Genomic DNA, 286,784 nt, shown 5'->3' on the forward strand with positions numbered 1-286,784 from the left:
GGAGAGGTGGAAAATTAGTTGGTGGATCAGTATCGGAGGGAGGAGGAGGGTGAGGGTGTGGGATGGAGGAGGACCAGTGGGAAGGTGAAAGTGGTTGACCTGGAATGGTAGAGAGAGGGTGCGGGAGGGTTGAAGGAGGATGAGGGGGGCGGAATAGGGTTGAGTTTGAGTGTGACGTATAGAGTGTAGAGACAGGGGGTGTAAGAGCATGAGGAATAGGGGAGAGTGTGAGAGAGGGGGGCAAAGGCGAAAAGAAGGAATCAGATGAGAGGGAGGCGCCAGAGGGAACGAGCGGTTGAGAGTAGGAGAGAGAGAGAGTGCCCTTGAGCTGGAAAGAGTGCGGAGGAGAGGTGGAAAAGAGGGGTAAGACGTGGAGAGAGGGAATATAAGAAGTCAGTGGAACGAGGGGAGAGATGGAGGGGAGGGGAAATGGTGGTGAGATTTCGAAAGAGGATAGGGACAGAGAAGGAGAGGGGAGAGATTGGGAGGGACAGTGGAGAGTAATTGGGAGGAAATGGAGGGAGAAGGCGGAGGGAAAGCGGAGCAGTGAATGGGGCATGGGAGGTCGAGCGGGAGAAGAGATGTGAAAGAAAGGGAAAGGAGAAGGAAGAGAGATAGGAATGGTCAGTGTAGGTGGTGCGAGAGGTACCAATAGAGAGATGGCGACATGGAGAAGAGAGGGTAGAGGATGATTGTGTGAGAGAGGAATGAGGCAGCAACGTGTGTTTGAGGGGGCGAATTTGGATGGATGCGTACTTGCGGTTGCAATGAAGCAGAGGTGAGTGTTTAGGGAAGCGAGGAGAGAGGGTTGAGTGAGATGATAGAGCGATTGAGGCGTGGGAGGCATGTGGGGAGATTAGGAAAGGTGTTGGGGCTTTGGGGTTCTAACATTTAACTGTCATTCACTCTTTGGAGTACTCCTCTGTTTTCGGGGATAGTTGCGAAGAAAATGCATTTCAGGATGTATATTGTATACATCTCTCTGACATTCAATGTACCTGTGAAACCTTCGCAGCTTTGATTAGATTATCCCAGAGTTAAGAATCAGTTCAGTGTCCACACTGTGTACAGAACAAATAGTTACTTGTTTGAGAATGGTCTCAGGTTTAGAAGATCATTACCTGAAGCTTCCTGTTTCCACATTCCGCTGCTCTGATTAGATTATCCCAGAGCAAAATCCAGTTCATAGTCCACAAAATGGAGGGGGGGGGTAAAGACAGCTGGCTTTGATGCTTCCCCTGTCCTTGATCAGACGGTAGATTTCTCTGGCCAACAAGTGCCCGAAGTATTAATATGCTCAGGAATTTTGATGTTTTGGAGGCGGTCGTGCAGGGTATCTTAAATAGCAGAAAGTGGGATAAATCCCTAGTGCCTGATGGAATATTCCCCAGGTAATTGAGAGGAAACTGCTGGGGTCTTGATCAATATCTTTGTGACCTCCATAGCCAGAGGCGAGGTCCAGGAGGATTGGTGAGAAGCTCATGTTGCTGCATTATTCAAGAAGGAATCCAGGAATAATCCTGGAAACAATAGACCAGCAAGTCGTATATTATTTGCACGAAAGGTACTGAAGAAAATTCTGAGAGATAGGATTTCTGAGTATTTGGAAAACCATTACCTATTTAGGAAGAGCCAGCAGGGCCGTCTGTGGGACAACTGTGTCTTACTAACTTGATTGATTTTATTGAGAACGTGACGAGGATAATTCAGGAAGTTAGTGCGATGATTGCTATTTCAACATATTTCAGAAAGGCAGTTCACAAGTTTCCACATGGGAGGCTCATCCAGATGATAAAATGCGTGGGATCGATGATGAATTGGCTGTTTGAATTCAGAACTGGCTTGCCCATTGGAGACAGAAGGTGGTGATTGAAGGGGTCAATTCTACCTGGAGGTCATGATTAGTGCTGTTCCGCAGGGATCAGTACTGTCACCTCTGCAGTTTGTGATGTACACAACAGACCTGTCTGAAAATGTACATGGGTATGGATAGCACAGATGACTGGGAAAGGATACAGCGGGATGTACTGTCAATCATTTGCACACATGGGCAGAGAAATGGCAGATGGAGTTTAACCCAGGCAAATGTGTGGAGTGGCACCTCGGTAGGTCAATGTTGTGAGATAGTAGACTGTTAAGTGCAAGACGCTTACCAGTTGTTAATGAGCAGAACGATGTTGGAATTCACGCTCAAAACTCCCTGAAATTGGCTATGCAGGTTTTTGAGGTGGTTAAGAAGGTGTATGGCTTTCTTGACTTTGGTTTTCGATGCATTGAGTTTAAAAGTCAGGAAGTTATGTAGCACCTGAAATAAACTCTAGTTATGCCACATCTGGATTATTGCTCACCAATCTGGTTACCTCACTCTAGGAAAACTGTTGAGGTATTCAATAGAGTGCAGAAGACATTTACCAGGATATTGCTGGGATTAGAGGACATGTGATTGGACAAACGGGTTGTTTTCTCTGGAGCGGGGGAGCGTAAGGTAAAATTTGATAGAGGTTTATAAGATTATGAGAGGCATATATAGAGCAGGTAGACTGCATCTTTTTTTGAGTGTTTGAAATGTGTAATAACAAAGAATATGCATTTAATGTGAGAGGACTAAGTTCAAAGGAGAAAGGCTACACCTGTGTGAAATGCAAGTTCGTTTACACGATTTCGGGGTGCCGGGAATGAGCGCCTGTGGTCATGGTAAAAGCAGATACATCAGGGATTTTTAAGAGGCACATAAAATTTTAGGAAAGTGGAGGTAAACGGATATTTTGAATGCGCAATGGAGTCGCATCGATGGCCTGTTGACAACTAATTTACTTGCATTCGAAGGAGGTATAAACATTGTTGGCCTGTCCCTGTGCCAGACTAATCTATCTTCTAACTCTATGTTCTATAACATTGTTACGTCTACAATGTCTCAATGCAATTTTCAGTTCAGTGTGTTGTTTCAACATACCAAGCTCCAGAACGTCTTTCAGCATTTTGTCCATCTTAGTTTATCCATTGCTCATTTCCACAAAGGATCCCCACATCACGGCTTGGAATTGGAAAATTACTCCATCACAAACCTGAAGAAGTGCGTGGAATCGCTTAGTGAGATTCCCTGCTCCATGAGCTCGGTGACTTTCTGTAAACAATGAACTTGTTGCGTGACAGACTGAGTGAAAGATAATGGAGGAGACAATATCTTCTCAGTCCTGGGATATCCCAATGACTTTGAGAAGGGGAACAATCAATGGGCAGCCTATTCAACTGTTCTGCAAATTTATCGGGTCAGTCTTTGGCAGCAACGCATTGACAGTAGCAACTGCAAGTCAGAATATTATTAGAGTCATAGAGCACAGAAGCTCGGAAGTGGGACTTTCGGCCATGATGACCTTTCACTTACTGGTTTGATCAACCTGCAATTTCCCCCTGCACAAACTTTCTGTACTATACTGTTTGTTAAATATCAGTATCAGCCTCTTCCGCAGTCTCATCATCCTGAGTGAAGCTTCCCTCGAGTTCCCTTAAACGATTCACTGTTCACCCCAAATCTGAGATCTCTGAGGCCGAGGGCGGGGAAGATGGATTGGAGAGGGAAGGGATTTGGACGTTGGGGGAGGAGGAAGAAGCCAGGAGAGGGAGTGGGAGGCTAAGTAGGAAGAAGGAAACAGAGGGGAGTCTTATAATTTATTATCTTCCGAAAAAAGTAATTGTTTGAACTTATTTCCTCCACACTACCTGTTCCTGCCCTCTACATACACAACCAAATTGCTGATCTAGATGTCAAGTAGCAATTGGGGTAACCATGAGGAACACCACTGGGCACGGGCCTCGAGTCCAATAATCAGCCTCCCACCATGACTCTCGGCGTCGTACCATCAAGCCAATTGAAAATCCACTTCGTCAGCTTGCCCTGGATCCCATATGATCTAACTTCCCAAACAACTCTTCATGCTGCACCATATCAAAGGCCTTACTGATGCAAATATAGTCCGCGATCATGGGACGGGTGTGAAGAAGATCACAGATTTCAGCAGAGAACGATGAGGTTTCGAAGGATCTGAGGAAGTGAATTTTCACTCTGGAAAGCACTGCACAAGGTGGTGATGGAGGCAGGTCCCTTCACAACATTTACGAAGTGGGTGAGCATTGAAACTGCCGAGGAGCAGTGAACTATGAACCCAGTGCTGATAAATGGGACCAGTGCAGACAGTGAGTGGAACATGTATGGCCAACCATAGGTCTCTTTCCGTACTGTGTGATATACCACTCCGGAATTGCCAAGTTAACGATCGTGGCACCGCAAGGCATTGGCTTCAAAACTCCACACCCCTCCCCAACCTGAAGTAAACCAGACTGCACCCATTTGTCACCACAATGAATATCTGTTTCTGACAAAGTAACATACAAATTGGTCCCTTCTGCTAAACAACTGGCAATTGATGAAGTTTCTGTGTCTGCTTCCATTTATGTTGCTTCCTTACAGCAAAATTAACCCTCTCACTGAGTCAGAATCAGTGGTTAAATGGGGCCCCAAACACTGTGCTTTCATCCCTGCAAATTGCAAATTTAAAGCAAACTCACTGAGGGTCTGATGGAGACTTAATGCCTGCACATGCGATCACCGACACCACCACATCCCTGCCCCCTCTGATACCATCTCTCATCCGTGCCGGGTTATTAACATTCCCTCCGACCTTCAGCTCTCTGAGGCAGAGCGCTCTGCTCACAGTAAGTGCCTCACCTTTTTCCTCCTTCGCCCACACCTCAGTGAGTTCCGCATATGCCATGACGCAGAACTCGTCTTACGCAGGCTCCGTCTCCGAGCATACTTCTTTGACAAGGACTCTCCTACACCCACCGATGACCTCTTCTCCCGTCTTCAAGCCTCCCCCTCTTCATGGACACCCCGCTCTGGTCTTCTGCCTGCTCTGGATCTCTTTATTGCTAATTGCCGACAGGACATCAACCGTCTCGACTTCACCACACCCTGTTCCAATTCCAACCTTACTCCTTCCGAACACTCTGCTCTCCGCTCCCTCCGCACCAATCCAAACCTCACTATTAAACCCGCTGATAAGGGGGCAGCTGTTATCGTCTGGCGTACTGACCTCTCCCTGGCAGAGGCACAGCGACAGCTCTCTGAAACCTCCTCTTATTTACCCCATGATCATGACCCCATTAAGGAGCACCAGGCCACTGTCTCCTATATCAACACCAAACGTATCAGCTCTGAGTATCTCCCATCCACTGCCACCAACCTCATATATCCCACACCCCGCATTTCCCGCCTCTACCTCCTACCCGCTCCATAAAAATGCCTGTCCAGGTAGACCCATTGTCTCAGCTTGCTTCTGCACCACCGAACACATTTCTGCATACCTTGACACGGTTTTATCCCCCCCACCTCACTTATTCAATCCCTTCACACCTACGTTCGTGACAATACTCACGCTTTGAATGTTTTCAATGATTTTAAGTTCCCTCGCCCCCACCGCCTGATTTTCAACATGGACGTGGAGAAAACATATATAGCTATATATAACTCCATACCCCCACCGGGAAGGTCTCAAAGCTCTTCGCTTCTTTTTGGATTCCAGACCTAACCAATTCCCCTCTACCACCACTCATCTCCGTAGAAAAGGCAACACGCTCTATAATAATAAGAAATATAATAATAAGAATAAAATGTACAATAAAAATTCAGAACATGAGATGAGGGGTTTTTGAAAGTGAGTCCATTGGTTGTAGGAAATTTTCAATGATGGGGCAATGCAAGTCAGTGAAGTAACTCCCTTTGGTTCATGATGTTTGAAGGGTAATACCTATCGATAAATCTGGTAGTGTGAGTGCTGAGGTTTCAGCACCTTCCTCTTAATGCAACAGCAAGTAGAGAGCATGGGCTGTATGGCGCGGTTCTCTGATGATAGATGATGCTTTTCTGCGACAACGTTTCATGTAGGTGTGCTAAGTGGTGAGGAGGATTTTATTCGTGATGGATGGGGCCGTATCCACTACTTTTTTATGTGATATTCAGTTCAAGGGCAATGATGTTTCCATACCAGGTTGTGATGTAGCCAGACAATTGATCTCCACCACACATCTATAAAAGTTTGTCAAAGTTTTACGTTTCATGCCAAATCTTCTCAAACACCTATGAAAATGGAGGCCTTGGCGGACTTCCTAGGTAACTGCATTTACAAGCTGGGCCCAGGACAGATCTTCCAAATAATAACACCGAGGAATTTAACGCAGCCGACCCTCTCCATCTCTGATCCACCGAGGAGGACTGGCTCATGGATCTCTGGTTTCCTCCTCCTGAAGTCAGTAATGAGCTCCTTGGTCTTGCTGACGCTGAGTGAGCGGTGCTTGTTGTGGCACCACTCAGTCAGACTTTCACTCTCCATCCCAGATGCTGATTTGTTACCACCTCGGATATAAAAAGCTGAATTGGATCAATATTAATTTTGGGATCGATCAAGAAAAAAAAATAGCACGTGACTTCGCGCACAGTCATTGGATTGTTTTACGTTAAGTCAATTGTGAAAGATCTCCGTGGCCCGTTTGCCACTCGGCCCCATAAATCCGCTACTCCTGACAGTAGCCTGATTTAAATTTTGCTTCTCACATTTGCACTTTTATCCCGTATTCAGCACGCCCAACTCCATGCAACCGTTCACCCCACGTTTATCGATCATCTGGCCCTTGAGTGTAATCGAAAACTTTGCTTGCATTGGAGTTGTGAGAAATTATAAACACCCACAATCACTCAGAATGCATACAGATGTAGCCATCTGAAATAAGACATTTTGAAAACCGATCAGGCTCTGGCTGTGAAGCTTTTGCTTTGAAATGCTTAACCCTCTCTGCAGACACTGTTTTTCATCATAGCATAACAGATGGAGAATATCAACCGTGTGAACAGGAAACGGTAGGAACAGAAACATCTTTACCGTCGAAAGGGTTTGAAAACAGAGTTGATAAGTGGTCGATCACTGAGACAAAGCACAGAAATGGGTTGCTTGGAAATAAAGATATCAAATGGATATCAGCAGCTGAGTTATTCTGATCTCAATTTCCCGGGAATATTGTGACATTGTTGACGTTTTCAAGTCGTGCCTTTCAACTCGCCCCGCTCTCTGGCCCTCAAGATCCCTCTCGGGGAAATTTCGTAACCTTGGCAATGCACAAAATCCAGCAGGAATTCAGTAGGTCGGGCAGCATTCATGCATGGAAGCGAACAAGTCGATGTTTGAGTCCGATAGCTTTCATGGTGACCGGAAATGAAGGGAGGGAGGAGGACCGATGATTGATTGATTAGTCAGGTACGGGTTGTTGTTCCGTGAAATTGGAGCTCAGTGTCTGTGTGTGAGCAACTGCGTGTCCGGGCACATTTCCCGGAACAGGGAGCGTCTTTCCAACTGAAATCATGTCTAATCGGATACACAAAACATTTACATTCAGATGTGAACTAAGTCGCTTTAATATTGTAACTAATCATTTCTGTTGTGGGAGCGATCATTTGTACCGAAGGTTTAATTTATATCAAACTCCAATCGTCCGCAGTTGCTTTGAAATATTTTTTTCAATTTTCCTTTTAGATAATTAAGACCATTGCACCTGAACAAAAACATTCCTTAATATATAAAAAAAAACATTATTTAGCGTATGGAACTCACAGCTTTCTCAGTTACAATTGCCACTTACCTGTTAAGTGCTCCTGATGAAGAGGTGGGAGCGGGTGTGAGGGGAAGCGGGAGATTAAGGTCAGGGTTAGGCTGAGGTTTATGGTGAGGGAAGGAGAAGTTTAATATGGGGATGGGAAAATGGGTGTGAGAGTGACTGTGAGGGAGACGGTGAGTAATTGTGAGCGTGAGTTTGACGGTGAGGTTTAGAATTTGTGTAGAGTGAGGGAGAGGGCCAGGAGGAAGGTGAGGGGGAGTGATGGTGAGGACGCCTGTGAGAGGCAAGTGAGAGTGAGGGGGAAGGTGAGAGCGTGAGAAGTTGATGGGACGGTTCTCAGCGAAGTTTTACCGTGAAAGGAAGAATGAGGGAAAAGAGTGAAGTGAGAGTGATTGTGTGGGCGGTGACGTGTGGCTGAGGGGTAAGGCGAGTCTGAGGGTAAGGAACGAGTTGTGGAAGGGACGGTGAGTGGCAGCATGAGAGTATGGTGTTGTGATGCAGAAGGGGTAATTATTTGGAAATTCAGTTATGAGGGTGAAGGGTTCAAAGGGCATGTAGTGTGAAGGGAGGAAGTGTGAGAGTGAGTGAGAGGGAGAGGTAGAGAACGGGATTTTCGAGGAGTAGGGCAGGATGAAGGGAAGTGTTTGAGATGGAGTGTGAAGTAGAGAGGGCTGGGAGGTGAGCAGAGAGCGGGTTATGGTGAACAGATAGCGTGAGGGATAGGGGAGCGTGTGAGAGAGACAAACACAAAACTAGGCGAGAGAGAACAGAACAGAGAGGTTGAAGGGCAGTGGGAGCAAGCGGAAGAGGTGAGAGGGCGTGAGAAGGAGTGTGAGACTGCAGGTAGAGGGTGAGGGAGAGAGGGGAAATAGGACGAGACAGAGGAGTGGAAGATTTGATGAGCGGGGGAGAGGTTGGGAGAGTTGGGGTAAGAAGGGAGCGAGAGTTGGGGAGGGATTGAGGAGAGCGATCGGGAAGGAATGGTGGAAGAAGATGGAAGGAAATGGGGAGAGAGCGAAGGGGTGAGTGAGGGGCAGTGAGGGAGAAGAGATGTGAAACACGATGAAAGCAAGGAGGGAATACGAATGTAGGTGGTGTGAGGTATACGGGTTGAGAGAAGGGGGAAGCAATACAGAATGTTGAGGAGGGTTCTGTGAGAGAGAGGGATGGGGAAGGAGGGGTGTGCTTGAGCAGGCGTGTTTGAATGGGTGAGTGCGAGGGCCAGCTATGAAAGGTGAGAGTTTTGGGAATCGATAGAAAGGGATGAAAGAGATGGATAAAGAGCAGTGATGGGTGACCCGATTGTTCGGAGAAGGCGGGGGGGGGGCGCTGACAGATTTGGGCGACAAGGCCGTAGAGGAGAGGGCGGGGCGTGAGCCAGGAGAGAAGGATTGGGAGAAGGACGAAGGGGTGAGCACAAGGGAGCGATAATTGAGAAAGGGGTGGCGGAGGGATGAAACTGGGCTTTGGAGGGGGTTAAGTGAGAAGAGGAGGGGTGAATGAGAGTGGCGTTCAGGAGAGACGGGTGGCAGAGAGAGGTAACAAAGAGGGAGGGATGGATCAATGTGATGAGGAGGGTGAGGTGATAGAATAGGGCGGACACATGGAGGTCTGGTTAGAATTGATGGATCAACACTACTTATTCAATTCCCAAAGATGTTAATCCTGGCTGATCACGCCACCGAACAAATCCAAGCTGAGATTATGTTTCCCTGTCACGGTATCGCATAATTGGCGCTTTATCACGCACAGTTCCGGTTCTCTATATCGATGGTCTATCTTACACGATTACCCATACGCCACGGCACACATGTTCTCGTCTCCGTATCCTGCACCGGGTGTTTTACTCTGCACCGTTGCCGGTCTCCGTGCCGAACTGTTAGTCTGCCGAGTCCCGTTGACTTGTTCTCCCCACTGCTTTCATCAAAGCCAGATGAGCCCAGGGCAAGGGCCAATGCACGGAATGGAGATGTTGTTTCCACCAGCGATGCAGGTGGGCCAGAACTGGCAGCCCAGTACTACGAGTTTCTCTTGGTTTAGACGCGATTAAAGGGGGATGGATGACCTTACTGTGAGGGAAAAGGTCAAAGCAGTGTTCGGTCAGGTCCCGTGTAGTGAGGATTGCAGAGTGGAACTGAGAAAAATACAGTGGTATGGAAACACTAATGAGCGATATTTCAGAGCCCAGCCGTCCTAGAAGTTTAGAGGAAAAATATTGTGCAGATATCGCAGAACATTTCAAGAAAGATAAGGATTTTATGGAAGATGATTTTAACTTTCTATATACTGACGGAGACTCCCATACTTTAAAAGGAATAGATAGGGTAGAGTTTGTCAAATGTGTCCAGGAAAGTTTTCCTAAACTGTACAGATAAGTCTCGTGGAGAGAATGTGCCACACTTGATCTCCTATGGGGGAGTAAGACAGGGATGGTGAAATCAGTTTCTGAAAGGTAACGCTTTACATCGAGTGATCCTAATACAATGAATTTCAAAGTGGATATGGAAACATTAACACTGCTCTGCGGGTTGAGATTCTGAACGTTAGAAGGGACGATTTTGATGGTATCACAAAAGATCTGGGAAGTTTGGATTTGGACAGAAAGTTTTCTGCCGAAGAGGTGTAAATGGGAGGCCTTCAAAAGCGGAACACTGAGAGTACAGAGCATGCGCGTCCCTGTCAGAATAAAAGAGAACTGTAACACGTTTAGGGAACCTTGGTGTCAAAAGATATTGAGGTACGGGTTAGGAGAAAATAAGGTGCACCGCAGGTTTGGGAAAAGGGGGGAAATGAGGCACTTATGGAGTGTTAGGAATACTAACGAAAGAGATGAAATAAAGGCGTCAGGTTGTCCCAGCAGACAATATGAAGGAGGATCCCTTGGGGATTCTACAGATATGATAAGGACAAAATAATTGCAAGGGACAAACTTGGCTCTCCTGACGATCAGAATAGTGTTCTATGCCGAGCAAATGAACTTTCGTGACGAACCTGCCATGTCAAATGCCTTGCAACGTCCTTATGAACAACATCCACTGCCTGGCCTTCATCAACCTTCCCGACATCCTTTTGGAAAAATCCGATAAGATTGATTGGACATGGCTTACTACTCAAGAGTCCATGCTGAGTATCCTTATTTAGTCCATGGCTGTTGAGATACGTATATATCCCGTCTCTCAGAATACCTTCCAGTTACTTTCCCATTACTGATTTCAGGCCTCTAATTTCCTGGGTTATATTTAGATTCTTGCTTTAACGGGGGAACAACATTGGCAATTCTACAATTCTCTGGTAGCTCACCTGTCTTTAAGGATGATGTAAATATCCGTGATAGGGACCTGGAATGTCATGGTCCAGTTTGAAGTCTGCATTCCGGTTCACGGTCCGGTCCGCGGACTCCGGGTACTCCGACTGTCCCTCGTTTCGGCTCGGACTCAGGCATTTGCCCCTTATGCTCATCTTGGTTCGGTTGGACTCGAACATTTTCACCTGATGCTCATCTTGCTGGCTGTGAATGTAAGTGGCTCTGGGATTGAGTGTAGATGCGGGGTCGTACCGTTAGACTCCACTTGGAGTAACCCACCGGTGGAAGGCGAGTTATTTCAGTGAGATATGGATTTGGCTGTTCCGTAGCCCGCCGAGGTTACCGGACGCCTCAAGTCTTGAATCCACCTCTGACCAAGCTCCTTTCCTGCCCCTCGCTTCCGTCGGATAAGCCAGGCCGGTTTCCGTTGCCCTGCAGCTGGTTTTGTCCCTTCCTGTTCCTTACCTCCGTCGGGTTGTGTCCCGCTTTCTGCTCATGAGTCCCGCGCCCCGCTTAGGAGGTTACCTCCAAGAACCCAAGACTCGAGCTGGTTCTGTCCCTTCCTGTCCGTTGCCTCCGTCGGATAAGCCAGGCCGGTTTCCATTGCCCTGCGGTTGGTTCTGTCCCATCCTGTTCCTTGCCTCAGTCGGGTTGTGTCCCGCTTCCTGCCCAGGAGTCCTGTAGCCCGCCCAGGAGGCTAGCTCCAGGAACCCAAGTACTCCAAGCACTCCAGGTCTCCAGAGAACCCAAGAACTCCAATTCTCCAGTGAACCCAAGACTCTAGCCTCGAGCAACCATAGATTCCAAGCACTCCTTGTCTCTAAGGTTCCAAGTCTCCAGGAACTCCAGAAACCCAAGTTTCCAAAATCCCCAAGAACCTAGGATACCAGCCTCGTGCTACCCAAGCCTCTAAGCACCCCAATCCTCCAGGAACCCCAGGATCTCCAAGAACCCCAAGAGATCCTCAGGATCTCCAGGAACTCCACGAACTCCGAGAACTCCGACCTGCCCGGTCCTTTAGCTTTGTCCCACCCTGTTCCTAGTACTTCAGTGTCTGCGTTCTGCATTTGGGTGCAGTCTCAACGCCCCTCCCCCCTTATGACCAGGAAATTTCTGCACTTGCCTCGCACGGAGTATCAGGGAACACCTTGTCAGGCCCGGCGGATTAATCCAACCTAATGTGCCTCAGGCAGAAAACAACTCTTTCTCTATAATCGGTATAGGGTCTATGAAGTTAGTGTCGCTTTAGTTCACTTTTATAGAGGGTGTCGTCATGCTGAATAAATAAAGTTGCAAATTGTTTTTTATTGTCTCCCGCATGACATTTAAGACTAATCTCGGCAATACAGAGGAGGGCACATCTGGACGACAGGATACAAGAGATAACCACAAGCCGATTCGCAGGTGAAGTATTGCCTCACTTGGAAGGACTGGTAGGTTCAGAGTTCTGGCCGTTCACAGAGCTGAGTGACAGGAAGGAGATTAGGGCGTTAGGCCGGAACATGGGGAGTGGGGACAGGTGGTTTTTTTGGGGGGAGGAGAGGGCTGATGGAAGTTTAGGAGAAATAACATGGAAGGGGAAGAAAAGGGAGTAGAGAGGCGAGAGTAAAGGAAGGGGTGAAAAGACGTTCAAATGAGAGAGGAGTGCTGAGCAAGGATTATTTCGAAAGCTTAGAGCAAGAGCGCTGAGGGAGAGATAGAGGGGCAGGAAGAGGTATGGCGAAGGAGACAGGGAAGGCAAAAGGGTAAAGATGGTTCTAGTTACCCTTTCTCCACCTGCCCCCCTTACCTTATCAAGCATTACTGCTCTATCTCTGAACTCACCCCCCCTTTCACCACACCTTGTTCCCCTACAAAAGATAACGAGGCTCGATGCTGACCAGCTCGCACCCGTAGGCCTCGTCTGCATTTCTCCAGCAATTCCGACCCCACTCCTGCATTTGCTGGCCCATTGACAACACCGTTCCCGTATCACAGCCTGAACTTGACCGACCCTGCAGTCTGAGAGGGCGCAAAAACTCGGGATGGGGGTTGGAGACGGGATAAGGTTGCCAGCTTCTCCTCAGAGCAAACTTTCTCCACGCGCGTTCCACAGTTTGCATACAGCATGGCGTGAGACACACACAACCTCGCCATCCCGTCACTCAGAGCTCTCTCTCCCATTCCCTTATTCGTGATACATCTTATCCTCAGCGGGCGGCAACTTCGCCATTTCCCACAACCTCACCACCCCATTCCCCTTTCCACCACGATTGAGTGAATCACTGGCCAACTCTCCCAGTCCCGTCACTCCTGATCCCCGCAGCTCCCTGTGCCCTCGCTCCGACCTTTTTGCCGTCCACCTCATCCTGGGTAGCGGGCATTTTGTGCTCGGTACATTTGCCACCCGACCATCCAACGTCGTCGAATACGTAGCAGCCTAAAGCTCATTATCCGCTCACTCCTCTCGCCGTTCATTCAATCCTAACCAACCTCAACCATCCCTCCTCACCATCCTCAACCATCCCTCCTCACCATCCTCAACAATCGCTCCTCACCATCCTCAACCATCCCTCCTCACCATCCTCAACAATCCCTCCTTACCATCTTCAACCATTCCTCCTCACCATCCTCAACCATCCCTCCTCACCATCCTCAACAATCCCTCCTCACCATCCTCAACCATCCCTCCTCACCATCCTCAACCATCCCTCCTCACCATCCTCAACAATCCCTCCTCCCCATCCTCAACCATCCCTCCTTACCATCCTCAACCATCCCTCCTCACCATCCTCAACTATCCCTCCTTACCATCCTCAACCATCCCTCCTCACCATCCTCAACCATTCCTCCTTACCATTCTCACTTTCCCCTCGCTCTCCTCTCTCCCGGAAGTCAATCTAAACTTCTGCCGGAGATATTTTCCGACATGAACTGTAAAACCAACATCTACTATGAGTGATGTGCACCCCAGTCCCCAGGGTGTTTGCACTCCTCCGTGTGTCGGTCCCTCCAGGCCCATTTGTAATCTGTCCATCACCCGCTCCCTCAGCAAACTTCGAGACCAACGCAATAGGCGACTTTTAAAAGGGAAAATTTCTACGAATGTGTCTGACAAGATGTGGCTCAACAACCGTTCCTTGTGAATTGATGTCAACCGTGGGCCACAGGTTTCTTGTGGCGACAGCTGCGCGAATGGGATATTAATAATTTTTTAATATTACCAATGTCAAAAACTCTCCAGAATCGGGAAGCTCTCGGAAAATATATGACTGAAGACCTTCAGAAATCCTGTGGGGGCAAATTGTCGAACGTGTTTGTTTGAGTTCAGCAGAAAGGCGACTCCCTGCACCTGGACAGGTGAGGGATGTTTCAGCTGAAACTCGTCCTGAGCTGGGAAGCCTCGTTCTCACACAGGGTGGAGCTCAGAACCTTCCAGAACCCGAGATGGATCAAATCCTCGGACTGGGATTCGCTGAATTAAACAAAGAACCTCCGCCCCATTGGTTGTGATGGAACTGCAAGGAGGGAAATTGTTTGACCTACGCGGAAGTTCACACAGAACCTACCTGCGTCCGCGAGAGACGGTTAACGCTGCCTTTGATATTCCTGTCTGTGGTTCCTCTATTTGCCCCCAGTTCCGTCTCCCCCCGCTGTCGGACATACCCCGTTCCGCAGAGGGTGCGCGCACCAGAACTGCGGCCATGTACGCTTATTCCAGCTCAATCGGACCAGTGTACCTGTAATGCCCGACAGACACTGTATGAACAAGTAGCCTCGGAGGTAGCAGCTTAGACTGAAATCTCTGTACATGGTGAGCACACCGCTCACCCGGGACCGCACTGAACTCCGTCCGGTTTCAACATCGCAGTAAGTGTTGTCTCCGATTCCTCAGAACCAGGGAGCGTTCACAGCGGGGTTCGGACCGGGAGGGTATTCAATGGCAGGAACGAGCTCTGAAATGTTCAAGTTAACGAATTAATTACTGACCAAACGGATTAGGAGAAGCGACGTCATTACCTTCAATCAAAACATTGTCCTGTTGGTTTCTACTGAGTCAGTACTGTAGAACGTTTCACACCGACAGTGATATCCGAAATGTCCCACGGGGCAGGGTTCCGTCTCTGATTTCTCTCTCTCTCTCTCTCTCTCTCTCTCTCTCTCTCTCTCTCTCTCTCTCTCTCTCTCTCTCTCTCTCTCTCTCTGTGATCTCACTCTGTCTCTCTCTCTCTCTGTCTCTCACACACACACACACACACTGATACACACACACACAAACTACTCAAAACAACAGATAAAACGTGAGATTTTACTGTTTGGATTGTCTCAGTTAAGAATGCGGCAGATCGGCTAATTCCATTATTTTTATTTTTCTTAGAAAGAAAGATATTAAAGCCACAGATGATTAGGTGTTGAGATGAATTAGAATACTGGAAACTCACAAAGTCTGATAACAATTGTGACAAGTCGGCATTCAGATTGCTGACACGGGGGAATTTCTCTCCTCTGTCACCGCGTTTTATTGATATCCCCCTGGAACAGTAAGATTTGACTACAATATTCAGCCTGCTTTGCTGACAGTTGAAGGGAGGGGAGGAATGTTGAACCGTTTGGATTTGTTTTCAGCAGAAACGCCGCTCCCTGATCCGAGGAATGTCTGCGTGTCGGAATCCGTCCTGCGGACGGGCAGCAGCTTGCACACAGAAAGTCGCGCTGTGAGTCTCACAGAACAGCAGCACCGGCTCCTCGCCCGATTCTCTGCTATGAAGCTGGAAGAAAACGACTTGAAAATATATCCACACGGGGACTGAATATTTTTAGTGAATTAAGGTGAGAATAATTCAGCTTCTGATATTTGTTTATGATCTTTATTTCAAATCGATCCATTATCTGCGTTTTGCATCAGTGATCAACAACTCATTCGCTCCATTTTAACCCCCTTCCGGCGGCGATTTCATTTGTGATGCTACACTTCTTGTCAGCATTACTGGAATTTTCCAAAGCTTATGCCACGACTAAAAACAGATCTGAAACCAAGTTTTCCGATTTCAAAGCAAGCGTGTGAAAAATCTGTTTGGACAACACGTTTCCCGTTTCCAAAGCTTGTCATTTCAGATGAATGCATGTTATCTTTTCCTTTGAGACTGTGTTTATTGTGGGTGCTTCCAACGGATCCGCTCGACATCCTGTAGAAGCAAAGATTTTGATTCTGTTCAAGACCACGGCACACAGTAAACAGCGGGGGTGGGGGCGGTGGTGGGAAAAGGGGTTGGTGGGGGCCGGGGATGACCGGTTACAGAAAGAGACAGGCGGCAGGCGGCATTACGGAGCGAAAACCATGATTTTATTGTACGGGGCAGAAGGCTGTATGGGCTGAGTGACCGATTTCTGCGTGGTATATTGACAGTAAAGATCTGACTCCAGATAGTAAATGTCGAACTCCAGAGTTACTGTAACATTGCTTACTGTAGTACAGGGTGGAAGAGAGCGCGTTTGGCCGTAAAAGGGGTCGGGCCACCGGGGGCGATCCTCAACGGTACGGGAAGTGCTGGCCGGTTTGAGGTCCGAGAAACCCAAGGGGTCCCAGGGGAGTAGGGACCCCCCTGTTTGAGGGGAAGGGCAGGGAGAGTAAACCTTCGGGGGACGACCAGCGCAGTGGGCTGGTAGTGGCGGGCGTCCCGGGAGAGGAGGCGCGACTGGTAACGTGTGCTTTAACTGTGGGAAAGAGGGGCATTTCCGGCGGGAACGTGAACAGTCGGGGGTGTGCTACAGCTGTGGGGAAGGGGGACACTTTCGGAGGGATTGTGAGAGACAAGACGTCCCGAGGTGGGCAAGCCCCCGGGCGAATAAGAACGGAGAGGAGTCGGGAAACTTAGGAGAGACTCAATGAGGGAACGGACTGGAGTCTCTGGAGGAACACATTGCTAGAAATCAGCCAGGGGGCCACCGAAAGCCCAAGCGTGGGCCTACCGATAGAGGGAGTTTACGCAAAAGCCATCGTCGACACAGGATCTCAGGTTACCTTATTGCACCGGCCGTTCTACAACAAATATCTAAAGCACTTGTCAGTAACCCCATTTGAGGCACTGGAGATTTCTGGTGTAAGAGACAGTGATTATCCGTGCAATGTGTACCTGTCAGTGAGATTGGAATTCTCCGAGGGCGATGTGGGAGTGTCTGAAGCCATTGAGACGCCGGTGTTGGTTTGTCCGGACCCGGTGGAAACAGGTGTCGCTCTGCCCTTCTGCTGGGGACTAACTCCCCTCTTGTGAACGGCTCCTGGGAGCCGGTAAGGAGAAGGCGCTGGAGAATTTTCTGGAGACCCTCTCGGTACACCCAGTGTTTCGAGCGGTGTTTCGAGCTGGATCCTGAGTGCAAACCAGTGTCGGTATGGTGTACGCAAGGGTGGTCTAAAGTGATACGGCCAGGGGAGGTGGCACTAGTGATGGGGACCCCCAGATTCCCCGGAGTGCCGGCGGGCGAAGCCCTGATAGTAGACGCCCCGCACGATCTCGAGGGGGAGACACGATTTCCGGCGGGGGTGCTGGTGAGGCCCGAAGTGCAGAGGCCAGCGGTGGTACCTGCGAGGCGAATGGCCGTGAGTGTCAGGAACACTATGGCAGGTGAAATCACCTTTAAGAGAGGGATGCCGTTGGCGCATTTGTTCCCGGTGACGGTAATGTCTAACGCCCGTGCGAGGCCCACTAGGGGGGAACGATTGGAAAGCAGAGGAAAGCTGACCGCTGAGGCCTTTAACTTTGGGGATTCTCCTGTGTCGCCGGAGCAGAAACGCAGGCTGGTGGAGAAGATGTTGAAGCTGGAAGATGTTTTTTCTCTTGGCGAATTCGATGTGGGTTGCTCCAAGAGCACTCGCCATATCATCCGAGTGACTGAGGACACCCCGTTCAGAGAGAGGTCACGGCGATTGGCCCCTACAGATGTGGAAGACGTGCAGCAACACTTGTGCAAGTTGAAGGAAACTGGAATCATCACTGAGTCCCGAAGCCCCGTATGCGTCCCCAATAGTAGTGGCCCGGAAGAAGATGAGAAGGGTATGCATGTGTGCGGACTATCGGACTTTCAACGGGCGAACTGTCGCTGACCAGTATATCAAATATGGGATATTAATTGCCCAGCAATAAAATCTAAAATTTGGCAATGCCAATCCACCTTCCTTTTTTAACTTCTGTAAATGTATTTTACCTAACCTAGAATTTTTATTCTGCCAGAAATACATGAAGAAATTTTTCAATGAACATTGTCAAAAAAAGATTTCAGAATAAAAATTGGTACCGCTTGAAATATATATAAGAACATAGGTAAAAAATCACCTTAAAACCATTAATCCGACTTATCAATGATAAAGACAATGGTGAACATTCAGAAAACAAATATTTAATGTGATCAATTAAGGGTAAAAAATTAACCTTAAATAAATCCTTATGTTTTGTTTTCTAATTTTAATCCCCAAGTATATAAAATAAACAGTAACTAATTTAAAATGCAGATTTCTGTAAATTGCAATCTGCCTATTTAGGGGGAACAATTCACTCTTCTTAAGATTCAATTTATACCCGGAAAAATTACTAATCTGAGCCAACAATGATATAACTGCAGTAATGGATTTCTCAGGATCAGAAATGTATAAGAACAAGTTGTCTGCATATTATGATAACTTACGCATATCCATCCCGCGAGTAATGCCAAAAACGTTAGGTGATTCTCTAATAGCAATTGCCAAAGGTTCCAGCGCAATATCAAATAATAATGGACTAAGAGGACAACATTGCCTGGTAACCCGAAATAAGCAAAAATAGTGAGGTGCCGGAGACAATTTTCCACAATATGTACCAGTCACACACAGAATATCTACAGAGTTCTACAAAGACTGATCATGAGTCACCATGGCATTGTGCATGGAAAGTTGTGTTCAACAATACTTTTTTAAAGATTTTTGAAGATGATTGTCAATGAGTGTGGGGGAGTGGGTATTGTACATTGGCAAGCTGCCTCATGACAGCTTGGTCTGGAAGATAACGTCCCATGCGGTACAGAGACAGAGCTAGTTGGATTCAAAAGTTGCCTTGAAGCTAGCAAGCAAAGAGTGGTGGATGAAGGTTTCTCCTCAGAGTGGAGGCGGGTAACTAGTGGTGTACCGCGAGGCTACAGGTTGGGACATTTAATATTCATTATTTGATAGCAATGATTACAATGCAAGTGCACAAGGCTTGACCAGAAATTTCACCGATGACAGACAATTAGTAGATGGTACTCACGGTGAATATTATCGTCGCTTATAGGGGATCTAAATGGGCAGAGGATGGTAAATAGATTCCAAAACCAACCCGAGCAGCAACGGTTTCATGCAGAGGCTGGTGATTATGTGGCGGGAACTGCCAGAGGAAGTGGATGAGGTAGACACAAGTGTATAATTCCAGAAGCAGTTGGCATGTGAAGATGGAAGGAAGAGGCCAGGAGGAAAACGGGCCCAACTTAGAAAATTAGGACCATCTCAGTGAACACCGTAGTCAGCATTGTCTCGATGGGCTGAAGGGTCAGTATCTGTGATCGGTTGCTCTGTGCTTCTATAGGAAGTATGTTCCAGATATCATTGGACAGACATACAGATATGGTTTGGGAGTTGATGCGAACTGCGGCTCTGATACGGAGAATGGCTGTACTGTCACATTTGCAAAGTAATCCAACTCTCTCTGACTCACTGTCTGCTTGTTGTGTGTAATTCAGGTCATCACCAGCAGGCGGCGCTGTCCTGCACCGGGATCAGAGTGTAAACAAGACGACGACAATCAACAACCATCAGTCAGAATCAGAATGGCTACAGGTATGTTCACCTGGATCTTTATAACTAAACTTCTGCCCTGTTGGTGCACAATAGTTCAGATGAAGAAGCTTACACAGGCGCTAACAGGGCAGAGAAAAAGTTTCATCAAGCAGTGTCATTGATCCCACTGGTAAAGTGATTTGTGTAATGGATCGGTCCAACAGTTCCAGCGCAGGGACCTGACACCAGTAATGGTCGAATGACTCCACTCACCAGGCAAAGCTTCACCTGAGTGAAAGGAACCGGAGACCCTGAATCAGCAGGTTGAGAGTGAAACACAAACAGGAATGTGACAGCAGTGTTGTTTGTTATGTAAAAGTCTACAGACAGACGGACATACTTTATTGATCCCGAGGGAAATTGGATTTCGTTACAGCCGCACCAACCACGGATAGTGTAGAAATACAGCAATATAAAACCATAAATAATAATAAGTTAATCATGCCAAGTGGAAACAAGTCCAGGACCCGCCTATTGGCTCAGGGTGTCTGACACTCCGAGGGAGGAGTTGTAAAGTTTGATGGCCACAGGCAGGAATGACTTCCTATGACGCTCAGTGTTGCATCTCGGTGGAATGAGTCTCTGGCTGAATGTACTCCTGTGCCTAACCAGTACATTATGGAGTGGAGGGGAGCATTTTCCAAGATGGCATGGAACTTGGACCGCATCCTCTTTTCAGACACCACCGTCAGAGAGTCCAGTTCCACCCCTACAACATTATCTAGGTTCAGGGTTTGTTGCACATCAGGGCCTGTTTAGAGGTGAAAGACATCTCCAACTTTCATTTATAAAATTCAGAGGCAGGTGACAAGAGCATTTCCTGGATTTCAAAGATTGTGCGATAATACAACATTTCAGGTTTTGTCAGGGCAGCTCTCAACTCCCCCCTCGCTGCGCAAAGTAGATGAGGGGAGTTTTCCGAACTCTGTTTTCTGTAGCCGAGCCGAGAACATTGCCAGCCTTGGAAATGGCTGAGGGTCAGGAGACACTTCATTTGTGGTCTGCATCGGTCTGTCACTGTCTGGTATGGAGGGGCAACTGGACAGGACCGAGAGAAGCTGCCAGAAGTTGTAAATATTCAGGGAGCGGTGTCTCAGAAAGGCAGCGTCCATTATTAAGGACGTCCAGCACCCAGGGCATGCCCTTTTCTCACTGTTACCATCAGGGAGAAGGTACAGAAGCCTGAATGCACACACTCAGCGATTCAGGAACAAATTCGTCCTCTCTGCCATCCCATTCCTAAATGGACATTGAATCTTTGGACACTACCTAACTTTGTTCAAAATACAGTCTTTCTGTTCTTGCACATTTTTAAAAAATCTATTCAATATAAGTAATTGGTTGACTTGTTTACTTATTATTTTTAAATTTTATTCATTATTATTTTTCCCCTGCTAGATTACCTATTGCATTGAACTGCTGCTGCTAAGTTAACAAATTTCACGTCACATGCCGGTGATAATAAACCTGATTCTGATTCTGTTTTACGTGTGCAAGTTTACCCTTCAAGCTCCCGTGTTCCGGGGCAAACTGTCCCAGCCGAACCAGATAACAAACAACCCCATCCCGTAACGTACTTGTGAATCTCCCCGACACTCTTTCCAGCTGAATCACATCCATCCTGTAGATTGTTAGCAACTGCATCCTTAGCAAATGCAAAGCTCTCTCAGCGAGACTTTGTTCAGCTACTGGAACTGCACGCAAGATTCTCCCTTTGCCAATGACTTGTATAGTTGCTACATGACAATTATTATCCAGGAGACGGGATGGGACCCAGGGGACCAGGCATCATGGGCTTCAAGGTTATGTTCAATCTATAACCCTGGGGGCTGGACGTTGTCCGTCTCAAGGCAGAGGTCAGTCTTTGACCCGGGGAACAAGACAGTGTGTGACAAAGCAACCGGAGAACGTTTGATCTGGAGGATCGGACCACGAGTAATCCAGTGGCTTGTCTGTGAGTGATACAGGTGACTGGACAGTTTGTGATCCAGGGAGATTTATGTTTGTGGGAGATAATCCCAATGATAATTCCCGGTATCACCTAATGTCTTTCCATTAATAACCGCTGGTTATTGGTGTGTTCAGCTAATGCGTAGTCGGTGATCAGTATTACTGTGTCTATCCAGTTCTTTTACTGGAAGTGGATGTGTCCACTCACTGGCTTACCGCGATGGTCACCTGGCAGGAAGTGTGGTTCACATTCACCAGCACAGTCCCACTCCAAATCCGGTCAGCCGGGTTCCTGGCTCCATTGCAGACACCCGTTGTGAATCCTTGTTCGAGTATAAATCACTCTAAACTGGCAATTCATCATTTACTTCAGGTGGGAAATTAAATCCGGTACAGAAAGTACTCAAGAGGTTTTTACCAGGCAACTCATCGAGGGAAGATGATCGAGACACGGGAAGCAAGGTTCCAAAGCAGGGTCAGATTGAGAGCAATGTCCCAATGGAATGCGGTCCGGCCGCAGAGGAGGAGGAGCAAATTCAGCCCAGAGACAGTGACGTCAGAGACACTGAGCAGGACCCTGGACCCAGCACAAGTGAGGCGACTGTCTGTCAGCCCAGAGACAGTGACGTCAGAGACACTGAGCAGGACCCTGGAACCGGCACAAGTGAGGCGACTGCCTGTCAGCCCAGAGACAGTGACGTCAAAGACACTGAGCAGGACCCTGGAACCGGCACAAGTGAGGCGACTGCCTGTCAGCCCAGAGACAGTGACGTCAAAGACACTGAGCAGGACCCTGGACCCAGCACAAGTGAGGCGACTGCCTGTCAGCCCAGAGACAGTGACGTCAGAGACACTGAGCAGGACCCTGGACCCAGCACAAGTGAGGCGACTTACTGTCAGCCCAGAGACAGTGACGTCAGAGACACCGATCAGGACCCTGGAACCGGCACAAGTGAGGCGACTGCCTGTCAGCCCAGAGACAGTGACGTCAGAGACACTGAGCAGGACCCTGGAACCGGCACAAGTGAGGCGACTTCCTGTCAGCTCGGAAACTCATTAAACACGGAATTGTCAAGTGCCCAACAGGGAGTGGGTGACTGAATCATGAGGGTGATGTGTTCGCAGAATGAGGTGGGAAGTGGGTAAATGTGATTCCTTGTTGGAGGGTTGGTCAGAGAGGGGAAAAGTGTGGGCGTGTGCAGTCGGTGTAGTGTGGCACCAGTTACCACACTACAGGAAATGTCCTACCTGTTCTGAGGATTTCCAGGATGTGTATCGGAGGAAATGCAGCTATCCGGATCAGAGAGTATTTCCAGGATATGAGTTACGGGAAATGTATTCGCCAGCATAGAGAGAGTATTTCTGGGAAGCGACAGCCCCAACATTTATTGCCCATTTTAAACTGAAATCGGTGAGTGGGTGGGACGGTGGGAGAGACAGGTTTCTGGTGAATGGGTTCCTTCTGGGAACGTCTAGCACAGCGCATTGATGGGTCGGTTTTTTAAGGCCAGTTTTGGAGATTAGGGCAAAATGCTTGTTTCCAGCTGAAAGCAGGTAAACAATAAGGTTCAAGACATGACTGGTTTGTTAGGGCTGGGTGAGAGCGGTGGAGACAAGCGATATTTGAGTTTGTGACTACATTCACATTTTATATTCGCAGAGCCAGAGTTTACAATCTCCGACCTCCTGGCAAAGGGGGGCGAGTATCGACTGTACCAACTGACCAAGTTCTACAGGGACAGACTCAAACATGCAATTGAAGAAAAGGTTGAAAGACTCGGTTGGATGTTGACAAAGCAGGGACATTTCAGTAGAGAAGAAAATGAGGTGAGTGTATTTAGTGCATTGTCACTGAACTGCTGTAATTAGAGGGAAGACTGATCGATATTAATCTCCTGCACTTTCTAGGTGTTCTACATGGCATTAAAGACTTTGATCTCTGACTTGTCTTCAGTAGATCATTTTCGGCTGTTCAGGTGGGGAGCACTGGGAACTGCAGGTTCAGAGTCACCTTCTCCTCTCACACCTGCTGTATTTATCAGTGTACCGGACCTCAGTCAGACCTTTGTCTTCAGTAGATCTGTTTCAGCTGTTCAGGTGGGGATCACTGGGAACCGCAGGTTCAGAGTCACCTTCTCCTCTCACACCTGCTGTATTTATCCGTGTACCGGACCTCAGTCAGACCTTTGTCTTCGGTAGATCTGTTTCAGCTGTTCAGGTGGGGAGCACTGGGAACTGCAGGTTCAGAGTCACCTTCTCCTCTCACACCTGCTGTATTTATCCGTGTACCGGACCTCAGTCAGACCTTTGTCTTCAGTAGATCTGTTTCAGCTGTTCAGGTGGGGAGCACTGGGAACTGCAGGCTCAGAGTCACCTTCTCCTCTCACACCTGCTGTATTTATCCGTGTACCGGACCTCAGTCAGTCCTTTGTCTTCAGTAGATCTGTTTCAGCTGTTCAGGTGGGGAGCACTGGGAACTGCAGGTTCAGAGTCACCTTCTCCTCTCACACCTGCTGTATTTATCAGTGTACCGGACCTCAGTCAGACCTTTGTCTTCAGTAGATCTGTTTCAGCTGTTCAGGTGGGGAGCACTGGGAACTGCAGGTTCAGAGTCACCTTCTCCTCTCACACCTGCTGTATTTATCAGTGTACCGGACCTCAGTCAGATCTTTGTCTTCAGTAGATCTGTTTCAGCTGTTCAGGTGGGGAGCACTGGGAACTGCAGGTTCAGAGTCACCTTCTCCTCTCACACCTGCTGTATTTATCAGTGTACCGGACCTCAGTCAGACCTTTGTCTTCAGTAGATCTGTTTCAGCTGTTCAGGTGGGGAGCACTGGGAACTGCAGGTTCAGAGTCACCTTCTCCTCTCACACCTGCTGTATTTATCAGTGTACCGGACCTCAGTCAGACCTTTGTCTTCAGTAGATCTGTTTCAGCTGTTCAGGTGGGGAGCACTGGGAACTGCAGGTTCAGAGTCACCTTCTCCTCTCACACCTGCTGTATTTATCAGTGTACCGGACCTCAGTCAGACCTTTGTTTTCAGTAGATCTGTTTCAGCTGTTCAGGTGGGGAGCACTGGGAACCGCAGGTTCAGGGTCACCTTCTCCTCTCACACCTGCTGTATTTATCAGTGTACCGGACCTCAGTCGACCTTTGTCTTCAGTAGATCTGTTTCAGCTGTTCAGGTGGGGATTACTGGGAACTGCAGGTTCAGAGTCACCTTCTCCTCTCACACCTGCTGTATTTATCAGTGTACTGGACCTCAGTCAGACCTTTGACAAGGTTCCGCACGGAAGGTTAGTTAGGAAGGTTCAATCGTTAGGTATTAATATTGAAGTAGTAAAATGGATTCAACAGTGGCTGGATGGGAGATGCCAGAGAGTAGTGGTGGATAACTGTTTCTCAGATTGGAGGCCGGTGACTAGTGGTGTGCCTCGGGATCTGTACTGGGTCCAATGCTGTTTGTCATATACATTAATGATCTGGATGATGGGGTGGTACATTGGATTACTAAGTATGCAGAGGATTCTAAGATATGTGGTGTTGTGGATAATGATGTAGTTGTCAAATCTTACAAAGAGATTTAGGACAGTTAGAAGAGTGGGCTGAAAGATTGCAGATTGAGTTTAATGCTGATAAGTGTGAGGTGCTTTATTTTTGTAGGACTAATCAAAATAGGACATACATGGTAAATGGTAGGGCGCTGAAGAGTGTAGTATAACAGAGTGAACTAGTAATAATGGTGCATAGTTCCCTGAAGGTGGAATCTCATGTGGATAGGGTGGTGAAGAAAGCTTTTGGTATGCTGGCCTTTATAAATCAGAGCATTGAGTACAGGAGTTGGGAGTAAAGATGAATTGTACAAGGCATTGGTAAGGCCAAATTTGGAGTATTGTGTACAGTTCTGGTCACCGAATTATAGAAAAGATGTCAACAAAATATAGAGAGTACAGAGGAGATATACTAGAATGTTACCTGGGTCTCAGCACCTAAGTACAGAGAAAGTTTGAACAAGTTAACTCTTTATTCTTTAGAGCGTTGAAGTTTGAAGGGGGTTAACTTGATAGAGGCATTTATAATTATGTGGGGACAGATAGAGTTGATGTGGATAGGCTTTTTTCCATTGAGAGTAGGCGAGATTCAAACAAGAGGACATGAGTTGAGAGTTGGGGGCAAACGTTTAGGGGTAACACGAGGGGGAACTTCTTTACTCAGAGAGTGGTAACTGTGTGGAATGAGATTGCAGTAGAAGTGGCAAAAGCAGGTTCAATATTGCCATTTTAAAAACTGGATATGTATATGGACAGGAAGGGAATGGAGGGTTATGGGCTGAGTGCAGGTAGGTGGGACTAGGTGAGAGTAAGCGCTCGGCACGGACTGTGTTACTGTGCTGTAATAGTCATATCGTTGTATGACATAAGTGCAAGGGCTGCATATCTGGACTGTTGAACAGGCATTCAGTCTAAGATTAATTTTGCATCTTATCAGGACCGTCGGTCAAACTCACCTCAGCTCATTAATCCAGAATGAATATTAATCTCTGAGATTCGCCATGTCTGTCCATCTACTCCACAATAAATTAATTGTTTGCTTTTCTAGAAAGTCACTGAACTGACAGAGAAGGGAAACCGGACAGAGAGTTCCAGACTCTTCCTCAGTTTGGTGATGGACAAGGGCTCCCGGGCCCGGAGGGCGATGTGGGAATCCTTTGTGATGTGGAGGACTGAGTTACCGAAGTTGGACAGGATACTGTGGGAAATACAGGAGCTCGGTATGTTAAAAACACGCACTGAACACAAAGGCACATTGAACTGAATAGTTGTAATTATTTTAGTTCTGTTTTCATGAACTCTTTTTTTGATTTAAACAGGTCCTGACCCAGAGGAATACATAAACATCGCACAAGGGTTGTCTGAGTTACCCACTGAACTGATAGGTGAGTGATGAAATGTTCCGTTCAAACCACATCTCAAATGTTAGACTGTGACTTGGCAGAATCTGGGAACGAAAATCCACCATCAATCATTCGTTGATCTCTGGTTTCAGGTTGCAATTCAGATCATCTCTCGTTGCAGCCTGAACATTGTAAAGTGTATTTTTCCAGCTGTTAATGTATTAATCCAGCCCTTGTGTCTCTGAACCCTCCACTCCGGGTCCTAACGCTCTGGGAATCCCCACACACCCCAGACAGGCTCCTGACACACTGTATGACCCAGTCCAGGTGACCTTTCTCTCTTCAGACCTTTCAGATTCCGAAGCACCTTCTTCGTAATAGCAGCTGCACTCAATTCTGATTCTCATACCTCTACTTACCTCACATGCCACCGAATCCAAGCAACATCCTGGTGAACCTGTTCTGCACCCTCTCCAATCATTCCCACTGCTGGACAATCAGAAGTGAACACAATACTCTAGATGCACCTTAAAACCATCAGACTTAAGCAGACAATTAAGCCATTCAGCTCAGTGAATTTGCTCCGCAATTCCTCTCAACCCCATTATCTTGCCTTTTGTAAATGTTGACGTTCTTCCGAATCAGGAACATAGACCTACATTTTAGTATACCCATTGACCTGTCTTCCTCTGCCATCTATGACAATTTTTTCACAGATTCACCACCCGCCAGCGAAAGCAATTTCTCACAATATGGTTCCCCGCCAGCCAGGGCAATTCACCACAGTTCCCAGGCATGTTAACCTTGTGTATGAGCCTCCCATTGGGAACCTTGTCAAAGATTCTACCAATATCCAAGTAGACAACATCCATCTGTAACTTCATCCATCACCTTTGTCACCTCCTGGAGGAACTCAATTAAGTTAGCCAGACACAGACCCCACCCAAAGCCTTGCTGATGAACCCTCAAACATTCTCCCTTTCATACTCCCATGCGGCAGAAAATATAAAAAGCTGAAGGTACGTACCAGCAGCCTCAAGGACAGCTTTAATTCTGCATTTATGACTATTGAATGGTCACCTACTATGTTATTACTGGCTCCTAATAATAAGAAAAATTTATATATAATATTGCAACATTATGTATCTCATAAACAATAATCACTTATTTAGATAACCATAATACGTACAGAAAAGCAGAAAGAATACCTTTAGCTTATGGACGAATTTAAGGAACAACTGATAATCAATTATGTAATTCTATATCAAACACTGAGGAAAGCAGACATCTTTCAATGTTATATTGTATCAAAAAACATTTGATTCTCTCCCTTGGTTGGTTAACAGAAGTTCCAAGTATATATAAGATTCATCCAAGACTTGTGAAATTTCAACAACATCTAATAAAGCACTGGTGGACAATAATCACCCTATTAACAACCACAAATGAACAACCACCGTTATCAAAATAAATGTAGGGATTTCCCATTGTGAATCTTTAAGCCCACTATGGTTTTGTCCGGCTTTAAACCCGATCATAATTTACTGAAACGGAGAAATCTCAGGTATAAAATCAGAAAAAAAAACAAATTATACCTTGACACTGCTATACATTGATGATTCGAAATTATTTGCTCTTGCATCAGTAAAGCTAAGACAAATAATTCAAATAATGGAACTAATTTCCAAAGGTATAAACTTGAGACTAGAAAAGTACAGAACATGAAACATAAAGAAAGGTGCAATAAAGCCGGCAGAATATCAAACAGGCATCAGGATACAAGGCAGCCGATGGATGAATATGAAACATATACGTAGGATATCAATAAGCAAGGAAAATAGATCATCTTGTGATAAAGGAAAATCTGAATTTACATCAAGGATGAAGGAAATCTGCCAAACAGAGCTGAACAGTAAAAGTATAACAAAGGGAGTAAACATTCACTGGGCCCATATTGATGGATTCTTTTGGTATAGTTTCCTGGTCTGAAACGGATCTAGAAAATACGCAAAGAAAAGTAAGAACTTAAAGAACAATTTCTAGCAGACACCATGTGCACTGGAGCGCACTTTGATACGAAATAGGACGGTGTGAGTATGATGCGTCACAGATCTAAAACAAACGACACAACAGTCAGATAAAAACTCTCAGAATCAGGTTTGATATCACGGACAGAAGTTGTGAAAACTGTTTTCAGTGCCAGCAGCACAATTGTAGAAACAGGATTGTATCAGCGTGATTTAATCAGTCTGATGGCCTGGTGGAAGAAGCCTGTTGGTCCTGGCTTTTATGCTGCAGTGTCGTTTCTCTGATGGGAGGAGCTGGGACAGTGTGTGCGTGGTGAGACTTGGGTCCAGAATGATCCTCTGGTCCCTTTTTACCCTCCTGTCTCTGTAATGTCATGAATAGTGGGAAGTTCACATCTGCAGATGGGCTGGGCTGTCCGCACCACTGTCCGCAGAGTCCTGCGATCGAGGGAAGTACGGTTCCCGTACCAGGCAGTGACGCAGCCAGTCGGGATGCTCTCAGTTGCACCCCTGTAGAAAATTGTTCGCATTCGGAGGCCCAGACCAAACCTCCTCAACCATCTGAGGTGAAAGAGGTGCTGTTGAGCCTTTTGTTCACCACACAGCTGGTGTGCACAGACCACGTGAGGTTCTCAGTGATGTTTCTGTCGAGGAACTTAAAGCTGTTCACACTCTCAACCCCAGATCCATTGAGGTCAACAGGGGTTAGCCTATCTCCACTCCTCCTGATTTTGCGACATTGCAACCATCTCCTTCGTTTTTCCGACATTGAGGGAGAAGTTGTTTTCTTGACACCATTGTGTCAGGGTGATGACTCTTCAGTTTGCGTATAAGGAGAAGGTGGGAGTGGAGGATGCTATCACGTATTTGCTGCACAAATCACTCTCTCATGTAGATGGGGTCAGTTGTGCTGTGAGGATTACATTCCTTGACTTCTCTAGTGCCTTTAACACCATCCAGCCCAAGATCTTAAGGCACAAACTAACGGAGATGGGAGTAGACTCTCACATGGTGGATTGGATAGTGGACTACTTGACAGATAGACCTCAGTATGTGCGGTTGGGAGACTGTAGGTCTGACACGGTGGTCAGCAGCACAGGAGCGCCGCAGGGAACCGTACTCTCTCCGGTCCTGTTCACCCTGTACACATCAGACTTCCAATATAACTCGGAGTCCTGCCATGTGCAGAAGTTCGCTGATGACACGGCCATAGTGCGGTGCGTCAGGAATGGACAGGAGGAGGAGTATAGGAAACTGATACAGGACTTTGTGATATGGTGCAACTCAAACTACCTGCGTCTCAATATCACCAAGACCAAGGAGATGGTGGTGGACTTTAGGAGATCTAGGCCTCATATGGAGCCAGTGATCATTAATGGAGAATGTGTGGAGCAGGTTAAGACCTACAAGTATCTGGGAGTACAGTTAGACGAGAAGCTAGACTGGACTGCCAACACAGATGCCTTGTGCAGGAAGGCACAGAGTCGACTGTACTTCCTTAGAAGGTTGGCGTCATTTAATGTCTGTAGTGAGATGCTGAAGATGTTCTATAGGTCAGTTGTGGAGAGCGCCCTCTTCTTTGTGGTGGCGTGTTGGGGAGGAAGCATTAAGAAGAGGGATGCCTCACGTCTTAATAAGCTGGTAAGGAAGTCGGGCTCTGTCGTGGGCAAAGTACTGGAGAGTTTAACATCGGTAGCTGAGCGAAGGGCGCTGAGTAGGCTACGGTCAATTATGGAAAACTCTGAACATCCTCTACATAGCACCATCCAGAGACAGAGAAGCAGTTTCAGCGACAGGTTACTATCGATGCAATGCTCCTCAGACAGGATGAAGAGGTCAATACTCCCCAATGCCATTAGGCTTTACAATTCAACCGCCAGGACTTAAGAACTTTTAAAAAGCTATTATTAATGCTTTTTGAGATAGTGATTTAGATGCATATCATATTTTTACTGAGTTACGTATTGTATGTAATTAGGTTTGCTACAACAAGTGTATGGGACATTGGAAAAAAGGTTGAATTTCCCCATGGTGATGAATAAAGTATCTATCTATCTACTTCTTCCGTGTAGGCTACCTCGGTATTATTTGAGATTTGGCCAATAAATATAGTATCGTCAGCAAATTTAATTAGCAGATTGGAGCTGTGGGTGGCGACACAGTCATGCGTATGCAGAGAGTAAAGGAGGGGGCTTAGGACACAGCCCTGAGGGGCACCTATATTGAGTGGCAGAGGTGAGGGAGCCCACTCTTACCACTTGCCGGCGATCTGACAGGAACTCCACGATCACGCTGCACAAGACAGGGTGAAGGCCGAGGTCCCTGAGCTTCTGGTCAAGCCTGGAGGGAATGATGGTGTTGAATGCTGAACTGTAGTCCAAGAGCACTCTCACATAGACATCCCTCTTCTCGGGATGCTTAAAGACAGTGTGTAGAGCAGTGAGTATTGTGTCGATCGGTTGTGCCAGTAGGAGGATTGTAGTGGGTCCAGTGTGTGTGGCAGCAAGCTGCAGATGTAGTCCATCGACAGCCTCTCAAAGCATTTGCTTATTATTGAGGTGGGTGTGATAGGACGCCAGACGTTCAGAGATGCTGCCTTGGTGGTTTCAGGTACAGTGACAATGATGGATGACTTGAAGCAGGAGGGCACTCTACACTTTGAGGGGAAGAGATTAAAAATATCTGAGAACACACCTGCCAGGTGTGACGCGTAAATCCCGATTAATGCCCCTGGGATGCCGTCCGGTCCCGCAGCCTTGTGACTGTCCACTCGCTGGAAACACCGGCGTACTTCAGACCCAGACATGACCAATGTGCAGACCGCTTTGGCGGCTCTCCTCGGGGGCTCAGTGTCGGCGATGTCGAACCGAGCGTGAAAAGATTTAGCTCCTCTGGGCGAGAGGCAGCATCACTGCACTGAGCTGTGAAATCAGTGACGGTGTGTAGACCTGGCCATAAGCTGTGTGTGTTGTTGGCGGAGATTTGTCCCTGAATCCTGTCTCTGTATTGTCGATTCACTGCCTGGATGACTTTGCCCAGATCGGAGCTGCGTTTCCTGAGCTCCAGCTGATCACCGGCAATGTAAGCTGTCGGTCACGCAGCAAGCGCTGTTTACACGGAACGCTTGATCCAGATTTGCTGATTTGGTTTCTGGTGGCAAACATTCCCCCTCGGTGACAATAACACACATCTGGGGGACGTATTACACAGCTGTGATAATAACAGCCGGGAACTCCTGCAGTAACATGAAAGATTTACACAGCAGCACCAGGTACTCCAGATCCAGGGAACAAAAGGATTTTGAGGGCATGCACATCCCGGGGTTCTACCAAGCAGTCATGACCATGAAGCAAAGCATACCCTAAGTCCTTTTCTCTTCCCTGGTCGGGAGTGTGTGTGTAAATGTGTGTGTGTGTGTTGCTGAATGATGGCACGATCATACCCTAGTCCTTTTCTCTTCCCTGGTACAGGGGTGTGTTGGTGACTGTTGGAATCCAGAGACTTGGGAACAGTAGGAAAACGGGCAGCTGGGATGCAGGCGTTTGCCTCAGCCACTAAGTCCGGTGGAAGCGTTTCTTCCGACAGCAGAAGGGGTAAAGGCGGGTTACTGGTTCCTTACAACCAGTCGCTTTGGGCAGATGGGTCTGGTCGGCCGTGATTGGCAGCTCACCCAGCAACAGGAAAGCTCTGATCTCAAACATCCACGGCTCTGTAACTGTACCCCTCATGGGGAAGAGTTTGGGAGTAAACCCAGTGGATCTAGAGCCCCTGAGGCAGTCTTAAATAGTGTTCAACGCAGACTGGCATCTCCTGAAACACCTCTGGTGCCAAGCTGTGTCAATCTCTGCCGTTCCTTTGTGCTCATCAGATGCAGGGAGAGACGGAGCTTGCTACATCGGCAAAAGCTTCCTCTCCATATCGGAGTGTCCCGGTTGGACTGCAAACTAGCCATTTTCTTTCTTGTCATTCCGAAGGGTTATCGATCCGCAAGTTCACTGTGATTCTCCCCCAGGCGCTGCCCGACTTGAGTATTTCCCGCATATTCTGCTCCTGTTTTGATGCAAGAGCAGTGGACACCCGTGACACCCCAGTGTGCAGCTTTGTCAAAATGCACGTTGTCCTGCTCTCCATATTTCCACACCAGGTCAACATTAACATCGTCTGTTAATGACGCAACAATGCTTTAAATATAGTGAAATGTTGTAACGGGAGTGCAGTCAGGATTGCAATAGGATTTCCGGGGAAAGTTCACCATCGGTAATTAGTGTCAGAATATGAGGATTGGATATTTTTCTGGGACAATCATCGCTGTTAGTTCTAGTGTCTGTGAACAGAATTTTACTTTCTGTCCTAATATCCATGGAAGCATTGAATTAATTCATGTAACCTCAAACACTGAATATTGAAATGTAGTTATAAAGTTCTTTGTCAGTTGAGCTAGTTAACATTTTGACTCTGTTCTCTGTTCCCATGGAAGATGTTCAACAGAAACACAAGGAGACTCTGTGGGCACAAACTGAAACACTGAGAGTGAACACGATCCTGATGAGGGAGAAGGTGAAGGTTTTCCAGCTGGTTGATCGATACGCCAAACTCACGGTCATTTCTTCTGTTCGAGATCGGAGACTGGTGGAACATGAGCTGCTGGCAAGAGGCAGAGACCACGAGGAGTGGAGACAGAAAGATCTCCGCAGGGAGCTGGAAAAAATCCGGACTGATGAGTTGTTCCAGAGCAGCTTTTCCCGGAGTAAATCCAAATCTGGGAGTTCGGCAGCAGTGGCCGGGGTCCCGGGGATCGGGAAAACAACAATGGTACAAAAGATTGTTTATGATTGGGCCACGGGGAAAATTTACCAACAGTTCCAGTTCGTCTTCAGTTTCAAGTTCCGAGATTTAAACACGATCAATTGTACAATAAACCTCTCGAACCTGGTGCTGTTTTTCTATCCTTACCTCGGGAATGTCCTGAAATCACTGTGGAAGAACCCAGAGGGAATGCTATTTATATTTGATGGTTTGGATGAATTCAACGACACAATTGATTTTGCTGACAGCCGGAGAAACACGGACCCTCAGGACTCATGCACAGATCCTGAATTCCGGTGCAAGGTGTCTGACATAGTGTACAGTTTAATCCAGGGCAAGCTGCTCCCAGGGTGTTCAGTGCTGGTGACCACCCGCCCCACTGTGTTACATTTATTGAAAAAGGCGAATATCGGTGTCTGGGCTGAAATCCTGGGATTTGTTGGTGAGGAACGGAAGGAATATTTCATCAGGCATTTTGAAGATCAGACGGTGGCGGAAGCTGTTTTCAAACACGTGCAGGAGAACGAGATCCTGTACACCATGAGCTACAACCCCTCCTACTGCTGGATCCTCGCTCTGGCACTGGGCCCCTTCTTCACACAAAGAGTCAGGGACCCGCAGAGAGTTCCCAAGACCATCACTCAACTATACTCCTACTATATTTACAATATCCTGAAAAATCACGGTCGTGAGATTCAGAGACCCCGTGATGTGTTACTCAGGGTGGGTCAGATGGCCTACAGAGGAGTGTCCGAGAAGAAGATTGTGTTTGCAGACGGAGATTTGATCAAGTTCAATCTGCAGCCTTCCCAGTTCCTGTCCGGTTTCCTGATGGAGCTTTTGGAGAGAGAGGATTCTGCCCACAGCGTGGTGTACACATTCCCACACCTCACCATCCAAGAGTTTGTAGCTGCAGTCGCACAATTCCTGACTGTACATCCCGAGGATATCCTGAAATTCCTCACTGAAGCCCACAAGACGGAAGATGGGCGATTTGAGGTATTTCTCCGTTTTGTTGCTGGTCTCTCCAACCCAATGACAGCTCGGGGCCTGGAGGAGTTTCTGGGTCCATTTCCTCATCAAACAACCTGCCGGGTGATTGACTGGGTGAAGGAGGAGGTTAAACGCCAGAGTGGAAACATGGAGAGTGAAGCTGGTAGAAGGAGACTCCTGAACACATTGCACTACCTGTTTGAGTCTCAGAATCGTGGACTGGCTCAGGCCGCACTGGGATCTCTGAAAACACTTTCATTCAGTGGAATGACACTGACCCCTATTGACTGCGCGGTCCTGTCTCATGCCATCGGACTCTGTGATACAATAAAACATCTCAACCTGGAGAGCTGCAACATTCAGTGTGAAGGAATCCAGCGGCTGGGAGCCGGGCTGCACAAGTGCCAGGAGTTGAGGTAACTTGATTTATCTCTCACTCAGAACTGTGAAACTGTTCCATTGTGCTGTTTCAATGAAAAGGGATTTGGGTAAAACTGCAGTAAATCAGATTGAGATGAATTGTGACAAATGCCACGCCCTTCATCCTGTGCGATAACTCTTCCCCATCCCCCTTTTTCCTGTTGGATTTCTCTTAGCCATTACCCTTCCTATTGTCAGATTTCTCTTCCACACCCCCGTTCCTGCTGTGGGATCTCCCTGCTGTCGGATCACTTTCCCTATCCCCCTTCCTGTGGGATCTCTCATTCCCATCACTCTTCTGCCTGTGGGATCTCTCTTCCCCAAACCCCCAACTCCTGGGGGATCTCTTCTCCCCATCCCAGTTCTTCCTGCGGGATCTAATTTCCTCAACCCCTTCCTCCTGTGGGATGTTTCTTCCCCAACCCCCTTCCGCCTGTGGGATATCTTTTCCCCATCCCAATTCCTCCTGCAGGATCTCTCTTTCCTATCCCCCTTCCACCGGTGGGAACTCTCTTCCCAATCCCCCCATAACTGTGGTAACTCTTTTCCCCATCCCATTTCCTACTGCGGGATCACTTTTCCACATCCAGCTTCCTCCTGTGGGATCTCTCTTCCCCATTCACCTTCCTCCTGTGGGATCTCTCTTCCCCATTCACCTTCCTCCTGAGGGATCTCTTTTCACTTTCTCCTTCCTCCTGTGGGATCTCTCTTCCCCATTCACCTTCCTCCTGAGGGATCTCTTTTCACTTTCTCCTTCCTCCTGTGGGATCGCTCTTCCTCATTCACCTTCCTCCTGAGGGATCTCTTTTCGCGATCTCCTACCTCCTGTGGGATATCTCTTCCCCATTCCTTTCTTCCTGTGGGAACTCTCTTCCCCATCTGCTTCCCCATGAAGATTTCTTTTCCAGATCTCCTTCCTCCCGTTCGATCTCTCTTCCTGATTCAGCTTCCTCCTGCGGGATCTCTCTTCTATATCCACTTCCTCCTCTGGGATCTCTCTTCCCCATCCCCCTTCCTCCTGAAGGATCTCTCTTCCCCATCCCCCATCCTTCTGTGGGATCTGTCTTCCCCATCCCCCTTCCTCCTGTGGGATCTCTCTTCCCCATCCCCCTTCCTCCTGTGGGATCTCTTCCCCATCCCCTTCCTCCTGTGGGATCTGTCTTCCCCATCCCCCTTCCTCCTGTGGGAACTCTCTTCCCCAACCCCTTGCTCTTGTGGGATCTCTCTCACCCATCCCCCATCCGTCTGTGGGATCTCTCTTCCCCATCCCCTTCCTCCTGTGGGATCTCTCTTCCCCAACACCCGTCCTCCTGTGGAATCTCTCTTCCCCATCCCCTTCCTCATGTAGGATCTCTCTTTCCTATCCCCTTCCTCCTGTGGGTTCTCTTTTCCCCATCCCCCTTCCTCCTGTGGGATCTCTCTTTCCCATTCTCCTTCCTCTTGTGGGATCTCTCTTCCCCATCTCCCTTCCTTCTGTAGGAATTCTCTTCCGGATCCCCTTCCTCCTGTGGTATTTCTCTTTCCCATCCCCCAACCTCCTGTTGGATCTCTCTTCCTGATTCTGCTTCCTACTGTGGGATCACTCTTCCCCATCCACATCCTCCTGCCGGAAATTTCTTCCCCATCTCACTTACTTCTGTGGGATCTCTCTTCCCCATCCCCCTTCCTCCTGTTGTATCTCTCATCCCCATCGCCCTTCCTCCTGTGGCATCTCTCTTGTCCAGCCACATTCCTCCTTTGGGATCTCTCTTCCCCTTTTTCCTTCCTCCCGTGGGATCTCTCCTTCCCATTCCCCTTACTCCCGTTGGATCTCTCTATCCTATCCCCCTTCCTCTTGTGGGATCTCTCCTCCCATTACCCCCAACTCCTATGGGATCTCTTCTCCCCATCCCACTTCTTCCTGCGGGATCTCATTTCTTCATCCTCTCCCTCCTGTGGGATGTTTCTTCCCCATCAACCTTCCTGCTGTGGGATCTGTCTTCCCAGTCCCCCTTCCTCCTTTGGGATCTCTTTTCCCCACCCCCTTCCTTCTGTGGGATCTCTCTTCCCCATCCCCCATCCTCCTGTGGGATCTCTCTTCCCGTTTTTCCTTCCTCCCTTGGGATCTCTCTTCCCCATCCCCCTACAACTGTGGTATCTCATTTCCCCATCCCAATTCCTCCTGCGGGATCTCTTTTTCCCATCCCCCTTCCTCCTGTGGGATCTCCTTTTCCCATCCCATTCGTCCTGTGGGATCTCTCTTCCCATCCCTTTCCGCCTGTGGGATCTCTCTTCCCCATCCCACTTCCGAATGCGGGATCTCTCTTCCCTATCCACTTCCTCCTCTGGGATCACTCTTCCCCATCCCCCTCCTCCTCTGGGAAGTCGATTCGCCATCCTGCTCCCCCTGTGGGATCTCTCTTCCCCATTCTCATCCTACTGTGTGATCTCTCTTCCCCATCGCCTTCCTCCTATGGGACCTCTTCCCCATCCCCCTTCCTTCCATGGGATCTCACTTCCCCAGCCCCTTCCTCCTGTGGGATCTCTCTTCCCCATTCTCCTTCCTGCTGTGTGATCTCTCTTCCCCATCGTCTTCCTCCTGTGGGACCTCTTCCCCATCCCGCTTCCTCCTGTGGGATCTCACTTCCCCATCCGCCTTCCTCCTGTGGGATTTCTCCTTCCCATTCCCCTTACTCCCGTTGGATCTCTCTTTCCTATCCCCTTCCTCCTGTGGGATCGCTCCTCCCATTACCCCCAACTCCTGTGGGATCTCCTCTCCCTCCTGTGGGATGTTTCTTCCCCATCCCCTTTCATGCTGTGGGATCTGTCTTCCCAGTCCCCCTTCCTGCTTTGGGATCTCTTTTCCCCATCCCCCTTCCGACCGTCGGATCTCTCTTCCCCATTCTCCTTCCTTCTGTTGGATCTCTCTTTCCCATTCCCTTCCTCCAGTGGGATCTCTCCATTCCCATCCCCCTTCCTCCTGTGGGATCTCTCTTCCCCATCCCCCTTCCTTCAGTGGGATCTCTTTTCCCAATCCCCCTTCCTCCTGTGGGATATCTCTTTCCCATCCTCTTCCTCCTGTGGGATCTCTCTTCCCCATCCGCCTTCCTCGTGTGGGATCTCTCTTCCCCAGCCCCATTCCTCCTGTGGGATCGCTTTTCCCCATCCCCTTTCCTTCTGTGGGATCTCTCTTCCCCATCCTCCTTCCTCCTGTGGGATCTCTCTTCCCCATCCATTCCCTCCTGTGGGATCTCTCTTACACATCCCTCTTCCTGCTGTGGAATCTCTCTTCTCCAGCCCCCTTTCTCCTGTGGGATCTCTCTTTCCCATTCACCTTCCTCCTGTAGGATCTCTCTTTCCCATCCCCCTACCTCCAGTGGGATCTCTCTTTCCCATTCTCCTTCCTCTTGTGGGATCTCTCTTCCTTCTGTGGGAATTCTCTTCCGGATCCCCTTCCTGCTGTGGTATCTCTCTTTCCCATCCCCCTACCTCCTGTTGGATCTCTCTTCCTGATTCTGCTTCCTACTGTGGGATCACTCTTCCCCATCCACTTCCCCCTGCCGGAAATTTCTTCCCCATCCCACTTACTCCTGAGGGATCTATCTTCCCCATCCATCTTCCTCCTGGGGATCTCTCTTCCCCATCCCCCTTCCTCCTGTGGGACAATAGACAATCGGTGCAGAAGTAGACCATACGGCCCTTTGAGCCTGCACCGCCATTTTGAGATCATGGCTGATCATCTACTATCAATACCCGATTCCTGCCTTGTCCCGATATCCCTTGATTCCCCTATCCATAAGATACCTATCTAGCTCCTTCTTGAAAGCATCCAGAAAATTGGCCTCCACTACCTTCCGAGGTAGTGCATTCCAGACCCCCACAACGCTCTGGGAGAAGAAGTTTTTCCTTAACTCTGTCCTAAATGACTAACCCCTTATTCTCAAACCATGCCCTCTGGTACTGGACTCTCCCAGCATCTGGAACATATTTCCTGTCTCTATCTTGTCCAATCCCTTAATAATCTTATATGTTTCAATCAGATCCCCTCTCAATCTCCTTAATTCCAGTGTGTACAAGCCCAGTCTCTCTAACCTCTCTGCGTAAGACAGTCCAGACATCCCAGGAATTAACCTCGTGAATCTACGCTGCACTTCCTCTTAACCCTGGAGACCAAAACTGTACACAATACTCCAGGTGTGGTCTCACCAGGGCTCTGTACAAATGCAAGAGGATTTCCTTGCTCTTGCACCCAATTCCCTTTGTAATAAAGGCCAACATTCCATTAGCCTTCTTCACTGCCTGCTGCACTTGCTCATTCACCTTCAGTGACTGATGAACAAGGACTCCTAGATCTCTTTGTATTTCTCCCTAACCTAACTCTACACCGTTCAGATAATAATCTGCCTTCCTGTTCTTACTCCCAAAGTGGATAACCTCACACTTATTCACATTAAACGTCATCTGCCAAGTATCTGCCCACTCACCCAGCCTATCCAAGTCACCTTGAATTCTCCTAACATCCTCATCACATGTCACACTGCCACCCAGCTTAGTATCATCAGCAAATTGGCTGATGTTATTCTCAATGCCTTCATCTAAATCGTTGATGTAAATTGTAAACAGCTGTGGTCCCAATACCGAGCCCTGTGGCACCCCACTGGTCACCACCTGCCATGGTTACTGTCGATGCAATGCTCCTCAGACAGGATGAAGAGGTCAATACTCCCCAATGCCATTAGGCTTTACAATTCAACTGCCAGGACTTAAGAACTTTTTTTTTTAAAGCTATTATTAATGCTTTTTGAGTTAGTGATTTAGATGCATATCATATTATTACTGAGTTAAGTATTGTATGTACAACAAGTGTATGGGACATTGGAAAAAATGTTGAATTTCCCCATGGGGATGAATAAAGTATCTATCTATCTATATATCTATCTATCTATTCCGAGAAACACCCATTCACCGCTACCCTTTGCTTTCTATCTGCCAAACAGTATTCTATCCATGTCAATGTCTTCCCCCCGATGCCCTGACCTTTGATTTTACCCACCAATCTCCTAAGTGGGGCCTTATCAAATGCCTTCTGAAAATCGAGGTACACTACATCCACTGGATCTCACCCGTCTAACTTCCTGGTTACATCCTCGAAAAACTCCAACAGATTAGTCAAGCATGATTTACCCTTGGTAAATCCATGCTGGCTCGGCCCAATCCTATCACTGTTATCTAGATATGCCACTATTTCATCCTGAATAGTGGACTCTAGCATCTTCCCCACCACCGATGTCAGGCTAACAGGTCGATAGTTCTCTGTTTTCTCCCTCCCTCCTTTCTTAAAAAATGGGATAACATTAGCCATTCTCCAATCCTCAGGAACTGATCCTGAACCTAAAGAACATTAGAAAATGATTACCTATGCATCCGCAATTTCCAGGGCCACCTCCTTTAGTACCCTAGGATGCAGACCATCTGGACCTGGGGATTTGTCAGCCTTCAGTCCCATCAGTCTACTCATCACCGTTTCCTTCCTAATGTCAATCTGTTTCATTTCCTCTGTTACCCTATGTCCTTGGCCCATCCATACATCTGGGAGATTGCTTGTGTCTTCCCTAGTGAAGACAGATATAAAGTACTTATTAAAATCTTCTGCCATTTCTCTGTTTCCCATAACTATTTCACCCAATTCATTCTTCAAGGGCCCAACACTGTTCTTAACTATCTTCTTACTCTTCACATACGCAAAAAGCTTTTGCTATCTTCCTTTATATTCCTGGCTAGCTTGCGTTCGTAACTCATTTTTTCTCCCCGTATTGCCTTTTTAGTTAAGTTCTGTTGTTCCTTAAAAACTTCCCAATCATCTGTCCTCCCACTCAACTTAGCTCTGTCATACTTCCTTTTTTTTAATGCTATGCAATCTCTGACTTCCTTTGTCAACCACTGTGGCCCCTTTCCTCCCTTCGAATCCTTCCTTCTTCGGAGGATGAACTGATTTTGCACCTTGTGCATTATTCCCAAGAATACCTGCCATTGCTGTTCCACTGTCTTTTCTGCTAGGCTATCCGTCCAGTCAACTTTGGCCAGCTCCTCCCTCATGGCTCCATAGTTTCCCCTGTTCATCTGCAACACTGACACCTCCGAGCTGCCCTTATCCTTCTCAAACTGTAGATAAAAGCACATCATGTTATGGTCAATACCTCCTAATGGCTCCTTTACTTCAAGATCGCTTATCAAATCCAGTTCATTACACAAGACAAAATCCAGAATAGCTTTGTCCCTGGTCGGCTCTCATACAAGCTGTTCCAAGAATGCATCCCGTAGGCACTCTACAAACTCCCTATCCTGGGGTCCAGCACTAAACTGTTTCTCCCAGTTCACCTGCATGTTGAAATCCCCCATCCCCCTTCGTCATGTGGGATATCTCTACTCCATCCCCTTCCTCGTGTGGAATCTCCTTTACCCATCCCCCTTCCTCCCAAACGATCATTTTTCCCCATCCCCCTTCCTCCTGTGGGATCTCTCTTTTCCATCCCCCTTCGACCTGTGGGAACTCTGTTCCCCATCCCACTTCCTCCTGTGGGATCTCTCTTCCCCATCCCCCTTCCTCCTGTGGGATCTCTCTTCCCTTCCCCCTTCCTCCTATAGGATCTCTTCCCCATCCCCTTCCTCGTGTAGGATCTCCTTTACCCATCCCCCTTCCTCCTATAGGATCTCTCTTCCCCATCCCCTTCCTCGTGTAGGATCTCCTTTACCCATCCCCCTTCCTCCTATAGGATCTCTCTTCCCCATCCTTCTTCCTCCTGTTGGATCTCCCTTCACCATCCGCCTTCCTCCTGTGGGATCTCTCCTTCCCATTCCCTTTCTCCTGTAGGATCACTCTTTCCTATCCCCCTTCCTCGAGTGGGATCTCTCTTCCCCATCCCCTTCCTCCTGTGGGATCTCTCTTCCCCATCCCCTTCCTCCTGTGGGATCTCTCTTCCCCATCCCCTTCCTCCTATAGGATCTCTCTTCCCCATCCCCCTTCTGTGGGATCTCTCTTCCCCATGCCCTCCCTCCTGTGGGATCTCTCTTCCCCATCCCCCTTCCTCCTATAGGATCTCTCTTCCCCATCCCCCTTCCTCCTGTGGGATCTCTCTTCCACATCACCTTCCTCCTGTGGGATCTCTCTTCCCCATCCCCCTTCCTCCTGTAGGATCTCACTTCCCCATCCCCCATCCTCCTGTGGGATCTCTCTTCCCCATCCCCCTTCCTCCTGTGGGATCTCTCTTCCCCATTCCCCCTTCCTCCTATAGGATCTCTCTTCCCGATCCCCTTCCTCGTGTAGGATCTCCTTTACCCATCCCCCTTCCTCCTATAGGAACTCCCTTCCCCATCCCTCTTCCTCCTGTTGGATCTCCCTTCACCATCCGCCTTCCTCCTGTGGGATCTCTCTTCCCCATCCCCCTTCCTCCTGTGGGATCTCTCTTCCCCATCCCCTTTCTCCTGTGGGATTCATCTTCCCCATCAGCCTTCCTCCTGTAGGATCTCTCTTCCCCATCCCCCTTTCTCCTGTGGGATCACTCTTCCCCATCCCCCTTCCTCCTGTGGGATCTCTCTTCCCCATCCCCCTTCCTCCTGTGGGATCTCTCTTCCCCATCCCCCTTCCTCCTATAGGATCTCTCTTTTCCATCCCCCTTCGACCTGTGGGAACTCTGTTCCCCAACCCACTTCCTCCTGTGGGATCTCTCTTCCCCATCCCCCTTCCTCCTGTTGGATCTCCCTTCCCCATCCCCCTTCCTCCTGTGGGATCTCTCTTCCACATCCCCTTCATCGTGTAGGATCTCCTTTACCCATCCCCCTTCCTCCTATAGGATCTCTCTTCCCGATCCCCTTCCTCGTGTAGGATCTCCTTTACCCATCCCCCTTCCTCCTATGGGATCTCTCTTACCGATCCCCTTCCTCGTGTAGGATCTCCTTTAACCTATAAGAACTCCCTTCACCATCCGCCTTCCTCCTGTAGGACCTCTCTTCACCATCCCCCTTCCTCCTGTGGGATCTCTCTTCCCCATCCCCTTTCTCCTGTGGGATCTGTCTTCCCCATCCCCCTTTCTCTTGTGGGATCTCTCTTCCCCATCCCCCTTCCTCCTGTGGGATCTCTCTTCCCCATCCCCCTTCCTCCTGTGGGATCTCTCTTCCCCATCCCCCTTCCTCCTATAGGATCTCTCTTTTCCATCCCCCTTCGACCTGTGGGAACTCTGTTCCCCATCCCACATCCTCCTGTGGGATCTCTCTTCCCCATCCCACTTCCTCCTGTGGGATTTCTCTTCCCCATCCCCCTTCCTCCTGTGGATCTCCCTTCCCCATCCCCCTTCCTCCTGTGGGATCTCTCTTCCACATCCCCTTCATCGTGTAGGATCTCCTTTACCCATCCCCCTTCCTCCTATAGGATTTCTCTTCCCCAACCCCTTCCTCCTGTTGGATCTCTCTTCCCCATCCCCCTTCCTCCTGTGGGATTTCTCTTCCCCATCCCCCTTCCTCCTTTTCGATCTCCCTTCCCCATCCCCCTTCCTCCTGTGGGATCTCTCTTCCACATCCCCTTCATCGTGTAGGATCTCCTTTACCCATCCCCCTTCCTCCTATAGGATCTCTCTTCCCCTTCCCTCTTCCTCCTGTTGGATCTCCCTTCACCATCCGCCTTCCTCCTGTGGGATCTCTCCTTCCCATTCCTTTTCTCCCATAGGATCTCTCTTTTCTATCCTTCTTCGACCTGTGGGAACACTGTTCCCCATCCCACATCCTCCTGTGGGATCTCTCTTCCCCATCCCACTTCCTTCTGTGGGATTAATCTTCCCCAGCCCACTTCTTCCTGTGGGATCTGTCTTCCCCATCCCACTTCCTTCTGTGGGATTTCTCTTCCCCATCCACCTTCCTCCTGTGTGATCTCTCCTTCCCATCCCCATTACTCCCGTAGGATCACTCTTTCCTATCCCCCTTCCTCGAGTGGGATCTCTCTTCCCCATCCCCTTCCTCCTGTGGGATCTCTCTTCCCCATCCCCTTCCTCCTGTGGGATCTCTCTTCCCCATCCCCTTCCACCTGTGGGATCTCTCTTCCCCATCCCCCTTTCTCCTGTAGGATCTCTCTTCCCCATCCCCCTTCCTCCTGTGGGATCTCTCTTCCCCATTCCCTTCCTCCTGTGGGATCTCTCTTCCCCATCCCCTTTCTCCTGTAGGATCTCTCTTTTCCATCCCCCTTCGACCTGTGGGAACTCTGTTCCCTATCCCCCATCCTCCTGTGGGATCTCTCTTCCCAATCCCCCTTCCTCCTGTGGGATCTCTCTTCCGCATTCCCCCTTCCTCCTATAGGATCTCTCTTCCCCATCCCCTTCCTCCTGTGGGATCTCTCTTCCCCATCCCCTTCCTCCTGTGGGATCTCTCTTCCCCATCCCCTTCCTCCTGTGGGATCTCTCTTCCCCATCCCCTTTCTCCTATAGGATCTCTCTTCACCATCCCCCTTCTGTGGGATCTCTCTTCCCCATGCCCTCCCTCCTGTGGGATCTCTCTTCCCCATCCCCCTTCCTCCTGTGGGATCTCTCTTCCCCATCCCCCTTCCTCCTGTGGGATCTCTCTTCCCCATCCCCTTCCTCCTGTGGGATCTCTCTTCCCCATCACCTTCCTCCTATAGGATCTCTCTTCCCCATCCCCCTTCTGTGGGATCTCTCTTCCCCATGCCCTCCCTCCTGTGGGATCTCTCTTCCCCATCCCCCTTCCTCCTATAGGATCTCTCTTCCCCATCCCCCTTCCTCCTGTGGGATCTCTCTTCCCCATCCCCTTCCTCCTGTGGGATCTCTCTTCCCCATCCCCCTTCCTCCTGTAGGATCTCTCTTCCCCATCCCCCATCCTCCTGTGGGATCTCTCTTCCCCATCCCCCTTCCTCATGTGGGATCTCTCTTCCCCATTCCCCCTTCCTCCTATAGGATCTCTCTTCCCGATCCCCTTCCTCGTGTAGGATCTCCTTTACCCATCCCCCTTCCTCCTATAGGAACTCCCTTCCCCATCGCTCTTCCTCCTGTTGGATCTCCCTTCTCCATCCGCCTTCCTCCTGTGGGATCTCTCTTCCCCATCCCCCTTCCTCCTGTGGGATCTCTCTTCCCCATCCCCTTTCTCCTGTGGGATCTCTCTTCCCCATCCGCCTTCCTCCTGTAGGATCTCTCTTCCCCATCCCCCTTTCTCCTGTGGGATCTCTCTTCCCCATCCCCCTTCCTCCTGTGGGATCTCTCTTCCCCATCCCCCTTCCTCCTGTGGGATCTCTCTTCCCCATCCCACTTCCTCCTATAGGATCTCTCTTTTCCATCCCCCTTCGACCTGTGGGAACTCTGTTCCCCATCCCCCTTCCTCCTGTGGGATCTCTCTTCCCCATCCCCCTTCCTCCTATAGGCACTCTTCCCCATCCCCTTCCTCGTGTAGGATCTCCTTTACCCATCCCCCTTCCTCCTATAGGATCTCTCTTCCCCATCCCCTTCCTCGTGTAGGATCTCCTTTACCCATCCCCCTTCCTCCTATAGGAACTCCCTTCCCCATCCCTCTTCCTCCTGTTGGATCTCCCTTCACCATCCGCCTTCCTCCTGTGGGATCTCTCTTCCCCATCCCCCTTCCTCCTGTGGGATCTCTCTTCCCTATCCCCTTTCTCCTGTGGGATCTCTCTTCCCCATCCCCCTTCCTCCTGTAGGATCTCTCTTCCCCATCCCCCTTTCTCCTGTGGGATCTCTCTTCCCCATCCCCCTTCCTCCTGTGGGATCTCTCTTCCCCATCCCCTTTCTCCTGTGGGATTCATCTTCCCCATCAGCCTTCCTCCTGTAGGATCTCTCTTCCCCATCCCCCTTTCTCCTGTGGGATCACTCTTCCCCATCCCCCTTCCTCCTGTGGGATCTCTCTTCCCCATCCCCCTTCCTCCTGTGGGATCTCTCTTCCCCATCCCCCTTCCTCCTATAGGATCTCTCTTTTCCATCCCCCTTCGACCTGTGGGAACTCTGTTCCCCAACCCACTTCCTCCTGTGGGATCTCTCTTCCCCATCCCCCTTCCTCCTGTTGGATCTCCCTTCCCCATCCCCCTTCCTCCTGTGGGATCTCTCTTCCACATCCCCTTCATCGTGTAGGATCTCCTTTACCCATCCCCCTTCCTCCTATAGGATCTCTCTTCCCGATCCCCTTCCTCGTGTAGGATCTCCTTTACCCATCCCCCTTCCTCCTATGGGATCTCTCTTACCGATCCCCTTCCTCGTGTAGGATCTCCTTTAACCTATAAGAACTCCCTTCACCATCCGCCTTCCTCCTGTAGGACCTCTCTTCACCATCCCCCTTCCTCCTGTGGGATCTCTCTTCCCCATCCCCTTTCTCCTGTGGGATCTGTCTTCCCCATCCCCCTTTCTCTTGTGGGATCTCTCTTCCCCATCCCCCTTCCTCCTGTGGGATCTCTCTTCCCCATCCCCCTTCCTCCTGTGGGATCTCTCTTCCCCATCCCCCTTCCTCCTATAGGATCTCTCTTTTCCATCCCCCTTCGACCTGTGGGAACTCTGTTCCCCATCCCACATCCTCCTGTGGGATCTCTCTTCCCCATCCCACTTCCTCCTGTGGGATTTCTCTTCCCCATCCCCCTTCCTCCTGTGGATCTCCCTTCCCCATCCCCCTTCCTCCTGTGGGATCTCTCTTCCACATCCCCTTCATCGTGTAGGATCTCCTTTACCCATCCCCCTTCCTCCTATAGGATTTCTCTTCCCCAACCCCTTCCTCCTGTTGGATCTCTCTTCCCCATCCCCCTTCCTCCTGTGGGATTTCTCTTCCCCATCCCCCTTCCTCCTTTTCGATCTCCCTTCCCCATCCCCCTTCCTCCTGTGGGATCTCTCTTCCACATCCCCTTCATCGTGTAGGATCTCCTTTACCCATCCCCCTTCCTCCTATAGGATCTCTCTTCCCCTTCCCTCTTCCTCCTGTTGGATCTCCCTTCACCATCCGCCTTCCTCCTGTGGGATCTCTCCTTCCCATTCCTTTTCTCCCATAGGATCTCTCTTTTCTATCCTTCTTCGACCTGTGGGAACACTGTTCCCCATCCCACATCCTCCTGTGGGATCTCTCTTCCCCATCCCACTTCCTTCTGTGGGATTAATCTTCCCCAGCCCACTTCTTCCTGTGGGATCTGTCTTCCCCATCCCACTTCCTTCTGTGGGATTTCTCTTCCCCATCCACCTTCCTCCTGTGTGATCTCTCCTTCCCATCCCCATTACTCCCGTAGGATCACTCTTTCCTATCCCCCTTCCTCGAGTGGGATCTCTCTTCCCCATCCCCTTCCTCCTGTGGGATCTCTCTTCCCCATCCCCTTCCTCCTGTGGGATCTCTCTTCCCCATCCCCTTCCACCTGTGGGATCTCTCTTCCCCATCCCCCTTTCTCCTGTAGGATCTCTCTTCCCCATCCCCCTTCCTCCTGTGGGATCTCTCTTCCCCATTCCCTTCCTCCTGTGGGATCTCTCTTCCCCATCCCCTTTCTCCTGTAGGATCTCTCTTTTCCATCCCCCTTCGACCTGTGGGAACTCTGTTCCCTATCCCCCATCCTCCTGTGGGATCTCTCTTCCCAATCCCCCTTCCTCCTGTGGGATCTCTCTTCCGCATTCCCCCTTCCTCCTATAGGATCTCTCTTCCCCATCCCCTTCCTCCTGTGGGATCTCTCTTCCCCATCCCCTTCCTCCTGTGGGATCTCTCTTCCCCATCCCCTTCCTCCTGTGGGATCTCTCTTCCCCATCCCCTTTCTCCTATAGGATCTCTCTTCACCATCCCCCTTCTGTGGGATCTCTCTTCCCCATGCCCTCCCTCCTGTGGGATCTCTCTTCCCCATCCCCCTTCCTCCTGTGGGATCTCTCTTCCCCATCCCCCTTCCTCCTGTGGGATCTCTCTTCCCCATCCCCTTCCTCCTGTGGGATCTCTCTTCCCCATCACCTTCCTCCTATAGGATCTCTCTTCCCCATCCCCCTTCTGTGGGATCTCTCTTCCCCATGCCCTCCCTCCTGTGGGATCTCTCTTCCCCATCCCCCTTCCTCCTATAGGATCTCTCTTCCCCATCCCCCTTCCTCCTGTGGGATCTCTCTTCCCCATCCCCTTCCTCCTGTGGGATCTCTCTTCCCCATCCCCCTTCCTCCTGTAGGATCTCTCTTCCCCATCCCCCATCCTCCTGTGGGATCTCTCTTCCCCATCCCCCTTCCTCATGTGGGATCTCTCTTCCCCATTCCCCCTTCCTCCTATAGGATCTCTCTTCCCGATCCCCTTCCTCGTGTAGGATCTCCTTTACCCATCCCCCTTCCTCCTATAGGAACTCCCTTCCCCATCGCTCTTCCTCCTGTTGGATCTCCCTTCTCCATCCGCCTTCCTCCTGTGGGATCTCTCTTCCCCATCCCCCTTCCTCCTGTGGGATCTCTCTTCCCCATCCCCTTTCTCCTGTGGGATCTCTCTTCCCCATCCGCCTTCCTCCTGTAGGATCTCTCTTCCCCATCCCCCTTTCTCCTGTGGGATCTCTCTTCCCCATCCCCCTTCCTCCTGTGGGATCTCTCTTCCCCATCCCCCTTCCTCCTGTGGGATCTCTCTTCCCCATCCCACTTCCTCCTATAGGATCTCTCTTTTCCATCCCCCTTCGACCTGTGGGAACTCTGTTCCCCATCCCCCTTCCTCCTGTGGGATCTCTCTTCCCCATCCCCCTTCCTCCTATAGGCACTCTTCCCCATCCCCTTCCTCGTGTAGGATCTCCTTTACCCATCCCCCTTCCTCCTATAGGATCTCTCTTCCCCATCCCCTTCCTCGTGTAGGATCTCCTTTACCCATCCCCCTTCCTCCTATAGGAACTCCCTTCCCCATCCCTCTTCCTCCTGTTGGATCTCCCTTCACCATCCGCCTTCCTCCTGTGGGATCTCTCTTCCCCATCCCCCTTCCTCCTGTGGGATCTCTCTTCCCTATCCCCTTTCTCCTGTGGGATCTCTCTTCCCCATCCCCCTTCCTCCTGTAGGATCTCTCTTCCCCATCCCCCTTTCTCCTGTGGGATCTCTCTTCCCCATCCCCCTTCCTCCTGTGGGATCTCTCTTCCCCATCCCCCTTCCTCCTGTGGGATCTCTCTTTCCCATCCCCCTTCCTCCTATAGGATCTCTCTTTTCCATCCCCGATCGACCTGTGGGAACTCTGTTTCCCATCCCACTTCCTCCTGTGGGATCTCTCTTCCCCATCCCCCTTCCTCCTGTGGGATTTCTCTTACCCATCCCCCTTCCTCCTGTTGGACCTCCCTTCCCCATCCCCCTTCCTCCTGTGGGATCTCTCTTCCACATCCCCTTCATCGTGTAGGATCTCCTTTACCCTTCCCGCTTCCTCCCAAACGACCATTTTTCCCCATCCCCCTTCCTCCTGTGGGACCTCTCTTTTCCATCCCCCTTCGACCTGTGGGAACTCTGTTTCCCATCCCACTTCCTCGAGTGGGATCTCTCTTCCCCATCCCCTTCCTCCTGTTGGATCTCTCTTCCCCATCCCCTTCCTCCTGTGGGATCTCTCTTCCCCATCCCCTTTCTCCTATAGGATCTCTCTTCCCCATCCCCCTTCTGTGGGATCTCTCTTCCCCATGCCCTCCCTCCTGTGGGATCTCTCTTCCCCATCCCCCTTCCTCCTGTGGGATCTCTCTTCCCCATCCCCCTTCCTCCTGTGGGATCTCTCTTCCACATCCCCTTCATCGTGTAGGATCTCCTTTACCCATCCCCCTTCCTCCTATAGGATCTCTCTTCCCGATCCCCTTCCTCGTGTTGGATCTCCTTTACCCATCCCCCTTCCTCCTATAGGATCTCTCTTCCCGATCCATTTCCTGGTGTAGGATCTCCTTTACCCAACCCCCTTCCTCCTATAGGAACTCCCTTCACCATCCGCCTTCCTCCTGTGGGACCTCTCTTCACCATCCCCCTTCCTCCTGTGGGATCTCTCTTCCCCATCCCCTTTCTCCTGTGGGATCTCTCTTCCACATCCCCCTTTCTCTTGTGGGAACTCTCTTCCCCATCCCCCTTCCTCCTGTGGGATCTCTCTTCCCCATCCCCCTTCCTCCTGTGTGATCTCTCTTCCCCATCCCCCTTCCTCCTATAGGATCTCTCTTTTCCATCCCCCTTCGACCTGTGGGAACTCTGTTCCCCATCCCACTTCGTCCTGTGGGATCTCTCTTCCCCATCCCACTTCCTCCTGTGGGATTTCTCTTCCCCATCCCCCTTCCTCCTTTTGGATCTCCCTTCCCCATCCCCCTTCCTCCTGTGGGATCTCTCTTCCACATCCCCTTCATCGTGTAGGATCTCCTTTACCCATCCCCCTTCCTCCTATAGGATCTCTCTTCCCCATCCCCTTCCTCCTGTGGGATCTCTCTTCCCCATCCCCCTTCCTCCTGTGGGATTTCTCTTCCCCATCCCCCTTCCTCCTGTTCGATCTCCCTTCCCCATCCCCCTTCCTCCTGTGGGATCTCTCTTCCACATCCCCTTCATCGTGTAGGATCTCCTTTACCCATCCCCCCTTCCTCCTATAGGATCTCTCTTCCCCATCCCTTCCTCGTGTAGGATCTCCTTTACCCATCCCCCTTCCTCCTATAGGAACTCCCTTCCCCATCCCTCTTCCTCCTGTTGGATCTCCCTTCACCATCCGCCTTCCTCCTGTGGGATCTCTCTTCCCCATCCCCCTTCCTCCTGTGGGATCTCTCTTCCCTATCCCCTTTCTCCTGTGGGATCTCTCTTCCCCATCCCCCTTCCTCCTGTAGGATCTCTCTTCCCCATCCCCCTTTCTCCTGTGGGATCTCTCTTCCCCATCCCCCTTCCTCCTGTGGGATCTCTCTTCCCCATCCCCCTTCCTCCTGTGGGATCTCTCTTCCCCATCCCCCTTCCTCCTATAGAATCTCTCTTTTCCATCACTCTTCGACCTGTGGGAACTCTGTTCCGCATCCCACTTCCTCCTGTGGGATCTCTCTTCCCCATCCCCCTTCCTCCTGTGGGATTTCTCTTCCCCATCCCCCTTCCTCCTGTTGGATCTCCCTTCCCCATCCCCCTTCCTCCTGTGGGATCTCTCTTCCACATCCCCTTCATCGTGTAGGATCTCCTTTACCCATCCCCCTTCCTCCCAAACGATCATTTTTCCCCATCCCCCTTCCTCCTGTAGGATCTCTCTTCCCCATCCCCCTTCCTCCTGTAGGATCTCTCTTCCCCATCCCCCTTTCTCCTGTGGGATCTCTCTTCCCCATCCCCCTTCCTCCTGTGGGATCTCTCTTCCCCATCCCCCTTCCTCCTGTGGGATCTCTCTTCCCCATCCCCCTTCCTCCTATAGGATCTCTTCCCCATCCCCTTCCTCGTGTAGGATCTCCTTTACCCATCCCCCTTCCTCCTATAGGATCTCTCTTCCCCATCCCCTTCCTCGTGTAGGATCTCCTTTACCCATCCCCCTTCCTCCTATAGGATCTCTCTTCCCCATCCTTCTTCCTCCTGTTGGATCTCGCTTCACCATCCGCCTTCCTCCTGTGGGATCACTCCTTCCCACTCCCTTTCTCCTGTAGGATCACTCTTTCCTATCCCCCTTCCTCGAGTGGGATCTCTCTTCCCCATCCCCCTTCCTCCTGTGGGATCTCTCTTCCCCATCACCTTCCTCCTGTGGGATCTCTCTTCCCCATCCCCCTTCTGTGGGATCTCTCTTCCCCATGCCCTCCCTCCTGTGGGATCTCTCTTCCCCATCCCCCTTCCTCCTGTGGGATCTCTCTTCCCCATCCCCCTTCCTCCTGTGGGATCTCTCTTCCCCCATCCCCCTTCTGTGGGATCTCTCTTCCCCATCCCCTTCCTCCTGTGGGATCTCTCTTCCCCATCCCCTTCCTCCTGTGGGATCTCTCTTCCCCATCCCCTTCCTCCTGTGGGAACTCTCTTCCCCATCCCCTTTCTCCTATAGGATCTCTCTTCACCATCCCCCTTCTGTGGGATCTCTCTTCCCCATGCCCTCCCTCCTGTGGGATCTCTCTTCCCCATCCCCCTTCCTCCTGTGGGATCTCTCTTCCCCATCCCCCCTTCCTCCTGTGGGATCTCTCTTCCCCATCCCCTTCCTCCTGTGGGATCTCTCTTCCCCATCACCTTCCTCCTATAGGATCTCTCTTCCCCATCCCCCTTCTGTGGGATCTCTCTTCCCCATGCCCTCCCTCCTGTGGGATCTCTCTTCCCCCATCCCCCTTCCTCCTATAGGATCTCTCTTCCCCATCCCCCTTCCTCCTGTGGGATCTCTCTTCCCCATCCCCTTCCTCCTGTGGGATCTCTCTTCCCCATCCCCCTTCCTCCTGTAGGATCTCTCTTCCCCCATCCCCCATCCTCCTGTGGGATCTCTCTTCCCCATCCCCCTTCCTCATGTGGGATCTCTCTTCCCCATTCCCCCTTCCTCCTATAGGATCTCTCTTCCCGATCCCCTTCCTCGTGTAGGATCTCCTTTACCCATCCCCCTTCCTCCTATAGGAACTCCCTTCCCCATCGCTCTTCCTCCTGTTGGATCTCCCTTCTCCATCCGCCTTCCTCCTGTGGGATCTCTCTTCCCCATCCCCCTTCCTCCTGTGGGATCTCTCTTCCCCATCCCCTTTCTCCTGTGGGATCTCTCTTCCCCATCCGCCTTCCTCCTGTAGGATCTCTCTTCCCCATCCCCCTTTCTCCTGTGGGATCTCTCTTCCCCATCCCCCTTCCTCCTGTGGGATCTCTCTTCCCCATCCCCCTTCCTCCTGTGGGATCTCTCTTCCCCATCACCTTCCTCCTGTGGGATCTCTCTTCCACATCCCCTTCATCGTGTAGGATCTCCTTTACCCATCCCCCTTCCTCCTATAGGATCTCTCTTCCCCTTCCCTCTTCCTCCTGTTGGATCTCCCTTCACCATCCGCCTTCCTCCTGTGGGATCTCTCCTTCCCATTCCTTTTCTCCCATAGGATCTCTCTTTTCTATCCTTCTTCGACCTGTGGGAACACTGTTCCCCATCCCACATCCTCCTGTGGGATCTCTCTTCCCCATCCCACTTCCTTCTGTGGGATTAATCTTCCCCAGCCCACTTCTTCCTGTGGGATCTGTCTTCCCCATCCCCACTTCCTTCTGTGGGATTTCTCTTCCCCATCCACCTTCCTCCTGTGTGATCTCTCCTTCCCATCCCCATTACTCCCGTAGGATCACTCTTTCCTATCCCCCTTCCTCGAGTGGGATCTCTCTTCCCCATCCCCTTCCTCCTGTGGGATCTCTCTTCCCCATCCCCTTCCTCCTGTGGGATCTCTCTTCCCCATCCCCTTCCACCTGTGGGATCTCTCTTCCCCATCCCCCTTTCTCCTGTAGGATCTCTCTTCCCCATCCCCCTTCCTCCTGTGGGATCTCTCTTCCCCATTCCCTTCCTCCTGTGGGATCTCTCTTCCCCATCCCCTTTCTCCTGTAGGATCTCTCTTTTCCATCCCCCTTCGACCTGTGGGAACTCTGTTCCCTATCCCCCATCCTCCTGTGGGATCTCTCTTCCCAATCCCCCTTCCTCCTGTGGGATCTCTCTTCCGCATTCCCCCTTCCTCCTATAGGATCTCTCTTCCCCATCCCCTTCCTCCTGTGGGATCTCTCTTCCCCATCCCCTTCCTCCTGTGGGATCTCTCTTCCCCATCCCCTTCCTCCTGTGGGATCTCTCTTCCCCATCCCCTTTCTCCTATAGGATCTCTCTTCACCATCCCCCTTCTGTGGGATCTCTCTTCCCCATGCCCTCCCTCCTGTGGGATCTCTCTTCCCCATCCCCCTTCCTCCTGTGGGATCTCTCTTCCCCATCCCCCTTCCTCCTGTGGGATCTCTCTTCCCCATCCCCTTCCTCCTGTGGGATCTCTCTTCCCCATCACCTTCCTCCTATAGGATCTCTCTTCCCCATCCCCCTTCTGTGGGATCTCTCTTCCCCATGCCCTCCCTCCTGTGGGATCTCTCTTCCCCATCCCCCTTCCTCCTATAGGATCTCTCTTCCCCATCCCCCTTCCTCCTGTGGGATCTCTCTTCCCCATCCCCTTCCTCCTGTGGGATCTCTCTTCCCCATCCCCCTTCCTCCTGTAGGATCTCTCTTCCCCATCCCCCATCCTCCTGTGGGATCTCTCTTCCCCATCCCCCTTCCTCATGTGGGATCTCTCTTCCCCATTCCCCCTTCCTCCTATAGGATCTCTCTTCCCGATCCCCTTCCTCGTGTAGGATCTCCTTTACCCATCCCCCTTCCTCCTATAGGAACTCCCTTCCCCATCGCTCTTCCTCCTGTTGGATCTCCCTTCTCCATCCGCCTTCCTCCTGTGGGATCTCTCTTCCCCATCCCCCTTCCTCCTGTGGGATCTCTCTTCCCCATCCCCTTTCTCCTGTGGGATCTCTCTTCCCCATCCGCCTTCCTCCTGTAGGATCTCTCTTCCCCATCCCCCTTTCTCCTGTGGGATCTCTCTTCCCCATCCCCCTTCCTCCTGTGGGATCTCTCTTCCCCATCCCCCTTCCTCCTGTGGGATCTCTCTTCCCCATCCCACTTCCTCCTATAGGATCTCTCTTTTCCATCCCCCTTCGACCTGTGGGAACTCTGTTCCCCATCCCCCTTCCTCCTGTGGGATCTCTCTTCCCCATCCCCCTTCCTCCTATAGGCACTCTTCCCCATCCCCTTCCTCGTGTAGGATCTCCTTTACCCATCCCCCTTCCTCCTATAGGATCTCTCTTCCCCATCCCCTTCCTCGTGTAGGATCTCCTTTACCCATCCCCCTTCCTCCTATAGGAACTCCCTTCCCCATCCCTCTTCCTCCTGTTGGATCTCCCTTCACCATCCGCCTTCCTCCTGTGGGATCTCTCTTCCCCATCCCCCTTCCTCCTGTGGGATCTCTCTTCCCTATCCCCTTTCTCCTGTGGGATCTCTCTTCCCCATCCCCCTTCCTCCTGTAGGATCTCTCTTCCCCATCCCCCTTTCTCCTGTGGGATCTCTCTTCCCCATCCCCCTTCCTCCTGTGGGATCTCTCTTCCCCATCCCCCTTCCTCCTGTGGGATCTCTCTTTCCCATCCCCCTTCCTCCTATAGGATCTCTCTTTTCCATCCCCGATCGACCTGTGGGAACTCTGTTTCCCATCCCACTTCCTCCTGTGGGATCTCTCTTCCCCATCCCCCCTTCCTCCTGTGGGATTTCTCTTACCCATCCCCCTTCCTCCTGTTGGACCTCCCTTCCCCATCCCCCTTCCTCCTGTGGGATCTCTCTTCCACATCCCCTTCATCGTGTAGGATCTCCTTTACCCTTCCCGCTTCCTCCCAAACGACCATTTTTCCCCATCCCCCTTCCTCCTGTGGGACCTCTCTTTTCCATCCCCCTTCGACCTGTGGGAACTCTGTTTCCCATCCCACTTCCTCGAGTGGGATCTCTCTTCCCCATCCCCTTCCTCCTGTTGGATCTCTCTTCCCCATCCCCTTCCTCCTGTGGGATCTCTCTTCCCCATCCCCTTTCTCCTATAGGATCTCTCTTCCCCATCCCCCTTCTGTGGGATCTCTCTTCCCCATGCCCTCCCTCCTGTGGGATCTCTCTTCCCCATCCCCCTTCCTCCTGTGGGATCTCTCTTCCCCATCCCCCTTCCTCCTGTGGGATCTCTCTTCCACATCCCCTTCATCGTGTAGGATCTCCTTTACCCATCCCCCTTCCTCCTATAGGATCTCTCTTCCCGATCCCCTTCCTCGTGTTGGATCTCCTTTACCCATCCCCCTTCCTCCTATAGGATCTCTCTTCCCGATCCATTTCCTGGTGTAGGATCTCCTTTACCCAACCCCCTTCCTCCTATAGGAACTCCCTTCACCATCCGCCTTCCTCCTGTGGGACCTCTCTTCACCATCCCCCCTTCCTCCTGTGGGATCTCTCTTCCCCATCCCCTTTCTCCTGTGGGATCTCTCTTCCACATCCCCCTTTCTCTTGTGGGAACTCTCTTCCCCATCCCCCTTCCTCCAGTGGGATCTCTCTTCCCCATCCCCCTTCCTCCTGTGTGATCTCTCTTCCCCATCCCCCTTCCTCCTATAGGATCTCTCTTTTCCATCCCCCTTCGACCTGTGGGAACTCTGTTCCCCATCCCACTTCGTCCTGTGGGATCTCTCTTCCCCATCCCACTTCCTCCTGTGGGATTTCTCTTCCCCATCCCCCTTCCTCCTTTTGGATCTCCCTTCCCCATCCCCCTTCCTCCTGTGGGATCTCTCTTCCACATCCCCTTCATCGTGTAGGATCTCCTTTACCCATCCCCCTTCCTCCTATAGGATCTCTCTTCCCCATCCCCTTCCTCCTGTGGGATCTCTCTTCCCCATCCCCCTTCCTCCTGTGGGATTTCTCTTCCCCATCCCCCTTCCTCCTGTTCGATCTCCCTTCCCCATCCCCCTTCCTCCTGTGGGATCTCTCTTCCACATCCCCTTCATCGTGTAGGATCTCCTTTACCCATCCCCCCTTCCTCCTATAGGATCTCTCTTCCCCATCCCCTTCCTCGTGTAGGATCTCCTTTACCCATCCCCCTTCCTCCTATAGGATCTCTCTTCCCCATCCCTCTTCCTCCTGTTGGATCTCCCTTCACCATCCGCCTTCCTCCTGTGGGATCTCTCCTTCCCATTCCTTTTCTCCCATAGGATCTCTCTTTTCTATCCCTCTTCGACCTGTGGGAACTCTGTTCCCCATCCCACATCCTCCTGTGGGATCTCTCTTCCCCATCCCACTTCCTTCTGTGGGATTAATCTTCCCCAGCCCACTTCTTCCTGTGGGATCTGTCTTCCCCATCCCACTTTCTTCTGTGGGTTTTCTCTTCCCCATCCACCTTCCTCCTGTGTGATCTCTCCTTCCCATCCCCATTACTCCCGTAGGATCACTCTTTCCTATCCCCCTTCCTCGAGTGGGATCTCTCTTCCCCATCCCCTTCCTCCTGTGGGATCTCTCTTCCCCATCCCCTTCCTCCTGTGGGATCTCTCTTCCCCATCCCTCTATAGGATCTCTCTTCCCCATCCCCCTTCCTCCTGTGGGATCTCTCTTCCCCATCCCCTTCCACCTGTGGGATCTCTCTTCCCCATCCCCCTTCCTCCTGTAGGATCTCTCTTCCCCATCCCCCTTCCTCCTGTGGGATCTCTCTTCCCCATTCCCTTCCTCCTGTGGGATCTCTCTTCCCCATCCCCTTTCTCCTGTAGGATCTCTCTTTTCCATCCCCCTTCGACCTGTGGGAACTCTGTTCCCTATCCCCCATCCTCCTGTGGGATCTCTCTTCCCAATCCCCCTTCCTCCTGTGGGATCTCTCTTCCGCATTCCCCCTTCCTCCTATAGGATCTCTCTTCCCGATCCCCTTCCTCGTGTAGGATCTCCTTTACCCATCCCCCTTCCTCCTATAGGAACTCCCTTCCCCATCCCTCTTCCTCCTGTTGGATCTCCCTTCACCATCCGCCTTCCTCCTGTGGGATCTCTCTTCCCCATCCCCCTTCCTCCTGTGGGATCTCTCTTCCCTATCCCCTTTCTCCTGTGGGATCTCTCTTCCCCATCCCCCTTCCTCCTGTAGGATCTCTCTTCCCCATCCCCCTTTCTCCTGTGGGATCTCTCTTCCCCATCCCCCTTCCTCCTGTGGGATCTCTCTTCCCCATCCCCCTTCCTCCTGTGGGATCTCTCTTCCCCATCCCCCTTCCTCCTATAGAATCTCTCTTTTCCATCACTCTTCGACCTGTGGGAACTCTGTTCCGCATCCCACTTCCTCCTGTGGGATCTCTCTTCCCCATCCCCCTTCCTCCTGTGGGATTTCTCTTCCCCATCCCCCTTCCTCCTGTTGGATCTCCCTTCCCCATCCCCCTTCCTCCTGTGGGATCTCTCTTCCACATCCCCTTCATCGTGTAGGATCTCCTTTACCCATCCCCCTTCCTCCCAAACGATCATTTTTCCCCATCCCCCTTCCTCCTGTAGGATCTCTCTTCCCCATCCCCCTTTCTCCTGTGGGATCTCTCTTCCCCATCCCCCTTCCTCCTGTGGGATCTCTCTTCCCCATCCCCCTTCCTCCTGTGGGATCTCTCTTCCCCATCCCCCTTCCTCCTATAGGATCTCTTCCCCATCCCCTTCCTCGTGTAGGATCTCCTTTACCCATCCCCCTTCCTCCTATAGGATCTCTCTTCCCCATCCCCTTCCTCGTGTAGGATCTCCTTTACCCATCCCCCCTTCCTCCTATAGGATCTCTCTTCCCCATCCTTCTTCCTCCTGTTGGATCTCGCTTCACCATCCGCCTTCCTCCTGTGGGATCACTCCTTCCCACTCCCTTTCTCCTGTAGGATCACTCTTTCCTATCCCCCTTCCTCGAGTGGGATCTCTCTTCCCCATCCCCTTCCTCCTGTGGGATCTCTCTTCCCCATCACCTTCCTCCTGTGGGATCTCTCTTCCCCATCCCCCTTCTGTGGGATCTCTCTTCCCCATGCCCTCCCTCCTGTGGGATCTCTCTTCCCCATCCCCCTTCCTCCTGTGGGATCTCTCTTCCCCATCCCCCTTCCTCCTGTGGGATCTCTCTTCCCCATCCCCCTTCTGTGGGATCTCTCTTCCCCATCCCCTTCCTCCTGTGGGATCTCTCTTCCCCATCCCCTTCCTCCTGTGGGATCTCTCTTCCCCATCCCCTTCCTCCTGTGGGAACTCTCTTCCCCATCCCCTTTCTCCTATAGGATCTCTCTTCACCATCCCCCTTCTGTGGGATCTCTCTTCCCCATGCCCTCCCTCCTGTGGGATCTCTCTTCCCCATCCCCCTTCCTCCTGTGGGATCTCTCTTCCCCATCCCCCTTCCTCCTGTGGGATCTCTCTTCCCCATCCCCTTCCTCCTGTGGGATCTCTCTTCCCCATCACCTTCCTCCTATAGGATCTCTCTTCCCCATCCCCCTTCTGTGGGATCTCTCTTCCCCATGCCCTCCCTCCTGTGGGATCTCTCTTCCCCATCCCCCTTCCTCCTATAGGATCTCTCTTCCCCATCCCCCTTCCTCCTGTGGGATCTCTCTTCCCCATCCCCTTCCTCCTGTGGGATCTCTCTTCCCCATCCCCCTTCCTCCTGTAGGATCTCTCTTCCCCATCCCCCCATCCTCCTGTGGGATCTCTCTTCCCCATCCCCCCTTCCTCATGTGGGATCTCTCTTCCCCATTCCCCCTTCCTCCTATAGGATCTCTCTTCCCGATCCCCTTCCTCGTGTAGGATCTCCTTTACCCATCCCCCTTCCTCCTATAGGAACTCCCTTCCCCATCGCTCTTCCTCCTGTTGGATCTCCCTTCTCCATCCGCCTTCCTCCTGTGGGATCTCTCTTCCCCATCCCCCTTCCTCCTGTGGGATCTCTCTTCCCCATCCCCTTTCTCCTGTGGGATCTCTCTTCCCCATCCGCCTTCCTCCTGTAGGATCTCTCTTCCCCATCCCCCTTTCTCCTGTGGGATCTCTCTTCCCCATCCCCCTTCCTCCTGTGGGATCTCTCTTCCCCATCCCCCTTCCTCCTGTGGGATCTCTCTTCCCCATCCCACTTCCTCCTATAGGATCTCTCTTTTCCATCCCCCTTCGACCTGTGGGAACTCTGTTCCCCATCCCCCTTCCTCCTGTGGGATCTCTCTTCCCCATCCCCCTTCCTCCTATAGGATCTCTTCCCCATCCCCTTCCTCGTGTAGGATCTCCTTTACCCATCCCCCTTCCTCCTATAGGATCTCTCTTACCCCATCCCCTTCCTCGTGTAGGATCTCCTTTACCCATCCCCCTTCCTCCTATAGGAACTCCCTTCCCCATCCCTCTTCCTCCTGTTGGATCTCCCTTCACCATCCGCCTTCCTCCTGTGGGATCTCTCTTCCCCATCCCCCTTCCTCCTGTGGGATCTCTCTTCCCTATCCCCTTTCTCCTGTGGGATCTCTCTTCCCCATCCCCCTTCCTCCTGTAGGATCTCTCTTCCCCATCCCCCTTTCTCCTGTGGGATCTCTCTTCCCCATCCCCCTTCCTCCTGTAGGATCTCTCTTCCCCCATCCCCCTTCCTCCTGTGGGATCTCTCTTTCCCATCCCCCTTCCTCCTATAGGATCTCTCTTTTCCATCCCCGATCGACCTGTGGGAACTCTGTTTCCCATCCCACTTCCTCCTGTGGGATCTCTCTTCCCCATCCCCCTTCCTCCTGTGGGATTTCTCTTACCCATCCCCCTTCCTCCTGTTGGACCTCCCTTCCCCATCCCCCTTCCTCCTGTGGGATCTCTCTTCCACATCCCCTTCATCGTGTAGGATCTCCTTTACCCTTCCCGCTTCCTCCCAAACGACCATTTTTTCCCCATCCCCCCTTCCTCCTGTGGGACCTCTCTTTTCCATCCCCCTTCGACCTGTGGGAACTCTGTTTCCCATCCCACTTCCTCGAGTGGGATCTCTCTTCCCCATCCCCTTCCTCCTGTTGGATCTCTCTTCCCCATCCCCTTCCTCCTGTGGGATCTCTCTTCCCCATCCCCTTTCTCCTATAGGATCTCTCTTCCCCATCCCCCTTCTGTGGGATCTCTCTTCCCCATGCCCTCCCTCCTGTGGGATCTCTCTTCCCCATCCCCCTTCCTCCTGTGGGATCTCTCTTCCCCATCCCCCTTCCTCCTGTGGGATCTCTCTTCCACATCCCCTTCATCGTGTAGGATCTCCTTTACCCATCCCCCTTCCTCCTATAGGATCTCTCTTCCCGATCCCCTTCCTCGTGTTGGATCTCCTTTACCCATCCCCCTTCCTCCTATAGGATCTCTCTTCCCGATCCATTTCCTGGTGTAGGATCTCCTTTACCCAACCCCCTTCCTCCTATAGGAACTCCCTTCACCATCCGCCTTCCTCCTGTGGGACCTCTCTTCACCATCCCCCTTCCTCCTGTGGGATCTCTCTTCCCCATCCCCTTTCTCCTGTGGGATCTCTCTTCCACATCCCCCTTTCTCTTGTGGGAACTCTCTTCCCCCATCCCCCTTCCTCCTGTGGGATCTCTCTTCCCCATCCCCCTTCCTCCTGTGTGATCTCTCTTCCCCATCCCCCTTCCTCCTATAGGATCTCTCTTTTCCATCCCCCTTCGACCTGTGGGAACTCTGTTCCCCATCCCACTTCGTCCTGTGGGATCTCTCTTCCCCATCCCACTTCCTCCTGTGGGATTTCTCTTCCCCATCCCCCCTTCCTCCTTTTGGATCTCCCTTCCCCATCCCCCTTCCTCCTGTGGGATCTCTCTTCCACATCCCCTTCATCGTGTAGGATCTCCTTTACCCATCCCCCTTCCTCCTATAGGATCTCTCTTCCCCATCCCCTTCCTCCTGTGGGATCTCTCTTCCCCATCCCCCTTCCTCCTGTGGGATTTCTCTTCCCCATCCCCCTTCCTCCTGTTCGATCTCCCTTCCCCATCCCCCTTCCTCCTGTGGGATCTCTCTTCCACATCCCCTTCATCGTGTAGGATCTCCTTTACCCATCCCCCTTCCTCCTATAGGATCTCTCTTCCCCATCCCCTTCCTCGTGTAGGATCTCCTTTACCCATCCCCCTTCCTCCTATAGGATCTCTCTTCCCCATCCCTCTTCCTCCTGTTGGATCTCCCTTCACCATCCGCCTTCCTCCTGTGGGATCTCTCCTTCCCATTCCTTTTCTCCCATAGGATCTCTCTTTTCTATCCCTCTTCGACCTGTGGGAACTCTGTTCCCCATCCCACATCCTCCTGTGGGATCTCTCTTCCCCATCCCACTTCCTTCTGTGGGATTAATCTTCCCCAGCCCACTTCTTCCTGTGGGATCTGTCTTCCCCATCCCACTTCCTTCTGTGGGTTTTCTCTTCCCCATCCACCTTCCTCCTGTGTGATCTCTCCTTCCCATCCCCCATTACTCCCGTAGGATCACTCTTTCCTATCCCCCTTCCTCGAGTGGGATCTCTCTTCCCCATCCCCTTCCTCCTGTGGGATCTCTCTTCCCCATCCCCTTCCTCCTGTGGGATCTCTCTTCCCCCATCCCTCTATAGGATCTCTCTTCCCCATCCCCCTTCCTCCTGTGGGATCTCTCTTCCCCATCCCCTTCCACCTGTGGGATCTCTCTTCCCCATCCCCCTTCCTCCTGTAGGATCTCTCTTCCCCATCCCCCTTCCTCCTGTGGGATCTCTCTTCCCCATTCCCTTCTCCTGTGGGATCTCTCTTCCCCATCCCCTTTCTCCTGTAGGATCTCTCTTTTCCATCCCCCTTCGACCTGTGGGAACTCTGTTCCCTATCCCCCATCCTCCTGTGGGATCTCTCTTCCCCAATCCCCCTTCCTCCTGTGGGATCTCTCTTCCGCATTCCCCCTTCCTCCTATAGGATCTCTCTTCCCGATCCCCTTCCTCGTGTAGGATCTCCTTTACCCATCCCCCTTCCTCCTATAGGAACTCCCTTCCCCATCCCTCTTCCTCCTGTTGGATCTCCCTTCACCATCCGCCTTCCTCCTGTGTGATCTCTCTTCCCCATCCCCCCTTCCTCCTGTGGGATCTCTCTTCGCTATCCCCTTTCTCCTGTGGGATCTCTCTTCCCCATCCCCCTTCCTCCTGTAGGATCTCTCTTCCCCATCCCCCTTTCTCCTGTGGGATCTCTCTTCCCCATCCCCCTTCCTCCTGTGGGATCTCTCTTCCCCATCCCCCTTCCTCCTGTGGGATCTCTCTTCCCCATCCCCCTTCCTCCTATAGAATCTCTCTTTTCCATCACTCTTCGACCTGTGGGAACTCTGTTCCGCATCCCACTTCCTCCTGTGGGATCTCTCTTCCCCATCCCCCTTCCTCCTGTGGGATTTCTCTTCCCCATCCCCCTTCCTCCTGTTGGATCTCCCTTCCCCATCCCCCTTCCTCCTGTGGGATCTCTCTTCCACATCCCCTTCATCGTGTAGGATCTCCTTTACCCATCCCCCTTCCTCCCAAACGATCATTTTTCCCCATCCCCCTTCCTCCTGTAGGATCTCTCTTCCCCATCCCCCTTCCTCCTGTAGGATCTCTCTTCCCCATCCCCCTTTCTCCTGTGGGATCTCTCTTCCCCATCCCCCTTCCTCCTGTGGGATCTCTCTTCCCCATCCCCCTTCCTCCTATAGGATCTCTTCCCCATCCCCTTCCTCGTGTAGGATCTCCTTTACCCATCCCCCTTCCTCCTATAGGATCTCTCTTCCCCATCCCCTTCCTCGTGTAGGATCTCCTTTACCCATCCCCCTTCCTCCTATAGGATCTCTCTTCCCCATCCTTCTTCCTCCTGTTGGATCTCCCTTCACCATCCGCCTTCCTCCTGTGGGATCACTCCTTCCCACTCCCTTTCTCCTGTAGGATCACTCTTTCCTATCCCCCTTCCTCGAGTGGGATCTCTCTTCCCCATCCCCTTCCTCCTGTGGGATCTCTCTTCTCCATCACCTTCCTCCTGTGGGATCTCTCTTCCCCCATCCCCCTTCTGTGGGATCTCTCTTCCCCATGCCCTCCCTCCTGTGGGATCTCTCTTCCCCATCCCCCTTCCTCCTGTGGGATCTCTCTTCCCCCATCCCCCTTCCTCCTGTGGGATCTCTCTTCCCCATCCCCCTTCTGTGGGATCTCTCTTCCCCATGCCCTCCCTCCTGTGGGATCTCTCTTCCCCATCCCCCTTCCTCCTGTGGGATCTCTCTTCCACATCCCCTTCATCGTGTAGGATCTCCTTTACCCATCCCCCTTCCTCCCAAACGATCATTTTTCCCCATCCCCCTTCCTCCTGTAGGATCTCTCTTCCCCATCCCCCTTCCTCCTGTAGGATCTCTCTTCCCCATCCCCCTTTCTCCTGTGGGATCTCTCTTCCCCATCCCCCTTCCTCCTGTGGGATCTCTCTTCCCCATCCCCCTTCCTCCTGTGGGATCTCTCTTCCCCATCCCCCTTCCTCCTATAGGATCTCTTCCCCATCCCCTTCCTCGTGTAGGATCTCCTTTACCCATCCCCCTTCCTCCTATAGGATCTCTCTTCCCCATCCCCTTCCTCGTGTAGGATCTCCTTTACCCATCCCCCTTCCTCCTATAGGATCTCTCTTCCCCATCCTTCTTCCTCCTGTTGGATCTCCCTTCACCATCCGCCTTCCTCCTGTGGGATCACTCCTTCCCACTCCCTTTCTCCTGTAGGATCACTCTTTCCTATCCCCCTTCCTCGAGTGGGATCTCTCTTCCCCATCCCCTTCCTCCTGTGGGATCTCTCTTCCCCATCCCCTTCCTCCTGTGGGATCTCTCTTCCCCATCCCCCTTCTGTGGGATCTCTCTTCCCCATGCCCTCCCTCCTGTGGGACCTCTCTTCCCCATCCCCCTTCCTCCTGTGGGATCTCTCTTCCCCATCCCCCCTTCCTCCTGTGGGATCTCTCTTCCCCATCCCCCTTCCTCCTATAGGATCTCTCTTTTCCATCCCCCTTCGACCTGTGGGAACTCTGTTCCCCATCCCACTTCCTCCTGTGGGATCTCTCTTCCCCATCCCCCTTCCTCCTGTGGGAATTCTCTTCCCCATCCCCCTTCCTCCTGTTGGATCTCCCTTCACCATCCGCCTTCCTCCTGTGGGATCACTCCTTCCCACTCCCTTTCTCCTGTAGGATCACTCTTTCCTATCCCACTTCCTCGAGTGGGATCTCTCTTCCCCATCCCCTTCCTCCTGTGGGATCTCTCTTCCCCATCCCCTTCCTCCTGTGGGATCTCTCTTCCCCATCCCCCTTCTGTGGGATCTCTCTTCCCCATGCCCTCCCACCTGTGGGATCTCTCTTCCCCATCCCCCTTCCTCCTGTGGGATCTCTCTTCCCCATCCCCCTTCCTCCTGTGGGATCTCTCTTCCCCATCCCCCTTCTGTGGGATCTCTCTTCCCCATGCCCTCCCTCCTGTGGGATCTCTCTTCCCCATCCCCTTCCTCCTGTGGGATCTCTCTTCCCCATCCCCTTCCTCCTGTGGGATCTCTCTTCCCCATCCCCCTTCTGTGGGATCTCTCTTCCCCATGCCCTCCCTCCTGTGGGATCTCTCTTCCCCATCCCCCTTCCTCCTGTAGGATCTCTCTTCCCCATCCCCCTTTCTCCTGTGGGATCTCTCTTCCCCATCCCCCTTCCTCCTGTGGGATCTCTCTTCCCCATCCCCCTTCCTCCTGTGGGATCTCTCTTCCCCATCCCCCTTCCTCCTATAGGATCTCTTCCCCATCCCCTTCCTCGTGTAGGATCTCCTTTACCCATCCCCCTTCCTCCTATAGGATCTCTCTTCCCCATCCCCTTCCTCGTGTAGGATCTCCTTTACCCATCCCCCTTCCTCCTATAGGATCTCTCTTCCCCATCCTTCTTCCTCCTGTTGGATCTCCCTTCACCATCCGCCTTCCTCCTGTGGGATCACTCCTTCCCACTCCCTTTCTCCTGTAGGATTACTCTTTCCTATCCCCCTTCCTCGAGTGGGATCTCTCTTCCCCATCCCCTTCCTCCTGTGGGATCTCTCTTCCCCATCCCCTTCCTCCTGTGGGATCTCTCTTCCCCATCCCCCTTCTGTGGGATCTCTCTTCCCCATGCCCTCCCTCCTGTGGGATCTCTCTTCCCCATCCCCCTTCCTCCTGTGGGATCTCTCTTCCCCATCCCCCTTCCTCCTGTGGGATCTCTCTTCCCCATCCCCCTTCCTCCTATAGGATCTCTCTTTTCCATCCCCCTTCGACCTGTGGGAACTCTGTTCCCCATCCCACTTCCTCCTGTGGGATCTCTCTTCCCCATCCCCCTTCCTCCTGTGGGATTTCTCTTCCCCATCCCCCTTCCTCCTGTTGGATCTCCCTTCCCCATCCCCCTTCCTCCTGTGGGATCTCTCTTCCACATCCCCTTCATCGTGTAGGATCTCCTTTACCCATCCCCCTTCCTCCCAAACGATCATTTTTCCCCATCCCCCTTCCTCCTGTGGGATCTCTCTTTTCCATCCCCCTTCGACCTGTGGGAACTCTGTTCCCCATCCCACTTCCTCCTATGGGATCTCTCTTCCCCATCCCCCTTCCTCCTGTGGGATCTCTGTTCCGCATCCCACTTCCTCCTGTGGGATCTCTCTTCCCCATCCCCCTTCCTCCTGTGGGATTTCTCTTACCCATCCCCCTTCCTCCTGTTGGATCTCCCTTCCCCATCCCCCTTCCTCCTGTGGGATCTCTCTTCCACATCCCCTTCATCGTGTAGGATCTCCTTTACCCATCCCCCTTCCTCCCAAACGATCATTTTTCCCCATCCCCCTTCCTCCTGTAGGATCTCTCTTCCCCATCCCCCTTCCTCCTGTAGGATCTCTCTTCCCCATCCCCCTTTCTCCTGTGGGATCTCTCTTCCCCATCCCCCTTCCTCCTGTGGGATCTCTCTTCCCCATCCCCCTTCCTCCTATAGGATCTCTTCCCCATCCCCTTCCTCGTGTAGGATCTCCTTTACCCATCCCCCTTCCTCCTATAGGATTTCTCTTCCCCATCCCCTTCCTCGTGTAGGATCTCCTTTACCCATCCCCCTTCCTCCTATAGGATCTCTCTTCCCCATCCTTCTTCCTCCTGTTGGATCTCCCTTCACCATCCGCCTTCCTCCTGTGGGATCACTCCTTCCCACTCCCTTTCTCCTGTAGGATCACTCTTTCCTATCCCCCTTCCTCGAGTGGGATCTCTCTTCCCCATCCCCTTCCTCCTGTGGGATCTCACTTCCCCATCCCCTTCCTCCTGTGGGATCTCTCTTCCCCATCCCCCTTCTGTGGGATCTCTCTTCCCCATGCCCTCCCTCCTGTGGGATCTCTCTTCCCCATCCCCCTTCCTCCTGTGGGATCTCTCTTCCCCATCCCCCTTCCTCCTGTGGGATCTCTCTTCCCCATCCCCCTTCCTCCTATAGGATCTCTCTTTTCCATCCCCCTTCGACCTGTGGGAACTCTGTTCCCCATCCCACTTCCTCCTGTGGGATCTCTCTTCCCCATCCCCCTTCCTCCTGTGGGATTTCTCTTCCCCATCCCCCTTCCTCCTGTTGGATCTCCCTTCCCCATCCCCCTTCCTCCTGTGGGATCTCTCTTCCACATCCCCTTCATCGTGTAGGATCTCCTTTACCCATCCCCCTTCCTCCCAAACGATCATTTTTCCCCCATCCCCCTTCCTCCTGTGGGATCTCTCTTTTCCATCCCCCTTCGACCTGTGGGAACTCTGTTCCCCATCCCACTTCCTCCTATGGGATCTCTCTTCCCCATCCCCCTTCCTCCTGTGGGATCTCTGTTCCGCATCCCACTTCCTCCTGTGGGATCTCTCTTCCCCATCCCCCTTCCTCCTGTGGGATTTCTCTTACCCATCCCCCTTCCTCCTGTTGGATCTCCCTTCCCCATCCCCCTTCCTCCTGTGGGATCTCTCTTCCACATCCCCTTCATCGTGTAGGATCTCCTTTACCCATCCCCCTTCCTCCCAAACGATCATTTTTCCCCATCCCCCTTCCTCCTGTAGGATCTCTCTTCCCCATCCCCCTTCCTCCTGTAGGATCTCTCTTCCCCATCCCCCTTTCTCCTGTGGGATCTCTCTTCCCCATCCCCCTTCCTCCTGTGGGATCTCTCTTCCCCATCCCCCTTCCTCCTATAGGATCTCTTCCCCATCCCCTTCCTCGTGTAGGATCTCCTTTACCCATCCCCCTTCCTCCTATAGGATTTCTCTTCCCCATCCCCTTCCTCGTGTAGGATCTCCTTTACCCATCCCCCTTCCTCCTATAGGATCTCTCTTCCCCATCCTTCTTCCTCCTGTTGGATCTCCCTTCACCATCCGCCTTCCTCCTGTGGGATCACTCCTTCCCACTCCCTTTCTCCTGTAGGATCACTCTTTCCTATCCCCCTTCCTCGAGTGGGATCTCTCTTCCCCATCCCCTTCCTCCTGTGGGATCTCACTTCCCCATCCCCTTCCTCCTGTGGGATCTCTCTTCCCCATCCCCCTTCTGTGGGATCTCTCTTCCCCATGCCCTCCCTCCTGTGGGATCTCTCTTCCCCATCCCCCTTCCTCCTGTGGGATCTCTCTTCCCCATCCCCCTTCCTCCTGTGGGATCTCTCTTCCCCATCCCCCTTCCTCCTATAGGATCTCTCTTTTCCATCCCCCTTCGACCTGTGGGAACTCTGTTCCCCATCCCACTTCCTCCTGTGGGATCTCTCTTCCCCATCCCCCTTCCTCCTGTGGGATTTCTCTTCCCCATCCCCCTTCCTCCTGTTGGATCTCCCTTCCCCATCCCCCTTCCTCCTGTGGGATCTCTCTTCCACATCCCCTTCATCGTGTAGGATCTCCTTTACCCATCCCCCTTCCTCCCAAACGATCATTTTTCCCCATCCCCCTTCCTCCTGTGGGATCTCTCTTTTCCATCCCCCTTCGACCTGTGGGAACTCTGTTCCCCATCCCACTTCCTCCTATGGGATCTCTCTTCCCCATCCCCCTTCCTCCTGTGGGATCTCTCTTCCCCATCCCCCTTCCTCCTATAGGATCACTTCCCCATCCCCTTCCTCGTGTAGGATCTCCTTTACCCATCCCCCTTCCTCCTATAGGATCTCTCTTCCCCATCCCCTTCCTCGTGTATGATCTCCTTTACCCATCCCCCTTCCTCCTATAGGAACTCCCTTCCCCATCCCTCTTCCTCCTGTTGGATCTCCCTTCCCCATCCCCCTTCCTCCTGTGGGATCTCTCTTCCCTATCCCCTTTCTCCTGTGGGATCTCTCTTCCCCATCCCCCTTCCTCCTGTAGGATCTCTCTTCCCCATCCCCCTTTCTCCTGTGGGATCTCTCTTCCCCATCCCCCTTCCTCCTGTGGGATCTCTCTTCCCCATCCCCCTTCCTCCTGTGGGATCTCTCTTTCCCATCCCCCTTCCTCCTATAGGATCTCTCTTTTCCATCCCCCTTCGACCTGTGGGAAATCTGTTTCCCATCCCACTTCCTCCTGTGGGAACTCTCTTCCCCATCCCCCTTCCTCCTGTGGGATTTCTCTTCCCCATCCCCCTTCCTCCTGTTGGATCTCCATTCCCCATCCCCCTTCCTGCTGTGGGATCTCTCTTCCACATCCCCTTCATCGTGTAGGATCTCCTTTACCCATCCCCCTTCCTCCCAAACGATCATTTTTCCCCATCCCCCTTCCTCCTGTGGGATCTCTCTTTTCCATCCCCCTTCGACCTGTGGGAACTCTGTTCCCCATCCCCCTTCCTCCTATAGGATCTCTTCCCCATCCCCTTCCTCGTGTAGGATCTCCTTTACCCATCCCCCTTCCTCCTATAGGATCTCTCTTCCCCATCCCCTTCCTCGTGTAGGATCTCCTTTACCCATCCCCCTTCCTCCTATAGGATCTCTCTTCCCCATCCTTCTTCCTCCTGTTGGATCTCCCTTCACCATCCGCCTTCCTCCTGTGGGATCTCTCCTTCCCATTCCCTTTCTCCTGTAGGATCACTCTTTCCTATCCCCCTTCCTCGAGTGGGATCTCTCTTCCCCATCACCTTCCTCCTGTGGGATCTCTCTTCCCCATCCCCTTCCTCCTGAGGGGACTCTCTTCCCCATCCCCTTTCTCCTATAGGATCTCTCTTCCCCATCCCCCTTCTGTGGGATCTCTCTTCCCCATGCCCTCCCTCCTGTGGGATCTCTTTTCCCCATCCCCCTTCCTCCTGTGGGATCTCTCTTCCCCATCCCACTTCCTCCTGTGGGATCTCTCTTCCCCATCCCCCTTCCTCCTATAGGATCTCTCTTTTCCATCCCCCTTCGACCTGTGGGAACTCTGTTCCCCATCCCACTTCCTCCTGTGGGATCTCCCTTCCCCATCCCCCTTCCTCCTGTGGGATCTCTCTTCCACATCCCCTTCATCATGTAGGATCTCCTTTACCCATCCCCCTTCCTCCCAAACGATCATTTTTCCCCATCCCCCTTCCTCCTGTGGGATCTCTCTTCCCCATCCCCTTCCTCCTATAGGATCTCTCTTCCCCATCCCCCGTCTGTGGGATCTCTCTTCCCCATGCCCTACCTCCTGTGGGATCTCTCTTCCCCATCCCCCTTCCTCCTATAGGATCTCTCTTCCCCATCCCCCGTCTGTGGGATCTCTCTTCCCCATGCCCTTCCTCCTGTGGGATCTCTCTTCCCCATCCCCCTTCCTCCTGTAGGATCTCTCTTCCCCATCCCCCATCCTCCTGTGGGATCTCTCTTCCCCATCCCCCTTCCTCCTGTGGGATCTCTCTTCCCCATTCCCCCTTCCTCCTATAGGATCTCTCTTCCCGATCCCCTTCCTCGTGTAGGATCTCCTTTACCCATCCCCCTTCCTCCTATAGGAACTCCCTTCCCCATCCCTCTTCCTCATGTTGCATCTCCCTTCAACATCCGCCTTCCTCCTGTGGGATCTCTCTTCCCCATCCCCCTTCCTCCTGTGGGATCTCTCTTCCCCATCCCCTTTCTCCTGTGGGATCTCTCTTCCCCATCCGCCTTCCTCCTGTAGGATCTCTCTTCCCCATCCCCCTTCCTCCTGTGGGATCTCTCTTCCCCATCCCACTTCCTCCTGTGGGATCTCTCTTCCCCATCCCCCTTCCTCCTATAGGATCTCTCTTTTCCATCCCCCTTCGACCTGTGGGAACTCTGTTCCCCATCCCACTTCCTCCTGTGGGATCTCCCTTCCCCATCCCCCTTCCTCCTGTGGGATCTCTCTTCCACATCCCCTTCATCATGTAGGATCTCCTTTACCCATCCCCCTTCCTCCCAAACGATCATTTTTCCCCATCCCCCTTCCTCCTGTGGGATCTCTCTTCCCCATCCCCTTCCTCCTATAGGATCTCTCTTCCCCATCCCCCGTCTGTGGGATCTCTCTTCCCCATGCCCTACCTCCTGTGGGATCTCTCTTCCCCATCCCCCTTCCTCCTATAGGATCTCTCTTCCCCATCCCCCGTCTGTGGGATCTCTCTTCCCCATGCCCTTCCTCCTGTGGGATCTCTCTTCCCCATCCCCCTTCCTCCTGTAGGATCTCTCTTCCCCATCCCCCATCCTCCTGTGGGATCTCTCTTCCCCATCCCCCTTCCTCCTGTGGGATCTCTCTTCCCCATTCCCCCTTCCTCCTATAGGATCTCTCTTCCCGATCCCCTTCCTCGTGTAGGATCTCCTTTACCCATCCCCCTTCCTCCTATAGGAACTCCCTTCCCCATCCCTCTTCCTCATGTTGCATCTCCCTTCAACATCCGCCTTCCTCCTGTGGGATCTCTCTTCCCCATCCCCCTTCCTCCTGTGGGATCTCTCTTCCCCATCCCCTTTCTCCTGTGGGATCTCTCTTCCCCATCCGCCTTCCTCCTGTAGGATCTCTCTTCCCCATCCCCCTTTCTCCTGTGGGATCTCTCTTCCCCATCCCCCTTCCTCCTGTGGGATCTCTCTTCCCCCTCCCCCTTCCTCCTGTGGGATCTCTCTTCCCCATCCCCCTTCCTCCTATAGGATCTCTCTTTTCCATCCCCCTTCGACCTGTGGGAACTCTGTTCCCCATCCCCCTTCCTCCTGTGGGATCTCTCTTCCCCATCCCCCTTCCTCCTATAGGATCTCTTCCCCATCCCCTTCCTCGTGTAGGATCTCCTTTACCCATCCCCCTTCCTCCTATAGGATCTCTCTTCCCCATCCCCTTCCTCGTGTAGGATCTCCTTTACCCATCCCCCTTCCTCCTATAGGATCTCTCTTCCCCATCCTTCTTCCTCCTGTTGGATCTCCCTTCACCATCCGCCTTCCTCCTGTGGGATCTCTCCTTCCCATTCCCTTTCTCCTGTAGGATCACTCTTTCCTATCCCCCTTCCTCGAGTGGGATCTCTCTTCCCCATCACCTTCCTCCTGTGGGATCTCTCTTCCCCATCCCCTTCCTCCTGAGGGGACTCTCTTCCCCATCCCCTTTCTCCTATAGGATCTCTCTTCCCCATCCCCCTTCTGTGGGATCTCTCTTCCCCATGCCCTCCCTCCTGTGGGATCTCTTTTCCCCATCCCCCTTCCTCCTGTGGGATCTCTCTTCCCCATCCCACTTCCTCCTGTGGGATCTCTCTTCCCCATCCCCCTTCCTCCTATAGGATCTCTCTTTTCCATCCCCCTTCGACCTGTGGGAACTCTGTTCCCCATCCCACTTCCTCCTGTGGGATCTCCCTTCCCCATCCCCCTTCCTCCTGTGGGATCTCTCTTCCACATCCCCTTCATCATGTAGGATCTCCTTTACCCATCCCCCTTCCTCCCAAACGATCATTTTTCCCCATCCCCCTTCCTCCTGTGGGATCTCTCTTCCCCATCCCCTTCCTCCTATAGGATCTCTCTTCCCCATCCCCCGTCTGTGGGATCTCTCTTCCCCATGCCCTACCTCCTGTGGGATCTCTCTTCCCCATCCCCCTTCCTCCTATAGGATCTCTCTTCCCCATCCCCCGTCTGTGGGATCTCTCTTCCCCATGCCCTTCCTCCTGTGGGATCTCTCTTCCCCATCCCCCTTCCTCCTGTAGGATCTCTCTTCCCCATCCCCCATCCTCCTGTGGGATCTCTCTTCCCCATCCCCCTTCCTCCTGTGGGATCTCTCTTCCCCATTCCCCCTTCCTCCTATAGGATCTCTCTTCCCGATCCCCTTCCTCGTGTAGGATCTCCTTTACCCATCCCCCTTCCTCCTATAGGAACTCCCTTCCCCATCCCTCTTCCTCATGTTGCATCTCCCTTCAACATCCGCCTTCCTCCTGTGGGATCTCTCTTCCCCATCCCCCTTCCTCCTGTGGGATCTCTCTTCCCCATCCCCTTTCTCCTGTGGGATCTCTCTTCCCCATCCGCCTTCCTCCTGTAGGATCTCTCTTCCCCATCCCCCTTTCTCCTGTGGGATCTCTCTTCCCCATCCCCCTTCCTCCTGTGGGATCTCTCTTCCCCCTCCCCCTTCCTCCTGTGGGATCTCTCTTCCCCATCCCCCTTCCTCCTATAGGATCTCTCTTTTCCATCCCCCTTCGACCTGTGGGAACTCTGTTCCCCATCCCCCTTCCTCCTGTGGGATCTCTCTTCCCCATCCCCCTTCCTCCTATAGGATCTCTTCCCCATCCCCTTCCTCGTGTAGGATCTCCTTTACCCATCCACCTTCCTCCTATAGGATCTCTCTTCCCCATCCCCTTCCTCGTGTAGGATCTCCATTACCCATCCCCCTTCCTCCTATAGGAACTCCCTTCCCCATCCCTCTTCCTCCTGTTGGATCTCCCTTCACCATCCGCCTTCCTCCTGTGGGATCTCTCTTCCCTATCCCCTTTCTCCTGTGGGATCTCTCTTCCCCATCCCCCTTCCTCCTGTAGGATCTCTCTTCCCCATCCCCCTTTCTCCTGTGGGATCTCTCTTCCCCATCCCCTTTCTCCTGTGGGTTCTCTCTTCCCCATCCGCCTTCCTCCTGTAGGATCTCTCTTCCCCATCCCCCTTTCTCCTGTGGGATCTCTCTTCCCCATCCCCCTTCCTCCTGTGGGATCTCTCTTCCCCCTCCCCCTTCCTCCTGTGGGATCTCTCTTCCCCATCCCCCTTCCTCCTATAGGATCTCTCTTTTCCATTCCCCTTCGACCTGTGGGAACTCTGTTCCCCATCCCCCTTCCTCCTGTGGGATCTCTCTTTTCCATCCCCCTTCGACCTGTGGGAACTCTGTTCCCCATCCCCTTTCCTCCTATAGGATCTCTTCCCCATCCCCTTCCTCGTGTAGGATCTCCTTTACCCATCCCCCTTCCTCCTATAGGATCTCTCTTCCCCATCCCCTTCCTCGTGTAGGATCTCCTTTACCCATCCCCCTTCCTCCTATAGGAACTCCCTTCCCCATCCCTCTTCCTCATGTTGCATCTCCCTTCACCATCCGCCTTCCTCCTGTGGGATCTCTCTTCCCCATCCCCCTTCCTCCTGTGGGATCTCTCTTCCCCATCCCCTTTCTCCTGTGGGATCTCTCTTCCCCATCCCCCTTCCTCCTGTGGGATCTCTCTTCCCCATCCCCTTTCTCCTGTGGGATCTCTCTTCCCCATCCGCCTTCCTCCTGTAGGATCTCTCTTCCCCATCCCACTTCCTCCTGTGTGATCTCCCTTCCCCATCCCCCTTCTGTGGGATCTCTCTTCCACATCCCCTTCATCATGTAGGATCTCCTTTACCCATCCCCCTTCCTCCTGTGGGATCTCTCTTTTCCATCCCCCATCGACCTGTGGGAACTCTGTTCCCCATCCCACATCCTCCTGTGGGATCTCTCTTCCCCATCCCCCTTCCTCCTGTGGGATCTCTCTTCCCCATCCCCCTTCCTATAGGATCTCTTCCCCATCCCCTTCATGGTGTAGGATCTCCTTTACCCATCCCCCTTCCTCCTATAGGATTTCTCTTCCCCATCTCCTTCCTCGTGTAGGATCTCCTTTACCCATCCCCCTTCCTCCTATATGATCTCTCTTCCCCATCCTTCTTCCTCCTGTTGGATCTCCCTTCACCATCCGCCTTCCTCCTGTGTGATCTCTCCTTCCCATTCCCTTTCTCCTGTAGAATCACTCTTTCCTATACTCCTTCCTCGAGTGGGATCTCTCTTCCCCATCCCCTTCCTCCTGTGGGATCTCTCTTCCCCATCCCCTTCCTCCTGTGGGATCTCTCTTCCCCATCCCCTTTCTCCTGTTGGATCTCCCTTCACTATCCGCCTTCCTCCTGTGGGATCTCTCTTCCCTATCCCCTTTCTCCTGTGGGATCTCTCTTCCCCATCCCCCTTCCTCCTGTAGGATCTCTCTTCCCCATCCCCCTTTCTCCTGTGGGATCTCTCTTCCCCATCCCCTTTCTCCTGTGGGTTCTCTCTTCCCCATCCGCCTTCCTCCTGTAGGATCTCTCTTCCCCATCCCCCTTTCTCCTGTGGGATCTCTCTTCCCCATCCCCCTTCCTCCTGTGGGATCTCTCTTCCCCCTCCCCCTTCCTCCTGTGGGATCTCTCTTCCCCATCCCCCTTCCTCCTATAGGATCTCTCTTTTCCATTCCCCTTCGACCTGTGGGAACTCTGTTCCCCATCCCCCTTCCTCCTGTGGGATCTCTCTTTTCCATCCCCCTTCGACCTGTGGGAACTCTGTTCCCCATCCCCCTTCCTCCTATAGGATCTCTTCCCCATCCCCTTCCTCGTGTAGGATCTCCTTTACCCATCCCCCTTCCTCCTATAGGATCTCTCTTCCCCATCCCCTTCCTCGTGTAGGATCTCCTTTACCCATCCCCCTTCCTCCTATAGGAACTCCCTTCCCCATCCCTCTTCCTCATGTTGCATCTCCCTTCACCATCCGCCTTCCTCCTGTGGGATCTCTCTTCCCCATCCCCCTTCCTCCTGTGGGATCTCTCTTCCCCATCCCCTTTCTCCTGTGGGATCTCTCTTCCCCATCCCCCTTCCTCCTGTGGGATCTCTCTTCCCCATCCCCTTTCTCCTGTGGGATCTCTCTTCCCCATCCGCCTTCCTCCTGTAGGATCTCTCTTCCCCATCCCACTTCCTCCTGTGTGATCTCCCTTCCCCATCCCCCTTCTGTGGGATCTCTCTTCCACATCCCCTTCATCATGTAGGATCTCCTTTACCCATCCCCCTTCCTCCTGTGGGATCTCTCTTTTCCATCCCCCATCGACCTGTGGGAACTCTGTTCCCCATCCCACATCCTCCTGTGGGATCTCTCTTCCCCATCCCCCTTCCTCCTGTGGGATCTCTCTTCCCCATCCCCCTTCCTATAGGATCTCTTCCCCATCCCCTTCATGGTGTAGGATCTCCTTTACCCATCCCCCTTCCTCCTATAGGATTTCTCTTCCCCATCTCCTTCCTCGTGTAGGATCTCCTTTACCCATCCCCCTTCCTCCTATATGATCTCTCTTCCCCATCCTTCTTCCTCCTGTTGGATCTCCCTTCACCATCCGCCTTCCTCCTGTGTGATCTCTCCTTCCCATTCCCTTTCTCCTGTAGAATCACTCTTTCCTATACTCCTTCCTCGAGTGGGATCTCTCTTCCCCATCCCCTTCCTCCTGTGGGATCTCTCTTCCCCATCCCCTTCCTCCTGTGGGATCTCTCTTCCCCATCCCCTTTCTCCTGTGGGATCTCTCTTCCCCATCCGCCTTCCTCCTGTAGGATCTCTCTTCCCCATCCCCCTTTCTCCTGTGGGATCTCTCTTCCCCATCCCCCTTCCTCCTATAGGATCTCTCTTCCCCATCCCCTTCCTCCTGTGGGATCTCTCTTCCCCATCCCCTTTCTCCTATAGGATCTCTCTTCCCCATCCCCCTTCTGTGGGATCTCTCTTCCCCATGCCCTCCCTCCTGTGGGATCTCTCTTCCCCATCCCCCTTCCTCCTGTGGGATCTCTCTTCCCCATCCCCCTTCCTCCTGTGGGATCTCTCTTCCCCATCCCCCTTCCTCCTATAGGATCTCTCTTTTCCATCCCCCTTCGACCTGTGGGAACTCTGTTCCCCATCCCACTTCCTCCTGTGTGATCTCCCTTCCCCATCCCCCTTCTGTGGGATCTCTCTTCCACATCCCCTTCATCATGTAGGATCTCCTTTACCCATCCCCCTTCCTCCCAAACGATCATTTTTCCCCATCCCCCTTCCTCCTGTGGGATCTCTCTTTTCCATCCCCCATCGACCTGTGGGAACTCTGTTCCCCATCCCACTTCCTCCTGTGGGATCTCTCTTCCCCATCCCCCTTCCTCCTGTGGGATCTCTCTTCCCCATCCCCCTTCCTATAGGATCTCTTCCCCATCCCCTTCATGGTGTAGGATCTCCTTTACCCATCCCCCTTCCTCCTATAGGATCTCTCTTCCCCATCTCCTTCCTCGTGTAGGATCTCCTTTACCCATCCCCCTTCCTCCTATATGATCTCTCTTCCCCATCCTTCTTCCTCCTGTTGGATCTCCCTTCACCATCCGCCTTCCTCCTGTGTGATCTCTCCTTCCCATTCCCTTTCTCCTGTAGAATCACTCTTTCCTATACTCCTTCCTCGAGTGGGATCTCTCTTCCCCATCCCCTTCCTCCTGTGGGATCTCTCTTCCCCATCCCCTTCCTCCTGTGGGATCTCTCTTCCCCATCCCCTTTCTCCTGTGGGATCTCTCTTCCCCATCCGCCTTCCTCCTGTAGGATCTCTCTTCCCCATCCCCCTTTCTCCTGTGGGATCTCTCTTCCCCATCCCCCTTCCTCCTATAGGATCTCTCTTCCCCATCCCCCTTCCTCCTGTGGGATCTCTCTTCCCCATCCCCTTCCTCCTGTGGGATCTCTCTTCCCCATCCCCCTTCCTCCTGTAGGATCTCTCTTCCCCATCCCCCATCCTCCTGTGGGATCTCTCTTCCCCATTCCCCCTTCCTCCTATAGGATCTCTCTTCCCGATCCCCTTCCTCGTGTAGGATCTCCTTTACCCATCCCCCTTCCTCCTATAGGAACTCCCTTCCCCATCCCTCTTCCTCCTGTTGGATCTCCCTTCACCATCCGCCTTCCTCCTGTGGGATCTCTCTTCCCCATCCCCCTTCCTCCTATAGGATCTCTTCCCCATCCCCTTCCTCGTGTAGGATCTCCTTTACCCATCCCCCTTCCTCCTATAGGATCTCTCTTCCCCATCCCCTTCCTCGTGTAGGATCTCCTTTACCCATCCCCCTTCCTCCTATAGGATCTCTCTTCCCCATCCTTCTTCCTCCTGTTGGATCTCCCTTCACCATCCGCCTTCCTCCTGTGGGATCTCTCCTTCCCATTCCCTTTCTCCTGTAGGATCACTCTTTCCTATCCCCCTTCCTCGAGTGGGATCTCTCTTCCCCATCCCCTTCCTCCTGTGGGATCTCTCTTCCCCATCCCCTTCCTCCTGTGGAATCTCTCTTCCCCATCCCCTTTCTCCTATAGGATCTCTCTTCCCCATCCCCCTTCTGTGGGATCTCTCTTCCCCATGCGCTCCCTCCTGTGGGATCTCTCTTCCCCATCCCCCTTCCTCCTGTGGAATCTGTCTTCCCCATCCCCCTTCCTCCTGTGGGATCTCTCTTCCCCATCCCCCTTCCTCCTATAGGATCTCTTCCCCATCCCCTTCCTCGTGTAGGATCTCCTTTACCCATCCCCCTTCCTCCTATAGGATCTCTCTTCCCCATCCCCTTCCTCGTGTAGGATCTCCTTTACCCATCCCCCTTCCTCCTATAGGAACTCCCTTCCCCATCCCTCTTCCTCCTGTTGGATCTCCCTTCACCATCCGCCTTCCTCCTGTGGGATCTCTCTTCCCCATCCCCCTTCCTCCTATAGGATCTCTTCCCCATCCCCTTCCTCGTGTAGGATCTCCTTTACCCATCCCCCTTCCTCCTATAGGATCTCTCTTCCCCATCCCCTTCCTCGTGTAGGATCTCCTTTACCCATCCCCCTTCCTCCTATAGGATCTCTCTTCCCCATCCTTCTTCCTCCTGTTGGATCTCCCTTCACCATCCGCCTTCCTCCTGTGGGATCTCTCCTTCCCATTCCCTTTCTCCTGTAGGATCACTCTTTCCTATCCCCCTTCCTCGAGTGGGATCTCTCTTCCCCATCCCCTTCCTCCTGTGGGATCTCTCTTCCCCATCCCCTTCCTCCTGTGGGATCTCTCTTCCCCATCCCCTTTCTCCTATAGGATCTCTCTTCCCCATCCCCCTTCTGTGGGATCTCTCTTCCCCATGCCCTCCCTCCTGTGGGATCTCTCTTCCCCATCCCCCTTCCTCCTGTGGGATCTCTCTTCCCCATCCCCCTTCCTCCTGTGGGATCTCTCTTCCCCATCCCCCTTCCTCCTATAGGATCTCGATTTTCCATCCCCCTTCGACCTGTGGGAACTCTGTTCCCCATCCCACTTCCTCCTGTGTGATCTCCCTTCCCCATCCCCCTTCTGTGGGATCTCTCTTCCACATCCCCTTCATCATGTAGGATCTCCTTTACCCATCCCCCTTCCTCCCAAACGATCATTTTTCCCCATCCCCCTTCCTCCTGTGGGATCTCTCTTTTCCATCCCCCATCGACCTGTGGGAACTCTGTTCCCCATCCCACTTCCTCCTGTGGGATCTCTCTTCCCCATCCCCCTTCCTCCTGTGGGATCTCTCTTCCCCATCCCCCTTCCTATAGGATCTCTTCCCCATCCCCTTCATGGTGTAGGATCTCCTTTACCCATCCCCCTTCCTCCTATAGGATCTCTCTTCCCCATCTCCTTCCTCGTGTAGGATCTCCTTTACCCATCCCCCTTCCTCCTATATGATCTCTCTTCCCCATCCTTCTTCCTCCTGTTGGATCTCCCTTCACCATCCGCCTTCCTCCTGTGTGATCTCTCCTTCCCATTCCCTTTCTCCTGTAGAATCACACTTTCCTATACTCCTTCCTCGAGTGGGATCTCTCTTCCCCATCCCCTTCCTCCTGTGGGATCTCTCTTCCCCATCCCCTTCCTCCTGTGGGATCTCTCTTCCCCATCCCCTTTCTCCTGTGGGATCTCTCTTCCCCATCCGCCTTCCTCCTGTAGGATCTCTCTTCCCCATCCCCCTTTCTCCTGTGGGATCTCTCTTCCCCATCCCCCTTCCTCCTATAGGATCTCTCTTCCCCATCCCCCTTCCTCCTGTGGGATCTCTCTTCCCCATCCCCTTCCTCCTGTGGGATCTCTCTTCCCCATCCCCCTTCCTCCTGTAGGATCTCTCTTCCCCATCCCCCATCCTCCTGTGGGATCTCTCTTCCGCATTCCCCCTTCCTCCTATAGGATCTCTCTTCCCGATCCCCTTCCTCGTGTAGGATCTCCTTTACCCATCCCCCTTCCTCCTATAGGAACTCCCTTCCCCATCCCTCTTCCTCCTGTTGGATCTCCCTTCACCATCCGCCTTCCTCCTGTGGGATCTCTCTTCCCCATCCCCCTTCCTCCTGTGGGATCTCTCTTCCCCATCCCCTTTCTCCTGTGGGATCTCTCTTCCCCATCCGCCTTCCTCCTGTAGGATCTCTCTTCCCCATCCACCTTTCTCCTGTGGGATCTCTCTTCCCCATCCCACATCCTCCTGTGGGATCTCTCTTCCCCATCCCACTTCCTTCTGTGGGATTAATCTTCCCCAGCCCTCTTCTTCCTGTGGGATCTGTCTTCCCCATCCCACTTCCTTCTGTGGGATTTCTCTTCCCCATCCACCTTCCTCCTGTGTGATCTCTCCGTCCCATCCCCATTACTCCCGTAGGATCACTCTTTCCTATCCCCCTTCCTCGAGTGGGATCTCTCTTCCCCATCCCCTTCCTCCTGTGGGATCTCTCTTCCCCATCCCCTTCCTCCTGTGGGATCTCTCTTCCCCATCCCTCTATAGGATCTCTCTTCCCCATCCCCCTTCCTCCTGTGGGATCTCTCTTCCCCATCCCCTTCCACCTGTGGGATCTCTCTTCCCCATCCCCCTTCCTCCTGTAGGATCTCTCTTCCCCATCCCCCTTCCTCCTGTGGGATCTCTCTTCCCCATTCCCTTCCTCCTGTGGGATCTCTCTTCCCCATCCCCTTTCTCCTGTAGGATCTCTCTTTTCCATCCCCCTTCGACCTGTGGGAACTCTGTTCCCTATCCCCCATCCTCCTGTGGGATCTCTCTTCCCAATCCCACTTCCTCCTGTGGGATCTCTCTTCCGCATTCCCCCTTCCTCCTATAGGATCTCTCTTCCCGATCCCCTTCCTCGTGTAGGATCTCCTTTACCCATCCCCCTTCCTCCTATAGGAACTCCCTTCCCCATCCCTCTTCCTCCTGTTGGATCTCCCTTCACCATCCGCCTTCCTCCTGTGGGATCTCTCTTCCCCATCCCCCTTCCTCCTGTGGGATCTCTCTTCCCTATCCCCTTTCTCCTGTGGGATCTCTCTTCCCCATCCCCCTTCCTCCTGTAGGATCTCTCTTCCCCATCCCCCTTTCTCCTGTGGGATCTCTCTTCCCCATCCCCCTTCCTCCTGTGGGATCTCTCTTCCCCCTCCCCCTTCCTCCTGTGGGATCTCTCTTCCCCATCCCCCTTCCTCCTATAGGATCTCTCTTTTCCATTCCCCTTCGACCTGTGGGAACTCTGTTCCCCATCCCCCTTCCTCCTGTGGGATCTCTCTTCCCCATCCCCCTTCCTCCTATAGGATCTCTTCCCCATCCCCTTCCTCGTGTAGGATCTCCTTTACCCATCCCCCTTCCTCCTATAGGATCTCTCTTCCCCATCCCCTTCCTCGTGTAGGATCTCCTTTACCCATCCCCCTTCCTCCTATAGGAACTCCCTTCCCCATCCCTCTTCCTCCTGTTGGATCTCCCTTCACCATCCGCCTTCCTCCTGTGGGATCTCTCTTCCCCATCCCCCTTCCTCCTATAGGATCTCTTCCCCATCCCCTTCCTCGTGTAGGATCTCCTTTACCCATCCCCCTTCCTCCTATAGGATCTCTCTTCCCCATCCCCTTCCTCGTGTAGGATCTCCTTTACCCATCCCCCTTCCTCCTATAGGATCTCTCTTCCCCATCCTTCTTCCTCCTGTTGGATCTCCCTTCACCATCCGCCTTCCTCCTGTGGGATCTCTCCTTCCCATTCCCTTTCTCCTGTAGGATCACTCTTTCCTATCCCCCTTCCTCGAGTGGGATCTCTCTTCCCCATCCCCTTCCTCCTGTGGGATCTCTCTTCCCCATCCCCTTCCTCCTGTGGGATCTCTCTTCCCCATCCCCTTTCTCCTATAGGATCTCTCTTCCCCATCCCCCTTCTGTGGGATCTCTCTTCCCCATGCCCTCCCTCCTGTGGGATCTCTCTTCCCCATCCCCCTTCCTCCTGTGGGATCTCTCTTCCCCATCCCCCTTCCTCCTGTGGGATCTCTCTTCCCCATCCCCCTTCCTCCTATAGGATCTCTCTTTTCCATCCCCCTTCGACCTGTGGGAACTCTGTTCCCCATCCCACTTCCTCCTGTGTGATCTCCCTTCCCCATCCCCCTTCTGTGGGATCTCTCTTCCACATCCCCTTCATCATGTAGGATCTCCTTTACCCATCCCCCTTCCTCCCAAACGATCATTTTTCCCCATCCCCCTTCCTCCTGTGGGATCTCTCTTTTCCATCCCCCATCGACCTGTGGGAACTCTGTTCCCCATCCCACTTCCTCCTGTGGGATCTCTCTTCCCCATCCCCCTTCCTCCTGTGGGATCTCTCTTCCCCATCCCCCTTCCTATAGGATCTCTTCCCCATCCCCTTCATGGTGTAGGATCTCCTTTACCCATCCCCCTTCCTCCTATAGGATCTTTCCCCATCTCCTTCCTCGTGTAGGATCTCCTTTACCCATCCCCCTTCCTCCTATATGATCTCTCTTCCCCATCCTTCTTCCTCCTGTTGGATCTCCCTTCACCATCCGCCTTCCTCCTGTGTGATCTCTCCTTCCCATTCCCTTTCTCCTGTAGAATCACTCTTTCCTATACTCCTTCCTCGAGTGGGATCTCTCTTCCCCATCCCCTTCCTCCTGTGGGATCTCTCTTCCCCATCCCCTTCCTCCTGTGGGATCTCTCTTCCCCATCCCCTTTCTCCTGTGGGATCTCTCTTCCCCATCCGCCTTCCTCCTGTAGGATCTCTCTTCCCCATCCCCCTTTCTCCTGTGGGATCTCTCTTCCCCATCCCCCTTCCTCCTATAGGATCTCTCTTCCCCATCCCCCTTCCTCCTGTGGGATCTCTCTTCCCCATCCCCTTCCTCCTGTGGGATCTCTCTTCCCCATCCCCCTTCCTCCTGTAGGATCTCTCTTCCCCATCCCCCATCCTCCTGTGGGATCTCTCTTCCCCATTCCCCCTTCCTCCTATAGGATCTCTCTTCCCGATCCCCTTCCTCGTGTAGGATCTCCTATACCCATCCCCCTTCCTCCTATAGGAACTCCCTTCCCCATCCCTCTTCCTCCTGTTGGATCTCCCTTCACCATCCGCCTTCCTCCTGTGGGATCTCTCTTCCCCATCCCCCTTCCTCCTATAGGATCTCTTCCCCATCCCCTTCCTCGTGTAGGATCTCCTTTACCCATCCCCCTTCCTCCTATAGGATCTCTCTTCCCCATCCCCTTCCTCGTGTAGGATCTCCTTTACCCATCCCCCTTCCTCCTACAGGATCTCTCTTCCCCATCCTTCTTCCTCCTGTTGGATCTCCCTTCACCATCCGCCTTCCTCCTGTGGGATCTCTCCTTCCCATTCCCTTTCTCCTGTAGGATCACTCTTTCCTATCCCCCTTCCTCGAGTGGGATCTCTCTTCCCCATCCCCTTCCTCCTGTGGGATCTCTCTTCCCCATCCCCTTCCTCCTGTGGGATCTCTCTTCCCCATCCCCTTTCTCCTATAGGATCTCTCTTCCCCATCCCCCTTCTGTGGGATCTCTCTTCCCCATGCCCTCCCTCCTGTGGGATCTCTCTTCCCCATCCCCCTTCCTCCTGTGGGATCTCTCTTCCCCATCCCCCTTCCTCCTGTGGGATCTCTCTTCCCCATCCCCCTTCCTCCTATAGGATCTCTTCCCCATCCCCTTCCTCGTGTAGGATCTCCTTTACCCATCCCCCTTCCTCCTATAGGATCTCTCTTCCCCATCCCCTTCCTCTTGTAGGATCTCCTTTACCCATCCCCCTTCCTCCTATAGGAACTCCCTTCCCCATCCCTCTTCCTCCTGTTGGATCTCCCTTCACCATCCACCTTCCTCCTGTGGGATCTCTCTTCCCCATCCCCCTTCCTCCTATAGGATCTCTTCCCCATCCCCTTCCTCGTGTAGGATCTCCTTTACCCATCCCCCTTCCTCCTATAGGATCTCTCTTCCCCATCCCCTTCCTCGTGTAGGATCTCCTTTACCCATCCCCCTTCCTCCTATAGGATCTCTCTTCCCCATCCTTCTTCCTCCTGTTGGATCTCCCTTCACCATCCGCCTTCCTCCTGTGGGATCTCTCCTTCCCATTCCCTTTCTCCTGTAGGATCACTCTTTCCTATCCCCCTTCCTCGAGTGGGATCTCTCTTCCCCATCCCCTTCCTCCTGTGGGATCTCTCTTCCCCATCCCCTTCCTCCTGTGGGATCTCTCTTCCCCATCCCCTTTCTCCTATAGGATCTCTCTTCCCCATCCCCCTTCTGTGGGATCTCTCTTCCCCATGCCCTCCCTCCTGTGGGATCTCTCTTCCCCATCCCCCTTCCTCCTGTGGGATCTCTCTTCCCCATCCCCCTTCCTCCTGTGGGATCTCTCTTCCCCATCCCCCTTCCTCCTATAGGATCTCTCTTTTCCATCCCCCTTCGACCTGTGGGAACTCTGTTCCCCATCCCACTTCCTCCTGTGTGATCTCCCTTCCCCATCCCCCTTCTGTGGGATCTCTCTTCCACATCCCCTTCATCATGTAGGATCTCCTTTACCCATCCCCCTTCCTCCCAAACGATCATTTTTCCCCATCCCCCTTCCTCCTGTGGGATCTCTCTTTTCCATCCCCCATCGACCTGTGGGAACTCTGTTCCCCATCCCACTTCCTCCTGTGGGATCTCTCTTCCCCATCCCCCTTCCTCCTGTGGGATCTCTCTTCCCCATCCCCCTTCCTATAGGATCTCTTCCCCATCCCCTTCATGGTGTAGGATCTCCTTTACCCATCCCCCTTCCTCCTATAGGATCTCTCTTCCCCATCTCCTTCCTCGTGTAGGATCTCCTTTACCCATCCCCCTTCCTCCTATATGATCTCTCTTCCCCATCCTTCTTCCTCCTGTTGGATCTCCCTTCACCATCCGCCTTCCTCCTGTGTGATCTCTCCTTCCCATTCCCTTTCTCCTGTAGAATCACTCTTTCCTATACTCCTTCCTCGAGTGGGATCTCTCTTCCCCATCCCCTTCCTCCTGTGGGATCTCTCTTCCCCATCCCCTTCCTCCTGTGGGATCTCTCTTCCCCATCCCCTTTCTCCTGTGGGATCTCTCTTCCCCATCCGCCTTCCTCCTGTAGGATCTCTCTTCCCCATCCCCCTTTCTCCTGTGGGATCTCTCTTCCCCATCCCCCTTCCTCCTATAGGATCTCTCTTCCCCATCCCCCTTCCTCCTGTGGGATCTCTCTTCCCCATCCCCTTCCTCCTGTGGGATCTCTCTTCCCCATCCCCCTTCCTCCTGTAGGATCTCTCTTCCCCATCCCCCATCCTCCTGTGGGATCTCTCTTCCCCATTCCCCCTTCCTCCTATAGGATCTCTCTTCCCGATCCCCTTCCTCGTGTAGGATCTCCTTTACCCATCCCCCTTCCTCCTATAGGAACTCCCTTCCCCATCCCTCTTCCTCCTGTTGGATCTCCCTTCACCATCCGCCTTCCTCCTGTGGGATCTCTCTTCCCCATCCCCCTTCCTCCTGTGGGATCTCTCTTCCCCATCCCCTTTCTCCTGTGGGATCTCTCTTCCCCATCCGCCTTCCTCCTGTAGGATCTCTCTTCCCCATCCACCTTTCTCCTGTGGGATCTCCCTTCCCCATCCCACATCCTCCTGTGGGATCTCTCTTCCCCATCCCACTTCCTTCTGTGGGATTAATCTTCCCCAGCCCTCTTCTTCCTGTGGGATCTGTCTTCCCCATCCCACTTCCTTCTGTGGGATTTCTCTTCCCCATCCACCTTCCTCCTGTGTGATCTCTCCTTCCCATCCCCATTACTCCCGTAGGATCACTCTTTCCTATCCCCCTTCCTCGAGTGGGATCTCTCTTCCCCATCCCCTTCCTCCTGTGGGATCTCTCTTCCCCATCCCCTTCCTCCTGTGGGATCTCTCTTCCCCATCCCTCTATAGGATCTCTCTTCCCCATCCCCCTTCCTCCTGTGGGATCTCTCTTCCCCATCCCCTTCCACCTGTGGGATCTCTCTTCCCCATCCCCCTTCCTCCTGTAGGATCTCTCTTCCCCATCCCCCTTCCTCCTGTGGGATCTCTCTTCCCCATTCCCTTCCTCCTGTGGGATCTCTCTTCCCCATCCCCTTTCTCCTGTAGGATCTCTCTTTTCCATCCGCCTTCGACCTGTGGGAACTCTGTTCCCTATCCCCCATCCTCCTGTGGGATCTCTCTTCCCAATCCCCCTTCCTCCTGTGGGATCTCTCTTCCGCATTCCCCCTTCCTCCTATAGGATCTCTCTTCCCGATCCCCTTCCTCGTGTAGGATCTCCTTTACCCATCCCCCTTCCTCCTATAGGAACTCCCTTCCCCATCCCTCTTCCTCCTGTTGGATCTCCCTTCACCATCCGCCTTCCTCCTGTGGGATCTCTCTTCCCCATCCCCCTTCCTCCTGTGGGATCTCTCTTCCCTATCCCCTTTCTCCTGTGGGATCTCTCTTCCCCATCTCCCTTCCTCCTGTAGGATCTCTCTTCCCCATCCCCCTTTCTCCTGTGGGATCTCTCTTCCCCATCCCCCTTCCTCCTGTGGGATCTCTCTTCCCCATCCCCCTTCCTCCTGTGGGATCTCTCTTCCCCATCCCCCTTCCTCCTATAGGATCTCTCTTTTCCATCACTCTTCGACCTGTGGGAACTCTGTTCCGCATCCCACTTCCTCCTGTGGGATCTCTCTTCCCCATCCCCCTTCCTCCTGTGGGATTTCCCTTCCCCATCCCCCTTCCTCCTGTTGGATCTCCCTTCCCCATCCCCCTTCCTCCTGTGGGATCTCTCTTCCACATCCCCTTCATCGTGTAGGATCTCCTTTACCCATCCCCCTTCCTCCCAAACGATCATTTTTCCCCATCCCCCTTCCTCCTGTAGGATCTCTCTTCCCCATCCCCCTTCCTCCTGTAGGATCTCTCTTCCCCATCCCCCTTTCTCCTGTGGGATCTCTCTTCCCCATCCCCCTTCCTCCTGTGGGATCTCTCTTCCCCATCCCCCTTCCTCCTGTGGGATCTCTCTTCCCCATCCCCCTTCCTCCTATAGGATCTCTTCCCCATCCCCTTCCTCGTGTAGGATCTCCTTTACCCATCCCCCTTCCTCCTATAGGATCTCTCTTCCCCATCCCCTTCCTCGTGTAGGATCTCCTTTACCCATCCCCCTTCCTCCTATAGGATCTCTCTTCCCCATCCTTCTTCCTCCTGTTGGATCTCCCTTCACCATCCGCCTTCCTCCTGTGGGATCACTCCTTCCCACTCCCTTTCTCCTGTAGGATCACTCTTTCCTATCCCCCTTCCTCGAGTGGGATCTCTCTTCCCCATCCCCTTCCTCCTGTGGGATCTCTCTTCCCCATCCCCTTCCTCCTGTGGGATCTCTCTTCCCCATCCCCTTCCTCCTGTGGGATCTCTCTTCCCCATCCCCCTTCTGTGGGATCTCTCTTCCCCATGCCCTCCCTCCTGTGGGATCTCTCTTCCCCATCCCCCTTCCTCCTGTGGGATCTCTCTTCCCCATCCCCCTTCCTCCTGTGGGATCTCTCTTCCCCATCCCCCTTCTGTGGGATCTCTCTTCCCCATGCCCTCCCTCCTGTGGGATCTCTCTTCCCCATCCCCCTTCCTCCTGTGGGATCTCTCTTCCCCATCCCCTTCCTCCTGTGGGATCTCTCTTCCCCATCCCCCTTCTGTGGGATCTCTCTTCCCCATGCCCTCCCTCCTGTGGGATCTCTCTTCCCCATCCCCCTTCCTCCTGTGGGATCTCTCTTCCCCATCCCCCTTCCTCCTGTGGGATCTCTCTTCCCCATCCCCCTTCTGTGGGATCTCTCTTCCCCATGCCCTCCCTCCTGTGGGATCTCTCTTCCCCATCCCCCTTCCTCCTGTGGGATCTCTCTTCCACATCCCCTTCATCGTGTAGGATCTCCTTTACCCATCCCCCTTCCTCCCAAACGATCATTTTCCCCATCCCCCTTCCTCCTGTAGGATCTCTCTTCCCCATCCCCCTTCCTCCTGTAGGATCTCTCTTCCCCATCCCCCTTTCTCCTGTGGGATCTCTCTTCCCCATCCCCCTTCCTCCTGTGGGATCTCTCTTCCCCATCCCCCTTCCTCCTGTGGGATCTCTCTTCCCCATCCCCCTTCCTCCTATAGGATCTCTTCCCCATCCCCTTCCTCGTGTAGGATCTCCTTTACCCATCCCCCTACCTCCTATAGGATCTCTCTTCCCCATCCCCTTCCTCGTGTAGGATCTCCTTTACCCATCCCCCTTCCTCCTATATGATCTCTCTTCCCCATCCTTCTTCCTCCTGTTGGATCTCCCTTCACCATCCGCCTTCCTCCTGTGGGATCACTCCTTCCCACTCCCTTTCTCCTGTAGGATCACTCTTTCCTATCCCCCTTCCTCGAGTGGGATCTCTCTTCCCCATCCCCTTCCTCCTGTGGGATCTCTCTTCCCCATCCCCTTCCTCCTGTGGGATCTCTCTTCCCCATCCCCCTTCTGTGGGATCTCTCTTCCCCATGCCCTCCCTCCTGTGGGATCTCTCTTCCCCATCCCCCTTCCTCCTGTTGGATCTCTCTTCCCCATCCCCCTTCCTCCTGTGGGATCTCTCTTCCCCATCCCCCTTCCTCCTATAGGATCTCTCTTTTCCATCCCCCTTCGACCTGTGGGAACTCTGTTCCCCATCCCCTTCCACCTGTGGGATCTCTCTTCCCCATCCCCCTTCCTCCTGTAGGATCTCTCTTCCCCATCCCCCTTCCTCCTGTGGGATCTCTCTTCCCCATTCCCTTCCTCCTGTGGGATCTCTCTTCCCCATCCCCTTTCTCCTGTAGGACCTCTCTTTTCCATCCCCTTTCGACCTGTGGGAACTCTGTTCCCTATCCCCCATCCTCCTGTGGGATCTCTCTTCCCAATCCCCCTTCCTCCTGTGGGATCTCTCTTCCGCATTCCCCCTTCCTCCTATAGGATCTCTCTTCCCGATCCCCTTCCTCGTGTAGGATCTCCTTTACCCATCCCCCTTCCTCCTATAGGAACTCCCTTCCCCATCCCTCTTCCTCCTGTTGGATCTCCCTTCACCATCCGCCTTCCTCCTGTGGGATCTCTCTTCCCCATCCCCCTTCCTCCTGTGGGATCTCTCTTCCCTATCCCCTTTCTCCTGTGGGATCTCTCTTCCCCATCCCCCTTCCTCCTGTAGGATCTCTCTTCCCCATCCCCCTTTCTCCTGTGGGATCTCTCTTCCCCATCCCCCTTCCTCCTGTGGGATCTTTCTTCCCCATCCCCCTTCCTCCTGTGGGATCTCTCTTCCCCATCCCCCTTCCTCCTATAGGATCTCTCTTTTCCATCACTCTTCGACCTGTGGGAACTCTGTTCCGCATCCCACTTCCTCCTGTGGGATCTCTCTTCCCCATCCCCCTTCCTCCTGTGGGATTTCCCTTCCCCATCCCCCTTCCTCCTGTTGGATCTCCCTTCCCCATCCCCCTTCCTCCTGTGGGATCTCTCTTCCACATCCCCTTCATCGTGTAGGATCTCCTTTACCCATCCCCCTTCCTCCCAAACGATCATTTTTCCCCATCCCCCTTCCTCCTGTAGGATCTCTCTTCCCCATCCCCCTTCCTCCTGTAGGATCTCTCTTCCCCATCCCCCTTTCTCCTGTGGGATCTCTCTTCCCCATCCCCCTTCCTCCTGTGGGATCTCTCTTCCCCATCCCCCTTCCTCCTGTGGGATCTCTCTTCCCCATCCCCCTTCCTCCTATAGGATCTCTTCCCCATCCCCTTCCTCGTGTAGGATCTCCTTTACCCATCCCCCTTCCTCCTATAGGATCTCTCTTCCCCATGCCCTCCCTCCTGTGGGATCTCTCTTCCCCATCCTTCTTCCTCCTGTTGGATCTCCCTTCACCATCCGCCTTCCTCCTGTGGGATCACTCCTTCCCACTCCCTTTCTCCTGTAGGATCACTCTTTCCTATCCCCCTTCCTCGAGTGGGATCTCTCTTCCCCATCCCCTTCCTCCTGTGGGATCTCTCTTCCGCATTCCCCCTTCCTCCTATAGGATCTCTCTTCCCGATCCCCTTCCTCGTGTAGGATCTCCTTTACCCATCCCCCTTCCTCCTATAGGAACTCCCTTCCCCATCCCTCTTCCTCCTGTTGGATCTCCCTTCACCATCCGCCTTCCTCCTGTGGGATCTCTCTTCCCCATCCCCCTTCCTCCTGTGGGATCTCTCTTCCCTATCCCCTTTCTCCTGTGGGATCTCTCTTCCCCATCCCCCTTCCTCCTGTAGGATCTCTCTTCCCCATCCCCCTTTCTCCTGTGGGATCTCTCTTCCCCATCCCCCTTCCTCCTGTGGGATCTTTCTTCCCCATCCCCCTTCCTCCTGTGGGATCTCTCTTCCCCATCCCCCTTCCTCCTATAGGATCTCTCTTTTCCATCACTCTTCGACCTGTGGGAACTCTGTTCCGCATCCCACTTCCTCCTGTGGGATCTCTCTTCCCCATCCCCCTTCCTCCTGTGGGATTTCCCTTCCCCATCCCCCTTCCTCCTGTGGGATCTCTCTTCCCCATCCCCCTTCCTCCTGTGGGATCTCTCTTCCCCATCCCCCTTCCTCCTATAGGATCTCTTCCCCATCCCCTTCCTCGTGTAGGATCTCCTTTACCCATCCCCCTTCCTCCTATAGGATCTCTCTTCCCCATGCCCTCCCTCCTGTGGGATCTCTCTTCCCCATCCTTCTTCCTCCTGTTGGATCTCCCTTCACCATCCGCCTTCCTCCTGTGGGATCACTCCTTCCCACTCCCTTTCTCCTGTAGGATCACTCTTTCCTATCCCCCTTCCTCGAGTGGGATCTCTCTTCCCCATCCCCTTCCTCCTGTGGGATCTCTCTTCCCCATCCCCCTTCCTCCTGTGGGATCTCTCTTCCCCATCCCCCTTCCTCCTATAGGATCTCTTCCCCATCCCCTTCCTCGTGTAGGATCTCCTTTACCCATCCCCCTTCCTCCTATAGGATCTCTCTTCCCCATGCCCTCCCTCCTGTGGGATCTCTCTTCCCCATCCTTCTTCCTCCTGTTGGATCTCCCTTCACCATCCGCCTTCCTCCTGTGGGATCACTCCTTCCCACTCCCTTTCTCCTGTAGGATCACTCTTTCCTATCCCCCTTCCTCGAGTGGGATCTCTCTTCCCCATCCCCTTCCTCCTGTGGGATCTCTCTTCCGCATTCCCCCTTCCTCCTATAGGATCTCTCTTCCCGATCCCCTTCCTCGTGTAGGATCTCCTTTACCCATCCCCCTTCCTCCTATAGGAACTCCCTTCCCCATCCCTCTTCCTCCTGTTGGATCTCCCTTCACCATCCGCCTTCCTCCTGTGGGATCTCTCTTCCCCATCCCCCTTCCTCCTGTGGGATCTCTCTTCCCTATCCCCTTTCTCCTGTGGGATCTCTCTTCCCCATCCCCCTTCCTCCTGTAGGATCTCTCTTCCCCATCCCCCTTTCTCCTGTGGGATCTCTCTTCCCCATCCCCCTTCCTCCTGTGGGATCTTTCTTCCCCATCCCCCTTCCTCCTGTGGGATCTCTCTTCCCCATCCCCCTTCCTCCTATAGGATCTCTCTTTTCCATCACTCTTCGACCTGTGGGAACTCTGTTCCGCATCCCACTTCCTCCTGTGGGATCTCTCTTCCCCATCCCCCTTCCTCCTGTGGGATTTCCCTTCCCCATCCCCCTTCCTCCTGTTGGATCTCCCTTCCCCATCCCCCTTCCTCCTGTGGGATCTCTCTTCCACATCCCCTTCATCGTGTAGGATCTCCTTTACCCATCCCCCTTCCTCCCAAACGATCATTTTTCCCCATCCCCCTTCCTCCTGTAGGATCTCTCTTCCCCATCCCCCTTCCTCCTGTAGGATCTCTCTTCCCCATCCCCCTTTCTCCTGTGGGATCTCTCTTCCCCATCCCCCTTCCTCCTGTGGGATCTCTCTTCCCCATCCCCCTTCCTCCTGTGGGATCTCTCTTCCCCATCCCCCTTCCTCCTATAGGATCTCTTCCCCATCCCCTTCCTCGTGTAGGATCTCCTTTACCCATCCCCCTTCCTCCTATAGGATCTCTCTTCCCCATGCCCTCCCTCCTGTGGGATCTCTCTTCCCCATCCTTCTTCCTCCTGTTGGATCTCCCTTCACCATCCGCCTTCCTCCTGTGGGATCACTCCTTCCCACTCCCTTTCTCCTGTAGGATCACTCTTTCCTATCCCCCTTCCTCGAGTGGGATCTCTCTTCCCCATCCCCTTCCTCCTGTGGGATCTCTCTTCCCCATCCCCTTCCTCCTGTGGGATCTATCTTCCCCATCCCCTTCCTCCTGTGGGATCTCTCTTCCCCATCCCCCTTCTGTGGGATCTCTCTTCCCCATGCCCTCCCTCCTGTGGGATCTCTCTTCCCCATCCCCCTTCCTCCTGTGGGATCTCTCTTCCCCATCCCCCTTCCTCCTGTGGGATCTCTCTTCCCCATCCCCCTTCTGTGGGATCTCTCTTCCCCATGCCCTCCCTCCTGTGGGATCTCTCTTCCCCATCCCCCTTCCTCCTGTGGGATCTCTCTTCCCCATCCCCTTCCTCCTGTGGGATCTCTCTTCCCCATCCCCCTTCTGTGGGATCTCTCTTCCCCATGCCCTCCCTCCTGTGGGATCTCTCTTCCCCATCCCCCTTCCTCCTGTTGGATCTCCCTTCCCCATCCCCCTTCCTCCTGTGGGATCTCTCTTCCACATCCCCTTCATCGTGTAGGATCTCCTTTACCCATCCCCCTTCCTCCCAAACGATCATTTTTCCCCATCCCCCTTCCTCCTGTGGGATCTCTCTTTTCCATCCCCCTTCGACCTGTGGGAACTCTGTTCCCCATCCCACTTCCTCCTATGGGATCTCTCTTCCCCATCCCCCTTCCTCCTGTGGGATCTCTGTTCCGCATCCCACTTCCTCCTGTGGGATCTCTCTTCCCCATCCCCCTTCCTCCTGTGGGATTTCTCTTCCCCATCCCCCTTCCTCCTGTTGGATCTCCCTTCCCCATCCCCCTTCCTCCTGTGGGATCTCTCTTCCACATCCCCTTCATCGTGTAGGATCTCCTTTACCCATCCCCCTTCCTCCCAAACGATCATTTTTCCCCATCCCCCTTCCTCCTGTAGGATCTCTCTTCCCCATCCCCCTTCCTCCTGTAGGATCTCTCTTTCCCATCCCCCTTTCTCCTGTGGGATCTCTCTTCCCCATCCCCCTTCCTCCTGTGGGATCTCTCTTCCCCATCCCCCTTCCTCCTGTGGGATCTCTCTTCCCCATCCCCCTTCCTCCTGTGGGATCTCTCTTCCCCATCCCCCTTCCTCCTATAGGATCTCTTCCCCATCCCCTTCCTCGTGTAGGATCTCCTTTACCCATCCCCCTTCCTCCTATAGGATTTCTCTTCCCCATCCACTTCCTCGTGTAGGATCTCCTTTACCCATCCCCCTTCCTCCTATAGGATCTCTCTTCCCCATCCTTCTTCCTCCTGTTGGATCTCCCTTCACTATCCGCCTTCCTCCTGTGGGATCACTCCTTCCCACTCCCTTTCTCCTGTAGGATCACTCTTTCCTATCCCCCTTCCTCGAGTGGGATCTCTCTTCCCCATCCCCTTCCTCCTGTGGGATCTCACTTCCCCATCCCCTTCCTACTGTGGGATCTCTCTTCCCCATCCCCCTTCTGTGGGATCTCTCTTCCCCATGCCCTCCCTCCTGTGGGATCTCTCTTCCCCATCCCCCTTCCTCCTGTGGGATCTCTCTTCCCCATCCCCCTTCCTCCTGTGGGATCTCTCTTCCCCATCCCCCTTCCTCCTATAGGATCTCTCTTTTCCATCCCCCTTCGACCTGTGGGAACTCTGTTCCCCATCCCACTTCCTCCTGTGGGATCTCTCTTCCCCATCCCCCTTCCTCCTGTGGGATTTCTCTTCCCCATCCCCCTTCCTCCTGTTGGATCTCCCTTCCCCATCCCCCTTCCTCCTGTGGGATCTCTCTTCCACATCCCCTTCATCGTGTAGGATCTCCTTTACCCATCCCCCTTCCTCCCAAACGATCATTTTTCCCCATCCCCCTTCCTCCTGTGGGATCTCTCTTTTCCATCCCCCTTCGACCTGTGGGAACTCTGTTCCCCATCCCACTTCCTCCTATGGGATCTCTCTTCCCCATCCCCCTTCCTCCTGTGGGATCTCTCTTCCCCATCCCCCTTCCTCCTATAGGATCTCTTCCCCATCCCCTTCCTCGTGTAGGATCTCCTTTACCCATCCCCCTTCCTCCTATAGGATCTCTCTTCCCCATCCCCTTCCTCGTGTATGATCTCCTTTACCCATCCCCCTTCCTCCTATAGGAACTCCCTTCCCCATCCCTCTTCCTCCTGTGGGATCTCTCTTCCCCATCCCCCTTCCTCCTGTAGGATCTCTCTTCCCCATCCCCCTTTCTCCTGTGGGATCTCTCTTCCCCATCCCCCTTCCTCCTGTGGGATCTCTCTTCCCCATCCCCCTTCCTCCTGTGGGATCTCTCTTTCCCATCCCCCTTCCTCCTATAGGATCTCTCTTTTCCATCCCCCTTCGACCTGTGGGATATCTGTTTCCCATCCCACTTCCTCCTGTGGGAACTCTCTTCCCCATCCCCCTTCCTCCTGTGGGATTTCTCTTCCCCATCCCCCTTCCTCCTGTTGGATCTCCATTCCCCATCCCCCTTCCTGCTGTGGGATCTCTCTTCCACATCCCCTTCATCGTGTAGGATCTCCTTTACCCATCCCCCTTCCTCCCAAACGATCATTTTTCCCCATCCCCCTTCCTCCTGTGGGATCTCTCTTTTCCATCCCCCTTCGACCTGTGGGAACTCTGTTCCCCATCCCACTTCCTCCTGTGGGATCTCTCTTCCCCATCCCCCTTCCTCCTGTGGGATCTCTCTTCCCCATCCCCCTTCCTCCTATAGGATCTCTTCCCCATCCCCTTCCTCGTGTAGGATCTCCTTTACCCATCCCCCTTCCTCCTATAGGATCTCTCTTCCCCATCCCCTTCCTCGTGTAGGATCTCCTTTACCCATCCCCCTTCCTCCTATAGGAACTCCCTTCCCCATCCCTCTTCCTCCTGTTGGATCTCCCTTCACCATCCGCCTTCCTCCTGTGGGATCTCTCTTCCCCATCCCCCTTCCTCCTGTGGGATCTCTCTTCCCCATCCCCTTTCTCCTGTGGGATCTCTCTTCCCCATCCGCCTTCCTCCTGTAGGATCTCTCTTCCCCATCCACCTTTCTCCTGTGGGATCTCTCTTCCCCATCCCACATCCTCCTGTGGGATCTCTCTTCCCCATCCCACTTCCTTCTGTGGGATTAATCTTCCCCAGCCCTCTTCTTCCTGTGGGATCTGTCTTCCCCATCCCACTTCCTTCTGTGGGATTTCTCTTCCCCATCCACCTTCCTCCTGTGTGATCTCTCCTTCCCATCCCCATTACTCCCGTAGGATCACTCTTTCCTATCCCCCTTCCTCGAGTGGGATCTCTCTTCCCCATCCCCTTCCTCCTGTGGGATCTCTCTTCCCCATCCCCTTCCTCCTGTGGGATCTCTCTTCCCCATCCCTCTATAGGATCTCTCTTCCCCATCCCCCTTCCTCCTGTGGGATCTCTCTTCCCCATCCCCTTCCACCTGTGGGATCTCTCTTCCCCATCCCCCTTCCTCCTGTAGGATCTCTCTTCCCCATCCCCCTTCCTCCTGTGGGATCTCTCTTCCCCATCCCCTTCCACCTGTGGGATCTCTCTTCCCCATCCCCCTTCCTCCTGTAGGATCTCTCTTCCCCATCCCCCTTCCTCCTGTGGGATCTCTCTTCCCCATTCCCTTCCTCCTGTGGGATCTCTCTTCCTAATCCCCCTTCCTCCTGTGGGATCTCTCTTCCGCATTCCCCCTTCCTCCTATAGGATCTCTCTTCCCGATCCCCTTCCTCGTGTAGGATCTCCTTTACCCATCCCCCTTCCTCCTATAGGAACTCCCTTCCCCATCCCTCTTCCTCCTGTTGGATCTCCCTTCACCATCCGCCTTCCTCCTGTGGGATCTCTCTTCCCCATCCCCCTTCCTCCTGTGGGATCTCTCTTCCCTATCCCCTTTCTCCTGTGGGATCTCTCTTCCCCATCCCCCTTCCTCCTGTAGGATCTCTCTTCCCCATCCCCCTTTCTCCTGTGGGATCTCTCTTCCCCATCCCCCTTCCTCCTGTGGGATCTCTCTTCCCCATCCCCCTTCCTCCTGTGGGATCTCTCTTCCCGATCCCCCTTCCTCCTATAGGATCTCTCTTTTCCATCACTCTTCGACCTGTGGGAACTCTGTTCCGCATCCCACTTCCTCCTGTGGGATCTCTCTTCCCCATCCCCCTTCCTCCTGTGGGATTTCCCTTCCCCATCCCCCTTCCTCCTGTTGGATCTCCCTTCCCCATCCCCCTTCCTCCTGTGGGATCTCTCTTCCACATCCCCTTCATCGTGTAGGATCTCCTTTACCCATCCCCCTTCCTCCCAAACGATCATTTTTCCCCATCAACCTTCATCCTGTAGGATCTCTCTTCCCCATCCCCCTTCCTCCTGTAGGATCTCTCTTCCCCATCCCCCTTTCTCCTGTGGGATCTCTCTTCCCCATCCCCCTTCCTCCTGTGGGATCTCTCTTCCCCATCCCCCTTCCTCCTGTGGGATCTCTCTTCCCCATCCCCCTTCCTCCTATAGGATCTCTTCCCCATCCCCTTCCTCGTGTAGGATCTCCTTTACCCATCCCCCTTCCTCCTATAGGATCTCTCTTCCCCATCCCCTTCCTCGAGTGGGATCTCTCTTCCCCATCCCCTTCCTCCTGTGGGATCTCTCTTCCCCATCCCCTTCCTCCTGTGGGATCTCTCTTCCCCATCCCCTTCCTCCTGTGGGATCTCTCTTCCCCATCCCCCTTCTGTGGGATCTCTCTTCCCCATGCCCTCCCTCCTGTGGGATCTCTCTTCCCCATCCCCCTTCCTCCTGTGGGATCTCTCTTCCCCATCCCCCTTCCTCCTGTGGGATCTCTCTTCCCCATCCCCCTTCTGTGGGATCTCTCTTCCCCATGCCCTCCCTCCTGTGGGATCTCTCTTCCCCATCCCCCTTCCTCCTGTGGGATCTCTCTTCCCCATCCCCTTCCTCCTGTGGGATCTCTCTTCCCCATCCCCCTTCTGTGGGATCTCTCTTCCCCATGCCCTCCCTCCTGTGGGATCTCTCTTCCCCATCCCCCTTCCTCCTGTGGGATCTCTCTTCCCCATCCCCCTTCCTCCTGTGGGATCTCTCTTCCCCATCCCCCTTCTGTGGGATCTCTCTTCCCCATGCCCTCCCTCCTGTGGGATCTCTCTTACCCATCCCCCTTCCTCCTGTGGGATCTCTCTTCCACATCCCCTTCATCGTGTAGGATCTCCTTTACCCATCCCCCTTCCTCCCAAACGATCATTTTCCCCATCCCCCTTCCTCCTGTAGGATCTCTCTTCCCCATCCCCCTTCCTCCTGTAGTATCTCTCTTCCCCATCCCCCTTTCTCCTGTGGGATCTCTCTTCCCCATCCCCCTTCCTCCTGTGGGATCTCTCTTCCCCATTCCCCTTCCTCCTGTGGGATCTCTCTTCCCCATCCCCCTTCCTCCTATAGGATCTCTTCCCCATCCCCTTCCTCGTGTAGGATCTCCTTTACCCATCCCCCTTCCTCCTATATGATCTCTCTTCCCCATCCTTCTTCCTCCTGTTGGATCTCCCTTCACCATCCGCCTTCCTCCTGTGGGATCACTCCTTCCCACTCCCTTTCTCCTGTAGGACCACTCTTTCCTATCCCCCTTCCTCGAGTGGGATCTCTCTTCCCCATCCCCTTCCTCCTGTGGGATCTCTCTTCCCCATCCCCTTCCTCCTGTGGGATCTCTCTTCCCCATCCCCCTTCTGTGGGATCTCTCTTCCCCATCCCCCTTCTGTGGGATCTCTCTTCCCCATGCCCTCCCTCCTGTGGGATCTCTCTTCCCCATCCCCCTTCCTCCTGTTGGATCTCTCTTCCCCATCCCCCTTCCTCCTGTGGGATCTCTCTTCCCCATCCCCCTTCCTCCTATAGGATCTCTCTTTTCCATCCCCCTTCGACCTGTGGGAACTCTGTTCCCCATCCCACTTCCTCCTGTGGGATCTCTCTTCCCCATCCCCCTTCCTTCTGTGGGATTTCTCTTCCCCATCCCCCTTCCTCCTGTTGGATCTCCCTTCCCCATCCCCCTTCCTCCTGTGGGATCTCTCTTCCACATCCCCTTCATCGTGTAGGATCTCCTTTACCCATCCCCCTTCCTCCCAAACGATCATTTTTCCCCATCCCCCTTCCTCCTGTGGGATCTCTCTTTTCCATCCCCCTTCGACCTGTGGGAACTCTGTTCCCCATCCCACTTCCTCCTATGGGATCTCTCTTCCCCATCCCCCTTCCTCCTGTGGGATCTCTGTTCCGCATCCCACTTCCTCCTGTGGGATCTCTCTTCCCCATCCCCCTTCCTCCTGTGGGATTTCTCTTCCCCATCCCCCTTCCTCCTGTTGGATCTCCCTTCCCCATCCCCCTTCCTCCTGTGGGATCTCTCTTCCACATCCCCTTCATCGTGTAGGATCTCCTTTACCCATCCCCCTTCCTCCCAAACGATCATTTTTCCCCATCCCCCTTCCTCCTGTAGGATCTCTCTTCCCCATCCCCCTTCCTCCTGTAGGATCTCTCTTTCCCATCCCCCTTTCTCCTGTGGGATCTCTCTTCCCCATCCCCCTTCCTCCTGTGGGATCTCTCTTCCCCATCCCCCTTCCTCCTGTGGGATCTCTCTTCCCCATCCGCCTTCCTCCTATAGGATCTCTTCCCCATCCCCTTCCTCGTGTAGGATCTCCTTTACCCATCCCCCTTCCTCCTATAGGATTTCTCTTCCCCATCCACTTCCTCGTGTAGGATCTCCTTTACCAATCCCCCTTCCTCCTATAGGATCTCTCTTCCCCATCCTTCTTCCTCCTGTTGGATCTCCCTTCACCATCCGCCTTCCTCCTGTGGGATCACTCCTTCCCACTCCCTTTCTCCTGTAGGATCACTCTTTCCTATCCCCCTTCCTCGAGTGGGATCTCTCTTCCCCATCCCCTTCCTCCTGTGGGATCTCACTTCCCCATCCCCTTCCTACTGTGGGATCTCTCTTCCCCATCCCCCTTCTGTGGGATCTCTCTTCCCCATGCCCTCCCTCCTGTGGGATCTCTCTTCCCCATCCCCCTTCCTCCTGTGGGATCTCTCTTCCCCATCCCCCTTCCTCCTGTGGGATCTCTCTTCCCCATCCCCCTTCCTCCTATAGGATCTCTCTTTTCCATCCCCCTTCGACCTGTGGGAACTCTGTTCCCCATCCCACTTCCTCCTGTGGGATCTCTCTTCCCCATCCCCGTTCCTCCTGTGGGATTTCTCTTCCCCATCCCCCTTCCTCCTGTTGGATCTCCCTTCCCCATCCCCCTTCCTCCTGTGGGATCTCTCTTCCACATCCCCTTCATCGTGTAGGATCTCCTTTACCCATCCCCCTTCCTCCCAAACGATCATTTTTCCCCATCCCCCTTCCTCCTGTGGGATCTCTCTTTTCCATCCCCCTTCGACCTGTGGGAACTCTGTTCCCCATCCCACTTCCTCCTATGGGATCTCTCTTCCCCATCCCCCTTCCTCCTGTGGGATCTCTCTTCCCCATCCCCCTTCCTCCTATAGGATCTCTTCCCCATCCCCTTCCTCGTGTAGGATCTCCTTTACCCATCCCCCTTCCTCCTATAGGATCTCTCTTCCCCATCCCCTTCCTCGTGTATGATCTCCTTTACCCATCCCCCTTCCTCCTATAGGAACTCCCTTCCCCATCCCTCTTCCTCCTGTGGGATCTCTCTTCCCCATCCCCCTTCCTCCTGTAGGATCTCCCTTCCCCATCCCCCTTTCTCCTGTGGGATCTCTCTTCCCCATCCCCCTTCCTCCTGTGGGATCTCTCTTCCCCATCCCCCTTCCTCCTGTGGGATCTCTCTTTCCCATCCCCCTTCCTCCTATAGGATCTCTCTTTTCCATCCCCCTTCGACCTGTGGGAAATCTGTTTCCCATCCCACTTCCTCCTGTGGGAACTCTCTTCCCCATCCCCCTTCCTCCTGTGGGATTTCTCTTCCCCATCCCCCTTCCTCCTGTTGGATCTCCATTCCCCATCCCCCTTCCTGCTGTGGGATCTCTCTTCCACTTCCCCTTCATCGTGTAGGATCTACTTTACCCATCCCCCTTCCTCCCAAACGATCATTTTTCCCCATCCCCCTTCCTCCTGTGGGATCTCTCTTTTCCATCCCCCTTCGACCTGTGGGAACTCTGTTCCCCATCCCACTTCCTCCTGTGGGATCTCTCTTCCCCATCCCCCTTCCTCCTGTGGGATCTCTCTTCCCCATCCCCCTTCCTCCTATAGGATCTCTTCCCCATCCCCTTCCTCGTGTAGGATCTCCTTTACCCATCCCCCTTCCTCCTATAGGATCTCTCTTCCCCATCCCCTTCCTCGTGTAGGATCTCCTTTACCCATCCCCCTTCCTCCTATAGGATCTCTCTTCCCCATCCTTCTTCCTCCTGTTGGATCTCCCTTCACCATCCGCCTTCCTCCTGTGGGATCTCTCCTTCCCATTCCCTTTCTCCTGTAGGATCACTCTTTCCTATCCCCCTTCCTCGAGTGGGATCTCTCTTCCCCATCCCCTTCCTCCTGTGGGGTCTCTCTTCCCCATCCCCTTCCTCCTGAGGGGTCTCTCTTCCCCATCCCCTTTCTCCTATAGGATCTCTCTTCCCTATCCCCCTTCTGTGGGATCTCTCTTCCCCATGCCCTCCCTCCTGTGGGATCTCTTTTCCCCATCCCCCTTCCTTCTGTGGGATCTCTCTTCCCCATCCCACTTCCTCCTGTGGGATCTCTCTTCCCCATCCCCCTTCCTCCTATAGGATCTCTCTTTTCCATCCCCCTTCGACCTGTGGGAACTCTGTTCCCCATCCCACTTCCTCCTGTGGGATCTCCCTTCCCCATCCCCCTTCCTCCTGTGGGATCTCTCTTCCACATCCCCTTCATCATGTAGGATCTCCTTTACCCATCCCCCTTCCTCCCAAATGATCATTTTTCCCCATCCCCCTTCCTCCTGTGGGATCTCTCTTCCCCATCCCCTTCCTCCTATAGGATCTCTCTTCCCCATCCCCCGGCTGTGGGAACTCTCTTCCCCATGCCCTACCTCCTGTGGGATCTCTCTTCCCCATCCCCCTTCCTCCTATAGGATCTCTCTTCCCCATCCCCCTTCCTCCTGTGGGATCTCTCTTCCCCATCCCCTTCCTCCTGTGGGATCTCTCTTCCCCATCCCCCTTCCTCCTGTAGGATCTCTCTTCCCCATCCCCCATCCTCCTGTGGGATCTCTCTTCCCCATCCCCCTTCCTCCTGTGGGATCTCTCTTCCCCATTCCCCCTTCCTCCTATAGGATCTCTCTTCCCGATCCCCTTCCTCGTGTAGGATCTCCTTTACCCATCCCCCTTCCTCCTATAGGAACTCCCTTCCCCATCCCTCTTCCTCATGTTGCATCTCCCTTCACCATCCGCCTTCCTCCTGTGGGATCTCTCTTCCCCATCCCCCTTCCTCCTGTGGGATCTCTCTTCCCCATCCCCTTTCTCCTGTGGGATCTCTCTTCCCCATCCGCCTTCCTCCTGTAGGATCTCTCTTCCCCATCCCCCCTTCCTCCTGTGGGATCTCTCTTCCCCCTCCCCCTTCCTCCTGTGGGATCTCTCTTCCCCATCCCCCTTCCTCCTATAGGATCTCTCTTTTCCATCCCCCTTCGACCTGTGGGAACTCTGTTCCCCATCCCCCTTCCTCCTTTGGGATCTCTCTTCCCCATCCCCCTTCCTCCTATAGGATCTCTTCCCCATCCCCTTCCTCGTGTAGGATCTCCTTTACCCATCCCCCTTCCTCCTATAGGATCTCTCTTCCCCATCCCCTTCCTCGTGTAGGATCTCCATTACCCATCCCCCTTCCTCCTATAGGAACTCCCTTCCCATCCCTCTTCCTCCTGTTGGATCTCCCTTCACCATCCGCCTTCCTCCTGTGGGATCTCTCTTCCCTATCCCCTTTCTCCTGTGGGATCTCTCTTCCCCATCCCCCTTCCTCCTGTAGGATCTCTCTTCCCCATCCCCCTTTCTCCTGTGGGATCTCTCTTCCCCATCCCCTTTCTCCTGTGGGTTCTCTCTTCCCCATCCGCCTTCCTCCTGTAGGATCTCTCTTCCCCATCCCCCTTTCTCCTGTGGGATCTCTCTTCCCCATCCCCCTTCCTCCTGTGGGATCTCTCTTCCCCCTCCCCCTTCCTCCTGTGGGATCTCTCTTCCCCATCCCCCTTCCTCCTATAGGATCTCTCTTTTCCATTCCCCTTCGACCTGTGGGAACTCTGTTCCCCATCCCCCTTCCTCCTGTGGGATCTCTCTTCCCCATCCCCCTTCCTCCTATAGGATCTCTTCCCCATCCCCTTCCTCGTGTAGGATCTCCTTTACCCATCCCCCTTCCTCCTATAGGATCTCTCTTCCCCATCCCCTTCCTCGTGTAGGATCTCCTTTACCCATCCCCCTTCCTCCTATAGGAACTCCCTTCCCCATCCCTCTTCCTCCTGTTGGATCTCCCTTCACCATCCGCCTTCCTCCTGTGGGATCTCTCTTCCCCATCCCCCTTCCTCCTATAGGATCTCTTCCCCATCCCCTTCCTCGTGTAGGATCTCCTTTACCCATCCCCCTTCCTCCTATAGGATCTCTCTTCCCCATCCCCTTCCTCGTGTAGGATCTCCTTTACCCATCCCCCTTCCTCCTATAGGATCTCTCTTCCCCATCCTTCTTCCTCCTGTTGGATCTCCCTTCACCATCCGCCTTCCTCCTGTGGGATCTCTCCTTCCCATTCCCTTTCTCCTGTAGGATCACTCTTTCCTATCCCCCTTCCTCGAGTGGGATCTCTCTTCCCCATCCCCTTCCTCCTGTGGGATCTCTCTTCCCCATCCCCTTCCTCCTGTGGGATCTCTCTTCCCCATCCCCTTTCTCCTATAGGATCTCTCTTCCCCACCCCCCTTCTGTGGGATCTCTCTTCCCCATGCCCTCCCTCCTGTGGGATCTCTCTTCCCCATCCCCCTTCCTCCTGTGGGATCTCTCTTCCCCATCCCCCTTCCTCCTGTGGGATCTCTCTTCCCCATCCCCCTTCCTCCTATAGGATCTCTCTTTTCCATCCCCCTTCGACCTGTGGGAACTCTGTTCCCCATCCCACTTCCTCCTGTGGGATCTCCCTTCCCCATCCCCCTTCCTCCTGTGGGATCTCTCTTCCACATCCCCTTCATCATGTAGGATCTCCTTTACCCATCCCCCTTCCTCCCAAACGATCATTTTTCCCCATCCCCCTTCCTCCTGTGGGATCACTCTTTTCCATCCCCCATCGACCTGTGGGAACTCTGTTCCCCATCCCACTTCCTCCTGTGGGATCTCTCTTCCCCATCCCCCTTCCTCCTGTGGGATCTCTCTTCCCCATCCCCCTTCCTATAGGATCTCTTCCCCATCCCCTTCATGGTGTAGGATCTCCTTTACCCATCCCCCTTCCTCCTATAGGATCTCTCTTCCCCATCTCCTTCCTCGTGTAGGATCTCCTTTACCCATCCCCCTTCCTCCTATATGATCTCTCTTCCCCATCCTTCTTCCTCCTGTTGGATCTCCCTTCACCATCCGCCTTCCTCCTGTGGGATCTCTCCTTCCCATTCCCTTTCTCCTGTAGAATCACTCTTTACTATCCTCCTTCCTCGAGTGGGATCTCTCTTCCCCATCCCCTTCCTCCTGTGGGATCTCTCTTCCCCATCCCCTTCCTCCTGTGGGATCTCTCTTCCCCATCCCCTTTCTCCTGTGGGATCTCTCTTCCCCATCCGCCTTCCTCCTGTAGGATCTCTCTTCCCCATCCCCCTTTCTCCTGTGGGATCTCTCTTCCCCATCCCCCTTCCTCCTATAGGATCTCTCTTCCCCATCCCCCTTCCTCCTGTGGGATCTCTCTTCCCCATCCCCTTCCTCCTGTGGGATCTCTCTTCCCCATCCCCCTTCCACCTGTAGGATCTCTCTTCCCCATCCCCCATCCTCCTGTGGGATCTCTCTTCCACATTCCCCCTTCCTCCTATAGGATCTCTCTTCCCGATCCCCTTCCTCGTGTAGGATCTCCTTTACCCATCCCCCTTCCTCCTATAGGATCTCCCTTCCCCATTCCTCTTCCTCCTGTTGGATCTCCCTTCACCATCCGCCTTCCTCCTGTGGGATCTCTCTTCCCCATCCCCCTTCCTCCTGTGGGATCTCTCTTCCCCATCCCCTTTCTCCTGTGGGATCTCTCTTCCCCATCCGCCTTCCTCCTGTAGGATCTCTCTTCCCCATCCACCTTTCTCCTGTGGGATCTCTCTTCCCCATCCCCCTTCCTCCTATAGGATCTCTCTTCCCCATCCCCCTTCCTCCTGTGGGATCTCTCTTCCCCATCCCCCTTTCTCCTGTGGGATCTCTCTTCCCCATCCCCCTTCCTCCTGTGGGATCTCTCTTCCCCCTCCCCCTTGATCCTGTGGGATCTCTCTTTACCATCCCCCTTCCTCCTATAGGATCTCTCTTTTCCATCCCCCTTCGACCTGAGGGAACTCTGTTCCCCATCCCCCTTCCTCCTGTGGGATCTCTCTTCCCCATCCCCCTTCCTCCTATAGGATCTCTTCCCCATCCCCTTCCTCGTGTAGGATCTCCTTTACCCATCCCCCTTCCTCCTATAGGATCTCTCTTCCCCATCCCCTTCCTCGTGTAGGATCTCCTTTACCCATCCCCCTTCCTCCTATAGGAACTCCCTTCCCCATCCCTCTTCCTCCTGTGGGATCTCTCTTCCCCATCCCCCTTCCTCCTGTGGGATCTCTCTTCCCTATCCCCTTTCTCCTGTGGGATCTCTCTTCCCCATCCCCCTTCCTCCTGTAGGATCTCTCTTCCCCATCCCCCTTTCTCCTGTGGGATCTCTCTTCCCCATCCCCCTTCCTCCTGTGGGATCTCTCTTCCCCATCCCCCTTCCTCCTGTGGGATCCCTCTTTCCCATCCCCCTTCCCCCTATAGGATCTCTCATTTCCATCCCCCTTCGACCTGTGGGAACTCTGTTTCCCATCCCACTTCCTCCTGTGGGATCTCACTTCCCCATCCCCCTTCCTCCTGTGGGATTTCTCTTCCCCATCCCCCTTCCTCCTGTTGGATCTCCCTTCCCCATTCCCCTTCCTCCTGTGGGATCTCTCTTCCACATCCCCTTCATCGTGTAGGATCTCCTTTACCCATCCCCCTTCCTCCCAAACGATCATTTTTCCCCATCCACCTTCCTCCTGTGGGATCTCTCTTCCCCATCCCCCTTCCTCCTATAGGATCTCTTCCCCATCCCCTTCCTCGTGTAGGATCTCCTTTACCCATCCCCCTTCCTCCTACAGGATCTCTCTTCCCCATCCTTCTTCCTCCTGTTGGATCTCCCTTCACCATCCGCCTTCCTCCTGTGGGATCTCTCTTCCCCATCCCCCTTCCTCCTATAGGATCTCTTCCCCATCCCCTTCCTCGTGTAGGATCTCCTTTACCCATCCCCCTTCCTCCTATAGGATCTCTCTTCCCCATCCCCTTCCTCGTGTAGGATCTCCTTTACCCATCCCCCTTCCTCCTATAGGATCTCTCTTCCCCATCCTTCTTCCTCCTGTTGGATCTCCCTTCACCATCCGCCTTCCTCCTGTGGGATCTCTCCTTCCCATTCCCTTTCTCCTGTAGGATCACTCTTTCCTATCCCCCTTCCTCGAGTGGGATCTCTCTTCCCCATCCCCTTTCTCCTGTGGGATCTCTCTTCCCCATCCCCTTCCTCCTGTGGGATCTCTCTTCCCCATCCCCTTTCTCCTATAGGATCTCTCTTCCCCACCCCCCTTCTGTGGGATCTCTCTTCCCCATGCCCTCCCTCCTGTGGGATCTCTCTTCCCCATCCCCCTTCCTCCTGTGGGATCTCTCTTCCCCATCCCCCTTCCTCCTGTGGGATCTCTCTTCCCCATCCCCCTTCCTCCTATAGGATCTCTCTTTTCCATCCCCCTTCGACCTGTGGGAACTCTGTTCCCCATCCCACTTCCTCCTGTGGGATCTCCCTTCCCCATCCCCCTTCCTCCTGTGGGATCTCTCTTCCACATCCCCTTCATCATGTAGGATCTCCTTTACCCATCCCCCTTCCTCCCAAACGATCATTTTTCCCCATCCCCCTTCCTCCTGTGGGATCTCTCTTTTCCATCCCCCATCGACCTGTGGGAACTCTGTTCCCCATCCCACTTCCTCCTGTGGGATCTCTCTTCCCCATCCCCCTTCCTATAGGATCTCTTCCTCATCCCCTTCATGGTGTAGGATCTCCTTTACCCATCCCCCTTCCTCCTATAGGATCTCTCTTCCCCATCTCCTTCCTCGTGTAGGATCTCCTTTACCCATCCCCCTTCCTCCTATATGATCTCTCTTCCCCATCCTTCTTCCTCCTGTTGGATCTCCCTTCACCATCCGCCTTCCTCCTGTGGGATCTCTCCTTCCCATTCCCTTTCTCCTGTAGAATCACTCTTTCCTATCCTCCTTCCTCGAGTGGGATCTCTCTTCCCCATCCCCTTCCTCCTGTGGGATCTCTCTTCCCCATCCCCTTCCTCCTGTGGGATCTCTCTTCCCCATCCCCTTTCTCCTGTGGGATCTCTCTTCCCCATCCGCCTTCCTCCTGTAGGATCTCTCTTCCCCATCCCCCTTTCTCCTGTGGGATCTCTCTTCCCCATCCCCCTTCCTCCTATAGGATCTCTCTTCCCCATCCCCCTTCCTCCTGTGGGATCTCTCTTCCCCATCCCCTTCCTCCTGTGGGATCTCTCTTCCCCATCCCCCTTCCTCCTGTAGGATCTCTCTTCCCCATCCCCCATCCTCCTGTGGGATCTCTCTTCCCCATTCCCCCTTCCTCCTATAGGATCTCTCTTCCCGATCCCCTTCCTCGTGTAGGATCTCCTTTACCCATCCCCCTTCCTCCTATAGGAACTCCCTTCCCCATTCCTCTTCCTCCTGTTGGATCTCCCTTCACCATCCGCCTTCCTCCTGTGGGATCTCTCTTCCCCATCCCCCTTCCTCCTGTGGGATATCTCTTCCCCATCCCCTTTCTCCTGTGGGATCTCTCTTCCCCATCCGCCTTCCTCCTGTAGGATCTCTCTTCCCCATCCACCTTTCTCCTGTGGGATCTCTCTTCCCCATCCCCCTTCCTCCTGTGGGATCTCTCTTCCCCCTCCCCCTTGATCCTGTGGGATCTCTCTTTACCATCCCCCTTCCTCCTATAGGATCTCTCTTTTCCATCCCCCTTCGACCTGAGGGAACTCTGTTCCCCATCCCCCTTCCTCCTGTGGGATCTCTCTTCCCCATCCCCCTTCCTCCTATAGGATCTCTTCCCCATCCCCTTCCTCGTGTAGGATCTCCTTTACCCATCCCCCTTCCTCCTATAGGATCTCTCTTCCCCATCCCCTTCCTCGTGTAGGATCTCCTTTACCCATCCCCCTTCCTCCTATAGGAACTCCCTTCCCCATCCCTCTTCCTCCTGTGGGATCTCTCTTCCCCATCCCCCTTCCTCCTGTGGGATCTCTCTTCCCTATCCCCTTTCTCCTGTGGGATCTCTCTTCCCCATCCCCCTTCCTCCTGTAGGATCTCTCTTCCCCATCCCCCTTTCTCCTGTGGGATCTCTCTTCCCCATCCCCCTTCCTCCTGTGGGATCTCTCTTCCCCATCCCCCTTCCTCCTGTGGGATCCCTCTTTCCCATCCCCCTTCCTCCTATAGGATCTCTCATTTCCATCCCCCTTCGACCTGTGGGAACTCTGATTCCCATCCCACTTCCTCCTGTGGGATCTCACTTCCCCATCCCCCTTCCTCCTGTGGGATTTCTCTTCCCCATCCCCCTTCCTCCTGTTGGATCTCCCTTCCCCATTCCCCTTCCTCCTGTGGGATCTCTCTTCCACATCCCCTTCATCGTGTAGGATCTCCTTTACCCATCCCGCTTCCTCCCAAACGATCATTTTTCCCCATCCACCTTCCTCCTGTGGGATCTCTCTTCCCCATCCCCCTTCCTCCTATAGGATCTCTTCCCCATCCCCTTCATCGTGTAGGATCTCCTTTACCCATCCCCCTTCCTCCTATAGGATCTCTCTTCCCCATCCCCTTCCTCGTGTAGGATCTCCTTTACCCATCCCCCTTCCTCCTATAGGATCTCTCTTCCCCATCCTTCTTCCTCCTGTTGGATCTCCCTTCATCATCCGCCTTCCTCCTGTGGGATCTCTCCTTCCCATTCCCTTTCTCCTGTAGGATCATTCTTTCCTATCCCCCTTCCTCGAGTGGGATCTCTCTTCCCCATCCCCTTCCTCCTGTGGGATCTCTCTTCCCCATCCCCTTCCTCCTGTGGGATCTCTCTTCCCCATCCCCTTCCTCCTATAGGATCTCTCTTCCCCATCCCCCGTCTGTGGGATCTCTCTTCCCCATGCCCTCCCTCCTGTGGGATCTCTCTTCCCCATCCCCCTTCCTCCTATAGGATCTCTCTTCCCCATCCCCCTTCCTCCTGTGGGATCTCTCTTCCCCATCCCCTTCCTCCTGTGGGATCTCTCTTCCCCATCCCCCTTCCTCCTGTAGGATCTCTCTTCCCCATCCCCCATCCTCCTGTGGGATCTCTCTTCCCCATCCCCCTTCCTCCTGTGGGATCTCTCTTCCCCATTCCCCCTTCCTCCTATAGGATCTCTCTTCCCGATCCCCTTCCTCGTGTAGGATCTCCTTTACCCATCCCCCTTCCTCCTATAGGAACTCCCTTCCCCATCCCTCTTCCTCCTGTTGGATCTCCCTTCACCATCCGCCTTCCTCCTGTGGGATCTCTCTTCCCCATCCCCTTTCTCCTGTGGGATCTCTCTTCCCCATCCGCCTTCCTCCTGTAGGATCTCTCTTCCCCATCCCCCTTTCTCCTGTGGGATCTCTCTTCCCCATTCCCCTTCCTCCTGTGGGATCTCTCTTCCCCATCCCCCTTCCTCCTGTGGGATATCTCTTCCCCATCCCCCTTCCTCCTATAGGATCTCTTCCCCATCCCCTTCCTCGTGTAGAATCTCCTTTACCCATCCCCCTTCCTCCTATAGGATCTCTCTTCCCCATCCCCTTCCTCGTGTAGGATCTCCTTTACCCATCCCCCTTCCTCCTATAGGAACTCCCTTCCCCATCCCTCTTCCTCCTGTTGGATCTCCCTTCACCATCCGCCTTCCTCCTGTGGGATCTCTCTTCCCCATCCCCCTTCCTCCTGTGGGATCTCTCTTCCCTATCCCCTTTCTCCTGCGGGATCTCTCTTCCCCATCCCCCTTCCTCCTGTGGGATCCCTCTTTCCCATCCCCCTTCCTCCTTTAGGATCTCTCTTTTCCATCCCCCTTCGACCTGTGGGAACTCTGTTTCCCATCCCACTTCCTCCTGTGGGATCTCTCTTCCCCATCCCCCTTCCACCTGTGGGATTTCTCTTCCCCATCCCACTTCCTCCTGTTGGATCTCCCTTCCCATCCCCCTTCCTCCTGTGGGATCTCTCTTCCACATCCCCTTCATCTTGTAGGATCTCCTTTACCCATCCCCCTTCCTCCCAAACGATCATTTTTCCCCATCCCCCTTCCTCCTGTGGGATCTCTCTTTTCCATCCCCCTTCGGCCTGTGGGAACTCTGTTCCCCATCCCACTTCCTCCTGTGGGATCTCTCTTCCCCATCCCCCTTCCTCCTGTGGGATCTCTCTTCCCGATCCTCCTTCCTCCTATAGGATCTCTTCCCCATCCCCTTCCTCGTGTAGGATCTCCTTTACCCATCCCCCTTCCTCCTATAGGATCTCTCTTCCCCATCCCCTTCCTCGTGTAGGATCTCCTTTACCCATCCCCCTTCCTCCTATAGGATCTCTCTTCCCCATCCTTCTTCCTCCTGTTGGATCTCCCTTCACCATCCGCCTTCCTCCTGTGGGATCTCTCCTTCCCTTCCATTTCTCCTGTAGGATCACTCTTTCCTATCCCCCTTCCTCGAGTGGGATCTCTCTTCCCCTTCCCCTTCCTCCTGTGGGATCTCTCTTCCCCATCCCCTTCCTCCTGTGGGATCTCTCTTCCCCATCCCCTTCCTCCTGTGGGATCTCTCTTCCCCATCCCCTTTCTCCTATAGGATCTCTCTTCCCCATCCCCCTTCCTCCTGTAGGATCTCTCTTCCCCATCCCCCTTTCTCCTGTGGGATCTCTCTTCCCCATCCCCCTTCCTCCTGTGGGATCTCTCTTCCCCATCCCCCTTCCTCCTGTGGGATCTCTCTTTCCCATCCCCCTTCCTCCTATAGGATCTCTCTTTTCCATCCCCGTTCGACCTGTGGGAACTCTGTTTCCCATCCCACTTCCTCCTGTGGGATCTCTCTTCCCCATCCCCCTTCCTCCTGTGGGATTTCTCTTCCCCATCCCCCTTCCTCCTGTTGGATCTCCCTTCCCCATCCCCCTTCCTCCTGTGGGATCTCTCTTCCACATCCCCTTCATCGTGTAGGATCTCCTTTACCCATCCCCCTTCCTCCCAAACGATCATTTTTCCCCATCCCCCTTCCTCCTGTGGGATCTCTCTTTTCCATCCCCCTTCGACCTGTGGGAACTCTGTTCCCCATCCCACTTCCTCCTGTGGGATCTCTCGTCCCCATCCCCCTTCCTCCTGTGGGATCTCTCTTCCCCATCCCCCTTCCTCCTATAGGATCTCTTCCCCATCCCCTTCCTCGTGTAGGATCTCCTTTACCCATCCCCCTTCCTCCTATAGGATCTCTCTTCCCCATCCCCTTCCTCGTGTAGGATCTCCTTTACCCATCCCCCTTCCTCCTATAGGATCTCTCTTCCCCATCCTTCTTCCTCCTGTTGGATCTCCCTTCACCATCCGCCTTCCTCCTGTGGGATCTCTCCTTCCCATTCCCTTTCTCCTGTAGGATCACTCTTTCCTATCCCCCTTCCTCGAGTGGGATCTCTCTTCCCCATCCCCTTCCTCCTGTGGGATCTCTCTTCCCCATCCCCTTTCTCCTATAGGATCTCTCTTCCCCATACCCCTTCTGTGGGATCTCTCTTCCCCATGCCCTCCCTCCTGTGGGATCTCTCTTCCCCATCCCCCTTCCTCCTGTGGGATCTCTCTTCCCCATCCCCCTTCCTCCTGTGGGATCTCTCTTCCCCATCCCCCTTCCTCCTCTAGGATCTCTCTTTTCCATCCCCCTTCGACCTGTGGGAACTCTGTTCCCCATCCCACTTCCTCCTGTGGGATCTCCCTTCCCCATCCCCCTTCCTCCTGTGGGATCTCTCTTCCACATCCCCTTCATCATGTAGGATCTCCTTTACCCATCCCCTTTCCTCCCAAACGATCATTTTTCCCCATCCCCCTTCCTCCTGTGGGATCTCTCTTTTCCATCCCCCTTCGACCTGTGGGAACTCTGTTCCCCATCCCACTTCCTCCTGTGGGATCTCTCTTCCCCATCCCCCTTCCTCCTGTGGGATCTCTCTTCCCTATCCCCCTTCCTCCTATAGGATCTCTTCCCCATCCCCTTCCTCGTGTAGGATCTCCTTTACCCATCCCCCTTCCTCCTATAGGATCTCTCTTCCCCATCCCCTTCCTCGTGTAGGATCTCCTTTACCCATCCCCCTTCCTCCTATAGGATCTCTCTTCCCCATCCTTCTTCCTCCTGCTGGATCTCCCTTCACCATCCGCCTTCCTCCTGTGGGATCTCTCCTTCCCATTCCCTTTCTCCTGCAGGATCACTCTTTCCTATCCCCCTTCCTGAGTGGGATCTCTCTTCCCCATCCCCTTCCTCCTGTGGGATCTCTCTTCCCCATCCCCTTCCTCCTGTGGGATCTCTCTTCCCCATCCCCTTTCTCCTATAGGATCTCTCTTCCCCATCCCCCTTCTGTGGGATCTCTCTTCCCCATGCCCTCCCTCCTGTGGGATCTCTCTTCCCCATCCCCCTTCCTCCTGTGGGATCTCTCTTCACCATCCCCCTTCCTCCTGTGGGATCTCTCTTCCGCATCCCCTTTCCTAATATAGGATCTCTCTTTTCCATCCCCCTTCGACCTGTGGGAACTCTGTTCCCCATCCCACTTCCTCCTGTGGGATCTCCCTTCCCCATCCCCCTTCCTCCTGTGGGATCTCTCTTCCACATCCCCTTCATCATGTAGGATCTCCTTTACCTATCCCCCTTCCTCCCAAACGATCATTTTTCCCCATCCCCCTTCCTCCTGTGGGATCTCTCTTTTCCATCCCCCTTCGACCTGTGGGAACTCTGTTCCCCATCCCACTTCCTCCTGTGGGATCTCTCTTCCCCATCCCCCTTCCTCCTGTGGGATCTCTCTTCCCCATCCCCCTTCCTCCTATAGGATCTCTTCCCCATAGCCTTCCTCGTGTATGATCTCCTTTACCCATCCCCCTTCCTCCTATAGGATCTCTCTACCCCATCCCCATCCTCGTGTAGGATCTCCTTTACCCATCCCCCTTCCTCCTATAGGATCTCTCTTCCCCATCCTTCTTCCTCCTGTTGGATCTCCTTTCACCATCCGCCTTCCTCCTGTGGGATCTCTCCTTCCCATTCCCTTTCTCCTGTAGGATCACTCTTTCCTATCCCCCTTCCTCGAGTGGGATCTCTCTTCCCCATCCCCTTCCTCCTGTGGGATCTCTCTTCCCCATCCCCTTCCTCCTGTGGGATCTCTCTTCCCCATCCCCTTCCTCCTATAGGATCTCTCTTCCCCATCCCCCTTCTGTGGGCTCTCTCTTCAACATGCCCTCCCTCCTGTGGGATCTCTCTTCCCCATCCCCCTTCCTCCTATAGGATCTCTCTACCCCATCCCCTTACCTCCTGTGGGATCTCTCTTCCCCATCCCCGTCCTCCTGTGGGATCTCTCTTCCCCATCCCCCTTCCTCCTGTAGGATCTCTCTTCCCCATCCCCCATCCTCCTGTGGGATCTCTCTTCCCCATCCCCCTTCCTCCTGTGGGATCTCTCTTCCCCATCCCCCTTCCTCCTGTGGGATCTCTCTTCCCCATCCCCCTTCCTCCTGTGGGATCTCTCTTCCACATCCCCTTCATCATGTAGGATCTCCTTTACCTATCCCCCTTCCTCCCAAACGATCATTTTTCCCCATCCCCCTTCCTCCTGTGGGATCTCTCTTTTCCATCCCCCTTCGGCCTGTGGGAACTCTGTTCCCCATCCCACTTCCTCCTGTGGGATCTCTCTTCCCCATCCCCCTTCCTCCTGTGGGATCTCTCTTCCCGATCCCCCTTCCTCCTATAGGATCTCTTCCCCATCCCCTTCCTCGTGTAGGATCTCCTTTACACATCCCCCTTCCTCCTATAGGATCTCTCTTCCCCATCCCCTTCCTCGTGTAGGATCTCCTTAACCCATCCCCCTTCCTCCTATAGGATCTCTCTTCCCCATCCTTCTTCCTCCTGTTGGATCTCCCTTCACCATCCGCCTTCCTCCTGTGGGATCTCTCCTTCCCATTCCATTTCTCCTGTAGGATCACTCTTTCCTATCCCCCTTCCTCGAGTGGGATCTCTCTTCCCAATCCCCTTCCTCCTGTGGGATCTCTCTTCCCCATCCCCTACCTCCTGTGGGATCTCTCTTCCCCATCCCCTTCCTCCTGTGGGATCTCTCTTCCCCATCCCCTTTCTCCTATAGGATCTCTCTTCCCCATCCCCCTCCTGTGGGATCTCTCTTCCCCATCCCCCTTCCTCCTGTGGGATCTCTCTTCCCCATCCCCCTTCCTCCTGTGGGATCTCTCTTCCCCATCCCCTTCCTCCTGTGGGATCTCTCTTCCCCATCCTCTTCCTCCTATAGGATCTCTCTTCCCCATCCCCCTTCTGTGGGATCTCTCTTCCCCATGCCCGCCCTCCTGTGGGATCTCTCTTCCCCATCCCCCTTCCTCCTATAGGATCTCTCTTCCCCATCCCCCTTCCTCCTGTGGGATCTCTCTTCCCCATCCCCTTCCTCCTGTGGGATCTCTCTTCCCCATCCCCTATCCTCCTGTAGGATCTCTCTTCCCCATCCCCCATCCTCCTGTGGGATCTCTCTTCAACATCCCCCTTCCTCATGTGGGATCTCTCTTCCCCATTCCCCCTTCCTCCTATAGGATCTCTCTTCCCGATCCCCTTTCTCGTGTAGGATCTCTTTTACCCATCCCCCTTCCTCCTATAGGAACTCCCTTCCTCATCCCTCTTCCTCCTGTTGGATCTCCCTTCACCATCCGCCTTCCTCCTGTGGGATCTCTCGTCCCCATCCCCCTTCCTCCTCTGGGATCTCTCTTCCCCATCCCCTTTCTCCTGTGGGATCTCTCTTCCCCATCCGCCTTCCTCCTGTAGGATCTCTCTTCCCCATCCCCCTTTCTCCTGTGGGATCTCTCTTCCCCATCCCCCTTCCTCCTGTGGGATCTCTCTTCCCCATCCCCCTTCCTCCTGTGGGATTTCTCTTCCCCATCCCCCTTCCTCCTATAGGATCTCTCTTTTCCATCCCCCTTCGACCTGTGGGAACTCTGTTCCCCATCCCCCTTCCTCCTGTGGGATCTCTCTTCCCCATCCCCCTTCCTCCTATAGGATCTCTTCCCCATCCCCTTCCTCGTGTAGGATCTCCTTTACCCATCCCCCTTCCTCCTATAGGATCTCTCTTCCCCATCCCCTTCCTCGTGTAGGATCTCCTTTACCCATCCCCCTTCCTCCTATAGGAACTCCCTTCCCCATCCCTCTTCCTCCTGTTGGATCTCCCTTCACCATCCGCCTTCCTCCTGTGGGATCTCTCTTCCCCATCCCCCTTCCTCCTGTGGGATCTCTCTTCCCTATCCCCTTTCTCCTGTGGGATCTCTCTTCCCCATCCCCCTTCCTCCTGTAGGATCTCTCTTCCCCATCCCCCTTTCTCCTGTGGGATCTCTCTTCCCCATCCCCCTTCCTCCTGTGGGATCTCTCTTCCCCATCCCCCTTCCTCCTGTGGGATCTCTCTTTCCCATCCCGCTTACTCCTATAGGATCTCTCTTTTCCATCCCCGTTCGACCTGTGGGAACTCTGTTTCCCATCCCACTTCCTCCTGTGGGATCTCTCTTCCCCATCCCCCTTCCTCCTGTGGGATTTCTCTTCCCCATCCCCCTTCCTCCTGTTGGATCTCCCTTCCCCATCCCCCTTCCTCCTGTGGGATCTCTCTTCCACATCCCCTTCATCGTGTAGGATCTCCTTTACCCATCCCCCTTCCTCCCAAACGATCATTTTTCCCCATCCCCCTTCCTCCTGTGGGATCTCTCTTTTCCATCCCCCTTCGACCTGTGGGAACTCTGTTCCCCATCCCACTTCCTCCTGTGGGATCTCTCTTCCCCACCCCCCTTCCTCCTGTGGGATCTCTCTTCCCCATCCCCCTTCCTCCTATAGGATCTCTTCCCCATCCCCTTCCTCGTGTAGGATCTCCTTTACCCATCCCCCTTCCTCCTATAGGATCTCTCTTCCCCATCCCCTTCCTCGTGTAGGATCTCCTTTACCCATCCCCCTTCCTCCTATAGGATCTCTCTTCCCCATCCTTCTTCCTCCTGTTGGATCTCCCTTCACCATCCGCCTTCCTCCTGTGGGATCTCTCCTTCCCATTCCCTTTCTCCTGTAGGATCACTCTTTCCTATCCCCCTTCCTCGAGTGGGATCTCTCTTCCCCATCCCCTTCCTCCTGTTGGATCTCTCATCCCCATCCCCTTCCTCCTGTGGGATCTCTCTTCCCCATCCCCTTTCTCCTATAGGATCTCTCTTCCCCATACCCCTTCTGTGGGATCTCTCTTCCCCATGCCCTCCCTCCTGTGGGATCTCTCTTCCCCATCCCCCTTCCTCCTGTGGGATCTCTCTTCCCCATCCCCCTTCCTCCTGTGGGATCTCTCTTCCCCATCCCCCTTCCTCCTCTAGGATCTCTCTTTTCCATCCCCCTTCGACCTGTGGGAACTCTGTTCCCCATCCCACTTCCTCCTGTGGGATCTCCCTTCCCCATCCCCCTTCCTCCTGTGGGATCTCTCTTCCACATCCCCTTCATCATGTAGGATCTCCTTTACCCATCCCCCTTCCTCCCAAACGATCATTTTTCCCCATCCCCCTTCCTCCTGTGGGATCTCTCTTTTCCATCCCCCTTCGACCTGTGGGAACTCTGTTCCCCATCCCACTTCCTCCTGTGGGATCTCTCTTCCCCATCCCCCTTCCTCCTGTGGGATCTCTCTTCCCCATCCCCCTTCCTCCTATAGGATCTCTTCCCCATCCCCTTCCTCGTGTAGGATCTCCTTTACCCATCCCCCTTCCTCCTATAGGATCTCTCTTCCCCATCCCCTTCCTCGTGTAGGATCTCCTTTACCCATCCCCCTTCCTCCTATAGGATCTCTCTTCCCCATCCTTCTTCCTCCTGCTGGATCTCCCTTCACCATCCGCCTTCCTCCTGTGGGATCTCTCCTTCCCATTCCCTTTCTCCTGTAGGATCACTCTTTCCTATCCCCCTTCCTCGAGTGGGATCTCTCTTCCCCATCCCCTTCCTCCTGTGGGATCTCTCTTCCCCATCCCCTTCCTCCTGTGGGATCTCTCTTCCCCATCCCCTTTCTCCTATAGGATCTCTCTTCCCCATCCCCCTTCTGTGGGATCTCTCTTCCCCATGCCCTCCCTCCTGTGGGAACTCTCTTCCCCATCCCCCTTCCTCCTGTGGGATCTCTCTTCCCCATCCCCCTTCCTCCTGTGGGATCTCTCTTCCGCATCCCCCTTCCTCCTATAGGATCTCTCTTTTCCATCCCCCTTCGACCTGTGGGAACTCTGTTCCCCATCCCACTTCCTCCTGTGGGATCTCCCTTCCCCATCCCCCTTCCTCCTGTGGGATCTCTCTTCCACATCCCCTTCATCATGTAGGATCTCCTTTACCCTATCCCCCTTCCTCCCAAACGATCATTTTTCCCCATCCCCCTTCCTCCTGTGGGATCTCTCTTTTCCATCCCCCTTCGACCTGTGGGAACTCTGTTCCCCATCCCACTTCCTCCTGTGGGATCTCTCTTCCCCATCCCCCTTCCTCCTGTGGGATCTCTCTTCCCCATCCCCCTTCCTCCTATAGGATCTCTTCCCCATCCCCTTCCTCGTGTAGGATCTCCTTTACCCATCCCCCTTCCTCCTATAGGATCTCTCTTCCCCATCCTTCTTCCTCCTGTTGGATCTCCTTTCACCATCCGCCTTCCTCCTGTGGGATCTCTCCTTCCCATTCCCTTTCTCCTGTAGGATCACTCTTTCCTATCCCCCTTCCTCGAGTGGGATCTCTCTTCCCCATCCCCTTCCTCCTGTGGGATCTCTCTTCCCCATCCCCTTCCTCCTGTGGGATCTCTCTTCCCCATCCCCTTCCTCCTATAGGATCTCTCTTCCCCATCCCCCTTCTGTGGGCTCTCTCTTCAAAATGCCCTCCCTCCTGTGGGATCTCTCTTCCCCATCCCCCTTCCTCCTATAGGATCTCTCTTCCCCATCCCCTTCCTCCTGTGGGATCTCTCTTCCCCATCCCCCTTCCTCCTGTAGGATCTCTCTTCCCCATCCCCCATCCTCCTGTGGGATCTCTCTTCCCCATCCCCCTTCCTCCTGTGGGATCTCTCTTCCCCATCCCCTTTCTCCTTTGGGATCTCTCTTCCCCATCCGCCTTCCTCCTGTAGGATCTCTCTTCCCCATCCCCCTTTCTCCTGTGGGATCTCTCTTCCCCATCCCCCTTCCTCCTGTGGGATCTCTCTTCCCCATCCCCCTTCCTCCTGTGGGATCTCTCTTCCCCATCCCCCTTCCTCCTATAGGATCTCTCTTTTCCATCCCCCTTCGACCTGTGGGAACTCTGTTCCCCATCCCACATCCTCCTGTGGGATCTCTCTTCCCCATCCCCCTTCCTCCTTTTGGATCTCCCTTCCCCATCCCCCTTCCTCCTGTGGGATCTCTCTTCCACATCCCCTTCATCGTGTAGGATCTCCTTTACCCATCCCCCTTCCTCCTATAGGATCTCTCTTCCCGATCCCCTTCCTCGTGTAGGATCTCCTTTACCCATCCCCCTACCTCCTATAGGATCTCTCTTCCCGATCCCCTTCCTCGTGTAGGATCTCCTTTACCCATCCCCCTTCCTCCTATAGGAACTCCCTTCCCCATCCCTCTTCCTCCTGTTGGATCTCCCTTCACCATCCGACTTCCTCCTGTGGGATCTCTCTTCCCCATCCCCCTTCCTCCTGTGGGATCTCTCTTCCCCATCCCCTTTCTCCTGTGGGATCTCTCTTCCCCATCCCCCTTTCTCCTGTGGGATCTCTCTTCCCCATCCCCCTTCCTCCTGTGGGATCTCTCTTCCCCATCCCCCTTCCTCCTGTGGGATCTCTCTTCCCCATCCCCCTTCCTCCTATAGGATCTCTCTTTTCCATCCCCCTTCGACCTGTGGGAACTCTGTTCCCCATCCCACTTCCTCCTGTGGGATCTCTCTTCCCCATCCCACTTCCTCCTGTGGGATTTCTCTTCCCCATCCCCCTTCCTCCTTTTGGATCTCCCTTCCCCATCCACCTTCCTCCTGTGGGATCTCTCTTCCACATCCCCTTCATCGTGTAGGATCTCCTTTACCCATCCCCCTCTTCCTATAGGATCTCTCTTCCCCATCCCCTTCCTCCTGTGGGATCTCTCTTCCCCATCCCCCTTCCTCCTGTGGGATTTCTCTTCCCCATCCCCCTTCATCGTGTAGGATCTCCTTTACCCATCCCCCTTCCTCCTATAGGATCTCTCTTCCCCATCCCCTTCCTCATGTAGGATCTCCTTTACCCATCCCCCTTCCTCCTATAGGATCTCTCTTCCCCATCCCCCTCCCTCCTATAGGATCTCTTCCCCATCAGCTTCCTCGTGTAGGATCTCCTTTACCCATCCCCCTTCCTCCTATAGGATCTCTCTTCCCATCCCCTTCCTCGTGTAGGATCTCCTTTACCCATCCCCCTTCCTCCTATAGGATCTCTCTTCCCCATCCTTCTTCCTCCTGTTGGATCTGCCTTCACCATCCGCCTTCCTCCTGTGGGATCTCTCCTTCCCATTCCCTTTCTCCTGTAGGATCACTCTTTCCTATCCCCCTTCCTCGAGTGGGATCTCTCTTCCCCATCCCCTTCCTCCTGTGGGATCTCTCTTCCCCATCCCCTTCCTCCTGTGGGATCTCTCTTCCCCATCCCCTTTCTCCTATAGGATCTCTCTTCCCCATCCCCCTTCTGTGGGATCTCTCTTCCCCATCCCCCTTCCTCCTGTGGGATCTCTCTTCCCCATCCCCCTTCCTCCTGTGGGAACTCTCTTCACCATCCCCCTTCCTCCTATAGGATCTCTCTTTTCCATCCCCCTTCGACCTGTGGGAACTCTGTTCCCCATCCCACTTCCTCCTGTGGGATCTCCCTTCCCCATCCCCCTTCCTCCTGTGGGATCTCTCTTCCACATCCCCTTCATCATGTAGGATCTCCTTTACCTATCCCCCTTCCTCCCAAACGATCATTTTTCCCCATCCCCCTTCCTCCTGTGGGATCTCTCTTTTCCATCCCCCTTCCTCCTGTGGGATCTCTCTTCCCCATCCCCCTTCCTCCTATAGGATCTCTTCCCCATCCCCTTCCTCGTGTAGGATCTCCTTTACCCATCCCCCTTCCTCCTATAGGATCTCTCTTCCCCATCCTTCTTCCTCCTGTTGGATCTCCCTTCACCATCCGCCTTCCTCCTGTGGGATCTCTCCTTCCCATTCCCTTTCTCCTGTAGGATCACTCTTTCCTATCCCCCTTCCTCGAGTGGGATCTCTCTTCCCCATCCCCTTCCTCCTGTGGGATCTCTCTTCCCCATCCCCTTCCTCCTGTGGGATCTCTCTTCCCCATCCCCTTCCTCCTATAGGATCTCTCTTCCCCATCCCCCTTCTGTGGGATCTCTCTTCAACATGCCCTCCCTCCTGTGGGATCTCTCTTCCCCATCCCCCTTCCTCCTATAGGATCTCTCTTCCCCATCCCCTTTCCTCCTGTGGGATCTCTCTTCCCCATCCCCTTCCTCCTGTGGGATCTCTCTTCCCCATCCCCCTTCCTCCTGTAGGATCTCTCTTCCCCATCCCCCATCCTCCTGTGGGATCTCTCTTCCCCATCCCCCTTCCTCCTGTGGGATCTCTCTTCCCCATTCCCCCTTCCTCCTATAGGATCTCTCTTCCCGATCCCCTTCCTCGTGTAGGATCTCCTTTACCCATCCCCCTTCCTCCTATAGGAACTCCCTTCCCCATCCCTCTTCCTCCTGTTGGATCTCCCTTCACCATCCGCCTTCCTCCTGTGGGATCTCTCTTCCCCATCCCCCTTCCTCCTGTGGGATCTCTCTTCCCCATCCCCTTTCTCCTGTGGGATCTCTCTTCCCCATCCGCCTTCCTCCTGTAGGATCTCTCTTCCCCATCCCCCTTTCTCCTGTGGGATCTCTCTTCCCCATCCCCTTCCTCCTGTGGGATCTCTCTTCCCCATCCCCCTTCCTCCTGTGGGATCTCTCTTCCCCATCCCCTTTCCTCCTATAGGATCTCTCTTTTCCATCCCCCTTCGACCTGTGGGAACTCTGTTCCCCATCCCACTTCCTCCTGTGGGATCTCTCTTCCCCATCCCCCTTCCTCCTGTTGGATCTCCCTTCCCCATCCCCCTTCCTCCTGTGGGATCTCTCTTCCACATCCCCTTCATCGTGTAGGATCTCCTTTACCCATCCCCCTTCCTCCTATAGGATCTCTCTTCCCGATCCCCTTCCTCGTGTAGGATCTCCTTTACCCATCCCCCTACCTCCTATAGGATCTCTCTTCCCGATCCCCTTCCTCGTGTAGGATCTCCTTTACCCATCCCCCTTCCTCCTATAGGAACTCCCTTCCCCATCCCTCTTCCTCCTGTTGGATCTCCCTTCACCATCCGACTTCCTCCTGTGGGATCTCTCTTCCCCATCCCCCTTCCTCCTGTGGGATCTCTCTTCCCCATCCCCTTTCTCCTGTGGGATCTCTCTTCCCCATCCCCCTTTCTCCTGTGGGATCTCTCTTCCCCATCCCCCTTCCTCCTGTGGGATCTCTCTTCCCCATCCCCCTTCCTCCTGTGGGATCTCTCTTCCCCATCCCCCTTCCTCCTATAGGATCTCTCTTTTCCATCCCCCTTCGACCTGTGGGAACTCTGTTCCCCATCCCACTTCCTCCTGTGGGATCTCTCTTCCCCATCCCACTTCCTCCTGTGGGATTTCTCTTCCCCATCCCCCTTCCTCCTTTTGGATCTCCCTTCCCCATCCACCTTCCTCCTGTGGGATCTCTCTTCCACATCCCCTTCATCGTGTAGGATCTCCTTTACCCATCCCCCTCTTCCTATAGGATCTCTCTTCCCCATCCCCTTCCTCCTGTGGGATCTCTCTTCCCCATCCCCCTTCCTCCTGTGGGATTTCTCTTCCCCATCCCCCTTCATCGTGTAGGATCTCCTTTACCCATCCCCCTTCCTCCTATAGGATCTCTCTTCCCCATCCCCTTCCTCATGTAGGATCTCCTTTACCCATCCCCCTTCCTCCTATAGGATCTCTCTTCCCCATCCCCCTCCCTCCTATAGGATCTCTTCCCCATCAGCTTCCTCGTGTAGGATCTCCTTTACCCATCCCCCTTCCTCCTATAGGATCTCTCTTCCCATCCCCTTCCTCGTGTAGGATCTCCTTTACCCATCCCCCTTCCTCCTATAGGATCTCTCTTCCCCATCCTTCTTCCTCCTGTTGGATCTGCCTTCACCATCCGCCTTCCTCCTGTGGGATCTCTCCTTCCCATTCCCTTTCTCCTGTAGGATCACTCTTTCCTATCCCCCTTCCTCGAGTGGGATCTCTCTTCCCCATCCCCTTCCTCCTGTGGGATCTCTCTTCCCCATCCCCTTCCTCCTGTGGGATCTCTCTTCCCCATCCCCTTTCTCCTATAGGATCTCTCTTCCCCATCCCCCTTCTGTGGGATCTCTCTTCCCCATCCCCCTTCCTCCTGTGGGATCTCTCTTCCCCATCCCCCTTCCTCCTGTGGGAACTCTCTTCACCATCCCCCTTCCTCCTATAGGATCTCTCTTTTCCATCCCCCTTCGACCTGTGGGAACTCTGTTCCCCATCCCACTTCCTCCTGTGGGATCTCCCTTCCCCATCCCCCTTCCTCCTGTGGGATCTCTCTTCCACATCCCCTTCATCATGTAGGATCTCCTTTACCTATCCCCCTTCCTCCCAAACGATCATTTTTCCCCATCCCCCTTCCTCCTGTGGGATCTCTCTTTTCCATCCCCCTTCCTCCTGTGGGATCTCTCTTCCCCATCCCCCTTCCTCCTATAGGATCTCTTCCCCATCCCCTTCCTCGTGTAGGATCTCCTTTACCCATCCCCCTTCCTCCTATAGGATCTCTCTTCCCCATCCTTCTTCCTCCTGTTGGATCTCCCTTCACCATCCGCCTTCCTCCTGTGGGATCTCTCCTTCCCATTCCCTTTCTCCTGTAGGATCACTCTTTCCTATCCCCCTTCCTCGAGTGGGATCTCTCTTCCCCATCCCCTTCCTCCTGTGGGATCTCTCTTCCCCATCCCCTTCCTCCTGTGGGATCTCTCTTCCCCATCCCCTTCCTCCTATAGGATCTCTCTTCCCCATCCCCCTTCTGTGGGATCTCTCTTCAACATGCCCTCCCTCCTGTGGGATCTCTCTTCCCCATCCCCCTTCCTCCTATAGGATCTCTCTTCCCCATCCCCTTTCCTCCTGTGGGATCTCTCTTCCCCATCCCCTTCCTCCTGTGGGATCTCTCTTCCCCATCCCCCTTCCTCCTGTAGGATCTCTCTTCCCCATCCCCCATCCTCCTGTGGGATCTCTCTTCCCCATCCCCCTTCCTCCTGTGGGATCTCTCTTCCCCATTCCCCCTTCCTCCTATAGGATCTCTCTTCCCGATCCCCTTCCTCGTGTAGGATCTCCTTTACCCATCCCCCTTCCTCCTATAGGAACTCCCTTCCCCATCCCTCTTCCTCCTGTTGGATCTCCCTTCACCATCCGCCTTCCTCCTGTGGGATCTCTCTTCCCCATCCCCCTTCCTCCTGTGGGATCTCTCTTCCCCATCCCCTTTCTCCTGTGGGATCTCTCTTCCCCATCCGCCTTCCTCCTGTAGGATCTCTCTTCCCCATCCCCCTTTCTCCTGTGGGATCTCTCTTCCCCATCCCCTTCCTCCTGTGGGATCTCTCTTCCCCATCCCCCTTCCTCCTGTGGGATCTCTCTTCCCCATCCCCTTTCCTCCTATAGGATCTCTCTTTTCCATCCCCCTTCGACCTGTGGGAACTCTGTTCCCCATCCCACTTCCTCCTGTGGGATCTCTCTTCCCCATCCCCCTTCCTCCTGTTGGATCTCCCTTCCCCATCCCCCTTCCTCCTGTGGGATCTCTCTTCCACATCCCCTTCATCGTGTAGGATCTCCTTTACCCATCCCCCTTCCTCCTATAGGATCTCTCTTCCCGATCCCCTTCCTCGTGTAGGATCTCCTTTACCCATCCCCCTTCCTCCTATAGGATCTCTCTTCCCGATCCCCTTCCTCGTGTAGGATCTCCTTTACCCATCCCCCTTCCTCCTATAGGATGTCTCTTCCCCATCCCTCTTCCTCCTGTGTGATCTCTCCTTCCCATCCCCATTACTCCCGTAGGATCACTCTTCCCTATCCCCCTTCCTCGAGTGGGATCTCTCTTCCCCATCCCCTTCCTCCTGTGGGATCTCTCCTTCCCATCCCCATTACTCCCGTAGGATCACTCTTTCCTATCCCCCTTCCTCGAGTGGGATCTCTCTTCCCCATCCCCTTCCTCCTGTGGGATCTCTCTTCCCCATCCCCTTCCTCCTGTGGGATCTCTCTTCCCCATCCCCCTTCCTCCTGTAGGATCTCTCTTCCCCATCCCCCTTCCTCCTGTGGGATCTCTCTTCCCCATCCCCCTTCCTCCTATAGGATCTCTTCCCCATCCCCTTCCTCGTGTAGGATCTCCTTTACCCATCCCCCTTCCTCCTATAGGATCTCTCTTCCCCATCCTTCTTCCTCCTGTTGGATCTCCCTTCACCATCCGCCTTCCTCCTGTGGGATCTCTCCTTCCCATTCCCTTTCTCCTGTAGGATCACTCTTTCCTATCCCCCTTCCTCGAGTGGGATGTCTCTTCCCCATCCCCTTCCTCCTGTGGGATCTCTCTTCCCCATCCCCTTCCTCCTGTGGGATCTCTCTTCCCCATCCCCTTCCTCCTATAGGATCTCTCTTCCCCATCCCCCTTCTGTGGGATCTCTCTTCAACATGCCCTCCCTCCTGTGGGATCTCTCTTCCCCATCCCCCTTCCTCCTATAGGATCTCTCTTCCCCATCCCCTTTCCTCCTGTGGGATCTCTCTTCCCCATCCCCTTCCTCCTGTGGGATCTCTCTTCCCCATCCCCCTTCCTCCTGTAGGATCTCTCTTCCCCATCCCCCATCCTCCTGTGGGATCTCTCTTCCCCATCCCCCTTCCTCCTGTGGGATCTCTCTTCCCCATTCCCCCTTCCTCCTATAGGATCTCTCTTCCCGATCCCCTTCCTCGTGTAGGATCTCCTTTACCCATCCCCCTTCCTCCTATAGGAACTCCCTTCCCCATCCCTCTTCCTCCTGTTGGATCTCCCTTCACCATCCGCCTTCCTCCTGTGGGATCTCTCTTCCCCATCCCCCTTCCTCCTGTGGGATCTCTCTTCGCCATCCCCTTTCTCCTGTGGGATCTCTCTTCCCCATCCGCCTTCCTCCTGTAGGATCTCTCTTCCCCATCCCCCTTTCTCCTGTGGGATCTCTCTTCCCCATCCCCTTCCTCCTGTGGGATCTCTCTTCCCCATCCCCCTTCCTCCTGTGGGATCTCTCTTCCCCATCCCCCTTCCTCCTATAGGATCTCTCTTTTCCATCCCCCTTCGACCTGTGGGAACTCTGTTCCCCATCCCACTTCCTCCTGTGGGATCTCTCTTCCCCATCCCCCTTCCTCCTGTTGGATCTCCCTTCCCCATCCCCCTTCCTCCTGTGGGATCTCTCTTCCCGATCCCCTTCCTCGTGTAGGATCTCCTTTACCCATCCCCCTTCCTCCTATAGGATCTCTCTTCCCGATCCCCTTCCTCGTGTAGGATCTCCTTTACCCATCCCCCTTCCTCCTATAGGATGTCTCTTCCCCATCCCTCTTCCTCCTGTGTGATCTCTCCTTCCCATCCCCATTACTCCCGTAGGATCACTCTTTCCTATCCCCCTTCCTCGAGTGGGATCTCTCTTCCCCATCCCCTTCCTCCTGTGGGATCTCTCCTTCCCATCCCCATTACTCCCGTAGGATCACTCTTTCCTATCCCCCTTCCTCGAGTGGGATCTCTCTTCCCCATCCCCTTCCTCCTGTGGGATCTCTCTTCCCCATCCCCTTCCTCCTGTGGGATGTCTCTTCCCCATCCCCCTTCCTCCTGTAGGATCTCTCTTCCCCATCCCCCTTCCTCCTGTGGGATCTCTCTTCCCCATTCCCTTCCTCCTGTGGGATCTCTCTTCCCCATTCACCTTTCTCCTGTAGGATCTCTCTTTTCCATCCCCCTTCGACCTGTGGGAACTCTGTTCCCCATCCCCCTTTCTCCTGTGGGACCTCTCTTCCCAATCCCCCTTCCTCCTGTGGGATCTCTCTTCCGCATTCCCCCTTCCTCCTATAGGATCTATCTTCCCGATCCCCTTCCTCGTGTAGGATCTCCTTTACCCACCCCCCTTCCTCCTATAGGAACTCCCTTCCCCATCCCTCTTCCTCCTGTTGGATCTCCCTTCACCATCCGCCTTCCTCCTGTGGGATCTCTCTTCCCCATCCCCCTTCCTCCTGTGGGATCTCTCTTCCCTATCCCCTTTCTCCTGTGGGATCTCTCTTCCCCATCCCCCTTCCTCCTGTAGGATCTCTCTTCCCAATCCCCCTTTCTCCTGTGGGATCTCTCTTCCCCAGCCCCCTTCCTCCTGTGGGATCTCTCTTCCCCATCCCCCTTCCTCCTGTGGGATCTCTCTTCCCCATCCCCCTTCCTACTATAGGATCTCTCTTTTCCATCCCCCTTCGACCTGTGGGAACTATGTTCCCCATCCCACTTCCTCCTGTGGGATCTCTCTTCCCCAACCCCCTTCTTCCTGTGGGATTTCTCTTCCCCATCCCCCTTCCTCCTGTTGGATCTCCCTTCCCCATCCCCCTTCCTCCTGTGGGATCTCTCTTCCACATCCCCTTCATCGTGTAGGATCTCCTTTACCCATCCCCCTTCCTCCCAAACGATCATTTTTCCCCATCCCCCTTCCTCCTGTGGGATCTCTCTTTTCCATCCCCCTTCGACCTGTGGGATCTCTGTTCCCCATCCCACTTCCTCCTGTGGGATCTCTCTTCCCCATCCCCCTTCCTCCTGTGGGATCTCTCTTCCCCATTCCCCTTCCTCCTATAGGATCTCTTCCCCATCCCCTTCCTCGTGTAGGATCTCCTTTACCCATCCCCCTTCCTCCTATAGGATCTCTCTTCCCCATCCCCTTCCTCGTGTAGGATCTCCTTTACCCATCCCCCTTCCTTCTATAGGATCTCTCTTCCCCATCCCCCTTCCTCCTGTAGGATCTCTCTTCCCCATCCCCCTTCCTCCTGTGGGATCTCTCTTCCCCATCCCCTTCCTCCTGTGGGATCTCTCTTCCCCATCCCCCTTCCTCCTGTAGGATCTCTCTTCCCCATCCACCATCCTCCTGTTGGATCTCTCTTCCCCATCCCCCTTCCTCCTGTGGGAACTCTCTTCCCCATTCCCCCTTCCTCCTATAGGATCTCTCTTCCCGATCCCCTTCCTCGTGTAGGATCTCCTTTACCCATCCCCCTTCCTCCTATAGGAACTCCCTTCCCCATCCCTCTTCCTCCTGTTGGATCTCCCTTCACCATCCCCCTTTCTCCTGTGGGATCTCTCTTCCCCATCCCCCTTCCTCCTGTGGGATCTCTCTTCCCCATCCCCCTTCCTCCTGTGGGATCTCTCTTCCCCATCCCCCTTCTTCCTATAGGATCTCTCTTTTCCATCCCCCTTCGACCTGTGGGAACTCTGTTCCCCATCCCACTTCCTCCTGTGGGATCTCTCTTCCCCATCCCCCTTCCTCCTGTGGGATTTCTCTTCCCCATCCCCCTTCCTCCTGTTGGATCTCCCTTCCCCATCCCCCTTCCTCCTGTGGGATCTCTCTTCCACATCCCCTTTATCGTGTAGGATCTCCTTTACCCATCCCCCTTCCTCCTACAGGATCTCTCTTCCCCATCCCCTTCCTCGTGTAGGATCTCCTTTACCCATCCCCCTTCCTCCTATAGGATCTCTCTTCCCCATCCCTCTTCCTCCTGTTGGATCTCCCTTCACCATCCGCCTTCCTCCTGTGGGATCTCTCCTTCCCATTCCTTTTCTCCCATAGGATCTCTCTTTTCTATCCCTCTTCGACCTGTGGGAACTCTGTTCCCCATCCCACTTCCTCCTGTGGGATCTGTCTTCCCCATCCCACTTCCTTCTGTGGGATTAATTTCCCCAGCCCACTTCTTCCTGTGGGATCTGTCTTCCCCATGCCACTTCCTTCTGTGGGATTTCTCTTCCCCATCCACCTTCCTCCTGTGTGATCTCTCCTTCCCATCCCCATTACTCCTGTAGGATCACTCTTTCCTATCCCCCTTCCTCGAGTGGGATCTCTCTTCCCCATCCCCTTCCTCCTGTGGGATCTCTCTTCCCCATCCCCTTCCTCCTGTGGGATCTCTCTTCCCCATCCCCTTCCTCCTATAGGATCTCTCTTCCCCATCCCCCTTCTGTGGGATCTCTCGTCCCCATGCCCTCCCTCCTGTGGGATCTCTCTTCCCCATCCCCCTTCCTCCTATAGGATCTCTCTTCCCAATCCACCTTCCTCCTGTGGGATCTCTCTTCCCCATCCCCTTCCTCCTGTGGGATCTCTCTTCCCCATCCCCCTTCCTCCTGTAGGATCTCTCTTCCTCATCCACCACCCTCCTGTGGGATCTCTCTTCCCCATCCCCCTTCCTCCTGTGGGATCTCTCTTCCCCATTCCCCCTTCCTCCTATAGGATCTCTCTTCCCGATCCCCTTCCTCGTGTAGGATCTCCTTTACCCATCCCCCTTCCTCCTATAGGAACTCCCTTCCCCATCCCTCTTCCTCCTGTTGGATCTCCCTTCACCATCCGCCTTCATCCTGTGGGATCTCTCTTCCCCATCCCCCTTCCTCCTGTGGGATCTCTCTTCCCCATCCCCTTTCTCCTGTGGGATCTCTCTTCCCCATCCCCCTTCCTCCTGTAGGAGCTCACTTCCCCATCCCCCTTCCTCCTATAGGATCTCTCTTTTCCATCCCCCTTCGACCTGTGGGAACTCTGTTCCCCATCCCACTTCCTCCTGTGGGATCTCTCTTCCCCAACCCCCTTCCTCCTGTGGGATTTCTCTTCCCCATCCCCCTTCCTCCTGTTGGATCTCCCGTCCCCATCCCCCTTCCTCCTGTGGGATCTCTCTTCCACATCCCCTTCATCGTGTAGGATCTCCTTTACCCATCCCCCTTCCTCCTATAGGATCTCTCTTTCCCATCCCCTTCCTCCTGTGGGATCTCTCTTCCCATCCCCCTTCCTCCTGTGGGATTTCTCTTCCCCATCCCCCTTCCTCCAGTTCGATCTCCCTTCCCCATCCCCCTTCCTCCTGTGGGATCTCTCTTCCACATCCCCTTCATCGTATAGGATCTCCTTTACACATCCCCCTTCCTCCTATAGGATCTCTCTTCCCCATCCCTCTTCCTCCTGTTGGATCTCCCTTCACCATCCGCCTTCCTCCTGTGGGATCTCTCCTTCCCATTCCTTTTCTCCCATAGGATCTCTCTTTTCTATCCCTCTTCGACCTGTGGGAACTCTGTTCCCCATCCCACTTCCTCCTGTGGGATCTGTCTTCCCCATCCCACTTCCTTCTGTGGGATTAATCTTCCCCAGCCCACTTCTTCCTGTGGGATCTGTCTTCCCCATCCCACTTCCTTCTGTGGGATTTCTCTTCCCCATCCACCTTCCTCCTGTGTGATCTCTCCTTCCCATCCCCATTACTCCCGTAGGATCACTCTTTCCTATCCCCCTTCCCCGAGTGGGATCTCTCTTCCCCATCCCCTTCCTCCTGTGGGATCTCTCTTCCCCATCCCCTTCCTCCTGTGGGATCTCTCTTCCCCATCCCCTTCCTCCTGTGGGATCTCTCTTCCCCATCCCCCTATAGGATCTCTCTTCCCCACCCCCCTTCCTCCTGTGGGATCTCTCTTCCCCATCCCCTTCCTCCTGTGGGATCTCTCTTCCCCATCCCCCTTCCTCCTGTAGGATCTCTCTTCCCCATCCCCCTTCCTCCTGTGGGATCTCTCTTCCCCATCCCCCTTCCTCCTGTGGGATCTCTCTTCCCCATTCCCCCTTCCTCCTATAGGATCTCTCTTCCCGATCCCCTTCCTCGTGTAGGATCTCCTTTACCCATCCCCCTTCCTCCTATAGGAACTCCCTTCCCCATCCCTCTTCCTCCTGTTGGATCTCCCTTCACCATCCGCCTTCCTCCTGTGGGATCTCTCTTCCCCATCCCCCTTCCTCCTGTGGGATCTCTCTTCCCCATCCCCTTTCTCCTGTGGGATCTCTCTTCCCCATCCCCCTTCCTCCTGTATGATCTCTCTTCCCCATCCCCCTTTCTCCTGTGGGATCTCTCTTCCCCATCCCCCTTCCTCCTGTGGGACCTCTCTTCCCCATCCCCCTTCCTCCTGTGGGATCTCTCTTCCCCATCCCCCTTCCTCCTATAGGATCTCTCTTTTCCATCCCCCTTCGACCTGTGGGAACTCTGTTCCCCATCCCACTTCCTCCTGTGTGATCTCTCTTCCGCAACCCCCTTCCTCCTGTGGGATTTCTCTTCCCCATCCCCCTTCCTCCTGTTGGATCTCCAGTCCCCATCCCCCTTCCTCCTGTGGGATCTCTCTTCCACATCCCCTTCATCGTGTAGGATCTCCTTTACCCATCCCCCTTCCTCCTATAGGATCTCTCTTTCCCATCCCCTTCCTCCTGTGGGATCTCTCTTCCCATCCCCCTTCCTCCTGTGGGATTTCTCTTCCCCATCCCCCTTCCTCCAGTTGGATCTCCCTTCCCCATCCCCCTTCCTCCTGTGGGATCTCTCTTCCACATCCCCTTCATCGTGTAGGATCTCCTTTACACATCCCCCTTCCTCCTATAGGATCTCTCTTCCCCATCCCTCTTCCTCCTGTTGGATCTCCCTTCACCATCCGCCTTCCTAATGTGGGATCTCTCCTTCCCATTCCTTTTCTCCCATAGGATCTCTCTTTTCTATCCCTCTTCGACCTGTGGGAACTCTGTTCCCCATCCCACTTCCTCCTGTGGGATCTGTCTTCCCCATCCCACTTCCTTCTGTGGGATTTCTCTTCCCCATCCACCTTCCTCCTGTGTGATCTCTCCTTCCCATCCCCATTACTCCCGTAGGATCACTCTTTCCTATCCCCCTTCCCCGAGTGGGATCTCTCTTCCCCATCCCCTTCCTCCTGTGGGATCTCTCTTCCCCATCCCCTTCCTCCTGTGGGATCTCTCTTCCCCATCCCCCTATAGGATCTCTCTTCCCCATCCCCCTTCCTCCTGTGGGATCTCTCTTCCCCATCCCCTTCCTCCTGTGGGATCTCTCTTCCCCATCCCCCTTCCTCCTGTAGGATCTCTCTTCCCCATCCCCCTTCCTCCTGTGGGATCTCTCTTCCCCATCCCCCTTCCTCCTGTGGGATCTCTCTTCCCCATTCCCCCTTCCTCCTATAGGATCTCTCTTCCCGATCCCCTTCCTCGTGTAGGATCTCCTTTACCCATCCCCCTTCCTCCTATAGGAACTCCCTTCCCCATCCCTCTTCCTCCTGTTGGATCTCCCTTCACCATCCGCCTTCCTCCTGTGGGATCTCTCTTCCCCATCCCCCTTCCTCCTGTGGGATCTCTCTTCACCATCCCCTTTCTCCTGTGGGATCTCTCTTCCCCATCCCCCTTCCTCCTGTAGGATCTCTCTTCCCCATCCCCCTTTCTCCTGTGGGATCTCTCTTCCCCATCCCCCTTCCTCCTGTGGGACCTCTCTTCCCCATCCCCCTTCCTCCTGTGGGATCTCTCTTCCCCATCCCCCTTCCTCCTATAGGATCTCTCTTTTCCATCCCCCTTCGACCTGTGGGAACTCTGTTCCCCATCCCACTTCCTCCTGTGGGATCTCTCTTCCCCAACCCCCTTCCTCCTGTGGGATTTCTCTTCCCCATCCCCCTTCCTCCTGTTGGATCTCCCGTCCCCATCCCCCTTCCTCCTGTGGGATCTCTCTTCCACATCCCCTTCATCGTGTAGGATCTCCTTTACCCATCCCCCTTCCTCCTATAGGATCTCTCTTTCCCATCCCCTTCCTCCTGTGGGATCTCTCTTCCCACCCCCCTTCCTCCTGTGGGATTTCTCTTCCCCATCCCCCTTCCTCCAGTTGGATCTCCCTTCCCCATCCCCCTTCCTCCTGTGGGATCTCTCTTCCACATCCCCTTCATCGTGTAGGATCTCCTTTACACATCCCCCTTCCTCCTATAGGATCTCTCTTCCCCATCCCTCTTCCTCCTGTTGGATCTCCCTTCACCATCCGCCTTCCTCCTGTGGGATCTCTCCTTCCCATTCCTTTTCTCCCATAGGATCTCTCTTTTCTATCCCTCTTCGACCTGTGGGAACTCTGTTCCCCATCCCACTTCCTCCTGTGGGATCTGTCTTCCCCATCCCACTTCCTTCTGCGGGATTAATCTTCCCCAGCCCACTTCTTCCTGTGGGATCTGTCTTCCCCATCCCACTTCCTTCTGTGGGATTTCTCTTCCCCATCCACCTTCCTCCTGTGTGATCTCTCCTTCCCATCCCCATTACTCCCGTAGGATCACTCTTTCCTATCCCCCTTCCCCGAGTGGGATCTCTCTTCCCCATCCCCTTCCTCCTGTGGGATCTCTCTTCCCCATCCCCTTCCTCCTGTGGGATCTCTCTTCCCCATCCCCCTATAGGATCTCTCTTCCCCATCCCCCTTCCTCCTGTGGGATCTCTCTTCCCCATCCCCTTCCTCCTGTGGGATCTCTCTTCCCCATCCCCCTTCCTCCTGTAGGATCTCTCTTCCCCATCCCCCTTCCTCCTGTGGGATCTCTCTTCCCCATCCCCCTTCCTCCTGTGGGATCTCTCTTCCGCATTCCCCATTCCTCCTAAAGGATCTCTCTTCCCGATTCCTTTCCTCGTGTAGGATCTCCTTTACCCATCCCCCTTCCTCCTATAGGAACTCCCTTCCCCATCCCTCTTCCTCCTGTTGGATCTCCCTTCACCATCCGCCTTCCTCCTGTGGGATCTCTCTTCCCCATCCCCCTTCCTCCTGTGGGATCTCTCTTCCCTATCCCCTTCCTCCTGTGGGATCTCTCTACCCCATCCCCCTTCCTCCTATAGGATCTCTCTTTTCCATCCCCCTTCGACCTGTGGGACCTCTGTTCCCCATCCCACTTCCTCCTGTGGGATCTCTCTTCCCCATCCCCCTTCCTCCTGTGGGATTTCTCTTCCCCATCCCCCTTCCTCCTGTTGGATCTCCCTTCCCCTTCCCCCTTCCTCCTGTGGGATCTCTCTTCCACATCCCCTTCATCGTGTAGGATCTCCTTTTCCCATCCCCCTTCCTCCTATAGGATCTCTCTTCCCCATCCCTCTTCCTCCTGTTGGATCTCCCTTCACCATCCGCCTTCCTCCTGTGGGATCTCTCCTTCCCATTCCTTTTCTCCCATAGGATCTCTCTTTTCTATCCCTCTTCGACCTGTGGGAACTCTGTTCCCCATCCCACTTCCTCCTGTGGGATCTGTCTTCCCCATCCCACTTCCTTCTGTGGGATTAATCTTCCCCAGCCCACTTCTTCCTGTGGGATCTGTCTTCCCCATCCCACTTCCTTCTGTGGGATTTCTCTTCCCCATCCACCTTCCTCCTGTGTGATCTCTCCTTCCCATCCCCATTACTCCCGTAGGATCACTCTTTCCTATCCCCCTTCCTCGAGTGGTATCTCTCTTCCCCATCCCCTTCCTCCTGTGGGATCTCTCTTCCCCATCCCCTTCCTCCTGTGGGATCTCTCTTCCCCATCCCCCTATAGGATCTCTCTTCCCCATCCCCTTCCTCCTGTGGGATCTCTCTTCCACATCCCCCTTCCTCCTGTAGGATCTCTCATCCCCCCTTCCTCCTGTGGGATCTCTCTTCCCCATTCTCTTCCTCCTGTGGGATCTCTCTTCCGCATCCCCCTTTCTCCTGTAGGATCTCTCTTTTCCATCCCCCTTCGACCTGTGGGAACTCTGTTCCCCATCCCACTTCCTCCTGTGGGATCTCTCTTCCCCATCCCCCTTCCTCCTGTGGGATCTCTCTTCCCCATCCCCTTCCTCGTGTAGGATCTCCTTTACCCATCCCCCTTCCTCATATAGGATCTCTCTTCCCCATCCCTCTTCCTCCTGTTGGATCTCCCTTCACCATCCTCCTTCCTCCTGTGGGATCTCTCCTTCCCATTCACTTTCTCCCGTAGGATCTCTCTTTTCTATCCCCCTTCGACCTGTGGGAACTCTGTTCCCCATCCCACTTCTTCCGGTGGGATCTGTCTTCCCCAGCCCACTTCTTCCTGTGGGATCTGTCTTCCCCATCCCACTTCCTTCTGTGGGATTTCTCTTCCCCATCCACCTTCCTCCTGTGGGATCTCTCCTTCCCATCCGCATTCCTCCCGTAAGATCACTGTTTCCTATCCCCCTTCCACCTGTGGGAACTCTCTTCCTAATCCCCCCATAACTGTAGTATCTCTTTTCCCCATTCCATTTCCTACTGCGGGATCACTTATCAACATCCAGCTTCCTCCTGTGGGATCTCTCTTCCCCATTCACCTTCCTCCTGATGGATCGCTTTTCGCGATCTCCTTCCTCCTGTGGGATATCTCTTCCCCATTCCTTTCTTCCTGTGGGATCTCTCTTCCCCATCTGCTTCCCCATGTAGATTTCTTTTCCCGATCTCCTTCCTCCCCTTCGATCTCCCTTCCTACTGCGGGATCTCTCTACTATATCCACTTCCTCCTCTTGGGATCTCTCTTCCCCATCCCTCTTCCTCCTGTGGGATATCGCTTTCCCATCCTCTTCCTCCTGTAGGATCTCTCTTCCCCATCCCCCTTCCTCCTGTGGGATCTCTCTTTCCCATCCCCTTCCTCCTGTAGGATCTCTCTTCCCCATCACCCTTCCTCCTGTGGGATCTCTCTTCCACTTTTTCCTTCCGCCTGTGGGATCTCTCTTCCCCATCCCCCTTCCTCCTGTGGGATCTCTCTTTCCCATCCCCTTCCTCCTGTAGGATCTCTCTTCCCCATCCCCCTTCCTCCTGTGGGATCTCTCTTCCCCTTTCTCCTTCCGCCTGTGGGATCTCTCATGCCCATCTCTTTCGTCCTGTGGGATATCTTCCCCATCCGCCTGTGGGATCTCTCTTCCCCATCCGCCTGTGGGATCTCTCTTCCCCATACCCCATCCTCTTGTAGGATCTCTCTTCCCCATCCCCCTTCCTCCTGTGGGATCTCTATTCCCCTTTCTCCTTCCGCCTGTGGGATCTCTCATGCCCATCTCTTTTGTCCTGTGGGATATCTTCCCCATCCGCCTGTGGGATCTCTCTTCCCCATCCCCCTTCCTCTTGTTGGATCTCTCTTCCACATCCCCCATCCTCTTGTGGGATCTCTCTTCCCCATATCCCTTCCTTCTGTGGGAATTCTCTTCCGAATCCCCTTCCTCTGTGGTATCTCTCTTTCCCATCCCCCTACCACCAGCTGGATCTCTCTTCCTGATTCTGCTTCCTCCTGTGGGATCTCTCTTCCACATCCCCTTCATCGTGTAGGATCTCCTTTATCCATCCCCCTTCCTTCTATAGGATCTCTCTTCCCCATCCCCCTTCCTCCTGTGGGATTTCTCTTCCCCATCCCCCTTCCTCCTGTTGGATCTCCCTTCCCCATCCCCCTTCCTCTTGTGGGATCTCTCTTCCACATCCCCTTCATCGTGTAGGATCTCCTTTACCCATCCCCCTTCCTCCTATATGATCTCTCTTCCCCATCCCCTTCCTCGTGTAGGATCTCCTTTACCCATCCCCCTTCCTCCTATAGGATGTCTCTTCCCCATCCCACTTCCTCCTGTGGGATCTCTCTTCCCCATCCCCTTCCTCCTGTGGGATCTCTCTTCCCCATCCCCCTATAGGATCTCTCTTCCCCATCCCCCTTCCTCCTGTGGGATCTCTCTTCCCCATCCCCTTCCTCCTGTGGGATCTCTCTTCCCCATCCCCCTTCCTCCTGTAGGATCTCTCTTCCCCATCCCCCTTCCTCCTGTGGGATCTCTCTTCCCCATTCCCTTCCTCCTGTGGGATCTCTCTTCCCCATCCCCCTTTCTCCTGTAGGATCTCGCTTTTCCATCCCCCTTCGACCTGTGGGAACTCTGTTCCCCATCCCACTTCCTCCTGTGGGATCTCTCTTCCCTATCCCCCTTCCTCCTGTGGGATCTCTCTTCCCCATCCCCTTCCTCGTGTGGGATCTCCTTTACCCATCCCCCTTCCTCATATAGGATCTCTCTTCCCCATCCCTCTTCCTCCTGTTGGATCTCCCTTCACCATCCGCCTTCCTCCTGTGGGATCTCTCCTTCCCATTCCCTTTCTCCCGTAGGATCTCTCTTTTCTATCCCTCTTCGACCTGTGGGAACTCTGTTCCCCATCCCACTTCTTCCGGTGGGATCTGTCTTCCCCAGCCCACTTCTTCCTGTGGGATCTGTCTTCCCTATCCCACTTCCTTCTGTGGGATTTCTCTTCCCCATCCACCTTCCTCCTGTGGGATCTCTCCTTCCCATCCCCATTCCTCCCGTAAGATCACTGTTTCCTATCCCCCTTCCACCTGTGGGAACTCTCTTCCTAATCCCCCCATAACTGTAGTATCTCTTTTCCCCATTCCATTTCCTACTGCGGGATCACTTATCAACATCCAGCTTCCTCCTGTGGGATCTCTCTTCCCCATTCACCTTCCTCCTGAGGGATCGCTTTTCGCGATCTCCTTCCTCCTGTGGGATATCTCTTCCCCATTCCTTTCTTCCTGTGGGATCTCTCTTCCCCATCTGCTTCCCCATGTAGATTTCTTTTCCCGATCTCCTTCCTCCCCTTCGATCTCCCTTCCTACTGCGGGATCTCTCTACTATATCCACTTCCTCCTCTTGGGATCTCTCTTCCCCATCCCTCTTCCTCCTGTGGGATATCGCTTTCCCATCCTCTTCCTCCTGTAGGATCTCTCTTCCCCATCCCCCTTCCTCCTGTAGGATTTCTCTTCCCCATCCCCCTTCCTCCTGTGGGATCTCTCTTTCCCATCCCCTTCCTCCTGTAGGATCTCTCTTCCCCATCCCCCTTCCTCCTGTGGGATCTCTCTTCCCCTTTTTCCTTCCGCCTGTGGGATCTCTCTTCCCCATCCCCCTTCCTCCTGTGGGATCTCTCTTTCCCATCCCCTTCCTCCTGTAGGATCTCTCTTCCCCATCCCCCTTCCTCCTGTGGGATCTCTCTTCCCCTTTCTCCTTCCGCCTGTGGGATCTCTCATGCCCATCTCTTTTGTCCTGTGGGATATCTTCCCCATCCGCCTGTGGGATCTCTCTTCCCCATCCCCCATCCTCTCGTAGGATCTCTCTTCCCCATCCCCCTTCCTCCTATGGGATCTCTCTTCCCCTTTTTCCTTCCGCCTGTGGGATCTCTCATGCCCATCTCTTTTGTCCTGTGGGATATCTTCCCCATCCGCCTGTGGGATCTCTCTTCCCCATCCCCCATCCTCTTGTAGGATCTCTCTTCCCCATCCCCCTTCCTCCTGTGGGATCTCTCTTCCCCTTTCTCCTTCCGCCTGTGGGATCTCTCATGCCCATCTCTTTTGTCCTGTGGGATATCTTCCCCATCCGCCTGTGGGATCTTGCTTACCCATCCCCCTCCTTTTGTGGGATCTCTCTGTTCCCCATCTCCCTTCCTCCTGTGGGATCTCTCTTCCCAATCCCCTTCCTCCTGTGGTATCTCTCTTTCCCATCCCCCTACCTCCTATTGGATCTCTCTTCCTGATTCTGCTTCCTATTGTGGGATCTCTCTTCCGCATCCAATAACTCCTGCCAGTAATTTCTTCCCAATCCTCCTTCCCTCTGTGGGATCTCTCTTCCACATCCCCCTTCCTCCTGTGGGATCTCTCTTCCCCATCTCCCATCCTCCTGTGGGATCTCTCTTCCCCAGCCCCCTTCCTCCTGTGGGATTTCTCTTTCCCATCCCCCTACCTCCAGTGGGATCTCTCTTTCCCATTCTCCTTCCTCTTGTGGGATCTCTCTTCCCCATCTCCCTTCCTTCTGTGGGAATTCTCTTCCGGATCCCCTTCCTCCTGTGGTATCTCTCTTTCCCATCCCCCTACCACCTGTTGGATCACTCTTCCTGATGCTGCTTCCTACCGTGGGATCATTCTTCCCCATCCACTTCCTCCTGTGGGATCTCTCTTCCACATCCCCCATCCTCCTGTGGGATCTCTCTTCCCCATCCCCCTTCCTCCTGTGGGACAATAGACAATAGGTGCAGAAGTAGACCATTCGGCCCTTCGAGCCTGCACCGCCATTTTGAGATCATGGCTGATCATCTACTATCAATACCCAGTTTCTGCCTTGTCCCCATATCCCTTGATTCCCCTATCCATATGATAGCTATCTAGCTCCTTCTTGAAAGCATCCAGAGAATTGGCCTCCACTTCCTTCCGAGGCAGTACATTCCAGACACCCACAACTCTCTGGGAGAAATTTTTCCTTAACACTGTCCTAAATGACCTACCCCTTATTCTCAAACCATGCCCTCTGGTACTGGACTCTCTCAGCATCTGGAACATATTTCCTGCCTCTATCTTGTCCAATCCCTTAATAATCTTCTATGTTTCAATCAGATCCCTTCTCAATCTGCTTAATTCCAGCATGTACAAGCCCAGTCTCTCTAACCTCTCTGCGTAAGACAGTCCAGACATCCCAGGAATCAACCTCGTGAATCTACGCTGCACATCCTCTACAGCCAGGATGTTATTCCTTAACCCTGGAGACCAAAACTGTACACAATACTCCAGCTGTGGTCTCACCAGGGAGCTGTACAAATGCAAGAAGATTTCCTTGCTCTTGTACTCAATTCCCTTTGTAATGAAGGCCAACATTCCATTAGCCTTCTGCACTGCCTGCTGTACTTGCTCATTCAATTTCAGTGACTGATGAACAAGGACTCCTAGATCTCTTTGTATTTCTCCATTACCTAACTCTACACCGTTCAGATAATAATCTGCCCTCCTGTTCTTACTCCCAAAGTGGATACCCTCACACTTATTCACATTAAACATCATCTGCCAAGTATCTGCCCACTCACCCAGCCTATCCAAGTCACCCTGAATTCTCCTAACATCCTCATCACATGTCACACTGCCACCCAGCTTAGTATCATCAGCAAATTTGCTGATGTTATTCTCAATGCCTTCATCTAAATCGTTGATGTAAATTGTAAACAGCTGTGGTCCCAATACCGAGCCCTGTGGCACCCCACTAGTCACCACCTGCAATTCCGAGAAACACCCATTCACCGCTACCCTTTGCTTTCTATCTGCCAAAAAGTTTTCTATCCATGTCAATGTCTTCCCCCCGATACCCTGAGCTTTGATTTTACCCACCAATCTCCTATGTGGGACCTTATCAAATGCCTTCTGAAAATCGAGGTACACTACATCCACTGGATCTCACCCATCTAACTTCCTGGTTACATCCTCGAAAAACTCCAACAGATTAGTCAAGCATGATTTACCCTTGGAAAATCCATGCTGGCTCGGCCCAATCCTATCACTGCTATCTAGATATGCCACTATTTCATCCTTAATAGATAGATAGATAGATAGATAGATAGATAGATAGATAGATAGATAGATACTTTATTGATCCCCATGGGGAAATTCAACTTTTTTTTTCCAATGTCCCATACACTTGTTGTAGCAAAACTAATTACATACAATACTTAACTCAGTATAAAAAAATATGATATGCATCTAAATCACTATCTCAAAAAGCATTAATAATAGCTTTTAAAAAGTTCTTAAGTCCTGGCGGTTGAATTGTAAAGCCTAATGGCATTGGGGAGTATTGACCTCTTCATCCTGTCTGAGGAGCATTGCATCGATAATAATGGACTCTAGCATCTTCCCCACCACCGATGTCAGGCTGACAGGTCGATAGTTCTCTGTTTTCTCCCTCCCTACTTTCTTAAAAAATGGGATAACATTAGCCATTCTCCAATCCTCAGGAACTGATCCTGAATCTAAGGAACATTGGAAAATGATTACCAATGCATCCGCAATTTCCAGGGCCACTTCCTTTAGTACCCTAGGATGCAGACCATCTGGACCTGGGGATTTGTCAGCCTTCAGCCCCATCAGTCTACTCATCACCGTTTCCTTCCTAATGTCAATCTGTTTCATTTCCTCTGTTACCCTATGTCCTTGGCCCATCCATACATCTGGGAGATTGCTTGTGTCTTCCCTAGTGAAGACAGATCTAAAGTACTCATTAAATTCTTCTGCCATTTCTCTGTTTCCCATAACAATTTCACCCAATTCATTCTTCAAGGGCCCAACATTGTTCTTAACTATCTTCTTTCTCTTCACATACGTAAAAAGCTTTTGCTATCTTCCTTTATATTCCTGGCTAGCTTGCGTTCATCCCTAATTTTATTCTCCCCGTATTGCCTTTTAAGTTAAGTTCTGTTGTTCTTTAAAAACTTCCCAATCATCTGTCCTCCCACTCACCTTAGCTCTGTCATACTTCCTTTTTTTTAATGCTATGCAATCTCTGACTTCCTTTGTCAACCACTGTGGCCCCTTTCCCCCCTTTGAATCCTTCCTTCTCTGGGGATGAACTGATTTTGCACCTTGTGCATTATTCCTAAGAATACCTGCCATTGCTGTTCCACTGTCTTTTCTGCTAGGCTATCCTTCCAGTCAACTTTGGCCAGCTCCTCCCTCATGGCTCCATAGTTTCCCCTGTTCAACTGCAACACTGACACCTCCGAGCTGCCCTTATCCTTCTCAAACTGTAGATAAAAACATATCATGTTATGGTCACTACCTCCTAATGGCTCCTTTACTTCAAGATAGCTTATCAAATCCTGTTCATTACACAGGACTAAATCCAGAACAGCCTTGTCCCGGGTCGGCTCTCATATAAGCTGTTCCAAGAATGCATCCCGTAGGCACTCTACAAACCCGCTATCCTGAGGTCCAGCACGAAACTGTTTCTCCCAGTTCACCTGCATCTTGAAATTCCCCATCCTCCTACCTCCTGTGGGATCTCTTTTCCACATCCATTTCCTCCTGTGGGATCTATCTTCCCCATCCCCCCTCCTTCTATGGGATCTCTCTTCCCCATCCCCCTTCCTCCTGTCAGATCTCTCTTCCTCATCCCCTTCATCCTGTGGGATCTCGCTTCCCCATCCCCCTCCTTTTGATAGATAGATAGATAGATAGATAGATAGATACTTTATTCATCCCCATGGGGAAATTCAACATTTTTTCCAATGTCCCATACACTTGTTGTAGCAAAAACTCATTACATACAATACTTAACTCAGTAATAATATGATATGCATCTAAATCACTAACTCAAAAAGCATTAATAATAGCTTTAAAAAAAGTTCTTAAGTCCTGGCAGTTGAATTGTAAAGCCTAATGGCATTTGGGAGTATTGACCTCTTCATCCTGTCTGAGGAGCATTGCATCGACAGTAACCTGTCGCTGAAACTGCTTCTCTGTCTCTGGATGGTGCTATGTAGAGGATGTTCAGGGTTTTCCATAATTGACCGTAGCCTACTCAGCGCCCTTCGCTCAGCTACCGATGTTAAACTCTCCAGTACTTTGCCCACGACAGAGCCCGCCTTCCTTATCAGCTTATTAAGACGTGAGGCGTCCTTCTTCTTAATGCTTCCTCCCCAACACGCCACCACAAAGAAGAGGGCGCTCTCAACAACTGACCTATAGAACATCTTCAGCATCTCACTGCAGACATTGAATGACGCCAACCTTCTAAGGAAGTACAGTCGACTCTGTGCCTTCCTGCACAAGGCATCTGTGTTGGCAGTCCAGTCTAGCTTCTCGTCCAACTGTACTCCCAGATACTTGTAGGTCTTAACCTGCTCCACACATTCTCCATTAATGATCACTGGCTCCATATGAGGCCTAGATCTCCTAAACTCCACCACCATCTCCTTGGTCTTGGTGACATTGAGACGCAGGTAGTTTGAGTTGCACCATATCACAAAGTCCTGTATCAGTTTCCTATACTCCTCCTCCTGTCCATTCCTGACACACCCCACTATGGCCGTGTCATCAGCGAACTTCTGCACATGGCAGGACTCCGAGTTATATTGGAAGTCAGATGTGTACAGGGTGAACAGGACCGGAGAGAGTACGGTTCCCTGTGGCGCTCCTGTGCTGCTGACCACTGTGTCAGACCTACAGTTTCCCAACCGCACATACTGAGGTCTATCTGTCAAGTAGTCCACTATCCAATCCACCATGTGAGAGTCTACTCCCATCTCCGTTAGTTTATGCTTTAAGATCTTGGGCTGGATGGTGTTAAAGGCACTAGAGAAGTGGGATCTCTCTTCCCCATCTCCCTTCCTCCTGTGGGATCTCTCTTCCCAATCCCCTTCCTCCTGTGGTATCTCTCTTTCCCATCCCCCTACCTCCTGTTGGATCTCTCTTCCTGATTCTGCTTCCTATTGTGGGATCTCTCTTCCGCATCCAATAACTCCTGCCGGAAATTTCTGCCCAATCCTCCTTCCCTCTGTGGGATCTCTCTTCCACATCCCCCTTCCTCCTGTGGGATCTCTCTTCCCCATCTCCCATCCTCCTGTGGGATCTCTCTTCCCCAGCCCCCTTCCTCCAGTGGGATCTCTCTTTCCCATTCTGCTTCCTCTTGTGGGATCTCTCTTCCCCATCTCCCTTCCTTCTGTGGGAATTCTCTTCCGGATCCCCTTCCTCCTGTGGTATCTCTCTTTCCCATCCCCCTACCACCTGTTGGATCTCTCTTCCTGATGCTGCTTCCGACTGTGGGATCACTCTTCCCCATCCACCTCCTATAACCATATAACAATCACAGCACGGAAACAGGCCATTCCGGCCCTCCTAGTCCGTGCTGAACTCTTAATCTCACCTAGTCCCACCTACCCGCACTCAGCCCATAACCCTCCACTCCTTTCCTGTCCATATACCTATCCAACTTTACCTTAAATGACACAACTGAACTAGCCTCTACTACTTCTACAGGAAGCTCATTCCACACAGCTATCACTCTCTGAGTAAAGAAAGACCCCCTCGTGTTTCCCTTAAACTTTTGCCCCCTAACTCTCAAATCATGTCCTCTCGTTTGAATCTCCCCTACTCTCAATGGAAACAGCCTATTCACGTCAACTCTATCTATCCCTCTCAACATTTTAAATACCTCGATCAAATCCCACCTCAACCTTCTACGCTCCAATGAATAGAGACCTAACTTGTTCAACCTTTCTCTGTAACTTAAGTGCTGAAACCCAGGTAACATCCTAGTAAATCGTCTCTGCACTCTCTCTAATTTATTGATATCTTTCGTATAATTCGGTGACCAGAACTGTACACAATATTCCAAATTTGGCCTTACCAATGCCTTGTACAATTTTAACATTACATCCCAACTTCTGTACTCAATGCTCTGATTTATAAAGGCCAGCGTTCCAAAAGCCTTCTTCACCACCCTCTCTACATGAGACTCCACCTTCAGGGAACTATGCACTGTTATTCCTAGATCTCTCTGTTCCAGTGCATTCCTCAATGCCCTACCATTTACCCTGTATGTTCTATTTGGATTATTCCTGCCAAAATGCCTCCTGCTGGAAATTTCCTCCCCATCCCCCGTCCTACTGTGGGATCTCTATTCCACATCCCCCATCCTCCTGTGGGATCTCTCTTCCCCATCTCCCTTCCTCCTGTGGGATCTCTCTTCCCAATCCCCTTCCTCCTGTGGTATCTCTTTCCCATCCCCCTACCTCCTGTTGGAACTCTCTTCCTGATTCTGTTTCCTATTGTGGGATCTCTCTTCCGCATCCAATAACTCCTGCCGGAAATTTCTTCCCAATCCTCCTTCCCACTGTGGGATCTCTCTTCCACATACCCCTTCCTCTTGTGGGATCTCTCTTCCACATCTCCCATCCTCCTGTGGGATCTCTCTTCCCCAGCCCCCTTCCTCCTGTGGGATCTCTCTTCCCCATCTCCCATCCTCCTGTGGGATCTCTCTTCCCCAGCCCCATTCCTCCTGTGGGATCTCTCTTCCCCATCTCCCATCCTCCTGTGGGATCTCTCTTCCCCAGCCCCCTACCTCCAGTGGGATCTCTCTTTCCCATTCTCCTTCCTCTTGTGGGATCTCTCTTCCCCATCTCCCTTCCTTCTGTGGGAATTCTCTTCCGGATCCCCTCCCTCCTGTGGTATCTCTCTTTCCCATCCCCCTACCACCTGTTGGATCTCTCTTCCTGATGCCGCTTCCTACTGTGGGATCACTCTTCCCCATCCACCTCCTCCTGCTGGAAATTTCCTCCCCATCCCCCGTCCTCCTGTGGGATCTCTATTCCCCATCTCCCTTCCTCCTGTGGGATCTCTCTTCCCAATCCCCTTCCTCCTGTGGTATCTCTCTTTCCCATCCCCCTACCTCCTGTTGGATCTCTCTTCCTGATTCTGCTTCCTATTGTGGGATCTCTCTTCTGCATCCAATAACTCCTGCCGGTAATTTCTTCCCAATCCTCCTTCCCTCTGTGGGATCTCTCTTCCCGATCTCCTATCCTCCTGTGGGATCTCTCTTCCCCATCTCCCATCCTACTGTGGGATCTCTCTTCCCCAGCCCCCTTCCCCCTGTGGGATCTCTCTTCCCCATCTCCCATCCTCCTGTGGGATCTCTCTTCCACAGCCACCTTCCTCCTGTGTGATCTCTCTTTCCCATTCTCCTTCCTGATGTGGGATCTCTCTTCCCCAGCCCCCTAGCTCCAGTTGGATCTCTCTTTCCCAATCCCCTTCCTCCTGTGGTATCTCTCTTTCCCATCCCCCTACCTCCTGTTGGATCTCTCTTCCTGATTCTGCTTCCTATTGTGGGATCTCTCTTCCGCATCCAAAATCTCCTGGCGGAAATTTCTTCCCAATCCTCCTTCCCTCTGTGGGATCTCTCTTCCACATCCCCCTTCCTCCTGTGGGATCTCTCTTCCCCATCACCCATCCTCCTGTGGGATCTCTCTTCCCCATCTCCCATCCTCCTGTGGGATCTCTCTTCCCCAGCCCCCTTCCTCCTGTGGGATCTCTCTTCCCCATCTCCCATCCTGCTGTAGGATCTCTCTTCCCCATCTCCCATCCTCCTGTGGGATCTCTCTTCCCCATCTCCCATCCTCCTGTGGGATCTCTCTTCCCCAGCCCCATTCCTCCTGAGGGATCTCTCTTCCCCATCTCCCATCCTCCTGTGGGATCTCTCTTCCCCAGCCCCCTACCTTCCGTGGGATCTCTCTTTCCCATTCTCCTTCCTCTTGTGGGATCCCTCTTCCCATCCCCCTACCACCTGTTGGATCTCTCTTCCTGATGCTGCTTCCTACTGTGGGATCACTCTTCCCCATCCACCTCCTCCTGCTGGAAATTTCCTCCCCATCCCCCGTCCTCCTGTGGTATCTCTATTCCACATCCCCCATCCTCCTGTGGGATCTCTCTTCCCCATCCCCCTTCCTCCTGTGGGACAATAGACAATAGGTGCAGAAGTAGACCATTCGGCCCTTCGAGCCTGCACTGCCATTTTGAGATCATAGCTGATCATCTACTATCAATTCCCGGTTCCTGCCTTGTCCCGATATCCCTTGATTCCCCTATCCATAAGATAGCTATCTAGCTCCTACTTGAAAGCATGCAGAGAATTGGCCTCCACTTCCTTCCAAGGCAGTACATTCCAGACACCCACAACTCTCTGGGAGAAATTTTTCCTTAACTCTGTCCTAAATGACCTACCCCTTATTCTCAAACCATGCCCTCTGCTATTGGACTCTCCCAGCATCTGGAACATATTTCCTGCCTCTATCTTGTCCAGTCCCTTAAACCTCTATGTTTCAATCAGATCCCTTCTCAATCTCCTTAATTCCAGTGTGTACAAGCCCAGTCTCTCTAACCTCTCTGCGTAAGACAGTCCAGACATCCCAGGAATTAACCTCGTAAATCTACGCTGCACTTCCTCTACAGCCAGGATGTCCTTCCTTAACCCTGGAGACCAAAACTGTACACAATACTCCAGCTGTGGTCTCACCAGGGCTCTGTACAAATGCAAGAGGATTTCCTTGCTCTTGTACTCAATTCCCTTTGTAATAAAGGCCAACATTCCATTAGCCTTCTGCACTGCCTGCTGTACTTGCTCATTCAATTTCAGTGACTGATGAACAAGGACTACTAGATCTCTTTGTATTTCTCCCTTACCTAACTCTACACCGTTCAGATAATAATCTACCTTCCTGTTCTTACTCCCAAAGTGGATAACCTCACACTTATTCACATTAAACATCATCTGCCAAGTATCTGCCCACTCACCCAGCCTATCCAAGTCACCCTGAATTCTCCTAACATCCTCATCACATGTCACACTGCCACCCAGCTTAGTATCATCAGCAAATTTGCTGATGTTATTCTCAATGCCTTCATCTAAATCGTTGATGTAAATTGTGAAAAGCTGTGGTCCCAATACCGAGCCCTGTGGCACCCCACTAGCCACTACCTGCCATTCCGAGAAACACCCATTCACCGCTACCCTTTGCTTTCTATCTGCCAAAAAGTTTTCTATCCATGTCAATGTCTTCCCCCCGATGCCGTGAGCTTTGATTTTACCCACCAATCTCCTATGTGGGACCTTATCAAATGCCTTCTGAAAATCGAGGTACACTACATCCACTGGATCTCACCCGTCTAACTTCCTGGTTACATCCTCGAAAAACTCCAACAGATTAGTCAAGTATGATTTACCCTTGGTAAATCCATGCTGGCTCGTCCCAATCCTATCACTGCTATCTAGATATGCCACTATTTCACCCTTAATAGATAGATAGATACTTTATTCATCCCCATGGGGAAATTCAACTTATTTTTTCCAATGTCCCATACACTTGTTGTAGCAAAACTAATTACATACAATACTTAACTCAGTAAAAAAAAAATGATATGCATCTAAATCACTATCTCAAAAAGCATTAATAATAGCTTTTAAAAAGTTCTTAAGTCCTGGCGGTTGAATTGTAAAGCCTAATGGCATTGGGGAGTATTGACCTCTTCATCCTGTCTGAGGAGCATTGCATCGATAATAATGGACTCTAGCATTTCCCCACCACCGATGTCAGGCTGACAGGTCGATAGTTCTGTTTTCTCCCTCCCTCCTTTCTTAAAAAATGGGATAACATTAGCCATTCTCCAATCCTCAGGAACTGATCCTGAATCTAAGGAACATTGGAAAATGATTACCAATACATCCGCAATTTCCAGGGCCACTTCCTTTAGTACCCTAGGATGCAGACCATCTGGACCTGGGGATTTGTCAGCCTTCAGCCCCATCAGTCTACTCATCACCGTTTCCTTCCTAATGTCAATCTGTTTCATTTCCTCTGTTACCCTATGTCCTTGGCCCATCCATACATCTGGGAGATTGCTTGTGTCTTCCCTAGTGAAGACAGATCTAAAGTACTCATTAAATTCTTCTGCCATTTCTCTGTTTCCCATAACAATTTCACCCAATTCATTCTTCAAGGGCCCAACATTGTTCTTAACTATCTTCTTCCTCTTCACATACGTAAAAAGCTTTTGCTATCTTCCTTTATATTCCTGGCTAGCTTGCGTTCATACCTAATTTTATTCTCCCCGTATTGCCTTTTAAGTTAAGTTCTGTTGTTCTTTAAAAACTTCCCAATCATCTGTCCTCCCACTCACCTTAGCTCTGTCATACTTCCTTTTTTTTTAATGCTATGCAATCTCTGACTTCCTTTGTCAACCACTGTGGCCCCTTTCCCCCCTTTGAATCCTTCCTTCTCTGGGGATGAACTGATTTTGCACCTTGTGCGTTATTCCCAAGAATACCTGCCATTGCTTTTCCACTGCCTTTTCTGCTAGGATATCCGTCCAGTCAACTTTGGCCAGCTCCTCCCTCATGGCTCCATAGTTTCCCCTGTTCCACTGCAACACTGACACCTCCGAGCTGCCCTTATCCTTCTCAAACTGTAGATAAAAACATATCATGTTATGGTCACTACCTCCTAATGGCTCCTTTACTTCAAGATAGCTTATCAAATCCTGTTCATTACACAAGACTAAATCCAGAACAGCCTTGTCCCGGGTCGGCTCTCGTACAAGCTGTTCCAAGAATGCATCCTGTAGGCACTCTACAAACCCCCTATCCTGAGGTCCAGCACCAAACTGTTTCTCCCAGTTCACCTGCATGTTGAAATTCCCTATCCTCCTACCTCCTGTGGGATCTCTTTTCCACATCCATTTCCTCCTGTGGGATCTCTCTTCCCCATCCCCCCTCCTTCTATGGGATCTCTCTTCTGCACATGGCAGGACTCCGAGTTATATTGGAAGTCAGATGTGTACAGGGTGAACAGGACCGGAGAGAGTACGGTTCCCTGTGGCGCTCCTGTGCTGCTGACCACTGTGTCAGACCTACAGTCTCCCAACCGCACATACTGAGGTCTATCTGTCAAGTAGTCCACTATCCAATCCACCATGTGAGAGTCTACTCCCATCTCCGTTAGTTTGTGCTTTAAGATCTTGGGCTGGATGGTGTTAAAGGCACTAGAGAAGTCAAGGAATGTAATCCTCACAGCACAACTGACCCCATCTAGGTGAGAGAGTGATTTGTGCAGCAAATACGTGATAGCATCCTCCACCATAGTGGGGTGTGTCAGGAATGGACAGGAGGAGGAGTATAGGAAACTGATACAGGACTTTGTGATATGGTGCAACTCAAACTACCTGCGTCTCAATGTCACCAAGACCAAGGAGATGGTGGTGGACTTTAGGAGATCTAGGCCTCATATGGAGCCAGTGATCATTAATGGAGAATGTGTGGAGCAGGTTAAGACCTACAAGTATCTGGGAGTACAGTTGGACGAGAAGCTAGACTGGACTGCCAACACAGATGCCTTGTGCAGGAAGGCACAGAGTCGACTGTACTTCCTTAGAAGGTTGGCGTCATTCAATGTCTGCAGTGAGATGCTGATGATGTTCTATAGGTCAGTTGTTGAGAGCGCCCTCTTCTTTGTGGTGGCGTGTTGGGGAGGAAGCATTAAGAAGAAGGACGCCTCACGTCTTAATAAGCTGATAAGGAAGGCGGGCTCTGTCGTGGGCAAAGTACTGGAGAGTTTAACATCGGTAGCTGAGCGAAGGGCGCTGAGTAGGCTACGGTCAATTATGGAAAACCCTGAACATCCTCTACATAGCACCATCCAGAGACAGAGAAGCAGTTTCAGCGACAGGTTACTGTCGATGCAATGCTCCTCAGACAGGATGAAGAGGTCAATACTCCCCAATGCCATTAGGCTTTACAATTCAACTGCCAGGACTTAAGAACTTTTTTTTTTAAAGCTATTATTAATGCTTTTTGAGTTAGTGATTTAGATGCATATCATATTATTACTGAGTTAAGTATTGTATGTACAACAAGTGTATGGGACATTGGAAAAAATGTTGAATTTCCCCATGGGGATGAATAAAGTATCTATCTATCTATCTACCTCCTGTTGGATCTCTCTTCCTGATTCTGCTTCCTATTGTGGGATCTCTCTTCTGCATTCAATAACTCCTGCCGGAAATTTCTTCCCAATCCTCCTTCCCTCTGTGGGATCTCTCTCCCACATCCCCCTTCCTCCTGTGGGATCTCTGTTCCCCATCTCCCATCCTCCTGTGGGATCTCTCTTCCCCAGCCCCCTTCCTCCTGTGGGATCTCTCTTCCCCATCTCCCATCCTCCTGTGGGATCTCTCTTCCCCAGCCCCCTTCCTCCTGTGGGATCTCTCTTCCCCATCTCCCTTCCTCCTGTGGGATCTCTCTTCCTCAGCCCCCTTCCTCCTGTGGGATCTCTCTTCCCCAGCCCCCTAGCTCCTGTGGGATCTCTCTTCCCCATCTCCCATCCTCCTGTGGGATCTCTCTTCCCCAGCCCCCTACCTGCAGTGGGATCTCTCTTTCCCATTCTCCTTCCTCTTGTGGGATCTCTCTTCCCCATCTCCCATCCTGCTGTAGGATCTCTCTTCCCCATCTCCCATCCTCCTGTGGGATCTCTCTTCCCCATCTCCCATCCTCCTGTGGGATCTCTCTTCCCCAGCCCCATTCCTCCTGTGGGATCTCTCTTCCCCATCTCCCATCCTCCTGTGGGATCTCTCTTCCCCAGCCCCCTACCTCCAGTGGGATCTCTCTTTCCCATTCTCCTTCCTCTTGTGGGATCTCTCTTCCTCATCTCCCTTCCTCCTGTGGGATCTAGCTTCCCAATCCCCTTCCTCCTGTGGTATCTCTCTTTCCCATCCCCCTACCTCCTGTTGGATCTCTCTTCCTGATTCTGCTTCCTAGTGTGGGATCTCTCTTCCGCATCCAATAACTCCTGCCGGAAATTTCTTCCCAATCCTCCTTCCCTCTGTGGGATCTCTCTTCCACATCCCCATTCCTCCTGTGGGATCTCTCTTCCCCATCTCCCATCCTCCTGTGGGAATTCTCTTCCGGATCCCCTTCCTCCTGTGGTATCTCTCTTTCCCATCCCCCTACCACCTGTTGGATCTCTCTTCCTGATGCTGCTTCCGACTGTGGGATCACTCTTCCCCATCCACCTCCTATAACCATATAACAATCACAGCACGGAAACAGGCCATTCCGGCCCTCCTAGTCCGTGCTGAACTCTTAATCTCACCTAGTCCCACCTTCCCGCACTCAGCCCATAACCCTCCACTCCTTTCCTGTCCATATACCTATCCAACTTTACCTTAAATGACACAACTGAACTGGCCTCTACTACTTCTACATGAAGCTCATTCCACACAGCTATCACTCTCTGAGTAAAGAAAGACCCCCTCGTGTTTCCCTTAAACTTTTGCCCCCTAACTATCAAATCATGTCCTCTCGTTTGAATCTCCCCTACTCTCAATGGAAACAGCCTATTCACGTCAACTCTATCTATCCCTCTCAACATTTTAAATACCTCGATCAAATCCCACCTCAACCTTCTACGCTCCAATGAATAGAGACCTAACTTGTTCAACCTTTCTCTGTAACTTAAGTGCTGAAACCCAGGTAACATCCTAGTAAATCGTCTCTGCACTCTCTCTAATTTATTGATATCTTTCCTATAATTCGGTGACCAGAACTGTACACAATATTCCAAATTTGGCCTTACCAATGCCTTGTACAATTTTAACATTACATCCCAACTTCTGTACTCAATGCTCTGATTTATAAAGGCCAGCGTTCCAAAAGCCTTCTTCACCACCCTCTCTACATGAGACTCCACCTTCAGGGAACTATGCACTGTTATTCCTAGATCTCTCTGTTCCAGTGCATTCCTCAATGCCCTACCATTTACCCTGTATGTTCTATTTGGATTATTCCTGCCAAAATGCCTCCTGCTGGAAATTTCCTCCCCATCCCCCGTCCTACTGTGGGATCTCTATTCCACATCCCCCATCCTCCTGTGGGATCTCTCTTCCCCATCTCCCTTCCTCCTGTGGGATCTCTCTTCCCAATCCCCCTACCTCCTGTTGGATCTCTCTTCCTGATTCTGCTTCCTATTGTGGGATCACTCTTCCGCATCCAATAACTCCTGCCGGAAATTTCTTCCCAATCCTCCTTAACTCTGTGGGATCTCTCTTCCACATGCCCCTTCCTCCTGTGGGATCTCTCTTCCCCATCTTCCATCCGCCTGTGAGATCTCTCTTCCACAGCCCCCTTCCTCCTGTGGGATCTCTCTTCCCCATCTCCCATCCTCCTGTGGGATCTCTCTTCCCCAGCCCCCTTCCTCCTGTGGGATCTCTCTTCCCCATCTCCCATCCTCCTGTGGGATCTCTCTTCCCCAGCCCCATTCCTCCTGTGGGATCTCTCTTCCCCATCTCCCATCCTCCTGTGGGATCTCTCTTCCCCAGCCCCCTACCTCCAGTGGGATATCTCTTTCCCATTCTCCTTCCTCTTGTGGGATCTCTCTTCCCCATCTCCCTTCCTTCTGTGGGAATTCTCTTCCGGATCCCCTTCCTCCTGTGGTATCTCTCTTTCCCATCCCCCTACCACCTGTTGGATCTCTCTTCCTGATGCTGCTTCCTACTGTTGGATCACTCTTCCCCATCCACCTCCTCCTGCTGGAAATTTCCTCCCCATCCCCCGTCCTCCTGTGGGATCTCTATTCCACATCCCCCATCCTCCTGTGGGATCTCTCTTCCCCATCTCCCTTCCTCCTGTGGGATCTCTCTTCCCAATCCCCTTCCTCCTGTGGTATCTCTCTTTCCCATCCCCCTACCTCCTGTTGGATCTCTCTTCCTGATTCTGCTTCCTATTGTGGGATCTCTCTTCTGCATCCAATAACTCCTGCCGGAAATTTCTTCCCAATCCTCCTTCCCTCTGTGGGATCTCTCTCCCACATCCCCCTTCCTCCTGTGGGATCTCTGTTCCCCATCTCCCATCCTCCTGTGGGATCTCTCTTCCCCAGCCCCCTTCCTCCTGTGGGATCTCTCTTCCCCATCTCCCATCCTCCTGTGGGATCTCTCTTCCCCAGCCCCCTTCCTCCTGTGGGATCTCTCTTCCCCATCTCCCTTCCTCCTGTGGGATCTCTCTTCCTCAGCCCCCTTCCTCCTGTGGGATCTCTCTTCCCCAGCCCCCTACCTCCTGTGGGATCTCTCTTCCCCATCTCCCATCCTCCTGTGGGATCTCTCTTCCCCAGCCCCCTACCTCCAGTGGGATCTCTCTTTCCCATTCTCCTTCCTCTTGTGGGATCTCTCTTCCCCATCTCCCATCCTGCTGTAGGATCTCTCTTCCCCATCTCCCATCCTCCTGTGGGATCTCTCTTCCCCATCTCCCATCCTCCTGTGGGATCTCTCTTCCCCAGCCCCATTCCTCCTGTGGGATCTCTCTTCCCCATCTCCCATCCTCCTGTGGGATCTCTCTTCCCCAGCCCCCTACCTCCAGTGGGATCTCTCTTTCCCATTCTCCTTCCTCTTGTGGGATCTCTCTTCCCCATCTCCCTTCCTCCTGTGGGATCTCTCTTCCCAATCCCCTTCCTCCTGTGGTATCTCTCTTTCCCATCCCCCTACCTCCTGTTGGATCTCTCTTCCTGATTCTGCTTCCTAGTGTGGGATCTCTCTTCCGCATCCAATAACTCCTGCCGGAAATTTCTTCCCAATCCTCCTTCCCTCTGTGGGATCTCTCTTCCACATCCCCATTCCTCCTGTGGGATCTCTCTTCCCCATCTCCCATCCTCCTGTGGGAATTCTCTTCTGGATCCCCTTCCTCCTGTGGTATCTCTCTTTCCCATCCCCCTACCACCTGTTGGATCTCTCTTCCTGATGCTGCTTCCGACTGTGGGATCACTCTTCCCCATCCACCTCCTATAACCATATAACAATCACAGCACGGAAACAGGCCATTCCGGCCCTCCTAGTCCGTGCTGAAATCTTAATCTCACCTAGTCCCACCTACCCGCACTCAGCCCATAACCCTCCACTCCTTTCCTGTCCATATACCTATCCAACTTTACCTTAAATGACACAACTGAACTGGCCTCTACTACTTCTACAGGAAGCTCATTCCACACAGCTATCACTCTCTGAGTAAAGAAAGACCCCCTCGTGTTTCCCTTAAACTTTTGCCCCCTAACTATCAAATCATGTCCTCTCGTTTGAATCTCCCCTACTCTCAATGGAAACAGCCTATTCACGTCAACTCTATCTATCCCTCTCAACATTTTAAATACCTCGATCAAATCCCACCTCAACCTTCTACGCTCCAATGAATAGAGACCTAACTTGTTCAACCTTTCTCTGTAACTTAAGTGCTGAAACCCAGGTAACATCCTAGTAAATCGTCTCTGTACTCTCTCTAATTTATTGATATCTTTCCTATAATTCGGTGACCAGAACTGTACACAATATTCCAAATTTGGCCTTACCAATGCCTTGTACAATTTTAACATTACATCCCAACTTCTGTACTCAATGCTCTGATTTATAAAGGCCAGCGTTCCAAAAGCCTTCTTCACCACCCTCTCTACATGAGACTCCACCTTCAGGGAACTATGCAATGTTATTCCTAGATCTCTCTGTTCCAGTGCATTCCTCAATGCCCTACCATTTACCCTGTATGTTCTATTTGGATTATTCCTGCCAAAATGCCTCCTGCTGGAAATTTCCTCCCCATCCCCCGTCCTACTGTGGGATCTCTATTCCACATCTCCCATCCTCCTGTGGGATCTCTCTTCCCCAGCCCCCTACCTCCAGTGGGATCTCTCTTTCCCATTCTCCTTCCTCTTGTGGGATCTCTCTTCCCCATCTCCCATCCTGCTGTAGGATCTCCCTTCCCCAGCCCCATTCCTCCTGTGGGATCTCTCTTCCCCATCTCCCATCCTCCTGTGGGATCTCTCTTCCCCAGCCCCCTACCTCCAGTGGGATCTCTCTTTCCCATTCTTCTTCCTCTTGTGGGATCTCTCTTCCCCATCTCCCTTCCTCCTGTGGGATCTCTCTTCCCAATCCCCTTCCTCCTGTGGTATCTCTCTTTCCCATCCCCCTACCTCCTGTTGGATCTCTCTTCCTGATTCTGCTTCCTAGTGTGGGATCTCTCTTCCGCAGCCAATAACTCCTGCCGGAAATTTCTTCCCAATCCTCCTTCCCTCTGTGGGATCTCTCTTCCACATCCCCATTCCTCCTGTGGGATCTCTCTTCCCCATCTCCCATCCTCCTGTGGGAATTCTCTTCCGGATCCCCTTCCTCCTGTGGTATCTCTCTTTCCCATCCCCCTACCACCTGTTGGATCTCTCTTCCTGATGCTGCTTCCGACTGTGGGATCACTCTTCCCCATCCACCTCCTATAACCATATAACAATCACAGCACGGAAACAGGTCATTCCGGCCCTCCTAGTCCGTGCTGAACTCTTAATCTCACCTAGTCCCACCTACCCGCACTCAGCTCATAACCCTCCACTCCTTTCCTGTCCATATACCTATCCAACTTTACCTTAAATGACACAACTGAACTGGCCTCTACTACTTCTACAGGAAGCTCATTCCACACAGCTATCACTCTCTGAGTAAAGAAAGACCCCCTCGTGTTTCCCTTAAACTTTTGCCCCCTAACTCTCAAATCATGTCCTCTCGTTTGAATCTCCCCTACTCTCAATGGAAACAGCCTATTCACGTCAACTCTATCTATCCCTCTCAACATTTTAAATACCTCGATCAAATCCCACCTCAACCTTCTACGCTCCAATGAATAGAGACCTAACTTGTTCAACCTTTCTCTGTAACTTAAGTGCTGAAACCCAGGTAACATCCTAGTAAATCGTCTCTGCACTCTCTCTAATTTATTGATATCTTTCCTATAATTCGGTGACCAGAACTGTACACAATATTCCAAATTTGGCCTTACCAATGCCTTGTACAATTTTAACATTACATCCCAACTTCTGTACTCAATGCTCTGATTTATAAAGGCCAGCGTTCCAAAAGCCTTCTTCACCACCCTCTCTACATGAGACTCCACCTTCAGGGAACTATGCACTGTTATTCCTAGATCTCTCTGTTCCAGTGCATTCCTCAATGCCCTACCATTTACCCTGTATGTTCTATTTGGATTATTCCTGCCAAAATGCCTCCTGCTGGAAATTTCCTCCCCATCCCCCGTCCTACTGTGGGATCTCTATTCCACATCCCCCATCCTCCTGTGGGATCTCTCTTCCCCATCTCCCTTCCTCCTGTGGGATCTCTCTTCCCAATCCCCTTCCTCCTGTGGTATCTCTCTTTCCCATCCCCCTACCTCCTGTTGGATCTCTCTTCCTGATTCTGCTTCCTATTGTGGGATCACTCTTCCGCATCCAATAACTCCTGCCGGAAATTTCTTCCCAATCCTCCTTAACTCTGTGGGATCTCTCTTCCACATCCCCCTTCCTCCTGTGGGATCTCTTTTCCCCATCTTCCATCCGCCTGTGAGATCTCTCTTCCACAGCCCCCTTCCTCCTGTGGGATCTCTGTTCCCCATCTCCCATCCTCCTGTGGGATCTCTCTTCCCCAGCCCCCTTCCTCCTGTGGGATCTCTCTTCCCCATCTCCCATCCTCTTGTGGGATCTCTCTTCCCCAGCCCCCTTCCTCCTGTGGGATCTCTCTTCCCCATCTCCCTTCCTCCTGTGGGATCTCTCTTCCTCAGCCCCCTTCCTCCTGTGGGATCTCTCTTCCCCAGCCCCCTACCTCCTGTGGGATCTCTCTTCCCCATCTCCCATCCTCCTGTGGGATCTCTCTTCCCCAGCCCCCTACCTCCAGTGGGATCTCTCTTTCCCATTCTCCTTCCTCTTGTGGGATCTCTCTTCCCCATCTCCCATCCTGCTGTAGGATCTCTCTTCCCCATCTCCCATCCTCCTGTGGGATCTCTCTTCCCCATCTCCCATCCTCCTGTGGGATCTCTCTTCCCCAGCCCCATTCCTCCTGTGGGATCTCTCTTCCCCATCTCCCATCCTCCTGTGGGATCTCTCTTCCCCAGCCCCCTACCTCCAGTGGGATCTCTCTTTCCCATTCTCCTTCCTCTTGTGGGATCTCTCTTCCCCATCTCCCTTCCTCCTGTGGGATCTCTCTTCCCAATCCCCTTCCTCCTGTGGTATCTCTCTTTCCCATCCCCCTACCTCCTGTTGGATCTCTCTTCCTGATTCTGCTTCCTAGTGTGGGATCTCTCTTCCGCATCCAATAACTCCTGCCGGAAATTTCTTCCCAATCCTCCTTCCCTCTGTGGGATCTCTCTTCCACATCCCCATTCCTCCTGTGGGATCTCTCTTCCCCATCTCCCATCCTCCTGTGGGAATTCTCTTCCGGATCCCCTTCCTCCTGTGGTATCTCTCTTTCCCATCCCCCTACCACCTGTTGGATCTCTCTTCCTGATGCTGCTTCCGACTGTGGGATCACTCTTCCCCATCCACCTCCTATAACCATATAACAATCACAGCACGGAAACAGGCCATTCCGGCCCTCCTAGTCCGTGCTGAACTCTTAATCTCACCTAGTCCCACCTTCCCGCACTCAGCCCATAACCCTCCACTCCTTTCCTGTCCATATACCTATCCAACTTTACCTTAAATGACACAACTGAACTGGCCTCTACTACTTCTACAGGAAGCTCATTCCACACAGCTATCACTCTCTGAGTAAAGAAAGACCCCCTCGTGTTTCCCTTAAACTTTTGCCCCCTAACTATCAAATCATGTCCTCTCGTTTGAATCTCCCCTACTCTCAATGGAAACAGCCTATTCACGTCAACTCTATCTATCCCTCTCAACATTTTAAATACCTCGATCAAATCCCACCTCAACCTTCTACGCTCCAATGAATAGAGACCTAACTTGTTCAACCTTTCTCTGTAACTTAAATGCTGAAACCCAGGTAACATCCTAGTAAATCGTCTCTGCACTCTCTCTAATTTATTGATATCTTTCCTATAATTCGGTGACCAGAACTGTACACAATATTCCAAATTTGGCCTTACCAATGCCTTGTACAATTTTAACATTACATCCCAACTTCTGTACTCAATGCTCTGATTTATAAAGGCCAGCGTTCCAAAAGCCTTCTTCACCACCCTCTCTACATGAGACTCCACCTTCAGGGAACTATGCACTGTTATTCCTAGATCTCTCTGTTCCAGTGCATTCCTCAATGCCCTACCATTTACCCTGTATGTTCTATTTGGATTATTCCTGCCAAAATGCCTCCTGCTGGAAATTTCCTCCCCATCCCCCGTCCTACTGTGGGATCTCTATTCCACATCCCCCATCCTCCTGTGGGATCTCTCTTCCCCATCTCCCTTCCTCCTGTGGGATCTCTCTTCCCAATCCCCTTGCTCCTGTGGTATCTCTCTTTCCCATCCCCCTACCTCCTGTTGGATCTCTCTTCCTGATTCTGCTTCCTATTGTGGGATCACTCTTCCGCATCCAATAACTCCTGCCGGAAATTTCTTCCCAATCCTCCTTAACTCTGTGGGATCTCTCTTCCACATCCCCCTTCCTCCTGTGGGATCTCTCTTCCCCATCTTCCATCCGCCTGTGAGATCTCTCTTCCACAGCCCCCTTCCTCCTGTGGGATCTCTCTTCCCCATCTCCCATCCTCCTGTGGGATCTCTCTTCCCCAGCCCCCTTCCTCCTGTGGGATCTCTCTTCCCCATCTCCCATCCTCCTGTGGGATCTCTCTTCCCCAGCCCCATTCCTCCTGTGGGATCTCTCTTCCCCATCTCCCATCCTCCTGTGGGATCTCTCTTCCCCAGCCCCCTACCTCCAGTGGGATCTCTCTTTCCCATTCTCCTTCCTCTTGTGGGATCTCTCTTCCCCATCTCCCTTCCTTCTGTGGGAATTCTCTTCCGGATCCCCTTCCTCCTGTGGTATCTCTCTTTCCCATCCCCCTACCACCTGTTGGATCTCTCTTCCTGATGCTGCTTCCTACTGTGGGATCACTCTTCCCCATCCACCTCCTCCTGCTGGAAATTTCCTCCCAATCCCCCGTCCTCCTGTGGGATCTCTATTCCACATCCCCCATCCTCCTGTGGGATCTCTCTTCCCCATCTCCCTTCCTCCTGTGCGATCTCACTTCCCAATCCGTTTCCTCCTGTTGTATCTCTCTTTCCCAGCCCCCTTCCTCCTGTGGGATCTTTCCTCCCCATCTCCCTTCCTCCTGTGGGATCTCTCTTCCTGATTCTGCTTCCTATTGTGGGATCTCTCTTCTGCATCCAATAACTCCTGCCGGAAATTTCTTCCCAATCCTCCTTCCCTCTGTGGGATCTCTCTCCCACATCCCCCTTCCTCCTGTGGGATCTCTCTTCCCCATCTCCCATCCTCCTGTGGGATCTCTCTTCCCCAGCCCCCTTCCTCCTGTGGGATCTCTCTTCCCCATCTCCAATCCTCATGTGGGATCTCTCTTCCCCAGCCCCCTTCCTCCTGTGGGATCTTTCCTCCCCATCTCCCTTCCTCCTGTGGGATCTCTCTTCCTCAGCCCCCTTCCTCCTGTGGGATCTCTCTTCCCCAGCCCCATTCCTCCTGTGGGATCTCTCTTCCCCATCTCCCATCCTCCTGTGGGATCTCTCTTCCCCATCCCCCTACCTCCAGTGGGATCTCTCTTTCCCATTCTCCTTCCTCTTGTGGGATCTCTCTTCCCCATCTCCCATCCTGCTGTAGGATCTCTCTTCCCCATCTCCCATCCTCCTGTGGGATCTCTCTTCCCCATCTCCCATCCTCCTGTGGGATCTCTCTTCCCCAGCCCCCTACCTCCAGTGGGATCTCTCTTTCCCATTCTCCTTCCTCTTGTGGGATCTCTCTTCCCCATCTCCCTTCCTTCTGTGGGAATTCTCTTCCGGATCCCGTTCCTCCTGTGGTATCTCTCTTTCCCATCCCCCTACCACCTGTTGGATCTCTCTTCCTGATGCTGCTTCCTACTGTGGGATCACTCTTCCCCATCAACCTCCTCCTGCTGGAAATTTCCTCCCCATCCCCCGTCCTCCTGTGGGATCTCTATCCACATCCCCCCATCCTGCTGTGGGATCTCTCTTCCCCATCTCCCTTCCTCCTGTGGGATCTCTCTTCCCAATCTCCTTCCTCTTGTGGTATCTCTCTTTCCCATCCCCTACTTCCTGTTGGATCTCTCTTCCTGATTCTGCTTCCTATTGTGGGATCTCTCTTCTGCAACCAATAACTCCTGCCGGAAATTTCTTCCCAATCCTCCTTCCCTCTGTGGGATCTCTCTCCCACATCCCCATTCCTCCTGTGGGATCTCTCTTCCCCATCTCCCATCCTCCTGTGGGATCTCTCTTCCCCAGCCCCCTTCCTCCTGTGGGATCTCTCTTCCCCATCTCCCATCCTCCAGTGGAATCTCTCTTCCCCAGCCCCCTACCTCCAGTGGGATCTCTCTTTCCCATTCTCCTTCCTCTTGTGGGATCTCTCTTCCCCATCTCCCATCCTGCTGTAGGATCTCTCTTCCCCATCTCCCATCCTCCTGTGGGATCTCTCTTCCCCATCTCCCATCCTCCTGAGGGATCTCTCTTCCCCAGCCCCATTCCTCCTGTGGAAACTCTTTTCCCCATCTCCCATCCTCCTGTGGGATCTCTCTTCCCCAGCCCCCTACCTTCCGTGGGATCTCTCTTTCCCATTCTCCTTCCTCTTGTGGGAACTCTCTTCCCCATCTCCCTTCCTTCTGTGGGAATTCTCTTCCGGATCCCCTTCCTCCTGTGGTATCTCTCTTCCCATCCCCCTACCACCTGTTGGATCTCTCTTCCTGATGCTGCTTCCTACTGTGGGATCACTCTTCCCCATCCACCTCCTCCTGCTGGAAATTTCCTCCCCATCCCCCGTCCTCCTTTGGGATCTCTATTCCACATCCCCCATCCTCCTGTGGGATCTCTCTTCCCCATCCCCCTTCCTCCTGTGGGACAATAGACAATAGGTGCAGAAGTAGACCATTCGGCCCTTCGAGCCTGCACCGCCATTTTGAGATCATGGCTGATCATCTACTATCAATACCCGGTTCCTGCCTTGTCCCGATATCCCTTGATTCCCCTATCCATAAGATAGCTATCTAGCTCCTACTTGAAAGCATGCAGAGAATTGGCCTCCACTTCCTTCCAAGGCAGTACATTCCAGACACCCACAACTCTCTGGGAGAAATTTTTCCTTAACTCTGTCCTAAATGACCTACCCCTTATTCTCAAACCATGCCCTCTGCTATTGGACTCTCCCAGCATCTGGAACATATTTCCTGCCTCTATCTTGTCCAGTCCCTTAAACCTCTATGTTTCAATCAGATCCCTTCTCAATCTCCTTAATTCCAGTGTGTACAAGCCCAGTCTCTCTAACCTCTCTGCGTAAGACAGTCCAGACATCCCAGGAATTAACCTCGTAAAACTACGCTGCACTTCCTCTACAGCCAGGATGTCCTTCCTTAACCCTGGAGACCAAAACTGTACACAATACTCCAGGTGTGGTCTCACCAGGGCTCTGTACAAATGCAAGAGGATTTCCTTGCTCTTGTACTCAATTCCCTTTGTAATAAAGGCCAACATTCCATTGGCCTTCTGCATTGCCTGCTGCACTTGCTCATTCAATTTCAGTGACTGATGAACAAGGACTCCTAGATCTCTTTGTATTTCTCCCTTACCTAACTCTACACCGTTCAGATAATAATCTACCTTCCTGTTCTTACTCCCCAAGTGGATAACCTCACACTTATTCACATTAAACATCATCTGCCAAGTATCTGCCCACTCACCCAGCCTATCCAAGTCACCCTGAATTCTCCTAACATCCTCATCACATGTCACACTGCCACCCAGCTTAGTATCATCAGCAAATTTGCTGATGTTATTCTCAATGCCTTCATCTAAATCGTTGATGTAAATTGTAAAAAGCTGTGGTCCCAATACCGAGCCCTGTGGCACCCCACTAGCCACTACCTGCCATTCCGAGAAACACCCATTCACCGCTACCCTTTGCTTTCTATCTGCCAAAAAGTTTTCTATCCATGTCAATGTCTTCCCCCCGATGCCGTGAGCTTTGATTTTACCCACCAATCTCCTATGTGGGACCTTATCAAATGCCTTCTGAAAATCGAGGTACACTACATCCACTGGATCTCACCCGTCTAACTTCCTGGTTACATCCTCGAAAAACTCCAACAGATTAGTCAAGTATGATTTACCCTTGGTAAATCCATGCTGGCTCGGCCCAATCCTATCACTGCTATCTAGATATGCCACTATTTCATCCTTAATAGATAGATAGATAGATAGATAGATAGATAGATACTTTATTCAACCCCATGGGGAAATTCAACTTATTTTTTCCAATGTCCCATACACTTGTTGTAGCAAAACTAATTACATACAATACTTAACTCAGTAAAAAAAAATGATATGCATCTAAATCACTATCTCAAAAAGCATTAATAATAGCTTTTAAAAAGTTCTTAAGTCCTGGCGGTTGAATTGTAAAGCCTAATGGCATTGGGGAGTATTGACCTCTTCATCCTGTCTGAGGTGCATTGCATCGATAATAAAGGGACTCTAGCATCTTCCCCACCACCGATGTCAGGCTGACAGGTCGATAGTTCTGTTTTCTCCCTCCCTCCTTTCTTAAAAAATGGGATAACATTAGCCATTCTCCAATCCTCAGGAACTGATCCTGAATCTAAGGAACATTGGAAAATGATTACCAATACATCCGCACTATCCAGGGCCACTTCCTTTAGTACCCTAGGATGCAGACCATCTGGACCTGGGGATTTGTCAGCCTTCAGCCCCATCAGTCTACTCATCACCGTTTCCTTCCTAATGTCAATCTGTTTCATTTCCTCTGTTACCCTATGTCCTTGGCCCATCCATACATCTGGGAGATTGCTTGTGTCTTCCCTAGTGAAGACAGATCTAAAGTACTCATTAAATTCTTCTGCCATTTCTCTGTTTCCCATAACAATTTCACCCAATTCATTCTTCAAGGGCCCAACATTGTTCTTAACTATCTTCTTGCTCTTCACATACGTAAAAAGCTTTTGCTATCTTCCTTTATATTCCTGGCTAGCTTGCGTTCATACCTAATTTTATTCTCCCCGTATTGCCTTTTAAGTTAAGTTCTGTTGTTCTTTAAAAACTTCCCAATCATCTGTCCTCCCACTCACCTTAGCTCTGTCATACTTCCTTTTTTTTTAATGCTATGCAATCTCTGACTTCCTTTGTCAACCACTGTGGCCCCTTTCCCCCCTTTGAATCCTTCCTTCTCTGGGGATGAACTGATTTTGCACCTTGTGCGTTATTCCCAAGAATACCTGCCATTGCTTTTCCACTGCCTTTTCTGCTAGGATATCCGTCCAGTCAACTTTGGCCAGCTCCTCCCTCATGGCTCCATAGTTTCCCCTGTTCAACTGCAACACTGACACCTCCGAGCTGCCCTTATCCTTCTCAAACTGTAGATAAAATCATATCATGTTATGGTCACTACCTCCTAATGGCTCCTTTGCTTCAAGATCACTTATCAAACCCTGTTCATTACACAGGACTAAATCCAGAACAGCCTTGTCCCTGGTCGGCTCTCGTACAAGCTGTTCCAAGAATGCATCCCGTAGGCACTCTACAAAACCCCTATTCTGAGGTCCAGCACCAAACTGTTTCTCCCAGTTCACCTGCATGTTGAAATTCCCCATCCTCCTACCTCCTGTGGGATCTCTTTTCCACATCCATTTCCTCCTCTGGGATCTCTCTTCCCCATCCCCCCTCCTTCTATGGGATCTCTCTTCCCCATCCCCCTTCCTCCTGTCAGATCTCGCTTCCCCAGCCCCCTTCCTCCTGTGGGATCTCTCTTCCCAATCTCCCATCCTCCTGTGGGATCTCTCTTCCCCAGCCCCCTTCCTGCTGTGGGATCGTTCTTCCCCATCTCCCTTCCTCCTGTGGGATCTCTCTTCCTCAGCCCCCTTCCTCCTGTGGGATCTCTCTTCCCCAGCCCCCTACCTCCTGTGGGATCTCTCTTCCCCATCTCCCATCCTCCTGTGGGATCTCTCTTCCCCAGCCCCCTACCTCCAGTGGGATCTCTCTTTCCCATTCTCCTTCCTCTTGTGGGATCTCTCTTCCCCATCTCCCATCCTGCTGTAGGATCTCTCTTCCCCATCTCCCATCCTCCTGTGGGATCTCTCTTCCCCATCTCCCATCCTCCTGTGGGATCTCTCTTCCCCAGCCCCATTCCTCCTGTGGGATCTCTCTTCCCCATCTCCCATCCTCCTGTGGGAACTCTCTTCCCCAGCCCCCTACCTCCAGTGGGAACTCTCTTTCCCATCCCCTCCTTTTGTGGGATCTCTCTTCCCCATCTCCCTTCCTCCTGTGGGATCTCTCTTCCCAATCCCCTTCCTCCTGTGGTATCTCTCTTTCCCATCCCCCTACCTCCTGTTGGATCTCTCTTCCTGATTCTGCTTCCTATTGTGGGATCTCTCTTCCGCATCCAATAACTCCTGCCGGAAATTTCTTCCCAATCCTCCTTCCCTCTGTGGGATCTCTCTTCCACATCCCCATTCCTCCTGTGGGATCTCTCTTCCCCATCTCCCATCCTCCTGTGGGATCTCTCTTCCCCAGCCCCCTTCCTCCAGTGGGATCTCTCTTTCCCATTCTCCTTCCTCTTGTGGGATCTCTCTTCCCCATCTCCCTTCCTTCTGTGGGAATTCTCTTCCGGATCCCCTTCCTCCTGTGGTATCTCTCTTTCCCATCCCCCTACCACCTGTTGGATCTCTCTTCCTGATGCTGCTTCCGACTGTGGGATCACTCTTCCCCATCCACCTCCTATAACCATATAACAATCACAGCACGGAAACAGGCCATTCCGGCCCTCCTAGTCCGTGCTGAACTCTTAATCTCACCTAGTCCCACCTACCCGCACTCAGCCCATAACCCTCCACTCCTTTCCTGTCCATATACCTATCCAACTTTACCTTAAATGACACAACTGAACTGGCCTCTACTACTTCTACAGGAAGCTCATTCCACACAGCTATCACTCTCTGAGTAAAGAAAGACCCCCTCGTGTTTCCCTTAAACTTTTGCCCCCTAACTCTCAAATCATGTCCTCTCGTTTGAATCTCCCCTACTCTCAATGGAAACAGCCTATTCACGTCAACTCTATCTATCCCTCTCAACATTTTAAATACCTCGATCAAATCCCACCTCAACCTTCTACGCTCCAATGAATAGAGACCTAACTTGTTCAACCTTTCTCTGTAACTTAAGTGCTGAAACCCAGGTAACATCCTAGTAAATCGTCTCTGCACTCTCTCTAATTTATTGATATCTTTCCTATAATTCGGTGACCAGAACTGTACACAAAATTCCAAATTTGGCCTTACCAATGCCTTGTACAATTTTAACATTACATCCCAACTTCTGTACTCAATGCTCTGATTTATAAAGGCCAGCGTTCCAAAAGCCTTCTTCACCACCCTCTCTACATGAGACTCCACCTTCAGGGAACTATGCACTGTTATTCCTAGATCTCTCTGTTCCACTGCATTCCTCAATGCCCTACCATTTACCCTGTATGTTCTATTTGGATTATTCCTGCCAAAATGCCTCCTGCTGGAAATTTCCTCCCCATCCCCCGTCCTACTGTGGGATCTCTATTCCACATCCCCCATCCTCCTGTGGGATCTCTCTTCCCCATCTCCCTTCCTCCTGTGGGATCTCTCTTCCCAATCCCCTTCCTCCTGTGGTATCTCTCTTTCCCATCCCCCTACCTCCTGTTGGATCTCTCTTCCTGATTCTGCTTCTGATTGTGGGATCTCTCTTCCGCATCCAATAACTCCTGACGGAAATTTCTTCCCAATCCTCCTTAACCCTGTGGGATCTCTCTTCCCCATCTTCCATCCGCCTGTGAGATCTCTCTTCCACAGCCCCCTTCCTCCTGTGGGATCTCTCTTCCCCATCTCCCATCCTCCTGTGGGATGTCGCTTCCCCAGCCCCCTTCCTCCTGTGGGATCTCTCTTCCCCATCTCCCATCCTCCTGTGGGATCTCTCTTCCCCAGCCCCATTCCTCATGTGGGATCTCTCTTCCCCATCTCCCATACTCCTGTGGGATCTCTCTTCCCCAGCCCCCTACCTCCAGTGGGATCTCTCTTTCCCATTCTCCTTCCTCTTGTGGGATCTCTGTTCCCCATCTCCCTTCCTTCTGTGGGAATTCTCTTCCGGATCCCCTTCCTCCTGTGGTATCTCTCTTTCCCATCCCCCTACCACCTGTTGGATCTCTCTTCCTGATGCTGCTTCCTACTGTGGGATCACTCTTCCCCATCCACCTCCTCCTGCTGGAAATTTCCTCCCCATCCCCCGTCCTCCTGTGGGATCTCTATTCCACATCCCCCATCCTCCTGTGGGATCTCTCTTCCCCATCTCCCTTCCTCCTGTGCGATCTCTCTTCCCAATCCCCTTCCTCCTGTGGTATCTCTCTTTCCCATCCCCCTACCTCCTGTTGGATCTCTCTTCCTGATTCTGCTTCCTATTGTGGGATCTCTCTTCTGCATCCAATAACTCCTGCCGGAAATTTCTTCCCAATCCTCCTTCCCTCTGTGGGATCTCTCTCCCACATCCCCCTTCCTCCTGTGGGATCTCTCTTCCCCATCTCCCATCCACCTGTGGGATCTCTCTTCCCCAGCCCCCTTCCTCCTGTGTGATCTCTCTTCCCCATCTCCCATCCTCATGTGGGATCTCTCTTCCCCAGCCCCCTTCCTCTTGTGGGATCTTTCCTCCCCATCTCCCTTCCTCCTGTGAGATCTCTCTTCCTCAGCCCCCTTCCTCCTGTGGGATCTCTCTTCCCCAGCCCCCTACCTCCTGTGGGATCTCTCTTCCCCATCTCCCATCCTACTGTGGGATCTCTCTTTCCCAGCCCCCTACCTCCAGTGGGATTTCTCTTTGCCATTCTCCTTCCTATTGTGGGATCTCTCTTCTGCATCCAATAACTCCTGACGGAAATTTCTTCCCAATCCTCCTTAACTCTGTGGGATCTCTCTTCCCCAGCCCCCTTCCTCTTGTGGGATCTTTCCTCCCCATCTCCCTTCCTCCTGTGAGATCTCTCTTCCTCAGCCCCCTTCCTCCTGTGGGATCTCTCTTCCCCAGCCCCCTACCTCCTGTGGGATCTCTCTTCCCCATCTCCCATCCTACTGTGGGATCTCTCTTTCCCAGCCCCCTACCTCCAGTGGGATTTCTCTTTGCCATTCTCCTTCCTATTGTGGGATCTCTCTTCTGCATCCAATAACTCCTGACGGAAATTTCTTCCCAATCCTCCTTAACTCTGTGGGATCTCTCTTCCACATCCCCCTTCCTCCTGTGGGATCTCTCTTCCCCATCTTCCATCCGCCTGTGAGATCTCTCTTCCACAGCCCCCTTCCTCCTGTGGGATCTCTCTTCCCCATCTCCCATCCTCCTGTGGGATGTCGCTTCCCCAGCCCCCTTCCTCCTGTGGGATCTCTCTTCCCCATCTCCCATCCTCCTGTGGGATCTCTCTTCCCCAGCCCCATTCCTCATGTGGGATCTCTCTTCCCCATCTCCCATACTCCTGTGGGATCTCTCTTCCCCAGCCCCCTACCTCCAGTGGGATCTCTCTTTCCCATTCTCCTTCCTCTTGTGGGATCTCTGTTCCCCATCTCCCTTCCTTCTGTGGGAATTCTCTTCCGGATCCCCTTCCTCCTGTGGTATCTCTCTTTCCCATGCCCCTACCACCTGTTGGATCTCTCTTCCTGATGCTGCTTCCTACTGTGGGATCACTCTTCCCCATCCACCTCCTCCTGCTGGAAATTTCCTCCCCATCCCCCGTCCTCCTGTGGGATCTCTATTCCACATCCCCCATCCTCCTGTGGGATCTCTCTTCCCCATCTCCCTTCCTCCTGTGCGATCTCTCTTCCCAATCCCCTTCCTCCTGTGGTATCTCTCTTTCCCATCCCCCTACCTCCTGTTGGATCTCTCTTCCTGATTCTGCTTCCTATTGTGGGATCTCTCTTCTGCATCCAATAACTCCTGCCGGAAATTTCTTCCCAATCCTCCTTCCGTCTGTGGGATCTCTCTCCCACATCCCCCTTCCTCCTGTGGGATCTCTCTTCCCCATCTCCCATCCTCCTGTGGGATTTCTGTTCCCCAGCCCCCTTCCTCCTGTGTGATCTCTCTTCCCCATCTCCCATCCTCATGTGGGATCTCTCTTCCCCAGCCCCCTTCCTCCTGTGGGATCTTTCCTCCCCATCTCCCTTCCTCCTGTGAGATCTCACTTCCTCAGCCCCCTTCCTCCTGTGGGATCTCTCTTCCCCAGCCCCCTACCTCCTGTGGGATCTCTCTTCCCCATCTCCCATCCTACTGTGGGATCTCTCTTCCCCAGCCCCCTACCTCCAGTGGGATTTCTCTTTGCCATTCTCCTTCCTCTTGTGGGATATCTCTTCCCCATCTCCCATCCTGCTGTAGGATCTCTCTTCCCCATCTCCCATCCTCCTGTGGGATCTCTCTTCCCCATCTCCCATCCTCCTGTGGGATCTCTCTTCCCCATCTCCCATCCTCCTGTGGGATCTCTCTTCCCCAGCCCCATTCCTCCTGTGGGATCTCTCTTCCCCATCTCCCATCCTCCTGTGGGATCTCTCTTCCCCAGCCCCCTACCTCCAGTGGGATCTCTCTTTCCCATTCTCCTTCCTCTTGTGGGATCTCTCTTCCCCATCTCCCTTCCTTCTGTGGGAATTCTCTTCCGGATCCCCTTCCTCCTGTGGTATCTCTCTTTCCCATCCCCCTACCACCTGTTGGATCTCTCTTCCTGATGCTGCTTCCTACTGTGGGATCACTCTTCCCCATCCACCTGCTCCTGCTGGAAATTTCCTCCCCATCCCCCGTCCTCCTGTGGGATCTCTATTCCACATCCCCCATCCTCCTGTGGGATCTCTCTTCCCCATCTCCCTTCCTCCTGTGGGATCTCTCTTCCCAATCCCCTTCCTCTTGTGGTATCTCTCTTTCCCATCCCCTACCTCCTGTTGGATCTCTCTTCCTGATTCTGCTTCCTATTGTGGGATCTCTCTTCTGCAACCAATAACTCCTGCCGGACATTTCTTCCCAATCCTCCTTCCCTCTGTGGGATCTCTCTCCCACATCCCCCTTCCTCCTGTGGGATCTCTCTTCCCGATCTCCCATCCTCCTGTGGGATCTCTCTTCCCCAGCCCCCTTCCTCCTGTGGGATCACTCTTCCCCATCTCCCATCCTCCTGTGGGATCTCTCTTCCCCAGCCCCCTTCCTCCTGTGGGATCTTTCTTCCCCATCTCCCTTCCTCCTGTGGGATCTCTCTTCCCCAGCCCCCTTCCTCCTGTGGGATCTCTCTTCCCCTGCCCCCTACCTCCTGTGGGATCTCTCTTCCCCATCTCCCATCCTCCTGTGGGATCTCTCTTCCCCATCTCCCATCCTCCTGTGGGATCTCTCTTCCCCAGCCCCATTCCTCCTGTGGGATCTCTCTTCCCCATCTCCCATCCTCCTGTGGGATCTCTCTTCCCCAGCCCCCTACCTCCAGTGGGATCTCTCTTTCCCATTCTCCTTCCTCTTGTGGGATCTCTGTTCCCCATCTCCCTTCCTTCTGTGGGAATTCTCTTCCGGATCCCCTTCCTCCTGTGGTATCTCTCTTTCCCATCCCCCTACCACCTGTTGGATCTCTCTTCCTGATGCTGCTTCCTACTGTGGGATCACTCTTCCCCATCCACCTCCTCCTGCTGGAAATTTCCTCCCCATCCCCCGTCCTCCTGTGGGATCTCTATTCCACATCCCCCATCCTCCTGTGGGATCTCTCTTCCCCATCTCCCTTCCTCCTGTGCGATCTCTCTTCCCAATCCCCTTCCTCCTGTGGTATCTCTCTTTCCCATCCCCCTACCTCCTGTTGGATCTCTCTTCCTGATTCTGCTTCCTATTGTGGGATCTCTCTTCTGCATCCAATAACTCCTGCCGGAAATTTCTTCCCAATCCTCCTTCCCTCTGTGGGATCTCTCTCCCACATCCCCCTTCCTCCTGTGGGATCTCTCTTCCCCATCTCCCATCCTCCTGTGGGATCTCTATTCCCCAGCCCCCTTCCTCCTGTGGTATCTCTCTTCCCCATCTCCCATCCTCCTGTGGGATCTCTCTTCCCCAGCCCCCTTCCTCCTGTGGGATATTTCTTCCCCATCTCCCTTCCTCCTGTGGGATCTCTCTTCCCCAGCCCCCTTCCTCCTGTGGGATCTCTCTTCCCCTGCCCCCTACCTCCTGTGGGATCTCTCTTCCCCATCTCCCATCCTCCTGTGGGATCTCTATTCCCCAGCCCCCTACCTCCAGTGGGATCTCTCTTTCCCATTCTCCTTCCTCTTGTGGGATCTCTCTTCCCCATCTCCCATCCTGCTGTAGGATCTCTCTTCCCCATCTCCCATCCTCCTGTGGGATCTCTCTTCCCCATCTCCCATCCTCCTGAGGGATCTCTCTTCCCCAGCCCCATTCCTCCTGTGGGAACTCTCTTCCCCATCTCCCATCCTCCTGTGGGATCTCACTTCCCCAGCCCCCTACCTTCCGTGGGATCTCTCTTTCCCATTCTCCTTCCTCTTGTGGGATCTCTCTTCCCCATCTCCCTTCCTTCTGTGGGAATTCTCTTCCGGATCCCCTTCCTCCTGTGGTATCACTCTTCCCATCCCCCTACCACCTGTTGGATCTCTCTTCCTGATGCTGCTTCCTACTGAGGGATCACTCTTCCCCATCCACCTCCTCCTGCTGGAAATTTCCTCCCCATCCCCCGTCCTCCTGTGGGATCTCTATTCCACATCCCCCATCCTCCTGTGGGATCTCTCTTCCCCATCTCCCTTCCTCCTGTGGGATCTCTCTTCCCAATCCCCTTCCTCCTGTGGTATCTCTCTTTCCCATCCCCCTACCTCCTGTTGGATCTCTCTTCCTGATTCTGCTTCCCATTGTGGGATCTCTCTTCTGCATCCAATAACTCCTGCCGGAAATTTCTTCCCAATCCTCCTTCCCTCTGTGGGATCTCTCTCCCACATCCCACTTCCTCCTGTGGGATCTCTCTTCCCCATCTCCCATCCTCCTGTAGGATCTCTCTTCCCCAGCCCCCTTCCTCCTGTGGGATCTTTCTTCCCCATCTCCCTTCCTCCTGTGGGATCTCTCTTCCACAGCCCCCTTTCTCCTGTGGGATCTCTCTTCCCCAGCCCCCTACCTCCTGTGGGATCTCTCTTCCCCATCTCCCATCCTCCTGTGGGATCTCTCTTCCCCAGCCCCCTACCTCCAGTGGGATCTCTCTTTCCCATTCTCCTTCCTCCTGTGGGATCTCTCTTCCCCATCTCCCATCCTGCTGTAGGATCTCTCTTCCCCATCTCCCATCCTCCTGTGGGATCTCTCTTCCCCATCTCCCATCCTCCTGTGGGATCTCTCTTCCCCATCCCCATTCCTCCTGTGGGATCTCTCTTCACCATCTCCCATCCTCCTGTGGGATCTCTCTTCCCCATCTCCCTTCCTCCTGTGGGATCTCTCTTCCCAATCCACTTCCTCCTGTGGTATCTCTCTTTCCCATCCCCCTACCTCCTGTTGGATCTCTCTTCCTGATGCTGCTTCCGACTGTGGGATCACTCTTCCCCATCCACCTCCTATAACCATTTAACAATCACAGCACGGAAACAGGCCATTCCGGCCCTCCTAGTCCGTGCTGAACTCTTAATCTCACCTAGTCCCACCTACCCGCACTCAGCCCATAACCCTCCACTCCTTTCCTGTCCATATACCTATCCAAATTTACCTTAAATGACACAACTGAACTGGCCTCTACTACTTCTACAGGAAGCTCATTCCACGCAGCTATCACTCTCTCAGTAAAGAAAGACCCCCTCGTGTTTCCCTTAAACTTTTGCCCCCTAACTCTCAAATCATGTCCTCTCGTTTGAATCTCCCCTACTCTCAATGGAAACAGCCTATTCACGTCAACTCTATCTATCCCTCTCAACATTTTAAATACCTCGATCAAATCCCACCTCAACCTTCTACGCTCCAATGAATAGAGACCTAACTTGTTCAACCTTTCTCTGTAACTTAAGTGCTGAAACCCAGGTAACATCCTAGTAAATCGTCTCTGCACACTCTCTAATTTATTGGTATCTTTCCTATAATTCGGTGACCAGAACTGTACACAATATTCCAAATTTGGCCTTACCAATGCCTTGTACAATTTTAACATTACATCCCAACTTCTGTACTCAATGCTCTGATTTATAAAGGCCAGCGTTCCAAAAGCCTTCTTCACCACCCTATCTACATGAGACTCCACCTTCAGGGAACTATGCACTGTTATTCCTAGATCTCTCTGTTCCACTGCATTCCTCAATGCCCTACCATTTACCCTGTATGTTCTATTTGGATTATTCCTGCCAAAATGCCTCCTGCTGGATATTTCCTCCCCATCCCCCGTCCTACTGTGGGATCTCTATTCCACATCCCCCATCCTCCTGTGGGATCTCTCTTCCCCATCTCCCTTCCTCCTGTGGGAACTCTCTTCCCAATCCCCTTCCTCCTGTGGTATCTCTCTTTCCCATCCCCCTACCTCCTGTTGGATCTCTCTTCCTGATTCTGCTTCCTATTGTGGGATCACTCTTCCGCATCCAATAACTCCTGCCGGAAATTTCTTCCCAATCCTCCTTAACTCTGTGGGATCTCTCTTCCACATCCCCCTTCCTCCTGTGGGATCTCTCTTCCCCATCTCCCATCCTCCTGTGGGATTTCTCTTCCCCAGCCTCCTTCCTCCTGTGGGATCTCTCTTCCCCATCTCCCATCCTCCTGTGGGATCTCTCTTCCCCAGCCCCATTCCTCCTGTGGGATCTCTCTTCCCCATCTCCCATCCTCCTGTGGGATCTCTCTTCCCCATCTCCCATCCTCCTGTGGGATCTCTCTTTCCCATTCTCCTTCCTCTTGTGGGATCTCTCTTCCCCATCTCCCTTCCTTCTGTGGGAATTCTCTTCCGGATCCCCTTCCTCCTGTGGTATCTCTCTTTCCCATCCCCCTACCACCTGTTGTATCTCTCTTCCTGATGCTGCTTCCTACTGTGGGATCACTCTTCCCCATCCACCTCCTCCTGCTGGAAATTTCCTCCCCATCCCCCGTCCTCCTGTGGGATCTCTATTCCACATCCCCCATCCTCCTGTGGGATCTCTCTTCCTCATCTCCCTTCCTCCTGTGCAATCTCTCTTCCCAATCCCCTTCCTCCTGTGGTATCTCTCTTTCCCATCCCCCTACCTCCTGTTGGAACTCTCTTCCTGATTCTGCTTCCTATTGTGGGATCTCTCTTCTGCATCCAATAACTCCTGCCGGAAATTTCTTCCCAATCCTCCTTCCCTCTGTGGGATCTCTCTCCCACATCCCCCTTCCTCCTATGGGATCTCTCTTCCCCATCTCCCATCCTCCTGTGGGATCTCTCTTCCCCAGCCCCCTTCCTCCTGTGGGATCTCTCTTCCCCATCTCCCATCCTCATGTGTGATCTCTCTTCCAAAGCCCCCCTTCCTCCTGTGGGATCTCTCTTCCCCATCTCCCATCCTCCTGTGGGAATTCTCTTCCGGATCCCCTTCCTCCTGTGGTATCTCTCTTTCCCATCCCCCTACCACCTGTTGGATCTCTCTTCCTGATGCTGCTTCCTACTGTGGGATCACTCTTCCCCATCCACCTCCTCCTGCTGGAAATTTCCTCCCCATCCCCCGTCCTCCTGTGGGATCTTTCCTCCCCATCTCCCTTCCTCCTGTGGGATCTCTCTTCCTCAGCCCCCTTCCTCCTGTGGGATCTCTCTTCCCCAGCCCCCTACCTCCTGTGGGATCTCTCTTCCCCAGCCCCCTACCTCCAGTGGGATCTCTCTTTCCCATTCTCCTTCCTCTTGTGGGATCTCTCTTCCCCATCTCCCACCCTGCTGTAGGATCTCTCTTACCCATCTCCCATCCTCCTGTGGGATCTCTCTTCCCCATCTCCCATCCTCCTGTGGGATCTCTCTTCCCCATCTCCCATCCTCCTGTGGGATCTCTCTTCCCCATCTCCCATCCTCCTGTGGGATCTCTCTTCCCCAGCCCCCTACCTCCAGTGGGATCTCTCTTTCCCATTCTCCTTCCTCTTGTGGGATCTCTCTTCCCCATCTCCCTTCCTTCTGTGGGAATTCTCTTCCGGATCCCCTTCCTCCTGTGGTATCTCTCTTTCCCATCCCCCTACCACCTGTTGGATCTCTCTTCCTGATGCTGCTTCCTACTGTGGGATCACTCTTCCCCATCCACCTCCTCCTGCTGGAAATTTCCTCCCCATCCCCCGTCCTCCTGTGGGATCTCTATTCCACATCCCCCATCCTCCTGTGGGATCTCTCTTCCCCATCTCCCTTCCTCCTGTGGGATCTCTCTTCCCAATCCCCTTCCTCTTGTGGTATCTCTCATTCCCATCCCCTACCTCCTGTTGGATCTCTCTTCCTGATTCTGCTTCCTATTGTGGGATCACTCTTCCGCATCCAATAACTCCTGCCGGAAATTTCTTCCCAATCCTCCTTAACTCTGTGGGATCTCTCTTCCACATCCCCCTTCCTCCTGTGGGATCTCTCTTCCCCATCTCCCATCCTCCTGTGGGATTTCTTTTCCCCAGCCTCCTTCCTCCTGTGGGATCTCTCTTCCCCATCTCCCATCCTCCTGTGGGATCTCTCTTCCCCATCTCCCATCCTCCTGTGGGATCTCTCTTCCCCATCTCCCATCCTCCTGTGGGATCTCTCTTCCCCAGCCCCCTACCTCCAGTGGGATCTCTCTTTCCCATTCTCCTTCCTCTTGTGGGATCTCTCTTCCCCATCTCCCTTCCTTCTGTGGGAATTCTCTTCCGGATCCCCTTCCTCCTGTGGTATCTCTCTTTCCCATCCCCCTACCACCTGTTGGATCTCTCTTCCTGATGCTGCTTCCTACTGTGGGATCACTCTTCCCCATCCACCTCCTCCTGCTGGAAATTTCCTCCCCATCCCCCGTCCTCCTGTGGGATCTCTATTCCACATCCCCCATCCTCCTGTGGGATCTCTCTTCCCCATCTCCCTTCCTCCTGTGGGATCTCTCTTCCCAATCCCCTTCCTCTTGTGGTATCTCTCTTTCCCATCCCCTACCTCCTGTTGGATCTCTCTTCCTGATTCTGCTTCCTATTGTGGGATCTCTCTTCTGCAACCAATAACTCCTGCCGGACATTTCTTCCCAATCCTCCTTCCCTCTGTGGGATCTCTCTCCCACATCCCCCTTCCTCCTGTGGGATCTCTCTTCCCCATCTCCCATCCTCCTGTGGGATCTCTCTTCCCCAGCCCCCTTCCTCCTCTGTGATCTCTCTTCCCCATCTCCCATCCTCCTGTGGGATCTCTCTTCCCCAGCCCCCTTCCTCCTGTGGGATCTTTCTTCCCCATCTCCCTTCCTCCTGTGGGATCTCTCTTCCCCAGCCCCCTTCCTCCTGTGGGATCTCTCTTCCCCAGCCCTCTACCTCCTGTGGGATCTCTCTTCCCCATCTCCCATCCTTCTGTGGGATCTCTCTTCCCCAGCCCCCTACCTCCAGTGGGATCTCTCTTTCCCATTCTCCTTCCTCTTGTGGGATCTCTCTTCCCCATCTCCCATCCTGCTGTAGGATCTCTCTTCCCCATCTCCCATCCTCCTGTGGGATCTCACTTCCCCATCTCCCATCCTCCTGAGGGATCTCTCTTCCCCAGCCCCATTCCTCCTGTGGTATCTCTCTTTCACATCCCCCTACCTCCTGTTGGATCTCTCTTCCTGATTCTGCTTCGCATTGTGGGATCTCTCTTCTGCATCCAATAACTCCTGCCGGAAATTTCTTCCCAATCCTCCTTCCCTCTGTGGGATCTCTCTTCCCAATCCCCTTCCTCCTGTGGTATCTCTCTTTCCCATCCCCCAACCTCCTGTTGGATCTCTCTTCCTGATTCTGCTTCCCATTGTGGGATCTCTCTTCCGCATCCAATAACTCCTGCCGGAAATTTCTTCCCAATCCTCCTTCCCTCTGTGGGATCTCTCTCCCACATCCCACTTCCTCCTGTGGGATTTCTCTTCCCCATCTCCCATCCTCCTGTAGGATCTCTCTTCCCCAGCCCCCTTCCTCCTGTGGGATCTCTCTTCCCCATCTCCCATCCTCCTGTGGGATCTCTCTTCCCCATCTCCCTTCCTCCTGTGGGATCTCTCTTCCTCAGCCCCCTTCCTCCTGTGGGATCTCTCTTCCCGAGCCCCCTACCTCCTGTGGGATCTCTCTTCCCCATCTCCCATCCTCCTGTGGGATCTCTCTTCCCCAGCCCCCTACCTCCAGTGGGATCTCTCTTTCCCATTCTCCTACCTCTTGTGGGATCTCTCTTCCCCATCTTCCATCCTGCTGTAGGATCTCTCTTCCCCATCTCCCATCCTCCTGTGGGATCTCTCTTCCCCATCTCCCATCCTCCTGTGGGATCTCTCTTCCCCAGCCCCATTCCTCCTGTGGGATCTCTCTTCCCCATCTCCCATCCTCCTGTGGGATCTCTCTTCCCCATCTCCCTTCCTCCTGTGGGATCTCTCTTCCCAATCCCCTTCCTCCTGTGGTATCTCTCTTTCCCATCCCCCTACCTCCTGTTGGATCTCTCTTCCTGATTCTGCTTCCTATTGTGGGATCTCTCTTCCGCATCCAATAACTCCTGCCGGAAACTTCTTCCCAATCCTCCTTCCCTCTGTGGGATCTCTCTTCCACATCCCCATTCCTCCTGTGGGATCTCTCTTCCCCATCTCCCATCCTCCTGTGGGATCTCACTTCCCCAGCCCCCTACCTTCCGTGGGATCTCTCTTTCCCATTCTCCTTCCTCTTGTGGGATCTCTCTTCCCCATCTCCCTTCTTTCTGTGGGAATTCACTTCCGGATCCCCTTCCTCCTGTGGTATCTCTCTTCCCATCCCCCTACCACCTGTTGGATCTCTCTTCCTGATGCTGCTTCCTACTGTGGGATCACTCTTCCCCATCAACCTCCTCCTGCTGGAAATTTCCTCCCCATCCCCCGTCCTCCTGTGGGATCTCTATTCCACATCCCCCATCCTCCTGTGGGATCTCTCTTCCCCATCTCCCTTCCTCCTGTGGGATCTCTCTTCCCAATCCCCTTCCTCCTGTGGTATCTCTCTTTCCCATCCCCCTACCTCCTGTTGGATCTCTCTTCCTGATTCTGCTTCCCATTGTGGGATCTCTCTTCTGCATCCAATAACTCCTGCCGGAAATTTCTTCCCAATCCTCCTTCCCTCTGTGGTATCTCTCTTCCCAATCCCCTTCCTCCTGTGGTATCTCTCTTTCCCATCCCCCTACCTCCTGTTGGATCTCTCTTCCTGATTCTGCTTCCTATTGTGGGATCTCTCTTCCGCATCCAATAACTCCTGCCGGAAATTTCTTCCCAATCCTCCTTAACTCTGTGGGATCTCTCTTCCACATCCCCCTTCCTCCTGTGGGATCTCTCTTCCCCATCCCCCATCCGCCTGTGAGATCTCTCTTCCACAGCCCCCTTCCTCCTGTGGGATCTCTCTTCCCCATCTCCCATCCTTCTGTGGGATCTCTCTTCCCCAGCCCCCTACCTCCAGTGGGATCTCTCTTTCCCATTCTCCTTCCTCTTGTGGGATCTCTCTTCCCCATCTCCCATCCTGCTGTAGGATCTCTCTTCCCCATCTCCCATCCTCCTGTGGGATCTCACTTCCCCATCTCCCATCCTCCTGAGGGATCTCTCTTCCCCAGCCCCATTCCTCCTGTGGTATCTCTCTTTCCCATCCCCCTACCTCCTGTTGGATCTCTCTTCCTGATTCTGCTTCCCATTGTGGGATCTCTCTTCTGCATCCAATAACTCCTGCCGGAAATTTCTTCCCAATCCTCCTTCCCTCTGTGGGATCTCTCTTCCCAATCCCCTTCCTCCTGTGGTATCTCTCTTTCCCATCCCCCAACCTCCTGTTGGATCTCTCTTCCTGATTCTGCTTCCCATTGTGGGATCTCTCTTCCGCATCCAATAACTCCTGCCGGAAATTTCTTCCCAATCCTCCTTCCCTCTGTGGGATCTCTCTCCCACATCCCACTTCCTCCTGTGGGATTTCTCTTCCCCATCTCCCATCCTCCTGTAGGATCTCTCTTCCCCAGCCCCCTTCCTCCTGTGGGATCTCTCTTCCCCATCTCCCTTCCTCCTGTGGGATCTCTCTTCCTCAGCCCCCTTCCTCCTGTGGGATCTCTCTTCCCGAGCCCCCTACCTCCTGTGGGATCTCTCTTCCCCATCTCCCATCCTCCTGTGGGATCTCTCTTCCCCAGCCCCCTACCTCCAGTGGGATCTCTCTTTCCCATTCTCCTACCACTTGTGGGATCTCTCTTCCCCATCTCCCATCCTGCTGTAGGATCTCTCTTCCCCATCTCCCATCCTCCTGTGGGATCTCTCTTCCCCATCTCCCATCCTCCTGTGGGATCTCTCTTCCCCAGCCCCATTCCTCCTGTGGGATCTCTCTTCCCCATCTCCCATCCTCCTGTGGGATCTCTCTTCCCCATCTCCCTTCCTCCTGTGGGATCTCTCTTCCCAATCCCCTTCCTCCTGTGGTATCTCTCTTTCCCATCCCCCTACCTCCTGTTGGATCTCTCTTCCTGATTCTGCTTCCTATTGTGGGATCTCTCTTCCGCATCCAATAACTCCTGCCGGAAACTTCTTCCCAATCCTCCTTCCCTCTGTGGGATCTCTCTTCCACATCCCCATTCCTCCTGTGGGATCTCTCTTCCCCATCTCCCATCCTCCTGTGGGATCTCACTTCCCCAGCCCCCTACCTTCCGTGGGATCTCTCTTTCCCATTCTCCTTCCTCTTGTGGGATCTCTCTTCCCCATCTCCCTTCTTTCTGTGGGAATTCACTTCCGGATCCCCTTCCTCCTGTGGTATCTCTCTTCCCATCCCCCTACCACCTGTTGGATCTCTCTTCCTGATGCTGCTTCCTACTGTGGGATCACTCTTCCCCATCAACCTCCTCCTGCTGGAAATTTCCTCCCCATCCCCCGTCCTCCTGTGGGATCTCTATTCCACATCCCCCATCCTCCTGTGGGATCTCTCTTCCCCATCTCCCTTCCTCCTGTGGGATCTCTCTTCCCAATCCCCTTCCTCCTGTGGTATCTCTCTTTCCCATCCCCCTACCTCCTGTTGGATCTCTCTTCCTGATTCTGCTTCCCATTGTGGGATCTCTCTTCTGCATCCAATAACTCCTGCCGGAAATTTCTTCCCAATCCTCCTTCCCTCTGTGGTATCTCTCTTCCCAATCCCCTTCCTCCTGTGGTATCTCTCTTTCCCATCCCCCTACCTCCTGTTGGATCTCTCTTCCTGATTCTGCTTCCTATTGTGGGATCTCTCTTCCGCATCCAATAACTCCTGCCGGAAATTTCTTCCCAATCCTCCTTAACTCTGTGGGATCTCTCTTCCACATCCCCCTTCCTCCTGTGGGATCTCTCTTCCCCATCCCCCATCCGCCTGTGAGATCTCTCTTCCACAGCCCCCTTCCTCCTGTGGGATCTCTCTTCCCCATCTCCCATCCTCCTGTGGGATCTCTCTTCCCCAGCCCCCTTCCTCCTGTGGGATCTCTCTTCCCCATCTCCCATCCTCCTGTGGGATCTCTCTTCCACATCCCCATTCCTCCTGTGGGATCATTCTTCCCCATCTCCCATCCTCCTGTGGGAATTCTCTTCCGGATCCCCTTCCTCCTGTGGTATCTCTCTTTCCCATCCCCCTACCACCTGTTGGATCTCTCTTCCTGATGCTGCTTCCGACTGTGGGATCACTCTTCCCCATCCACCTCCTATAACCATATAACAATCACAGCACGGAAACAGGCCATTCCGGCCCTCCTAGTCCGTGCTGAACTCTTAATCTCACCTAGTCCCACCTACCCGCACTCAGCCCATAACCCTCCACTCCTTTCCTGTCCATATACCTATCCAACGTTACCTTAAATGACACAACTGAACTGGCCTCTACTACTTCTACAGGAAGCTCATTCCACACAGCTATCACTCTCTGAGTAAAGAAATACCCACTCGTGTTTCCCTTAAACTTTTGCCCCCTAACTCTCAAATCATGTCCTCTCGTTTGAATCTCCCCTACTCTCAATGGAAACAGCCTATTCACGTCAACTCTATCTATCCCTCTCAGCATTTTAAATACCTCGATCAAATCCCACCTCAACCTTCTACGCTCCAATGAATAGAGACCTAACTTGTTCAACCTTTCTCTGTAACTTAAGTGCTGGAACCCAGGTAACATCCTAGTAAATCGTCTCTGCACTCTCTCTAATTTATTGATATCTTTCCTATAATTCGGTGACCAGAACTGTACACAATATTCCAAATTTGGCCTTACCAATGCCTTGTACAATTTTAACATTACATCCCAACTTCTGTACTCAATGCTCTGATTTATAAAGGCCAGCGTTCCAAAAGCCTTCTTCACCACCCTATCTACATGAGACTCCACCTTCAGGGAACTATGCACTGTTATTCCTAGATCTCTCTGTTCCACTGCATTCCTCAATGCCCTACCATTTACCCTGTATGTTCTATTTGGATTATTCCTGCCAAAATGCCTCCTGCTGGAAATTTCCTCCCCATCCCCCGTCCTACTGTGGGATCTCTATTCCACATCCCCCATCCTCCTGTGGGATCTCTCTTCCCCATCTCCCTTCCTCCTGTGGGATCTCTCTTCCCAATCCCCTTCCTCCTGTGGTATCTCTCTTTCCCATCCCCCTACCTCCTGTTGGATCTCTCTTCCTGATTCTGCTTCCTATTGTGGGATCACTCTTCCGCATCCAATAACTCCTGACGGAAATTTCTTCCCAATCCTCCTTAACTCTGTGGGATCTCTCTTCCACATCCCCCTTCCTCCTGTGGGATCTCTCTTCCCCATCTTCCATCCGCCTGTGAGATCTCTCTTCCACAGCCCCCTTCCTCCTGTGGGAAATCTCTTCCCCATCTCCCATCCTCCTGTGGGATCTCTCTTCCACAGCCCCCTTCCTCCTGTGGGATCTCTCTTCCCCATCTCCCATCCTCCTGTGGGATCTCTCTTCCCCAGCCCCCTTCCTCCTGTGGGATCTCTCTTCCCCATCTCCCATTCTCCTGTGGGATCTCTCTTCCCCAGCCCCCTACCTCCAGTGGGATCTCTCTTTCCCATTCTCCTTCCTCTTGTGGGAACTCTCTTCCCCATCTCCCTTCCTTCTGTGGGAATTCTCTTCCGGATCCCCTTCCTCTTGTGGTATCACTCTTTCCCATCCCCCTACCACCTGTTGGATCTCTCTTCCTGATGCTGCTTCCTACTGTGGGATCACTCTTCCCATTCCACCTCCTCCTGCTGGAAATTTCCTCCCCATCCCCCGTCCTCCTGTGGGATCTCTATTCCACATCCCCCATCCTCCTGTGGGATCTCTCTTCCCCATCTCCCTTCCTCCTGTGCGATCTCTCTTCCCAATCCCCTTCCTCCTGTGGTATCTCTCTTTCCCATCCCCCTACCTCCTGTTGGATCTCTCTTCCTGATTCTGCTTCCTATTGTGGGATCTCTCTTCTGCATCCAATAACTCCTGCCGGAAATTTCTTCCCAATCCTCCTTCCCTCTGTGGGATCTCTCTCCCACATCCCCCTTCCTCCTGTGGGATCTCTCTTCCCCATCTCCCATCCTCCTGTGGGATCTCTCTTCCCCAGCCCCGTTCCTCCTGTGGGATCTCTGTTCCCCATCTCCCATCCTCATGTGGGATCTCTCTTCCCCAGCCCCCTTCCTCCTGTGGGATCTTTCCTCCCCATCTCCCTTCCTCCTGTGGGATCTCTCTTCCTCAGCCCCCTTCCTCCTGTGGGATCTCTCTTCCCCAGCCCCCTACCTCCTGTGGGATCTCTCTTCCCCATCTCCCATCCTCCTGTGGGATCTCTCTTCCCCAGCCCCCTACCTCCAGTGGGATCTCTCTTTCCCATTCTCCTTCCTCTTGTGGGATCTCTCTTCCCCATCTCCCATCCTGCTGTAGGATCTCTCTTCCCCATCTCCCATCCTCCTGTGGGATCTCTCTTCCCCATCTCCCATCCTCCTGTGGGATCTCTCTTCCCCATCTCCCATCCTCCTGTGGGATCTCTCTTCCCCAGCCCCATTCCTCCTGTGGGATCTCTCTTCCCCATCTCCCATCCTCCTGTGGGATCTCTCTTCCCCAGCCCCCTACCTCCAGTGGGATCTCTCTTTCCCATTCTCCTTCCTCTTGTGGGATCTCTCTTCCCCATCTCCCTTCCTTCTGTGGGAATTCTCTTCTGGATCCCGTTCCTCCTGTGGTATCTCTCTTTCCCATCCCCCTACCACCTGTTGGATCTCTCTTCCTGATGCTGCTTCCTACTGTGGGATCACTCTTCCCCATCCACCTCCTCCTGCTGGAAATTTCCTCCCCATCCCCCGTCCTCCTGTGGGATCTCTCTTCCCCATCTCCCTTCCTCCTGTGGGATCTCTCTTCCCAATCCCCTTCCTCTTGTGGTATCTCTCTTTCCCATCCCCTACCTCCTGTTGGATCTCTCTTCCTGATTCTGCTTCCTATTGTGGGATCTCTCTTCTGCAACAAATAACTCCTGCCGGACATTTCTTCCCAATCCTCCTTCCCTCTGTGGGATCTCTCTCCCACATCCCCCTTCCTCCTGTGGGATCTCTCTTCCCCATCTCCCATCCTCCTGTGGGATCTCTCTTCCCCAGCCCCCTTCCTCCTGTGGGATCTCTCTTCCCCATCTCCCATCCTCCTGTGGGATCTCTCTTCCCCAGCCCCCTTCCTCCTGTGGGATCTTTCTTCCCCATCTCCCTTCCTCCTGTGGGATCTCTCTTCCCCAGCCCCCTTCCTCCTGTGGGATCTCTCTTCCCCAGCCCCCTACCTCCTGTGGGATCTCTCTTCCCCATCTCCCATCCTCCTGTGGGATCTCTCTTCCCCAGCCCCCTACCTCCAGTGGGATCTCTCTTTCCCATTCTCCTTCCTCTTGTGGGATCTCTCTTCCCCATCTCCCATCCTGCTGTAGGATCTCTCTTCCCCATCTCCCATCCTCCTGTGGGATCTCTCTTCCCCATCTCCCATCCTCCTGAGGGATCTCTCTTCCCCAGCCCAATTCCTCCTGTGGGAACTCTCTTCCCCATCTCCCATCCTCCTGTGGGATCTCACTTCCCCAGCCCCCTACCTTCCGCTGGATCTCTCTTTCCCATCTCCCTTCCTTCTGTGGGAATTCACTTCCGGATCCCCTTCCTCCTGTGGTATCTCTCTTCCCATCCCCCTACAACCTGTTGGATCTCTCTTCCTGATGCTGCTTCCTACTGTGGGATCACTCTTCCCCATCCACCTCCTCCTGCTGGAAATTTCCTCCCCATCCCCCGTCCTCCTGTGGGATCTCTATTCCACATCCCCCATCCTCCTGTGGGATCTCTCTTCCCCATATCCCTTCCTCCTGTGGGATCTCTCTTCCCAATCCCCTTCCTCCTGTGGTATCTCTCTTTCCCATCCCCCTACCTCCTGTTGGATCTCTCTTCCTGATTCTGCTTCCCATTGTGGGATCTCTCTTCTGCATCCAATAACTCCTGCCGGAAATTTCTTCCCAATCCTCCTTCCCTCTGTGGGATCTCTCTCCCACATCCCCCTTCCTACTGTGGGATCACTCTTCCCCATCCACCTCCTCCTGCTGGAAATTTCCTCCCCATCCCCCGTCCTCCTGTGGGATCTCTCTTCCCCATCTCCCTTCCTCCTGTGGGATCTCTCTTCCCAATCCCCTTCCTCTTGTGGTATCTCTCTTTCCCATCCCCTACCTCCTGTTGGATCTCTCTTCCTGATTCTGCTTCCTATTGTGGGATCTCTCTTCTGCAACAAATAACTCCTGCCGGACATTTCTTCCCAATCCTCCTTCCCTCTGTGGGATCTCTCTCCCACATCCCCCTTCCTCCTGTGGGATCTCTCTTCCCCATCTCCCATCCTCCTGTGGGATCTCTCTTCCCCAGCCCCCTTCCTCCTGTGGGATCTCTCTTCCCCATCTCCCATCCTCCTGTGGGATCTCTCTTCCCCAGCCCCCTTCCTGCTGTGGGATCTTTCTTCCCCATCTCCCTTCCTCCTGTGGGATCTCTCTTCCCCAGCCCCCTTCCTCCTGTGGGATCTCTCTTCCCCAGCCCCCTACCTCCTGTGGGATCTCTCTTCCCCATCTCCCATCCTCCTGTGGGATCTCTCTTCCCCAGCCCCCTACCTCCAGTGGGATCTCTCTTTCCCATTCTCCTTCCTCTTGTGGGATCTCTCTTCCCCATCTCCCATCCTGCTGTAGGATCTCTCTTCCCCATCTCCCATCCTCCTGTGGGATCTCTCTTCCCCATCTCCCATCCTCCTGAGGGATCTCTCTTCCCCAGCCCAATTCCTCCTGTGGGAACTCTCTTCCCCATCTCCCATCCTCCTGTGGGATCTCACTTCCCCAGCCCCCTACCTTCCGCTGGATCTCTCTTTCCCATCTCCCTTCCTTCTGTGGGAATTCTCTTCCGGATCCCCTTCCTCCTGTGGTATCTCTCTTCCCATCCCCCTACCACCTGTTGGATCTCTCTTCCTGATGCTGCTTCCTACTGTGGGATCACTCTTCCCCATCCACCTCCTCCTGCTGGAAATTTCCTCCCCATCCCCCGTCCTCCTGTGGGATCTCTATTCCACATCCCCCATCCTCCTGTGGGATCTCTCTTCCCCATATCCCTTCCTCCTGTGGGATCTCTCTTCCCTATCCCCTTCCTCCTGTGGCATCTCTCTTTCCCATCCCCCTACCTCCTGTTGGATCTCTCTTCCTGATTCTGCTTCCCATTGTGGGATCTCTCTTCTGCATCCAATAACTCCTGCCGGAAATTTCTTCCCAATCCTCCTTCCCTCTGTGGGATCTCTCTTCGCAATCCCCTTCCTCCTGTGGTATCTCTCTTTCCCATCCCCCTACCTCATGTTGGATCTCTCTTCCTGATTCTGCTTCCCATTGTGGGATCTCTCTTCTGCATCCAATAACTCCTGCCGGAAATTTCTTCCCAATCCTCCTTCCCTCTGTGGGATCTCTCTTCCCCATCTCCCATCCTCCTGTAGGATCTCTCTTCCCCAGCCCCCTTCCTCCTGTGGGATCTCTCTTCCCCATCTCCCATCCTCCTGTGGGATCTCTCTTCCCCATCTCCCTTCCTCCTGTGGGATCTCTCTTCCTCAGCCCCCTTCCTCCTGTGGGATCTCTCTTCCCCAGCCCCCTACCTCCTGTGGGATCTCTCTTCCCCATCTCCCATCCTCCTGTGGGATCTCTCTTCCCCAGCCCCCTACCTCCAGTGGGATCTCTCTTTCCCATTCTCCTTCCTCTTGTGGGATCTCTCTTCCCCATCTCCCATCCTGCTGTAGGATCTCTCTTCCCCATCTCCCATCCTCCTGTGGGATCTCTCTTCCCCATCTCCCATCCTCCTGTGGGATCTCTCTTCCCCAGCCCCATTCCTCCTGTGGGATCTCTCTTCCCCATCTCCCATCCTCCTGTGGGATCTCTCTTCCCCATCTCCCTTCCTCCTGTGAGATCTCTCATCCCAATCCCCTTCCTCCTGTGGTATCTCTCTTTCCCATCCCCCTACCTCCTGTTGGATCTCTCTTCCTGATTCTGCTTCCGATTGTTGGATCTCTCTTCCGCATCCAATAACTCCTGCCGGAAATTTCTTCCCAATCCTCCTTCCCTCTGTGGGATCTCTCTTCCACATCCCCATTCCTCCTGTGGGATCTCTCTTCCCCATCTCCCATCCTCCTGTGGGATCTCTCTTCCCCAGCCCCCTTCCTCCAGTGGGATCTCTCTTTCCCATTCTCCTTCCTCTTGTGGGATCTCTCTTCCCCATCTCCCTTCCTTCTGTGGGAATTCTCTTCCGGATCCCCTTCCTCCTGTGGTATCTCTCTTTCCCATCCCCCTACCACCCGTTGGATCTCTCTTCCTGATGCTGCTTCCGACTGTGGGATCACTCTTCCCCATCCACCTCCTATAACCATATAACAATCACAGCACGGAAACAGGCCATTCCGGCCCTCCTAGTCCGTGCTGAACTCTTAATCTCACCTAGTCCCACCTACCCGCACTCAGCCCATAACCCTCCACTCCTTTCCTGTCCATATACCTATCCAACTTTACCTTAAATGACACAACTGAACTGGCCTCTACTACTTCTACAGGAAGCTCATTCCACACAGCTATCACTCTCTGAGTAAAGAAAGACCCCCTCGTGTTTCCCTTAAACTTTTGCCCCCTAACTCTCAAATCATGTCCTCTCGTTTGAATCTCCCCTACTCTCAATGGAAACAGCCTATTCACGTCAACTCTATCTATCCCTCTCAACATTTTAAATACCTCGATCAAATCCCACCTCAACCTTCTACGCTCCAATGAATAGAGACCTAACTTGTTCAACCTTTCTCTGTAACTTAAATGCTGAAACCCAGGTAACATCCTAGTAAATCGTCTCTGCACTCTCTCTAATTTATTGATATCTTTCCTATAATTCGGTGACCAGAACTGTACACAATATTCCAAATTTGGCCTTACCAATGCCTTGTACAATTTTAACATTACATCCCAACTTCTGTACTCAATGCTCTGATTTATAAAGGCCAGCGTTCCAAAAGCCTTCTTCACCACCCTATCTACATGAGACTCCACCTTCAGGGAACTATGCACTGTTATTCCTAGATCTCTCTGTTCCACTGCATTCCTCAATGCCCTACCATTTACCCTGTATGTTCTATTTGGATTATTCCTGCCAAAATGCCTCCTGCTGGAAATTTCCTCCCCATCCCCCGTCCTACTGTGGGATCTCTATTCCACATCCCCCATCCTCCTGTGGGATCTCTCTTCCCCATCTCCCTTCCTCCTGTGGGATCTCTCTTCCCAATCCCCTTCCTCCTGTGGTATCTCTCTTTCCCATCCCCCTACCTCCTGTTGGATCTCTCTTCCTGATTCTGCTTCCTATTGTGGGATCTCTCTTCCGCATCCAATAACTCCTGCCGGAAATTTCTTCCCAATCCTCCTTAAATCTGTGGGATCTCTCTTGCACATCCCCCTTCCTCCTGTGGGATCTCTCTTCCCCATCCCCCATCCGCCTGTGAGATCTCTCTTCCACAGCCCCCTTCCTCCTGCGGGATCTCTCTTCCCCATCTCCCATCCTCCTGTGGGATCTCTCTTCCCCAGCCCCCTTCCTCCTGTGGGATCTCTCTTCCCCATCTCCCATCCTCCTGTGGGATCTCTCTTCCCCAGCCCCATTCCTCCTGTGGGATCTCTCTTCCCCAGCCCCATTCCTCCTGTGGGATCTCTCTTCCCCATCTCCCATCCTCCTGTGTGATCTCTCTTCCCCAGCCCCCTACCTCCAGTGGGATCTCTCTTTCCCATTCTCCTTCCTCTTGTGGGATCTCTCTTCCCCATCTCCCTTCCTTCTGTGGGAATTCTCTTCCGGATCCCCTTCCTCCTGTGGTATCTCTCTTTCCCATCCCCCTACCACATGTTGGATCTCTCTTCCTGATGCTGCTTCCTACTGTGGGATCACTCTTCCCCATCCACCTCCTCCTGCTGGAAATTTCCTCCCCATCCCCCGTCCTCCTGTGGGATCTCTATTCCACATCCCCCATCCTCCTGTGGGATCTCTCTTCCCCATCTCCCTTCCTCCTGTGCGATCTCTCTTCCCAATCCCCTTCCTCCTGTGGTATCTCTCTTTCCCATCCCCCTACCTCCTGTTGGATCTCTCTTCCTGATTCTGCTCCCTATTGTGGGATCTCTCTTCTGCATCCAATAACTCCTGCCGGAAATTTCTTCCCAATCCTCCTTCCCTCTGTGGGATCTCTCTCCCACATCCCTCTTCCTCCTGTGGGATCTCTCTTCCCCATCTCCCATCCTCATGTGGGATCTCTCTTCCCCAGCCCCCTTCCTCCTGTGGGATCTTTCCTCCCCATCTCCCTTCCTCCTGTGGGATCTCTCTTCCTCAGCCCCCTTCCTCCTGTGGGATCTCTCTTCCCCAGCCCCCTACCTCCTGTGGGATCTCTCTTCCCCATCTCCCATCCTCCTGTGGGATCTCTCTTCCCCAGCCCCCTACCTCCAGTGGGATCTCTCTTTCCCATTCTCCTTCCTCTTGTGGGATCTCTCTTCCCCATCTCCCATCCTGCTGTAGGATCTCTCTTCCCCATCTCCCATCCTCCTGTGGGATCTCTCTTCCCCATCTCCCATCCTCCTGTGGGATCTCTCTTCCCCATCTCCCATCCTCCTGTGGGATCTCTCTTCCCCAGCCCCATTCCTCCTGTGGGATCTCTCTTCCCCATCTCCCATCCTCTTGTGGGATCTCTCTTCCCCATCTCCCTTCCTTCTGTGGGAATTCTCTTCCGGATCCCCTTCCTCCTGTGGTATCTCTCTATCCCATCCCTCTACCACCTGTTGGATCTCTCTTCCTGATGCTGCTTCCTACTGTGGGATCACTCTTCCCCATCCACCTCCTCCTGCTGGAAATTTCCTCCCCATCCCCCGTCCTCCTGTGGGATCTCTATTCCACATCCCCCATCCTCCTGTGGGATCTCTCTTCCCCATCTCCCTTCCTCCTGTGGGATCTCTCTTCCCAATCCCCTTCCTCTTGTGGTATCTCTCTTTCCCATCCCCTACCTCCTGTTGGATCTCTCTTCCTGATTCTGCTTCCTATTGTGGGATCTCTCTTCCCCATCTCCCATCCTGCTGTAGGATCTCTCTTCCCCATCTCCCATCCTCCTGTGGGATCTCTATTCCACATCCCCCATCCTCCTGTGGGATCTCTCTTCCCCATCTCCCTTCCTCCTGTGGGATCTCTCTTCCCAATCCCCTTCCTCTTGTGGTATCTCTCTTTCCCATCCCCTACCTCCTGTTGGATCTCTCTTCCTGATTCTGCTTCCTCTTGTGGGATCTCTCTTCCCCATCTCCCATCCTGCTGTAGGATCTCTCTTCCCCATCTCCCATCCTCCTGTGGGATCTCTCTTCCCCATCTCCCATCCTCCTGTGGGATCTCTCTTCCCCATCTCCCTTCCTTCTGTGGGAATTCTCTTCCGGATCCCCTTCCTCCTGTGGTATCTCTCTATCCCATCCCTCTACCACCTGTTGGATCTCTCTTCCTGATGCTGCTTCCTACTGTGGGATCACTCTTCCCCATCCACCTCCTCCTGCTGGAAATTTCCTCCCCATCCCCCGTCCTCCTGTGGGATCTCTATTCCACATCCCCCATCCTCCTGTGGGATCTCTCTTCCCCATCTCCCTTCCTCCTGTGGGATCTCTCTTCCCAATCCCCTTCCTCTTGTGGTATCTCTCTTTCCCATCCCCTACCTCCTGTTGGATCTCTCTTCCTGATTCTGCTTCCTATTGTGGGATCTCTCTTCTGCAACCAATAACTCCTGCCGGACATTTCTTCCCAATCCTCCTTCCCTCTGTGGGATCTCTCTCCCACATCCCCCTTCCTCCTGTGGGATCTCTCTTCCCCATCTCCCATCCTCCTGTGGGATCTCTCTTCCCCAGCCCCATTCCTCCTGTGGGATCTCTCTTCCCCAGCCCCATTCCTCCTGTGGGATCTCTCTTCCCCATCTCCCATCCTCCTGTGTGATCTCTCTTCCCCAGCCCCCTACCTCCAGTGGGATCTCTCTTTCCCATTCTCCTTCCTCTTGTGGGATCTCTCTTCCCCATCTCCCTTCCTTCTGTGGGAATTCTCTTCCGGATCCCCTTCCTCCTGTGGTATCTCTCTTTCCCATCCCCCTACCACCCGTTGGATCTCTCTTCCTGATGCTGCTTCCGACTGTGGGATCACTCTTCCCCATCCACCTCCTATAACCATATAACAATCACAGCACGGAAACAGGCCATTCCGGCCCTCCTAGTCCGTGCTGAACTCTTAATCTCACCTAGTCCCACCTACCCGCACTCAGCCCATAACCCTCCACTCCTTTCCTGTCCATATACCTATCCAACTTTACCTTAAATGACACAACTGAACTGGCCTCTACTACTTCTACAGGAAGCTTATTCCACACAGCTATCACTCTCTGAGTAAAGAAAGACCCCCTCGTGTTTCCCTTAAACTTTTGCCCCCTAACTCTCAAATCATGTCCTCTCGTTTGAATCTCCCCTACTCTCAATGGAAACAGCCTATTCACGTCAACTCTATCTATCCCTCTCAACATTTTAAATACCTCGATCAAATCCCACCTCAACCTTCTACGCTCCAATGAATAGAGACCTAACTTGTTCAACCTTTCTCTGTAACTTAAGTGCTGAAACCCAGGTAACATCCTAGTAAATCGTCTCTGCACTCTCTCTAATTTATTGAAATCTTTCCTATAATTCGGTGACCAGAACTGTACACAATATTCCAAATTTGGCCTTACCAATGCCTTGTACAATTTTAACATTACATCCCAACTTCTGTACTCAATGCTCTGATTTATAAAGGCCAGCGTTCCAAAAGCCTTCTTCACCACCCTATCTACATGAGACTCCACCTTCAGGGAACTATGCACTGTTATTCCTAGATCTCTCTGTTACACTGCATTCCTCAATGCCCTACCATTTACCCTGTATGTTCTATTTGGATTATTCCTGCCAAAATGCCTCCTGCTGGAAATTTCCTCCCCATCCCCCGTCCTACTGTGGGATCTCTATTCCACATCCCTCATCCTCCTGTGGGATCTCTCTTCCCCATCTCCCTTCCTCCTGTGGGATCTCTCTTCCCATTCCCCTTCCTCCTGTGGTATCTCTCTTTCCCATCCCCCTACATCCTGTTGGATCTCTCTTCCTGATTCTGCTTCCTATTGTGGGATCTCTCTTCCGCATCCAATAACTCCTGCCGGAAATTTCTTCCCAATCCTCCTTAACTCTGTGGGATCTCTCTTCCACATCCCCCTTCCTCCTGTGGGATCTCTCTTCCCCATCTCCCATCCGCCTGTGAGATCTCTCTTCCACAGCCCCCTTCCTCCTGTGGGATCTCTCTTCCCCATCTCCCATCCTCCTGTGGGTTCTCTCTTCCCCAGCCCCCTTCCTCCTGTGGGATCTCTCTTCCCCATCTCCCATCCTCCTGTGGGATCTCTCTTCCCCAGCCCCATTCCTCCTGTGGGATCTCTCTTCCCCAGCCCCATTCCTCCTGTGGGATCTCTCTTCCCCATCTCCCATCCTCCTGTGTGATCTCTCTTCCCCAGCCCCCTACCTCCAGTGGGATCTCTCTTTCCCATTCTCCTTCCTCTTGTGGGATCTCTCTTCCCCATCTCCCTTCCTTCTGTGGGAATTCTCTTCCGGATCCCCTTCCTCCTGTGGTATCTCTCTTTCCCATTCCCCTACCACATGTTGGATCTCTCTTCCTGATGCTGCTTCCTACTGTGGGATCACTCTTCCCCATCCACCTCCTCCTGCTGGAAATTTCCTCCCCATCCCCCGTCCTCCTGTGGGATCTCTATTCCACATCCCCCATCCTCCTGTGGGATCTCTCTTCCCCATCTCCCTTCCTCCTGTGCGATCTCTCTTCCCAATCCCCTTCCTCCTGTGGTATCTCTCTTTCCCATCCCCCTACCTCCTGTTGGATCTCTCTTCCTGATTCTGCTCCCTATTGAGGGATCTCTCTTCTGCATCCAATAACTCCTGCCGGAAATTTCTTCCCAATCCTCCTTCCCTCTGTGGGATCTCTCTCCCACATCCCCCTTCCTCCTGTTGGATCTCTCTTCCCCATCTCCCATCCTCATGTGGGATCTCTCTTCCCCAGCCCCCTTCCTCCTGTGGGATATTTCCTCCCCATCTCCCTTCCTCCTGTGGGATCTCTCTTCCTCAGCCCCCTTCCTCCTGTGGGATCTCTCTTCCCCAGCCCCCTACCTCCTGTGGGATCTCTCTTCCCCATCTCCCATCCTCCTGTGGGATCTCTCTTCCCCAGCCCCCTACCTCCAGTGGGATCTCTCTTTCCCATTCTCCTTCCTCTTGTGGGATCTCTCTTCCCCATCTCCCATCCTGCTGTAGGATCTCTCTTCCCCATCTCCCATCCTCCTGTGGGATCTCTCTTCCCCATCTCCCATCCTCCTGTGGGATCTCTCTTCCCCATCTCCCATCCTCCTGTGGGATCTCTCTTCCCCAGCCCCATTCCTCCTGTGGGATCTCTCTTCCCCATCTCCCATCCTCTTGTGGGATCTCTCTTCCCCATCTCCCTTCCTTCTGTGGGAATTCTCTTCCGGATCCCCTTCCTCCTGTGGTATCTCTCTATCCCATCCCTCTACCACCTGTTGGATCTCTCATCCTGATGCTGCTTCCTACTGTGGGATCACTCTTCCCCATCCACCTCCTCCTGCTGGAAATTTCCTCCCCATCCCCCGTCCTCCTGTGGGATCTCTATTCCACATCCCTCATCCTCCTGTGGGATCTCTCTTCCCCATCTCCCTTCCTCCTGTGGGATCTCTCTTCCCATTCCCCTTCCTCCTGTGGTATCTCTCTTTCCCATCCCCCTACATCCTGTTGGATCTCTCTTCCTGATTCTGCTTCCTATTGTGGGATCTCTCTTCCGCATCCAATAACTCCTGCCGGAAATTTCTTCCCAATCCTCCTTAACTCTGTGGGATCTCTCTTCCACATCCCCCTTCCTCCTGTGGGATCTCTCTTCCCCATCTCCCATCCGCCTGTGAGATCTCTCTTCCACAGCCCCCTTCCTCCTGTGGGATCTCTCTTCCCCATCTCCCATCCTCCTGTGGGTTCTCTCTTCCCCAGCCCCCTTCCTCCTGTGGGATCTCTCTTCCCCATCTCCCATCCTCCTGTGGGATCTCTCTTCCCCAGCCCCATTCCTCCTGTGGGATCTCTCTTCCCCAGCCCCATTCCTCCTGTGGGATCTCTCTTCCCCATCTCCCATCCTCCTGTGTGATCTCTCTTCCCCAGCCCCCTACCTCCAGTGGGATCTCTCTTTCCCATTCTCCTTCCTCTTGTGGGATCTCTCTTCCCCATCTCCCTTCCTTCTGTGGGAATTCTCTTCCGGATCCCCTTCCTCCTGTGGTATCTCTCTTTCCCATCCCCCTACCACATGTTGGATCTCTCTTCCTGATGCTGCTTCCTACTGTGGGATCACTCTTCCCCATCCACCTCCTCCTGCTGGAAATTTCCTCCCCATCCCCCGTCCTCCTGTGGGATCTCTATTCCACATCCCCCATCCTCCTGTGGGATCTCTCTTCCCCATCTCCCTTCCTCCTGTGCGATCTCTCTTCCCAATCCCCTTCCTCCTGTGGTATCTCTCTTTCCCATCCCCCTACCTCCTGTTGGATCTCTCTTCCTGATTCTGCTCCCTATTGTGGGATCTCTCTTCTGCATCCAATAACTCCTGCCGGAAATTTCTTCCCAATCCTCCTTCCCTCTGTGGGATCTCTCTCCCACATCCCCCTTCCTCCTGTGGGATCTCTCTTCCCCATCTGCCATCCTCATGTGGGATCTCTCTTCCCCAGCCCCCTTCCTCCTGTGGGAACTTTCCTCCCCATCTCCCTTCCTCCTGTGGGATCTCTCTTCCTCAGCCCCCTTCCTCCTGTGGGATCTCTCTTCCCCAGCCCCCTACCTCCTGTGGGATCTCTCTTCCCCATCTCCCATCCTCCTGTGGGATCTCTCTTCCCCAGCCCCCTACCTCCAGTGGGATCTCTCTTTCCCATTCTCCTTCCTCTTGTGGGATCTATCTTCCCCATCTCCCATCCTGCTGTAGGATCTCTCTTCCCCATCTCCCATCCTCCTGTGGGATCTCTCTTCCCCATCTCCCATCCTCCTGTGGGATCTCTATTCCCCATCTCCCATCCTCCTGTGGGATCTCTCTTCCCCAGCCCCATTCCTCCTGTGGGATCTCTCTTCCCCATCTCCCATCCTCTTGTGGGATCTCTCTTCCCCATCTCCCTTCCTTCTGTGGGAATTCTCTTCCGGATCCCCTTCCTCCTGTGGTATCTCTCTATCCCATCCCTCTACCACCTGTTGGATCTCTCATCCTGATGCTGCTTCCTACTGTGGGATCACTCTTCCCCATCCACCTCCTCCTGCTGGAAATTTCCTCCCCATCCCCCGTCCTCCTGTGGGATCTCTATTCCACATCCCCCATCCTCCTGTGGGATCTCTCTTCCCCATCTCCCTTCCTCCTGTGGGATCTCTCTTCCCAATCCCCTTCCTCTTGTGGTATCTCTCTTTCCCATCCCCTACCTCCTGCTGGATCTCTCTTCCTGATTCTGCTTCCTATTGTGGGATCTCTCTTCTGCAACCAATAACTCCTGCCGGATATTTCTTCCCAATCCTCCTTCCCTCTGTGGGATCTCTCTCCCACATCCCCCTTCCTCCTGTGGGATCTCTCTTCCCCATCTCCCATCCTCCTGTGGGATCTCTCTTCCCCAGCCCCATTCCTCCTGTGGGATCTCTCTTCCCCAGCCCCATTCCTCCTGTGGGATCTCTCTTCCCCATCTCCCATCCTACTGTGTGATCTCTCTTCCCCAGCCCCCTACCTCCAGTGGGATCTCTCTTTCCCATTCTCCTTCCTCTTGTGGGATCTCTCTTCCCCATCTCCCTTCCTTCTGTGGGAATTCTCTTCCGGATCCCCTTCCTCCTGTGGTATCTCTCTTTCCCATCCCCCTACCACCCGTTGGATCTCTCTTCCTGATGCTGCTTCCGACTGTGGGATCACTCTTCCCCATCCACCTCCTATAACCATATAACAATCACAGCACGGAAACAGGCCATTCCGGCCCTCCTAGTCCGTGCTGAAATCTTATCTCACCTAGTCCCACCTACCCGCACTCAGCCCATAACCCTCCACTCCTTTCCTGTCCATATACCTATCCAACTTTACCTTAAATGACACAACTGAACTGGCCTCTACTACTTCTACAGGAAGCTCATTCCACACAGCTATCACTCTCTGAGTAAAGAAAGACCCCCTCGTGTTTCCCTTAAACTGTTGCCCCCTGACTCTCAAATCATGTCCTCTCGTTTGAATCTCCCCTACTCTCAATGGAAACAGCCTATTCACGTCAACTCTATCTATCCCTCTCAACATTTTAAATACCTCGATCAAATCCCACCTCAACCTTCTACGCTCCAATGAATAGAGACCTAACTTGTTCAACCTTTCTCTGTAACTTAAGTGCTGAAACCCAGGTAACATCCTAGTAAATCGTCTCTGCACTCTCTCTAATTTATTGATATCTTTCCTATAATTCGGTGACCAGAACTGTACACAATATTCCAAATTTGGCCTTACCAATGCATTGTACAATTTTAACATTACATCCCAACTTCTGTACTCAATGCTCTGATTTATAAAGGCCAGCGTTCCAAAAGCCTTCTTCACCACCCTATCTACATGAGACTCCACCTTCAGGGAACTATGCACTGATATTCCTAGATCTCTCTGTTACACTGCATTCCTCAATGCCCTACCATTTACCCTGTATGTTCTATTTGGATTATTCCTGCCAAAATGCCTCCTGCTGGAAATTTCCTCCCCATCCCCCGTCCTACTGTGGGATCTCTATTCCACATCCCTCATCCTCCTGTGGGATCTCTCTTCCCCATCTCCCTTCCTCCTGTGGGATGTCTCTTTCCCATCCCCCTACATCCTGTTGGATCTCTCTCCCTGATTCTGCTTCCTATTGTGGGATCTCTCTTCCGCATCCAATAACTCCTGCCGGAAATTTCTTCCCAATCCTCCTTAACTCTGTGGGATCTCTCTTCCACATCCCCCTTCCTCCTGTGGGATCTCTCTTCCCCATCTCCCATCCGCCTGTGGGATCTCTCTTCCCCAGCCCCATTCCTCCTGTGGGATCTCTCTTCCCCAGCCCCATTCCTCCTGTGGGATCTCTCTTCCCCATCTCCCATCCTCCTGTGTGATCTCTCTTCCCCAGCCCCCTACCTCCAGTGGGATCTCTCTTTCCCATTCTCCTTCCTCTTGTGGGATCTCTCTTCCCCATCTCCCTTCCTTCTGTGGGAATTCTCTTCCGGATCCCCTTCCTCCTGTGGTGTCTCTCTTTCCCATCCCCCTTCCTCCTGTGGTATCTCTCTTTCCCATCCCCCTACCTCCTGTTGGATCTCTCTTCCTGATTCTGCTTCCTATTGTGGGATCTCTCTTCTGCATTCAATAACTCCTGCCGGAAATTTCTTCCCAATCCTCCTTCCTTCTGTGGGATCTCTCTCCCACATCCCCCTTCCTCCTGTGGGATCTCTCTTCCCCATCTCCCATCCTCATGTGGGATCTCTCTTCCCCAGCCCCCTTCCTCCTGTGGGTTCTTTCCTCCCCATCTCCCTTCCGCCTGTGGGATCTCTCTTCCTCAACCCCCTTCCTCCTGTGGGATCTCTCTTCCCCAGCCCCCTACCTCCTGTGGGATCTCTCTTCCCCATCTCCCATCCTCCTGTGGGATCTCTCTTCCCCAGCCCCCTACCTCCAGTGGGATCTCTCTTTCCCATCTCCCTTCCTCCTGTGCGATCTCTCTTCCCAATCCCCTTCCTCCTGTGGTATCTCTCTTTCCCATCCCCCTACCTCCTGTTGGATCTCTCTTCCTGATTCTGCTTCCTATTGTGGGATCTCTCTTCTGCATCCAATAACTCCTGCCGGAAATTTCTTCCCAATCCTCCTTCCCTCTGTGGGATCTCTCTCCGACATCCCCCTTCCTCCTGTGGGATCTCTCTTCCCCATCTCCCATCCTGCTGTAGGATCTCTCTTCCCCATCTCCCATCCTCCTGTGGGATCTCTCTCCCACATCCCCCTTCCTCCTGTGGGATCTCTCTTCCCCATCTCCCATCCTCATGTGGGATCTCTCTTCCCCAGCCCCCTTCCTCCTGTGGGATCTTTGCTCCCCAGCCCCCTACCTCCAGTGGGATCTCTCTTTCCCATTCTCCTTCCTCTTGTGGGATCTCTCTTCCCTATCTCCCATCCTGCTGTAGGATCTCTCTTCCCCATCTCCCATCCTCCTGTGGGATCTCTCTTCCCCATCTCCCATCCTCCTGTGGGATCTCTCTTCCCCATCTCCCATCCTCCTGTGGGATCTCTCTTCCCCAGCCCCATTCCTCCTGTGGGATCTCTCTTCCCCATCTCCCATCCTCTTGTGGGATCTCACTTCCCCATCTCCCTTCCTTCTGTGGGAATTCTCTTCCGGATCCCCTTCCTCCTGTGGTATCTCTCTTTCCCATCCCCCTACCATCTGTTGGATCTCTCTTCCTGATGCTGCTTCCTACTGTGGGATCACTCTTCCCCATCCACCTCCTCCTGCTGGAAATTTCCTCCCCATCCCCCGTCCTCCTGTGGGATCTCTCTTCCCCATCCCCTACCTCCTGTTGGATCTCTCTTCCTGATTCTGCTTCCTATTGTGGGATCTCTCTTCTGCAACCAATAACTCCTGCCGGACATTTCTTCCCAATCCTCCTTCCCTCTGTGGGATCTCTCTCCCACATCCCCCTTCCTCCTGTGGGATCTCTCTTCCCCATCTCCCATCCTCCTGTGGGATCTCTCTTCCCCAGCCCCATTCCTCCTGTGGGATCTCTCTTCCCCAGCCCCATTCCTCCTGTGGGATCTCTCTTCCCCATCTCCCATCCTCCTGTGTGATCTCTCTTCCCCAGCCCCCTACCTCCAGTGGGATCTCTCTTTCCCATTCTCCTTCCTCTTGTGGGATCTCTCTTCCCCATCTCCCTTCCTTCTGTGGGAATTCTCTTCCGGATCCCCTTCCTCCTGTGGTATCTCTCTTTCCCATCCCCCTACCACCTGTTGGATCTCTCTTCCTGATGCTGCTTCCTACTGTGGGATCACTCTTCCCCATCCACCTCCTCCTGCTGGAAATTTCCTCCCCATCCCCCGTCCTCCTGTGGGATCTCTATTCCACATCCCCCATCCTCCTGTGGGATCTCTCTTCCCCATCTCCCTTCCTCCTGTGCGATCTCTCTTCCCAATCCCCTTCCTCCTGTGGTATCTCTCTTTCCCATCCCCCTACCTCCTGTTGGATCTCTCTTCCTGATTCTGCTTCCTATTGTGGGATCTCTCTTCTGCATGCAATAACTCCTGCCGGAAATTTCTTCCCAATCCTCCTTCCCTCTGTGGGATCTCTCTCCCACACCCCCCTTCCTCCTGTGGGATCTCTCTTCCCCATCTCCCATCCTCCTGTGGGATCTCTCTTCCCCAGTCCCCTTCCTCCTGTGGGATCTCTCTTCCCCATCTCCCATCCTCATGTGGGATCTCCCTTCCCCAGCCCCCTTCCTCCTGTGGGATCTTTCCTCCCCATCTCCCTTCCTCCTGTGGGATCTCTCTTCCTCAGCCCCCTTCCTCCTGTGGGATCTCTCTTACCCAGCCCCCTACCTCCTGTGGGATCTCTCTTCCCCAACTCCCATCCTCCAGTGGGATCTCTCTTCCCCAGCCCCCTACCTCCAGTGGGATCTCTCTTTCCCATTCTCCTTCCTCTTGTGGGATCTCTCTTCCCCATCTCCCATCCTGCTGTAGGATCTCTCTTCCCCATCTCCCATCCTCCTGTGGGATCTCTCTTCCCCATCTCCCATCCTCCTGTGGGATCTCTCTTCCCCATCTCCCATCCTCCTGTGGGATCTCTCTTCCCCAGCCCCCGTCCTCCTGTGGGATCTTTCTTCCCCATCTCCCTTCCTCCTGTGGGATCTCTCTTCCCCAGCCCCCTTCCTCCTGTGGGATCTCTCTTCCCCAGCCCATTACCTCCTGTGGGATCTCTCTTCCCCATCTCCCATCCTCCTCTGGGATCTCTCTTCCCCAGCCCCCTACCTCCAGTGGGATCTCTCTTCCCCATCTCCCTTCCTTCTGTGGGAATTCTCTTCCGGATCCCCTTCCTCCTGTGGTATCTCTCTTTCCCATCCCCCTACCACCTGTTGGATCTCTCTTCCTGATGCTGCTTCCTACTGTGGGATCACTATTCCCCATCCACCTCCTCCTGCTGGAAATTTCCTCCCCATCCGCCGTCCTCCTGTGGGATCTCTATTCCACATCCCCCATCCTCCTGTGGGATCTCTCTTCCCCATCTCACTTCCTCCTGTGGGATCTCTCTTCCCAATCCCCTTCCTCCTGTGGGATCTCTCTTCCCCAGCCCACTACCTCCTGTGGGATCTCTCTTCCCCATCTCCCATCCTCCTCTGGGATCTCTCTTCCCCAGCCCCCTACCTCCAGTGGGATCTCTCTTCCCCATCTCCCTTCCTTCTGTGGGAATTCTCTTCCGGATCCCCTTCCTCCTGTGGTATCTCTCTTTCCCATCCCCCTACCACCTGTTGGATCTCTCTTCCTGATGCTGCTTCCTACTGTGGGATCACTCTTCCCCATCCACCTCCTCCTGCTGGAAATTTCCTCCCCATCCGCCGTCCTCCTGTGGGATCTCTATTCCACATCCCCCATCCTCCTGTGGGATCTCTCTTCCCCATCTCACATCCTCCTGTGGGATCTCTCTTCCCAATCCCCTTCCTCTTGTGGTATCTCTCTTTCCCATCCCCTACCTCCTGTTGGATCTCTCTTCCTGATTCTGCTTCCTATTGTGGGATCTCTCTTCTGCAACCAATAACTCCTGCCGGACATTTCTTCCCAATCCTCCTTCCCTCTGTGGGATCTCTCTCCCACATCCCCCTTCCTCCTGTGGGATCTCTCTTCCCCATCTCCAATCCTCCTGTGGGATCTCTCTTCCCCAGCGTCCTTCCTCCTGTGGGATCTCTCTTCCCCATCTCCCATCCTCCTGTGGGATCTCTCTTCCCCAGCCCCCTTCCTCCTGTGGGATCTTTCTTCCCCATCTCCCTTCCTCCTGTGGGATCTCTCTTCCCCAGCCCCCTTCCTCCTGTGGGATCTCTCTTCCCCAGCCCACTACCTCCTGTGGGATCTCTCTTCCCCATCTCCCATCCTCCTCTGGGATCTCTCTTCCCCAGCCCCCTACCTCCAGTGGGATCTCTCTTTCCCTTTCTCCTTCCTCTTGTGGGATCTCTCTTCCCCATCTCCCATCCTGCTGTAGGATCTCTCTTCCCCATCTCCCATCCTCCTGTGGGATCTCTCTTCCCCATCTCCCATCCTCCTGAGGGATCTCTCTTCCCCAGCCCCATTCCTCCTGTGGGAACTCTCTTCCCCATCTCCCATCCTCCTGTGGGATCTCACTTCCCCAGCCCCCTACCTTCCGTGGGATCTCTCTTTCCCATTCTCCTTCCTCTTGTGGGATCTCTCTTCCCCATCTCCCTTCCTTCTGTGGGAATTCTCATCCGGATCCCCTTCCTCCTGTGGTATCTCTCTTCCCATCCCCCTACCACCTGTTGGATCTCTCTTCCTGATGCTGCTTCCTACTGTGGGATCACTCTTCCCCATCCACCTCCTCCTGCTGGAAATTTCCTCCCCATCCCCCGTCCCCCTGTGGGATCTCTATTCCACATCCCCCATCCTCCTGTGGGATCTCTCTTCCCCATCTCCCTTCCTCCTGTGGGATCTCTCTTCCCAATCCCCTTCCTCCTGTGGGATCTCTCTTCCCCAGCCCACTACCTCCTGTGGGATCTCTCTTCCCCATCTGCCATCCTCCTCTGGGATCTCTCTTCCCCAGCCCCCTACCTCCAGTGGGATCTCTCTTCCCCATCTCCCTTCCTTCTGTGGGAATTCTCTTCCGGATCCCCTTCCTCCTGTGGTATCTCTCTTTCCCATCCCCCTACCACCTGTTGGATCTCTCTTCCTGATGCTGCTTCCTACTGTGGGATCACTCTTCCCCATCCACCTCCTCCTGCTGGAAATTTCCTCCCCATCCCCCGTCCTCCTGTGGGATCTCTCTTCCCCATCTCACTTCCTCCTGTGGGATCTCTCTTCCCAATCCCCTTCCTCTTGTGGTATCTCACTTTCCCATCCGCTACCTTCTGTTGGATCTCTCTTCCTGATTCTGCTTCCTATTGTGGGATCTCTCTTCTGCAACCAATAACTCCTGCCGGACATTTCTTCCCAATCATCCTTCCCTCTGTGGGATCTCTCTCCCACATCCCCCTTCCTCCTGTGGGTTCTCTCTTCCCCATCTCCCATCCTCCTGTGGGATCTCTCTTCCACAGCCCCCTTCCTCCTGTGGGATCTATCTTCCCCATCTCCCATCCTCCTGTGGGATCTCTCTTCCCCAGCAACCTTCCTCCTGTGGGATCTTTCTTCCCCATCTCCCTTCCTCCTGTGGGATCTCTCTTCCCCAGCCCCCTTCCTCCTGTGGGATCTCTCTTCCCCAGCCCACTACCTCCTGTGGGATCTCTCTTCCCCATCTCCCATCCTCCTGTGTGATCTCTCTTCCCCAGCCCCCTAACTCCAGTGGGATCTCTCTTTCCCATTCTCCTTCCTCTTGTGGGATATCTCTTCCCCATCTCCCATCCTGCTGTAGGATCTCTCTTTCCCATTCTCCTTCCTCCTGTGGGATCTCTCTTCCCCATCTCCCATCCTCCTGAGGGATCTCTCTTCCCCAGCCCCATTCCTCCTGTGGGAACTCTCTTCCCCATCTCCCATCCTCCTCTGGGATCTCTCTTCCCCAGCCCCCTACCTCCAGTGGGATCTCTCTTCCCCATCTCCCTTCCTTCTGTGGGAATTCTCTTCCGGATCCCCTTCCTCCTGTGGTATCTCTCTTCCCATCCCCCTACCACCTGTTGGATCTCTCTTCCTGATGCTGCTTCCTACTGTGGGATCACTCTTCCCCATCCACCTCCTCCTGCTGGAAATTTCCTCCCCATCCCCCGTCCCCCTGTGGGATCTCTATTCCACATCCCCCATCGTCCTGTGGGATCTCTCTTCCCCATCTCCCTTCCTCCTGTGGGATCTCTCTTCCCAATCCCCTTCCTCCTGTCGTATCTCTCTTTCCCATCCCCCTACCTCCTGTTGGATCTCTCTTCCTGATTCTGCTTCCCATTGTGGGATCTCTCTTCTGCATCCAATAACTCCTGCCGGAAATTTCTTCCCAATCCTCCTTCCCTCTGTGGGATCTCTCTTCCCAATCCCCTTCCTCCTGTGGTATCTCTCTTTCCCATCCCCCTACCTCCTGTTGGATCTCTCTTCCTGATTCTGCTTCCCATTGTGGGATCTCTCTTCTGCATCCAATAACTCCTGCCGGAAATTTCTTCCCAATCCTCCTTCCCTCTGTGGGATCTCTCTCCCACATCCCACTTCCTCCTGTGGGATCTCTCTTCCCCATCTCCCATCCTCCTGTAGGATCTCTCTTCCCCAGCCCCCTTCCTCCTGTGGGATCTCTCTTCCCCATCTCCCATCCTCCTGTGGGATCTCTCTTCCCCATCTCCCTTCCTCCTGTGGGATCTCTCTTCCTCAGCCCCCTTCCTCCTGTGGGATCTCTCTTCCCCAGCCCCCTACCTCCTGTGGGATCTCTCTTCCCCATCTCCCATCCTCCTGTGGGATCTCTCTTCCCCAGCCCCCTACCTCCAGTGGGATCTCTCTTTCCCATTCTCCTTCCTCTTGTGGGATCTCTCTTCTCCATCTCCCATCCTGCTGTAGGATCTCTCTTCCCCATCTCCCATCCTCCTGTGGGATCTCTCTTCCCCATCTCCCATCCTCCTGTGGGATCTCTCTTCCCCAGCCCCATTCCTCCTGTGGGATCTCTCTTCCCCATCTCCCATCCTCCTGTGGGATCTCTCTTCCCCATCTCCCTTCCTCCTGTGGGATCTCTCTTCCCAATCCCCTTCCTCTTGTGGTATCTCTCTTTCCCATCCCCTACCTCCTGTTGGATCTCTCTTCCTGATTCTGCTTCCTATTGTGGGATCTCTCTTCTGCAACCAATAACTCCTGCCGGACATTTCTTCCCAATCCTCCTTCCCTCTGTGGGATGTCTCTCCCACATCCCCCTTCCTCCTGTGGGATCTCTCTTCCCCATCTCCAATCCTCCTGTGGGATCTCTCTTCCCCAGCGTCGTTCCTCCTGTGGGATCTCTCTTCCCCATCTCCCATCCTCCTGTGGGATCTCTCTTCCCCAGCCCCCTTCCTCCTGTGGGATCTTTCTTCCCCATCTCCCTTCCTCCTGTGGGATCTCTCTTCCCCATCCCCCTTCCTCCTGTGGGATCTCTCTTCCCCAGCCCACTACCTCCTGTGGGATCTCTCTTCCCCATCTCCCATCCTCCTCTGGGATCTCTCTTCCCCAGCCCCCTACCTCCAGTGGGATCTCTCTTTCCCTTTCTCCTTCCTCTTGTGGGATCTCTCTTCCCCATCTCCCATCCTGCTGTAGGATCTCTCTTCCCCATCTCCCATCCTCCTGTGGGATCTCTCTTCCCCATCTCCCATCCTCCTGAGGGATCTCTCTTCCCCAGCCCCATTCCTCCTGTGGGAACTCTCTTCCCCATCTCCCATCCTCCTGTGGGATCTCACTTCCCCAGCCCCCTACCTTCCGTGGGATCTCTCTTTCCCATTCTCCTTCCTCTTGTGGGATCTCTCTTCCCTATCTCCCTTCCTTCTGTGGGAATTCTCTTCCGGATCCCCTTCCTCCTGTGGTATCTCTCTTCCCATCCCCCTACCACCTGTTGGATCTCTCTTCCTGATGCTGCTTCCTACTGTGGGATCACTCTTCCCCATCCACGTCCTCCTGATGGAAATTTCCTCCCCATCCCCCGTCCCCCTGTGGGATCTCTATTCCACATCCCCCATCCTCCTGTGGGATCTCTCTTCCCCATCTCCCTTCCTCCTGTGGGATCTCTCTTCCCAATCCCCTTCCTCCTGTGGGATCTCTCTTCCCCAGCCCACTACCTCCTGTGGGATCTCTCTTCCCCATCTCCCATCCTCCTCTGGGATCTCTCTTCCCCAGCCCCCTACCTCCAGTGGGATCTCTCTTCCCCATCTCCCTTCCTTCTGTGGGAATTCTCTTCCGGATCCCCTTCCTCCTGTGGTATCTCTCTTTCCCATCCCCCTACCACCTGTTGGATCTCTCTTCCTGATGCTGCTTCCTACTGTGGGATCACTCTTCCCCATCCACCTCCTCCTGCTGGAAATTTCCTCCCCATCCCCCGTCCTCCTGTGGGATCTCTATTCCACATCCCCCATCCTCCTGTGGGATCTCTCTTCCCCATCTCACTTCCTCCTGTGGGATCTCTCTTCCCAATCCCCTTCCTCTTGTGGTATCTCTCTTTCCCATCCGCTACCTCCTGTTGGATCTCTCTTCCTGATTCTGCTTCCTATTGTGGGATCTCTCTTCTGCAACCAATAACTCCTGCCGGACATTTCTTCCCAATCCTCCTTCCCTCTGTGGGATCTCTCTCCCACATCCCCCTTCCTCCTGTGGGTTCTCTCTTCCCCATCTCCCATCCTCCTGTGGGATCTCTCTTCCCCAGCCCCCTTCCTCCTGTGGGATCTCTCTTCCCCATCTCCCATCCTCCTGTGGGATCTCTCTTCCCCAGCCCCCTTCTTCCTGTGGGATCTTTCTTCCCCATCTCCCTTCCTCCTGTGGGATCTCTCTTCCCCAGCCCCCTTCCTCCTGTGGGATCTCTCTTCCCCAGCCCACTACCTCCTGTGGGATCTCTTTTCCCCATCTCCCATCCTCCTCTGGGATCTCTCTTCCCCAGCCCCCTACCTCCAGTGGGATCTCTCTTTCCCATTCTCCTTCCTCTTGTGGGATATCTCTTCCCCATCTCCCATCCTGCTGTAGGATCTCTCTTCCCCATCTCCCATCCTACTGTGGGATCACTCTTCCCCATCCACCTCCTCCTGCTGGAAATTTCCTCCCCATCCCCCGTCCCCCTGTGGGATCTCTATTCCACATCCCCCATCCTCCTGTGGGATCTCTCTTCCCCATCTCCCTTCCTCCTGTGGGATCTCTCTTCCCAATCCCCTTCCTCCTGTGGGATCTCTCTTCCCCAGCCCACTACCTCCTGTGGGATCTCTCTTCCCCATCTCCCATCCTCCTCTGGGATCTCTCTTCCCCAGCCCCCTACCTCCAGTGGGATCTCTCTTCCCCATCTCCCTTCCTTCTGTGGGAATTCTCTTCCGGATCCCCTTCCTCCTGTGGTATCTCTCTTTCCCATCCCCCTACCACCTGTTGGATCTCTCTTCCTGATGCTGCTTCCTACTGTGGGATCACTCTTCCCCATCCACCTCCTCCTGCTGGAAATTTCCTCCCCATCCCCCGTCCTCCTGTGGGATCTCTCTTCCCCATCTCACTTCCTCCTGTGGGATCTCTCTTCCCAATCCCCTTCCTCTTGTGGTATCTCACTTTCCCATCCGCTACCTTCTGTTGGATCTCTCTTCCTGATTCTGCTTCCTATTGTGGGATCTCTCTTCTGCAACCAATAACTCCTGCCGGACATTTCTTCCCAATCATCCTTCCCTCTGTGGGATCTCTCTCCCACATCCCCCTTCCTCCTGTGGGTTCTCTCTTCCCCATCTCCCATCCTCCTGTGGGATCTCTCTTCCACAGCCCCCTTCCTCCTGTGGGATCTATCTTCCCCATCTCCCATCCTCCTGTGGGATCTCTCTTCCCCAGCAACCTTCCTCCTGTGGGATCTTTCTTCCCCATCTCCCTTCCTCCTGTGGGATCTCTCTTCCCCAGCCCCCTTCCTCCTGTGGGATCTCTCTTCCCCAGCCCACTACCTCCTGTGGGATCTCTCTTCCCCATCTCCCATCCTCCTGTGTGATCTCTCTTCCCCAGCCCCCTAACTCCAGTGGGATCTCTCTTTCCCATTCTCCTTCCTCTTGTGGGATATCTCTTCCCCATCTCCCATCCTGCTGTAGGATCTCTCTTTCCCATTCTCCTTCCTCCTGTGGGATCTCTCTTCCCCATCTCCCATCCTCCTGAGGGATCTCTCTTCCCCAGCCCCATTCCTCCTGTGGGAACTCTCTTCCCCATCTCCCATCCTCCTCTGGGATCTCACTTCCCCAGCCCCCTACCTCCAGTGGGATCTCTCTTCCCCATCTCCCTTCCTTCTGTGGGAATTCTCTTCCGGATCCCCTTCCTCCTGTGGTATCTCTCTTCCCATCCCCCTACCACCTGTTGGATCTCTCTTCCTGATGCTGCTTCCTACTGTGGGATCACTCTTCCCCATCCACCTCCTCCTGCTGGAAATTTCCTCCCCATCCCCCGTCCCCCTGTGGGATCTCTATTCCACATCCCCCATCGTCCTGTGGGATCTCTCTTCCCCATCTCCCTTCCTCCTGTGGGATCTCTCTTCCCAATCCCCTTCCTCCTGTCGTATCTCTCTTTCCCATCCCCCTACCTCCTGTTGGATCTCTCTTCCTGATTCTGCTTCCCATTGTGGGATCTCTCTTCTGCATCCAATAACTCCTGCCGGAAATTTCTTCCCAATCCTCCTTCCCTCTGTGGGATCTCTCTTCCCAATCCCCTTCCTCCTGTGGTATCTCTCTTTCCCATCCCCCTACCTCCTGTTGGATCTCTCTTCCTGATTCTGCTTCCCATTGTGGGATCTCTCTTCTGCATCCAATAACTCCTGCCGGAAATTTCTTCCCAATCCTCCTTCCCTCTGTGGGATCTCTCTCCCACATCCCACTTCCTCCTGTGGGATCTCTCTTCCCCATCTCCCATCCTCCTGTAGGATCTCTCTTCCCCAGCCCCCTTCCTCCTGTGGGATCTCTCTTCCCCATCTCCCATCCTCCTGTGGGATCTCTCTTCCCCATCTCCCTTCCTCCTGTGGGATCTCTCTTCCTCAGCCCCCTTCCTCCTGTGGGATCTCTCTTCCCCAGCCCCCTACCTCCTGTGGGATCTCTCTTCCCCATCTCCCATCCTCCTGTGGGATCTCTCTTCCCCAGCCCCCTACCTCCAGTGGGATCTCTCTTTCCCATTCTCCTTCCTCTTGTGGGATCTCTCTTCTCCATCTCCCATCCTGCTGTAGGATCTCTCTTCCCCATCTCCCATCCTCCTGTGGGATCTCTCTTCCCCATCTCCCATCCTCCTGTGGGATCTCTCTTCCCCAGCCCCATTCCTCCTGTGGGATCTCTCTTCCCCATCTCCCATCCTCCTGTGGGATCTCTCTTCCCCATCTCCCTTCCTCCTGTGGGATCTCTCTTCCCAATCCCCTTCCTCTTGTGGTATCTCTCTTTCCCATCCCCTACCTCCTGTTGGATCTCTCTTCCTGATTCTGCTTCCTATTGTGGGATCTCTCTTCTGCAACCAATAACTCCTGCCGGACATTTCTTCCCAATCCTCCTTCCCTCTGTGGGATGTCTCTCCCACATCCCCCTTCCTCCTGTGGGATCTCTCTTCCCCATCTCCAATCCTCCTGTGGGATCTCTCTTCCCCAGCCCCCTTCCTCCTGTGGGATCTCTCTTCCCCATCTCCCATCCTCCTGTGGGATCTCTCTTCCCCAGCCCCCTTCCTCCTGTGGGATCTTTCTTCCCCATCTCCCTTCCTCCTGTGGGATCTCTCTTCCCCATCCCCCTTCCTCCTGTGGGATCTCTCTTCCCCAGCCCACTACCTCCTGTGGGATCTCTCTTCCCCATCTCCCATCCTCCTCTGGGATCTCTCTTCCCCAGCCCCCTACCTCCAGTGGGATCTCTCTTTCCCTTTCTCCTTCCTCTTGTGGGATCTCTCTTCCCCATCTCCCATCCTGCTGTAGGATCTCTCTTCCCCATCTCCCATCCTCCTGTGGGATCTCTCTTCCCCATCTCCCATCCTCCTGAGGGATCTCTCTTCCCCAGCCCCATTCCTCCTGTGGGAACTCTCTTCCCCATCTCCCATCCTCCTGTGGGATCTCACTTCCCCAGCCCCCTACCTTCCGTGGGATCTCTCTTTCCCATTCTCCTTCCTCTTGTGGGATCTCTCTTCCCTATCTCCCTTCCTTCTGTGGGAATTCTCTTCCGGATCCCCTTCCTCCTGTGGTATCTCTCTTCCCATCCCCCTACCACCTGTTGGATCTCTCTTCCTGATGCTGCTTCCTACTGTGGGATCACTCTTCCCCATCCACGTCCTCCTGATGGAAATTTCCTCCCCATCCCCCGTCCCCCTGTGGGATCTCTATTCCACATCCCCCATCCTCCTGTGGGATCTCTCTTCCCCATCTCCCTTCCTCCTGTGGGATCTCTCTTCCCAATCCCCTTCCTCCTGTGGGATCTCTCTTCCCCAGCCCACTACCTCCTGTGGGATCTCTCTTCCCCATCTCCCATCCTCCTCTGGGATCTCTCTTCCCCAGCCCCCTACCTCCAGTGGGATCTCTCTTCCCCATCTCCCTTCCTTCTGTGGGAATTCTCTTCCGGATCCCCTTCCTCCTGTGGTATCTCTCTTTCCCATCCCCCTACCACCTGTTGGATCTCTCTTCCTGATGCTGCTTCCTACTGTGGGATCACTCTTCCCCATCCACCTCCTCCTGCTGGAAATTTCCTCCCCATCCCCCGTCCTCCTGTGGGATCTCTATTCCACATCCCCCATCCTCCTGTGGGATCTCTCTTCCCCATCTCACTTCCTCCTGTGGGATCTCTCTTCCAAATCCCCTTCCTCTTGTGGTATCTCTCTTTCCCATCCGCTACCTCCTGTTGGATCTCTCTTCCTGATTCTGCTTCCTATTGTGGGATCTCTCTTCTGCAACCAATAACTCCTGCCGGACATTTCTTCCCAATCCTCCTTCCCTCTGTGGGATCTCTCTCCCACATCCCCCTTCCTCCTGTGGGTTCTCTCTTCCCCATCTCCCATCCTCCTGTGGGATCTCTCTTCCCCAGCCCCCTTCCTCCTGTGGGATCTCTCTTCCCCATCTCCCATCCTCCTGTGGGATCTCTCTTCCCCAGCCCCCTTCTTCCTGTGGGATCTTTCTTCCCCATCTCCCTTCCTCCTGTGGGATCTCTCTTCCCCAGCCCCCTTCCTCCTGTGGGATCTCTCTTCCCCAGCCCACTACCTCCTGTGGGATCTCTCTTCCCCATCTCCCATCCTCCTCTGGGATCTCTCTTCCCCAGCCCCCTACCTCCAGTGGGATCTCTCTTTCCCATTCTCCTTCCTCTTGTGGGATATCTCTTCCCCATCTCCCATCCTGCTGTAGGATCTCTCTTCCCCATCTCCCATCCTCCTGTGGGATCTCTCTTCCCCATCTCCCATCCTCCTGAGGGATCTCTCTTCCCCAGCCCCATTCCTCCTGTGGGAACTCTCTTCCCCATCTCCCATCCTCCTGTGGGATCTCACTTCCCCAGCCCCCTACCTTCCGTGGGATCTCTCTTTCCCATTCTCCTTCCTCTTGAGGGATCTCTCTTCCCCATCTCCCTTCCTTCTGTGGGAATTCTCTTCCGGATCCCCTTCCTCCTGTGGTGTCTCTCTTCCCATCCCCCTACCACCTGTTGGATCTCTCTTCCTGATGCTGCTTCCTACTGTGGGATCACTCTTCCCCATCCACCTCCTCCTGCTGGAAATTTCCTCCCCATCCCCCGTCCCCCTGTGGGATCTCTATTCCACATCCCCCATCGTCCTGTGGGATCTCTCTTCCCCATCTCCCTTCCTCCTGTGGGATCTCTCTTCCCAATCCCCTTCCTCCTGTCGTATCTCTCTTTCCCATCCCCCTACCTCCTGTTGGATCTCTCTTCCTGATTCTGCTTCCCATTGTGGGATCTCTCTTCTGCATCCAATAACTCCTGCCGGAAATTTCTTCCCAATCCTCCTTCCCTCTGTGGGATCTCTCTTCCCAATCCCCTTCCTCCTGTGGTATCTCTCTTTCCCATCCCCCTACCTCCTGTTGGATCTCTCTTCCTGATTCTGCTTCCCATTGTGGGATCTCTCTTCTGCATCCAATAACTCCTGCCGGAAATTTCTTCCCAATCCTCCTTCCCTCTGTGGGATCTCTCTCCCACATCCCACTTCCTCCTGTGGGATCTCTCTTCCCCATCTCCCATCCTCCTGTAGGATCTCTCTTCCCCAGCCCCCTTCCTCCTGTGGGATCTCTCTTTCCCATCCCCCTACCTCCTGTTGGATCTCTCTTCCTGATTCTGCTTCCCATTGTGGGATCTCTCTTCTGCATCCAATAACTCCTGCCGGAAATTTCTTCCCAATCCTCCTTCCCTCTGTGGGATCTCTCTTCCCAATCCCCTTCCTCCTGTGGTATCTCTCTTTCCCATCCCCCTACCTCCTGTTGGATCTCTCTTCCTGATTCTGCTTCCCATTGTGGGATCTCTCTTCTGCATCCAATAACTCCTGCCGGAAATTTCTTCCCAATCCTCCTTCCCTCTGTGGGATCTCTCTCCCACATCCCACTTCCTCCTGTGGGATCTCTCTTCCCCATCTCCCATCCTCCTGTAGGATCTCTCTTCCCCAGCCCCCTTCCTCCTGTGGGATCTCTCTTCCCCATCTCCCATCCTCCTGTGGGATCTCTCTTCCCCATCTCCCTTCCTCCTGTGGGATCTCTCTTCCTCAGCCCCCTTCCTCCTGTGGGATCTCTCTTCCCCAGCCCCCTACCTCCTGTGGGATCTCTCTTCCCCATCTCCCATCCTCCTGTGGGATCTCTCTTCCCCAGCCCCCTACCTCCAGTGGGATCTCTCTTTCCCATTCTCCTTCCTCTTGTGGGATCTCTCTTCTCCATCTCCCATCCTGCTGTAGGATCTCTCTTCCCCATCTCCCATCCTCCTGTGGGATCTCTCTTCCCCATCTCCCATCCTCCTGTGGGATCTCTCTTCCCCAGCCCCATTCCTCCTGTGGGATCTCTCTTCCCCATCTCCCATCCTCCTGTGGGATCTCTCTTCCCCATCTCCCTTCCTCCTGTGGGATCTCTCTTCCCAATCCCCTTCCTCTTGTGGTATCTCTCTTTCCCATCCCCTACCTCCTGTTGGATCTCTCTTCCTGATTCTGCTTCCTATTGTGGGATCTCTCTTCTGCAACCAATAACTCCTGCCGGACATTTCTTCCCAATCCTCCTTCCCTCTGTGGGATGTCTCTCCCACATCCCCCTTCCTCCTGTGGGATCTCTCTTCCCCATCTCCAATCCTCCTGTGGGATCTCTCTTCCCCAGCGTCGTTCCTCCTGTGGGATCTCTCTTCCCCATCTCCCATCCTCCTGTGGGATCTCTCTTCCCCAGCCCCCTTCCTCCTGTGGGATCTTTCTTCCCCATCTCCCTTCCTCCTGTGGGATCTCTCTTCCCCATCCCCCTTCCTCCTGTGGGATCTCTCTTCCCCAGCCCACTACCTCCTGTGGGATCTCTCTTCCCCATCTCCCATCCTCCTCTGGGATCTCTCTTCCCCAGCCCCCTACCTCCAGTGGGATCTCTCTTTCCCTTTCTCCTTCCTCTTGTGGGATCTCTCTTCCCCATCTCCCATCCTGCTGTAGGATCTCTCTTCCCCATCTCCCATCCTCCTGTGGGATCTCTCTTCCCCATCTCCCATCCTCCTGAGGGATCTCTCTTCCCCAGCCCCATTCCTCCTGTGGGAACTCTCTTCCCCATCTCCCATCCTCCTGTGGGATCTCACTTCCCCAGCCCCCTACCTTCCGTGGGATCTCTCTTTCCCATTCTCCTTCCTCTTGTGGGATCTCTCTTCCCTATCTCCCTTCCTTCTGTGGGAATTCTCTTCCGGATCCCCTTCCTCCTGTGGTATCTCTCTTCCCATCCCCCTACCACCTGTTGGATCTCTCTTCCTGATGCTGCTTCCTACTGTGGGATCACTCTTCCCCATCCACGTCCTCCTGATGGAAATTTCCTCCCCATCCCCCGTCCCCCTGTGGGATCTCTATTCCACATCCCCCATCCTCCTGTGGGATCTCTCTTCCCCATCTCCCTTCCTCCTGTGGGATCTCTCTTCCCAATCCCCTTCCTCCTGTGGGATCTCTCTTCCCCAGCCCACTACCTCCTGTGGGATCTCTCTTCCCCATCTCCCATCCTCCTCTGGGATCTCTCTTCCCCAGCCCCCTACCTCCAGTGGGATCTCTCTTCCCCATCTCCCTTCCTTCTGTGGGAATTCTCTTCCGGATCCCCTTCCTCCTGTGGTATCTCTCTTTCCCATCCCCCTACCACCTGTTGGATCTCTCTTCCTGATGCTGCTTCCTACTGTGGGATCACTCTTCCCCATCCACCTCCTCCTGCTGGAAATTTCCTCCCCATCCCCCGTCCTCCTGTGGGATCTCTATTCCACATCCCCCATCCTCCTGTGGGATCTCTCTTCCCCATCTCACTTCCTCCTGTGGGATCTCTCTTCCAAATCCCCTTCCTCTTGTGGTATCTCTCTTTCCCATCCGCTACCTCCTGTTGGATCTCTCTTCCTGATTCTGCTTCCTATTGTGGGATCTCTCTTCTGCAACCAATAACTCCTGCCGGACATTTCTTCCCAATCCTCCTTCCCTCTGTGGGATCTCTCTCCCACATCCCCCTTCCTCCTGTGGGTTCTCTCTTCCCCATCTCCCATCCTCCTGTGGGATCTCTCTTCCCCAGCCCCCTTCCTCCTGTGGGATCTCTCTTCCCCATCTCCCATCCTCCTGTGGGATCTCTCTTCCCCAGCCCCCTTCTTCCTGTGGGATCTTTCTTCCCCATCTCCCTTCCTCCTGTGGGATCTCTCTTCCCCAGCCCCCTTCCTCCTGTGGGATCTCTCTTCCCCAGCCCACTACCTCCTGTGGGATCTCTCTTCCCCATCTCCCATCCTCCTCTGGGATCTCTCTTCCCCAGCCCCCTACCTCCAGTGGGATCTCTCTTTCCCATTCTCCTTCCTCTTGTGGGATATCTCTTCCCCATCTCCCATCCTGCTGTAGGATCTCTCTTCCCCATCTCCCATCCTCCTGTGGGATCTCTCTTCCCCATCTCCCATCCTCCTGAGGGATCTCTCTTCCCCAGCCCCATTCCTCCTGTGGGAACTCTCTTCCCCATCTCCCATCCTCCTGTGGGATCTCACTTCCCCAGCCCCCTACCTTCCGTGGGATCTCTCTTTCCCATTCTCCTTCCTCTTGAGGGATCTCTCTTCCCCATCTCCCTTCCTTCTGTGGGAATTCTCTTCCGGATCCCCTTCCTCCTGTGGTGTCTCTCTTCCCATCCCCCTACCACCTGTTGGATCTCTCTTCCTGATGCTGCTTCCTACTGTGGGATCACTCTTCCCCATCCACCTCCTCCTGCTGGAAATTTCCTCCCCATCCCCCGTCCCCCTGTGGGATCTCTATTCCACATCCCCCATCGTCCTGTGGGATCTCTCTTCCCCATCTCCCTTCCTCCTGTGGGATCTCTCTTCCCAATCCCCTTCCTCCTGTCGTATCTCTCTTTCCCATCCCCCTACCTCCTGTTGGATCTCTCTTCCTGATTCTGCTTCCCATTGTGGGATCTCTCTTCTGCATCCAATAACTCCTGCCGGAAATTTCTTCCCAATCCTCCTTCCCTCTGTGGGATCTCTCTTCCCAATCCCCTTCCTCCTGTGGTATCTCTCTTTCCCATCCCCCTACCTCCTGTTGGATCTCTCTTCCTGATTCTGCTTCCCATTGTGGGATCTCTCTTCTGCATCCAATAACTCCTGCCGGAAATTTCTTCCCAATCCTCCTTCCCTCTGTGGGATCTCTCTCCCACATCCCACTTCCTCCTGTGGGATCTCTCTTCCCCATCTCCCATCCTCCTGTAGGATCTCTCTTCCCCAGCCCCCTTCCTCCTGTGGGATCTCTCTTCCCCATCTCCCATCCTCCTGTGGGATCTCTCTTCCCCATCTCCCTTCCTCCTGTGGGATCTCTCTTCCTCAGCCCCCTTCCTCCTGTGGGATCTCTCTTCCCCATCTCCCTTCCTCCTGTGGGATCTCTCTTCCCAATCCCCTTCCTCTTGTGGTATCTCTCTTTCCCATCCCCTACCTCCTGTTGGATCTCTCTTCCTGATTCTGCTTCCTATTGTGGGATCTCTCTTCTGCAACCAATAACTCCTGCCGGACATTTCTTCCCAATCCTCCTTCCCTCTGTGGGATCTCTCACCCACATCCCCCTTCCTCCTGTGGGATCTCTCTTCCCCATCTCCAATCCTCCTGTGGGATCTCTCTTCCCCAGCGTCGTTCCTCCTGTGGGATCTCTCTTCCCCATCTCCCATCCTCCTGTGGGATCTCTCTTCCCCAGCCCCCTTCCTCCTGTGGGATCTTTCTTCCCCATCTCCCTTCCTCCTGTGGGATCTCTCTTCCCCAGCCCCCTTCCTCCTGTGGGATCTCTCTTCCCCAGCCCACTACCTCCTGTGGGATCTCTCTTCCCCATCTCCCATCCTCCTCTGGAATCTCTCTTCCCCAGCCCCCTACCTCCAGTGGGATCTCTCTTTCCCTTTCTCCTTCCTCTTGTGGGATCTCTCTTCCCCATCTCCCATCCTGCTGTAGGATCTCTCTTCCCCATCTCCCATCCTCCTGTGGGATCTCTCTTCCCCATCTCCCATCCTCCTGAGGGATCTCTCTTCCCCAGCCCCATTCCTCCTGTGGGAACTCTCTTCCCCATCTCCCATCCTCCTGTGGGATCTCACTTCCCCAGCCCCCTACCTTCCGTGGGATCTCTCTTTCCCATTCTCCTTCCTCTTGTGGGATCTCTCTTCCCCATCTCCCTTCCTTCTGTGGGAATTCTCTTCCGGATCCCCTTCCTCCTGTGGTATCTCTCTTCCCATCCCCCTACCACCTGTTGGATCTCTCTTCCTGATGCTGCTTCCTACTGTGGGATCACTCTTCCCCATCCACCTCCTGCTGCTGGAAATTTGCTCCCCATCCCCCGTCCCCCTGTGGGATCTCTATTCCACATCCCCCATCCTCCTGTGGGATCTCTCTTCCCCATCTCCCTTCCTCCTGTGGGATCTCTCTTCCCAATCCCCTTCCTCCTGTGGGATCTCTCTTCCCCAGCCCACTACCTCCTGTGGGATCTCTCTTCCCCATCTCCCATCCTCCTCTGGGATCTCTCTTCCCCAGCCCCCTACCTCCAGTGGGATCTCTCTTCCCCATCTCCCTTCCTTCTGTGGGAATTCTCTTCCGGATCCCCTTCCTCCTGTGGTATCTCTCTTTCCCATCCCCCTACCACCTGTTGGATCTCTCTTCCTGATGCTGCTTCCTACTGTGGGATCACTCTTCCCCATCCACCTCCTCCTGCTGGAAATTTCCTCCCCATCCCCCGTCCTCCTGTGGGATCTCTATTCCACATCCCCCATCCTCCTGTGGGATCTCTCTTCCCCATCTCACTTCCTCCTGTGGGATCTCTCTTCCCAATCCCCTTCCTCTTGTGGTATCTCTCTTTCCCATCCGCTACCTCCTGTTGGATCTCTCTTCCTGATTCTGCTTCCTATTGTGGGATCTCTCTTCTGCAACCAATAACTCCTGCCGGACATTTCTTCCCAATCCTCCTTCCCTCTGTGGGATCTCTCTCCCACATCCCCCTTCCTCCTGTGGGTTCTCTCTTCCCCATCTCCCATCCTCCTGTGGGATCTCTCTTCCCCAGCCCCCTTCCTCCTGTGGGATCACTCTTCCCCATCTCCCATCCTCCTGTGGGATCTCTCTTCCCCAGCCCCCTTCCTCCTGTGGGATCTTTCTTCCCCATCTCCCTTCCTCCTGTGGGATCTCTCTTCCCCAGCCCCCTTCCTCCTGTGGGATCTCTCTTCCCCAGCCCACTACCTCCTGTGGGATCTCTCTTCCCCATCTCCCATCCTCCTCTGGGATCTCTCTTCCCCAGCCCCCTACCTCCAGTGGGATCTCTCTTTCCCATTCTCCTTCCTCTTGTGGGATATCTCTTCCCCATCTCCCATCCTGCTGTAGGATCTCTCTTCCCCATCTCCCATCCTCCTGTGGGATCTCTCTTCCCCATCTCCCATCCTCCTGAGGGATCTCTCTTCCCCAGCCCCATTCCTCCTGTGGGAACTCTCTTCCCCATCTCCCATCCTCCTGTGGGATCTCACTTCCCCAGCCCCCTACCTTCCGTGGGATCTCTCTTTCCCATTCTCCTTCCTCATGAGGGATCTCTCTTCCCCATCTCCCTTCCTTCTGTGGGAATTCTCTTCCGGATCCCCTTCCTCCTGTGGTATCTCTCTTCCCATCCCCCTACCACCTGTTGGATCTCTCTTCCTGATGCTGCTTCCTACTGTGGGATCACTCTTCCCCATCCACCTCCTCCTGCTGGAAATTTCCTCCCCATCCCCCGTCCCCCTGTGGGATCTCTATTCCACATCCCCCATCGTCCTGTGGGATCTCTCTTCCCCATCTCCCTTCCTCCTGTGGGATCTCTCTTCCCAATCCCCTTCCTCCTGTCGTATCTCTCTTTCCCATCCCCCTACCTCCTGTTGGATCTCTCTTCCTGATTCTGCTTCCCATTGTGGGATCTCTCTTCTGCATCCAATAACTCCTGCCGGAAATTTCTTCCCAATCCTCCTTCCCTCTGTGGGATCTCTCTCCCACATCCCACTTCCTCCTGTGGGATCTCTCTTCCCCATCTCCCATCCTCCTGTAGGATCTCTCTTCCCCAGCCCCCTTCCTCCTGTGGGATCTCTCTTCCCCATCTCCCATCCTCCTGTGGGATCTCTCTTCCCCATCTCCCTTCCTCCTGTGGGATCTCTCTTCCTCAGCCCCCTTCCTCCTGTGGGATCTCTCTTCCCCAGCCCCCTACCTCCTGTGGGATCTCTCTTCCCCATCTCCCATCCTCCTGTGGGATCTCTCTTCCCCAGCCCCCTACCTCCAGTGGGATCTCTCTTTCCCATTCTCCTTCCTCTTGTGGGATCTCTCTTCTCCATCTCCCATCCTGCTGTAGGATCTCTCTTCCCCATCTCCCATCCTCCTGTGGGATCTCTCTTCCCCATCTCCCATCCTCCTGTGGGATCTCTCTTCCCCAGCCCCATTCCTCCTGTGGGATCTCTCTTCCCCATCTCCCATCCTCCTGTGGGATCTCTCTTCCCCATCTCCCTTCCTCCTGTGGGATCTCTCTTCCCAATCCCCTTCCTCCTGTGGTATCTCTCTTTCCCATCCCCCTACCTCCTGTTGGATCTCTCTTCCTGATTCTGCTTCCTATTGTGGGATCTCTCTTCCGCATCCAATAACTCCTGCCGGAAATTTCTTCCTAATCCTCCTTCCCTCTGTGGGATCTCTCTTCCACATCCCCATTCCTCCTGTGGGATCTCTCTTCCCCATCTCCCATCCTCCTGTTGTATCTCTCTTCCCCAGCCCCCTTCCTCCAGTTGGATCTCTCTTTCCCATTCTCCTTCCTCTTGTGGGATCTCTCTTCCCCATCTCCCTTCCTTCTGTGGGAATTCTCTTCCGGATCCCCTTCCTCCTGTGGTATCTCTCTTTCCCATCCCCCTACCACCTGTTGGATCTCTCTTCCTGATGCTGCTTCCGACTGTGGGATCACTCTTCCCCATCCACCTCCTATAACCATATAACAATCACAGCACGGAAACAGGCCATTCCGTCCCTCCTAGTCCGTGCTGAACTCTTAATCTCACCTAGTCCCACCTACCCGCACTCAGCCCATAACCCTCCACTCCTTTCCTGTCCATATACCGATCCAACTTTACCTTAAATGACACAACTGAACTGGCCTCTACTACTTCTACAGGAAGCTCATTCCACACAGCTATCACTCTCTGAGTAAAGAAAGACCCCCTCGTGTTTCCCTTAAACTTTTGCCCCCTAACTCTCAAATCATGTCCTCTCGTTTGAATCTCCCCTACTCTCAATGGAAACAGCCTATTCACGTCAACTCTATCTATCCCTCCCAACATTTTAAATACCTCGATCAAATCCCACCTCAACCTTCTACGCTCCAATGAATAGAGACCTAACTTGTTCAACCTTTCTCTGTAACTTAAGTGCTGAAACCCAGGTAACATCCTAGTAAATCGTCTCTGCACTCTCTCTAATTTATTGATATCTTTCCTATAATTCGGTGACCAGAACTGTACACAATATTCCAAATTTGGCCTTACCAATGCCTTGTACAATTTTAACATTACATCCCAACTTCTGTACTCAATGCTCTGATTTATAAAGGCCAGCGTTCCAAAAGCCTTCTTCACCACCCTATCTACATGAGACTCCACCTTCAGGGAACTATGCACTGTTATTCCTAGATCTCTCTGTTCCACTGCATTCCTCAATGCCCTACCATTTACCCTGTATGTTCTATTTGGATTATTCCTGCCAAAATGCCTCCTGCTGGAAATTTCCTCCCCATCCCCCGTCCTACTGTGGGATCTCTATTCCACATCCCCCATCCTCCTGTGGGATCTCTCTTCCCCATCTCCCTTCCTCCTGTGGGATCTCTCTTCCCAATCCCCTTCCTCCTGTGGTATCTCTCTTTCCCATCCCCCTACCTCCTGTTGGATCTCTCTTCCTGATTCTGCTTCCTATTGTGGGATCTCTCTTCCGCATCCAATAACTCCTGCCGGAAATTTCTTCCCAATCCTCCTTAACTCTGTGGGATCTCTCTTCCACATCCCCCTTCCTCCTGTGGGATCTCTCTTCCCCATCCCCCATCCGCCTGTGAGATCTCTCTTCCACAGCCCCCTTCCTCCTGTGGGATCTCTCTTCCCCATCTCCCATCCTCCTGTGGGATCTCTCTTCCCCAGCCCCCTTCATCCTGTGGGATCTCTCTTCCCAATCCCCTTCCTCCTGTGGTATCTCTCTTTCCCATCCCCCTACCTCCTGTTGGATCTCTCTTCCTGATTCTGCTTCCTATTGTGGGATCTCTCTTCCGCATCCAATAACTCCTGCCGGAAATTTCTTCCCAATCCTCCTTAACTCTGTGGGATCTCTCTTCCACATCCCCCTTCCTCCTGTGGGATCTCTCTTCCACATCCCCCATCCGCCTGTGAGATCTCTCTTCCCCATCCGCATCCTCCTGTGGGATCTCTCTTCCCCATCTCCCATCCTCCTGTGGGATCTCTCTTCCCCAGCCTCCTACCTCCAGTGGGATCTCTTCTTCCCATTCTCCTTCCTCTTGTGGGATCTCTCTTCCCCATCTCCCTTCCTTCTGTGGGAATTCTCTTCCGGATCCCCTTCCTCCTGTGGTATCTCTCTTCCCATCCCCCTACCACCTGTTGGATCTCTCTTCCTGATGCTGCTTCCTACTGTGGGATCACTCTTCCCCATCCACCTCCTCCTGCTGGAAATTTCCTCCCCATCCCCCGTCCTCCTGTGGGATCTCTATTCCACATCCCCCATCCTCCCTTGGGATCTCTCTTCCCCATCCCCCTTCCTCCTGTGGGACAATAGACAATAGGTGCAGAAGTAGACCATTCGGCCCTTCGAGCCTGCACCGCCATTTTGAGATCATGGCTGATCATCTACTATCAATACCCGGTTCCTGCCTTGTCCCGATATCCCTTGATTCCCCTATCCATAAGATAGCTATCTAGCTCCTACTTGAAAGCATCCAGAGAATTGGCCTCCACTTCCTTCCAAGGCAGTACATTCCAGACACCCACAACTCTCTGGGATAAATTTTTCCTTAACTCTGTCCTAAATGACCTACCCCTTATTCTCAAACCATGCCCTCTGCTACTGGACTCTCCCAGCATCTGGAACATATTTCCTGCCTCTATCTTGTCCAGTCCCTTAAACCTCTATGTTTCAATCAGATCCCTTCTCAATCTCCTTAATTCCAGTGTGTACAAGCCCAGTCTCTCTAACCTCTCTGCGTAAGACAGTCCAGACATCCCAGGAATTAACCTCGTAAATCTACGCTGCACTTCCTCTACAGCCAGGATGTCCTTCCTTAACCCTGGAGACCAAAACTGTACACAATACTCCAGCTGTGGTCTCACCAGGGCTCTGTACAAATGCAAGAGGATTTCCTTGCTCTTGTACTCAATTCCCTTTGTAATAGAGGCCAACATTCCATTAGCCTTCTGCACTGCCTGCTGCACTTGCTCATTCAATTTCAGTGACTGATGAACAATGACTCCTAGATCTCTCTGTATTTCTCCCTTACCTAACTCTACACCGTTCAGATAATAATCTGCCTTCCTGTGCTTACTCCCAATGTGGATAACCTCACACTTATTCACATTAAACGTCATCTGCCAAGTATCTGCCCACTCACCCAGCTTATCCAAGTCACCCTGAATTCTCCTAACATCCTCATCACATGTCACACTGCCACCCAGCTTAGTATCGTCAGCAAAATTGCTGATGTTATTCTCAATGCCTTTATCTAAAACATTGATGTAAATTGTAAACAGCTGTGCTCCCAATACCGAGCCCTGTGGCACCCCACTGGTCACCACCTGCCATTCCGAGAAACACCCATTCACCGCAACCCTTTGCTTTCTATCTGCCAACCAGTTTTCTATCCATGTCAATGTCTTCCCTCCGATGCCGTGAGCTTTGATTTTACCCACCAGTCTCCTATGTGGGACCTTATCAAATGCCTTCTGAAAATCGAGGTACACTACATCCACTGGATCTCACCCGTCTAACTTCCTGGTTTCATACTCGAAAAACTCCAACAGATTAATCAAGCATGATTTATCCTTGGTAAATCCATGCTGGCTCGGCCCAATTCTATCACTGCTATCTAGATATGCCACCTTTTCATTCTTAATAATGGACTCCAGCATCTTCCCCACCACTGATGTCAGGATGACAGGTCGTTAGTTCTCTGTTTTCTCCCTCCCTCCTTTCTTAAAAAATGGGATAACATTAGCCATTCTCCAATCCTCAGGAACTGATCCTGAATCTAAGGAACATCGGAAAATGATTACCAATGCATCCGCAATTTTCAGGGCCACCTCCTTTAGTACCCTAGGATGCACACCATCTGGACCCGGGGATTTGTCAGACTTCAGTCCCATCAGTCTACTCATCACCGTTTCCTTCCTAATGTCAATCTGTTTCATTTCCTCTGTTACCCCATGTCCTTGGCCCATCCATACATCTGGGAGATTGCTTGTGTCTTCCTTAGTGAAAACAGATCTAAAGTACTCATTAAATTCTTCTGCCATTTCTCTGTTTCCCATAACAATTTCACCCAATTCATTCTTCAAGGGCCCAACATTGTTCTTAACTTTCTTCTTTCTCTTCACATACCTAAAAAAGCTTTTGCTATCTTCCTTTATATTCCTGGCTAGCTTGCGTTCGTACCTCATTTTTTCTCCCCGTATTGCCTTTTTAGTTAAGTTCTGTTGTTCCTTAAAATCTTCCCAATCATCCGTCCTTCCACTCACCTTAGCTCTGTCATACTTCCTTTTTTTTTAATGCTATGCAATCTCTGACTTCCTTTGTCAACCACTGTGGCCCCTTTCCCCCCTTTGAATCCTTCCTTCTCTGGGGATGAACTGATTTTGCACCTTGTGCGTTATTCCCAAGAATACCTGCCATTGCTGTTCCACTGTCTTTTCTGCTAGGCTATCCGTCCAGTCAACTTTGGCCAGCTCCTCCCTCATGGCTCCATAGTTTCCCCTGTTCAACTGCAACACTGACACCTCCGAGCTGCCCTTATCCTTCTCAAACTGTAGATAAAATCATATCATATTATGGTCACTACCTCCTAATGGCTCCTTTGCTTCAAGATCACTTATCAAACCCAGTTCATTACACAAGACTAAATCCAGAATAGCCTTGTCCCTGGTCGGCTCTCGTACAAGCTGTTCCAAGAATGCATCCCGTAGGCACTCTACAAACTCCCTATCCTGGGGTCCAGCACCAAACTGTGTCTCCCAGTTCACCTGTATGTTGAAATTACCCATCCCCCTTCCTCCTGTGGGATCTCTTTTTCACCATCCATTTCCTCCTGTGGGACCTCACCTTCCCATTCCCTTCCTCCTGTCGGATCTCTCTTCCCCATCCCCTTCCTCCTGAGGAATCTCTCTTCCCCATCCCCCCTCCTTCTATGGGATCTCTCCTCCTCATCCCCTTCCTCCTGTGGGATATCTCTTCCCCATCCCCCTCCTTTTGTGGGATCTCTCTTCCCCATCTCCCTTCCTCCTGTGGGATCTCTCTTCCGGATCCCCTTCCTCCTGTGGTATCTCTTTCCCATCCCCCTACCTCCTGTGGGATCTCTCTTCCCCATCCCCCTTCCTCCTGTGGTATCTCTTTTTCCCATCACACTACCTCCTGTTGGATCTCTCTTCCCCATCTAATTCCTCCAGAGAGATCACTGTTCCCCAACGTCCTTCCTTCTGTGTGATATCTCTTCCCCATCTGCCTTCCTCCTGCGGGATCTCTCTTCCCCATCTCCCTTCCTCCTGTGGGATCTCTCTTCCCAATCCCCTTCCTCCTGTGGTATCTCTCTTTCCCATTCCCCTACCTCCTGTTGGATGTCTCTTCCTGATTCTGCTTCCTATTGTGGGTCTCTCTTCCGCATCCAATAACTCCTGCCGGAAATTTCTTCCCAATCCTCCTTCCCTCTGTGGGATCTCTCTTCCACATCCCCCTTCCTCCTGTGGGATCTCTCTTCCCCATGTCCCATCCTCCTGTGGGATCTCTCTTCCCCAGCCCCATTCCTCTTGTGGGATCTCTCTTCCCCATCTCCCATCCTCCTGTGGGATCTCTCTTCCCCAGCCCCCTACCTACAGTGGGATCTCTCTTTCCCAATCCCCTTCCTCCTGTGGTATCTCTCTTTCCCATCCCCCTACCTCCTGTTGGATCTCTCTTCCTGATTCTACTTCCTATTGTGGGATCTCTCTTCCGCATCCAATAACTCCTGCCGGAAATTTCTTCCCAATCCTCCTTCCCTCTGTGGGATCTCTCTTCCCCATCTCCCATCCTCCTGTGGGATCTCTCTTCCCCAGCCCTCTTCCTCCTGTGGGATCTCTCTTCCCCAACCCCCTTCCTCCTGTGGGATCTCTCTTCCCCATCTCCCATCCTCCTGTGGGATCTCTCTTCCCCAGCCCCCTACCTCCAGTGGGATCTCTCTTTCCCATTCTCCTTCCTCCTGTGGGATCTCTCTTCCCCAGCCCCATTCCTCCTGTGGGATCTCTCTTCCCCATCTCCCATCCTCCTGTGGGATCTCTCTTCCCCAGCCCCCTACCTCCAGTGTGATCTCTCTTTCCCAATCCCCTTCCTCCTGTGGTATCTCTCTTTCTCATCCCCCTACCTCCTGTTGGATCTCTCTTCCTGATTCTGCTTCCTATTGTGGGATCTCTCTTCCGCATCCAATTATTCCTGCCGGAAATTTCTTCCCAATCCTCCTTCCCTCTGTGGGATCTCTCTTCCACATCCCCCATCCTCCTGTGGGATCTCTCTTCCCCAGCCCCCTTCCTCCTGTGGGATCTCTCTTCCCCATCTCCCATCCTCCTGTGGGATCACTCTTCCCCATCCACCTCCTCCTGCTGGAAATTTCCTCCCCATCCCCCGTCCTCCTGTGGGATCTCTATTCCACATCCCCCATCCTCCTGTGGGATCTCTCTTCCCCATCCCCCTTCCTCCTGTGGGACAATAGACAATAGGTGCAGAAGTAGACCATTCGGCCCTTCGAGCCTGCACCGCCATTTTGAGATCATGGCTGATCATCTACTATCAATACCCGGTTCCTGCCTTGTCCCGATATCCCTTGATTCCCCTATCCATAAGATAGCTATCTAGCTCCTACTTGAAAGCATCCAGAGAATTGGCCTCCACTTCCTTCCAAGGCAGTACATTCCAGACACCCACAACTCTCTGGGATAAATTTTTCCTTAACTCTGTCCTAAATGACCTACCCCTTATTCTCAAACCATGCCCTCTGCTACTGGACTCTCCCAGCATCTGGAACATATTTCCTGCCTCTATCTTGTCCAGTCCCTTAAACCTCTATGTTTCAATCAGATCCCTTCTCAATCTCCTTAATTCCAGTGTGTACAAGCCCAGTCTCTCTAACCTCTCTGCGTAAGACAGTCCAGACATCCCAGGAATTAACCTCGTAAATCTACGCTGCACTTCCTCTACAGCCAGGATGTCCTTCCTTAACCCTGGAGACCAAAACTGTACACAATACTCCAGCTGTGGTCTCACCAGGGCTCTGTACAAATGCAAGAGGATTTCCTTGCTCTTGTACTCAATTCCCTTTGTAATAAAGGCCAACATTCCATTAGCCTTCTGCACTGCCTGCTGCACTTGCTCGTTCACCTTCAGTGACTGATGAACAAGGACATCTAGATCTTTTTGTATTTCTCCCTTACCTAACTCTACACCGTTCAGATAATAATCTGCCTTCCTGTGCTTACTCCCAATGTGGATAACCTCACACTTATTCACATTAAACGTCATCTGCCAAGTATCTGCCCACTCACCCAGCTTATCCAAGTCACCCTGAATTCTCCTAACATCCTCATCACATGTCACACTGCCACCCAGCTTAGTATCGTCAGCAAAATTGCTGATGTTATTCTCAATGCCTTTATCTAAAACATTGATGTAAATTGTAAACAGCTGTGCTCCCAATACCGAGCCCTGTGGCACCCCACTGGTCACCACCTGCCATTCCGAGAAACACCCATTCACCGCAACCCTTTGCTTTCTATCTGCCAACCAGTTTTCTATCCATGTCAAAGTCTTCCCCCCGATGCCGTGAGCTTTGATTTTACCCACCAATCTCCTATGTGGGACCTTATCAAATGCCTTCTGAAAATCGAGGTACACTACATCCACTGGATCTCTCCCGTCTAACTTCCTGGTTACATACTCGAAAAACTCCAACAGATTAGTCAAGCATGATTTATCCTTGGTAAATCCATGCTGGCTCGGCCCAATCCTATTACTGCTATCTAGATATGCCACCTTTTCATTCTTAATAATGGACTCCAGCATCTTCCCCACCACTGATGTCAGGATGACAGGTCGTTAGTTCTCTGTTTTCTGCCTCCCTCCTTTCTTAAAAAATGGGATAACATTAGCCATTCTCCAATCTTCAGGAACTGATCCTGAATCTAAGGAACATTGGAAAATGATTACCAATGCATCCGCAATTTTCAGGGCCACCTCCTTTAGTGCCCTAGGATGCACACCATCTGGACCCGGGGATTTGTCAGACTTCAGTCCCATCAGTCTACTCATCACCGTTTCTTTCCTAATGTCAATCTGTTTCATTTCCTCTGTTACCCCATGTCCTTGGCCCATCCATACATCTGGGAGATTGCTTGTGTCTTCCTTAGTGAAAACAGATCTAAAGTACTCATTAAATTCTTCTGCCATTTCTCTGTTTCCCATAACAATTTCACCCAATTCATTCTTTAAGTGCCCAACATTGTTCTTAACTATCTTCTTTCTCCTCACATACCTAAAAAAGCTTTTGCTATCTTCCTTTATATTCCTGGCTAGCTTGCGTTCGTACCTCATTTTCTTCTCCCCGTATTGCCTTTTTAGTTAATTTCTGTTGTTCCTTGAAAACTTCCCAATCATCTGTCCTACCACTCACCTTAGCTCTGTCATATTTCCTTTTTTTTAATGCTATGCAATCTCTGACTTCCTTTGTCAACCACTGTGGCCCCTTTCCTCCCTTCGAATCCTTCCTTCTTCAGAGGATGAACTGATTTTGCACGTTGTGCATTATTCCCAAGAATACCTGCCATTGCTGTTCCACTGTCTTTTCTGCTAGGATATCCGTCCAGTCAACTTTGGCCAGCTCTTCCCTCATGGCTCCATAGATTCCCCAGTTCAACTGCAACACTGATACCTCCGAGCTGCCCTTATCCTTCTCAAACTGCAGATAAAAACATATCTTATTATGGTCACTAACTCCTAATGGCTCCTTTACTTCAAGATCGCTTATCAAATCCTGTTCATTACACTAGACTAAATCCAGAATAGTCTTGTCCCTGGTCGGCACTCGTACAAGCTGTTCCAAGAATGCATCCTGTAGGCACTTTTTAAAATCCCTATCCTGGGGTCCAGCACCAACCTGTTTCTCCCAGTTCACCTGCATGTTGAAATTCCCCATCCCCCTTCTTCTTGTGGGATCTCCTTTTCCCCATCCATTTACTCCTGTGGGATCTCTCTTCCCCATCCCCCTTACTCCTGCCGGCTCTCTCTTTCGTATCCCTCTCCATCCTGTGGGTTGTTTCTTCCCCATCCCCCTTCCTGCTGTGAGATCTGACTTCCCAGTCCCCCTTCCTCCTTTGGGATCTCTCTTCCCCATCCGCATCCTCCTGTTGGATCTCTCTTCCCCATCTCCCTCCTCCTGTGGGATGTCTCTTCCCCATTCCCCTATCTCCAGTGGGATCTCTCTTTCCCATTCTCCTTCCTCTTGTGGTATCTCTCTTCCCCATCTCCCTTCCTTCTGTGGGAATTCTCTTCCGGATCCCCTTCCTCCTGTGGTATCTCTCTGTCCCACCCCCCTACCTCCTGTTGGATCTCTCTTCCTGATTCTGCTTCCTACTGAGGGATGACTCGTCCCCATCCACTTCCTCCAGCCGAAAATTTCTTCCCCATCCCACTTACTCCTGACGGATCTCTCTTCCGCGTCCTCCTTCCTCGTGTGGGATCGCTCTTCCCCATCCCCATTCCTCCTGTGGGATCTCTTTTGCCCATCCCCATCCTCCTGTGGTATCTCTCTTCCCATTTCTCCTTCCGCCTGTGGGATCTCTCATCCCCATCTCTTTCGTCCTGTGGGATCTCTTCCCCATCCACCTTCCTCCTGTGGGATCTCCCTTTCCCATCCCCCATCCTCCTGTGGGATCTCACTTTCCCATTCACCTTCCTCCTGAGGGATCTCTTTTCGCGTCTCCTTCCTCCTGTGGGATATCTCTTCCACATTCCTTTCTTCCTGTGGGATCTCTCTTCCCCATCCCCTTCCTCATGTAGATTTCTTTTCCCGATCTCCTTCCTCCAGTTCGATCTCTCTTCCTGATTCAGCTTCCTACTGCAGGATCTCTCTTCTATATCCACTTCCTCCTCTGGGATCTCTCTTCCCCATGCCACTTCCTCCTGTGGGATATCGCTTTCCCATCCTCTTCCTCCTGTATGATCACTCTTCCCTATCCGCCTTCCTCCTGTGGTATCTCTCTTCCCCTTTCTCCTTCCGCCTGTGGGATGTCTCATCCCCATCTCTTTTGTCCTGCGGGATCACTTCCCCATCTCCCTTCCTCCTGTGGGATCTCTCTTCCCCATCCCCCATCCTCCTGTGGGATCTCTCTTCCGCATCCGCCTTCCTCGTGTGGGATCGCTCTTCCCCATCCCCATTCCTCCTGTGGGATCTCTTTTCCCCATCCCCATTCCTCCTGTGGGATCTCTCTTCCCCAGCCCCCTTCCTCCTATGGGATCTCTCTTCTTCATGCCCTTCCCCCTGTGGGACAATAGACAATAGGTGCAGAAGTAGACCATTCGGCTCTTCGAGCCTGCACCGCCATTTTGAGATCATGGCTGATCATCTACTATCAATACCCGGTTCCTGCATTGTCCCCATATCCCTTGATTCCACTATCCATAAGATACCTATCTAGCTCCTTCTTGAAAGCATCCAAAGAATTGGCCTCCACTGCCTTCTGAGGCAGTGCATTCCAGACCCCCACAACTCACTTGGAGACATTTTTCCTTAACTCTGTCCTAAATGACCTACCCCTTATTCTGAAACCATGCCCTCTGGTACTGGACTCTCCCAGCATTTGGAACATATTTCCTGCCTCTATCTTGTCCAATTCCTTATATGTTTCCATCAGATCCCCTCTCAGTCTCCTTAATTCCAGTGTGTACAAGCCCAGTCTCTCTAACCTCTCTGCGTAAGACAGTCCAGACATCCCAGGAATCAACCTCGTGAATCTACGCTGCACTTCCTCTACAGACAGGATGACCTTCCTTAACCGTGGAGACCAAAACTGTACACAATACTCCAGGTGTGGTCTCACCAGGGCTCTGTACAAATGCAAGGGATTTCCTTGCTCTTGTACTCAATTCCCTTTGTAATAAATACAAACATTCCATTGACCTTCTTCACTGCCTGCTGCACTTGCTCATCCACCTTCAGTGACTGTTGAACTAGGACTCCTAGATCTCTTTGTATTTCTCCCTTACCCAACTCTACACCGTTCAGATATTAATCTGCTTTCCTGTTCCTACTCCCAAAGTGGATAAAATCACACTTATTCACATTAAACGCCATCTGCCAAGTATCTGCCCACACACCCACCCTATACAAGTCACCCTGAATTCTCCTAACATTCTCATCACATGTCACACTGCCACCCAGCTTAGTATCATCAGCAAATTTGCTGATGTTATTCTCAATGCCTTCATCTAAATCGTTGATGTTAATTGAAAACAGCTGTGGTCCCAATACCGAGCCCTGTGGCACCCCACTAGTCACCACCTGCCATTCCGAGAAACACCCATTCACCGCTACCCTTTGCTTTCTATCTGCCAACCAGTTTTCTATCCATGTCAATGCCTTCCCCCCAATGCCCTGAGTTTTGATTTTACCCACCAATCTCCTATGTGGGACCTTATCAAATGCCTTCTGAAAATCGAGGTACACTACATCCACTGGATCTCTACCCGTCTAACTTTCTGGTTACATCCTCGATAAACTCCAACAGATTAGTCAAGCATGATTTACCCTTGGTAAATCCATGCTGGCTCGGCCCAATCCTATCACTGCTATCTAGATATGCCACTATTTCATTCTTAATAATGGACTCTAGCATCTTCCCCACCACCGATGTCAGGCTGACCGGTCGATAGTTCTCTGTTTTCTCCCTCCCTCCTTTCTTAAAAAGTGGGATAATATTAGCCATTCTACAATCATCAGGAACTGATCCTGAATCTAAGGAACATTGGAAAATGATTACCAATGCATCCGCAATTTCCAGGGCCACCTCCTTCAGTACCCTAGGATGCAGACCATCTGGACCTGGGGGATTTGTCAGCCTTCAGTCCCATCAGTCTACTCATCACCGTTTCCTTCCGAAAGTTAATCTGTTGAATTCCTCTGTTACCTTATGTCCTTGGCCCATCCATACATCTGGGAGATTGCTTGTGTCTTCCTTAGTGAAAACAGATCTAAAGTACACATTAAATTCTTCTGCCATTTCTCTGTTTCCCATAACAATTTCACCCAATTCATTCTTTAAGTGCCCAACATTGTTCTTAACTATCTTCTTTCTCCTCACATACCTAAAAAAGCTTTTGCTATCTTCCTTTATATTCCTGGCTAGCTTGCGTTCGTACCTCATTTTTTCTCCCCGTATTGCCATTTTAGTTAAGTTCTGTTGTTCCTTGAAAACTTCCCAATCATCTGTCCTCCCACTCACCTTAGCTCTGTCATACTTCCTTTTTTTTTAATGCTATGCAATCTCTGACTTTCTTTGTCAACCACAGTGGCCCCTTTCCCCCCTTTGAATCCTTCTTTCTCTGGGGATGAACAGATTTTCTACCTTGTGCATTATTCCCAAGAATACCTACCATTGCTGTTCCACTGTCTTTTCTGCTAGGCTATCCATCCAGTCAACTTTGGCCAGCTCCACCCTCATGGCTCCATAGTTTTCCCTGTTCAACTGCAACACTGACACCTCCGAGCTGCCCTTATCCTTCTCAAACTGCAGATAAAATCATATCATGTTATGGTCCCTACCTCCTAATGGCTCCTTTACTTCAAGATCGCTTATCAAACCATCTTCATTACACAAGACTAAATCCACAATATCCTTGTCCCTGGTCGTCTCTCGTACAAGCTGTTCCAAGAATGCATCCCGTAGGCCCTCTACAATCTCCCTATCCTGGGGTCCAACACCAACCTGTTTCTCCCAGTTCACCTGCATGTTGAAATTCCCCAACGCCCTTCCTCCTATGGGATCTCTCTTTCCCATCCCCCTTCCTCCTGTGTGATCTCACTTCCCCATCCCCCTTCCTCCTGTGGTATCTCCCTTCCCCATCCCCTTTTCTCCGCTGGGATCTCTCATCCCCATTCCCCTTCATCCTGTGGGATCTCTCTTCCACATCCCTTTCTTCCTGTGGGTTCTCTCTTCCCCATACCCTTCCCGCAGTAGATCTCTTTTCCCTATCAACTTCCTCCGGTTGGCTATCTCTTCCTGATTCAGCTTCCTACTGAGGGATCTCACTTCTATATCCACTTCCTGCTCTGGGACCTCTCTTCCCTATCCCTCTTCCCTCTGTGGGATCTCTCCCTCCAATCCTCTTCCTCCTGCGGGATCTCTCTTCCCCATCCCCCTTCCTCCTGCGGGATCTCACTTCCTCATCCCCCTTCCTTCTGTGGGTTCTCTCTTCCCTATCCCCTCCCTCCTGTGGGATGTTTCTTCCCCATCCCCCATCCTCCTGTGGGATCTCCCTTCCCCAGCCCCCTTCCTCCAGTGGCATCTATCTTCCCCAGCTCCCTTCCTCCTGCGGGAACTCTCTTCTCCATATCCTTCCTCTTGTGGGATCTTTCTTCCCCATCCCCCTACGTCCAGTTGGATCTCTCTTCCTAATTCTGCTTCCTACTGTGGGATCGCTCTTCCCCATCCACTTCCACCTGCCGGAAAATTCTTCCCCATGCCCTTTTCTCCTGAGGAATCTTTCTGCCGCATCCCTCTTCCTCCTGTGGTATCGCTCTTTCCCATCCCCCTTCCTCCTATGTGATCTCTCTTCCCATCTTGCTCCTGTGGGATCTCTCATCACCTTCCCCTTCTCCTGTGGGATCTATCTTGCTGATTCTGTTTCCGACTGTGGAATCTCTCTTCCCCATTCCTGTTCCACCTGTGGGATCTCACTTCCACATCCGCCTTCCTCCTGTGGGATCTCTCCTTCCCATTCCCTTTCCTCCCATAGGATCTCTCTTTCCTAACCCCTTCCACCTGTGGGGACACTCTTCCAAATCTCCCCAACTCCTGTGGGATCTCTTTTCCCTGTCCCACATCTTCCTGCGGCATCTCCTTTCCTCATCCCTTCCATCCTTTGTGATCACTTTTCCCCATCCCCCTTCTTCCTATGGGAACTCTTTTGCCCATCACATTCCTCCTGTGGGATCTGTTTTCCCCATCCCCCTTCCTCCTGTTGGATCTCTTTTTCCCTATCCATTTCCTACTGTGGGATCTCACTTCCACATCCCCCTTCCTCCTGTGGGATCGCTCTTCCCCATCCCCCTTCCTCCTGAAGGATCTCTCATCCCCATCCACTTCCTCCTGCCGGAAATTTCTTCCCCATTCCCCATTATCCTGAGGGATCTCTCTGCCGCATCCCTCTTCCTCCTGTTTTCGAGGATGTAACCAGGAAGTTGGACAGGGGAGATCCAGTGGATGTGGTGTACCTCAATTTTCAGAAGGCATTTGATAAGGTCCCACATAGAAGATTGGTGGGTAAAATCAAAACTCAGGGCATCGAGAGGAAGGCATTGACATGGATAGAAAACTGGTTGGCAGATAGAAAGCAAAGGGTAGCGGTGAATGGGTGTTTCTCGGAATGGCAGGTGGTGACAAGTGGGGTGCCACATGGCTCGGTATTGGGACCACAGCTGTTTACCATTTACGTTAATGATTTGGATGAAGGCATAGAAAATAACATCAGCAACTTTGCTGATAATACTAAGCTGGGTGGCAGTGTGACATGTGATGAGGATATTAGGAGAATTCAGGATGACTTGGATAGGCTGGGTGAGTGGGCAGATACACAGATAGATAGATAGATAGATAGATAGATAGATACTTTATTCATCCCCATGGGGAAATTCAACATTTTTTCCAATGTCCCATACACTTGTTGTAGCAAAAACTCCTTACATACAATACTTAACTCAGTAATAATATGATATGCATCTAAATCACTAACTCAAAAAGCATTAATAATAGCTTTAAAAAAAAAAGTTCTTAAGTCCTGGCAGTTGAATTGTAAAGCCTAATGGCATTGGGGAGTATTGACCTCTTCATCCTGTCTGAGGAGCATTGCATCGACAGTAACCTGTCGCTGAAACTGCTTCTCTGTCTCTGGATGGTGCTATGTAGAGGATGTTCAGGGTTTTCCATAATTGACCGTAGCCTACTCAGCGCCCTTCGCTCAGCTACCGATGTTAAACTCTCCAGTACTTTGCCCACGACAGAGCCTGCCTTCCTTATCAGCTTATTAAGACGTGAGGCGTCCTTCTTCTTAATGCTTCCTCCCCAACACGCCACCACAAAGAAGAGGGCGCTCTCAACAACTGACCTATAGAACATCATCAGCATCTCACTGCAGACATTGAATGACGCCAACCTTCTAAGGAAGTACAGTCGACTCTGTGCCTTCCTGCACAAGGCATCTGTGTTGGCAGTCCAGTCTAGCTTCTCGTCCAACTGTACTCCCAGATACTTGTAGGTCTTAACCTGCTCCACACATTCTCCATTAATGATCACTGGCTCCATATGAGGCCTAGATCTCCTAAAGTCCACCACCATCTCCTTGGTCTTGGTGACATTGAGACGCAGGTAGTTTGAGTTGCACCATATCACAAAGTCCTGTATCAGTTTCCTATACTCCTCCTCCTGTCCATTCCTGACACACCCCACTATGGCCGTGTCATCAGCGAACTTCTGCACATGGCAGGACTCCGAGTTATATTGGAAGTCAGATGTGTACAGGGTGAACAGGACCGGAGAGAGTACGGTTCCCTGTGGCGCTCCTGTGCTGCTGACCACTGTGTCAGACCTACAGTCTCCCAACCGCACATACTGAGGTCTATCTGTCAAGTAGTCCACTATCCAATCCACCATGTGAGAGTCTACTCCCATCTCCGTTAGTTTGTGCTTTAAGATCTTGGGCTGGATGGTGTTAAAGGCACTAGAGAAGTCAAGGAATGTAATCCTCACAGCACAACTGACCCCATCTAGGTGAGAGAGTGATTTGTGCAGCAAATACGTGATAGCATCCTCCACTCCCACCTTCTCCTTATACGCAAACTGAAGCGGATCCCGGGCGTGCCTGGTTTGTGGCCTCAGATTCTGTATTATCAGCCGCTCCATGGTCTTCATCACGTGCGACGTCAAGGCAACAGGTCTGAAGTCATTCAACTCCTTTGGTTGACGTTTAATATGAATAAGTGTGAGGTTATCTACTTTGGGAGTAAGAACAGGAAGGCAGATTATTATCTGAACAGTATAGAGTTAGGTAAGGGAGAAATACAACGGGATCTAGGAGTCCTTGTTCATCAGTCACTGAAGGTGAATGAGCAAGTGCAGCAGGCAGTGAAGAAGGCAAATGGAATGTTGGTCCTTATTGCAAAGGGAATTGAGTACAACAGCACGGAATTCCTCTTGCATTTGTACACACCTGGAGTATTGTGTACAGTTTTGGTCTCCAGGGTTAAGGAAGGACATCCTGGCTGTAGAGGAAGTGCAGCGTAGATTCACGAGGTTAATTCCTGGGATGTCTGGACTGTCTTACGCAAAGAGGTTAGAGAGACTGGGCTTGTACACGCTGGAACTAAGGAGATTGAGAGGGGATCTGATTGCAATATATAAGATTATTAAGGGATTGGACAAGATAGAGGCAGGAAATATGTTCCAGATGCTGGGACAGTCCAGTACCAGAGGGCATGGTTTGGGAATAAGGGTTAGGTCATTTCGGACAGAGTTAAGGAAATACTTCTTCTCCCAGAGAGTTGTGGGGGTCTGGAATGCACTGCCTCGGAAGGTAGTGGAGGCCAATTCTCTGGATGCTTTCAAGAAGGAGCTAGATAGGTATCTTATGGATAGGGGAATCAAGGGATATGGGGACAAGGCAGGAACTGGGTATTGATAGTAGATGATCAGCCATGATCTAAAAATGGCGGTGCAGGCTCGAAGGGCCAAATCTTCCTCACTATGGGGCTATATCACCCCCATCCCTGCCCCTTCTGACAGCTGTGGTCAGTAACACTTTTCTAGCCAACGGAGAACGAGACAGGATATGTGGAGTTCACAGGGTCACAGCAACAGACTAAATGACTGACATTGGGTGAACACCCTGGAGCTGGTCAGTGAGAGACATTGACCGTGATGGGAACTCCGATCAGTGATTTACGGAAGGGTTTAATGTTTCCTGAAATATCCGCGTGAGAGAAATACCTTCAGACCCACGGTTTGAATCACTTTGTTCATCAATTTGTCTGTTTGTGTTTAGACTCGGGGAGAATGACCTGGGAGATTCAGGAGTGAAACTGGTGTCTGCGGCTCTGAGGAACCCGGAGTGTAAAATACAGACACTGCGGTAAGTACCAGACTGTGGCAGAGTGTGTTTACAATCACTGGGTGTCTGACACTGAACATTAATGTGATCAGTAATAGTGTTACTGATAAACACTAGGGATTTGTACCGTCTCCTGTCTCTCTGTGTCCTTCACCCTCACTCTCTCTCATCTCCAGGCTGTACAAAGTCGGTCTCACAGATTCTGGTGCCGAGGATCTCGCCTCCGCTCTCAGTACAAACCCATCACTGACGGAGCTGGACCTGAGTAAAAATAAACTGGGAGATTCAGGAGTGAAACTGGTGTCTGCGGCTCTGGTGAACTCGGAGTGTAAAATACAGAAACTGGGGTAAGTACCAGACTGTGTGAGATTGTGTTTACAGTCACTGGGTGTCTGACACTGAACATTAATGTAATCAGTAATAGTGTTACTGATAAACACTGGGGATCTGTTCCGTCTCCTGTCTCTCTGTGTCCTTCACCCTCACTCTCTCTCATCTCCAGGCTGGGGGGTGTCGGTCTCACAGATTCTGGGGCCGAGGATCTCGCCTCCGTTCTCAGTACAAAACCATCACTGACGGAGCTGGACCTGAGTGAAAATGACCTGGGAGATTCAGGAGTGAAACTGGTGTCTGCGGCTCTGGGGAACCCGGAGTGTAAAATACAGAAACTGTGGTAAGTACCAGACTGTGGGAGATTGTGTTTACAGTCACTGGGTGTCTGACACCGAACATTAATGTGATTAGTAATAGTGTTACTGATAAACACTGGGGATTTGTACCGTCTCCTGTCTCTCTGTGTCCTTCACCCTCACTCTCTCTCATCTCCAGGCTGGAGTTTGTCGGTCTCACAGATTCTGGGGTCGAGGATCTCGTCTCCGCTCTCAGTACAAACCCATCACTGACGGAGCTGGACCTGGGATTCAACTCTCTGACAGACCGATCTGTCCCCGCTCTCCGTCGCCTCATACTGACCCTCCCGAGTCTGAAGCGGATCCGGTGAGTGTTTGTGTTAATGTTCAATATGATAAAATATCAGCGGATCCTCGGGTTTTCTGGTGATATTTGTCTGTGAGTGTTGTTGAAACATTAACCCCGGTCCCCTGGTACTGACACTGTTGTGTGATCTGTTTATTCCATCTTCATTCTCCCATCTGTTTCAGGCTGTGGTACAATCAGTTCAGTGAGACCGGGATGAAGGAACTGAGATCTCTGCAGGAAGTCAGACCCGGACTGACAGTGATCGTGTAAACATCTGAATGTGTGAAAATCCCCGCCCGCGGGATGGAGCCGATTCCCCGCCCTCCCCTTTAACTGCCCCCTCACCTATAACTACACCTCCTCTTTAACTCCCCCCTCCCCTTTAACTCCCCCTCCCCTTTAACACCCCCTCCCCTTTAACTCCCCATTCCCCTTTAACTCCCCCCTCCCCTTTATCTCCCCCCTCCCCTTTAACACCCCCTCCCTTTTAACTCCCCATTCCCCTTTAACTCCCCCTCCACTTTAACTCCCCATTCCCCTTTAACTCCCCCCTCCCCTTTAACTCCCCATTCCCCTCTAACTCCCCCCTCCCCTTTAATTCCCCCTCCCCTTTAACTCCCGCATCCCCTTTAACCTCCCGCCCTTACCTTTAACGGCCGCGCGCCGGGGCTGATTCCCAACGGTTTTAACGGAACTGGCTCCGGTCTCAAGCTCGGTGATATCGGAAGCGCTCCCGCGGTGACGCATTTCCGCCCGTTGTCCGGCGGCGCCACTTCCGCCGGATGTGCGTGTACGAGACTCTCCCGCGTGACCCCCCCGGGGAATTACCCGGACAGGAGGAGCCCGGGGAGGGGGCCGGGGCTCAGTCTGGGACACCGGTGTCCCGGGGGGGAGGGGGCCGGGGCTCAGTCTGGGACACCGGTGTCCGGGGGGGGGGGCGGGGCTCAGTCTGGGACACCGGTGTCCCGGGTGGGGGTCCGGGGCTCAGTCTGGGACACCGGTGTCCGGGGGGGGGGGCGGGGCTCAGTCTGGGACACCGGTGTCCCGGGGGGGGGGGTCCGGGGCTCAGTCTGGGACACCGGTGTCCCGGGGGGGGGGGGGGGCTCAGTCTGGGACACCGGTGTCCCGGGGGGGTCGGGGCTCAGTCTGGGACACCGGTGTCCCGGGGGGGGGGGGCGGGGCTCAGTCTGGGACACCGGTGTCCCGGGGGGAGGGGGGGCGGGGCTCAGTCTGGGACACCGGTGTCCCGGGGGGGTCGGGGCTCAGTCTGGGACACCGGTGTCCCGGGGGGGGGGGGCCGGGGCTCAGTCTGGGACACCGGTGTCCCGGGGGGAGGGGGGGCGGGGCTCAGTCTGGGACACCGGTGTCCCGGGGGGGGGGGGGCGGGGCTCAGTCTGGGACACCTGTGTCCCGGGGGGGCGGGGGCTCAGTCTGGGACACCGGTGTCCCGGGGGGGCCGGGGCTCAGTCTGGGACACCGGTGTCCCGGGGGGGCGGGGGCTCAGTCTGGGACACCGGTGTCCCGGGGGGGGCTCAGTCTGGGACACCGGTGTCCCGGGGGGGGGGGGGGGGGCCGGGGCTCAGTCTGGGACACCGGTGTCCCGGGGGGGCGGGGGCTCAGTCTGGGACACCGGTGTCCCGGGGGGGCCGGGGCTCAGTCTGGGACACCGGTGTCCCGGGGGGGGCTCAGTCTGGGACACCGGTGTCCCGGGGGGGGGAGGGGGCCGGGGCTCAGTCTGGGACACCGGTGTCCCGGGGGGGGGGAGGGGGCCGGGGCTCAGTCTGGGACACCGGTGTCCCGGGGGGAGGGCCGGGGCTCAGTCTGGGACACCGGTGTCCCGGGGGGAGGGGGGTCGGGGCTCAGTCTGGGACACCGGTGTCCCGGGGGGAGGGGGGAGGGGCTCAGTCTGGGACACCGGTGTCCCGGGACAGAATCCTTTTGCTCCCGTTGCCGAGGACGGTGCATTCGGCAGTCAGGCCGATACAATGGTGTTAAATTGACAAATCCCTCGGCAATGGCCTCGGATCCGCAGCGATCCCGGACACGGCCCTGAAGTGTGATTGGATGCAGAGAGACGGTGATACACGGGACTGATTAATCTACCGGTCACCCGTTGTTACCGGTCAGTTAATTGTGAGTGAGTCGGGAACAGTGTGGCAACCCACTTTCTGCGCAGGCGCATGGACTCACAAATAGCCAGCGCGGGGAGCACCTCTGACGTCATTTCGGCTCGGGATTAAATGCGCAGGCGCACCGGCTCACAAATACACCAGGATTAAATGCCAGCGCCGCGAAGTTTGAATAAACTAGTCTGGAACAGACTCACCGACTGCGAGTCGTTGTCTCTAACTCTGTACATAGTACATCGCTACAACAGTGTATTTATTCCCGCAAGTCAGCAGCTCACATACTGTTTAATTATCATTTATCATGATGAAATCAATAAACCGCTGTAACTTCCTGCCTTGGTGTCGGACTTGAGTTTGTTTGAGGTTTCCGCTGCCCCCCGCACCCTGTGCACTGTAACAGTGGGTCGGAGCTCCTCGCACTGACACAGTAGCGTCTCAGCTCCAGGCTGAGGGAGGTCGGACTGGCAGAGTCTGGGTGCCCAGGATCTCGTCTCAAATTAACCCCCTTCCTGGCTAACCGTCCGCCTCCTGTACCCCGCAGACAGTTAATATCGTCCCGAATATCAGACGTGAGTCATTGAGGTCCCGAGTACGAGACGGATGGAGGATGGAATACCGGCGTGAAACAGAGTGAATCTCCCTCCGCACCGTCCCATCACACACTCCCGGGGCCAGACTCAAAGTGAATCTCCCTCCACACCGTCCCATCACACACTCCCGGGGCCAGACACAGAGTGAATCTCCCTCCACACCGTCCCATCACACACTCCCGGGGTCAGACACAGAATGAATCTCCCTCCACACCGTCCCATCACACACTCCCGGGGTCAGACACAGAGTGAATCTCCCTCCACACCGTCCCATCACACACTCCCGGGGCCAGACACAGAGTGAAGCTCCCTCCACACCATCCCATCACACACTCCCGGGGTCAGACACAGAGTGAATCTCCCTCCGCACCGTCCCATCACACACTCCCGGCGTCAGACACAGAGTGAATCTCCCTCCCCACCGTCCCGTCACACACTCCCGGGGTCAGACACAGAGTGAATCTCCCTCCACACCGTCCCATCACACACTCCCGGGGTCGGACACAGAATGAATCTCCCTCCACACCATCCCATCACACACTCCCGGGGTCAGACAGAGAGTTTATCTCCCTCCACACCGTCCCATCACACACTCCCGGGGTCAGACACAGTGTGAATCCCCGTCCACACCGTCCCATCACACTCTCCCGGGGTCAGACACAGAATGAATCTCCCTCCGCACCGTCCCATCACACACTCCCGGGGTCAGACACAGAGTGAATCTCCCTCCACACCGCCCCATCAAACACTCCCGGGTTCAGAAACAGAGTGAGTCTCCCTCCACACCGTCCCATCACACACTCCCGGGGTCAGACACAGAGTGCAGCTCCCTCCACACTGTCCCATCACACTTACACCCGGGGTCAGACACAGAGTGAACCTCCCTCCACACGGTCCGATTACACAGTGAGGTATTATGAAACAGCGAATCTCCCTCTCTGCCCAATCTCCCTCTCTGACCATTCAGTATAGGCTCAGAACTGAGAGATTGAAATGCCGTTGAAGGGGGGAGTCTAACTCCGGAATTCAACTCTCCCCCATTCTCTCCACAAATCCCTGTCAACACAGAGAGGGAGGCGTTTGGGGAGAGAGGGGGTGTGACAGAGACGAGGGGGCTGCATGTCTGTGGTAGGTATCGGGGAGGGAGGCGATGACGGAGAAGGGGAATGTGGTAGATGTTAAAGGGGTCGAAGGAGACGGAGAGGCGTGCAGGTGAGGGATGTGTCGACTGATGTGAGGAGAACAGCAGCGGAGGTTGGAGTATCCGAGGAAAGGCGACAATCACACCAGTGCCGGAGAAGAGTAGGGAGAGCTGCCTCGACAACAATCGCCCAGTGACACTCACACCTACTGGGATTAACTGCTTTGACAATAGACAGTAGGTGCAGGAGTAGGCCATTCGTCCCTTCTAGCCAGTACCACCATTCACTGTGATCATGGCTGATCATACACAATCAGTACCCCGTTCGCGCCCTCTCCCCATATCCCTTGACCCCGCTATCTATAAGAGCTCTATCTAACTCTCTCTTGAATGCATCCAGAGACTTGGCCTCCACTGCCTTCCGGGGCAGAGCATTCCACATATCCACCACTCTCTGGGTGAAAGAGTTTTTCCGCATCTCCGTTCTAAATGGCCTACCCCTTATTCTTAAACTGTAGCCTCTGGTTCTGGACCCCCCCAACATCGGGAACATGCTTCCTGCCTCCAGCGTGTTCAATCCCTTAATAATCTTATATGCCTCAATCAGATCCCCTCTCATCCTTCTAAACTCCAGTGTATATAAGCCCAGTCGCTCCAATCTTTCGACATATGACAGTCCCGCCATCCCGGGAATTAACCTCGTGAACCTACGCTGCACTCCCTCAATAGCAAGAATGTCCTTCCTTTAATCGGGAGACCAAAACTGCACACAATACTCCAGGTGGGGTCTCACCAGGGCCCTGTACAGCTGCAGAAGGACCTCTTTACTCCTATACTCAATTCCTCTTGTTATAAAGGCCAGCATGCCATTAGCTTTCTTCACTGCCTGCTGTACCTGCATGCTTGCTTTCATTGACTGATGTACAAGAACACCTAGATCTCGCTGTACTTCCCCTTTTCCTAACGACTCCATTTACATAGTAATCTGCCTTCCTGTTCTTGCCACCAAAGCGGATAACCTCACATTTACCCACATTAAACTGCATTTGCCATACATTTGCCCACTCACCCAACCTGTCCAAGTCACCCTGCATTCTCATAACATCTTCCATACATTTCACACTGCCACCCAGGTTTGTGTCACGACTTGGAGCAAGGTTCCTCTCTCTCTGAGAGTCGACCAACAATCCGGCAAGGGCTGACCGGAGCTGTCGGAGTCTTATCCTCTGGTGGCGAATGGAAACCAGGTGCTGGTGATTGAGAGGAATTGGGAACGATTGGGAATCAAGTGTGGGGATCTGGTTGAGAGGCTGGTCATACCCAGAGTCGACCCCTTCTCCAGCGAGGACGTGGGCCCGCTGTGATTTGGGGAAACTCGACGAAAGGTCTACCGCGGATACGATCTCACTCGCTCTCCCCTGGTCCCTGGGCATTATAACACCGACGCCAGGCTGCTGATGACTGGCGTTCAGCATCATCCTCCCCTCCGTTCTGATCCACAGGCTCCGGATCCTGGGCCAGCGAACCTCCCTCTGGAACTGGATGATGGAGATCCTCAGCACCGTGACTCCCTTAGCACCGGAACAGGCTCCCGGCTCACTGCCGCCATCGGGGAAGGGAGAGGAGCCTGAAAACCCGACGATTCAGCAACACCTTCTTCCCCTCCGCCATCAGGTGTTTGGATGCGTCAGAGCACCCCCGACATTTCTGCCGTATTTATTATATATATATATATATATATATATATATATATATATATATATATATTTGTAATTTACATTAACCTTACATCCTTTAAAATAGGAAAGGGCGATATAAAGAGAAGAGATAGAGGGAGTGAGAGAGAGAGAGAGAGACTGAGGAGTTGTTCATTTCACTCGGAGGGAGGGGGAGTGAGAGGGGGGAGAGAGAGAAGGAGGGATGGAGAGGCAGGGAGGGAGAGAGAAGGAGAGAGGGGAGAGATATTAGGGAAGAGAGACTGAGGAGTTGTTCATTTCACGGAGGGACGGGGGAGTGAGGGGGGAGAGAGAGACTGAGGAGTTCATTTCACTCGGAGGGAGGGGGAGTGAGAGAGAGTGGGAGAGAGAGAAGGAGGGATGGAGAGGGAGGGAGGGAGAGAGAGGGAGGGGGAGTGAGAGACTGTGAGGAGTTGTTCATTTCACGGAAAGGGGGGGAGAGAGAGAAGGAGGCATGGAGAGCGGGGAGAGATATTAGGGAAGAGAGAGTGAGGAGTTGTTCATTTCACTCGGAGGGACGGGGGAGAGAGAGAGAGAGTGAGGAGTTGTTCATTTCACTCGGAGGGACGGGGGAGAGAGTGAAGGAGGGATGGAGAGGGAGGGGGAGAGATATTAGGGAAGAGAGAGAGACTGTGGAGTTGTTCATTCCACTCGGAGGGAGGAGGAGAGAGAGAGACTGAGGAGTTGTTCATTTCACTCGGAGGGACGGGGGAGTGTGAGAGAAGGAGGGAGGGAGGGGGAGGGAGAGAGAGGGGGAGAAATATTAGGGAAGAGAGAAAGACTGAGGAGTTGTTCATTTCACTCGGAGGGACGGGGGAGTGAGGAGGAGAGAGAGAAAGAGGGAGGGGGAGAGATATTAGGGAAGAGAGAGACTGTGAGGAGTTGTTCATTTCACTCGGAGGGAGGTGGCTCGCTTGCTTCGGTGGGTGTCGGGTGTTTGTCCCCGGGGTCGTAGTTTCCCCCGCACAGAGGGTCTGAATCCCCGGCGATGAGCAGAGCAGTGGGAGGGTCCGACGGTCAAACCGGGAACCGACCGCGGGTGGGTTGGGGGGTGTCGATGGGACACAGTTCCCCAGGACAACAAGGCTCAGCATGAGTGATACATACCCTTGTGTATTTCACTCCTTCTCTAATCCCCTTCTTCCACTCCTTTGCCCCTCCCTTCTCTTTATACCCCCCTCCGTCCATTAACTTTACATCCTTTTTGCTTTACCGGTTGCGCAAAAGAACAAATCTCAGTTCGTGTAAATCACCGATGGTAAATCGGACAGTGAATCCGGCAGAAGAGATGCGACACAGGGGGACGGGACATTCGACACGCCGGCCTTCGTCAGTCGGGACACTGAGTACGGGAGTCGGGGGGTCACGTCCCAGTTGTACAAGACGTGGGTGAGGCCGCGCTGGGAGTCCTGTGTTCGGTTCTGGTCGCCCTGCTGGGGGAAAGATGCTCCCGAGCTGGGAGGAGTCCGGGGGAAGATTTGCGAGGAACTGACACCCTCCCTCACCACTGACCTGTAGCAGACCCCAACATCTCCCACTTCCCCAACACAGCCCTGTGTCAGTCCCCAAAGTCACTGACACCCTCCCTCACCACTGACCTGTAGCAGAGCCCAACATCTCCCACTTCCCCAACACAGCCCTGGTCAGTCCCCAAAGTCACTGACACCCTCCCTCACCACTGACCTGTAGCAGAGCCCAACATCTCCCACTTCCCCAACACCGCCCTGTGTCAGTCCCCAAAGTCACTGACACCCTCCCTCACCACTGACCTGTAGCAGACCCCAACATCTCCCACTTCCCCAACACCGCCCTGTGTCAGTCCCCAAAGTCACTGACACCCTCCCTCACCACTGACCTGTAGCAGACCCCAACATCTCCCACTTCCCCAACACCGCCCTGTGTCAGTCCCCAAAGTCACTGACACCCTCCCTCACCACTGACCTGTAGCAGACCCCAACATCTCCCACTTCCCCAACACAGCCCTGTGTCAGTCCCCAAAGTCACTGACACCCTCCCTCACCACTGACCTGTAGCAGACCCCAACATCTCCCACTCACCCAACACAGCCCTGTGTCAGTCCCCAAAGTCACTGACACCCTCCCTCACCACTGACCTGTAGCAGACCCCAACATCTCCCACTTCCCCAACACAGCCCTGTGTCAGTCCCCAAAGTCACAGACACCCTCCCTCAGCACTGACCTGTAGCAGACCCCAACATTTCCCACTTCCCCAACACAGCCCTGTGTCAGTCCCGAAAGTCACTGACACCCTCCCTCACCACTGACCTGTAGCAGACCCCAACATCTCCCACTCACCCAACACAGCCCTGTGTCAGTCCCCAAAGTCACTGACACCCTCCCTCACCACTGACCTGTAGCAGACCCCAACATCTCCCACTTCCCCAACACAGCCCTGTGTCAGTCCCCAAAGTCACTGACACCCTCCCTCACCACTGACCTGTAGCAGACCCCAACATCTCCCACTTCCCGAACACAGCCCTGTGTCAGTCCCCAAAGTCACTGACACCCTCCCTCACCACTGACCTGTAGCAGACCCCAACATCTCCCACTTCCTCAACACAGCCCTGTGTCAGTCCCCAAAGTCACTGACACCCTCCGTCACCAATGACCTGTAGCAGACCCCAACATCTCCCGCTTCCCCAACACCGCCCTGTGTCAATCCCCAAAGTCACTGACACCCTCCCTCACCACTGACCTGTAGCAGACCCCAACATCTCCCACTTCCCCAACACAGCCCTGTGTCAGTCCCCAAAGTCACTGACACCCTCCCTCACCACTGACCTGTAGCAGACCCCAACATCTCCCACTTCCCCAACACCGCCCTGTGTCAGTCCCCAAAGTCACTGACACCCTCCCTCACCACTGACCTGTAGCAGACCCCAACATCTCCTACTTCCCCAACACAGCCCTGTGTCAGTCCCCAAAGTCACTGACACCCTCCCTCACCACTGACCTGTAGCAGTGCCCAACATCTCCCACTTCCCCAACACAGCCCTGTGTCAGTCCCCAAAGTCACTGACACCCTCCCTCACCACTGACCTGTAGCAGTGCCCAACATCTCCCACTTCCCCAACACAGCCCTGTGTCAGCCTCCGGAATACACCCACTGACCCACACTCTCCCTCAGGCTTATGTCAGTCCCCAAACTAATCGCTTACCCCACAGTCCCGTGTCCCATTATGTTCCCACTGACACACCATAGAACAGTACAGGCCCTTCAGCCCTCCATGTTGTGCCGACCCATATAATCCTTTAAAAAAAAGTACTACTCCGTAACCCTCTGTTTTTCTTTCATCCGTGTGCCTGTCCAAGAGGTTCTTAAACACCCCTAGTGTTTTAGCCTCCACCACCATCCCTGGCAAGTCATTCTAGGCATTCCCAGCCCTCTGTGTAAACAATTTACCCCCGATGTCTCCCCTAAACTTCCCTCACTTAATTTGGTGCCTATGCCCTCTGGTGTTTGCTATTGGTGCCCTGGGAAACAGGTACTGACTATCCACCCTATCTGTGTCTCTCATTATCGTCTAGACCTCCATCAAGGCCCCTCTCATTCTTCTACCCTCCAAAGAGAAAAGTCCCAGCTCTGCTAACCTTGCTTCATATGACTTCTCTACCAAACCAGGCGACATCCTGGTAAATCTCCTCTGCACCCTCTCCATAGCTGCAAACTTGCCACCAAGGCCATCTATTCCATCATCTAAATCACAGGAACACAGCATAAAGAGAAGCGGTCCCAATACCGGCCCCGGCAGAACATCACCGGTCACTGGCAGCCGACCAGAAAAGGATCCTTTTATTCCCACTCACAGCCCTCACCGTGGTACCGACACCCCGCTCTCTGTAGCATCACCGACACCCCCTTCACCATCTCCCTCAGTGTTACAGATCCGTCAGTCTCTGATCGCCTCCGATCAAAAATACCGGAGCCTTTGGGAACAATATCCGGAGGCGAACAGGACCCAGCGCCCATGTCGACCGCAGATTGACGAGACGAACGCAGCCCTTGAATCCAGGACAGGCGAGGATTCCCGCCCGGATCTCTGTCTCAGGAACGTTCCGGCCCTCAACCACAACGCCTCCACCCCCGAGAGCAAACTGTTTGTCCTGGAAAGCCACCGCTCCACCCTCGAAAACGAATTGTTCGCCCTGCGGAGGAACCTCTCGGTCCTGAGCACCGATCTCTCTGTTCAGCATCAAGCGCAAACTCATCTCCGAGACAGATTCAATGACCTGGAACTGAAGTACAGAACTCTCAACGAAACCAAGGCTCAAATCTGCCGACTGCTGACTGTCGTGGTTTCTCGTGCCCCACAAACGACCAGGAGAGGCAGAAGGTTCTTCAAGAAGTGTTGAACTTTAATTTGCAAATCAAAGCTGAGACAGTCGTTGAGCTAGTCGCCGATTGCCCACCGATCCTTGTACATAGCATTTTTTATAGCAATCTCCTGGTTTAGTTGTATCAGCATATCCAATCGGTCTACAGTTGCGTATCACAAGTAGATCCGCCACTATTGTTTCTACCCATTGACTTAATCCTGTGCTAATCTACATCTATAGGGAGAAGCGATGTCGACGTTTCGGGCCGAGACCCTTCGTCAGGACTAACCGAAAGGAAAGATAGGTTAGTCGTGACGAAGGGTCTCGGCCCGAAACGTCGACATCGCCTCTCCCTATAGATGTTGCCTGGCCTGCTGTGTTCTACCAGCATTCTGAGTGTGTTGTTTGAATTTCCAGCATCTGCAGATTTCCTCGTGTTTGCTAATCTACATCTCTTAGCTGCCTCTCATTAACACACCATTGTCTTCTTCATTTGTTAAGATTTCATTCTCCTACTAAATTGGATACATGCATAGCAAATAGCAAGTTCAAAGTTAACTACATAGTATTGATTACACAGCAAACAATGCAACTTTTATACTCCAGTATATCCCCCCTTTGAGACCCATAGGGTCTCACACAGAGAAAGATGACTAAGAGCCCGCGCACAAAAGCCCCAATATACTCAAGCACTTATTCCCAAATCTCGGGTTAAACTATAATTTTCTGCGCCAAGAGCTCAAAGTATTCTCTCCCTGTTACCCTGGGCCGCTGAGCCAAAAACCTGTCCCTCTGTACCTGAGACAGGGGGAAAAACTCAGAAGCCCTTGCAATCTACTCCCAGACTGTCGTTTTGCTCTTGTCCATCCTGCAGGTGTTGTAGGCTCTAACGATACATTTTCGGTGTTTCTTTCTCCACTAAGCTTGCTTCAGTAATTGCCACGAGCGTCGGAAATTGTTTGGTTGCAGCACGCACTACTAGAGACTTGAGACAAGGAGGGAAACAGCACAGCTCAACAATACAATACTGACAGTTATTGCCATCTTAGTCAGCCATGCTCCCCATCCTCCGAGTCTACTGTCTAACCAGTCAAATAACTGATGTCGGGACCCTGCATTCTGTTTAACTTCCTTTCTTAGACTTTTCAACGTATACATTGCCTTAGTAACCGATCCTTCCCGACTAGTGTTATTTGGTATAAAAGTACAGCACTTCTCACCAAACATCACACAAACTGTGAAGAAGCCTGATATAACATACACCAATATGGGCACATTGGTGCGTTCCTCATACAGCTTTGATAGCAGGGGTCTGTTATAACACAAAGATTCAGGGAGCAAACCTTAATCGGACCTGGACACTGTCGTTCACATTGCTCCCCTGTGCTCTCTTTGCCACCGCGTGCAGGTGGAGGAGTTATAAGGCATGGGGACTACATGCTGAGTGGGGGTTTCCCTTGAGCACAGGTAGCAATTCTGTCTCTCCATCATTCCTGCCGTGTAAGCTGCCCATTGATACCACTGATTAGTACGTGTCTGTAACCATGGCGAGGAGGTAAGTGTTGTGCTCCTCTTACTTCTTTTCTGTAGGTTCTGTGGGGACTTAACAGTCCCATTCCGTATCTGCCACACTAATGGTTCCCAAGTCTGCACTGGAGTATGTGGGTGCTTTGTCCCCAGGGGCACGACTGATCGTTCCCAGCTCATCCCCATTTTCTGAAGAAGCCCTACTGTCCACCACCACATCCTGAGGGTCTTCAGGCCCGTCCTCAGGACCAAAAATTTCCCTTACCAACTGATCAAACTCCTGAGGTGCGGTGTCAGCTTCTTGTTCCTCCTGTCTGTCTCCTGCTAACTGCTCCTCCGCATCACTTACCTCGGACAACTCACCTGATTGCCCTTGCGGGGCTGCCCTCGTGCAGTGATTCAGACGGTACCAGGTGGGAGCGTCCTTCTACCTGAACTGCGGTGGGTGACGCCTTGGTCACCGTAAAGGGTCCTTCCCTTCTCGGCTCGTTCCACTTTCTCCGAAAAACTCGCACGTAAACCTGGTCTCCTGGTTTGATCGGTCCTTCCCCTTGTACGGTCTCCGGCGCTTTCTGTTTTTCCTGTGCATAAATAGACCTATGTATCATAGTTAGCTGCTGCATGTATTGTTTCAATTCTATTTCCATTTGTTCCAAACTAGGTCCCTTATACGGCCCTCTCCACTGGGGCACTGGCATGGGCCTCCCAGTGAGCATCTCATGCGGTGTCAGGCATGTCATTCAATTAGTTTGCATGCGGTAACTCATCAATGCTAACGGTAAAGCATCGACCCAATTAAGTTTAGTGTCTGCACAGATCTTGTTCAGTTTGGCTTTCAGGGTTCCATTAATTCTCTCTACCATACCCTGCGACTGAGGGTGGTATACACATCCAAATCTTTGCTTTATCCTCAGCGCCTGTAGTACCAGTTTGATCGCTTTCTGGATAAAAGCTGAACCATTGTCTGAGCTAACTTCTGTAGGTATTCCAAACCTTGGGATCTCTTCAGTTGTCAGAAATTTTACCCGTCTTTGCCCCTTGATCTCTTGAAGGTACCGCCTCCACACATCTGCTAAATCGATCAATTACTACCAGCATGTATCTCTTCCCTCTCACTGTCTTTATCATGTCTACGTAATCGATCACTAGATGTTTAAATGGTCCTTCAGGTACAGGAATGTGACCTATTGGGGTTGTAATTCCCTTCCGAACATTATTCTGTGCGCATACCTCGCACTGTGACAAGACAAAGTCCACGGAAGTCTGTAAATAAGGTGACCAAAAACCATCCTTTATTTTCTTTATCACTTCCCCCCTTGCACAATGGTCAATCCCATGCGCTTCTGAAATCAGAACCGTCAGTAGAGGGGTGGGCGATACCAACAAACCGTCTTCCGTGCTCCACAAGCCTTCCGGGTTCTGCTTGGCCCCCCTTTTTCTTCACATTGTCTGTTCTGCCAAAGTTGCCTTACCTTGTATTTCAATTAGGTCCTCTACCACAGGTTCTGGAGATAGGCTTACCTGGGGGGCAATGACAACTGACGTACACCCAGACGCTTTTCTGGCTGCCTCGTCCGCAGCTTGATTTCCCTTTGTTATTACATAATTTCCCTTTTTATGTGCCTGGCATTTTACTATAGCCAATGCTTTAGGTTTCATCATGGTTTTTATTAAGTCTAGAATTTGCTGACAATGTTGTATGGGATCTCCACTGCGTTTTTTAAAACCTCTCTGCTTCCAGACTGCCCCGAACAAATGGCATACTCCATGAGCATATGCCGAATCAGTGTAGATGTCTACTTTCTCACCTTCCATCATTTCACACGCAGCTGTCAGGGCTTTGATTTCCGCTAGTTGGGCGGATCACGGTTGGGGACAGGACTCCATCCTAATAATCTTATAGCTCGACTGATCCTGCTGCACTACTGAGAACAGTGCATGATTTCCATCATAGCCCCTATAACAAGAGCCATCTACGAACAGAACCTTTTTATCTGCATCCTCTAGTGGTTCTGACCGTAAATCTGCTCTCAATTTGGCAAATGCCATCGTCTTCCCTACACAATCATGGGGTTCTCCTTCATAGCCCAAAGGGACAAAATCGGCGATATTACTGGTAGTGCATCTCTGTATAGTTATGTCAGGAAATGTCAATAGCATCTGATGCGCTGCTATCCTGGCTGGCGTCAGCACAAATTTCCCTCTTTCCAGCAATTCTGCTACTTTGTGGTGTGTGTACAGAGTCACAGGATAGCCCAGGGTTACAGATGATGCCTTTTCATATGCATAGTACAGCGCCGCCAATCCCTGATAACAGGGTGGGTACCCCTGAGCCACCTCATCTAGTCTTGTACTGTGGTATGCTATCGGCTGCTTTGCTTTTCCTGTGCCTGCCTCTTGTGTTAGAACCGCTGTGACACAACCCTCCTGTCGGTTGGATACATACAAATGAAAAACCTTCTCGTAGTCAGGCAAAGCTAATGCTGGTGCTGACTGCAATTCCTGCTTAATAGTATTGAAAGCTATCTCCGCCTCTCCATTCCACTGTAAGCCGCTCTTCAAATTTGTATGTCCTGCTTCTTTCATTATCTTTCTCAAAGGTGCGACAATCTCAGCATATTCTCCTATCCAATCTGAGCTGTACCCTGCCATTCCCAAAAACGTCATCATCTGCCCTACAGTCTGGGGTTTGGGGGCCTTAGTTATTGCCTCAATCTGATCTGGTGCTATCGCCTTCACTCCCTTGGATATTACCCTGCCTAAGTATTCCACTTGCTGCGTGCAGAATTGCAGTTACCTTTTGGATACGTTATGTCCTCCGTGCGCCAGCTTCTCTAACAGAGTTATAGTGTCCTGCTCACACTGTTCCTTACTGTGGGAGCAAATCAACAGGTCATCCACATACTGTAATAATGTACTTTCCAACGGCATGCCCTCTAGGTCTGCCTTCAATACCTGATTAAAAATGTGTGGTGAATGTTTAAATCCTTGCGGCATTCTGGTATAGGTATACTGAGCACCTCTGTAAGTAAATGCAAACAAATACTGACACTGATCGGCTAGAGGAATGCTGAAGAAAGCCGAACTCAAATCAATCACTGAAAAGTAACTTGCGTCTGGTGGAACATTAGTCAAAAGCGTGTGTGGGTTGGCCAGTCCTCTACCACATCATTTACCGCTCGCAAATCATGCACCAATCTCCATTTAGATTTATCTGTTTTTAAGACCGGCAGCAACGGGGTATTGCATGGACTGTTTGTTCTTTTAAGCACTCCTATTTCAAGCAACCCCTGCACTGTCGATGCTATTCCCTCTTCTGCTTCTGGTCTTAGAGGGTATTGTGGTCTCCTGGGTGGAATTGCTCCCCTTTTCAGCCTTATTTCCACCGGACTAGCTGTTTTTATTTTCCCTACGTCTGTGCCATGCTGTGACCACAGAATAGATGGCAACTCATCTAACCTTCTATCTTTCTGCTGGCCTCTTTCCTTTCCCAGCACGGGCATGTGTGGTTGGGGAGTTATTTCGACCTCTCTCACTGTCCCTACCATATCTACACTTACCATTATTTTAATGCAATTGTTGTCTTCTGATATCCACACCTCTGGCGTGATTTCCCTCCACACTGTTACGGTTTCAGCACTCTTAACTAAAGGTCCTAAGTCTTTAGACTGATATCCCTTATTTACCAACAACGTTACGTGGGGCGCAGCCTCCGGTATCCTGTACCATTTTTCTAAAAAGGTGTTCCACTTAACTTGTAAAGCTGCCCCTGGCTTTCCAATTATCACAGCCTCCCCTTCCAGGTGCTGTTGGGTACATACCTCCAGGTGCCATCTCTCCTCTAACTCCCTGTTCTGAGTCTCGTCAAAAATCACTGTACAATGTAGCTCAGATTTGGGCATGACAGCCCTGGGTAATATAGCCTGCACGCCCTTTTTCCATTTTTCCCAGGTTTCCTGAATCTGATCTGCGATGTCTCCTATCCAAAAGACATTAGCCTTCTTGTCTTCTTGCACTATCAATTGAGCCCCTGCTCTTTCCACACTCAGCCCATTTCTGGTGCATTCTAATTTTAATTCCAATTTCAATAAGGCATCTCTGCCTAACAAATTAATCGGAGTTCCTTTAAATACTAGCACCGGCAAAACAATTTCTTTATTTCCCATTCTCAACCGCACTGGAGCCGTGCACTGTGTCAACTGTGTTTTCCCCCGAGAACCCTACCATCTTAATAAACTTTCCTGACATGGGAAGGTGAAGGGCATACTGTGGCTGTACACAAGTGTACGTGGCTCCAGTATCTATCATCATTGGTGTCAGTTGCCCTTCTAACATAACCTGAACAATGGGTTCCTCCTCTGCCTCCCTTGTTATCATTGGGTAAACTCCCTTCCCACTCAAGTTCTCGGGGCACCCCTAATACCTCGCATAAGGGTTCACAGGTCCGCTTGGGCCTGTGGGGGCTGGTCCTTGGCTAAACTTTAGTTCCCTTCTTATCGGTTCCTGCTGGTGTGTGACAGGCCATAGTATAAACGGACAATCTCTTCTCATGTGACCTGGCTGATTACATTCCCAGCACAATCTCTCTACCTCTCTTTCCCACTGTCTTCTCACTCGTCTCCTTTGCCCATAGCTCCTCTGTCCCCCTCCTTGGGACTTCCAGTCCTGTCTGGGCTGTTTGAATTTAGTCTGTTCCTGATAGGGCATTTGTGGGAATGCTCCCTCAAAGACAATTATTGGCATGGGGTTTTCCAGCCCTTGTCTAACAGTATGATCGGTCCCTCCATATAGCGGTGCTTCATCCAGTTCGATGGCTGTACTCGGACCGGTGATTGCTGGCAGCATCTTTTTGCTTTTCTCTTTTTCCTTCGTTCTGAGTTCTTCGAGCTGCATTTGTATTAACTTTCTTTGCACCTCTTCCTGCTGCTCAGCCAACCTTCGTTTATCTTTCCGGTATTTCTCAACCGCATGGACTACGTGGTCTCTGAATTCTTGTGGGGTCATTGACGTCAGCCCAACCACTTCCTCCAGTTTGGATTTTACTTGTGGAAGCATTGCATCCAGAATGCTATGTTGGAACAGTGTGGTGATGAATAAGCTATTCTCCACCTCTTGCTCAGTCACCAGTCTCCACCTTTTCAACTGGTTTTCTACGTTGGCTGCTGGGTTTTCAGTGTCTCCCAGTGGCTCCCCCTTTAAGGCTTCGGGGTCCACTTTGGGTGGATAAAGCTTCCTGAGGGCCTGCCATACCCTCTGCCTCACTCTGTCAAACCTGTCTCCATCAGTTCTCGAGTCGTTCGAGTTTACTGTGCCAACCATTTCCATTAGTTCGTTAAATTTGGAGGTTCCCATCAACCTTATCAACAGTGCCTTCAAATCTCCCATAGCCAATAATAGTCCCGCCGTTTCTTCTTCAAAGGCTCTAATCCATTTCCCTGCTCCTTCATGTAGATTGCGCAGAGTGTTTTTCAGCCCTTCTAGGTCCTGGGATCCCCAAGGGATATACTGCACTTGTCCTGATCCTTTAACTAACAACGGCATCATTCTTCCTCCTTCTTCCCACCTGCCCCGGCTCTCCTCCTCACCTGACTCCCCATCTGTCTCAGGGTATGTCTTTACTGCCTCTCACACAAATGTCTCCGGGGTCCTCGTCTTCCCTCGGTCTCCCTGTGGAGTTCTTCCTTTCTGTCCTGATTCAATACTTGGTTGGCCCCTGGAGTATTTTTCGCATCTCCTCTGGCAATCCGCTCTCAGTAACTTATCTAGCTCTCTCTCTACTTCCGCAAGTCGCTCCCCTACCGCCTCCTTCTGCCCTTCTAGGCTTCTGCCTCCTACCTCTTCCCCACAGATTCTCGCATCCTCTCTCTCTCTCCACTTAACTCTTGCTCCTCCAATGAGTCACCTTCTCTTTCTTTCTGTCCGTGTCTGTACACCTGTGGCAGGGACTCCTCATGATCCTTACTCGTGCTTGATTCCCTGCTCTCTTGTGTTTCTCCAAGACTCTCATCTCCTATCTTTTTTCCACTTCCTCTTGAATGCCTCATATCTTCCTGCCCTGATGAGCCACTTTCCTTTCTAGTCTGTTTATTTCTATAGTATAACCGATACTCCTCATACTCCTTTTCCTCTCTTAAGTATTTCATCCGTTCAATCCCTTCTTCCATTTCTCTCTGTACCTGTTCTATCTTTATCCTTTCTGCCTGTATCTCCTTCCATATCGCCGCTTTTTCCTTCTCATATTGTTTTTTTTTCCTCCTCATTATCTGAAACTTGTACTTCTCCCTGCATGTTTACTGTTCCCGTCAGCAGGGGGCACTGCTTAGGGTTTCCTTCCTCATTATAGGGAGGGGGCTTTTCTGTTTCTTTCGCATCCGGGTACGGAGCCGAAGCCAACTTCTCACCGTACCCTCCTCTCTCTCTAACAGGCTGTTTCTCCAGCACCTTAGTGCCTTCCTCGCTTGTAATCAATATTCTACCTGTCCTCCTCAGCCTTTCTCCCTCCGTTCTGAAGAGTTTTAGCACTTCCATTTCTCGTTCTCTTTTTTGCCCTCTTTTCGTAGATTTATCTTTTGGTTTGTAATTTTTAATTAGTCCCTCCATTTCTTCGCACAAACTTACATCAAACGTTCCTTCTCTTGGCCACTTTGTGACCAGGTTTTTGGTTAATTTTTCCCATTTTTCTGAAGTTTTTGTGATCTCATTTTTAATTAACGGGAATTTTTTGCTCAGAATCTCTACTGCCGTTCCTTTACCTGTCATGTTATTCTCTCTTTTTAGGGTATTTCAGAGATTCACAGTTTGTTTACTGGATAATATTATTTACTCTAGTCTAACACCACGTGGACTTTTTCTTAACTAAACTTACTCTGATTCTACGCCTAGTCTATTTTCCTTTCCCTGCCCGTTCAGCCCTTCGTTTTATACGAAGCGGTACCCACAGGGATTTACCAACACCACGTGGACTTTTTCTTTACGTCTTATTAACTTATTTGTACTTACCCTCACTGCAGTGTTCTTGAGCAATCCTCTGAGCCTCCTGTTAACCCCCAATTCTGCCAGATTCTTTGGACCGGAGAGACACTTCGGCAGTGGTTCCACACTTCTGAGACTCCAAGACCCCTCCCAAAGCCAACAGAATTCTTAGTCCAAATTGTCGCAAAAAGCGCTTACCTTTTGTTTGGGTGCACCCTTAATTCTGTTAGCCTTGTGGGGGTCCCTAGAGGACTGGGAAGCGTCCCCAATCTGCCGTTTCCTTTCCGCGGGTCTCGTTCCGGTCGTGCCGCGGTCGCCAATTTTGTCGTGGTTTTTCGTGCCTCACAAACGACCAGGAGACGCAGAAGGTTCTTCAAGAAGTGTTGAACTTTAATTTGCAAATCAAAGCTGAGACAGTCGTTGAGCTAGTCGCCGATTGCCCACCGATCCTTGTGCATAGCATTTTTTATAGCAATCTCCTGGTTTAGTTGTATTAGCATATCCAATCGGTCTACAGTTGCGTATCACAAGTACATCCGCCACTATTGTCTCTACCCATTGACTTAATCCTGTTCTAATCTACATCTATGGGGAGAAGCGATGTCGAAGTTTCGGGCCGAGACCCTTCGTCAGGACTATCCGATAGGAAAGATAGGTTAGTCGTGACGAAGAGTCTCGGCCCGAAACGTCGACATCGCTTCTCCCTATAGATGCTGCCTGGCTTGCTGTGTTCTACCAGCATTCTCTGTGTGTTGTTGTTTGAATTTCCAGCTTCTGCAGATTTCCTCGTGTTTGCTAATCTACATCTCTTAGCTGCTTCTCATTAACACACCATTGTCTTCTACATTCTTAATATTTCATTCTCCTACTAAATTGGATACATGCATAGCAACTAGCAAGTTCAAAGCTAACTACATAGTATTGATTACACAGCAAACAATGCAACTTTTATACTCCAGTATATCCCCCCTTTGAGACCCATAGGGTCTCACACAGAGAAAGATGACTAACAGCCCGCGCACAAAAGCCCCAATATACTGAAGCACTTACTCCCAAATCTCGGGTTAAACTATAATTTTCTGCGCCAAGACCTCAAAGTATTCTCTCCCTGTTACCCTGGGCCGCTGAGCCAAAAACCTGTCCCTTTGTACCTGAGACAGGGGGAAAAAACTCAGAAGCTCTTGCAATCTACTCCCACACTGCCGTTTTGCTCTTGTTCATCCTGCAGGTGTTGTAGGCTGTAACGATACATTTTCGGTGTGTCTTTCTCCACTAAGCTTGCTTCAGTAATTGCCACGAGCATCGGAAATTGTTTCGTTGCAGCACGCACTACAAGAGACTTGAGACAAGGAGGAAAACAGCACAGCTCAACAATACAATACTGACAGTTTTTGCCATCTTAGTCAGCCATGCTCCCCATCCTCCGAGTCTACTGTCTAACCAGTCAAATAACTGATGTCCGGTCCCTGCATTCTGTTTAACTTCCTTTCTTAGACTTTTCAACTTATACATTGCCTTAGTAACCGATCCTTCCGGACTAGTGTTATTTGGTATAAAAGTACAGCACTTCTCTCCAAACATCACACAAACTGCGAGGAAGCCTGATAGAACATACACCAATATGGGCACACTGGTGCGTTCCCCATACAGCTTTGATAGCAGGGGTCTGTTATAACACAAAGCTTCAGGAAGCAAGCCTTAATCGGACCTGGACACTGTCGTTCACATTGCTCCCCTGTGCTCTCTTCGCCACCGCGTGCAAGTGGGGGAGTTATAAGGCATGGGAACTACATGCTGAGTGGGGCTTTCCCTTGAGCACAGGTAACAATTCTGTCTCTCCATCATTCCTGCCGTGTAAGCTGCCCATTGATACCACTGATTAGTACGTGTCTGTAACCATGACGAGGAGGTAAGTGTTGTGCTCCTCTTACTTCTTTTCTGTAGGTTCTGTGGGGACTTAACGGTCCCATTCCGTATCTGCCACACTAATGGTTCCCAAGTCTGCACTGGAGTATGTGGGTGCTTTGTCCCCAGGGGTACGACCGGTCGTTCCCAGCTCATCCCCATTATCTGAAGAAGCCCTACTGTCCACCACCACATCCTGAGGGTCTTCAGGCCCGTCCTCAGGACCAAAAATTTCCCTTACCAACTGATCAGACTCCTGAGGTGCAGTGTCAGCTTCTTGTTCCCCCGTCTGTCTCCTCCTAACTGCTCGTCCGCATCACTTACCTCGGACACCTCACCTGATTGCCCTTGCGGGGCTGCCCTCGTGCAGTGGTTCAGATGGTACCGGGTGGGAGCGTCCTTCTACCTGAACTGCGGTGGGTGACGCCTTGGTCACCGTAAAGGGTCCTTCCCCCTTCTCGGCTCGTTCCACTTTCTCAGAAAAACTCGCACGTAAACCTGGTCTCCTGGTTTGATCGGTCCTTCCCCTTGTACGGTCTCCGGCTCTTTCTGTTTTTCCTGTGCATAAATAGACCTATGTATCATAGTTAGCTGCTGCAGGTATTGTCTCAATTCTATTTCCAATTGTTCCAAACTAGGTCCCTTATACGGCCCTCTCCACTGGGGCACAGGCATGGGCCTCGCAGTGAGCATCTCATGCGGTGTCAGGCATGTCATTCGATTAGTTTGCGTGCGGTAACTCATCAATGCTAACGGTAAAGCACCGACCCAATTAAGTTTAGTGTCTGCACAGATATTGTTCAGTTTGGCTTTCAGGGTTCCATTAATTCTCTCTACCATGCCCTGCGACTGAGGGTGGTATTCACATCCAAATCTTTGCTTTATCCTCAGCGCCTGTAATACCAATTTGACCGCTTTCTGGATAAAAGCTGAACCATTGTCTGAGCTAACTTCTGTAGGTATTCCAAACCTTGGGATCACTTCAGTTGTCAGAAATTTTACCCCTGTCTTTGCCCCTTGATCTCTTGAAGGTACCACCTCCACCCATCTGCTAAATCGATCAATTACTACCAGCATGTACCTCTTCCCTCTCACTGTCTTTATCATGTCTACGTAATCGATCACTAGATGTTTAAATGGTCCTTCAGGTACAGGAATGTGACCTATTGGGGTTGTAATTCCCTTCCGAACATTATTCTGTGCGCATACCTCGCACTGTGACAAGACAAAGTCCACTGAAGCCTGGATATAAGGCGACCAAAAACCATCCTTCTTTATTTTCTTTATCAGTTCCCCCCTTGCACAATGGTCCATCCCATGCGCTTCTGAAATCAGAACCGTCAGTAGAGGGGTGGGCGCTACCAACAAACCGTCTTCCGGGTTCTGCTTGGCCCCCCTTCGTCTCCACATCGTCTGTTCTGCCAAAGTTGCCTTACCTTGTATTTCAATTAGGTCCTCTACCACAGGTTCTGGAGATAGGCTTACCTGGGGGGCAATGACAACTGACGTACACCCAGACGCTTTTCTGGCTGCCTCGTCCGCAGCTTGATTTCCCTTTGTTATTACATCATTTCCCTTTTTATGTGCCTGGCATTTTACTATAGCCAATGCTTTAGGTTTCATTATGGCTTTTATTAAGTCTAGAATTTGCTGACATTGTTGTATGGGATCTCCATTACCTTTTTTTAAAACCTCTCTGCTTCCACACTGCCCCGAACAAATGGCATACTCCATGAGCATATGCCGAATCAGTGTAGATGTCTACTTTCTCACCTTCCATCATTTCACACGCAGCTGTCAGGGCTTTGATTTCCGCTAGTTGGGCGGAACACGGTTGGGGACAGGACTCCATCCTAATAATCTTATAGCTCGACTGATCCCGCTGCACTACTGAGAACCCTGCATGATTTCCATCGTAATCCCTATAACAAGAGCCAGCTACGAACAGAGCCTTTTTATCTATATCCTCTAGTGATTCTGACCGTAAATCTGCTCTCAATTTGGCCATCGTCTTCCCTACACAATCATGGGGTTCTCCTTCATAGCCCAAAGGGACAAAATCGGCTATATTACTGGTAGTGCATCTCTGTATTGTTATGTCTGGAAATGTCAATAGCATCTGATACGCTGCTATCCTGGCTGGCGTCAGCGCAAATTTCCCTCTTTCCAGCAATTCTGCTACTTTGTGGTGTGTGTACAGAGTTACAGGATAGCCCAGGGTTACAGATGATGCCTTTTCATATGCATAGTACAGCGCCGCCAATCCCTGATAACAGGGTGGATACCCCTGAGCCACCTCATCTAGTCTTGTACTGTAGTATGCTATCGGCTGCTTTGCTTTTCCTGTGCCTGTCTCTTGTGTTAGAACCGCTGTGACATAACCCTCCTGTCGGTTGGATACATACAAATGAAAAACCTTCTCGTAGTCAGGCAAAGCTAATGCTGGTGCTGACTGCAATTCCTGCTTAATAGTATTGAAAGCTATCTCCGCCTCTCCATTCCACTGTAATCCGTTCTTCAAATTTGTATGTCCTGCTTCTTTCATTATCTTTCTCAAAGGTGCCACAATCTCAGCATATTCTCCTATCCAATCTGAGCTGTACCCTGCCATTCCCAAAAACGTCATCATCTGCCCTACAGTCTGGGGTTTTGGGGCCTTAGTTATTGCCTCAATCTGATCTGGTGCTATCGCCTTCACTCCCTTGGATATTACCCTGCCTAAGTATTCCACTTGCTGCGTGCAAAATTGCAGTTCCTTTTTGGATACTTTATGTCCTCCGTGCGCCAGCTTCTCTAACAGAGTTATAGTGTCCTGCTCACACTGTTCCTTACTGTGGGAGCAAATCAACAGGTCATCCACATACTGTAACAATGTACTTTCCAATGGTATGCCCTCTAGGTCTGCCTTCAACACCTGATTAAAAACGTGTGGTGAATGTTTAAACCCTTGTGGCATTCTGGTATAGGTATACTGAGCACCTCTGTAAGTAAATGCAAACAGATACTGACACTGGTCGGCCAGAGGAATGCTGAAGAAAGCCAAACACAAATCAATCACTGAAAAGTAACTTGCTTCTGGTGGAACATTAGTCAAAAGCGTGTGTGGGTTGGGGACTACCGTTGGCCAGTCCTCTACCACATCAGTTACCGCTCGCAAATCATGCACCAATCTCCACTTAGATTTATCTGCTTTTAAGACCGGCAGCAACGGGGTATTGCATGGACTGTTTGTTCTTTTCAGCACTCCTATTTCAAGCAACCCCTGCACTGTCGATGTTATTCCCTCTTCTGCTTCTGGTCTTAGAGTGTATTGTGGTCTCCTGGGTGGAATTGCTCCCCTTCTCAGCTTTATTTCCACCGGACTAGCTGTTTTTATTTTCCCTACGTCCGTGTCATGCTGTGACCACACAATAGACGGCAACTCATCTAACCTTCTATCTTTCTGCTGGCCTCTTTCCTTTCCCAGCAAGGGCATGTGTGGTTGGGGAGCTATTTCGACCTCTCTCACTGTCCCTACCATATCTACACTTACCATTATTTTAATGCAATTGTTGTCTTCTGATATCCACACCTCTGGCGTGATTTCCCTCCACACTGTTACGGTTTCAGCACTCTTAACTAAAGGTCCTAAGTCTTTAGACTGATATCCCTTGTTTACCAACAACGTTACGTGGGGCGCAGCCTCCGGTATCCTGTACCATTTTTCTAAAAAGGTGTTCCACTTAACTTGTAAAGCTGCCCCTGGCTTTCCAATTATCACAGCCTCCCCTTCCAGGTGCTGTTGGGTACATGCCTCCGGGTGCCATCTCTCCTCTAACTCCCTGTTCTGAGTCTCGTCAAAAATCACTGTACAATGTAGCTCAGATTTGGGCATTACAGCCCTGGGTAATATAGCCTGCACGCCCTTTTTCCATTTTTCCCAGGTTTCCTGAATCTGATCTGTGATGTCTCCTATCCAAAAGACATTAGCCTTCTTGTCTTCTCGCACTATCAATTGAGCCCCTGCTCTTTCCACACTCAGCCCATTTCTGGTGCATTCTAACTTTAATTCCAGTTTCAATAAGGCATCTCTGCCTAACAAATTCATCGGAGTTCCTTTAGATACTAGCACCGGCAAAACGATTCCTTTATTTCCCATTCTCAACCGCACTGGAGCCGTGCACTGTGTCAACTGTGTTTTCCCCGAGAACCCTACCGTCTTAATAAACTTTCCTGACATGGGAAGGTGAAGGGCATACTGTGGCTGTACACAAGTGTACGTGGCTCCAGTATCTATCATCATTGGTGTCAGTTGCCCTTCTAACATAACCTGAACAATGGGTTCCTCGTCTGCCTCCCTTGTTATCATTGGGTAAAGTCCCTTCCCACTCGAGTTCTCCGTGCACCCCTAATACCTCGCATAGGGGTTCACAGGTCCGCTTGGGCCTGTGGGGGCTGGTCCTTGGCTAAACTTTAGTTCCCTTCTTATCGGTTCCTGCTGGTGTGTGACAGGCCATAGTATAAACGGACAATCTCTTCTCATGTGCCTGGCTGATTACATTCCAGCACAATCTCTCTACCTCTCTTTCCCACTGTCTTCTCACTGGTCTCCTTTGCCCATAGCTCCTCTGTCCCCCTCCTTGGGACTTCCAGTCCTGTCTGGGCTGTTTGAATTTAGTCTGTTCCTGATAGGGCATTTGTGGGAATGCTCCCTCAAAGTCAATTATTGGCATGGGGTTTTCCAGCCCTTGTCTAACAGTATGATCGGTTCCTCCATATAGCAGTGCTTTGTCCAGTTCGATGGCTGTACTTGCGGTGGTTGCTGGCAGCATCTTTTTGCTTTTCTCTTTTTCCTTCTTTTTGAGTTATTCGAGCTGCATTTGTATTAACTTTCTTTGCACCTCTTCCTGCTGCTCAGCCAACCTTTGTTTGTCTTTCCGCTATTTCTCAACCGCATGGACTACGTGGTCTCTGAATTCTTGTGGGGTCATTGACGTCAGCCCAACCACTTCCTCCAGTTTGGATTTCACTTGTGGAGGCATTGCATCCAGAATGCTATGTCGGAACAGTGTGGTGATAAATAAGCTATTCTCCACCTCTTGCTCAGTCTCCAACTTTTCAACTGGTTTTCTACGTAGGCTGCTGGGTTTTCAGTGTCTCCCAGTGGATCCCCCTTTAAGGCTTTGGGGTCCACTTTGGGTGGATAAAGCTTCCTGAGGGCCTGCCATACCCTCTGCCTCACTCTGTCAAACCCATCTCCATCAGTTCTCGGGTCGTTCGAGTTTACTAGGCCAGCCATTTCCATTAGTTCGTTAAATTTGGAGGTTCCCATCAACCTTATCGATAGTGCCTTCAAATCTCCCATTGCCAATAATCGTCCCGCCGTTTCTTCTTCAAAGGCTCTAATCTATTTCCCTGCTCCTTCATGTAGATTGGGCAGAGTGTTTTGCAGCCCTTCTAGGTCCTGGGATCCCCAAGGGATATACTGCACTTGTCCTGATCCTTTAACTAACAACGGCATCATTCTTCCTCCTTCTTCCCACCTGCCCTGGCTCTCCTCCTCGCCTGACTCCCCATCTGTCTCAGGGTATGTCTTTACTGCCTCCAACACAAATGTCTCCGGGGTCCTCGTCTTCTCTCGGTCTCCCTGTGGAGTCCTTCCTTTCTGTCCTGATTCAATACTTGGTTGGCCCCTGGAGTATTTTTCGCATCTCCTCTGGCAATCCCCTCTCAGTACCTTATCTGGCTCTCTCTCTACTTCCGCAAGTCGCTCCCCTACCGCCTCCTTCTGCTCTTCTAGGCTTCTGCCTCCTACCTCTTCCCCACAAATTCTCACATCCTCTCTCTCTCCACTTAACTCTTGCTCCTCCAATGCTTCTCTTTCTTCCTGTCCGTGTCTGTACACCTGTGGCAGGGACTCCTCATGATCCTTACTCGTGCTTGATTCCCTTCTCTCTTGTGTTTCTCCAAGACTCTCATCTCCTATCTTTTTTCCACTTCCTCTTGAATGCCTCATCTCTTCCTGCCCTGGTGAGCCACTTTCTTTTCTAGTCTGTTCATTTCTATAGTATAACCGATACTCCTCATACTCCTTTTCCTCTCTCAAGTATTTCATCTGTTCAATCTCGTCTTTCATTTCTCTCTTTGCCTGTTCCACCTTTATCCTTTCTGCCTGTATCTCCTTCCATATCGCCGCTTTTTCCTTCTCGTATTGTCTTGTTTCCTCCTCATTATCCCAAACTTGTACTTCTCCCTGCATGTTTACTGTTCCCGTCAGCAGGGGGCACTGCTTAGGGGTTCCTTCCTCATTATAGGGAGGGGGCTTTTCTGTTTCTTTCACATCCGGGTACGGAGCTGAAGCCAGCTTCTCACTGTACCTTCCTCTCTCTAACAGGCTGTTTCTCCAGCACCTTAGTGTCTTCCTCGCTTGTAATCAATATTCTACCTGTCCTCCTCAGCCTTTCTCCCTCCGTTCTGAAGTCTTAGCACTTCAATTTCTCGTTCTCTTTTTTGCCCTCTTTTCTTAGATTTATCTTTTGGTTTGTAATTTTTAATTAGTCCCTCCATTTCTTCGCACAAACTTGCATCAAACGTTCCTTCTCTTGGCCACTTTGTGACCAGGTTTTTGGTTCTCTTTTCCCATTTTTCTGAAGTTTTTGTGATCTCATATTTATTTACCGGGATTTCTTTTTTGCTCGGAATCTCTACTGCCGTTCCTTTACCTGTCATGTTGTTCTCTCTTTTTAAGGTATTTCAGAGATTCACAGTTCGTTTACTGGATAATGTTATTTACTCTAATTCTATGCCTGGTCTATCGTCTATCTACCAGCGTTTTAAACTATATATTTAAACTATATATATATATTGTTTCCTGTTATGTTCTGCCCGTACAGACCTCTATTCAGAGCGGTATCCACAGAACTTTCTCTTTGCACCTCGTCTATTCAGACCCTTATCTCTTAAGGCGGTATCCACGAGGATTTTCTGTATTTTCCCTTTCCCTGACCGTTCAGCCCTTCGTTTCATACAAAGCGGTATCCACAGGGACTTACCAACACCACGTGGAATTTTTCTTCACTTAACTTCTCATTAGCTTATTTGTACCTACCCTCACTGCAGTGTTCTTGATCAATCCTCTGAGCCTCCTGTTAACCCCCAATTCCGCCAGATTCTTTGGACCGGAGAGACCCTTCGGCAGTGGTTCCACACTTCTGAGACTCCGAGACCTCCCCAAAAGCCAACAGAATTCTTAGTCCAAATTGTCGCAAAAAGCGCTTACCTTTTGTTTGGGCGCACCCTTTATTCTGTCAGCCTTGTGGGGGTCCCTAGAGGACTGGGAAGTGTCCCCAATCTGCCGTTTCCTTTCCGCGGGTCTCTTTCCGGTCTTGCCGCGGTCGCCAATTTTGTCGTGGTTTCTCGTGCCCCATAAACGACCAGGAGACGCAGAAGATTCTTCAAGAAGTGTTAAACTTTAATTTGCAAATCAAAGCTGAGACAGTCGTTGAGCTAGTCGCCGATTGCCCACCGATCCTTGTGCATAGCATTTTTTATAGCAATCTCCTGGTTTAGTTGCATTAGCATATCCAACTACAGTTGCGTATCACAAGTACATCCGCCACTATTGTTTCTACCCATTGACTTAATACTGTTCTAATCTACATCTCTTAGCTACCTCTCATTAACACACCATTGTCTTCTACATTCTTAAGATTTCATTCTCCTACTAAATTGGATACATGCATAGCAAGTTCAAACCTGACTACATAGTTTTGATTACACAGCAAACAATGCAACTTTTATACTCCGATATGACCGGCAGACAGGGTGAGGAAACATCCCCACTTCCCCCGCTCTGAATCACAAGGTCGAGAGGGAGGGGAGGCTGCTGATCTCGGGAATGTGGCGACGAGACTTCAGGCGAGAGCGACACCTAGTGTCCGAACGCGAGCAGTGCGTCAAGCGACGGTGTGCCGGGAGAGACACCTAGTGGCTGGTCCCGGGAGTGCGTTATTGCTGCCCCACAGGGGGAGCTTCACCCTGCGTTCGGTAGAACGAGCGGACGAGCTCTGATCCCGAATATGAGTGACGTAACGGTGTGGAGGGAGATTCACTCTGTGTCTGACCCCGGGAGTGTGTGATTGGACGGTGTGGAGGGAGATTCACTCTGTGTCTGACCCCGGGAGTGTGTGATGGGACGGTGTGGAGGGAGATTCACTCTGTGTCTGACCCCGGGAGTGTGTGATGGGACGGTGTGGAGGGATATTCACTCTGTGTCTGACCCCGGGAGTGTGTGATGGGACGGTGTGGAGGGAGATTCACTCTGTGTCTGACCCCGGGAGTGTGTGATGGGACGGTGTGGATGGAGATTCACTCTGTGTCCGACCCTGGGAGTGTGTGATGGGACGGTGCGGAGGGAGATTCACTCTGTGTCTGACCCCGGGAGTGTGTGATGGGACGGTGTGGAGGGAGATTCACTCTGGGTCTGACCCCGGGAGTGTGTGATGGGACGGTGTGGATGGAGATTCACTCTGTGTCCGACCCTGGGAGTGTGTGATGGGACGGTGCGGAGGGAGATTCACTCTGTGTCTGACCCCGGGAGTTTGTGATGGGACGGTGTGGATGGAGATTCACTCTGTGTCCGACCCTGGGAGTGTCTGATGGGACGGTGTGGAGGGAGATTCACTCAGTGTGTGTGTGTGTGAGATGAGCCGGAGTAGAGAGAAAAAGTGAAGGGAAATTGAAGTTGAGTGGGATTTAGAGGGTTTATCTTTCTGAATCATTCAGGAGGAGACTCTTGGCTGAGAGAAGGTACAAAACTATTCATGATTTGTTTTCAGTTTAAATATTGTTTCCTTCTTTATAATCGCACAGTCAGAGCAGTAGCAATGACTATCAGGAGAGTTGAATACTCCTCCTGCGAGATGTGGGAGGTATGGAGACCTCCAGAGTCCCCGACAACTTCACCTGTAAGAAAGTCATCCAGCTGCACCGTCTATCACTCTGCGTTACAGAGTTGGAACTGGAACTGGATGAACTCGGGATCATTCGGGAAGCTGATGAGGTGATAGGGAGGACATATAGAGAGGTGCTTACACCCAAGGTGCAGGGTACAGGAAAATGGGTGACAGACAGTACGGTGAAAGGACTTAAACAGCCAGAGACAGTGCAGCTACCCCTCGTGGCCAACCCGCTCAATAACAGGCAGACCACTTTGGATACCTCTGGATGGGAGGAGGGAGGGGCAAATGACCAAGCAGGGGAAAGTCTCACCGGTCAGGTCTCTGGCACTGACTGTGGTTCTGTGGCTCAGCAGGGAGTAAAGGGTGAAAGTTGGCGAGCTGTATCGACAGTGTTCTCTCTGTTAGGGGAAAGGAAAAGAGACACTGTGGACGGGAACGAGATTCCTCGACGGCATGCTGTCGTTATCGTCACCGGTGTATAAGTAGGAAAAGGGAGCCGGTTCTCCAAACTGATGTATGTGCAGGTGTGGACAAAATTAGCAAGAACATTGAGTTTAATACGTGGCTAAGGAGTTAGGGTTGAAACACACGTAATTTGTATAAGAAAACAGATATCAAGTATATGTAGGATATCAGTAAGTAAATTCACGCATTAAGTATACACACACACACAGACACACACACACACACACACACACACACACACACACACACACACACACACACACACACACACACATTTATGCAGCTTGAAGCACCCCGGGCATTTTGAATGCCATTGTAATCGACAATTATTCACAAAGCAGATTGTCTACTGCCGAGCGAACACTGGGGGGCAGCACAGACCCCTGCCTGGAGGCCGCGCCACACCGCCCCCACCTCGCTCAGCTCCTTCATTTTCTCTCCCATGAGCAACTCTCACAGTTTACACCTGAACTGGGATCGAACTAATATCCCAGCGGTAAGGTTTGCCATGAGAAGGGGAGAGTGGTGGTATAAACTAGAGTTGCAGGGACATGTAAATAAGAACACCATTAGAGTTAGTTGAGTGGTTGTTCGGACAGATGTTGTGAGGACTTCTGAAAAACTCGAGCCTGTCGGGACTCATGTTCTGAGCTGCGTACGTTTCAATGCGGGAAGTATTGTTTGAAGGGCCGATGCGCTCAGGTCAGGGGTCAACGCCTCTAAGCCTGACACGGCAGATATTAGTGAGACTTGATTGCAGGCGGGACAGTGCCGTTTGCATAAGCTGTGAACGGGACACACAGACCTCACAGTGACACGGAGATGTTCTTCAATGGGACACTGAAAGTGTTTCGATGTCACAGCCACAGCCCACATCTGACATGAACACGCCCCTCATCGTGACACTGAGACCCTGACAGGATCTGCACAACAGCAGTGATGCACCATCAATAACTCACTCTGAGACGGAAGAAGCGAGATATCGGCTTTTATTGACTGGAAGAATGAACAACACTACATCCTGGAGAATGAGGCCGGGCTCAGGCCTCAATCGCCTTTATACAGGGGACTGTGGGAGGAGCCACAGGAGCAGTCCAGACAGGTATATGTAGTTCACCACATTCACCCCCTCCCCCCTTGTTTTAAAAGAGAGTCCCCAGGTGGCGAAGTTTCTTACAAGTATATTTACAGGTTAAATCTATCAGGTGGTCGAATCTGTCGCTGCGATCTACGTAGCTCCGGCTGCGATTGCACAGGTGCCGGAGGTGGTGATTGCACCGGAGAGGGAGGTGGTGATTGCACAGGTGCCGGTGGTGGTGATTGCACAGGTGCCGGAGGTGGTGATTGCACAGGTGCCGGTGGTGGTGATTGCACAGGTGCCGGAGGTGGTGATTGCACAGGTGCCGGTGGTGGTGATTGCACAGGTGCCGGAGGTGGTGATTGCACAGGTGCCGGAGGTGGTGATTACACAGATGCCGGTGGTGGTGATTGCACAGGTGCCGGAGGTGGTGATTGCACAGGTGCCGGTGGTGGTGATTGCACAGGTGCCGGAGGTGGTGATTGCACAGGTGCCGGTGGTAGTGATTGCACAGGTGCCGGAGGTGGTGATTGCACAGGTGCCGGTGGTGATTGCACCGGAGAGGGAGGTGGTGATTGCACAGGTGCCAGAGGTGGTGATTGCACCGGAGAGGGAGGTGGTGATTGCACAGGTGCCGGTGGTGCTGATTGCACAGGTGCCGGTGGTGGTGATTACACAGGTGCCGGAGGTGGTGATTGCACAGGTGCCGGAGGTGGTGATTGCACAGGTGCCGGTGGTGGTGATTGCACAGGTGCCGGTGGTGGTGATTACACAGATGCCGGTGGTGGTTGCACAGGTGCCGGTGGTGGTGATTACACAGATGCCGGTGGTGGTGATTACACAGATGCCGGTGGTGGTGATTGCACAGGTGCCGGAGGTGGTGATTGCACAGGTGCCGGTGGTGGTGATTACACAGATGCCGGTGGTGGTTGCACAGGTGCCGGTGGTGGTGATTACACAGATACCGGTGGTGGTGATTACACAGATGCCGGTGGTGGTGATTGCACAGGTGCCGGAGGTGGTGATTGCACAGGTGCCGGTGGTGGTGATTGCACAGGTGCCGGAGGTGGTGATTGCACAGGAGAGGGAGGTGGTGGTTGCACAGGTGCCGGAGGTGGTGATTGCACAGGTGAGGGAGGTGGTGATTGCACAGGTGCCGGTGGTGGTGATTGCACAGGTGCCGGAGGTGGTGATTGCACAGGTGCCGGTGCTGGCGATTGCACAGGTGCCGGAGGTGGTGATTGCACAGGGGACGGTGGTGGTGATTGCACAGGTGCCGGTGGTGGTGATTGCACAGGTGCCGGTGGTGGTGATTGCACAGGAGAGGGAGGTGGTGATTGCACAGGTGCCGGTGGTGGTGATTGCACAGGTGCCGGTGGTGGTGAATGCACAGGTGCCGGTGGTGGTGATTGCACAGGTGCCGGTGGTGGTGATTGCACAGGTGCCGGTGGTGGTGAATGCACAGGTGCCGGTGGTGGTGTTTGCACAGGAGACGGAGGTTGTGCTGGTTCTGGCCTAACTGGAGGTGTCAGGGATCCCTCACGTGTGTGGGAGGCGCCCGGAATATACGCGTACGAGATGCCCGGTACATGAGCGTCGTGAGGAGTCTGTGTGGGGCACGGTGTGCGCGGTGTCACCTCGGGTACCGGGTTCATAGTTACCGGGGAGTGTACGGGGTAGTGGTCTGCTGCTCCGGCGGGCGCCAGGTCGCGGACGGAGACCGTGTCCTCCCGCCCATCAGGCAAGACCACGTAGGCATACTGGGGGTTCGCATGCAGAAGGTGAACCTTCTCTACCAGCGGGGAGTATTTATTACTCCTCACATGTTTCCGAAGCAGCACTGGCCCCGGGGACGTCAGCCAAGCCGGTAGGGTGGTCCGAGTTGCAGACTTCCTGGGAAAAGAGAATAGGCGTTCGTGAGGGGTGGCATTGGTGGATGTACATAACAGAGAGCGGATAGAGTGGAGTGCCTTGGGGAGGACCTCCTGCCAGCGAGACACCGACAACCCTTTTGACTTAAGGGCTAAAAGTGTGGCCTTCCACACTGTGGCATTCTCCCTCTCCACCTGTCCATTCCCCCGGGGATTGTAACTCTTGGTTCGACTAGTAGCAATGCCCCTAGCCAGCAGGTACCGGCGCAGCTGGTCACTCATAAAGGAGGACCCTCTATCACTGTGGATATAGCAGGGATATCCGAACAGAGTGAAGAGCTGGCGCAGGGCTTTTATGACGGACGTGGTAGTAGTGTCGGGGCAGGGAATGGCAAAGGGGAATCGCGAGTACTCGTCAATAATATTGAGAAAATAGACATTGAGTTCAGTGGAGGGAAGGGGGCCCTTAAAGTCAACACTCAGTCGCTCAAAAGGGCGGGTGGCCTTGACAAGCTGCGCAGTGTCAGGACGGTAGAAGTGGGGTTTGCACTCAGCGCAGATTTGGCAGTCCGTGGTCATCGTCCTGATGTCCTCCAGGGAGTACGGCAGGTTCCGGGCTTTAACGAAATGGTAAAATCGGGTGACCCCCGGATGGCAAAGATGTGCATGAAGGGCATACAGCTGGTCGAGCTGTGCACTAGCACACGTGCCCCGGGATAGGGCATCAGAGGGTTCATTGAGCCTGCCAGGCCGGTACAGGATATCATAATTGTAGGTGGAGAGTTCTATTCTCCACTGCAAAATTTTATCATTTTTGATTTTGCCCCGCTGTTGGTTGCTGAACATGAATGCAACTGAGCGCTGGTCGGTCAGCAAGGTGAACCTTTTGCCGGCGAGATAGTGCCTCCAGTGCCTAATAGCTTCCACTATGGCCTGGGCTTCTTTCTCCACCGCGGAGTGCCGAATTTCAGAGCCTTGAAGGGTACGAGAAAAGAATGCTACTGGCCTGCCTGCCTGATTGAGGGTAGAAGCAAGCGCAAAATCGGAGGCATCACTCTCTACTTGGAAGGGAATGGTCTCGTCCACCGCATGCATCGTTGCTTTGGCAAAGTCCCCTTTAATGCAGCTGAAGGCCGCGCGGGCCTCAGCAGAGAGGGGAAAAGTGGTAGACTTGACCAGGGGGCGGGCCTTGTCTGCGTAAGGGGGGACCCATTGGGCGTAATAGGAAAAAAAAAACACAGGCACCGTCTGAGGGCTTTGAGAGTGGTGGGAAGAGGGTGTTCTAACAGGGGGCGCATACGGTCGGGGTCAGGGCCAATGACCCCGTTTTCCACGAGATACCCAAGGATAGCGAGTCGGGTGGTTCTGAACACACTCTTGTCCCTGTTATAAGTAAGGTTCAAAGCTTCGGCCACTTGGAAAAATCGTTGGAGGTTGGCGTCGTGATCCGACCAGTCGCGACCACAAATGGTGATGTTATCGATAGGGAAATGTGGTCTTCAGGTTGTACTGGTCCACTATCCGGTCCATCTCCCTCTGGAAGACTGAGACACCATTGGTGACACCAAATGGGACGCGCAGGAAGTGATAGAGCCTGCCGCCCGCCTCGAAGGCGGTGTAGGGGCGGTCATCTGGGCGGATGGGGAGCTGGTGATAAGCGGATTTCAGATCTATCGTCGAGTACACCTTGTACTGAGCTATCTGGTTGACCATATCCGCGATGCGGGGTAGGGGGTACGCGTCAAGCTGCGTGAACCTATTGATGGTCTGACTATAGTCCATGTAACGTTCTCGCTCGGGTGTAACGAAACCCGAGTTAAACGTCGAGGTAAACCGTAGTCAATGAAAACAAGGTCGCAGTAAGATTAACCATTTACTGTTCACTCTTCACATTAACGTATGGTGAAAACTGTTGATAAAACAATACAAGATTGGTACAATATTTGTTTCCTTCTAGATATCACATTTACATCGTGAATACTTGCAAAGGTAAAACTACAACAACTACATTACATTAAAGTGCAGCATACAGTCAGAATCTACCGACTCCATTGACTGCTTTAAATACACTTCAACACAAACTATCCCGACTCTTTAACTAACGAAAACATAAACCTTATCGACCGTCGTTACTTTTAACAGAATCAGCGTTAACATTTTAATTCAACATATCGATTATCTCATGACTTACAGCGTTGCTTTCACTGTGTTTCTGGTGCGTGGAAAGAAAACTCTGCTTGCGCTGAACTGACGCATGTCTGGCCCCCACCCTTGCGTTTATCCCAAACCGGTATTTTCCCACAAGACGCGGCGAAACCGGATGTGATGTCATCGCATGCCGCGATATATTACAGACAAATGAATTTACTTAAACAATCCTAACTTTAACTAAGAAATGCTAACAAACAAATTACTAAGCGAAAATATTATAAACTAAATAACTGCCATAAAGGCAGCACACTCTCCACTTGACCTTCGTAAGGTCACAATGAACATAATACAAAACTTCAGTCTCTAAATCAGTCATTAGGTAGAAGTAGAATGACTTCTGTAACTGGCCTTTGGTAAATTTTCACATCGCCTTGGTCGGTAGTTTTCAACTCGACTTTCCTGACATGTCCATCCCTACTAGGGAATGTGGCAGTGATTCTGGCCATTGGCCAGCAGTTGCGGGCGATTTGCTTGTCTCTGAGCAGGAATAAATCTCCAACTTGAAGATTCCTGCGGGGTTCTGTCCACTTTTGTCTGTGTTGCAACAAAGGTAGATATTCCTGTCTCCAACGAGACCAGAATCGATTTGCCAGGGCCTGGACATGTCTCCATTGCTTTGTGTACAAATCCTTATCAGAGAAGTCCCCTCGTGGAGGGGGGAGCTCCCGCCTTCTGCGTAAGGAGCATTGATGGCGAGAGTATGAAGGGGTTTTCCGGGTCGGAAGACACGGGTAGGAGTGATCGTGCATTTATAATGGCTGTGACCTCTGCCATTAGTGTGCACAGTACCCCGTTGGTCAATCGGGTGCGTTGCTGCATCTCAGGTTTCCCTTTCAGGGTTTTTTGCAAGGACGTGAACCGCTTGACTGCCTGCTCTTTGTTGTTTGGCAGTCGCTGGCGTGGTTCTCTGAAAGGTAGTGGGGCAACCCAATTATTTGCTTCATCTCTGAAGACCTCGGTGTCCATTATTTCTAAGAAAATGACGTCTTGAGCTGACGGAACAGGTTTATTATCATGCTCCGTTTGAGCGAAGACTGACTGACCCAGCATCTCGTCAGTTACTTTGCGCTTGTTAAAGCCTTGTTGTGCTTCCTGGACACACATGGAACTTGTGCGGGGTTGAAGAATCGAATGGCGGCTACTCTCTAGCACATTGGTCTTGAATGTGTTAACCGTCGATTTGTGTATGTTGCCAGGGCACACCTCTCCTATCACCACCCAGCCCAGATCCAGGCGTTGCGCAAAGGGGGCGTCGTGTGGTCCATTGACCTGCTGCCTAACCTTGTGCACCTGGAGAACATCTCTTCCTAATAGCAGGAGTATTTACGCTTTTGGATCCAGTTCTGGGATGTGTTTGGCGATGTGGTGGAGATGTGGCTGGTGTAGCACCGCACTTGGCGTCGGGATCTCAGTGCGGTTATTCAAGATTTCGTTGCACTCTAAGAGTGGAGGGAGACAGATGACGACTTTACCATCCAGCGACTCGATCTGGAAGCCTTCAGCCTTCCTTCCGTAAGTTTCCATGTTGCCTGAGCAAGTTCTAAGGTAGTATGGGAACTGCTCACTCTCAATGTTGAACAAGTTAAAGAACTCTGGACTGACTAGCGAGCGGTTGCTCTGATCGTCCAGAATTACGTAGGCCTTGATGGCCTTGTCTTTGGCTCCCTTAGGGTACACCTTAGTGAGACAGATCTTTGAACAAGAACGGCTTGACTGAGCTTGATCGCAAACTTTTGTACAGCTCGAGCTGACAACAGTTGTCCTGGACTGAGCTTCTCCCTCCCCGCCGTCCTGTTGTGGGGGTGGTGGAGCTTTGTCGGTTCGCGGTAACGGGCCGGGATGCATGGCCCCATCGTGATTAGTGCTATTACATTCCGGGCACTTCACGGCGATCGTACACTCTCTAGCACAGTGAGAGGTCGAGGAACAGCATTTAAAACATATTCTTTTCTCCTTGAGAAGGGCCATCCACTCTTCAAGGGGTTTTTCCCTAAACGTTCTGCATCTTTTGAGGGGGTGGGGTTTGTTATGCAATGGACAATTCTTGCTAGGGTCGTTGTTAGTTGTAAAGGCTTCAATCCTAAGCACTGAGACTGGTTTATTAATGTTGAAATTATTCGGAGAGGATTTATCTGGCTTGGTGTAAATTGTACTGCTTCCTGGACCTATGAGGCTAGGATCATTTCGCTTCTTCGCCTCCTTGCACACAAACCTAGTGAAATACTCAAAGGGAGGAAATCGACCTCTGTGATCTTCCTTGTACTCTGAGGCAACGGACAACCACCTGTCCTGCAGCCCAAATGGAAGTTTGTCCACGATTTGTCTAATCCCGGTTGGAGTATCTAGGTATACTAGACCAGCTGAGTAGCCATTTTCTTTGGCGCCTTGAATCTCCATGAGTAAATCTCCGAATTCTCTTAGCTTAGTGTGGTCCTTGGCTGACACCTTAGGAAAATTTCCCAAACGTTGGCATAGCGCCGCTTCAATAATTTCGGGGGCCCCATAGCCCTCCTGAAGTCTCTCCCATGCTTTCTTCAATGCTAGCTCTGGTTTGTTGATGTACACTGAACGTATGCGTCTCACCTGTTCGCATGATTCTTTTCCCAGCCATTTCGCCATAAGATCCAACTTCTGGGTTGTTCTGAGCTGGACTCCGTCGATAGCGTTGGTGAATGTGGAGTGCCATGCACGGTAATTTTCAGGTTTATCGTCGAACTGGTATAGTCCTGAAGTGACGAGATCCCGTTGTGCTAAATACCGTGCTACGGGTTCGACTGCAAGTGGCGTGCGGGCTGAGGGAACATGTCTGCGGGTATACGACTGAGGGCGTACATCTGTTATGGAATTTGCTGGTCTGGACTCGGTCTTTGCCTCTCTTCTCCCCAAATCTGGTAAGTTTGGTGTCGAGAAGTACTTGTCGTGAGCCCTTGCACTCTAGGGTTCGTCGCCGAGTTGCACGCGTAAATTGATTTCCTCGGATGGATGTGATGCTGTCGGGCCTCTCTGAGACTCCTCGTGAAGTTGGACGTTATCTACTGAGTGTGGAGCGGAAGAACGAATCTTCCAGTTTATTTGAGATTGGACATAGTCGCTTGTGCGTTCCAACCTGATCTTTTCTGAAGTAGATTTTCCGTCAACCGGATCATGCATTTCTTCAGCATCTTCTATTAACTCTGCTTCCACCCTGGCAGCTGCTGCTTCTCGTTCTAGCTTCAGCACTTCTAACTCTGACGCTATCCTTTTTCTTTCCAACTCGTTTTCGCTACTCTGGCAGCCTTTTTCCTCTTGTTTTCGGCTTTCCTCCTCTGGTTTTCGGCTTCTCTCCTCTGGTTTTGCTCTTGCAACTCGTTTTCGGCTTCTCTGGCAGCCGCTTTCATTTTGACTTCTAATTCTTGTTTGGCAAAGCACGCTCGCACATCGGCGAGTTCTGCTTTAGCTCTTGCTTGGATGGCCTTACTTGATGCCCTACTGCCCCTGTCGCTGGATGGCAACGACTTTATGCTGGACCGATTTGACATTGCTGCACTTGAAACACCTGATAATGCCGCTTTTTCACTGTAACGTTCTCGCTCGGGTGTAACGGACCCGAATTAAACGTCGAGTTAAACCGGAGTCAATGAAAACAAGGTCGCAGTAAGATTAAACATTTACTGTTCACTCTTCACATTAACGTATGGTGAAAACTGTTAATAAAAACAATACAAGATTGGTACAGTATTTGTTTCCTTCTCAATATCACATTTACATCGTGAATACTTGCAAAGGTAAAACTACAATAACTACATTACATTAAAGTGCAGCATACAGTCAGAATCTACCTGCTCCATTGACTGCTTTAAATACACTTCAACACAAACTATCCCGACTCTTTAACTAACGAAAACATAAACCTTATCGACCGTCGTTACTTTTAACAGAATCGGCGTTAACATTTTAATTCAACATTTCGATTATCTAATGACTTACAGCGTTGCTTTCACTGTGTTTTTGTGCGTAGGGAACAACTGCTTGCGCTGGACTGCCACATGTGAGCGACCCCCACCCTTGCGTTTATCCCGAACCAGTATTTTCCCATAAGACGCGGCGAAACCGGATGTGATGTCATCGCATGCCGCGATATATTACAGGCAACTGAATTTACTTAAACAATCCTAACTTTACCTAAAAAATGCTAACAAAATACTAAGCGAAAATATTATAAACTAAATAACTGCCGTAAAGGCAGCGCACACCTTCTATAGATTTGCTATGTATAGCCACTGGAAAATAATCTCAGGGCTGTGTCTGCCGTTAGATGTGTACTCTGATTAAAAATTTTCCTTTAACCTTTGTACATTGATCTATCGTTTTGATTGCTTCTCCCGACCTTGGGTATGAACTTTTCCTGCACTGCGAGTATTACTTCTTTAAATCGGCCCGAATGTCAAGCAGATCCTTCTAGTTCACCTTCTAAAGCCTTAGCCGCAACTTCACAAAATGTACCTTCCCGATATTGAATTCACTTGTTTTCGTTTTTACTGATATACTCCCAAAAAAAACTTCGAGACTAACAATGATATGATCACTTGTTCCTAAAGGCACAACAACTTCCGTACTCAAAACTCAGCGTTATGCTTACAGAATATCAAATTTAGACAGGATTCTCCTCTTGCTGGTGCATGAATACACTGGGTCAAGAAACACTTGTTTAACGTTTCAATAAATTCACTCTCCTCTGGTCCATAAGTCACTGGGTTCTTCCAGTCAGTATTTTGGAAGATAATGGTACCCATAACTACAACACACCATCACGGTTTTTTTTAAATCGTCTGATGGAGAAATACGTAACAAGGAATTGTCCTCATTGTGTAGACTAGGCTGGTCATGGAGGTATGAATTAAAATAAATACATTTTTTGAAAAAGCTACGATAAAGATGTGGATGATTCCTCGCGGAAGGATGTGACGTCTGGTAGTTAAGCAAAGTCAGTGCAGGAGAATGTTTAATTGAGGATTGTGGAGATTGTCGGCAGTAATATAAAGTAAAGCGGGAATGATTCGAAGAAGCAATTATGCGTTGCATGAGGTGGTGTCGGGCTTGAAGAGAAAATATTCACATTAGGGAGAAGCCCAATAATTTACAAGGAGAGTGGGCGAAAAGAGAGTGGATAACAATGCTTTTCAGTCAGATTTAGAGAGCTTATTATAGAAAAGAGTGAGAGATAAGAAGCATTTTAGCTTGTAGTGGAAGGATGGGAAAATTTGCACTGATTTAAAGACATTATGAATATAATTCTTAAATCAATATTAGAAAAGAAACACAACACTAGAGATCAGAAGAAGTTTCCAAAGTGATGGAAAAGCTGCACAGCCAACTTGCCCATTCAGAGAGAAATAATATGGGTCTTTGAAATAGAAGAGGACGTAGTGACGCATCTCTGTACGGCAGCCTCGCTCCAAACATCTCTTGCCAGCATACAAACCGAAGAACCCTGTACCTCTCTTGGCGATTTCCCCAAGTGAGACCAGAAAGAGATCGCAATGTAAGGAAACGAAGCAGGAACTGAAACGGGAATATAATATGCACTACTTCCTTTGTGTTTAAGCATCTGAGAGATATCGCTCAGGAAAATGGGACATTAATGCCTGCGGATGATCATACTGAGCTGTTAAAAGACCATGGTCATCGGAGAGCAGTACACGGTCTAGGTAACGCTGATGAAAGGACATTGATTTGAATGTGTTTCTATAGGAACATATCATTAGGTCATAATACATAGCAGCCTTTTCTCAGTCCCGGAATTACATTCTTCACACTCGAATTTGCGGCAAATGCAAGAATAAGGCAGCAAGTGAAGAATTAAACAATCCTTTAAGTTATATCTGGGTACGAGCAGAGTATCTCGCCAGACGTGCCAACCAAATGTAACCAGAGGAGCGGCAAGCACTCAATTAAATTTACGTCAGATCAATGAATGGTGTCCCAAGGGCCACAATGAATAAACATTATACCGAGACAATTTAAAGCCAATAGTCAGATATATGTGGTGTCTGGCAGCACCGATGAATCTAGAATGTCCTTGATATTGTTTCATCCTTCTGTCCTAACACACAGTGAGGAATTGAGGTTCAGTACAAAGTTTTCGAGTGTGCACAAGAAAGTGCAAGTGTGAAATTCTGAGGGAAGTAACACTGTAAAGGAATATACCTTCACTCCATCAGTAAGAGATTTCTGGATTGGATTTTGTTGGGGAAATGTTCCCAGTACTGTGTCCAAACATTCATTCAGCGGTGGTAATTGGGTTTATTAAGCCTGCTAGTATGCAACAAAACGTTGATTTACTCTGAATCCTGTACTTGGTCATAGATTGCAGGTGAGAGAACGTGGACGCCGTTGGAGATTTATAGCGCGCTGAGGTATTTTAAATGATTTGAATATTAATCTGCGGATGATACATAACTTCCAGCGTCCATTTGCTTTAGACATGGAAAAGATTTCTCAAATGTATGATTCTAATTATAGATTATCTGTGAATTGTTCAACACTTAAAATTATGTTATTTTCTGTGATAGTTTAAAGTGTGAATGCATTGAGAACGTAAAATATTGCACAGGGTCTGGATATCTGTCGGATCACTTGAAATATAAAGAGAGACAACGGAAGGCACTCGTGTTTGTTAGGTTTGTTTTGAGAGAATGCTTGAATTAATCCTCCGTTCGACACCTCAATTGTCTATCTCAAAATCTATGTTTCTTTGAGTGAAATGCATTTCCAGGCTCTGATGTGAATTTCAGAGGGTGGGTTTCTTTCCGAAACTGTTAGTGTATCTCGGCGACTATCTCCCTCATTTACCTTCCTTGTGCTCTTTAGTATATTTGATAAGGTATTTCACCCTGGCAATCAACCCTCCATATGCCAGTAACCTGCAACGGTTTGACGATAGAAAAGTTCAAGTTTGTATTTTTGGTTTTGCTTTACCTGCGTATTTAGAATATGATTTTTTATTTGTCTCCTTTTGTATTGATTTCAGACGGAGACGTGGATTCCTCCGCGGCCAGGTGGAATCAGGGTTAAAGGGATCGAAATATGAGTGTGACTATTCCGGCCACCACAAATTCATTGTTGAAAGATAAGTTGGCAGATGGGCAAATTCATGTATACTTGAAATTGGAATTTGGAATTCGCATTTTGGGAGATTGGTTGATCTGGGGAGCACTAACAGATGCTGCTGAATACTATCAAATGTTGAGTGTTATGGGTTCCATTGAAAATATTTCTTTCGTTGTCATTGTAGCATCAGCTGTGTATTATGCCAACGGGAGGTCAGATTGTAATGCGTGCAGTTCCATTCAGAAATTCAGAATTTTGCACACATCGTCAGCAGTAATTAAATAAAATATCCAAGTTTTGCAGGATGGTCAAATTACAGTCGGAATTTCAGAACACTTTCATTGCGGAGTGGAGACATAGTTGTAAAGTCTGTTAAAGTGTATACCTTACTTGTGGAACACCACTGGCCACCGTCTTCCTGGCATAATTCCTTCCTTCTAGTATCTAATTTGCCTTCTGTTAATATGCCCATTCTCAGTGTACACAATCAGGTTTCGCTCGACCCAATGCCGTCTCACTCTCTGAATGTGCCTATCATGCATATCCCGGTCAAACACCTTACACGATTAATACACCCCGCATCGACTGGTTTGTCTTCATCAGTATATTTGTTCACATTTTCGAATAATTCATTTAGGCTCATATGGGAGGACCAGCTCCTACAAAACCATGCTGACTGTTCTCATCCAGAATACATTTCCCCAGATATGCATAAATTCCATCTCTAAGAATCCTCCCCGGGAGCTTGCCCACCCTGACGAAAGGCTCAATGTCCTGTAAATCTCAGGACTATCCCTACTGCATTTCTTGAACAAAGAATTAACAGTCACCATCCTCCAATTCCCCGGTAATACTCCTGTGGCCAGTGAAGACACAAATATCATGTTTAAAACCGCAGTAGTATCATCACCCGCTTGCTCTAGTTACCTGGGGTACATATCTTCTATATATAAATATAGAATGGTTTATTTTAATGGTTTACAAGTTTCCAAGGCATAGATCGTAACGTAGGGATGTCCCACTGTATCCGTCTTTTTATGCCGGATCCACATTTATCAAGGTCGCGCTCACCGGCTGACACCGAAGCAAAGTATCATTAAGGACCTTCACTGCCTCCTTGCACTCCAGCCAGATGTTTCCTGATATGTCCCTCCCACCCTCTCGTCACCCTCCTGTTCTTCATGAACCTTAATGAGACACTCAAAGGCATTCTCATGTTCCTTCCCAATTCTTCTAAGTTCAGTTCATTTCCATCCCGCCCAACTTGTGACTTTCCGCAGCCCTGTCTGATCTTTTCTTCCTGAATCTTAAGTATATTTCTCTCTTCTTCTTGACGAGGTTTTCCATATCTCTTGGCAACCAGGGTTATTTGACCCTACCTTCCGTTCCTGGCTGCAGTGAGACAAGTCTATACTGAACGCCAATCAACTGTTCCATTAGCAAATCATTTATTGCCCATTTCAAGGAGCACACCATTTCCCAAATTCGGCTCCAAATGCCCACCTAATAGCACCAATTCTAATAGCACATTCTCTACTGTCAGCTCCTAGCACACTGAATGCTTATGGTAAATGTCAAACAGTTGACCCGCGAGGAGATCTGTGTCATTTTCTGGTACCAGATCCTGACTAGACGGTTCTCTATTCCCCCTGCCAGCTTATTGAGAAATACTATCATACGTGAACCTTTTATCCCGAGAAAGTGCCAATGAATAGTAGGGAAGTTTAATTTGATTGTGACAACAACTGTGTTAATATGCCACCTGTCCAAAATGAACCTCCTGATCAGATTCTTCCTTTCTCTACTTTCTTTTTTTTGATTTGGAGATAGTGTGCGGGGTCCCAAGCGAGTGATTGCTTCTTTTCTGCTTCTGAGTTCTAATCACTGTCTATAAATAGTGTCGGTGTGTTTCAATGGCACTCACTTTACTCTCTTTAACCCGGCACTGTCAATTTTCAATCATCTGAACACGGGTTTGTCCGGAAGCCATTCCTGTCTTTGTCTTTGTCAAGTCTCTGCGATAGTTTGGAGAAAGTCAAAGAATGTAACAATCACGAAAGTCAATTGAACATTTGCCCAGGTTCCTACCTCAGCTGTGTGAAGTATACAACCTTCCGTGGATTTTGCAATTTCAGGATGACCAGGCAAATGATTCTGTGTAGTTTTTTATGGAAGTCAAACAACAGAAATGCAATGCATGCCGGCTTCAGACGGTTCACTCCGGATGGAGGACAATAATGGACCGGAGTGGCCGTGGGTTGGCGACCATCCGACAGGTTATAGCCGGCCATCTGATTCTCACGGCGCACGCCCCACGAACAACGTCATTTCAATTACTAAAGATGAAACAGCTGAAGGGTATATTTGTAGTGAAATTAATTGGGTGCAAATCATGAGTTCTAATTTAGCGATTATGGAGGAACCATAATCGTGTCGATATTCGGCTGGAGGGGCATTTGAAAAATAAACTGACGATCTAGAATAGCGACGAATGTCGTTTCAGAGAGCCGAGCAAGATCAGACTATGAAACTATGGACATATCGGCAACAACTTATTTAACGAAAGAGAAAAAACAAATCATCATATCAGAAAGATATGGAAACTGAAACTGAGGGTAGCATTTGTGCTGAGTAAAAGTCAAAAGCAAGACGATGGCACCATGCACCATGCATGATAGAGCTTCAGTATCTTACCAGGGACACCGATCGCTACAATTGCAGGATAGAAAATGCCCGCGATGTAGTAGATCGCCGCATATTCCATATTCCGTCAGAAGCAGCGTTCAGTTGTATGGAAATTTCCAACTATATGGAAAGTTCCAACCGGTTATCAGACTTACAGAGTTATATACAATTCAGTGTTACTCCTCTGAGGCAATTAGTATGGTTATGACATCAGTCACATCAGGGTCAACCAGCTACACCAACCGTGCCATAAATTCGTCTACACAAGGGATGTTACAGATTGTTAACTTTCAAACAAATGATAATATGAACGTTTCCAACATATAGTTTGCAAGACACTCGGTTTCAGCTGCTGAAATGGGACATCAGCAGTTCGGTATGAAGCACAGAGCTTCTGCTCGTGAATAACTTGATCACTTTACTCCATTACCATGACTTGTGTTGCAGTCTATTTAACTTCAAAGACATTAGCCAGAGCTGTCACAATTCTACAAGCATTTCTCAATTATATTCGTTTTCAACAAAAGTAGACAGAAAAATACGTGATCGATCGGCAAGTTCCCAGGCAGCTCTATTATTTGTGAGGAAAACTGGATTGAACACCATAGCGTGCAACGCATTCTATTGACACTGAAACTGAGTGCTGAAAATCCAAAGTGCCGATTATGTCCCCATGAAATACTGCCGACACTACATTCTTTTGTTTCTTCAGTTGTGGTTTTGTTTCGTATGTTGTCTTCCAGTTTTCAGTCAGACACAACAAACCAAAAAATCTTGAATCCAACACAGATTTAGGGTAAGAGGCCAGAGTGTAGATAGTTGATTCCTTGACTATGACGAGTCTGCTGCAGGGATTGGTGCAAGGTCCGCTGCTATTTATCATCCAGTTGGTAGGATATTACCTACACACTAAGATTGTATACAGAATTGTTTTGCAGTGGCATACAATCTACAGTCAGATATGCAATCAGATCAATGTGTATTGATCAAACTGATCGGCTGAAAAATTGCAGATGGCGTTTAATACAGACAAGTGCGAGGTATTCCACTTTGGAAGGAAAAACCAAGGCAGAACATGCAAGGTAAATGGTAGGGCTCTGAGGAATGCAGTAGAACAGCGAGATCTAGGAATACAGATACAAAATTCCATAAAAGTGGAGTCACAGTTAGAGAGGGTAGTAAAGAGAGCTTTTGGAACGTTTGCCTTATAAATCCAAGTATTGAGTATAAGAGTTGGAATGTTATGGTGAGGTTGTATATGGTGAGGCCGAATTTGGAGTATTGTGCGCAGTTTTGGCCACCGAATTACAGGAAGGATATCATAACTGCTGAAAGAGTGCAGAGAAGGTTTACAAGGATGTTGCCGGGACTTGAGAAACTGAGTTACAGAGGCAGGTCGAATAGGTTAGGACTTTATTCCATGAAGCGTAGAAGACTGAGGGGAGATTTGATAGAGGGATATTAAATTATGATGGGTATGCGTACAGTGAATGCAAGCAGGCTTTTTCCACTGACGCTCGGGGAGAAAGAAAAAAACAGAGGACCTGGGTTAAGGGTGAAGGAGGAAAAGTTTAAAGGAAACATTAGGGAGGGCTTCTTCACACAGAGAGTGTTGTGAGTATGCAATGAGCAGCCAGATTAAGTGGTAAATGCGGGTTCACTTTTAATAGTGAAGAAAACTTCGACAGGTACATGGATGAGAGGAGTATGGAGGGATATGGGTCAGGGTAAGATCAGTGGGACTAGGCAGAAAAATGTTTCAGCACTACCAAGAAGGTCCAAAAGGCTTGTTTCTGTGCCGTAATGTTCAATGGTTCTATGGTTCTATGATGGCCTGATGAAAGATGCCTTCCAAGAGCCTGTTGGCCCAGGCCTTCAAGCTGCAGTATCGCTTGCTGGACGGAAGTACCTGAAACACATTATAGTTGTTGTGGCTGGACTCGGTTTTGATCCTCCGGGCCCTTTTCACTCATCTACTGATGTAACTATACTGCGGAAAGGAAGTTTCTCATCCTCAGATGCGCTGGGTTGCCAACACCGCTCTCTGCGTTTGAGGGTAGAAACATACAAAACCTAGAGAGCACTCTCTGTATACATTTGACCGACAAATCTGTGCTGAACATGTCCTTGTCTTAAAATTACCTTGGGTTAACCAAAGCACTCTGTTTTTCTAAGCTCCATGGACCAATCCGGGAGTCTCTTAAAAGACCGTATCGTTTCCGCCTCCACCACCATCGCCGGCAGCCCATTCCACACACTCACTACTCTCAGTGTAAAAAAAAAACTGACCCCTGACATCTCCTCTGTATCTACTTGCAAGCACCTTAAGGCTATGCCCTCGCGTGCTAGCCATTTCAGCCCTGGGGAAAAAGTCTTTGACTGTCCACACGATCATGCCTCTCATTATCTTGTATGAGATATCTTGCATTATCTTGTAGGATGAGAACACCTCTCATCCTACGTCGCTCCAATGAGAGAAGGCCGAGTTCACTCAACCTATTCTCATAAGACAAGCTCTACAATACCGGCAACAGTCTTGTTAATCTGTAATGCACTCTTTCTATGGTTGCCACGTCCTTCTTGTAGTGAGGCGACCGGAACTGTGCATAGTACTCCAAGTAGTGTCTGCCCAGGGTGCTATATAGATGCAGCCTTACCTTCCGGTTCTGAATCTCAGTCCCACGATCGATGAAGGCCAATACACCGTACACCTCCTTAACCACAGAGTCCACCTGCGAAGCAGCTTTGAGCGTCCTAGGGATTCGGACCACAAGACTCCTCTGATCCTGCACACTGCCCGCAGTTTTACAATTAATACTATATTCTGCCTTCACATTTGACCTACCAAACATGAACCACCTCTCACTTATATGGCCCGAACTCCATCTTCCACTTCTCAGCTTAGTTTTGCATCCTGTCAATGTCCCGCTGTAACCTGTGACAACTGTCCACACTATCCACAACACCCCTAACCTTTGTGTCATCAGCATGTTTACTAATCCACCCCTCCACTTCCTCATCCATTTCATCTATAAAAATCATAAAGAGTAGGGATCAAAGAACAGATCACTGAGACACACCACTGTTCACCGGCCTCCATGCAGCATATGTCCGTTCTACAACCACACTCTGCCTTCTGTGTGCAAGCCAAATCTGAACCCACAAGGTAATGCGCCCTTCGATCTCCAGCATCCTTACTTTGATAAAATCCATCTACACTACATCTACAGATCTAGGTTCAACAATGCGTTTAACGACATCCTCAGAAAAATCAGTCAGGGTCGTAAGGCGCGGCCTGCCTTTGTAAAAGCCGTGCTGACTATTCGTGATCAGTTATGCCTCTCCGAATGTTCATAAATCCTGCCTCTCAGGACCTTCACCATCAACTTACTAACCTCCGGGCTATCCCTGCTCCCTTTCTTGACAAAGGGAACAGCATCCGCATCACTCCAGTCCTCCGGAACCTCTCCCGTCCTCATTGATGATGCAAAGATTATTGCCATAGTGTCAGCAATCTCTTCGCGCGCTTTCCACAGTAGCCTGGGGTACATCCCGTACGCTCCTGGCGACTTATCCAACTTGATGCTTTCCAAATGCTCCAGAACATCCTCTTTCTTAACATGTACACGTTTAAGCTTTTCAGTCCACTGCAAGTCATCGCTAAAATCGGCAAGATCCTTTTCCGTAGTGAATACTGAATCAAAGTATTAATTAACTACGTCTGCTATCTCCTCCGGTTCCATACACACTTTCCCACTGTCACTGTCGATTGGTCCTAATCTTTTACGTCTTCTCCTCCTGCTCTTCACATAATTGTAGAATTCCTTGAGGTTTTGCTTCATCCTGTCAAACTGGGCATTTTCATGGCCCCTTCCAAATTTCATTCTTAGCCTACTTCCTGCTAGCCTTATAATCTTCCAGATTTCTATCATTATCTAGCTTTTTTTTTTTGAAGATTTCTTCTTGACTACTTCTCTTCTTGACTAGATTTTCAACAGCCTTTGTACACCACGGTTTCTGTACCCTTCCATCCTTTTCATGTCTCATTGGGAAATACCTACGCAGAACACCATAAAATATCCCCTGAACATTTCCCAAATTTCTTCCGTACGATTCCCGGAGAACATCTGCTTCCAGTTTATGCTTCAAAGTTCCTGCCTGATAGACTCATATTTTCCCCTTACTCCAATTAAACGTTTCCCTACCATGTCTGTTCCTATCATTCTCCATTGCTCTGGTTAATGAGATGGAATTGTGATCACTAACTCCATGATGCTGCCCCACGGAGAGACCTGACAACTGACCAGGGATCATTTCCCAATACAAGATCAATACACCTTCTCCTCTTGCAGACCTATCTAAATATTGTCCCTGGAACCCTTTTGAATACACTTAGCAAACTCAACCCAATGTAGGGGCCAATGGCATGGACATGCAAGAAGGAGGAAGTCCTGCAAAGAGAGTTTAGGAGTTAGGTGCAAAGTTGAAGGACAGGACCGGCAGGGTTGCAAGCACATGCTAGTGAGGCTAGAACTTTGCTCATTTCAATATTTGTTTCTAAGGAGCCAAGGTTTTAAATTTCCACGTGTTCCGTATACAGCTGCACAACGTTTGAAATATCGTTCTCGGTGTTTCTGTGAGTATACCCGTCCGTCAAATACACTGAAAGGTGAACCATCGGACGAGATGCAAAGAGGGGGTGTTTAACCAAATGTTAACCAGTAAAGGCGTACAATTATTCAAAATATCTTCTAAGGAAATATAAATGTCCTCGCATAGGAGAGAAATGTCTCAGGGCTCGAATAAAGAGAGTTCTGCAGTTGGGGAGAGATGTGAACCACGGTCTTCGGGATTTGCTCAAACACTCCCCTCAGTGTACGGACCAGGCCAGCGGTGTTTCTGCCGCTTCCGGTCTATCACTGACCACACAGATGAGTTTGTTGCTTCTGCAGAGTCATCACTGACCAGATCCTCACGAGTCATGCACCAAAGGACAGGGTGAGTGCAGACAATTACTCTGGAAAGATGGGGAGCTGCTTCAGTTAAGTGCATGGAACGATCGGGTGGGCGTGACAGTTTTATGAATTGCATTTAATATATGCTTCAGCAGGGTAAAGATGGTAGAGCCACAAACACGAGCAATCCAAATGAAGGGTGTTCATCCCACACCAGCATCTCGGCTGCTATGCAAAAAGGGTTAACGGCATCTCTCATTTTACAGAATAGAAATAATGTAAATTCCACGCAGGATTTCGACGTCACAAGAGAGTTTCTCTCTCATATTAATAGCCGTCCGACTCACCGAGTTCTCTCAGTGTCAACGTCAGCAGCCGCCCCGGCACTGACAGCGACTGGAGGACCCACCAAGCGGGACAGAGAGGACATACTTTGGGGAAAGAAGCCTTGCTGGCTCCGGAATGGATCAGAGTCTGCGAACAGCAGTGTGGAATGTAACAGGAATTCGGCAGAATCCCCTCTGGGCTGCTGAATTTCTCTTTGCAAATGATGAGTGGATAACCTTGCATTTTCGAATCGTGTATGCAATAAAAGTAATTCGGATGATTTACTGCCCCGTCCTCGCTATGGTTGCTCTTCCGGCTGAATCTAATGTGTAAAACGAATTTGAAATTATTGCTACTGTCACACACCAGATATGAAAGCTTCAGCACTCTAAAATCTGCAACCGATGTTGTTCACTGTGGCTTTTAGAAATGTTCCAGTGTAATAGTCAATGATCTGATCGGCAAACTGTGTTCAATCTTTGCTCGAATTAGTTTAGGGTCAAGGCTTTGATATTTTGCATCTGTAGACGTTGCTTCATTTTTGTTTCCACCATACTCGCCTCGGGAATATCTGGTGCTGAATCAAGGTGCTTCTCGCGTTGTGTTTCCATTGAATTTAATCTGATCTTAATATCGGCAATATTCCCGGAGACAACTGCTCTGTTGTCTATTTGCGATGGTCAGTGTAATCTGAGATCCAAATCCGCACTATTCCTGCAGGCAACTGTTCGGACTGTGTCATCTACACGCCGGGGTCACTCCCCAACAGCGACAGTCCACAAGCGTACTGAAGCTTCGTACGGGCCAACCATGTCATAAACAGATCATTCCCCCGTTCTACTTCTCCCAGGGCCAGCTGTCTATTCTTAAACTCTCGGGAGGTCCAGAGAACCCCCGGTCCTTTCCTCGCGGTTCTCTATTGGCATTCGTCCCACTGCAGCTCCATCCCCACAATATCTAAACTTATCAACTGTTCCGCCCCTTCGAAATTCCCCATTGTCCTTTCCTGTCTCCAGCAAAGTAAATATTTCATTTCCCTTGATTCCCTTTTAGATTGTCACTCTGACCCCATCGTGGAATTGTGTAATAATGAAAGCAAAGTGAAACGGCCCATTATTTGTCTTCTCCTCAAAGAGTTAAGCTATTTTGAATCCTCCCGCCTCTCTTGTTCTCTGGTCATTTCAAAAAAATAGTAATCCTCATATCAACAACATGAGCTTCGGCGTTATTGCTCGAAGTTTGGAATTATTCCTTGAAATCCGTTTAAATGTTCTTCATCAAAAGGAAAGCGTTCACAATTTCCAGTATCCCTCCATTAAAATGTTGCGATGACTCATGCTTCTCCTCACCATGTTGGCTGTATCATAGTTATATCTACGACTGGAATTCAACTTTTGTAATTTGCCAATGTTTTTACTGATATTTGGCGGGCGCATTTGACTCAGTGATTTACGGTAGTCGTTGCCTAAAACTGATTGCATTCTCCGATTGCATTACAAAAATGTCCTGAACTGATAGTTTTGTTATCATCGGAGTTTGTTTTGGACTGTGAACTCAATCCTTGCTCAAAACTGAAAACATACCTGCAAACTGTAAGATTGCGAATAGGCCACGATATTCTTACTGTGCTACTGTGGAGGGGGATCACAGCTGCGGCTAAATAATATTTCGTCAGGAATGGAATAAAATGCATAAGAATGAGGGGAATGCCGCTAATACGGGAAGGTGTTTCTGAAGGGGATAAAGTACCTTGCAGGAATTATTCCAAGTGAGTACGATCTGAGCAGGTAACCTTCGGTCTGTGATCACATCATTTGATGCCGGAAGGTCGGCTCTTCCACTCAGCTTTCCTGAAAGTCTACCAGTTTCTCCAAGCTTTATTTCGGCTGCTTTGTATCAGTTGACGGGTCGTGTGAAACTTGGTTCGATACCGCAGCTCTGACACACGCGCTCAATGAGCGAATTCAACGGAGCTACTGCTGACAGGATGATCAGTGACAGGACACTTTTGGTTAACGCATCGGGCTAGCATAGGATCTATCATAGGATAGATAGGATGCTCAAGACCTTTGCACAGTACTGTACTACAGTAATTTTATGCATTGCACTGTGAGGCCACTGCAAACAAAACAATTAATTCAGTGACATAAGAGAGTGATGATGAACCTGATCTGCTGTTGACTGACAGTGAGAAGAGAGCAGGGAGAGGGGAGTCACGGTTGGGAAAAGAAGATAGAGGGACGGAGCGGGAAGCACTATAGAGACATTCTGTAAACAATTGTTTGGAATAGAATGACCTTGCCGGTGACTCAGGACTGGGTGTGTCTGCACCCACGCCAACCCGTCCCGGCAGTCCTCCTCTGCCACTGTTCCACATCCCCACCCTCCCATTTACCAACACCGTTTGCTCCCGCCAGATTCGCAAACTCGCTCTCCGCTATACGTTGATGAAGTTGGCCCTGTTCAAAAGTCTCAGGCAACCCAGCTATATTATATATGCGTAAGAGTTTTGCACGGTACTTTATCATGATCAAGGGCAGGAGCCTGTGTCAGTGTTGCGGACATTTATTTCATGGCAATTACGTTTCACCGGAGTTAGTATTTAATGCTGCTTCTACCTCTATTCCCTCAACATGTACGAAATTGTCCAATCATCAGTGATCGTTATCTTTGATATTTAATGCTATTTCCTGGGTGATATTTGACCGCAAATATTCTGCTCGACTTTTCACAGATTTCACATAGTAATTGCTTTTCATTAAAATTAAAAACATGACTAAGCATAGAAACGCACGAGTTATATTAGATGTCCATTTAATGGAGAAAGCTTCCTGATGAGTACTGACTGATTTTTTTATACTTCTCACAGTGAACCTGGTGACGATTTTAATCTTGTCCAGAGGAAAGTGTGGTCTCTCTAGAGTGGTCACTGGCTACCTGGTTGCCATGACAGCAGCGGATCTTCTGGTCGTTGTCCTGGATCTCATATTAAGCAAGATTCCGAATAGTTACGCGCCATTCGATGTTCTGGTCTCTGTCTGCACCCGTGTGTAATATACATGCCGTCCTTCTTCACATCGCCACCGATTGTTCCTATTATTCACCTTCACTTTCACATTTGATCGATTTGTGGCCATATGTTGCCAAAAGCTGAAAACAGAATATTTTACCGGGAAAACAGCGGCTCTGATTCTGGGGACAGTGACGGTGATCAGCTGTTTAAGGAACATTTACTGGTATTTTCGACTCGCAGGTTATTATACACTGAGGATTGCTTCATTTATTTGCCAGCCTTCCGGGTCTTTGTCCCCATATATCTTGAGGCTAATAGACTTATTTAATTACATCCTCACCCTCGTAATCCCATTCCTGCTGGTTCTCCTGACGAATGTATTAACCGCCAGACATGTTTTAGTCACCAGCAGAAGGCGCAGGAGACTCCTGTGTGTTGACAAGGGACAGAGTGCCAGAGACCCTTGAAATGGA

At 52.1% G+C, this 286,784-nt stretch overlaps 1 protein-coding gene and 1 long non-coding RNA gene across 2 annotated transcripts; both read left to right on the forward strand.

Moving 5' to 3' along the window:
* Nucleotides 1–19,690: 19,690 nt before the first annotated feature.
* On the forward strand, nt 19,691–22,244 carry LOC140720058 (uncharacterized). The gene is made up of 2 exons (XR_012097086.1): nt 19,691–19,790; nt 22,114–22,244. It is a non-coding gene; the product is annotated as an uncharacterized lncRNA (long non-coding RNA).
* Nucleotides 22,245–22,648: 404 nt separating this feature from the next.
* On the forward strand, nt 22,649–232,388 carry LOC140720056 (NACHT, LRR and PYD domains-containing protein 3-like). The gene is made up of 6 exons (XM_073034955.1): nt 22,649–22,833; nt 23,401–23,567; nt 26,340–26,511; nt 26,611–26,676; nt 33,139–34,876; nt 232,298–232,388. Exons 2-6 carry the CDS (start codon nt 23,526–23,528, stop codon nt 232,386–232,388), a joined length of 2,109 nt encoding a protein of 702 aa, XP_072891056.1. The 5' UTR covers nt 22,649–22,833; nt 23,401–23,525.
* Nucleotides 232,389–286,784: the final 54,396 nt, after the last annotated feature.

The sequence above is a fragment of the Hemitrygon akajei genome, unplaced genomic scaffold (genome assembly GCF_048418815.1).
Source record: "Hemitrygon akajei unplaced genomic scaffold, sHemAka1.3 Scf000035, whole genome shotgun sequence".
In the NCBI taxonomy this organism is placed as follows: Eukaryota; Metazoa; Chordata; class Chondrichthyes; order Myliobatiformes; family Dasyatidae; genus Hemitrygon; species Hemitrygon akajei.

Coding starts and splice junctions, on each gene's coding strand:
- LOC140720056 (XM_073034955.1), top strand. CDS start 23,526: ATGTTGACAAAGCAGGGACATTTCAGTAGAGAAGAAAATGAG. Junction 23,568..26,339: donor TCAGTAGAGAAGAAAATGAG/GTGAGTGTATTT, acceptor TTGCTTTTCTAG/AAAGTCACTGAACTGACAGA. Junction 34,877..232,297: donor CACAAGTGCCAGGAGTTGAG/GTAACTTGATTT, acceptor GTTTGTGTTTAG/ACTCGGGGAGAATGACCTGG.